The following is a 271,624-nucleotide window of genomic DNA, read 5'->3' on the forward strand; positions in this document are numbered from 1 at the left end:
TCATCTTCTGATGAGTCAGGTGCTTCTTGCTATTTGTAATACAAATGTAACTGAGTCAATTTTGCCTTTGAGTACTTTCACTTTTATGACATCCCACTTAATATGCTGACATTTTGACCCATGCCATACTTAAAAAAAAAAAAAATCAAAAAACAACCCAGTGATTTCATGTGGGTTTTTGAGGATACTGCTCACTAGAGATTTTCCATATTCTAGGAGCTGATGACTTTAGACATGTTCAGAGAGTTGCCTGTCCTTACAGCAAACCTGATGCCTGCTTAGCAACTTCTGTCTGTTGTCCAGAATACCTATTTTTGTCTCTAAAGGACATGAACTCAGTGCTCAAAAATAAATCTCCTCATTGATGTAGCCCTGATTTTATGATTTCTAGCAGAGTCCTACTCATATATTTTAAATTTAATTTTTGCATTATGTTTATTTCAATTACACCAGTGTAAGATCACGAGATTGAATGATAAAGTAATAAAAGGACATTTGCATTTATCACAGATTCTGTATCCTGCACAGAACTATTTTTCTGTCAGTCAGATCTTGTTTGGCCTGCTGACATGAGCTGTAGCACTCTTGTAGCCAAGGAGGAGTTGGAATTTTCCTTCTATGGGGAAAAAAGCAAACGTGAGCAGCACTGCTGATAGAATATTCTGTTGGTTTGAAGTTTTCATAACCCCCTGGTTATGAAAGGCAGCTGGGGTTTGTTCTTCAGACATTAAACGGGAGAGGTTTTTTAGATTTCATCTTCTGTTTTCCAATTTTAACCCACAATATTTATTTTAGATGATTGTATCACACGGTATAAAGTAAACTTGTGCTAGATTAAAAGCCATTTTATGGAGTTTATACTTTGCTGGTTTTACAGAGTAGCATAAAACATAAAGGTATCTTGGGATTTTTTGTTCCTCCACAAGAAATGGAGGATGTTTTGCTAGCTGCTTGAAAATGGAATACCAGAATGTGTGTTAGTAGAAAATAACCATTTTGATCATGTTAATGCTGCTCTGTGGAGCAAATTCTGCCTCATGAGGACAACCTTAAATTTTTCTACTATTGAAATAATTATGTTCAATTACAATTTGTAATCCAGGGTTTAATTTAATCCACGGATAAAACGTGTGCTTTGTCTTCATCTTCACTATCCAGCTGTTAAATGGAACAGAAGGGGAGCATTTATCACTGAGAAAATTTGGTTTTTAGAAGTTTGTGTTGTAGCCTTGCTTCCATCAAGTTCTGTAAAACGAGGGCATTCATTAGTGTCAGGAGTGTGTCTGGATGATCAACACACACACAAGTTTACTGCTTTACTTTCCACATTTTTCCAAAGGCATTCAGGATGGGGAGGTGCCTGGGGGAGGTTTCCTTCCTCATCCTCAGGCTGATCTATGCCCACACAGCAGCTGGAGCAGCTGATCCTGTTTCCTCAGGATTCCTCAGTTGGCTTTAGGAAATGTGCAGTGGGGAAGTGTCAGGCTGAAAACTCTGTTGTGGAGAGGTATGGTTAAAAAAACACTTAACTGATCTTTGGGGGAAATGTGAGACCTGGAATGGTGAGTTGTGTTTCAGGGTAGCCCATGAGTGGCATTTACAAAGCAGAAATCTCTAAGTTGTTTCAAAAATAAATAAGTGTGGTGGCAGAGCTATAAGGGCATGTTTGGAAGAAGGCAATACCTTGTAGTGTCTTTATTTTGTCCCTAATAAAGACTAAGACTGGAGTGTGGGGTTAGACTGGGACACGCAGGCAGCAGGCCGAGTTCCTCCCTCAGATGTGACCTGCACTCCTTTGTGAATTCTGCTGTTCAGCTTGATAAACTTCTGCAGTTTTTCTATTACACAGGACAAAGCATCACTATTGATTTTTACAGCCTGATGAATTTTATTTCTGTTCTCTTGCAAAATCAGCACAATGGGGAAAAATCACAAATCATTGCACATAACTATGGAAAATTTTCTAGCTTAATGAAAGCTTTGTACTTACATCTGAAATTTTAAAAAGCATGTGTGCTACTGTTGTTTTTCCTCTGGCAACATCGTTGTTTTAAAACAAACTAGTTGCTAGTTTGGCCATTTGCTGAGTGGAAAATCAAACTGTCAGGAGCTATTGCTGGTGCTTTTGATCTGATGAGGGAAAGGTGAACACACAGCTGTGGCTGAGTGGGCTGGAGGAGAATTATTGAGCACAAGCACTCTGGGTCTCCTCCTCCAGTGAACCTGCAGACAGCAGCCCTCAAGTCAGAGCACTGAATTCTCCTCGTGAAACCAAGCCAGCAGGAGCTTTGCATTTCAGAAATCTCAAAGCCATATCAATTAGGAGAGGCTCTTGCTGACAATCACACATTGATATTTTGTTGCCTGGGAAAGCTTGGGCAAGGTTGACTTGAGCATTTCACTGGGTAAGGGGAAGCTTTTTCTCTGCTTTATATGTCATACAAATATATCAGGTATTCAAGAGCAATATAGCCACAGGAAAGAGTTTTTCCTCCTTTCTCCTGGACTATAGACCTATTTTTGAGGTGGATTTAAAGACAAGAGGAAAAACCTTTCCAAACTATAAATTAATGGCTCAAATATTTCTAAATGAAATTGGAACAGCCTCTGTGGTGTTTTATTATCTTTTGCCATACAGAGCTGTCTTTGAAAGGGGAAAAAAGCTTAGTAAAAAGTAATTTCAGAGCCTTGACTGCTTTTTGATTACAATTCGGGATTACTGTTTTAATCACTGCTTATCAAGTAATACCACAAACCTCAGAGCATGACCATCTTTCTCAGGGGAAGCCAGATTTAAAAGCCAATTTCCAGCAATCCTTCCTCTTTCTTCCAAACTCCTCTAACAAATATGGAGGGATAATAATCTCTGATATTACAAGAGACCCTAAGCAATGCATGGAACTGTGTTCTCAGATTCCTTCTGAGTTGTCCTTATTGTTGGAGAAGAGGAAATACTGATGTAAGTGTGAGCCTGCTCTTCATCCAAGGCAGCCTCCACTGGGGTGCAGGATCTCACAAACACACCCTTTCCCAGGCAGATTACAAATTTAACACTCACAGACATGTCCGGATGGAGCATGAGCATGTTTTCAGGGCAGGTCTGAAACGTGTGCCTTGTATTTGTGTACAAAGCACTGCTGCAAAATGGCTCCATGCACCAACCAAAGCCCTTGGAAAGATGTGGATGAGCAGCCACAAGAGATTCTGGAGCTAAAAGATGGATTTTAACTCAAAGTTACTGATACTGCATGGATTTCCCATGGATGAAGCAGAGTGAAAGTAGAGGGAGTCCTTTTTTTTCCTGCAGTTCATTGAGGTGTTTGCAAGGGGAAAGACCCCTCTGTAGAATTCAAGCAGGCGCTCAGTGAGGACCTGAAGTGGCCAAGATCAGCTCTGGAACGGTTTTCTTGTGTTTTCCCTGTGAATCTGATTAACAGTGGAGCACCATGAGCCCCTCTGCAGGATCCCTGGTATGTCTTAGTTCCTCCAGATAAATATTGCTGCTCTTTCTAAAAGAGAAGACAAAGCCTCCCTCCTCCCTCCAGAAATCTTGCATCTAATTAAGGTAATCAGATTCATCCTGGCAATTAACTTTTCTCTGAGTTATTGTCTTGGTTTGGGAAGACAGGAGTCTGCTAAGGAAGGCAGGAGCCTCCCCTGAAATGGAGAATGTAAACCCTCCCCACCCCTCCGAAATGCTATAATTTTAAATTAAGGGGCTCTCAGGCAAAAATATGGGAGCAGGAAATAACAGTTCTTTAATAGGGAAGAAATAAAAAGAATAAAATAAACAATGCAGTCTACTGGAACAAAACCGACAGAGTCAGAACCCAACCTGACACCCTGTGGGTCAGGGTGTTGGTGACAGTCCGATTGAAAATGTGGCTGCAGTCCTCTGAAGTATCAGGTGTGGATCTGTTGGAGCAAGGAGGATCTGTAGAGAAGGATGTAGTCTTCCTCTGGAGATCCAGTGGAGGAAAAGGCAGCTGCTGTTCCTCTGGGGAATCCAGTGGAGAAAAGCCATGCTGGAGTTCCAGAATCCCAGAGTATATCTGGGTAGCAATGCTTGGCTCCTCCCTCTGGGCGGAGCGTCTCACAATGGGATGTTACAGTTCTTATCAGTCATGCACTGATATTCAATAGTCTGTTATCAGCAGAGGTCCCCTCCCGAGGGAGGTGTGAGTGTGGTCACTCAAAGAGAGAGATAAGGCAAACTGCTCACTTGACAAGGTAATCAGCCATACAGATGGTAATGGAAAACATCTTGCATGCAATCTTCAACAGTTATCCAGATGCTGCTCAGTGATGCTGGGGATGGAAGAGTGGATCTTTACATTTCTTCTCTGTAGAGAGCAGGTTGTGTGACCTGATGGGAGATGATGCATTTTTTATCAGTGTTGCTGAGAGTGATCTTTGCCACAAGGCTTGGAATGTGCTGCTGCCTGCTAAGGGGCTCCAGAGCTGGTTCTATCCAAGAGGTAATTTATGAGATTATCTCTATGCAAGAGATAATCTGGTACAGGAGCTTCTGGACAGTGTTTGGAGTGTTGAAGGAAGGTAGTGGAGGAAGGCAGTGTTCACTCTCAGGCTGGTGTTCCTGTGAAAAGAACACTTGTAAACAAATCGCTGCTTTTTTTTTGTTTGTGTTTGGGTTTCTGTGTGTTATATCCACAAAAAGAGTTTTGATTAGTGCTAATGAACTGATAAATGGCTGGAAGGGATAAATTGGTGTACATCCATCTTCCTGGAGTAACAGAGAGCCCCCAATACCACTGTGCACATCCAAGTGACCAGCAGTGTTCCATGAGTCAGAGTAGAAACAATTACAAAATCTTTGCAAAATATTCTTTCAAAAGGAAGTGAACTCCTTTACCTATGGGTCTTCAGTCACAGTAAAACTGGCAGGAAATTACAGTCTGGAAGTCCTGAGCTTGTCTGTGTGGTAGCCAACTGAGATGTCTCTGGTACAGGAGACCCCATTCTATCCCTCTTGTAAAATTAACATCATCTTCATCTGCTCTTTCTGCCAGCCTAAATCAATGTGCCAGCCAGCTCTAAAAATATAGAAAACAAAACTCTCCACCCTGCTAAGAAAATACATCACTGCCAGCAGCTCCTACACATGAATGAGCCTCAGCAAGCAAACCACTGTGCATGGGTGGCAGAGGAGGAGAAAAACAAGGAATTGATAAAGAAATATATTTCACGTTCAGGCTTTTAAGATATTGGCTTAAAAACAATAAAGAGAGAAAATAAACTCAGTGATTTTTTAAACTCATGAAAAGGACACTGACAGGGGCTTGTGAGATTAAGTAGTTTAAGGGTGGGGAAGTTGCCTGCAGAGGCAGAGAGAAGGCTTAGATCTGGGAATTATTTCCAGTTAATGTTCTGGGGTTCTAGTCATGTTCCTCAAATATGGATTGACCTTAATCTCTCTAAAAGCACAATTCCTGAACCTCTTACTGCTTGTAGTGTTCAGCTAAGGTTTTGGATAGGTGTGCCAAACTCCTTTGTTTTTAAGGTAGTTACAGGAAATGGTTTCTCTTCTTTGGCCATTTACAATTCCAAAGCAAAATTGCCTTGAAATTCAAATGGTTTGGTGGTAATTATGAGTGAGGGCAGAGGATTTTCCTCTGGAGAGACAGCAGAGTCAATGAGCTCACAAGTGAACACAGTCAAGAGATTCTTGGTGCTGTCCAGGAGCCTCCCAAAAATGAAGCAGGGATTTAGGACAGAGATGATTCATGTGGGAGATTACCTCAAAATGCCTGGGCAAAGGACATATTTTAGCACGTGCTTTGTGGGGCAGAACACATTCACTGTGTCAGAAAAAAAGTGGAGGCAAAAGGTTTAGATTGTTGACACCAGTTCTGCCAGAAACAACCTGAAAAAAATGCTTGGAGATGCCAACCTCATTAGAGACATCGAGGGATAAGGCAGTGGGATGAGGATGTGGCAAGGGAGGGAGGAAAGGTGTATCAGGGGACTCAGGTACATCTTATTCCAATTTCTTGGTGAAGAATGGTGCCCATGAGGAGCTAAGTTTTGAGGGCTTCCTCACCCTGCACAGGCAGAGGTTTTCTGGCCTTCACTGTGTTCTTGCAGTGTGAGAACATGAGGACAAGGGAGGGTTGCCATGTCTGTCTGGTGTGTTGCTCACCAGGAACATGTTTGATTTATTTTGCTGTGTAGGTTTTTTTCCCTGTGCATCCATAGAAAACATGGAATAAATGACATAGACTGACTGAAATCGTGTCTCCCAAGCCTCCTCTGAAAACTTAATTAAACCCACAGGGTCTTGTTTGGGGGTAGAAAAACAGCAGGATGTGGTACTGAAGACCAGTAAATAAATTGTTGATGCTCCTTGCTACTTCAATTGTGCTTCTAGGGATGTGAAAAAACTAAAAATCTATTATTTCTGCCTGACTATTCTATCATTAGCACCTTTTTTTGTTTTATCTATAACTTCCTGATGAAGAAAACTGCACTGGGGAAAAGAGAGTTTTTAAAGGTTGGACTTAGGCTCATAAATATACAGGCAGCTTCTCTGCTGAGCCTGAAATTCGTTGCTGCTATTTTTCATCCAACAGATCTCATCTCACAAGCTGAACTGAAGACTTCGGATGTGATTTGGAATGCTAACATGACTTTATGTGACACTGGGACACAGTGGCTATGGTGGGGAACAGAACCCAGTGACCTCTGTAGTAAAGCTTAGCATGCACAGCCCATTAACCACCCTTAATCCTTATCCTTGTGTTTGGTAACTTATCTGTTCCAGGAAATTGTGGTTTACATTTTCAGTGATCTATTGAAGTAAGACCCTGGGTGAACAACTGAGGTGCAGTGACCTGGTCAAGGTCACATGGAAATCTGTGCTGGAGCAGGGACCTGGAATGGTTTTTCCACTGGATTGGTAATAATGGATGGGGCTGAAAGAGAAGTATGTGCTCCTGTCAGATCCAGGCAGCAAGCAGAATACAGGAACATGGCATAAATGACAATAAATATGTGTAATGAGCTGTTGGATTATGCTCTTTTCTGATTTAGAGATGGGGTAACTGAGAGGTGTTTTTTAAAAACTTTTATTCAATTTTCAGTCTCCTGTGAAAGGTGAGACAATACAGGTGTTATAATTCATGCTATTACAATCAGAAGCTACTTATTTCCTAATTACAATACATTATAAGTGTTTCTTGGCCTATCAGCTTTAGCCACACCATGCTGTAAATGCCTTAAAACCAATAATCTGAAATTGCCTCTTGTGGGTCCTGCTACAATGCATCTTTCACAGTTCTATTTCTCCAAAGTATCCAGTCTTATTTGCAAAGCCATCCTTTGAAACTTGTTTCTAGTTCTATTTCTCAACAATGTCTGTCCTGTTCCATGGCATTTCTAAGGCAGCAACTCTTATACTATGTTCAGCAGATCTTATTCTATAACATTTCTAAGTTACCATTTCTTATCTCAAAGTTTACCTACAGATGCATACTATGTGGGTCTTCTGTCAAACTTTAAAAATTCTCCACAAATTCATTTCCCACACTGAGCAAGAGAGGTGCTTGAGACCCTGGCAGTCACAGGAATGACTGAAAATTTTATCCTGGGCCTGCCCTTCCTGCTTCCTCAGTGGTGGCAAAGTCTGGAAATGGCAGCAGAGGTATTTGCAGTCTTCACCTCTTCTGTGAATGATGTATCAGCCTAATAAACCGTGGAAAAGAGGAAATGCCAATTCCAGAATTGTTCCACAGCAGTGTCCATGCCTGTGGACCATGGCCAGGCAGGGCTGGCTGAAGCCCCTCCTGGGGAGCCAAGGAGCTTCAGCAGGACATGGGCTGGCACAGGAGAGACAGGTGGGCACAGATGGGGACAGGATTCCTGAGCACTCCATGTCTGGGCACAAAACCTCTGGCTGATCACCTCTAATCTGCCACTGCGAGGGGAAAGGGGCCCAAAGGCCCAAATTCTGCTGCTGTAGGAGCAGCCAGACAGATTGAGCAGAAAGCAAACTCTTTCCTGCAGGGCCTTGTTGATGCAGTGCTCAATCCTGCCTTGATATATGTAGACATTAATGGAGAGATGCTGTGGATTGGCCTTTTAGGAACAGGATTTAGATTCAGTCTAAATGATTGCTGTGTTTTCCTCTTCTGTTTAATGAAATTGGAGAAGAGGAAACTTCACAACTTGTGTTTTACATGTAAAAATTTCTCTCCACATTTCTCTTCAAGGCTTTTACTTTCAATGGTGTAAGTACAAGTGGAGGACATGCAGTTGTTGCTGTTGTTATATGGAAATGAATAATGGTTTTTGGGCAAAGACCAAGCTTGGTTTCCAGAAGGCTGCTCTTCCCTGCCCATTCATCTATGTGATATAAAACAAACCCAAAATATACAGCAGGAAAAAAGGACTGTTTAGTATTCAGAGCTTGAAATACATTTAACAACATTGCCCTCACCTAGGAACTAAATTATTTCTTCAAGAACTGTACAGAGAACACTTGGCTTTCAATTTACAGCATGGTCTGCTGAAACACACTGCAGTGTCAAGTGTGCTGTGGCAGGATTGCTGAACTTGTAGCAGTAAAGGCTCTGAACAGCACCTTGCAGCTCTGCCATGTCAGAGGGTGTGCTGGAGATTCAGATCAGGAGGCAGACTTTCTGATGCTTTTTCCAGAGTTGTTACTTTTTCTGGAGGATGAATGTTCTGAGAGAAAAGATGAAGAGCTCAGAGCCCTGTGGTTTAAGCAGATGTTCTTCAGACTTTGTGCCTGAGCTCTATTGGCTGAACTAGTTCATGCATGCCTTGGTTCCTGCTTTTTAAACTGGGATAACCCAGCCCTCTCTTAGACTTTTTCTCCAGCCCAAATTGGTTGCACATTCTCAGTTCCACAAACAGGAATTACAGGGCTTTAATGTGTTTGAGTGAGGCTAAGATTCACAAGGGCTGGTCTGAAATAGCCACAACTGCACTATATACAAATATGAAGACAAAACTTTGTGTTTCACCAGGATTGAAAGAGTTGTGGAGTCCTCTGAAGTTCCCTGCCTTACTTTGGACAGAGTAGAAAATTTTATTATCTCATTTCTAATTTCATCTATTGAATCTTTGGCCTTTTGCTGATGTTGCTAATGTTCATAGTTCACGAACAAGCTAGAGTTTGGGAAATGAGAAGGATTTTCCAGATCGTCATGGGAATATGTGCTGCTGCTTTATGCTGGAGAACTGACCTGGATAATGCTGGGTTCTGTTTCCTTAATGCCATTGCCTTCACTCATTCCTGGGCATATGAGGTATATATTCATTCCAGTTTATTACAGAAAAATGGTGCCTGAAGGCTAATTTCATTAAGACCTTTAGAAGCAGCAAATACCTCTAATAAGTTAGTCTTTTAAAAAGAGAAAAAAAGAAAAACAAGGGAATCATGCCAAATCTAATTAAATGTAGGGGGGACTTTGTTGTGGGTTTTTTTGTTTGGTTGGTTTACTTTCATTATTTGGCCTCTCCTTAGATTCTGAGGCCATGTTGTTAATGGCACAATGGCTGGCATGTGCCTGTGCTGCCTCTCCTGTGATGGAGGGAGATGTGCAGCATGAGCATGTGGGAAGAGACCGTGTACAATCCACTGGGGACACAGAGGTTTCCACAGCAATTTTGTGGAAACCCGTAACAAATGCATTGTTAGGTTGGTTTATTCCTTCTCTTTCCTGCTGTGTAAAGTATTTGATATTCAAATTAAAATGGTGCTTGTTTAGGACAATTCAGTTATAGAATAAGCCTGGTAATTGGTGCCCGTGGGACTGTTTACACTCTGCTTGGTGTAATCTACTTATGGAAAATTAATGAAAGGCAATTTCCTCCTGCGTTGTAGCTGTTTTAATATGTACACTGTGTCGTTTCCTCTTCCAGCTGAAGCTTCAGATGTTGTTTGGGGACAGGAGCTCAGACAAACCAAGGTGCTCCCCGGAGAGCCCCCTGGGCTTGCGCGCGGTTTTGGCGCCAGAGCCCCGCGGAGCAGCGACTCTGCATGCTCTGAACTCCTAACTCCTCCCAGGAGCACTTTGCTATCAATTCATAACTTTGATTTATAACCACTTGTGAGACTTCCCAGTGGCAGCTGAGCTGAGCTGGGGGTTTGTCCAGCTGAGCTGGCTGGCTGTCCCCTCTGAGCACAGCACAAATCTGCACCCAAATGTTCACATCCAGTGCTTGCTCCTGCCCCTCTCTGGGGAGCTGCTTTGGGGAGGGAACACAGATTTTTCTCAGGAAACACATGATCTGAGTCTGCATTGATCCAACTGTAGGTTACTTCTCAGCTGCATAAGCCCTCATTGTAATATTGAGGGGAAAAGAAAGGAATTATTGCACAGCTCCACATTCTGTGATCTACTCAGTGTGCAGCAGGAGTGTGACGGGATGTCAGTCGCACTTCTTGTGCACCTGTAGAGACATTACTGTCCCTGCAGGTTGGTGAGTGAGGAAACCTCTCAAAGGCCTGAGTGAAGCCTGAGCTAAGGCTCTGCTGTCACTGTACTCGGATTTCCTATTTCCCACTTTGTCTGACGAGGGGAGGAAAGCCAGATTCTTTACTCAGGAATGTTTTCTAGCTGTTTCACAGAGAGATGATTCTAAATACAAAGGCAAGTGTGAGAAATGAAGGATTTCAGTGAGTATTCAACTTTGCAAACAGTACTGAAGCAGTTTTGGGCTGTGGGATACCTGAGTCAATTTGGCCAAAGCAAAGACCTCCAGAGCAAATAGCAGCAGCAGAATTGGGAATACTGAGAGCAGAATAGCATTGCTTTGTTATTCACAGTGCTACAGATAAATTTGCTGAGGAAATACCAAATGCAGAAAACTAGAATTCAAAGAGGAGAATGAAATCAAGATGATCCTGAAGAAATTACTGATCTGCTTTTCGTGGTGGGGATGTGAAACCATTGCCTCTTACCTCAGCAATAAAGCATCAGGGGTAGCATAGGAAATAGGCTCAGTTTGACCCAGACCTATTACCTAGACACCAGCTCTTCACTCTCACCCTAAATTCCCTTCCCTCCTTCAGGCAGTGGACAGGCTCTATTTTCTTTATCAATTCCAAGAAATGCCCTTTTTTCTTTCTGTGTTCAGTCAGGTTTCCTATCTAGACTGTCATGCCTTCAAATAGAAAATATTGTAGCCTTCTCTCAGTGTCCTTAAAATTGGCATAATTCTGCCTGACTCAGACACAATTACAAATGCTGAAATCATCTTTCTGATTCTCACTTTGCCTGTTTTCCTGGGAGCTCCTTCAAGTCAGGGCCCTTCTTTCACGTTCTCCTGCTAAGAGATTATTTGGGTAAGATTAGGCTGACCAAAAGAGGTGGATGAGGAGAGAAGGAGATTGTCCCCTTTTTTGTCCCACTGTGTCATCTCCCAGATGTATTTGCATCTGAATAAATAGCATGGGACAAAAGAGATAGATGTTGATATGGAAAAAGTGGAAAAACTCACTATTGTACATGCATCTCTGTCTGGTTTACTAATGTGAAATACTTGACTGGGGAATGTGCTGTGTGCCAGAGAGGGCCCAGGTCAGAGCTGCTGTGCTTTGTGCAAGTGCAGAGCCCAGAGTGCAGGCAGCAAATGCTTTGCTGAGCTCAGCACCATGCCTGTTCTACAGCCTGTGCAGCAAACCTCACCTGCACAGTGCTGTGTCTCGCATTTAAAAGCTTGATGTATTGCACACAAGGTCCAACTCATAACAGGCCGTGTTGCACAGCTCATTTGGTGTCGTTCTGAGAAGCATCACTCAGCTGCTGGCACTGAGAGCCCTGAAAACAATGATTCATTTTGCATCTCAGCCCTTGGGAGGGTGGGGAAGGTTTACTGCCTGCAAATAATGAGGATGGGTGAAGTTGTATCCTAGGGAATGGGATGGAGGCAGTGAGCTTGAGGGATGAGCAGCTCTGGGGTCACCTGGGTGTTCCCTCTGGCATGATCAAATTGAGATGAATCAGAGTCACTCTGCCTCCCCACTCAGTCGTGGTCCTGTGCAAGAGCTGAACCTCTCCATGATGCAGCATCTTCCCAACACTGGGGCATCTACAAGATGCCCTTGGAGATGGGCTGAAGGAGACACAAAGAAACTTGTAAAGGTTTTTGTTCAGTTCATCAATACTTGAAGAGAGTTGAAAGGAAAAGACATTTCCAGAAAAATAATTTCTCTTCACCAGTCAGTTAATGTCATTGAAAGGTTCTGTCTGTTCTCTCCAGGTGATTGGCACCTCCTGCTCTGGATTGAAGGAAACTCTCTGTTCATATTAGCATAACTTTTATCCTTTTGTCACTTTTGAAGTCCCTACAGACTTTAATTTTTGCTTTAGGCACGGTGAACTTTGTAATAATTTCATTTGAAGAAAATAATGAAAGGGACTTGCTTGAGAAGTGTCCTGTTTCCTCAGGACTCCTGGGTTCAATGACCAAGACCTCCAGTTGTCTTTCAACAATTGACACTTGGTTTTTGCTGTGCATTACATTCTCTTTGTGGATACTAGATGTAAATGGTAAATATTCATCCCCTGAAGGAGCCGTGTTGCACTTTTTGCCACAGCTGCCCAGCTGTGGAAGGCAGAGTGCAGTCTGTGCTCCCTGCAGCACATGGGCAGTGTTTTGTAAATGGGGAATTGTTTAAACAGAGTGTGAAAGTTGTCATGGGATGTGCTGGGAGATGGGCAGGGACTTCCCATGTGTTGGGTGTCATGATTTGAATGGAAGGGCAGGAGCACAGAATGATTTTGTTAAAATGGAACTTCAGGAACTGCAGTGACAGGGCAAGGGGGAATGGCTTCAAACTGAAAGAAGATAGGTTTAGATCAGGTGCTAGGAAGAAATTCTCTACTGTAAGGGTGCTGAGGCCCTGGCACAGAGAAGCTGTGGCTGTCCCTGGATCCCTGGAAGTGTCTAAGGCCAGGTTGGACAGGGTTGGAGGAACCTGGGCTAGTGGAAGGTGTCCCTGCCCATGGCTGGGGTTTGAACAAGATGGGCTTTAAGGTCCCTTCCAACCCAAACCCTTTTGTTGTTCTGTAACTTGGTTATCTCTGATTCTGGGAACTACTCAGATGAGCAGTTATGGTAAAAGAGTATTTTGCACAAGGAGCTTGCCTGAAATGAAGTTAGAATATGAGGAAAGTAAGAAAATTTGGGTCCATGGTGCAGTTCTTCTAAGCAAGTAAAATTTAAGGAAGCAAAAAAAGGTCTCATAATGAGTACATCCCTGTTCCCTGATTATTTTCTGCACGTTATTAGGAATAAACTACAGCAAAAAACTGAGAGTACCTGAAAATCACTTCACTGTCTGTAAAACTTATGACAGACACTTTTCATTTAATTCATTCAGGAAATCGATGTGTCTTACAGAATCATTTGACTGTGGTTGGAAGGGAAATGATAAATATACATGAAAACCGAATTGGATTAATAATTTTTGACAGGTAATATAATGCAGCTGTTGCTGAATGATATTAACAAGAGAAGGCACGTTAAGTCCCAATGTCAGAGTAGGGCTAGGTGGTTATAATGTCTGAATAAATTTCCTGCTTTGACTGAAGACTCTGGATGGCAGATGGAGATTGACAATATAAAGTTCCATTAAAAAGTCCTTTGCTTTGCTAATTCTTGACTCTTTTACTGGTCAGTAGTCTGCTCATCGATCTTGGCTGCCTGAAATAGAATTTCCCCATTCTGTCTGCCTGAGCCAATAGATTTCATTTGCAATATACTGAGTTGTGAAAAAATGGGAAACTTCACCCTCCTGAGTTCAGCATCCCCAAAAAGACTGTGGTCATCTGAGCAGGGCAGCATGTCTCTTTTAGCTTCCTTCTTTCCCATGTAAGACTGAGATTTTTAGATTTCTTTCTTCAAAGTTTGTAAAATGATTGTAAATTAATAGGAAAGACAAAATTTTCTTTTTGAAAGATGCCAGATTGGGTTTTTTGCAGTTTTTCTCTGTGAGGTTCTTTATTCCCCTTCTTTTAATTTTTTTTTTTTTCTTTTTTTTTTTTCCCTAACTCCTTAGACCGTTTGTCTCTCAGCTTTCCCTTGTATGGGATTTTTTGCCCCCAAATAATGCAAAGCAATCAGAACTCGCTTTAAACTGCCTACGAATACCACCTGGAAAAGGATATCACGTGCTGTTTCTTCCAAAAGACAGAGAGGTGGAGATAATCACATTTTGACGCTGTTCATAGAGTGATGAGACAAAAAAATACATTGTGAGTTTTTCTGTAGAAGGTCCTGTCTACACCCAGCAGACACCGAGCATCCCCATGAAGAGCCTGCTGTCTGAAACTGCCATCTCTTGGGGGGGTTTGTTGGTTTTGGTTGTCTGCTAAAGGCTGAGAATTTCTGCCAGTAATGAAATAACTGGGATGCAAAAAGGACCTGGTTCAATACTTTTTATACCAGTAAGAAACAGTTAACCTGGGGAGAGGCTGGAATTAATTGAACTGTTCAGCCATAGCTCATCCACTGCTCTGTCATGAAACCATCAGAGCTGCCATTTTATTACTCAGCCAGGGCCTGGATGAATATTTTAATGAGACAGAGGAGATAAAGAGGCAAGGAATATAATAGGTAGCACTGGAATTATACAACTCTTATTATAGCTTGTTTCAAAGATTATTTTGATTTAATTGATCAATTAGATAAAATTATATCCCAGCGTGCTGCTGGCACAGGCTTGGGTGGGTGCTACCAGAATTTGTAATGTCCATCATATCAGTCACAGATATCTTTAAAGTGATTTACATGGTGGAAAAGAATGTTTTTAATTAGAGAACTGCTTGTTATCTTTACAGGATTATTTAAAAGAGCACTGGGAACGGCAGCTTGATAACGTCCCTGTAAGAAATAATCTGCCAAGTGTATAATCCATAGATCTTGAGATAGACACATTTTGACTGGCTTTACAGCTTCACACAGCCACCTTTGCAGTGATTAGAAATAAAATCACATCAGGAGACTAACCTTCATACCCAGGTTTAATTGCTATCAGTTAGAAAGTGGTTTTTTCCTAACGTGTGATTTGTTTTCCCCTTCTTCTTGTCATATTCATCTTTATTCTTTCAACACTTAGCAACAATTTCAGCATAATTTGGTCATGCTAGGCTTTTAATAACATAGTATTTAAAAATAAAGAGACTTTCTGTTCACAGTTCTCTCTAATCTGGACAGATTCTCCTCTTGTTTTGATAACTTTATAGCCTCTTCCTGTCACCACCTTCCACTGCTGAGTGATCTTGATACTCTGGACTGCTAAAGTATGGAACATTTTCTGATACTGCTCTTGTACAGCAATGGCATCTTTCAGTGTCATTTCAAAGCCTTTCTGAACAGAGCTTCAGCATCCTGTGTATTAGGAAAGCATCATCACCAGGCAAACATCATCATCATGAGGCAAAGTGCTTATATCCAATTAAATGAAATGTTTTCAGAAAGTATTTGATTTTTTTCTAGCAATTATTTGTCTTTTATTCACAGGAAACAGTATAAACTCTCTTTTTACCCAGCTTTTAATGTCACCTTCTTTAGCTTTTGTGTATAATAGAAGCCAGTGTTTTGCAAATGTATGTTTGACAAGAATGAAAAATGCTTTGTTCAACTTCTCCCCAAGAAAGGAAAAAAAAATAAAATCGTCTAACTAATCCTAATTCTGGCAGTTCTGCTGCAGCAGAGAAGATGCCTTAAGTAGCATAAAACGTGATAAACACAGATAAAGATGGGTCTGTGTGCTCTGGGTGACTGATGTCAGTCAAACCCTGAGAGAGCAGCTGGAAGAGGAGGTTCTGTGCTGAGCACTGAAATATTTCTGCGGGGCTGAATCTTCCTTGGCCTTCAACTCTCCATGCTGCACATTCTCAGGAACAGAGGAGATTGATATTTTCTGGTAACTCTTAGGAAGCATTCAGGGGGGTAACAGGGCAGGAATCCTGCTCAGGAGCTCACTCAGTGTTTCTGTGTGTCCAGTTTGAGCTGCAATGAGCTGAGTTCCTCTCCAGGCACTCAGGACAAAGGATGTGCTGTGGTTTGAGTGCCCCCTGCCAAGCCCTACAGGGGCTGTGTGCCTGTGCAGAAAGGATACAGAGCAGGGGGGAATTCTGCCATTTGTCTGGTTTTAGGTGTGGATGTGATCAGAGTGGAGAGTTGCCAAAGCAGAGCAAGGTAAGTGCTGCTGCTTCCAGTCCTCTGTGTGGTATGTGTGTGATCTGTAATGCAACCATGGACATCCTCTGGGCTTGTGGCACTCAGGGAACCTGTGCAAATGTTGGGACTCTCCCTGCAGCACAGGGCAGCCCAAACTCCATCCAGGACATCAGGGTTCCAAGTTGAACCTCTCTTTTCACATTTTGAGCATTTTTTTCCTTTACCTTGCACAGAGTAAAGCAAAGGATGGCACAAGACAGACATGGGCTAATTAAACTGTGACCTGGCTTGTTCTTCCAGCAGATTGCAAGATGAGATGTATGCACACTGCTGGGGTTTTTAGGGCAAAAATATACATTTCTTCCCAGTTTATTCAGCTTTCATTAATTTTTTCAGGGAGAACGAGATGGGTTGAGGAGAAGAACCTGAGGATGAAATTGTTTCTAACAAATGTTCTACATTTGCTGTGTGGAGTTGTAAAATAGGGCAGGGAACTGAGATGGGGGAAAACCTCGAGGAGATGTCTATGTTTGTTCTGCAAGTCCACAGCAGCTCCAGGAATCTGTATAAGTTTTCATGAATCATGTGTTTTAACCAAATCTTGCTGGTTTAATGGTAAAGAAGAGCCAGGCTGTGGTGGAGCCCTGCAGGAGCTCCTGCCATGCTCTTTTTGGGGTGTAGCTGCTCAGCTCTGTGTCCTGCTTTTCCTGAGCAGGAATACAGCCTGGAAGGTGACCCCATGAGAGCAGCCTGTACCTGCTGAGGGCTGCAGGATCACACAAGGGATGGGGAGGCAGGAGCTGTGTCTGCAGCACCATTCCTTCCCCAGGCCCCTCTCTTTGTGCTCATCCTACACTGAGCAAAGGCTCAGTCCAGGGCATGGTTAATGATGAGGTGAGTGTCACTTTTGGTTAAATTTGATGTTTTTTTAAAGACTTGAGGCAAAGCATGAGGTATGCTGGGACCCTGAAAAGGAGAAAACACACAAACCCCCTTCATGTCCATCTTTAAAATGATATGAAGTAGTGTATCTGATTTATGAAAAATGTATAAATGTGACTTGGGAACAGCTTGTGCTTTCACACTAAATAAAAGGAGAAGACAGAAGAGGGAACTTCAATGTCTGTGAGCACACTCATGTATACAAATGACTGTCATAAATCTTTTTGCATGATTGCTTTGCTTTGTGGCATCTCTTTGGGGAGTTCTGCAGGGAAAAAGAAGCCCTGCAGTTTGGAAAACTGGAAAAAAAATTGCAGGAGAAAATGGATTTGCTGATATAATTATGCAATTCATTCTAGAACATATTTGGTCTGCTAATGAGAATGGAAGGGGAAAGCCTCAGCAGTGCTGTTGGTTTAAGGGAATTGGATTAAAAGACCAAACATCCTGGGAGAGACTGCTGCAGCCTCAGGAGGCAGGGCTGGCTCTGGAGGGAGCTGGAGACAGAGCCCTGCAAACCCTGCTAGTGTCTGACTGAGGAAAGAAAATGCTTTATTCTTGCAGGATGGGCTGGGGAGAGAGCAGATTTCTCAGCTGGCATAAATCTGCCTTGGTGCTGGTTCACATTGCCTGCAGTGTGTGCACAGCATCCTCAGTTGGGTGTAAAGTCCCTCCACCAGCCAGAGCTCAGGGCAGGATGCAGAGCTCCCCAGAAAGGCAAGAGGAACCTGGGAGAGCTCATCTCCCCAGGGATCAGTGCTGCCATGGCCACAGGGGATCCTGGACCTCAGCTGAGACTCTTTGCAGCAGCTCTGAGTTCCTCAAAGCATTGCTCCCCTTTCTCCCCAGGCTGGAGGGTGAGTGAATCTTAGTGGTCCTGCTGGTGTGGGAAGTAGGAGAAAGTGAATGAGATCATTCAGAAAGACAGCAGAGAGAAGAAATGAGCAGAAAGACAATGGAAAATAAACAGCAAAACTGTTCATGCCCTTCTAATGTGGTCAGTAGTGGTGTGCTTTTACAGGAAAGCTCCATCTCCTGCAGAGGGGAAGGTGTTCCTCAGCAGACCAGGCTGAGGAAGTGTGACTGGCAGCTCTGTGCCTGGTTCCTGCCTCTGACTGTGTGCTCCTGGTGTTGCCCTGAGCTGTACATCCCACTGTTGCTTACATATAGTCTTGCATACCTGAGAGGTTATTAATAGTTTGCAGAAAAATGCCTGTTAGTCGGCTGGGCTTTTGCATGCTTGTGAAATAGTTAATTAATGTAGAAAGAGTATTAATAGTTATAAAGAATAATGATGATTTTAAAAACTCTATTAAAGCTATGATAAATATCCCTCAAAATTATATTGGGATAGCAAGGAAGGGTTCACTCTGATGGTGCTGAGGACTTTTTGCAAACCATGCTGGATGGGGTTTTCTCTTCTGTGAGAGGGTGTGTGCATGTGAGACAGAACAGCTCACAGCACTGGTGATGGGCCCTGGTGTCTGCCCTGAAATGAGTGTGAGCAGTGCCAGCAAGTGCAGCCAGGCTGCTCTGTGCTGCTCCTGTGCCCCCAGAGCTCTGTGCTGAGCTGGCCATGGGCACACCCAGCTCCAGAGCCCTCAGCTCCCCCGGACCTCTGCTGCCTTTGGGGCTGAAGAGCTGCTCAGACTGCCAAGGTGTAACTCCAGAGAAACTCTTTGCTTTGTATTCAGTGAAAAGAGCAGTAACCACATGGAAATGCCATCACCTTTTCATTCTGTCACGCAAAAGGGAAGGAAAGCAAAGATTACAGCAGAGCTGCTGTTGGTATGGGGGAAGCAAAGTCCTCAGCTGCTACGTGCTGTTGTGGTTTTATTTTTTTAAGGAGCTACTTACACTAAAAGCAAAAATAATTGTCTTTGATAGATATTTGTACCTTGCTGTTGAAAGCCTCTTGAATTTTGAAAGCCAGTAGAGAGTCCCTTTGCCTCCTTCACAGGGCTTTTGAGGTAACTATGAGATTCCTGTTGAACAGGGAAGCACAGGACCTGCTCTGTGTGTTTCTCATGCTGTGCTCAGCTCCTCCATGCCCAGCATTTGTTTGCTCTGGCAGCTCCCAGCAGAGCCAGGCCTGGCTGACTCCTGTTAGCAGGGGCAAGCAGAGCCGGCCTTGGTTCATCTACCAAGGCATTTCTCTGAGAATTTAAATTCTCTTCTTAGTCCCAGCTGCAGCTGTTGGAAATCTGTGTCCTCTCTGCCTCTCTGGCAAAGGGAGCACAGCCTCTGAAGGACTTGGGCCAGGCCAGGCTTCCTGTGAGCATCCACCTCGTGTGGGAAGCAATATTTTGGCCCAGAGGCTTTTGCTAAAGGGAGGGAACCACATCCCAGTAACAGAAGAGAGGGTGGGATGTATCTTGCTGTAAATGCCATTCTGTACTCTTTTGAAATAATCTTTGATAACTCAGAGAAAGGTGCAGCTGTGCCTTTCATTGAACAGCGATGAGTGTGGTGGAAACTGCTTACCCCTACTTATGCAGGCTTTTCTTTTCCATTAATAGCCATCCCTCTCCCTGGCTGGGCTGCCCAGGGCTCACTCAATTCCTGTGCTCAGCAGCCAGCATGGAAACTGTGCCACCAGCAGTTCTTGCTGCTGTCATCCAATTTTCCATGGGGTGTATAACATTAGCAACTGGATGCAGCAGGATTTGGTGGGTTATTTCCCTGTGCTGGAATCTGTCTAATCTGCCCTCTCCTCAGGCCTCCCTGCGTTGTTATTGGGAGCCAGGTCTGCTGCAATTTTCCAGGCAGAGGCTAATGGGATAGATTAGCATTTTATTACTCTGATTATCTTATTGTTCTTTGTGTGACACTGACCTGGAGTTTGAAGTGCTGTATAAAACAATAAGGGGAGATGATTCCCACTCATAAAAATAATCTTTAGATTAATTCCAGGCTGGTCCTGCAGGCACTGGAGGCAGTGTGCTTGTTCCCATTCTCCTTCCCAGGCTGTTCCTGGGAGCATGGTGCTTGTACCACTCTCCAGCAAAATGCCCTGTCTGTGCCTCCTCAGAGCTAGATGCAGCATAATTAGGAAGGGAATTTAAAAGGTTTCAGCAGGAATCTTATAAAGCTCCCTAAGTCATTAAGGAATGCAACCAACAAAGAAATGGAGTGACCTTTGTGCTCTTGAGGCCTGAGATGCTCCTGAAATCCCACTTATTTCTGCTTGGGGGCTGACACAGCAGCTGTCAGTTGTTACACTGCTTGTGGAGCACATTGGTCTCTGCCCTACAATGGTCACCCCTGACTGCTGGCACAGCCTCTGGAGGACAGCTCACCACTGTTCCCCTTGGGATGTACCCCTGAGAGCTTTTAAATTTATTTGTTGCAAGGCATGTTTGGAATTCCTTGTCCCAGTGCTGTGAAAGTTGACACCATTGCGCACAGAACCTATTATTTTAAAGAAAATATCTACCCTCAATAAGATATGAGTTTCTCAGCTGTTTGAAGCACTGAGTCTAAATTATGGACTTGAGAGCCTGACTGTGTCAGGGCTGACTACATTTTGGTGTCTTAGCATAAATATCATAAACGAAATTTTATCTGGTGAGTTATAAGACATTAAGATCTCATTAAGGGTGAACTCTTTACCCTGCAGAAGCCTGTAATGGAATTCGTGTTGTTTCCCTGTCTGTGAATCATCCTGTGATGATGCTGCTGGCTCTGCTGTAGGCTGGATAGAGACTGCTCCAAACAGCGACTGGATGTTTGAAATTCATCTCCAGATACTGCTGTCCTCTGTGCTTCCCAGAGGGGAGTCAAAGGAGCCAACCAGGGGAAAAGGATTATTTTAACTATTATTTGAAAAAACCACGATATTTAATTAGTGTGCAGACTGAGTGTGGCAGACCATTCCATCTCAAGCAATGTTTTCAGACCTTTTTAGAGATACAGTCTGGAAACCTAGCAAGTGTAGACCACTGGACCTATTTCCTATTGGATTTACATCCATCTGGGGACAAAAAGTGCAGAGTCCACCCAGGAAAAGCAGCAGAGTTTTGCACAGGTTCAGATGGCTGTGCTGTGTCAAAGAGAACATGACCCCAGACTTCTCTGTGGATGACAAAACAGGAGTGTGTTGTGGTTCCTGGCTTTGCCTTGCTAAGCCCAGTGTCCTTGTCATGTTAGTTTGGAAGGTTGGTGCTTTCTTTACAGCTCCCTGCCTCCAGGAGTGCTGAGGGCTGGGGGAAAAAACCTGCCAGAGAAAGGACAAAACTCTGCAGCAGACCATCTGCAGCTGCTGATCATGGATGCAAGAGTCATTATTTTTTTTTTTTTTAATTAGATAAAGTAATGGTTGTTTTCCTCTAATGAAAGACATTTGTCTTTTCACTGAACCTCCAGCCTCCCAATCAAGGTTTTTTGCCCTGTTTTTAATTCTTTTTTCTTCCCCCTCTTTTCCTCTTGTGCAATCAACAACAACAGGCCAGGTCTACAGCAGTTTGATGTTTATAAAGTGGTCCAATCATAGCTTCACTTCTGGGCAGGAGTAAATAAATTCATCAAGCAGTTGATGCTTTTGTGCTGCTGTTATGATAAATGTTGCCATCAATTATACCAGAATGCTCAGACTGCAAGGAGCAGAACTAGCTGCACATGCTGCCTGAGAGGAATGACAACAAGACAATTCATGTTCCCTCTCTTTGTGCTTTGTATTTGCAAGCACAACTCTCCAATTATACTAATTTGTTTGTTTGGATTAGCCGATGGATTAAGAAATGTTTTTAGTTAACACTGGAGCATAACACACATTAATATTTTGGCAAACATGACATAGTTCTCTGTGTTGGGCTGGAATCAGTGGAGTCTCTGATGCTGGAGTTTCAGCAGCTCCACACCTTTGGAGGGTGCTGAGGGAGCAAACTCCCTTTTGGCTGGGAGCTGCTCACTGCAGCTCCAAGAGAAATCCAGAGGTCACCAGGATGGGATCTGGTACCTGGCAGCATTTGGGAATCACCTGACTTTGGATTCCTCTGGAAGAAATGCGACCAGTCCCCTTGCTGAAGTTGTTTGTTCATGGATGGTTTTGAGGAGGTTGGAGAGGGTAGTTTTTAGGAGATGTTATGCTGTTTCAGCTCTGAGCTGGTAATAACAGGGCAGTAAATGGCTTTTGTTTGGTTTCAGCATTGGTTCCAGGGCCCTCTCTCTGTGATTCCTGTGTGGTGTTTTGCAGAGCCCTTGCATGATGTGTTTGCGAGAGATTTGTTAGAGAAGTGGAAACCAAACTAGCGGATAGCACCTTGTAAAACCTAAACCATATTTAACATTATTGTAGATGCCCTTTCTTTGATCACAAACTGTGAAGTTGAAGCCTTGCATGAAATGAAGGAAATTAATTAATTCAACAGAGAGTTCCCTTTCCTCCTTTGAAATTAATGAACAGCCAGTGCCTTTCAGAATTGGACATTGTCACTAAAATACCAAGAAAAAAAGCACACCTTACAGCTCAAAGTAGAAGTAAACATACAGCATCTGCTTCTTGTGGCCCAGAGTTCAGCATGTTTATTTGATAACTGGAATTTTAAAATTAAGCAAGCAGATACAGCCCCCATATGAATGGCTGGTGAAGCATCCACTGCTTGTATTCCATATTCCCATATTGCCTGCATGCAGCAATTAAATCCAGAACAGAATTCTATCTGGGGTGTGCCATCCCAAGAGCTTTATTTGCCATGTCTCCTCTTATTCTTCCCTCATTGTTTTGCTGATCAGATGCTATGGTGTGGTAGCTGGGCCCTGGTTTGTTTAAGAGGGAATGGAGATGAGGCATGTCAAATACCTCTTTAATGGACACTACTGTCATGAATTTCAGATCTTTCTGCAGGCAGGATTTGAGTAAAGAAATGTGCAATTCTTAGCATAGGATCAAAATCAAAACATCCCTTTCTGTCTGCCTCAGTACCTCTGTGTGAGGAGACAACACAGATGCAATCTGATCTGTGTAAACAGCAGTTATTATTTGTGATATTCTTGGCAAAAACAAAACAAGTATCAAAAATACTGCAAATTGATGTTACACTGGAGGTGTGAGGCCAGGGATCAACCCAGATGTGAAGACAGCCCTGAACATGGCCAGAAATTCCTGTGTGCATGAGACTGCTGTGAGCACAGGGAATTCAGGCAGCTGGCTCCCTGTGGCTCAGCCCACTTCTCTGATCCAGCCAGGATCAGTGGTGACTTCAAGGGAAGCTCTGGGAGAAGAGGAGTGCAAGTTTTCAAACTGGGAGTGGGATGCTCTGTGGTGCCACATCACACATTCAGCAGTGTTTGTTACGGGGGGCACTGGGGCATGAACTGAAAAGCACAATATCAACATCCCTATTAAACACAGAGCATGGGCTGCACTCTGAAAGGAGGAAGGCTGGACCCTGAAATCTGTTCTGCAAAGAACAATTGTGCCAGAGTTTGTAAATGACATTTACAAATGATCAAATGAATGCTGTGCTAACAGCATCCAGACAAAACAGTTCTCTGGAAGATAAGAAATGGGTTTCACTCCTCAGAGCCTTTCTTTGTCAGCAGCAAAAGGATTTTGTCTTTTTAGCATTTCTTCCAAGGACACATCTGCCTCCTTATCAAGAACTCAGGCTTTCAACTAACAGAGTTCTGAGTTTCTAAAGAAGGTGCTCTTGTGTGTTTGCAAGTTGCAGGCTGGTTGTGGGCATCATTTACTCTGTGGTCCTGCTGGCTACTTCCTAATCTGCTGTAACACAAGTAACAAATGCAATTTTGTCAGGATAAACAAGTGTCTGATTTCCAGCCTCTGCTAAGGAAGCAGTGCAAGGCCCCAGGCTCAAGGGCTGCCCTGGGCATGGGGTGGGCACCCTGCTGTCCTCAGGTGGGACAGGTTGGCAGCAAGCAGGGGAAGGTCCTGACTGATTTTTCAGATTAGAAAAGCCCATCTTATACTTTGATGGGCTTCTGCATGAGTGCTGGGGTTTTATGATCAGAGCCATCATAGAAAAGGATTTTCTGATTCCCTGCAATCCCTGATGTTACAGTGATGGATTCTGGGATTCAGAAATGAAACAAGGACGTTCCACTGCCTCCAGCTCTGGGCTCCTGTAAGACAGAGTAAGCTGCTTTGGTGGACAAACATTGTGTTTGCATGAGTTCATTGCACCCTCTAACAACCCACTCTTTATTTTGTGCAATAGCTGTAGAATGTTCTGAGCTAACCAGTCTGCTCCTGATGTAATTGTAATTGGCCAGAGTGGTGACACATGAAAAAGAAAGAAATCAATCAATCGGGGTTTGAAGAGAATTCATTTTTCTTGAGTGAATTGTCTGTGGAGACAGAAAGTGACAACTCATGTAGGTGGTCCAGCAAGTTGCCTTGCCATGAGTTTCTGGAGGGATGTTTCTTCCCAGACAGACCACCCACCATCCCCTGTCCCTTCCTCCTCCTCCCAACTCCTCCAGAAATTCTCAAAATAGTGCTGAACACCAAAGCTATTTAACTGGAGAGGGAAACCTTGCTATAAATACAAGCAAAAATAACAGAGCCACAGTGTACCTCACGACTCAGGACTTGGTAAAGTTTTCTTGGCTGAGACACCAAAGAACATCACAGGGACTCTGTGTTTCCAGGGAAGCTATTTTAGGTTATCGTGGAAGAGGCAGTGTGATTTTCTACTTCCTTTTCCATCCTGCATGACTCCCTGTAAACAGGCACAGCTTAAATACAGATAATTAGGTGAAAAGGGAAAAAAGTGGTGTCTCTATATACAAGTGATTGCTGTCACACCCAGGTGTTTCTCTTAGAACAAACTTTATTCTGTTACTGCTGTGCAGCTGTGGGTTGCACTTGAGGGGGTGCTGTTTAATATTTACCTGTTGAGAGGGCTGGTTTATATATTATATTATATATATATTATATTATATTATATTATATTATATTATATTATATTATATTATATTATATTATATTATATTATATTATATTATATTATATTATATTATATTATATTATATTATATTATATTATATATATATATAATATATATATAATCCTGCTATATATATTATATATACCTAGCAGTATTTTCAGGATGCAAAGTTGGCTGCCTAGGTGAATCTCTGTGGGTGCCTCAGCTTTCAGCTGCTTGTGGCAAGGCAGCACAACCTCAGGGCAGATGTTGCACCACACCAGCACCTCATGTTTGCAGCTCTGGTGAATGGGGATGGATTTGCATCCTCACCTGTGCTGAAGGTATTTTTGAGGCGTGTTTTTCATTCAGTGTGTAACACAGCAGTCAGGTATGGCAGTCCCTGGTCCATCAGATAAACAGATTTATTTTCCCCCAGCTTTCTGCTGTGGCCATTGTTGGCAGGGAACTGAGGCAGGCTCTGCAGGGAGGGATCAGGCAGAGGGAAGAGCCTTGCAGGGAACCTGGACTGCTCTGCCAGGGGAGCCAGGCAGGTGAGGAAAAAGCTGTTTTGAGTCTCAGACTGATTGTAAATGATGAGTTATCAGGGAGCATAAAGAAGCAGCCACTGTACCTTTTGTAACACCAATACTCTTTGTTAGACTACAGACAAAGTAGGCTTTGACTGGAGACTACAGGAGAATACAAGATGAGAGCCTATAAAGATGGAACATATTGATCTTCCCTTTATCTTTTCAAAGCATTCCTCTTTTGTCAAGGGGTCCTGTTTTTTGTACAGCACGTCCCTATCTTCCAATACTTTGTGCATTTCAATGCTCATATTTTAGGGAAATACAGCATTCATGTTTTCTGTAATTATTATTTTTTAATTGAATATTTGTGAGTGATGGAACACATACATTTTCAAACAAAAAGTTACTCTGAATTGAGATAGTACAACCAGGTAGGATCTTGGCCTGGCATGAAAGCACAGTTTCATGTTCCTCACTGAGGGGTATATTGATTTATATGAGCTAAACATCTTTTTCTCTAAGCCCCAGATCAGAGTGAGTTGTTTTGAAGCATGCTGGCTCCAATAAACTTGAAAAGGGAAGGCTTTACTAAGGATACTGGAGATATACAAATAATTGGTTTGTTTGTTCCTTTGTGGACTAAATCAAAACATTTGCTAAAGAGAAATATCCAGACCAAAATGAATTATTTAAGCTTTTTCACTAAAATATGTAGTGAAATACATATATACATACATATATATATATGAATGTATGTATGTATATATATATGTTTGTATGTGTGTGTATATATATATAAAGTTCTTCAGGGTGAGAATTGGCCCACTTCATGTCAGGGCATCATTTGGAAATGTAGAACTTGAAAGTGTGGAAAGATGTGAAAATTTTGAAACAAAGTCACTCTTTAAAAGTTTATTTGAAAAAAAAAAAAAATCCTACTAAGAGTAGCAGTGAATTCATGTGGCCCATTTTGGGGTGCCTGAAGTCTGTTTCTCAATGGATGAAATTCCAGGTCAGCCAAGCCTCTTGTCTTGAGCACAGAGTTCTGTTCAGTCATGACAACACGTTAATGGGCCATGGTGAAATTCCAGGAAATAAGGGTTGAATAATGCCTTCTAATAAAATATAGTGGTGCAATACAATAAAACACACAAAATCATTATTCAAGGTGCAAACCTCTAGAAAAGCTCTTATGTTTTTGTTTTTTTTTTTTTCAGTGAGGAAACAATTGAATCTGTCCCAAATCAGCTTCTTAATCCACAGCTGCTATAAATCAAAGAAGAAGAGAATTAAGTTTCAATTGACTTTCCTGGCTTTGAGCATTAAACAAGAATAACTTGAAAGATGGAGGGAACTCTGCGATTTAAAATTCAAATGCCTTGCCCTGCTGAGCTCACCAGAGTGAGGGTGCTGCAGGGCTGCAGCAGAGCCCCTTTGCAGCCAGGTAGCCCAGCTTGGGGGCGTGACAGCAGAAATGGCACAAAAAATGGAAAAAAAAATGAGACTTGCAAATATGTAAGTGTTGAATGATTCCTTGTTCTGTATAAACTTCCCAAATCGTGAAGTTATCAGGATTAGAACCATTCTAAATGTCAGATGTGACAATGGGATGCAAATATTATCATCTTATTCATCTGAGGACTAATGGAATTTTCTAGGCCATCATTTTGGAGGGTTTTCTTTTTCCTATTTCTTCTTTCCTTACTTGAAGTTTTTTCTTTCAACACAGTATGGTATGTTTGTGTTTCTTTTCTAATCATGTGAGTTCTTTCATGAAAGTAAAAATAAGTAGAGTGCCACAAGCTTTCTAGCTGCAATTTTTTCACAGGTTTTAAAGGAACCTAATAAATTACTGGATTTCTTTCTTCTTTTCAACAAGGAAGAACTTTTAAAACCCTTTTTACTTCTAAAAGCAACAGAGAATTCGTAGGTCTAAGGAGTTGTGTAATTTGATTTTGCTGTACTTTGATGGAAAATGGGAATTTACCCTCAAATCTGGTAAATCTGGGATGGGTGTTTTTTAAAAAGTCTGTGCAGGTATTTACAGTCAGCCCTACAGTTTGTTTGCTGGAATTTCAGTGCCACTTTGAAATATCACCTGTTATTGTCCTTGTTATTTTAATGGACCATTCCAGAGGGTAGCAGAGTTAACCACCAGCATTTGTTACGTGCCAGCTCCATTTCCAACTCTCTCCAACAGAAACACACACAGAGAAAAATTCCCCTTCTGTCTTGCCTTCAGCACGATCCCTCCTTCAGCTTTGCTGTAAATCTGTGCAAAGTGATATTGATTCCTTTCAGTGTCCTTGCTTGAGAGGCTGGGGCACCTTTTCATTTTGGTCTGATGTTCTGGAAAGGTCACTGTGCTCTGAGGTCACCTCCCACTGAAGCCGTGCCTGGGGCTGGATCCTCAGCTCCTGGAAGCTGCAGCATTCACAGCTGCAGGATCAGGCCATGCTGTGAAAAAATGCTGGAGGCATTTTAAAAAGACATGAATCTTGGGATTTATTTGTGAATATCAATATTAATATTGAATTCTGTAAAAATGAGAAAGAGAAGGAATTAGTATGAAAGAGCAAAAGAACTGCAAGAAGCAAACAAACAAACATTACTTTTTAATTGGGTTGTGTATTTTCTAATTCCCTTTCTAATCCAGTATAAGCAGCTGGCTTGTGACAATAAATTCCCCAAAGACTAAAGAATTTTCCTCTAGCATAGCAAATTGTGTCCATCATGGCACTGTTCAATGTCTTGTTGGCTATCAGATCTCAGCTTTTCATTCCGTAAAGCAAAGGGGTCTTCTCTCTTCTCTGCACCCCAGAATCTCCTTGGGCCAGGAATTTTTATTGAATCACAGAATGGTTTAGGTTGGAAAAGTCCAACCATAAAACTGAATTATCTATTACAGGATTTGCTGTGGTTTAGAGGAGTGGATAGAAATGCTCCTTCTCTAGCCATTTTAAGACACCACCAGGTTTGCTGCAAACTCACAACCATGCAGTTGAGGAACAAGGTGATGGAAGATGTGGCTCAGAACTGTTGTGTGTGCCACAGAATTGCACTTTGAGATGAATTTCAGGTACACTTACCTTAGTATTGGGCTTTTCTGCACACCTGCAGTGTGCTTTGGAAAGCTAGGTGAGCATGAAAGAGAATACATTGCTGATTCTGAGATAGATTTTCCTTAAACTCAAGGTTTTACCTGGTAAAGGTCAGGCTCAGAACTGCTTGTTCCATTCTCGTGTTTGAGTTTGCCCTGATGCTATATGTACAATTAGTGGCAATTAAATGAATTAACATTTTCAAGGCAGAGAATTTTCTCAACACCGTCTGCTCCTGGTATCCAGCTCTTCCATTAGCATTAGTGCTATGTGGCAGCATTCACTCATCTAATTTTAGAGTAGGCTATTTAAAGAATAATCTGATGTATTCATTTATGTCCTACATAGAGTGGGTGTTATGAAGATGCTGTGTTCTTATCGCTGCTGTTATCACTTGTCCTGTCTGTGTGTGACATGTGGAAGCAGTTCCCTGTCCCAGTCAAGATCAGGGTCCTGTTGCAGATAAATGCTCCATTCAGGCATTGAGAACAAAAAATTTAGGGAAGTGTCATGGGGGAGAAAAGAGGACTGTAAGATACACACTGAAGGATTCATCAACAGAATTAATTTAGTGGTAATCAGTAGTTGGATCTGTGACCAGTTAAAGCTAGCAATAAAATGTGTGCTGTGAACATCCCTTCTGGCTCTATTACAGGATTAAATTATAAATTTTCACTTTAAGCCTTTCTTACCCTCTGTTCCAAGCGTGACTTGTGCACTCATGTACTCAAAAAGATGTGCCCCTTCTGAAGGCTTCCTACACCTCCTTTCCTCAAACCAAACCTGCAGAACATTTTCAGGGCAGGCAATCCACTCCCCTTGCCTCCAGTCAGCCAGGGAACAGTGGCACCGTGTCTGGATTGGCCTCTGGAGCTTTGGGATGATGTGTTGATGCTGTGAGTCTCCTTTCATGGTGTAGTCAATGTTGTCACCACAAGAAATGCATTATTCTTCCTATGCCATTCTTGTTTTAGCTCATGTGCCAATTCCCCTGAGGCCCCTCTGTGCAATACCACAGAAATTCCCTGTGCACATACTGACCTCAAAAATCTTGAAGACTTGGAAGGAAACCAGCTTCAGTTATTTTGCCTACAAACATCAGAAAAATTTGAGGTCCTTATTAACTTCTACTCTTTTTTTTTTTTGTCCATTCTTCCCTAGAGTGTTTTGGCAAGTCCTTCTGGATTCCTCTCTCTTAACCTGCCTGCCTCTAGCTTCCTCCTGCCCTAATCCACTTCATGTTATGTGTCCTCCTTCTTGTGCTCAAGAAGTTGCAGTATTTCATGTGACAGACAATTACTGGTTCAAGAGAATTCTCCTAACCTTTTGTCAAGAGTTGAATAACCCCAGTCTGTCACTGAGCTATCCCTTGGTGTTTTCTGTGGCAGGGAATTGTACTAATTGTGTTGAACAAAGTGTGCTAACAGGCAGCAGTGCAGCTCCCTGCAAGACTCTGTTAAATAGCAGCTGAAATCTCAGGATTTCAGGCCAAAGCAGGTCCTTGCTAAGCTCAGCCCAGCCATGTCCTCCTGGGGTCTGTGAGCCTCAGGGGTGGAGGGCAATGAACCCACCAATAAAACCCTTGCTCACACACTGCTCCTTGCTCATCTTTGCTTTATGCAAATCAAAATCAGCTCAATGGACATGAAAGTATTTAATGTCAGGATTTCTTTGTGAGCTGATACCACTGGATGGTTGTTGGATAGAATATATAATAATAATAATAAACAACATAAAGAAAACTACAGGCCTGATCCGTTTCACATTTCCTTTATATCAGTGGGATGTGATCTGTCCTTTGTGGCTGGTATTAATGTCTGTACCACAATCAAACCCCCAGTGTAAAATATCTCCCTGTATTTAGTATCAGAAGCAGTGAGAGATCTGTGTCTGTAATTATATATTGTGATGTAGTGGCTGAAGGCAGGCACAGTATGGAATGCTTGGGAGCTTGGCCAGAGGCTTTGATGCTGCAGTTTCGCTGGGGAGGGCTTTGCTGAGAAATTGTTCTCCCTCAAAATAAGTAAATATATAAATAAATGGAGCTTTTCAGTTTCATAGCCCAGGGCAAGATTAATTAATAGGGAAAAATGCTTAATCTGTCTGCTCACCACAGAATTAATGAATAATAGAGAATGTCTTCCCAGCATCTAGAGCCAAAAGGGTGATGAATATGTGGGCATGTCGTTACCTACATCTCTCTGCCTACCTGCAGCTCCCCTCACCACTGCCCTTCTGGTGCCTCCTAGCACCTTGGTGTTCCTTGTTTTTCTTGGTTTGGACTTCTTTTTGTTTTAAACTCCATATGGTCTCTAAATCAATTGAGAGGGAGATTAATAAAAGCAAATTCTGTCACTTCCCTTATGGCAAGCTGTCCCCAGTTTTCAGATGGAGAAATTGAAAGCTAGAGAAGCTGTGTGGTCTGGAGCAGGAAAAGACAGAACAGTTCTGAAAGCATTTGTATAGTCCAATATAGTCTTAAATGTTCTTTTCCTACTGACTGGCTCATTTTCAAGTGTGTTTGAAGAAACCCCAAACCCCCCAAAAACTCTCTCCAAAACTGTTGAACTGGATTCTGCCCTTTGCTGGAAATATTAGGGAATCCAACCCAACTAAATGAATGCGGTTTTGTCATCCTACTTCCATCTGTCAAGGCTTCTCACAGGCATAGTTTTAGGATGGAATTTTATCATGCATCAGCCTTTAACTTTTTTTTTTTTTTTTAAGATGAAATATTTTAAAAATACATTGAAGACTTCAATGCTAGAAATGTTTTGGTTTCTTTTTAAATATTCTGAACATCTCTGTTAAAGGCAGATACAAACTGTACTAAATGTTCTTTATTACTCATACATACACTGTCCCTGTGAAAAACATCATACATCAGAGGCAGCAGTGATTCTTCAGACTTGCCCAGTGACAAGGCACCATAAAGCTATTCTTTACTAAAAATGTCAATGTCAACTTTATTTGCCAAAACACGTTTTCTTCTCTCAAGCTGCCAGTTGTTGTTTCAAAATAAATGGAATCTAAAAATCTCATTATTTTTATTGTTTAAAGCCAGCATTGGGTGCAGCTCTGGGGGTCAGGAGGTAACAATACTAATTTACCCTGGTGCTGCTGCACTTAGAATATTTAATCTCTTAGGACTTTGACATGATGGCTGGCTGTGTTTCTTAATTTTGTTGTGAAGATGTTGCTGGAGGGCCAGGCAGCTCTTAATAATGTGCATCAAGACAGAGACGAGTCAGTAATGAATATTGCATGAGGTTCTTTTCCTACCAGAGGATCAGCCTGGACAAATACCTGCACAAGCCCACGAGCCAGTTCCTCCTGGCAGAACTGGGACTGCCACAGTGATGGCCAAAGATTAATGTGCCCTACTGGATTCAGTGCAATTCCAGTAGCAAAACATTTTTAACTTTTCTAAGCCAGGGATAATGTTCAGCTTTTTCATCAGCTTTTAGCTGCATTGGACAGGGAGAAACATCCTTCCCATTCTTCCCATCCTTCCCATTCTTCCCATCCTTCCCATCCTTCCCATCCTTCCCATCCTTCCCATCCTTCCCATCCTTCCCATCCTTCCCATCTTTCCCATCCTTCCCATCCTTCCCATCCTTCCCATCCTTTCCCATCCTTCCCATCCTTCCCATCCTTTCCATCCTTCCCATCCTTTCCCATCCTTCCCATCCTTCCCATCTTTCCCATCCTTCCCATCCTTCCCATCCTTTTCTTTCCATCCTTCCCATCCTTTTCATCCTTTCCATCCTTTCCATCCATCCTTTCCATCCTTTCCATCCTTCCCATCCTTTTCATCCTTTCCATCCTTTCCATCCTTCCCATCCTTTTCATCCTTTCCATCCTTCCCATCCTTCCCATCCTTTGCATCCTTCCCATCCTTCCCATCCTTCCCATCCTTCCCATCCTTCCCATCCATCCTTCCCATCCTTCCCATCTTTCCCATCCTTCCCATCTCCTTCCCATCCTTCCCATCCTTCCCATCTTTCCCATCCTTTCATCCTTTCCATCTTCCATCCTTCCCATCCTTTCCATCCTTCCCATCCTTCCCATCCTTCCCATCCTTCGCATCCTTCCCATCCTTCCCATCCTTCCCATCCTTTCCATCCTTCCCATCCTTCCCATCCTTCCCATCCTTCCCATCTTTCCCATCCTTCCCATCCTTCCCATCCTTCCCATCCTTTCCATCCTTTCCATCCTTCCCATCCTTTCCATCCTTCCCATCCTTTTCATCCTTCCCATCCTTCCCATCCTTCCCATCCTTCCCATCTTTCCCATCCTTCCCATCCTTCCCATCCTTCCCATCCTTTTCATCCTTCCCATCCTTCCCATCCTTTCCATCCTTCCCATCCTTCCCATCCTTCCCATCCTTTCCATCCTTCCCATCCTTTTCATCCTTCCCATCCTTCCCATCCTTCCCATCCTTTTCATCCTTCCCATCCTTCCCATCCTTCCCATCCTTTCCATCCTTCCCATCCTTCCCATCCTTCCCATCCTTCCCATCCTTTCCATCCTTCCCATCCTTCCTTTTTGGTGCCACGTGTCTCTGAGAACAAGCTTCTCCCCAAAGGCAGCACTGCTGTATTAAAAACATGCTGGAATAGGAAATTTGATCTGGACAGGTTTCCTAAAATAATATCTGATCAAAGTCTAATAAAAGACCTGACAGGAAATTGTGCCACCGTAAGGTTGGATGTTTAAGAGTGGAAGTGGAAATGAGACAAATGGATTCCAAGGAGGAGCTGAGGATCATAATCCACACATGTCACAGACAGAGCTGAAAATTGATTTTCTCTTGGAATTAGGAGCATCACTCATGAACCCTTTTTTAAAACAGCCCTATCAAAAAAGCAGTCTCTGTTTTAAAGCTTGTGCAGTGCATAAGAGCAGCAGAAGAAGGAACATGCAGAACCAGAAGATAATGTTGGACAGTGTGAAAAGTAGAAGTCTCAGCATGCTAACAGCCTAGCCATTGTTTAGGGCTTTGTAAGTTTTCTGGCATCAGGAATAAGATGGATTTCAAGGAGTATAATGAGGTAATTTCTATATCTGTAATAGCTGGATATTAAATTACATTTATATATCTCTTGCACATTTATTTTCTTTATTACAACCCTCATAAACATAGAAGCCGTCCTTGAAAAGCTTCCCTGATTTATTTCCAGGGTGAGTCTCTATCTTATCACAGCAACTCTGAAATTCCTTGCAGTAAGTTATGGGGATGATCAAAACCATCAGTCTGCAGCTCAGAATCCCAGTGCAGCAGCTGGTCCCAGCCACCTCCCCTTTTCTGAGGTGCAGGTGAGCTGAGCCTCTCTCATTTGGGGGAGACAAGGCCCTCAAAGATACTTTTTCTCTTGTTGCATGGGTAAATCTAAGTCCCTGCAAGTAATTTTTGATCATGGTGAATGGTGATAATCTTCTCTTAGCAAACAAGCACCTATTCAGGAATTACAGTAGGAGATAATAATAGGAAATGGATGGAGGACTATGCAGTTGGATTTTAAAAAGGCAGCTCCACTCAATTCTTATTAAAATTGGTGAGAGCTGTAATGTTTATTAATTAGAGCTTTGTAAAATGTAAGTATGTGGGTTGAATATTTTACTCTTGGCATTATTTATCTTCTGGTTTTACAATGACAGGTTTATTGGGGGTTTTAATGCACGTTTGGATAATTGTTGAGTTTTATCTGCACGCTTTTACTACAGGGTGGTCATCAGCACAATCTCACAGGCTTGAAAGCAGCAGATCTGCTGGCAATTGTGCTGTCTATTATAAATTCACTCTGCAGGGTCAACCTGGAGCTTTAATGCAACAGGAAGAACATAAAAGAAGTGCATATTTGTGTCACAGGTGGTAGAACACGGCATGATTTGTACATTTGAAGAACTGTCCCATGTGCAAGTGGGAATTGCTGCAGTTTTAGAGGAAGCATCCCAAATTCCATTTATGAAACGTCTGTGTAATCTTATTAAGTGACTAATAGAGCCAAAATTAAAAGGATACATACACACATGTATTATATATATATATAATTTCTGAAATGTTCTGATTTTAAGGCATCTCAGCATCTGAGGGGCTGCAGTGCCTCTTTGCAACAGGGTGAGGGCCTCAGCTCTGTGTGTCTGGGTGTTCAACAGATCTGAAACTCTGCTGGCTGCTTTTGCTGCTGTTTTCTTCTAAACAAGTCAAAAAGTATAAAATTAAGTAGAAAAATATTAGGCTGTGTTAAAACTCTAAGCAAAGTCCTGGCAAATCCAGTTGGGGTTTCACTGGGGAAATGGTGGGTGATGTCTGTGTGTGAGTAACTTCAGCTGGAATCTGCAGTGGGAGATCAGCATTGGCATAATATTTTGTCTGTGGTGTCTTTTTCTTTTTTAAAGCTAGTGCTCAAATACTTGAAACATCAAAGTCTTCCCTTCTACACATTATTCATTCCTGCAAGTGTCTCATATCATGCAGTAGGATGATCAGAAAGGTATGTCTCTTTAGAAATGGTAAATCAATCCTGTCCTTTTGGAAAAGTGGTTGGGAATGATTTTATGGTTATTAACTTGAATTCAATTTTTTTTTTCAACCTAGGCTTTTTAAAATTCAAAGAACTTTCAAGAAACTTTTTAATCATCCTCTTCTTGGCTTTTCTCAAAAGTAAAATCTTACTTTTTTTGTTTCAGCAGCCAGTTCCTTCATCTCATTTAAAATGAAACTCAACATAAAACCCCTCATAGAACATTGAAACTCACTGGTTATCTAAGTATGTACCCACCACACTTGGGCTCTGCTGTAGGGATGGCACTTCCACGTGGTCTCTTTTAATACATTTTTCTGAGCACTTTTTGGGAAAACTCAACTTGAGAACTGTCCAGATGATGGTGGGTAGGTTGATCAAACTCAGTTGTACAATCTACAGATTTCAGTAGCTGGCTAAAAAAAAAAAATGTGTATTGGTTGAGGTTTGTAGCTCCAAATGAACTGGGTGAGATTGACTTGGAGTCTGCTGCCTTGAGGAGCTGCATGATAGGCTCTGTACATCATGGCTGTAAGACTGATGCTTTGCTAGAGTTCTTTTCAAAATGTTTTAGTTCCCTGTTGTTTCAAGTGCATTTTTCTGTCTCATAGCTCAGTAGCTAAGTAGAACAGGATTTTAAATGCAGAAGCAGCTGAAGTTTTCCTCTGTATCACATGCTCATGCCAAGATGGAGCATTCTGCAGTAACCAAGAGTTAACAGAAGCAAATATAAATATTGGAAGGCCAACGCTGCACAAGACCAAGCACAGCTTCCAGAAGAGCCTCAGCCAACAGCAAGGTTTGGTTTTACATGCTGCTGTTACCATTATAGCCTCAGCTCTTTGACAGCCCAGTAGCAGCTCAGAAGTGCCCCAAGGCAATAAAACATCTCTGCTGCTTTCAGGGAGATGCTTGTGGCAGATGGGTATTTCAGAGTGCTGCCTGGCTTTTCAGAGTCTCTACCTCTGGCTGTTTGACACCACCTTCATGTGCAGCCAGCTGTCCTTCATCCAGGTGTTCCCTTTGGCTGAGCACAGGGGGAGCACAGGGATGGGGAGTGGGATCACCTGAGGGCTGCCATGTGAATGCACGGGGTCATGGTGTGCCTTTACAGCATCTTCCTGATCCATCTTCAATAATGAATGGAAATAGGAGATGAATACGAGTGAAAATCAGTGAGAGAGAGAAACTGGATTTGTGGTTTGGAATGGAATCCCAGCATTGCCTCTGGCTTGACCCATTGATTGGGAGCAGCCACCAATGCCTTCCTATGATCTCTATTTGCAGGATGGATCAGCCATCAGAGGTGATTCCTATGAGTTCAGCTAAAGCATTTTCACTGAAATCCAGCTGTTATATATATTGATTTTGATCAAATTTTCTTTTGGCAACGTCTTTTCTGTGGGAATTAAAATTGGAACTTCCTTTTGGGCAGGAAACAGCAGCTTCAGCTCAAGCGCTATTTGCGTAAAAATATTACAGTGCCTTTTTTGTTTGGTTCCAAGGAAAAAATAAAATATATCATTTGATCATGAAATTTGTCCAGAAACACTTCTGCTGTCCTTCAGTCAGCTCTGGTATCTCTTTTGCAACTTTGCTTTGAGTTGTCTGAAGGAACAACAGCGAGCTACATGAGCTAGCTATTATTTGAGTGATATTGAGTGAGTTTTCAGCCATGTGAACATAGTCTGTGGTGTGTACAGAAGAATATGAGAATATTTTAAGCTGACCATTTAAGAAATTTACTTAGGTCAAAAAGTGGTTTCCTTCAGCTAAGCCAGTCATGGATGAAATCATGTCTGTGAAAGCCAGTTTAAAACTGCAGTGGTGCAAAAAATCCTCATCAAAACTTGGTAAATTCTCTGAGAATGCTGAAGGTGTTTTACAAGCCTTGGGACAAGCTATAAACTCATGTCAGAATCTAATCTGAATTCTTGTGGCCAGCTTGTGAACTTGGAGTTTATAATGGAAATAGGTATGTAACAGATTCTTAACCATATCAAGACCAGCAGGTGTTGCTATAATATATTAAATGCTGTGGAGCCATCAAATAAGCTGCACTTGAGCATTAGTTCAATATTTTCTTAAACCAAATTGTTATATGCTAGGAAAATGTAATTCTGTGAGTGATTTGCAATAAGAATACTACTGAAATAATCAAAGCACTGGAAAATTTCAGATTCTGAGCTGCTTCTGCTGAGTGACTAAGAGTTTTGCTACAGCTTGAGTGAAAGATCTCATCCTGTACCCAGGCATGATTTGTGTTTAAGAATCCAGTAATGTAGGAAATAACTAAATCCTTTACATACTTCCATACTTGGAAGAGATGACACTGCAGAAACTTGTGGCATCTTCTTCCAGGGATAAGATGAGATGATAGTGAAACTCCAGTTTAGGTTTTTTCTGCTCCGCACAGGTCTCACTGGTGGTCCTCAAAAGACCAGGGGAGAAGAGAATTCCTCTAGGACAGAAACACATCTTCTCCAAGAAACTGCACCCTCAGGGGCCTTGCAGAAGGTGAGCAGCAGGAGGAGAATTTGGAAGCAGGACCAGCAGTGGAGAATTTATATCTCAGGAAACCCTGAGCAGGACTTGCCAAGTTTCAATGAGCTTGGGGAGGTTGTAACCTTTGCTAGATTTTGAGTTGGCAGGTCCTGAAACCAAGAAGGAAGGATTGAAAGGAGAAAAATTCCCAGCACCAGGATATATCCTATGGTATGCAACCCTCTAAGTGAGATGGGCATATCTTTTTATGTAAAAGGAGGATCACTGTGAACATGAATGGAGAAACTGTTGAAAGGGCATTTTTAATGTCCATAGGTATTGAGATTGAAGAGTTAATGGTTTTGACCTGAGAGATTATCAATTTAGACTAGATATAAAGAATAAATATTTTCTGACAAGGGTGGTAAAATGCTGTCATAAGTCGCCCAGAGAGGTGGTGGATGCCCCATCCCTGCAAACATTTGAGGTCAGCTCAGACAGGGCTCTGAGCAACCTGATCGTGCTGAAGATGTCCCTGGTCATTACAGGGGGCTTGGAGCAGATGGGCTTTTAAACATTTCTGCCAACCTAAACTATTCTGTGAGTCTATATTTCTATGGATGCTTGGCAAGAACTTCTCTTGCCTGTGCATGTGGTCCCAGCCATGTCATTTCCATGCAGGGTCCCAAGCCAGAGCCGTACTCGGGCTGCGAGAAACCCACGGAGCTGAGTGCGTTACCAGCTCTCCCTCTTGCTGGGGAGCGTGCGAACTTATTTCATCTCTTCTCCACCGCTGAGCCGGGTGGGGCATCACCTCCCCTCGGGGGCTGCACCGCAGCCAAGGACACCTTGGTCCTGCTGCCCGAGGGCAGGACGAGCTCTCTCAGGGGGGGCAGCGGTGATAAGATGGCCCCTGGCGCGTTCGGCGGGGCCCTGGGCAGGGCGCGGAGCGGGGCGGGCGCGGCTCCGCCGTGTGCATATAGATGAGATCCCCCGGAGCACGTCACTGCGCACCGGCGCTCTGCGTTCGGGGCGGCGGACAGCGAGCGAGGGCGGGCGGGCGGGAGCCGCCGGAGGAGCAGCAGCAGGAGCAAGAGGAGGAAGAGGAGGAGGAGGAGGAGGAGGAGGAGGCTCGGCGGAGCAGCAGCGCTCGGCCCCGCTCCATGCCGCCCTGCCCGCCGCGGCGCGGGCCCCGCGGGGCGACGGCGGGCGCGGGGCGGGGAGCGGCGCGGCGGTGCTGAAGGACAGCTCCGCTCTCTGCTCTCCTCGGCTCCGCTCCCGTTCGCTCCGCTCCCGTTCGTTCTGCTCCCCCGGGCTCCGCTCCCTTTCTCTCTGCTCCCCGTGGCTCCTCTCTCCTCGGCTCTGCTCCCCCGGCTCCGCTGCCTCCGGCCGCGCTCCCCCGGCTCCGCTCCGCGCCCCGGGCGCTGCCCTCTCCGGGTGGCCGCGGGGCCGCCGCTCGCCCCGCCTGGATGCGCCCCCCGCCACCGCGCCCGCGGCTCCCATGGCGGTGGCACGGAAAATCAAAACTTTGTTGACGGTGAACATCTTGGTCTTCGTGGGCATCATCCTCTTCTCCGTGTACTGCAGGATCCAGGACCGCTCCCAGGAGCTGGTGCAGATCGTCCGGAGCGCGGACCGCCGGGCCAGGAGCCGGGGCGCCAAGGTGGGCAGCCTGGCCGACAGGGAGTCCATCCTGCAGCGCCTGGACCACCTGGAGGAAGTGGTCTACAACCAGCTCAATGGTACGAGGGGCGGGGAGGGGATGTCCTGTGCCCCGGGAGGGTGCTGCAGCATGGGCAAGAGCACCCAAGTGTCCCCCCGCTGGGGAGGGGAGCCCGGGCACCGATCGCACCGACCCCAGCGCTGAAGTGCTGAAAACCGAGGGCAAGAGGTGATGCAGGGTTTGCTGGAGGGGTTTGTCGAGCCTCCCACCACCATCCTGCCTCTCTGCCAACTCTTGGTCCAAAGTCAGGACTTCCTCAATAGATGCAAAGTTCAGGATGCTGCAGTTCAGGGCTTTCAGGATCAGAGGAAGTCCCTACAAACTGTACCAGGTTTTATAGTTTGTCTGGATGTATTAAGTGTGCATAGGAAGTTGTTTGTATAGCAAATACAGCGTTAGATTATAGCTGGGAGTCATATTCTTGGTTTCAGAGCTACTTAAAAAACATTCTGCTGAGTTCTTACATTGTGCACTATTAATGGTCTGTTTAAACATAGCACCCATATGTTTCCTTAATGATTTTGCCATTTAAATTTGTTATTGTCATTGATGAGGAGGGGAAGCATCCACCAGTTCTTTTTATGACTTACCATTCTAACTCACCAGCCTTGAAAAATATTGCTAGGTAAGCAAAGAACCCTTCCATGGTAGTTAAAACAGGCTAAGCCATCAAAGTTGTTATAGGACAGATAACATTTCATATAGAAACTAATTCTTCAAAATGACTGCATTTATATTTGCGTGGATTTGTAAAGTTCTAAGTGTGAGACATCAAAGAATTAAGTAAGTGATTAAATACAGCAGTGTTTTGGACAAGAAAAGGCTGAAGGAGTGAACTTTGCATGAGATTCTGATATAAAAGTAACATTTAGTGTTTCACAGCAAATAAAATGTTCAGTGTAAATATGTTTAATATATGCTTCTAGGCTGCTTGAGGAAACCTTACTTGTAACATTGATTTAAGAAAGGCTACTGTAGCCTCAAAATGCAGACACATAGGAGGGTTTGCATAAGGTATGTTTCCTATTACTACTTTGTGAATGAATGTATAAATCTAAGTTAGGCTGGTATGGTAATATGCAGTTTGGGCTACCAAGTGTTAGGGAACCCCCTCACACTCTCCTCTGGATGAACAGGGCAGACAGAGGGGGAATGTGGAGTGGAGAGTTTGTCCCAAACCCACACATTCAGGAGTTAGAGGGAAAGTGTCAACAGCTGTGTTTTCTGACCATATTTTGGAACAGTTTTGGAGAATGTAGGATTTAAGAGGAAAATCGTTCTCGTGAATTCCACCAAACCACGAAGTTCCCAAACTAAATTAGATATATCCATTACAGCTCAATGAATGGCTTTTTTTTTTTTGCCCAAATAGATTTGTTCTTGGTGTTCTTCATAGGGGAGACTTTGGGAAGGATTTCCCTGTTCTGTGTTCATCTCAGCACAGCATCCCCTGGAGAATCAACAGAGTCCTCACCGTGCTAGGCAGGCACCATTGCATCAATGACTGGAAGTTCTCTGTGAAGCATGCCTCTTTCTTGGGAACTGTTTTCTTCACCTTCTTTAATTCCATTTATTGGATATGGATCTTCATGATGAAATTACTTGAACTTAGTGTTACGTTGCTTCTTCAAGTCATATCAAACACTGCAGGCGGTTTTCTTTTCGTAGAAGTTCTTACACAGGAAAATACAGAAAGTTTTTCAAGCTGAACTGTTCAAATTTCCTGTTTATTTACCCTTATTTTTTCTCTGATGTGATTGTTGAGTTTCTTATTATTACACAGTGGTACATTAACATAGATTAATTCTGAAAAAGATACTTTTCCCCCCCATCATGTTTCAACAAAAAGTCCTAACAAATTAAGAGATGCTCCACTGAAATCATCAGAGCTGCATTGCTGTAAGTGAAATCAGGACCAAGCCTCTGTGTTTGGGTTTAGCTGGCTGCTGTTCTGTTTGTAATGCCATGACTCATTATTTGTGTCATTAATGGGCATCAGTGGGATCCAGGGGAGCCTGTGTGGCAGGGCTGTGCTGTGTCACACAGCAGGGCTGCTGTGGCACAAGCACTCTGTGCTCTGCAGCTCTGCAGCTGCACTCAGGCTTGAGTCAGGTTTCTCAGCCCTGCCTGATCACAAGGTTAGAGAGCTGACTGAGGCTGTCCTGGATGTCACTTTTTCATGAGGTGGGTCAAAGTCTCTTCTATGTGGAGAGACAGACACAGGTAGACAGGTTTTATTCAGGAGGAATATGAGTTCCTTGCATACCCAGAGCCCCTCCAAGCTCCAGGAGGCTGAGTCCAGCTCAATGCTATCAATGCAGCAGGTCAGCCCAGCCCAGTATTTGAATTTTCTGCTCTTCATCCTTTCTCTTTGAGATCAGCAAATTTAGAGCTACCTATTAAGTATATTTTTGGTAATATCTCAGTGTTCTTTTATTTTATTTTTCTCTTCTATTCAGATGAGACCTGAACTCGTAAAACTTGCCTGGATTTTCTAGGGACTCTGTTGATGATCCAGAGCAATAAAAAGCCACTCTGAGAGAGACCAGCCTTGCAGCTGCACAGAATTTTGTTTCTGTCACACATATTTGTTTACATACAATCAAGGAAATGTTATTTAGAAGTGTGTACCTTCTGCAAGGAAAAGAAACACAGGCAGTAACGTTATAAATGTGTAAAGAGGCAACCCAAAACTGATCACTTGAGAACTCATTAACTTTTCAGTCTGAATGAAATCAGTGAGTGCAGTGCCTGTGGAGGTGTGTGCAGAACGCAGAGGACCATGGATGAAAGTCAGGAGAAAGCTGGTCCTTGCCATTATCTTTGGCAGAACAGGAGTTTTTAGAACAGGATGAATGAGAACTGCCATGATTCCCTGCAGAGTCGTGCAGACATCCACCCAAACAATAGTTTTCATTTGGCTCGTGCTCTGGTTTTTTATCAACTTGGGAAAAATAGTATTTCTGAAAGCTTTCTTTTCCCTCAGCTGCTGCTGGGTTTGGTGGAAGCAAATGAACAGAGCATGTAAAGGGAAAGGAAAGCAATGAAACATGTCAGTGGAATTTTCTTGGTGAGACTTTGTATTACCTCCTGGTGTTTGACCTTGGGTACAATGTTTATTTTCAAAAACAGAGTTATTATAGACCTAGTTGAGCAATCTATATATATTCTTTTTTATTATTTTTGCTATGGTATTGCTATTGATGAATATATTTTTTTGTCATTCAGCACAGAACTCATACCAGCTAGACTTGGTGGCAATTCATTAAATGTCATAATGATAACACCTTCATATTTTTTTCCTTTGCCTTTACTTTTTTGTAAAGGAGAAAAATTAAAAAATTATTGAATTGACTGGATTTTTTCCTCTAATCAGTTTTGCATCTAAGTCTGTTGCTAATGATTCACCATAGAGGATAAAGAATTTTTGATGCCCCAAGTAGAGCATAACCTTTCATGCCAAAAGCAATTGAAGGTCAGACTACAATTTCAGTCTAATTGCCTTTTTCCCTTTTCACTGTCTCTTTCCAGTAATACACAACAATCAATACAGCATGTAATTTGATTTCATTCAATCTGCAAAGATTTAGAGAGCTTTCATCTTCTCATTATGTATTCTCACATCATGTCTTCCTACCCATGTCTTCTACACTAGACCCCTTTGACCTGTTCTATTTTAGATGTAAAGGGATGAGCTGGGAGTTTTCCCTTGAATTTGACAGGTTATCATTTGTTGCACATCATAATTTGATTTTGGTCTCTTTGGGAAGATTAAACGCAATAGCAATTTCCAGTGTGATAAATGGGGTTTACATTACATATGCATTTCATGGAGGGGGCTGGGGGGAAAAAAGTGGACAATTCACATAATTGCAGCACAGAGGCTTCAAATGATGGAAATAGCAGGTCCTGGATGCAGAGTACTGATTCCTGCTGACTGGGACTCCTGATTTTTAGAGTGCACTGGAAGCTAAGTGATTGCATTTAAAATTCAGCCTGGCAATCTGCATAGGTAAAAGTTACAGTAGTATTTTTGAAAGGGCAGTTTATTCTTCATAAGCTCTGAACTGGTTGAAAATGGGTCCAGATTTCCACGTTTGAAAGTAAGGGCTGGAAACAGGCAACAAGAGAATCATGTGAATGTCCACATCACATGTCCACATTGTCAAAAAGAAGTTTTTACAGCTGGCAGCTCTCAGCTGAAGAACAGTTCCTTGGCAGAGGAGAGAGGTAAAGCCACACATGCACAGGGCACATTTAGTGTGACTGCAGCCTTGAACCAATGAAACTGCACCTTCTCATACCCACACATTTTATAACTATTTCTATTTTGTGTGTTTATGGTCTGCTGCTAACATACATCTGGCAAAATTAGCACCTAAACCTCTCCAGAAATACCAGGTCACTTGTGGGCTCTGCTCTTCTGCTCTCAGCCATGTGGTTTCCTTCTGATGATGGGATTTTCTTCACTTGGTCTCATTTTGGGGGCATTTTTAAAGAAGAGCAAGGTTGGTTTTCATGAAGGCAGGAGGGAAAAATGCTGACTTTTTTTTTTTTTTTTTTTTTAAGTTAGGCTGCCATTTCTTGGTTTACTACACAGTGTTTTCTATAGTGCTGGGTCATTTTCTCAAGCTTGGGTAAGTCACCATTGACTTACCCAATGCAGGCCTGACCTTCTGTATTGCAAAGTGATGGTCAAGTCCAACAAACTAATTTCCCCATCACATTTGTTTTGGTTGTGTTAGTATTGATTTATGCAGCTGAGGGAACTCACAATCAGTGCTTTCAGGAAGGTCAAGGTTTTATTCCCCAAAACAACAGAAGGAAAACATAATGAGCCAATATTTGGATAGCCCCTATATAAATATAAGGTAATATCTGAATAGAATTACTCTATTTAGGCACTTTAGGAAGAGAAAAGTTCTAAAAGTTTAGTTAAAAAAGAGGGCAGCTCTCTTTTGTAAAACAGACAAAATTGCACTCAGCTCTGAAAAATATTGACAAATGCAAAAAAATATGTCTCAATTCCAGCAGCACATCAGTGATTTTAAAGTCTTTCCCTCTACTCTGTGTTTCATACAGTGGTAACTATTTTTTATGTAATGTTTCTGCTTTTTTGCCTTTGTAGCTGGGAAGAAAGCGTATTTTGACAGGAAAAAAAAATCAGGTGGTAATTTTATCATTGACTCATTTGTGTGGAACTTGAATCATTTGTACCATATGAGATTAAAAGCAATGTTTACAGAGGCAGAAAGGAAACCTTTGCCTGGTGTTGGTTTTGTTGCCTTTTCAGCTGCATTCTGGTTCAGTATCTTTCTATTACTTTGCACATTTAGCTGGAATTGGAAAAGCAAATATGGGTCTGTCATGTTCCCAGAGAGGAGCTGCAGTGTGGTGGCTGCACACTTACAGCCCCTGCACAGGTTTAGAGGATTAGAAAACCTGGCTTTAAATTTATACCCTTGATGGAGAGAGGTGAAGCTGGTTTTTGAGTTTAGGGAGTTTTACTGTTTGTTTGTTTGATCTTTTAGTAAATAAAGGCAGGTAGCAGTTGAACCAGGAGCATCGTTTTGGAATGAGGTTCCAGACACTGAATGTATGGCATTTATCCAAGGAAATACTAAGATTCATGAAAGGAAGGAAAATAAATGAGTCATGTTTAACAAATCTGCCTTTTTTTTTAATGCTCCTCTCTAACTTTACTAATGGGCACTCAGTTTCTCTTTCTCAGCATACTTGGCATGCTTTTAAATTATTGTTGTTGTTTGTGGGGTTTCTCTTGGTAGTCATTACCATCGTTTGGTTTAAACCAACACACTGAAGGACAGAAAAAGGAAAAAGTAGAAAATAAAAAGAGCCTGTGATGTTCTGGATAACAGGAAGGAAGAGAGCCAGTGACAGCAGAGCAGCTTCCAACCTTGAGGGAGTCCTATTGATCAAAACTGTCCTCTGAAATAAGACACCTCCAGTTCCTGAGAGAGAAAGCCAGAGAAACCCTCCCAGTGACCCAAAGTCATCTTCTCCCGAGAGCACAGAGCTAAACCAGCCAAATGCTAATTGGATGTGTCTGCTTTTCCTAAAACTCATAGCTGTGGTGCCATGGAAATGGCTGTGAATATCTGAAAGCTTCAGAGGTGGAGGCAAAACCCATTTCTAGGACAGCAGGGCGGGTGCAAACAGATTGAAAACTGTCTTTCTGCCCTAGAGCTCCTATCCTTTCAGGTGTTCTGGAATATCCAGGTTCTCCAGACAGTTTTGAAGACAAGATACAGCACAACTGGCACTGACTGCTTACTCAGCAAGTCCTGTAGGAGATTAAAAGAGAGTAAGGCCATCTCCTGAGCCAAGATTTCTTGACTTACTCGAAGGCAGCAATGATTCAACTTGGTCTAGGGCCCTCTGATTTAGCTGGGGTTATTTTGAGTTTAAACACAAGGTAGTGCTGCTGGGGATAAAGGTGACAACCTTGGTGCTGTCGGTTATTTCTCATTTGATCTGTTGGGCTTTCAAATTCTTATTTCTTGAAGTGACATCACACCCATGATCTGGTGTAGGTCCAGATGAAGCAAGCTGTGATATCCATATCTGTAGATATCCAAGGAAGTGGGATTTTGGAGCTGAGCTCTGCTCTCTTATCCCTCTGGTTTGATGCTCTCCTCCCACAGTGAGGAAGGGGACTTTGCTTTCTGCAGTTCCTCACACTAACCTTTATTCCATCTGGTTTAGCTCAGTTGGACTCCTTGCTGTGCACAGAAAGAGCCCCGCAGCACATTTTGTGGGAAATCCAGTGGAATGGGTGTTCCAGAGGAGCTCCCACACCATTCCCTGCCCCTCTTACTGCACTTGTCAGGCCTTTTCATCTCTGAATAATTCTGTGTTTGTGTTTAATTTACTTGGATGACTTGTTCTGAGGGATCTTCTCACAAACCAAGGATGAGCCTGGGGCCATGAATTGTTTTGCATCTGTTGAGGGCAAAATGCAGCAGAAATGGTCTGGTCTTGAGAATCCCTGACAAATGGTAAAAGGCCTAATTTTTTTGTTGATTTTTTTTCCCATCAAATGTGTCCTTGATTACTGGCTCTGAAGGAGAGTCTGAGGGCAGCAGCAGGGTAGGGAGCTGAGGAGACAATAGAGTGATTCTGCTTTGTCATCATGCGCAGTGTGGACGCAGAGTTCTCTTGGGGGCTGAAGAGTTGTTGAAGTAAATGAGCAAAAGGTTTTTGGAGAAGGTGAGAATATAGATTTCTGAATATCTTAAGCCTTGTATCACCTCCCATGGAGCCATTCTCTAGAAGCACTTTCACTTGCCACCGGTCTGATTTATAATTTTAATACATGAGCTGTAATTTGCATGTCATCCTGGGAGAGTGGGCAATGATGAAGAAAACTAAACCAAGGAAAAGGTTTTTAAAAGAGCTTCTGTTTTAGTAGCTTTCTGCTACTTAAAAATGGCTCTGTCAGGCAGAGATTATGCATGCCAGAGTACTACAGGAGAGTGTTACCTGTTTCACAGCACAATGTTTGGAATCCCAGTGTCTGGAATCACATTTGAATAACCCAGATTTGGTGGATGAGGATGCAAAGGACCTTCCTTGGCTTCTGGGATTCTTTAGTGTGCATTGGTTCCCATCTCAGCTTCCTAGGCTGCAGGTTAGAGCAACAAGCCCAAGAGGCTGCTGCAAGAGCAGGCTCTGCCCTGGGCTGAGCAGCCCCTGGCCCAAGCCTTGCTCTCCCCCAGCAGGCTCCTGACACCTCCTGCCCCTGTGCAAAGCCAAGACAGCCCTGTGGAAAGGAACTGTGTTATCTGTGCGTCACAGGAGTGACAGCACAGAGCTGGCTGGTCTCTCTGTGGTCCCAGTGTGTAGCTGGATTTCGTTCCTGTTGAAGTTGCCACGTCTGTGGTTGAGTCAGCGCTCACATTCAGCTGGGAATCCAAGCCAGGTGCAAAAGTGGCACTGCTTTCTAAGCAGAGTGCAGATGCTGCCAGCCCTGCTGTGGCAGTGTGGGGCTGACAGACACTGCTGCCTGCATGGGGTGACTGCCTCAAGCAGGATTTTATCACTGCAGCAATGATTCAAATTCTCCTCCGCTTACCCGCGCACTTAGTCCTGTAGAAATCAGTGGCCTAAATGAATCTTTGCTATTGATCCAGAGGCATCAGCACAGTCAGTAGTTATCAGTACAGTAACTCCAGTAGTAAATTTGGCCAAGTGAAGGCATTTTTGCCACAGGATGAGGAGTAGGTTTGGTAGTCATGATGATGTCTATGTAGTTCAAAGGATGAAGCCTTGCTGTGTGCCTGCACTGCTTCAGAAAGGTTGAGAACAGGGCCCTTCCTCCTGGGAGGTTTTGGAAGGATTCCTCTTTCTAGTAGAGATCTGGTGAACTTTGTTTTGGTTTTTTTTTTTTTTGTCTCTGACTCCTAATCCTGGGGGCTCTTGTTGCTTCTGTATTTGTGCTGTTTGGCTCCAGTCTGCATTTTGCAAAAAGAACTTCTCAGACCAGGTCAGATGAGCGCTTCATGGTGGCTGTACTGCCCGTGGTACTGCAGGACCATTTGCACAGGAAAAGGGGGTTTGTTGCACAGGATTTTGTTTCTCTTGGACGATATCCATGAAGACAGCTGGAAAGCCCTTTCCTGCAATGCTGGGGAAGTTTGCTGCTTCTTCTTTTTTTTAATTTTTTTTCCCCTCTAGCATTTTTGGTGGGGTGGTAGGGTTAATTGGTTGTTTTTCATTTGGATTTTTTATGCTGGTTTTGTATTTTATTTGGCAATGGGGCCTTACTGCCCTTTTAGAAATTGAGTTTATTTTTTTCTACAGCTCTCATATGCCTCTAGGATGAACAGCTTTTGTAAATAAAAATGTATTTTTTGTTATATTAACTCATTTTCAAGCAAGCCTTGTGTTGTAGCAAAGATTGGTGGTATTCTTTCCTGTGCATGCTGAACTGAAGGCAGTGATAAGACTAAAAATATCCCCAATTGAAATAGCATTGTATAACCCAAAGGTTAGTTTTCCTCAGGGTGAAAATTTGCAGTTGCTCTATGGGCTCCTTGTAAGACAGATTCCTGGTCATGCAGCCATGTGTAAAACGAGGCTACTGATAGCTGCAAAGTTCTGTATCTGCAAAACTCAGCCCCACTGGTGGCTGCCAGGAGCAGAATTGAGCTGGTGGCCAATGCTGGCACCCATGGCTCTGCTGTGAGCTGGGGGTGAGTGCTGGCTGTGCTACCAGAGCAGGGACCAGGCACTGTTCACACCTCTAACAGGAAAAACAGATTTTCCAGCCCAGAGCTGTTAATGCTAAAACCTGCTGATGGATTGCAGGTGGCTTCTTGTAACAGATGGGAGTGGGGCATGAGGGGAGAGAGAGCTGAGCATGCTGGAGATATTACACAGCCTAATGCCAAGCTGCCCAGCTGCTGGAAGAGTTAATGCTTTCAATTTTCATGTTTGGGGTGGAAAAATGGGTGGTTGGGTGGTTTAGGCATGAGCCTGTGCTAGCCTTGGTTATGGAAACCACTTTTTTTTTTTTTAGGTAGTTCTGTTACAAAATTTGTGTGTTGTCTGGAGAGTCCCCTGTGGATTTAGGCTGCTGAATTTCCAAAACCATCACAGGGATGTGGGCAGCCAAATTCTCCACTGGAGCCACCTTTCTTCCAGGTGGCCAGTTGTTTCTACCACTCTTTAATGAACTTTTACATCTGCCAGAAGTTGCAACTTTCTCAGGAGTTGAAAAATGTCTTTTGTTTATTCACTGCGAGTATCACAAGGAGCAGTGAAAATGCTTGCAGGTATTAATTATAAATGTCACATATTTCTTCAATTTAACATTTGGCAAACTCACTCAACACATCCTTCGTGGGGTGCTCCTTTAAAAGGCACAGACGTGACCATGGCAGCACCTGCACTGAACATTTCACCCTCAGCTATTCCTGCTCTGAATACACAAACCCAATAATCTTTGGTTTTAGACCTGTGCCAGCATGATGCTCCTCCTGAAATAGATCCATCTGGCTCGATGCGTTTCCATTCAACAGAAAATTAATTCCGGAAGGGAAGTGCCTTTTATAATGCCTGTATCCAGTGGGGTTGTATGCAAAACCTTCTGCTTCCTGAAAGAGGCAGCTGGGTATGGGTCCCATATTCACAGCTACATTCCCATTCTAGGCCCACATAACTCAGAGCCAGGCTGCAGAGAGCCCTCTCAGATGAGATCATGGAGGGAAGAATTTCTTCTGTGATTCATTCTGAACCTGATCTGCCTAATAACAGGATTCTTTGTCTCCCTCTTTCTGTCACTCATTAAAAAGTTCACAAAGTGAGAATTTCCAGTGCTTCTTTGCACAATGAGAAGAGTGAACAAAAGATGTGCATAAATGGAGGAGAAATATTTATGAGGGAACAAAGAGCTGGCCCTGACTTTGAAGCTGGGATGGAGCAGCCCAGCGTGCCAAGGGCCACGGGCTGAGGGATGCAGCCCTCAGAGAAGGAGATGAGCATTGCAGAAGGATTTTTGCATATGCTACAGGACTACTTGTTTAAGCATCTCTCAGCCTTTAATCAGCCTGACAAGAAGCTGGAGCACAAATAGAGTTGAAGAGACACAGTGGAGCCTGTGGAAGAATGAGGCCAGTGTGAAATTTTCCTTGTTAAAGTCGATGGAAGTGCTCATGGGGTGAGAGAACTGGGCTCAGGGTTTGTGCCCAACTCATGGCAGAGCTGTTCTGGCCCTAAGGAGAGGTGGAGCTCCCCATGGCAGCACCAATGGTATTGTGATATTGTTAATCCATGGTGTGTTTAACAGGTCAGTCTGGACCAGCCATATCACAGTCTGACAATGCATTTTAACTTGGAGTGTTGATGATTATTGTGGACCAGAAGAGAAAAGCTCCTGTGTGGATTCCTTATGGCACTGAGTAGCAAAGTTAGAACCAGGCCCAGAGGACAGGACAGCTCATGCAGGATCAGCACCAATTAGACACGACTAGGCTGAGACACACTGCACTGTCATAAAACAAAATGATATTTCAGGATGGAAATTCATTTTAGAAGCAGAAATCAGTGTATGATCTTCTGGTTTTGTCCCTGAGCTGGAGGAAGATGCCTCTAATCTGTTTGATGGGTGATATTGCATGCCTGTGGCTCCTCAGTGCCTCAGCATATGGTTGTGAAACCAGAGGTTGATTATTTTCAAAAGTATTTTGACAGATACTGAACTGACGGATTCCCTGTTAAAAAGAGAGAGAGAGAGGTTTTGTTTGCTCCTCTGCTCAGGAGGCTTTGTGAGTTTTAGGATGATACCTTGCTTTATATTCCTTTCCAAGGTGGGGAGGGAAAAGCACTCCTACCATAAGAAATCAGAAGGATTCATTTTTTTATTAATTCCAGGGGAAACAGGCAGAGCTGCATGGAGTGGTGTGTCCAGCTGTCAGGGTGCCTCACCTCCAAGCCTGTGTTCTCCCTTTCCAAGGGTAGCAGTGCTAATCCAGTGACTCAGGCATTTCCATGTGAGTTTTCTGTAATGTGGAAAAGTAGTTTTAAATGGGATCCTCATTATTTCATTAGGAATCCCCTAATCTGTGACCAGAAAACACACTTTTATCACTTACCCTGGTTCTCGTCATTGCCACTAACCCCTGGCAATATGTAGAGTGTGTGAGCTCTCAGAAACTGGAACTGGGGACAGAAGGGGTCAAGAAAATATTTTAAGCTGCTGAAATCCAAGTCCCAGACCCAGGAGACCTGGCCTTCATTTCCAGAGGGGCTGTGCTGGGCTCTTTATCTGTGGTTACAGCTCATCTCTCTGCTCCCCTGATCCCCTCTCCTTATCTGTGTCCTCAGGTTAAATTTGTGTTATTGTTAATTAGTGGTGTATATAACAGCCAGGCATCCAACAGACCTGGACACCCAGTAATTAACACATTTAGTCCTAAAAATATGTGTTCACTTCCTTGAACAGCTAAACCAAGAAAACTCAATTTCTTGTTGGTTGGCAACCCACAAGTGAATTCTTGGGTGGTCTCTAAGAGCTCCAACAGGTCTCTTGTGTTTGATCTTTCACCAAACCTCTTCTCTCAGTAGGAACATTTTAATGGCACTTTCTTCCCAGATGTCAGCTTCTGTGACACTCACAGAAATGCAATTTTTGGAGACCTCTGACTGTCTGCCAAGCTTTGGCTGAAGTTAGAAGCAGTCCTTGAAATCTAACAAGCAGAGAGTAGGGAGAGTGTGGAGAGGGAAGCAGACTGATAGACAAATGGAGACAGCATGATCCCACAAAATGGTTTTTCTTAGCAAAACCAAGCTAAAAATCATATTGGTGACAAATGGGATTTTTAGTTATTTAAACACAATCATGAAAATTAAGTTCTGAGCTTTTAAAGCTCAGATGTCCACATGGAACTTCTTTGCTTGCTCTGTTAATTGGCAATATGTTAGCACAAGCATTTTTTTCTCTACTTTCCTGCTTATTTCAGTTAATAACTACAGCAGCGTGACATTTCCCTGACACTACACCAGTACTGCAGGAGAGCCTGCCTTATTTTCATCCTGCTGAAATGGCAGACTGGGATCCCACTAGCCTGTCTCAGGGCCTTTCAGTAGAGTGAATAATTAAATTATGAGCGAGCAGAGCAGCAGTCCCAGTGCTCTGTGCTCGGCAGTGTGACACACGTCCTGCTGCTCATCCCATCCCATCCCATCCCATCCCATCCCATCCCATCCCATCCCATCCCATCCCATCCCATCCCAGGGCTCTGCCCTGCCTTTCCCTGGCCCCACTTGGTGCTGAAAAGCTCTTGCTGCTAAGGAGCAATGTGGGTGTGACCTGAAGTTTAAGCGTGACCGCAGAGCGCATCAGCTTTGTGTCCTTGAGGAGTGATGAGCCCGAGCTGTAAACTCAGAACTCGGGTTCCTGAAATTCAAATTTTGATTCATGCCAGTCTCTCCACTGAAGGATGATCTTCTGCTGTATAAAGGCATCTTCTATCACTGTCCTCATTTCTCTTTTTACTATGTAATTTAACACCTCATAATGTAGTTGTAAGTACAAACCGGAGACACATCAGAGGACAGGGACATTCATTCTTTCATGGAATTTTGGCATAAAGGAGAGGAAAGCTTGAAGAAAAATTGAGTCTCAAAACTTGAGTTTCTTTTTACATTGCCTTGGTGAAAAACAGATAAGCACTCTTGCAGTCAGTGGTATTAGGAAGGTAAATTGAAGAAGGTTGATTCACAACTTCAAAAACTTGGCCACTGTCTTTATATATGATCTGAATTCTATATATGTGTGGTAATTTAAACGTGCTCTGTAGGTATATCAAAGCAGCACATTGTTCCCAAATGCATCCTGTCTTCTCCAAGGCAAGCCCGGGGGTCCTGCTGTGGGTTTGTCAGGGCCCAAATCAGCCCTGGGTCACAGTCAATTCCTACAAATACCCACATGCAATGAAGCCAATCTTGTTAATAATGAATCAGTTATTATAGGAGAGCTGGTTTTTACAGTGCCTGTAATAGGAGATTGTAGCTTTCCCGCTCCTGGAAGTCTGAGTCAATTTATCTTTATATCAACAATAAACCAGAAAGGGCAGAAATCAAAGTAAGCAATGTTTTTATTACCGCTTTTAAATAAAACATTGTGCCAATATTTTTCCCCTAACATTACATCTTTATTTTCTCAAATTTATTGGCAATTGCTATTTATCTTCATTTCTCCTTTCTTTTGCAGAGCTATCTCATCCTTTGATTTGCTTCCCCCAGAGAATGTGGTACCTAATTCTTTTTATTTGTCCTTGATAAATCCCTGATTAATTGTATGTTATAAGCTGTCCATGCAACATCATGTCTTTCATTGCTAAATAGGCTTTCTTTTATGAATATAAAGAGCTAAAGCTTTCCTTTCTAGAGCCAAAACCAAATCCAGACTGAACATTTCCTTTAACAATAGCAAGGCACTTCAAAACCGAGTAAGATTCTCAGCACTGTGGAATCTCCTTCTATTCCCCCTTTGTTAGCAGGAGAGACTCAGACCTTTAGTTGGGCACATCCTCTAGTAGATAGATCTGTTATAAATGTGGCTGTCACTTCATCTCATCAATTAGAAGGACTCTGCAGAATAACTTACTTCATCCATTTTAGCTTCAAATATGCCATCATTTGTTAATTTGTAAGCACTTTTGTTTAGGTGCTGGGTTCAGGATTGTCTTTTTGCTGTTTAAAATGTGTCCTGTATTTGTTTTTGAGCTGACTTGTCCTGCTGGTAGGAAATTAAATCATACACATATTAAGAGGTTGATGGAAGGAGGCATTGCAGCCTGGCATTGACAAGCAAGGCACAGCTGTGGTGTATGTTGACATGAGATAGGAAAATAAAGTGAAGGCAGGAAAGAGGAGGAAAAGCAGAGAGCCAAAAGCCAAGCTCCCTGAGAGGTGTCAAAGATGTGGCTGAGAAAGAAGAATACAAAGACAGGTCAAGAAAAATACACAGATCTACAGATCTGAAATAGACAGTCTGTCAGGAAAACGAGTATGTTTTGAAACCAATGTGCAATGATGCAAAAAAAAAAGGTATGTCACCCTTAGAGAGCTTTTAAGGCAATAGCACACTGAAAGGAAAGGGGAGGAATCAAGGCTCTCTCTGGCTCCTGTGAAAACCAACATCCAAATTAACTGGTTTTCAAGAGATTATGTGGAAGAATTTGAAATCTCTGATCCTCAATAGCAGCTGATGTCTTCTCCCATCTATTCCCAAGGAGAAATGTCTGATGATGAGATGGAGAGGCAGCAGACAGAGAACCAGCCCTGCTCTGACAAACCCAGGGACTTTCTCAGATCACTTCATTCTCTGGTGCCAACAGGAAGAGCAGGCAGTGGCTCTTGGAGCACAGAAGGAGAGCAGTGGCTGCAGCCAGCAGGTCTGTAGTTGTTAACATTGGCTCTGTATTGAGGTTGCATTGCCAGGGGTGAACTCAGTGAGTAATTTCACAGGAGTGGAAAATGGAGATCCACTTTCGAGCACGACGTGACTCTGAGTTCCAGCAGCTCCCGTGTCTGGGTTTAATGCTGCCATCCTCTGCTGTGCAAAATGAGCTGAACAACCAGGAGCTTTTCAGCCATACCAATAGCAAAGTGTTCTATATGACTTTGTTGTTGGGAAAGCTATCTGTGTGATTACGTTAGTTTAATTTAATGGCAGGCTGTTTAGGTAAATGAGCAGGGAGGCATATGAGTGTCTGCAAATAATGTGGAGCATGATTACAAAATGATGCTGCAGGAGATGGGCTTGTCTGGCCCTTGTCAGGGCTCTCCAAACACCCTTGAGCAGGAGAGAAGAATCTTCCTTAACCTTGGACAAAATCCCTCTGAGACAGAAACCTGAGGGTAAACCCTGGGCAGTAATTTGGCAGGTTGGGCAATGTCAGATGGGATAGAGCCTTTGATGAGTTTGGACTTTATTATCAGCACAATAGAGTCTAGAGCAGTATGAACCTGCATAGGACCTGAAATTAGATACATTTTTTATTTGGTTCCTTGTGTTTAAAGATATTTTTTTTTCTTTTTGGAGCCTGTGCCTGTGGGATTGACTGTTGTAGTGGAGCTGGTCTGAGAATAGAGCAGTGGGAAACCTCTCATTTAGAATTGTACCAGAAGTCAAAGGGGTGTTTTTAGTGATTAGAGGTGTGCAGTCAGCTCTGTAGGGTCAAGGAAATGTCATTGCATCCAACAGCAGCTTTCCAGCTGTGGCTCCATCCTGCCAGACCTTGGGTCACACCTCCCTTCCCACCATGGTCCACTGCTTCCCCTCCCTACCTTTGATTAACACAAGCAAACTCCTTGCTTTTCAAATGATATTTTCCTCATTTATGAAATTAAAACCCTTTAACTTGGCTGAACCAGCTTGTTCCTGAATCTAATTAAACAGCCCCAAAGTTTTAGCTCTTGCACCATGGAGCTTTTCAAGGAGAAGCCGCTCTCCCTTCCTCTAGAATGGCTCTGTTATTGTTTTAATGATCACTTCACCCAGGAGTTTTCACCTCTGTTTCCCTGGAAAAATTAAAGAAAATCTAATATATTGATACAGATGATCCATTTCATGTGAGTTGGTGACACTCTGACCGTGACAGTAGCAGAGAATTCATTGCTGCAGGAGCCCATTGAATCTAATATTAGTGGCTGGGCTTTTAAAGGACGCTGGGTAGTTTTATGCCCTGTTTCTACCTGTCTGAGTTAAGATAATGAGGGTAATCTAATATTATGCTTCAGGGCTTTAGTTACCTACCTATGGGGTTCAGAGGGAGCTCTGCTTCCAGGGACTGAGCAGAGTTTAATTGGCCAAGTTCTTCATCGTTTGTGTTTCATTTCCTCTGAAGCCTCAGGTATTGGCCACTGCCAGAGGACAGGTGCCAAACTGATGACACTCAGATTTTGTCTCCTTTTAATATCAGTGGGCTGCCAGGCAGATACACCAACATTTCAGCTCCTCCCCCTCAACTCCAGATTTATGCCATCACCAGAGGAGTTTTCTGGCTTTCCTCCAAAGCCCTGAAGAGAAAAATACATTTTATGTTTCACCAGCAAAAACCACGAGTCATCTGGGATTTAAAAACTTCTAGAAGAATCTGTTATTTATTTAAAGATAACAAAGTGATCTTTCTCTGTGAATGAACTTTTGATCATTGAAAGGAAAATTAAAAAAAAATCAGTCACACACATAATTTAAAATTATGCATCTGGGGTAGGGACTTTTTATTTTGCCTCTCAAAATGTATCCTTATATAGCTCTTCCTTGCTTAAGGAGGAAATCTATTTTTGTTTATATCAAGTTTCTGGCAAAACTCTGGCACCTCTCTTATTATCTGTAAATTTGGGATCAGTGTCCTACCTCACAAATGAGCTTTTATCTTCATCTCCAGTGGACTGTACAGCTGCTATTTCTTGGTCCTTCCAGTCCTCAATCTGTTTATCTCCTCCTGAATTATCTGTTGTAATTAGAATACATTTTCTCATCTCAAGGGGTAACCAGCTCCAAATGAGTGTTCTATAAAAGCAATTACTTTTGATATTAGATATCTGTACATAAAAACACAGTATTTCTTCCAATTAAAAAGCACTAATGAATTTTGTGTCTAGAGAGGCAGTAGCCTACGCAGTGCTGCAGTTTCTGTGAAGCCAAGGAACAAAAGATGAGGCAACTGTAAGAGGGCAGTGGTGTGTGTGCTGCACCACTGAATAGCAGATCCAGAGAGAACATGGCTCTGCAAGGACATCCTGTTCCTTTTTGTCCCCAGCAGGCCTTTTGTCAACACTGCTGAACCAGATCCCTCTCCATGTTGTGCCAAGATGACTAACACAGTTTGTCCTGCTGCTCCTGTCTTCTACACCTCAGCCTTTTTATGTCCTCAGATATTCCTCTCCTCTTCCTCAAAGTATTAAATCTTGCATTTGGCATGGGGCAGCTTTACCAGAGGCAGACTCCTTCCCTCTACAGACACAGAAGTGCCACCTTTCATCATCTCAAAATTACCTGAATGACTAGGGAGCTTTTATAGCAAGCTATTCTACAAAAAGGATCATTTCAGAAACACCTTGACCTTGTTATATTGCCTTCATGTCTCCTTTCTTCATTATCTTTCTTGCATCTGGTTCTTGCCTTTATTGATGGTGAGTTCTTTGGGGTGGGATCTGTCTTTTTGGGCTCATGTAGCATCTGCTGCAGTGGTGCCCTGAGTCTGGACTACATGCCATGGAAACTCTAAGGAAAAAATTGTTCTGGCCAAATCCTGTCCTGGTAAGAGTTACCATGTAGGATTTAAGGATTAAAAATTGTTCTGGTCAAATCCTGTCCTGGTAGGAGTTACCATGTAGGATTTAGGATTTTAAGGACTACGTGAGCTCTTTTGGCTCATGTGGCATCAGCTGCAGAGGTATCCTGAGTCTGGACTACATGCTATGGAAACTCTAAGGAAGAAATTCTCCTGGCCAAATCCCGTCCTGGTAGGAGTTACCATGGAGGATTTAAGGATTAGAGCATCAATATGGTGGGAGCAGAGTGTGTAGGATGGAAAAAGGGTCAGCTTCCAGTCCAGCTGCTGAGAAGAGCCCCGGGCACCTTCATGGAATTTTCCATAAAATGTATTTTGAGCATTTGACAGATAAGCACATGTTGTGCCTCAGAGTGCTCTCTGCAACCTGGAAAATCCCTGTTTTGAAGAAGAAACATATGGCAAAGCACACAAGGGGTTGGATATTAGTCCTCTTTCCAGATAATCCACATAATTTCCCAGGCTCCTGGCTCTGCACTCTCTGCCTGGCTGGCTGCTGGGGGTGGGAAAGGAGCAGGCCCCCTACAGGCAGAGCTGCCAAATCACTTCATCCCTTCCCCATCATTCACCTGCCCACAGATGGATGTCTTTTATAGCATTGCCTCTCACCTGGGCACCAAAACTGAGAAATCCTGTCTCAGGCTTCCCACTGGAAGTCTGGAGATGAGGTTAAGCTACAAAACCACTGCACCTCCTGTTTCTAGAGACAAAAAGTTGCATATCAAGAGCTTCAGCTTTACAGGTTGCTGTACTTTTGTCCTTTTCAAGCCATCAGCTGCAGGATGCTGTTTGTCTTCTCCCTGATGTATCTGCAGAGATTCTTGGGGCTGATACCAGGCTCCAGGGGACATAAACTTTTCAAGCAAGGATGCAGCAAACTTGAGTACAACTATAAAAAAAAAAAAGACTGTGTTTTGGGTTTCAGATAAATGGAACTGCTGGAGACACTTAAATTAGATGGGGTTTTGTTTGTTGCTCTCCAATTTCCAAAAGTTGGAGCTTGTATCCCTGTGGGATGTGATTTGCTGAATGTTGCTGTATGTAAAATAAATCTCCTCCACATTCAGCATTCCTTCTAGCTCAGAAAGTGAGCACCTTTTGATATGGGCAAAATTCAGAGCAGTTCTCTGGGCAGCAAATCTGACATATTATGTAGGCTTGCTTCAGGGTCGTGGTGGGAGAAGCTGATCTGGGATATGGAAAGTTGGGATATGCAGAAATTAAGGGCCAGGCTCTGTTTAACATTTAAATTGAATCATGAGCTAGACACCAGCAACTCCCCATGCTGCATGCTACTATTTGCAAAGTTGGCTGAAACACTGTCAAATAGTGAAATAGTTCCAAATAAGATTTTTTTTTTCTGCAAATTTTTGATCCTCGTGCTTGCAACAGAAAAAATGCTTTTAGTTTTTCCGGTTTAATATTGGCGCAGTGAACTGCCAATGCATTCACTGAATTTATGCCATTATGGGGCTGTGTGTGAGAGAAAAGGGGCTGCTTCCACCACATTGCCTTTCTCTGGTGTGAGTGTGCTCTTTTAGAAATCATCAGCTAACAGTTATTTTTAGGCATCACTAACATGAAGATATAAACAGCTGGTGAGCTGAGACCTTTAGCTTAGTGTTGAATGGCTCACCTGTATTGCACTTTTCCTCCTCCTCCTCCTCCAACCAGCTGCTTTTCTTGCGCACCTGCTTCATTCTGACATGCAGCTCCTGAAGGAGGAAGATCAGTGCTTCACTCCATGCCATTCTTGGAGGCTGTAACCTTCAGCTGAAGTTTCTACCTGCAACAGAACAAGATCAAAAAATCAGCACAATACAGTAATTCAAGGTGGAAACACTGGGCCTTGTTCAATGGTTGCAACTGCTTTAATTCCTGCCTCTAAACAGGTGGGTTTATGTAAAAATAGCTTAAAAAGACATTGTAAGCTGAGTCTTGTTAAAGCTGTTACTGAACCTATTCCAGAATCTCTGAACCTTTTCTTTGCAAAGCTATAACTGGAAATGCTGAAAGTCAGTTGTTTCAATCTATGCAGCATTTCTATTGTCCCTGATTTTTTTTAAATTAAGTTAGGATCCAAAGATTTTTATTGCTTTACATGGTATGCAGTGGTATTTTCAGGTGAGAAATAATAATTGGAGAAGGAAGGAAACAGTTGTTTAAGTTTTATGTTTCCTGTTTCAGTGTTTCAGGAGTCACAGGTAGAATTGCTGGGTGACTGTGTCAGGATTTTGACCTATGGCAGGTGTTCAAGAAAAAAATGTTTTATCTCCTCTTTTTAAGGTGCTAGAAACTGAAATACTTTTCTGCAGCTATTCAAATGTGCAGATGATGTAAGTGTAGATAAAGAAGTCTGGCTTTGGAGCCCTTCTCAAGCTAGGGCTGAGACAGGCCAGCAAGGGCATTTTGGAGATTTTGCAGCAGTTCTCTCACTGTTCTGACATCCTATTATTGTTTTCAATCACTTATTTTTATTTTGAATTGTCAGGAGTTTAATTTTGTCTGAGAACCTTGGCTGAACCTGATTTGCAGCTGCCTGTAATTGTGTTGCAAATAAGAAAAAAAATGATAGTAAAATAATCACAGCCATAATCTGATCTAGATTTTGCCATAGTTTCTCATATAAATCTCCTTAGTACTTTTCCCATTGTGACAGGGTTTATGATGAAAAATAGAAGATCTCTTTTCTTCCTAGAAAATGATGCATCCTGTGGAGTAATTAATCTGGTTAAGGAACTAAGTCTGGCTTGTTCTGCTCTCCATTCTCCCAATTTCTGTCCTACACAGAAATCTCTGCAGTGAGAGCAATAAATTTGAAATGAATGACAGAAACTAATTATTTGTGACCTCATTGTCATCTGCAGCATGGAGCAGTCTATGACCATTCCCAGTGTATCAGCTGCAGATATTTTTAGTCCAGGAAATTTAAAGAAAAGATAGATTGAAGAATAGCTGCTCACTGGGCATCCCCTTTCTGCACAACCCCATTTCAGAGCTGGCCCCATGATCTCAATCCTTGCTCTGGCTCTGTGCCTTGCCTTCTGATGCTGTGGAAAAATGGGTGAGAATTAGGGCTGCAGGTGAGTAACCCAAAGGTAAGAGAAAGGAGCTGGAAATCTGCAATGAGCTTCAAAACAAGAAGAAAACAGAAAAGTGCTATCAGATAGGGGCCTGGGGGATGTGCTGGGGGTGCTCACCAGCAGCCTCTGCTTCAGCCAGGCTCAGGATGCTCATCCCATCACCTGTCCCCTGATCCCAATTCTTGATGCCAACCTATTTTTGCGAAGATGCTGCTGAAATGAAACTTCTTTTCTGTGTGGTTTTTTTTTTTTTTGGCTGACCAGTGCAGTAACTGTGATTTGGGGGTTAGCAAGTCATCATTGTGACATAGAAAGTGATGGGAGAAAGCTCTCTGTTGAGGAGACAATTGCTGAAGCAACAGCAAATCAACTTTGAGATGGAAAATGCAATGGAAATATGTGAGGCATGCTCTGGCTAACCAACCATGCATTGAGGAGCATTGCCTGTAATTGCTGCCTCTCACACACATGCACATATATAAAATACAGTATATTCATTGTTCCTAAGACCTTCCAGAGACAATTTGGTGCTCTTTTTGAAGAAGGCAGCAATGTGATATCATTTATTTAATTGCTGCTTTGTTTTGGTCAATGTTACTGCATTTCTGGGATAACTGTCAGTCAGACTAAGCTACAATTTGGTAGCTGGAGCAAAAAGCTCACAGCAATATGCTCTGAGGGGAAGTTGGACAAGGATGACTCCCTCCCACAACAAGATCAGATCAGCAGCACAAAGAGCTAGAATATCAGATTTAGAACAAGGTATATGAAATAATTGTCATCATGGATGGTTTGGCAGGCTGTCTAACCAATTCTCTCAGAAGTAAAATATCCAAGTGTTTGATGCCTCCTGTGGGCTGGAAGTTTCATTCTCACATTACTTGTGCCATAAAGACTCAAGTGTTTTGTTCTATAAACTGCAAGAGCATATAGTATGAAGAATAAAGTTTTCAACCACTGGAATTAGATTGTTGTTTCAAGTCAAATGAGCACACCACATCTTGGAGACCCTTTCATTAAAGCAGGTCAGTTAATTTTAATGAAGTCATCTTCAATTTGCTTTGATGTTATATCAGAACCTAGCCCAGAAGATTCCAAATGATCATCAAATGAATTTCCACATTATGGTCTTTCAAGGACATAGTCTCTGTTAAGTTTTCTGGGGTTTTGACTTTTAAAGTGTTTAATTTTACTCCTTTTTTGGAGGGTGACTTTTCTCAGAAACTGAGCCCCTTTTAGATTCCATATATTGGGCATGTCAGGCAGAGCTTGCAGCATCACTGCTGCTGGTGTCTGTTAAGCCTAAGTCTGTATCATGCAGGAAGATTAGGCTGCTCTGCTTTTCCTTTTGAGTGGGGAGAGATGTGGAGTCTCAGACATGTAATTTCTGTAATTACTCAAGCAAGGAATCATTGTCAGGCCAGGCATGCAGGGCCCTCTGTTCGAATTTTTCCGAAGCAAAGTCAAAGTGCCAAGTAGCCTCTCATCCAAAATTGGAACAAAAAGGACAAATGTTACCATTTTCTTCACAATGAAGCTCCCTAAAATATTTTCAGAATATTGAACATGGATTGAAGTGCTTCGCTTAATAAGCTGGAAGAATTTCTTTGGTTTGAAATCCAGACTAGTCTTGAGTTTTAGTCATGTTTCAGTGCATGGTGGTGAGGAGCATGAAGGCATCAAAGATACAAACACAAGCAAGATCTGTCCTGACTCACCACTGATTGCAGCATTTATGTATTTTTGTCAGCACTGTCTGAAATTCAGTAGCAGAATTCCTTTTATGTTAATTTGTGACTGTTTGTATTGTTGCACTTTATCTCAGCACAGGATTTTGTCAGAAACACTGCAGGAGAAAATGCAAAATTTTACCCTTTCAGATCAGTAATGAACCAATGTCTCTCTGGGCTGTCCTGTCATTAAACAGAGATGGTGATGGAGCTGTAGCAAGTAAGGACATTGTTTGCAGTGAGGTGCAAGAGAATTTCCTCACAAGGGTCTGAACTGCCCTCCTTAATGGGCCTTGGAGAAGCCAGTCCCACGTTTGTCCTGCCATGTGTGTTTGTTGCTACCAAATGCTGACAGTTCCTTTCTTTCTTTTTAATCATTTAGTTGAAATAATGACATTTTCCTCTTGAAAAAGTCTTGATTTGAAAAATGTTGAGTGGGTCAAGCTCTAATTGCTTTACTTGGTGTGGTAAATGATTTGGGGGAGAGTCACACGTTCCTGTATGGTGTTCCCAGGGTTATTATAAATAACTTTGTCACTTATAATGACTTGCTGATAGCCAGCCTTTTGGAAAGGAGAGCTTTGACATTAAACACAGGATATTTGAGGAGCTTATTTATGAGGATTCAGCACCAAATTAAATGCCTGTTGCCATGGAAGAGGTTCCTGGTGATGTGATCATATGAGCATTTTTATGTTGGTTTAGTTTTGTTTTGTTTTTATTTTTGAGCTGACCAGTGAAAGAAACCTGTAAGTGCATTGTTAATTGGCTGATTTCTCAGCACTTACTGAGTGTCCAAACTTTCTGCTGCTGTGAGCTCTACAGAGCTGAGTATCTTACATATTTCATTTGTCAGATGTGAAGTGCAGAGGAATTCTGGAGTGATTCCCAGGTGGAGTGTCAGCTCCATTAAAATAGTTTTAGCACATCTTTGTGGCAACAGGCTGGGCAGGGTGTGTATTTGAGTCCAAATGACCCATCTGTTGAGTCAGGCAGTGAAATCAGATTTATCCTGTGTTTCTTACCCAGCAGAAGCTGGTGACCAGTCCATAGCTGTGTCCCCAAACACAGGAACCAAACCTGGACCGGGGCTGGAGTGTCCTGGAGTCACAGAGCAGGTACCAGAACTGACATCAATGTGGAGTTAAACTGGCACACCCACATGTGGTAGAAGTTCAACATCTCTCTCTTAAAATGAGTGAAGCTTTAATGGGCTACATGGGGAAACCCTCTAGTTCTAATGGGGAAAATTTTTTCTTAATTATCTTAACAATAATTAGCTATTTTGGAAAAAGAAGGAACCATGAAAGCTGCTAATTGATTCTTTATAGTTTGCTCACTATGCACAGATACTACAAGATGTGTTGATTTGGACTTTGGTTTGAGAAGCTGAGGATAATTTCCACAGAGCCATGAGGGTTTAAGGGCTGGGAGTTCAGATCTCATTTATCTGAAAACATTCTGTGTCACAGGAGAGGTTCTGTCTATACCCTTTATATTGATAATTTGATTTTTTTTTTTGTATCTGTTTCATTTAGGTCTGGCAAAGCCCATGGGATTAGTTGAAGGTCCAGGAGGCTTGGGCCAGGGGGGAATGGCTGCTACCCTGAGAGATGACAGCCATGAATCAGAGACTAAGTATGAAGAATATGGTTACAATGCCCAGCTCAGTGACAGGATATCACTGGACAGGTCCATCCCTGACTACAGACCTAAAAAGTAAGTTGAATTCTGCATTATTATTTGGAGTAAGGGATTGATTGTTGTTCTGCTGACCCATGGTGCCACTCTTCTCCTCACATCCCTTCCTGGCTGGAGTATGACATCAGTTACTTGTACAGATACCCTGAGCTGAGTGAAAATGAAATAAACCAACTGCCATCTCAAGCGTGAAGTGCCAAATTAAATGCATAGCTAATTCTGTCAGTAGTACATTAATATGCATATTCAATGCCTCAGATCAAAAATTACACCAGGATATCAGTGCTTTTTGGGTTTGGTTCATTTAGAAAAAGCCTTCAGAGGTGGCAGATTTAGTCTGTGCTTCCTGTAGTCACAGTGCAGTGGGAGGGGGACAGTGCAACAAACCCTTCATAGTCACTGGTCCCTTAAAAATAACCCCAGCTTTTCAAATCAATTGTCTTTAATTGCATTTGATATTCTTAGAATTGTTTAGTCAGGGTTTGCAGTGTGCTGAAACATGGACTAAGTGCAATCCATCGGGGTCCTGTAATTGCAGTAAGGGTTTTTTTGTCTGTGGAATGTGTGTCTATTTTTATTCCACTGTTTATAGTCTTCACACGCCTGTGCTATGCTTGACATTGCAATTACATGTTTATTATTTGCACTGATTTATTATATTTTGTATTAAATAACTTTCAAATCTTTCATATTTATGGAGTTATATATTTTCCAGATGAGACATCCACACTATCATCCCATGAATGACAATCAGTAATGTCTTAATGCAGAGGAGATCAGCAACAATGCCTAGTTGCTCTCAGGAGGCAGAATTGAAAAGAATACTTAATTAATTTCTAATAATAATCTTCTGTTTTAAAAGACCCACTGGGGCTCCTAGGCAGAACTGAAAGTTAAATAAAAAAGTATCTTATTAAATGGTGAGGAAAGTTTAGCCAAGCTAAACAGCTGTGGTCTGTGAGTAGATTGCAATTGAATTAGGATTTTAGGCAGTTCAAGCTGCCAAAAACCAAACTTCAGCTTAACTACAAATTTCTTTAGCTGTTACATATTAAACTGATCTCAGAAGTATTGACTGAGCATTTGTTTTCTCAACCCCTTGCTACAAAAAAACTCCAAAACTCAGGTAACAGAAGAGGCAAAAAGAAAACGGTCTGCTGCCTTGATACCACATTTGATGTACACTGACTTGTTTAATGGTCTCATCTCTCCTCTCTTGATGTATCATGAAAATCCATCTTGGAATTATGCTGGGGAAAGAGGAGTCTGTACTTATGCAAATATTGGAGCTGTGCATCAGATCTGGCCCAGAGACCCTAAGTCAAAGTGAAGTTTCCCAAATGGAGCTTGGTGAGGTTTGACCTGGCTGTTATTTGCTGCTGTGGGCAGGGGCATGAGGATAAATGAGATGTGTTCTGCTGGGAAATGCAAAAGCAAAGGCTGCAGAGCTCAAATCCAGCTCAGCAGCTGTCAGAGGCATGAGACCCTTTGCAATGCAGGGATGTTTCACTTCAGATTATGCTCTCCCACAGTTTTGCTTGGGAGCTTTGATGAGTCATTCAGATGAGCTTTTTGACATTCTCATTGTGGGTATCTCATCAGGCCATGCCACATGATTAAATATCTGTGTTACTGGGAGAACTGCCTTTCTTGTCATGTTTGGACACTCCTGAGGTGGTTCTAGTTAGATCTAGAGGCTGCAATTGATGCACTTGCCTCTAGATGAGTCACAGGAAAACCCTTCAGACTGAATTTGTATGGAAAATGAGTGAGAGTGTGGAGAAGGTAGAAGGTCTTTGTATAAGAAGATTTTGCGCACTTAGAAGGTTTGAGAGCAGTCCTGAGGAGGATGTGGAGGTGTTTGTTGACATGGAGCTCAGCATGGCCCAGTGCACTCAGAGTCCAGAGAGCCAAATGTGTCCTGGGCTCATCCCTCCCCATGGGCAGCAGGGAAGGGAGGGGATTCTGCCCCTCTGCTCCATTTTTTGGGACCCCGCTGGAACTGCACCCAGCTCTGTGGCCCCCAGCACAAGGAGGACATGTACCAAAGCTGAGCTTGACTCTTTGGTTTAGACACTCTGATTATGTTTTGGAGAGAACTGAACCTCCATGAGCTCGAGACAGGCTTTGAAATCCCACTCTTGTCCAGTTTCTCTGTGTGCACACTTGCCCAGTGGTCTCCCCTCTCCTTTGCTGAGCTTGTCAGTTTGCTCGTGCTTTATATTCATGTCATGCCCACAACTGTTCATTTTTTAAAGGAGAGGGCTTTTCATTTTTAAATTGAGGAGCAAGGTAGAATCACTGTCCAAGGCCATGTACAAAGTCCATGGCCAGACTGTGAATAAAAACATCTGAATTTGCATTCCCAAAGTATTAAACTCTACTTTCTCCCCATTCTGGCTTCCATTTGAAATATTCAATCTATGTATTTTCACAAACCAGTATTAAAGATATGAACTGGGAGAATTTATACTCAACTCTACATTTAACAGACACAATTTATGAAAGTAAACATGATTTCAGTATGCAAACTCAGGACTTGTAATACTCCAAGCTTGATGAGAAATATTGTATTTTACTTCATTTGAACTCCCCTCTTGCTGTTGTCCACTCTCTCATTCAGATAGAATAAGCCTTCTATTCCATCTACAAGCATAGGTTCATAAACATTTGGCAGTTTAATTGCTTTTTGGGAGGTATTTTCATCCCTATGCAGCAAATTAAAAAATATGTTGCACTACAGAGGTGCGGAGTCAGCCAGCATGACCAAGAAGCTCCTAAATTGGAGTCACCTCCCCCTGTTCCTTCCACTGCAGCAAAGCCTCAAGCCTGGGTGGGCACTCCTGCCCTCAAGATGCTTTTCTCACATTTTGTTCTGCTTTCCTACCTGCTGCTGCCACTGCTTTTATTCCTTTTAGCTCAGAAACCTTTTCTTTAGGATACGAATTTCTGTTGGTACAGAAGACAACAGCAAATTTTGTTTGTGTGCCAAACAGAGGCAATAGCAGTAAACTTCTTGCTTGTGATTACAATCACACAATAATTACAAAATTACTGTTTGATTCTAGCATGGTATGATAAATATATCCCAGCTTTTTCTTCTCAATATCAGAGATTTTTGAATATCTATTAGAGATTATATGATCAGATTATATTATCTAAATAATATATTATTTTAAGTTTTTCAAGGTCTATACCACTGTAGAAAATATGTTGCAGGGAGCTCAGAATGTTTAATGTCCTGATTTTTCTTCACAGCAGTAAAGTATTAGCAGGACTTCTAGCCCTCACCAACACATCTTATTTCCTCTATGAAATGGAAGAAAGAGAAGCTTTTCTTGTAAGGAACAGGTTATTTTTGTTGTGCAAGCACACGGCTAAGCTAGAGCTTGTTCTGTGGTTCTCTGGGAGAAGTGTTATTTGATGGTGAAGTGTTATTGGAGTAATTTCCATATATGTTCTTCCATATATAAAATGAGTGTCATAATTGAAAAAACCTGAGCACTAAGTGAAAATAATCTCCTGATGCCAATGAACCTTGTGTGTAGGAAAGCATAAGAACTTGTGTTGCTGGCAGCTATCCCTCCCAATATGTCTAGGTGTAGAATTGTCCTGAATCCTGCCCTTGAGAATGCTGTAAAATCTGCTGGGCTCTGTCCTTGCCTCTCTTACCATAATGCCAAAGGGAAAATGTTTGGCTGAATAGTCAAAACTCGACCTGAAGCAATAAAGAGAGAGATTTTGGTGGAGATTTTGCACTTCCCAGGATCAGCCACCTAAACCCCTGCAGGCACTGGGCAGAGGAGAGCAGGTTTCCCTGTGTGGCTACACCAGGCTGGCAGAATTTTCATCCTCCTGCCCTTTTTGGGGAATAACAGCCTCCACTGCTGCCAGCTCTAGCCAAAATATCAGCCCCTGCTCAGTAACAAAGGATCAGACTCAACCCTTCCCTGTCATGCATGAAGGCAGAGGTGTTGAAGCCCCATGTGACAGTGGATTTTTACTTTATCAAAGTTAAAGAAAGTGGAAATGTCCAAAACCTTAGGGAATATCATTCAAGGACAGGGGTAAAGGCCCCCAAACTTACAAAAGCTGTTTGTTTTACAGTGTAGCATGCTGGAAAATTGGGAAGTGTCAGCTAACCAGATGCTTTCAAACAACAGCATTGTCTCTCAGGATAACATCAATTCCCCTGCTCTTTTTGATGCACGGGCTGGATAGCAAGGGGTTGAATTGAACAGGTGCAACACCTGTAAATCCAGCATTTTCTATCTTTCTATCACTTGACTTTGTAACTTAAATTACTTCAGGGCTTTCTTTACATGCAGGACACATCCACACACGCAGACACACACACTCAGGCACTTGTCAAAACCACTTGCTGTCATGCATTATGCATACTTTTGAGAAAAGTTAATATGATCCTGCAGCTTCCATAATGGCTAAATTGGCTTTTACACAAAATTGTCGCTGCTTGGTGAGGATCTTTAATTTAACTGATCTTTTTTTGAGCAACTTGGATGCAGAGTGCATTGTGGCAGTTCAGTGATAACAATAATATTAATATATGGATTCAGTCTGCTGGCTCTATCAGCCAAAGAAGATATTTTCTTTGTGTTACAGTCATGGACGTTTGTATTGAGAAAATTCAGCCCTAAAGAACAAACTTATTAATGCTGTGGCAACTCAAGTCTTTAGCCATAAAACTCAGAGAAATCTGGGTCTTGAGGAAATTGCTTTCATTTATTCAGCTCTTTTATGGAGGCAAGCATTTTTTGTGGTTTGCCATAGACATTTCACAATAGCAAAAGAATTGCATCTCTAGGGCTGTGAAGTGTAATTAATGGTTCAATCCACTCCATACCTAAGGAAAAGCTTTTTTAATTACCTATCAAAAAGAATTCCGGAATTGATCAAATAATGTTACCAAGGGGGCAGGCTTGGTAAATAGACCTCTGATTTGTTCACTCAAAGGTTTAATAACAGCAGCTCCAGTGAGGCCAGCAGCTGGGGAGCAGCCCTGCTCCCAGAGATGCTCCTCAGTGGCACTGAGCTCCAGCTGTCCTTGAAGGCAGAACCACCACCTTCAACTTGGACCCTTTCTTTGGGCAGCAGATCTCTGGGGAGTCCCTGTGCTGTTTCAGCCATCAGTCAGCAGCTCTCTGGAGTCCCATCATGGGTGTGTTTGCAGTTTCTCTGTGCTGGGCTTGCACGGCCCTGGTCATTCATGCTGGGCTTGGATGACCCCCATGCTCTGCTGGACGTGGCTGCAGGAGCAGGGCACGAAGGCAGATGGCTTTCAGAGAGCATCAGCTTTTGGATCAGTGCACTGGACAAGGCTGGGTCTGGGGTTATTTGGTTTTCCCCACCACTGCTTCTTGCTCTGCCTCGTGACCCGTTTTTTCAGATCCTCTGGGGATGCTGGATGTTCTTTGAGCCACTTAGAGAAGTGACACACAAGAAACTCCAAATTAAAACAGACCCTTTCCAGGTTAACCAGAGTGCAGTGTAATGGGCCTTTTCACAAGGAATATTTGAAGTCCAGAGCTTTCCAGGAATCAGAATTTCTGATTAGCAGAAAATGACAAGTGGAAAAAAAAAATCGCCTAAAAATATTTTGTGTTAGGCTGAACATCTTCTGTGAAATCTTTAAACAAAGAGTTTAGACCAATGAAACCTGTAGTTTCCCATTAAAAAAATCACTCTTGAAATGATGAATTTCCCATTACTAGCTTCTACCAATACTTTCAGATTAAATATCAGGTCACAGTAAAATGAAACATTAATTGAAATTAGGCATTTTGGTTTTTTTATGCAGAACAGTGTTTCACAATCAAAGCATAGGCATGATATTTTGATTTCAATTAGGCTTATTTTTCATAGGAAAGCATTAGACTTTTTTTTTTGCACCCACTCTAAATCAATCTAAAAACCATGCTAAAATTCTGAAAAGTCCTTTTTTTTTTTGGCGACTCTGAACACATGACGTAAATTGAAACAGAGAGAAGGAAAAAACAGAGAGAGAAAATGGAGCAGACAGAATTACCTCTGGGCAACAGTAAGATTGTTTATTGGAGGGAAATTCAGTAAGAGATGAAACTACTGAAGTGTTTTAATTAGATCCCAAATCAATGTCCAGATGTGGATTTTGAGCAGGATGAAGGAGAGGGGTGCAGACCCATGCTCTGGGAGTTTATGTAGCTTTGTCGAGTTACATGGGCTGGGCATTTTCCTCGGGCTGTGAATCCCCTACAAACAGCACCTTTGCATGCACATTATCTGTGTGAACAAGTGGAGATGCAGCCACAAAGAGATGCAGCCAATTTCAGCTGATTTCTGCCTTGCCCAGGAGCAGGAGGAGCTGGTGTGGACTGAGTAAATCCCTGTGCTGCCTCCTCTGCAGTGAGCTGGGCTCTGACCAGCTCCTGCCCAGCATTTGGTGTTGTAGTTCTGACTCAGATCATTTGGGATATCAGCTGACAACCTAAATTCACTCACAGTGCTGCCCCTGGGCCAGCTGTGCTTATTTGTGTGTCCCTGTGTATGCCACAGGCTTGTCTCTGCCTTTTGAGAAATGCTTCTTGTTTGGCTGTAAGGGGCTCAGGCTGGAACTGTATAAAGCCCTCAAAGGAGAGGAAAAAAATCACCTGTTTCTTTGGCTGGGCAAGGAAACTCTGAGGAAATCATAGGTACTGCTCTGTATCATCACAGTCCCTCTGTCACTGAGTCCTGGAGTCATGACCTGACCCTGTCTGTGAAGGTATTTTGGGTCTTCTCCCAACCTCTGCTGGAGCTTTGCTCACCCGGCACAAATAATGATTGATTAGGTGGAACGTGGGCACAAACCTTGCTCTCCCAAATCCCAGACCACCTTTAGGTCTTTGTATTTTTAGTTAGTTGTGCAATGTTAAATTACTCCAGTGAGAAGACTGAGGAACAGGTTAAAACAGTGACTGTGTTTCCCAATAATAATCAAAAAGATATTGAGAAAGCTTCCATCCCCTTTTTGAGGCCAGCACCAGAGTGTTTTGCAGGACATGGCTCATGAGCAGAGCCTCCCCATCAGCAGGCTCCATGCTGTCTCCATAGCAGCAGTGCTGGACACATGGCAGTGTCTCACAGTTATTTCTGATATTCAATAGATGTTTTCTCTGGCTTTTCCCATTAGATTCATTATTGATTCCCTTTTGTTTAGTGCTAGGCTTTCCAATTAAGTAGTGACTTTAATTATACTGCAAAGTGTATAACATAGGTCTTGATTATTAACACTGACCCATGGGATGAAAGGAGCACCAGAAAGGCTAAATTAAAAAGAACCATAAAAATGAACAACCTTTTCCAAAAAGCCACCTTATGTTCAAACACAGTAATTTTCCAGTTCTACATTTTTGCAGTGCCTTTGTGTATACTAATTGTTGAAGACAAGTTCTGCATGACTGTCAGCACTAATAAATGTAGATTTAGTGAAGGCTGAATTTGATTAACTAGGGAGTATGAAAAATAACTGATTGCAATGTTGTGTTTAAATGCAGCGAGGCTGGGAGCCATTCCCTGCAATTTGTCTGCACCAGGATGTACTCTTGAATACATGAATAGTTTACCTAAGGTGGGTTGCATAACAGGGACTAGAAATTAGATATCTAATTTGGGCTGATGGACTTGGCTGCCTGTGTAGAGGATGGAGATGCCATGGCAGCAGCGCTTATCATGTGCAGGGTGTAATGTCCTCTGCAAGTCCCTCCCTCAGGAGCCATGGGCAGCCAGATTAAACAGGATTGCAGGTGAATCCAGCCCAAACAGGATTGCAGGTGAATCCAGCCCAAAGTGTTGCATGTTCCAAGGCATGCAGAAACAGGACCAGATTTCTGTACTAGCAGCACTCACTGAAGAATGACCTGCCAGCATGAGCAGCCTGGGCAGCTGGGAGGAAAAGAAGCAATGATCAAAAAGCTGCTTTGCATCCCTCAGTTTTTTCTCATCAATCCTCACACTAAATGTGTCTCGTGTGACCTGCACATTCACCTTAAGCACACTGGTTGGTTTTTGTTTTCCTTTTAAAGCATGCTTTAGAGACTGTGGTAATTTTTTGAACTTGAAACCAGAAAGCCACAGTATTTCCATGGCAGAAAGAGTATCTCCTCCTAAAGAAGAGCAATGGTGGGGTGCTGTCCACAAATTCTGTGAGCTGCTCTTTGATAGGTAAATGCATATCTGTAGTGCAGAAGCACTGCTGAGATCCAGCTAGGACTTGCAGCTGTGTGCTGGCATTTGAGAATTTCTTTCATTTGCCTCCCCTGAGCCCATGGCTGGTTGTTGCCTGCTATCACTTCCAGGGAGAAAAGGATATTCCTGTAAATTTCTGAACTGTCATGTTATGTTACACTCCATGATATCACATTACAGGATAAAAAGAAGTAACAGAACAAGACAGGCAATGAATTCAGGGTGGTATTTCTTTTCCTTTTATGTTTCCTTGCATGTGCCTCTGTTACACTATACCTGAGATTCTTTGCAGGGCTTTGAAGGAGTTCTAACGGTTTGAAATAATATTTCCCATTTCTTTCTTAAAAGGTTTATGCAAATTTAGTTCTGCTGACAGTGTGATATATGTTATCTCTGGATGTCTTCCTGATGTAGCTTTAAAAATTAGTGAGTTCTTATTCCTATTTTGTTTGGATAGGTTTCATAGCATAGGAAAGTCAAGGTTTCAGGTCATATAATCTCAAGGTTTTTTAGTTGTTGCTGTTGTTTGTGTCTTTGTGGTAAAAACATGAGCAGGCCAAAATGTCAGACAATTTACTCTTCTGCCTGAAATAAAACTGAATTGTGAACTCCAGGTTGATGCAGTGTTTCATTTTAATAGTGTCAGTTCGTGCTTGTTTTGCCTGTGTCTCCTGTTTTGAGTGAATTTAGTGCTAATAAAAGTGAGAGACTCTTAAAAGTAGCCAGAGCCAGAAGTACCTGACAGATACAGGCTGGCAAATGTTAGCTCCGTCTTGGTCAGCTTGATCTAGATGCCTTCCAAGGTTTGGTTTCTCTGAAACAGCACCTGCCAGTTCAGCTGTTCGAAAGTTTTATGATTTTCAAGTGTGAGGACTCTATTTTCTGTTCCTGCTGCTTTCTGAAATGTTCTTGTCTTCTGTTGCATTGCTTCTAGACCTTCTGCTGTGGTCTCTAAACCAAACCACAGACAACCCAGCCACCTGGCTGGATGCAGCACCAAAGGAGCTTGGTCCAAGTGCACCCACAATTTCAGGTGGTGTTGGTGTGTCAGGATTTATCAGTGAGGCTCCAGGCAGCTTTAAATTACTGGAGATATCATCTCTGTGTTTTGCTTCTGCACAAGCTCCCTGTTTCTCAGCTTCTAGAAAAGAAACCCTCTGGAATTGCATTTTACCTGTGTGAGATGCCTTCAGGTTGTCAAATAGTTCCTTAATTAGTTTATTTTCTTCTTTGCTCCAGGGGGTGAGTATATTATTTATTCTATGCTACCAGACTTCTGTTAGTCTGCATTTATGCATTTTGTCTTCTGAAGGCCCCAGCAGTGGGCTGGCCTCTGGGGTGGTATGAAACACACCTCTCAGGCAGACACATTGGCTCAGACTTGAGTAATGGTGGAATATTAATAGCAGCAATAATAATTAAAACAGTGCACTAAAATACCCTGGGGTGTTGTTGCTAAGTTAGTCTGTACCCCTAAAATTTCAGAGGAAAGGCATAAATTTTAGTTATTTCCATCCACAAAGTGAGCACTTGTCTCATTCAGTGACTGGAGCAAGCTTTCATCCCTGCTGTGGGTGTTTCATTGGGACACAGCTCTCCCAGAGGGTCATGGGGAAGTTTACATTAAACCCAAGATAAAAATGACATTGAAGCTTTGCTCCTGTATTTTTTACACTGCCTGAAAACAAATGCTTGACCTCCAGCTACTCCATTGCCTTGTTGCCTTGGAGTTATTAACCCATGTACCCAGAGACAGGGAATTTGTGTTCTGTTTGCTCAGAGAGGAGCACTCCCCTCCTTTGCCTGACAGAGCTGGGAATCCATGGAAGCACTGGGGGGAAAGTTTCTCTGAGTGCAGGGCTGAGCAAACAGCCTGGAAGGATCTGGTTGAATGTGTGTGTCTGCAGATGAGGGATGAGGAAGGGCAGGATTGCTGGGCACACAGGTGATGGTGCTCACTCCTGCCTTTCTCTGTGGTGGCAAATTAATTTAACTCTGCAAACACTGAGGATGTGAATTTAAAATGTCTGTGGACAAGATAGAAAAGATACCAGACAACATGAAGTGAAGAGGGCAGTAGTTTCTCAGCAGGTTGGTTTGGGCAGGAACAGTGAAGTGCTGCAATGGCCAAATCTCAGAGCCAGGAAAAGGCTCCGAGTGTCCTTGGCCTGCTCAAATTCACAGCTTTACTTAAGTTTGTTGCCTGGTCTAGGATGTGTGCCTAATTTCTGTCAACCTGTGTGAAAAGCAAGCACATGTTGACCTGTTTTTTCTTTAAATTAGGATAAGAGCTCATAAATATAAAAAATCCCCATGCATTGCACTGTTTTGCTCCTATAAAGTGTGTGCTCTAGGTATTAGCTGTGTGCTAGACAGTAAATGTGGCTGGACTTTTTAAAAAACTTTTTTCATTTCTAAATGTAACCAAAGCTAAATAAAAACACAAGAGTTTTCTCAAGTTCTACAAACTGAAGCAATAAAAATAGTTAGAAGGGAACTGTTGTTAACATTTAACTTTAAAGTGCATGAAATTGTCCAATACTGTGCTGTTCACCTCTAACTAGCCTTTAATTTAAACAAAAGCTATAAAAGTGCAATTAGGCTCCAGTCCAATGAAGCACTTAAATATGTTCCTAGTTTTAAGTGTATGAATAACCTCAGTGAAGTTAAGACAAGCTCAGGTGCTTTACTTGAACAGGACATTTCACAGAGCAGTTGTAATGCATAGAGAACAAGCCTGCAAGTATCACTGGGGAAGAGGATGTGGGGAGAGTAAAGTCCCATCTGCACTTCAGGATTTGGCTGCTCTTGCTTAATGGTTTATCCTATGGGATCCTGACCTAGAGCTCATGGAGAGCTTTGGATGTGCTCCATCATCTGATTGTCAGGCAGCTGCCTACCCACACACAGCACATGCACCTTCCTTTGTCCTCTCTGCCTGACTCAGACTTTTTATGAACACTCAGCTGCTGCCACCAGGCTCTCTCCTCAATCCCATATAAAGCATCTAAACATCCTGGATTTAATACTCCCATTTTCAGGGCTAAATCAATGTTCTTTATGCATTTGTTCTTGGAACACTGCTCTATTTGAACCATAATTCCTCCCACATACCATAAACTTGGTTCTGTTTTTACTCTGATAGGAATTGATCATTTAAAGTAGGAGGAAGCCCGTGACTACTGTTCAAACACTTCAAGGCTATTGCTGGTTAGTCAAATGAGCTTGTGCACCACCTCAGAAAAGTGCTGTGATTACCAGGGGAGCATTACCTTGCTGGGCTACAACCAGCCTTGCAACAGGTGGGACAAGTCAGGATTAAAGAGCTTCCCACTACAATTTTGGCAGGCGGTGGTGGAGTTTATCCAGTTTATGGCTGACCTCCCATTTGGTGGTTCACTCCTCCAACTATCCTGTATTTGTACATAGGTAGAAAGAAACATTCTGCTGCATAACTGAATTTGACCAGAGATTAAGGCCGGTCTCCTGTGAAATACGCTGGAGCCTATTAAAGAAGGGATTGTTTGCCAAACGTGGTTGTATATCCTCCCCAGACCATAAATAACATTGTTAGCTGAAGTGATAGTGGAAAAATATTGCATTCCTCTATTCTCCTCCTTACCACTACACTGCAACATGACAGCAAACCCTTAATGAAATTCATGAAGAGCTCTGCAGCAGTTACCTTGAAAACTTTTTTATTGCCCTACATTTCCAGGTAACACTCTGATACTCAGCCTCTGTCCAGCACCAGCAACACCAGCTGAGGCAGAGAGATAGTCAAAATTAAACAAAAGTATCTGGAATTTTTAATGTTAAATACTTGCAGTACATTTAATAGCCAAGGATAACTTCCTGTATTTACATATTATTATCTGAATAACAAATAGCTTCAAAGGTACAGCAAACTCTTCTGTGCAAATGGAAAAGGGTGAGTTTACTCTTATGCATTATTTATTGAAAATAACTCCTTTGATTTCACCAATTCCACTGCTTTTCCCTTATGTCTGGCACGGGCTCAGTAGGCAATAGGAGAGGAGCTTCAGAGGAGGTGGTGCCCTCAGATATGGACCCTGCTGCTGGGTATCTGGGCTGTTACCATCTCACTCCCTGCAGACACGCTGGGATTAATTATCCCTTTGCCACAAAGAACCTTTTTGGGATCTTGATGCATCACCTTGAGTGGAAAATTACTTCTTTGATGGGAAAAGTGCTAACAGGCACTGCTGGAAGTGCAGCTGAATGGCTTCACATGGCTTGCGGGAGAGCAATGACCCTTGGTGGCAGCAACAAGGAGTGGGGACACTGGTCAGCAGCCAATTTTGTGAATGCACCCTGGAAAACATTATCTGGCTTTCTGGATGGCTCTTTGTGAACTTTCCCTGTTTGAAATATGAGATTTTAGTGTTGGGAAAGCTGAAATTAGAGTATATATTCTCTCCTCCCCACAGACAACATAGTTCCCAAAATTAAGTTTTTAAAAAGTTGCACAAAAGGTAGTGTTTTCCTGAATGTAGTTTGCTGATAAGATCTTCAAATCAAATTGACACAATGCCTTTTGTTTGGCTTTTATTTAATATAGTTTCATCAGTTTCACCAATTTTTATATTTCACTTAACTTCAGAGAGCTCTCCAACCTCAAAGCAGAATTTTCTAAGACTGCCTTTATGGCTTTTTTTAAAAGACAATTTTTTTCTAATTTTTACTTTAAAAGGATGCAAGCTAAGAATCCAGTTGGAGCAGAGGCAAAGATATTTGCAAAATCTTGAGAATCACTAAACAAGCCATTTGTTTTAATCACCTAAAACGAGGCAGAATACATGTCACTTGGAATTTAGCTCAGCTCCTCCTTAAATTTAAGTGCAGCACCATTAAAAATAAAGTTGCACAGGGGATCTGTTTTCTTTGGGGATTTTTGGAAAGCATTTGAAAGCAGATTTCAGCCTCTCCATTAATTTCCAATGAGCCTAATGCTTTGTGATGCAGCATGCATACAGCCAGAGGCAGATCCGGACAGGCACACTGGGGGATAGAGTGGAAATTTTTTACAGATGGTATTTCAAAACATATTAGTAACTCAAGTTACCAAAAAAAAAAAAAACAGGCAAAGACTTTTTACTACAGAAAGATGTGAGCACGAGCTTTGAGCCATTTTTCATGTTAATAAAGAGGCTTGTTTTAAAAGTGATTGAAACTAGTTTTAGCATTTTTATATGTATAAATCAATAAGGGTATTAGACATAATGGCATGTTTCTGGTATTATTTGCCTGAGGAAAACCAGAAATAGCTCAGTGGAATAGAAGGCCTCTTATTTTATGTGTGCAGCAGCTACTTTTGAAGAGTCTAATAATCTTAAATATAAGGGTTAATATTCTCTACAAGTAGAGTCATCTTGCTGCATATGTTAACTATGCATATAGAGTGTGCTATCAGTCACTGATTGACAGTTCTCAGGGCTTTTTACTATAAATATAAAAATAATTTGCTTGGAGAAAGGAGGAATTAAACCAAATAGAGCAAACGTGTTATAAAACAAAAGGCACAAACATGTGTTGGGTTTTTATGAGCAGAGCAATTAGTCACAGTTGTACTGGCCTGGAATTTAAAGGAAAGGAAAAAGAACAAAAAACAAATCTGTCATTCCCAGGGAACCCTTGTCCAATGGGTGTTATTGAAAATTGATGGAGAGCTTTAACCTACCTGTGTCCAGCTTGAAAGGGCTCTCTCCTTCACAGAAATATTACAGGACAGAAGTTCCTGTAAATTTGGTCTTTCCTGTAGGAAACAGAACAGTGAAGGGTCCTAAGGTACAAAAGACAGTTATTTTAGGAAGGCTGCTGCTGTTCTTCTGTCTGCAAATCCTACAGACATCAAATCCAGTTGTCCAGCCTGGGAATGTGGGAAATTCCCATGACCAGACATGTTCTGGAAAACTCATTGCCCATTGCAGTCATTTGTTTGTGGTTGACGTGAAAGGACATTTTTCCTTGATACAGGAAGTGTTTGAGGTTAGCTCAGGTGCAAGGACTTGGCCTGGTTTCTTTCTGGTGAGTGTAGGGGATTTCTTTCCTAGACTTTTGGATGCAAAATAAGCAAAAATATGTCAAGGAGCATGTGAAGAAAGCTGGTGGGAATTCCCACAGTATGGAGTAGATTTAAGATCTCACTTCTTGAGAAAATTCTCATCAACATCACTGTATAAGAGAAAAGATGGAGAAAAGGTTCTTGTAGTGGATTTCCTCAGACTGACAGCACCAGCAAGAATTGCATTGTATCTTGTACCTGCAATTCTCCAAACAAATTCAGGAAGAAGGTGTTGATTTTTCTGCTGTAGGATATTTCAAAATGGAAGCTGTTCCATAAGGACCACAGACTGTGAAGGTATCTTCTGTTATCACCATAATTTCAAGGCTTTTTCTGAAAATGTCTCTTTTCTCTTCTTACCTTACTTGTAAGCACAATGTGCTGTTTTTCTCATGGTGCATAGAGCATCAGTGTTCTGTACCACTGCTCTCTTGTTCACAGCTGTATTTATATTATGTGTTCATAGGAAATGAATATATATTTGAGTAGATAATGAATATATAGGAAATGTATTTATACTATATGTTCTTAGGAGATGTCCCTGAGCTGCAAAACAGGGGGAGAAAGTAAGAGCAAGCCTTGAATTCAAAAATTTTTCATTTGGGTTTTTGCATAGGGCAGGAAAATCCACCCTCAACAGAAAGAGTATGTTGTGCCATAATACAGTTAACATCCTCTGCTGAGAAGGAGAATTAATTAGGAAGGAGTTGGAGCCTCTGGCTGACAGATTCATGATCCATGAAGCTAATCAGTTTTGTGGGCTGTCACTGCTGCTGCTGCAGACTGGTCAGCAGCTGGATCCGTGCTGGGGAACGAGACATTTGCAGCTTGTCACGTCTCCTCTGTCGTGCCAGTGTGGAAGAGGAAGGTAATGTTAGTTTATTTCTGCAGCTCAAAAGTTACTATTGCATCCAGCACTAGCTGTAAAGCCTCAGTGGGTTTCTGGAGAAAGAAATCAGGCATTGAGCTAGACACTAAATTCAGTGATTTAGCTGTGGTAAATCGTCGGTGCCTATAGGAGTCACAGTAGCATTTAGGTGCTAAAAGGTAACCATGTAGGTAAGATTAGGCTGAGCCTTTGGTTTAAGAGGGCTCAAAATACATATTGACCTAGTGATTAAAAGTAGTATTTGTTAGCATTAAAGAGAAAGAGTTCAATAATCTTTTAAAATATTTATCTTTGTCCTTTCATTGATCGTGTACCAAATAAGGAGCTGTTCCAACTTGTTCTCCTGCTGTGGCTATAAAACATGAACACAGATCATTCTGAAGCTTTCAAGGTACAGATCATGTAGGGGTAGGGTTGGTTTTTTTTTGCCAGAACTGCAGATGTTTCTTCAAGCCCAGCAATTTCATCAGGTTTGTGAAGGAGAGGAACCTTCAGTCATCTCCGTCCCAGTAGTTCTTTGGAAAAACATATCTTGTATTAAACACTTTAATGATTCATGAGGCAGCTTTAATTTTGTTTGCATTTCTTCCTGAAGGGTAAAGCTGTCAAAAATCTCTAAATGCATTGCTTAATCCATTTCCAAACTCAGTATATTAAGGTCTGCGAGCAAAACTCATTTTTGGAGTTTGGCAAGTTTAGAGACAGGAAAAAAGGGCAGGGGAAATAGAGCAGGGAAGATGTTTCTCCTTTTCTTGGTAATGCACTGAACTACCTGCATGGCTGCAGTGACAGTCCTTCACAAAAAATGGTGCAACCCAAATGGACTGTAAGAGCAGCCTGATAAATAGAGGACTTCTCGTGTTTCTCTTGGATCAGATACAAATAGAGTAAATACTTCTATCAGGGAATGAAGCTTCAGCCAGAAGAACATTTCCTTCCCTTTAATGCCTCCAAGCTTACAAGGTTGCCATGAGCAGGTTCATGTGCAGCTGAGCACCTTTTGTTTTCTCATGTCCCAGTTTCTGATCTGTGACCTCTTTATGTTAGTACATTATTTTTTTCCCCCCAAGTTTCTGATCTGCCAGCCAAAGAGCTTTTCCCATTTTCTTATGAAGCCTGCAAGACAGTTCTCACAGTTGGGCTCAGGAGGCTGGCTGGGAAATATTCATTTGAGGAGCCAGTTCAATGTAAGGGAATGAATGAGTGAAAATCATCTCTAGAATAGAGAAAAATTATTTGAAAGGAAATACCTCTGGGTTGCCAGCCAAGCTCTGCAGTAGCAAATACAGAATGAGAGCACTCAAAGACCTTTCCTAAGACAACAGCAGGATGCCCCAGGTTTGATGCTTGGCATGCTGTATGAAAGGAGCCTGCAGGGCTGTTTCACATATCAGGTTTAATCCATTCTCAGCTGGCCCATGGAAGTGATTAGCCACGGCGTTGTCAGCCTTTGCTGGAACCCCTAGTCCTGCAGGCATCCAGCATTGTGTCCCTGCCCAGGTACCTGTGTGCTCTGGAGACCTGGGCTCCTCTGCTGGTTGTACTCTGTGGGACCTGCTGACAGTCCTGAATGCTGATTTAAAATTGCAGGAATATTGAATGTGAGCTATGCCTGCCCAGCTCACACCATCTTTAGCTACCACAGAGGTCAAATGTACACTCAATTCCCCCCCAAACTCAGGAGTGTTGGATGTTAACAAGGCCAGGTTTCAGCTGTCAGCTGCTGAAATTGTTCTTCTTCACACAGTTCACAGTGTGGTCAGACCTGGTGCAGAGAAGTGGAGGCTGTGGTGGGATCCAGCTCCCTTCCCTGGCAGAGCACTGGGAGCTTCAAACACTCAGGCACTGCACAGCATCAGGGCTGAAAAAGGGGACGATTTCCAAATTTTTTACCAAGGTTCTCTTGGCAGTAAGGCTGAAGGATTATAAAGGTGTGCCTAGCTAGTGCATTTTGTACAGTTTGATTTCTTCCCATTTTGGTAATTTTCTTCTCAAAAGAAATAATAAAAGTGGCTAGTCTTGTGCTAAGCTGTCCCATCTTTAGCTCATAGGTTTCTAGCCTGATGATTTCCTCTGTGTCCAGGCTGCTGCTCCAGCCCTTTTCTGCAAGGATGCCCTTTGGCTTGATGGAAGTCAAGGCTTGTTACAGCCTTCCCTTCTCTCTGTAATGAACTGTCCCCTGCTGCCTCCTCCAGGGCCAGTCCAGGGCTGCTGCAAGGAGAATTCTGTCACTCTTTGTGTCCCTTGCTTACAGGCACCACTGGCTGACCCAGTGCAGAGCCCTTGTCAGCCTCTGGCTGAGCAGAGGTGGCTGAGGTGACACCCAAAGCTTTGGCAGGGTGACGTTTGCTCCCGTCACTGTTTGGCTAGGAGCGTCAAACTCTGGTTAGAGTTTCTTGGAATGAAGGAAGTATTAACTGTAAATTGCTGTGGCTGGTGTCTAATTAGAGAACACTTTGGGAAGAACTCAGGCAACAATCCAGCAAAGCACTTAAAGCACCCACTGATTTTTAAGGAAAGACACCTTAACTGGGATTGCTCATGCTCTCAAGCATCATCAGAAGTGTTTGGTAGTGGACCAGTAATTTCTCCTGACTGCCTCAGCACATCAATCTCATTTTGTGAAGTGACCTAAGGAGTTGGGAGTTCAAGGTTGACTTGAAGTCTGCAGGAAATAAACCCTTAAATCACTGCTGTGCTTTGGAAAGTGCTCAGCTGGACAGCTGCTTTTGCTGTTCTTCATCCTTGCTGCAATAAATAAATTTAGGACAGCTTTTAAACTACTGCTGAATTCTGAGCTTTGCTTTTTCCCATCTAGGTGTTCCTGTTGCAGTGGCACTACCAAAGATATTCCAACATATTTTGTTTGGAATGCTCTTTCCAAATGAAGTCAAAATGCAGTTTTTCAACTATGCCCTGCTAACAGAAAAAAAAAGGGAAGAACTAAGAGACAAAAGGTTGCAGTGAGAGGTGATAGGGATGATTTAGATAAAAAGCTCAAACCAGCTTTTTATGTAAAGCAGTCCCTGATGCCCTACAGTGTAAGTAATCACTGAGAACTAAGGCATGAAAAGTCTTGTGAACCAGCAAGGCTATGGAGCCACACTTGGGACAATAATGCATTGATTTAATGTGATGAAGAACAAATAAATCCAAAATTAGGAGGTTATGGTTTAGGTGTGCTGGTTTTAAAGCTAGAATTAGATTTTTTTCCTTTTTTTTTCCCTCTGAATTAAAGTGGGAGGATGGCAGAAAAGCACTGGAATTAGTCCCACTTGTAGTTACCCTATCAGTCTGACCAGGAACACGTGGCTGGGTGTTTCAGTTCACTTGCCAATATAACAAATACTTTTTCCTCAGAAATGTTCAGCAAAATTCCTAATTCTCTGAGGTCTTGTAGTATTTCAGTGGTTCCCTGTCTGTTCCTAGGAAACTTTGGTCCTTCCATACATGCCTCTCTATTTTGGACATTTGTGGTGATCCCACCTTTCCTTTAATTGCTTGTCCCTTCTGTACTAAGTGCTGCTTTGAGTGACCTCTCATTCTTGCTGTAATTCCTCCTCCTGTGCCACAACCTCTTGTTTTGTCTCCAGATGATGCCTTGTGAAGGCTGACCTAGAACAGAGGCTGGTCAGAGCTAAATAATAAAGCAGGGATTTATTAGGAGGCCTCAGTGGACCCACCTTGGGCAGCACAGGAGCCCAGCCAGGGCTGCACCCAAGATGGACATGAAATGGACAGCTGGTCATGGGATCTCTCACTTTCATTAGTTCTGGTTCATTTGCATGTTGGAGTTAATTGTCCAATTACAGCTTTAGCTTATGAAGTCCCATCCTTCTTGTTTTTTCTCTCTTTAGTCCATGTTGTTTGTGCTCTTGGGCCCAAAATTTGGATCATTTGTCCTTGGTCCCCAGCTAGAGAAAGAATTGTCTCCCTACTCTGTGCAGAGAGCTCATCATCCCCTAATATGAAGCTCAGAACTGCACACTAAAGCAGCAGAATCTGAAAAAATATAAAAGCTAAAACCTGAGGCATCACAGATGGGTTTCACACTTTCCTTCCCTCCCTCATTCCCTGCCAGCTCTGAGTGCTGCTGCAGGACCCCACGAGGAGGGATGGCCTGCGGTGGGCTCCCTCCTCTGCCTCGCCTGCAGCAGCAGGGCACCACTCCCTGGGGACTGCTCTGATTTCCTCAGGTGCAATTTGGGATGTGTGGGACTCTAGAGAAAATTGCTGTCAGGTAAGAGATGTCCCTCATCACAGGAAATCTTGCAAGGTCCATGTTTTTAGCTGATGGCTCTTTCCTGTTACTGCAGTATTCCTGATGCACTTCTTTGATAAGTCAGTGTGCTCAAGAGGAAAATGGCATTCAAAATGAAATTCAAAAAAGAAATTCAAAAACAAGGGCTGTGTCACAACATTCATGCCTCCTGAAAACCTCTCTCCTTGTTCCAGGCTTATTTTTAGGCTGTGTAAGAATGCTGCTTAGCCAGAAGTTTTACACAGTGGTGCTCTGTGTGGCACAGGCCACCAGCAGGCTGCCAGTGAGTAGCTGTGGTAGCACTGGAATCAATGATGAGTGCTCAGGTCTCTGAGCAAATAGTGCTGGGATCAGGGATTATGAATAATTACACTTTACTAGGATTCATAACTGACTTCCAGAGGTTACCCCGCAGTCAAGCATTTGTCACCTGCCCTATCCCCATGACTGCTGATAGTGGGGAAAAAAGTGATTGTTATGCCAAAGTAATGAGCATAGAGGTCAGAAAGTTTGATAAGAGCAGGAGAAGTCATTTTCTGTGATATCATTAGCAGTATTTTAGAGAGCAAGTTCAGCAATTGCTATGGTAATTCTGAATGGCTTTTTGACTGTGAGAACAGGTAGGTAGTTTTTAAAGTTAGCCTCTTTGCTAATGGGAGAGAATCCCACTGAAATAGGGCAGTATGGTGTTACAGAGGGGCATGGGCTGAGCACTTGGGAAGCAGGAGCTCCGCTCTGTGCAGTGGAACTTCTCCAGGCCTCAGTTTTTCTTCTCAAAATGGTCTGTGGTAAAATATACGTATCAGTGAGCAGCACAAAAGCAGATTGTGAATGAGGATGTAGCAGCCTAGCAAGGCAATATCTCAGAGGGAGCAGACCTGTTTGCAGATAATTCAGCAAGTGCAGGCCTGTACAACAGCCACCATGTGTTTGCTCTTGCTGCACAAACTGTGCAGTCAGAAAGGGTGGCAAGCGCTCTCTCTGTGGGCAAATGCAAAATTTGCTTGAGCCAATGCTGGTTTTAAAGCTCTGCTGCAGTTTTGAGTGGGCAGCAGAGCTGCTGGAGGTTCCCCATGGAGCACAGCCAGGGTGTGCCATTGTGGGCCTTCTCCAGGATGTTTTTGGGCAGAGCCATTGATGGTCCTTTGTTTTTCAAGAGATGCTTTTAACCTCCCAGGCAACCAGGGCTGCTACAAATCAGTGTGCATGCACAGAGAGCATAAAGCACGTGCATGCACACACCCTGTGTTTTACACTGGGCTGATGGAGAGGGCTGCTCCAAACCAGGCTGGTTCTTTTGAGCCTTTACCACATCTTTCCTTGGGGTTAGAATGATGCCTTGTGAAGGCTGACCTAGAACAGAGGCTGGACAGAGCTAAAGAATAAAGTAGGGATTTATTAAAATGGATCCACCTTGGGCAGCACAAGAGCCCAGCCAGGGCTACACCCAAGGTGAACCAAAATGGTCACAAAATGGACAGCTGGTCATGGGATCTCTATTTTTATAAGTTCTGGTCCATTAGCATATTGGAGTTAATTGTCCAATTACAGCTTTAGCTTATGAAGTCCCATCCTTGTTTTTCTCTTTTCAGTCCACTCTGTTTGTGCTCTTGGGCCTGACATTTGGATCATTTGTCCTTGGTCCCCAGCTAGAAAAGGAATTGTTTTATCTCCTCACTCTGTGCAGAGAGCTCACCATGCCCTAATATGAAGCTCAGAACTACACATTAAAGCAGCACAGAATCTGAAAAATATGAAAGCTAAAGCCTCAAGAATCAAGAAAAGACAAATACTGCAAATCCCTACACAGGTGGAGAGCAAGGAGAGGAGGATCCTCTTCAGTCTGTTTTGGCTCCCAATGGTGCTTGGGTTTAATTGTGTCTTTCCCCTCTCCAGGTGCAAGCAGATGAGCTACCCAGAGGACCTGCCCCAGATCTCGGTGGTGTTCATCTTTGTGAACGAGGCTCTCTCTGTCATCCTGCGCTCCGTGCACAGCGTGGTGAACCACACCCCATCCCACCTGCTCAAGGAGATCATCCTGGTGGATGACAACAGTGACAATGGTGAGCTTTTGTCACTTTGCCTCTAAGCACTGTGCCCCGTGTGATTTCTAGGTGTGAAATGTAAATGTGTTTGTTGGTGGGAGGGTTGATCGAGCCATTTGCACAAAGCTGTGAGTAAATATTGACTATTTGTATAACAAATAAACATTATGTGGATAAAGCCTGTTGATTTCATTGAAATCCTAACAGAATGAATGGCATTTATGGAGGCAATCTTAATAGGAACACTTTTCTCCAAATCCAGAGGAATATCATCATCAATAGAATAAAAGTTTAAATTCTGCTGCCAAGGGAAAGTGAGGCTACAGATTCTCCTTAAAGATAGTTGCTACTCTTTTATATGGCAACACATTGCTTCTTCATCATTTAATCCAAAGTCCAAATATTGGTGAGCATATAGGGTGCTTTATCAGCATGTTTCACAATAGAGTCATGTTTGAAGATTCTCAGGATACAGGGGATGAGAGCTGTCATGTTTAAATCTGTACATTACACTTCTAGAACTGATTCCTCTTCTAAAATCATATTTATTTCCAATAAGCCTAAAATTTAGCATTTTCTCCTCAGATCAACAACTTTAAGTTCTTTCAGTTTTAAGTTCCTCTTACTCTTCGAGATCCTTGAAGAGAAGAGAGAACTGAGAGAAGAGACAACTCAAATGAAAATAAGTTCCAAACCCTATAGATTTAAGAACCTGTTTATGCAATTCAGATTTCAGTTATGGCAGTGTAACCTGTGGAGTAATTATGTGAGACTGCAAAGTGTTTGAGTCAAGGCAGTCCTGAGGAGAATTGAACTCATCATTTCTCAGTGAACTCTTATATGGCTTTTCTCTGCCACTCTTCCAAATAACTGGAGATTTATCAAGTCTTTGATTCTAATGATAATGATTCTACTGTCTAATATAGATCAGAAAAATGAGGCTGCTAATGTCCTGGAAGCTTCTACTAGTTTTTCTGATAAAGATATTTAGGAAAAAGTCACTTTATGAATAAGTTGCAGAGTAAATGAATTACCAAACTACATTGATTTAAAAAAAAATAGAGAGACCATTTTGGTAATTTGCCTGTTTATAAGCCTCTTGAAATGAAGCTGAAAAGGGTGAATGAGTTCTGCTCCATCTGTGATTGAATGCCTGAAAATGAACAAAAGAGAAGTCTATTTGAGATCTTCAATATCCATTTAGTTAAAAAGGAAAGAAGCCGAGTATTGAAGAATCTTAATTATATTTAAGGGAAAACCCTGAAAATTAAGGGAAATTAATTGTGATCTGAATTACTTCTTGACCCAAAATCCATTGAGGTTATTTTTCTCACTCCTACTGAACAGCATAAATCAGAAAAAAGAAATCACCAGAAGGGCACGTTACACTTGCTTATGGTCAGAGTTGCTCTTCCAGAGGCCACTTGTAACCTAATGCAAATCATCAGAGAATCAGAATAGTAATTTTTTAAAAATACATAGACAAACTACCTCTTCAACAGTATGCTCAAATCCATCAGGCCATATTAAAGCTGGGCAAGTCTCTGGTGTGTGGGGAATTTCTCTGGGCTGAAACCCCTGGAGCTGCTCCATGCCTCAGCACTGGGTTTGTATCTCTGAGACTCACCAAGAATTTGGGAATATTTAAAGACTCCTCTCCCTTTCTGTTGCAGAACAAAACACACCATTGAGGGCCTTTCTCACTCTAAATGCTTGTGTGGGTTTTGATTTTGCCCTGCAGTTGAGCTGAAGTTTAACCTGGACCAGTATGTGCACAAGAGGTACCCGGGCCTGGTGAAGATCGTGCGCAACAACAAACGCGAGGGGCTGATCCGAGCCAGGATCCAGGGCTGGAAAGCTGCAACATCCCCTGTGGTGGGGTTCTTTGATGCCCACGTGGAGTTCAACACTGGCTGGTGAGTGCTGGCTGTGCCCAGAGGGACAGTGGCACTGGGACAGGCCTGAGGAAGGGCTGTGTCAGCTGCAGGGATGAGGTTTTGTGTGGTGGTGTTCTCAGGGATCCCAGGACGAGGGAAGAGATGAGAATCTTGGCTCCATGTTTCAGAAGGCTGATTTATTATTTTATGATATATATTGTATTAAAATAAAATTATATACTAAAACTATACTGAAGAATAGAAGAAAGGATTTCATCAGAAAGCTAGCAAGTAATAGAAAGGAATGATAATAAAATCTTGTGACTGACCAGAGTCTGAGACAGCTGGACTGTGATTGGCCGTTAATTAAAAACAACCACATGAGACCAATCAAAGATGCACCTGTTGCATTCCACAGCAGCAGATAATTATTGTTTACATTTCATTTCCGAGGCCTCTCGGCTTCTCAGGAGAAAAGTTCCTAGCAAAAGTAATTTTCAGAAAATATGTCCATGACAGGAGGCTGCAGGGATCACCTCAGCAAGCACTCCTGAATTGTGCTCCTGATTATTGCAATGTTGCTGACAGGCTCCTGCAATGGCTGCAAGACCATAAAAAAGCTGCTGTGCCTGGTCTAGCATGGCTCTGTGGAGAGAGGAGTAATTGGAACCACAATGGGTGTGAAATCCCAAAGCAGTCAGATGGAGAGACACCATTAAGGAGGCTCTGGGCTGGAGGATTTCAAGTGCTTCTTTTACCTCCTCATCATTTTCTATCATTTTGTCTTAGAAACTTGAATACCAATCTGATTTCCTCATAAATTTCCTTGCATTTACATTTGAGGGAAACATTAAATTATTGCCTGCAATTTTAATAGGGCTTGAAATGAGCATGACTTTCCCCATCCCCTTTTGGTTTAATGGGCCAGAACTGCATTTGGAATAAATCTTTGTAGCACCACTTGGTGGCCAATATTTGGCATTACTGGAAGTTGGGACTGTAGGAGCTGATCTGTACCATCAGCTGCAAAAGGACTTCTGGGACCTTTGGCATGTAAAACATGCATTTTCCAAAGATAGGCTGGTATTTGATAATGATGATGCAGAGTTATGGTGGAAATGATTATGCTCTGCAATTCTGGGAGATATCCTCAAATTAAAACTAAAAATAGATGTACTTACAACTAGAGAGAAACTTAATTGCAAAGGAGTAGAGTGTTTATTTTTATATGTTCATGAATATCTTTATAAAACGGGAGATGGAATAAAATAAGTCTTGTAGTGCACCTGTTTTATGATCATCCCATTTTTTTTCCTTAGGACTATGTTAGACTATAATAGCAGCTGTAGTAATTTTCTAGAAGCTTAAGAGCTGGTTTAATTTATTTATTTGCTTTTAAAGCAAGTAGATCTTTCAAATTTTTTCAAACATTCATTTAGGGTAATATCAGCTATGGGCCAGGATCAGAGGCTGGGAAGAGCATGCTCTGGGTGCTGTCCCCAATGCTTGTCCTGCCCAAACTGCAGTTTTCTGGGGCTTGAGGAGAATTTTGTTATCATTTGATAAAGACATTGAGATCTGACTGATGTGCTGTACCCAGCAATGGTGTCAGTAAGCAGGAAAGGGCTTTGTGGTTGCTTTGGGGTTTGTTAGGGTTTGGTTTTTTACTGTACTGTTTTGCCTTAATGTCAGAAAGGGTTGAGATCAGCATGGCAAGAACCTGGAGTGCTCAGTTAATTGTGTGTATATCCAAGATAAAAGGTTTGTGTTTTCTGCCCCCTGCCTGGTGCACCCTCCTTCCAGCAGAGCTCTCAGGTCTCAGCCAGGCTCTGCCCCTGCTGTGGGGCACTCAGTGATCAGTGGGGACAGAAACCTGCTCCAGGAGCCTCCTGTGTCCCTCCATTTCAACCTGCGGGCTCAGAGTATTCCCTGGTGTTTCTCCTCTTGTTCGACTCAACCTTTGTGGCTGCTCAGAGCCATCTCAAACCCTGCTCCACCCACTTCTCCCAGTTTTAGTTCTGTTCACCTGTGCACATGGGGTTGCCTGTCATCTCCATTTTCATCTCATCTCCTTTGACTGGGAGGAACTGAGGTCCTTCCATCTGGACTGCTCTATTTTTTCCCACCAGGTTAGCACTGCCCCCACTCCTCAGCCCTACAAACTCAGGAATCAGGTGGGAGTCTCTTGTTAAAGCTCTGCTGTTCTATTCTCCCACTAAGTTGCACCTTGCATGAACATTTTCCCCCATTTTCACTGCTTATTTATGTATTCAGAGGCCACATGGATGGCTCCCACTAAAAGCTGTCTATGGATTATTTGTGAGGCAATTAAGAAGAAGCCAATTCCTTTACCACAGAAAAGAGCATTTAGCTTTCTGTTTGGTTTGTGTTCCATCTAAAAGTCAAGTGCCTGCAGTGCAATTTAGTTTCCCAATCTATGGCTGCTTTACCTGCCTAATCAGTTGGCAGATTAATTCATAAAGAATCAAAGAAGGACTTCATCACTTTCTCATGAAATATGCAGGACTGACAACAAAAAAAAACTTCTTTAAACAATAGTGGCCCATTTACAGGTGGCTTTTTGCCTGATATCATACTATAGCATTTTATGGGCTCTCATAGTATTGCTCTCCAGGGACACTTCTTCTAAACTAAATTACAATCTGGTAGGATATAAAAAAATACTCTGCAACCTGGCAGGTCAAATTAGCTATTGAATTATTTATTTTGCTGTGCTTAATTGCTGCTTTTTGGCTTCTCAGGTGTAGAAATATGTTATCTCAGAGCAGTGATTTTCAACTGACCTGTTCCCCTTAAGGCTTTTGATAGTGTGAGCCAATACAGCTGTTGTGAGAGTGGAAGTGGAGAGGGCTGCCTGAAAGGGAGGCCGTTGCTATTAATTCTCAAGTGGAATTTTAAATTAGAATTACAGGGTAATGTATGTGTACATTTCATTTTTTAAAATTCTACCTGTCCTGTTGGAGTAGACCCTGGTCTGTTTTTAATGGTTACTTGACGTCAATGGGAGTCAGCAACCCAGCAGAGCCAAGAGGGAGGAAAAGCTGCTGTGCTTTCCTCTCCGAGGGTGTAGTTAAGCTTGCTTAGTTCAGTTTTCAGAAGATTAGATCATTCCTGCTCTGACCTTTGGGTTAGGTGCACCCAGCATGCTGAAGGCACCCCCTGAGAGCAGACAGCACATCCTGGGTGCTGATTGTGCTGCAGAACATGCAGGGCATTGTATAAACCCCTGTCTTTGAGAGATGGGAAAGAATAGCATGACAAGGAGAAAAGACCTTCCCTAGATTATTTCTGGGAGCAGGAAAGAGATTACAGAGATAGGATGTTAATTCTCTGGGTGAGAAAAAGGACACATTGAGTGAAGGAGAGCAGAAATCAGTAGGTGGAAGGCAGAAACCACAATATATTAGCAGCCATAAAGAGGGTGCTAGGAGCCATAAAAGAAGACATAATGATAGAGTATTATAGTTGCATTCTATCTTAGGAATTGCTTTTGCTCCTATCACAGAGGTGTTATCAGAGCACTGAATGGAGTTATGCAGTCCCGTAGTAATTAAAATTTTGCCAGACAAAGGGTGAGTTTCAATAAGGAAGCAGTGAAGTAAGAGGATTTAATAAAAAGATTTCAACATACCAGCCAGACTGAGCCTGACATGAGAGAGAGAATATGAAATTTAAGTTAAGTGTCCATCAGATTGTGTCACATACATCCCATCTTTATCCCTGAAGTTGTCAGTGTTTCAAAAATATACAAAAATGGTGTTTTAATAAACTAAGAAGAGCTAAAGATCAAGATCCCAGGCCTGTGGATGGTACTTTGCAGATGCTATTTTATACTGTAAGGTGTAATGCAGTCTGTTGTGGTGGCCATAGGAAATGGATTCTCAAAAAGGTGTGTAAAGGAGAAAGGAGGATGATTTCCTCCTAATCTTCTGCTGACTTTGGTTATCCCAAGTACTCTGTAGCAGAGACATTGTTGTGCTTTTGGGGGGCAAAGTACTGGAATCCAACCTCTACCTGCAGGTAAACTCCCCGGCCCCTCTTTTCAAGCTCAGGTGGCTCTCTGGGGACATGACAAGGTCCAGGTGGCTCTTTCCTTCTAAATGAGAGAAGTGGTGAAGGTGAAATTACCTTTGCAGTCCTTCTCCTGTGCATTCTGTCCCCTCTGGAGCATTCAGGACATGGTTCACTGAGCATCCCTGGGCTCAGGCTGACCTGGGGAACCCAAATGAAAAGGGAAGGACATGTGTTTGTAAAGGGAGTTCTTCCTCATCCAAGACCTTAGGATCACTCTGGTAACTTAATGGAATACAAGTTTTAGTTAGCAAAACCAATATAATCTGAGTGGAGCATGCAAGAGAAGCCACGTGGGCCTTTGGGATCCATGGGAGGGTGCCAGCCTACACTCAGAGGATGTACCAGAAAAGCAGCTTTGACTATTCATCAACCTCAACAACCTAGAATGTTCACTGAAGCATCCTCATGCTTTTCAGTGGTGCAGAAAAGAGCCACTGAGGTTTGGCAGCCAAAGAGCTGATCTTTAACTCTCCAGCAGGCTTTGGTGCTGAGTTCCCTCTGTTCCAGCTGGGGACTGTGGGTCTGAAAGTTCCCTGGGCACTTGGGAATGCTGATAGAGATGTCAGGCAGGACAGATGGGGGAGTTCTCTTAGAGACCAAGGAAGGGAGAATGAAATTTATTTCTTTTTTAGTTCTCTGAACACTTATTTACAGGAAAGGCAATTCGCATTAAATATTCTGCAGATGGCCTCAGTGAAGAATTATGTGTGTCAGTAGATCTGCTTGTCTGCATCTGATAAATGTGTATTGTCAGTGAAATGTGAGGTAGCGTGTAAAATCATGCAAAATAAGCTTTCAGTTTACACAGCTTTCTTTTTTCTTACATTTCTCTGTTAAGTTTATACTTCATGGTACCTGACAGTGGTAGAGCCAGAGTGAAATACGGTGTTAAACCCAGTGAGCCATAAAATCTAGCAGATGAGACCATGTTGTCTTTCATTTATGTCTTATAAGGACTCTTCCCTGACTGCTTGCAAGAAGAGGAAATTCTGATTTGCGAAAGCAGGACAAAGAAGGTTGGATTTTTATTTTTTTTTTAATGTTAGTTCTTCATTTTTTATTGGAGTAAAAAGTAGCATAGGGATGGTGGAGAAGAAAAAAAAAAAGAGGCATATTTATCTCAAAAGAACCCAGAGATCAGGGTATATACCCACATGGGACAGGGCAGCATTGGAGGGACATTTCCCAGTGCAATTCCTGTCATTTAGGAAAGGATTTACTTTTGAACAAATTTAGGAAAAGTGACATTTGGGCTGCAGGGAGGAATTTATTGACAAATGCCTCATACAGCCATTCTAACTAAGAACTGGAAGGTAAGGTCTGCTTCTCAGATGCTGCATGTTAGCAAAGCATCCCTGAAGCTGTGAAGGCCATTGAAGTGGCAGAGCTGGGCAGCAGAGATCTGGCCTGTGGCATGCATGTGGATTCCCTTGGATTGTGTGCATTTATTCTGATGTTGTGCCATTTTAAAAGTCTGCTTGAAGTCAGCAGGTGTTTTTACATATTTAAAAAGGTGAATTATATAATCATGTGCACCGAGGAGCTCATTACTAACTTCTTTTTATCTGTTTTTTATCTGGAAGAAGCTGTTCTTTTTTAGCATTGTGACAAATCAGGCTTTCCCTTTGGCATGAATTCTCCAGCAATCTGATAAGGATGTAAGACAACACAGAGTTTTTGTTTGCTGTGGTTTCCCGTGGGGTTTGAGCTGCTCTGAATCAAGCCAATGTTAAATACAGAATGCATATATGTTCAGAGATAGACTTACAATAGGATTAGAGAGGCCTGTGTGATCACAGCATGGCCCCTGCCTTTGCTCTCAATCTTCTTACAGGCTCATTCTGTACTCTGCCTCAAATTCTGCCTTCCAACTCTCTTCCTACCTCCAGTGTTTATCTTGGGAGCATTTGCTCTTTGAATCCCACAGAGCCTGTGTTGCTGGAACTCCCAATAAAGTCATCATGGGTGCTCAACACCTTGGAAAATCTGCTGTTAATGAAGAAATCTTTCCACTGGTAGGCAAAAGCATTGAATGCATGCTCTGTTTAGTGATGTGCTCAACTGACTTGGACAAATCAAAGTGAATAAAATTGAAGTGAAAATACCCTTTAGCCTAGTGGAGTCTGTAAGAGAACTAAATTTATTGTCCTTTCTCTTCTGGTTTTATCCATTCACCAACAATCTATTCAGAGAGAGAGGAGGACACTGACAAATAGTTTTAGAGAGGATGGAAGGGAGAGGATCTTCATATGTCACTCAAATTCCAGTCCAAATTGTCTGCTTGGTTTTCATTAAGTGGGAAAAAAGACCCACTTGGATGATGTGAAGCACTACCTTTAAAGCAGAATCTTTTGATTATATTTAGTTTACTGAAATCCATCATGTCTGTGAATATGCCTGGGAGAACTTTCCCTCTTGCTGCAGTAAATAACTTGTTAACAATGCATGCTGCTCTTTGCCCATAAAGTACCTTGCCTCAGATGCAAACTAGGAACCTAACATTTTTGCACTATGAAAAATGGGGATGGATCCCAAAATCCACATGTGGCTTATGCACCTAATCAGGCAGGGCTGAGTCCTGCCTCGCTGCCAGCAGTGCCATGTGGAAAGGCAATCCTCCAAACACGTATTGCAGCTCAGCAGCTCAGTCTGTTGGACATCCCTGGACTTCAGCAACCTTTTCCCCTCTTATCCTTTCAGTCCTGTGAGCTGCCAGAAGCACCTGACTTCTGCAGATGGACAGCAGAAAAAACAAGGCAAAGTGGAAAAAGAAAACCCACAGGAAAAATGCTGGTATCTATAAAGAGGAGGGGTGATCTAGACAATAAAGTAGCAGTTTAAAATTAGGGGGGAAAATGTGGAAATTACTTGGAAAGATTTAATCATAATTCTTTTTAAAATCTGAAGCAATTACATAAAGCCAGAGTGACCAGGAAGGTTGACAAAGGATTTGATGAATGTGCAGCTCAGCTCAGCATTACAGAGCAGCTCTGAGGCTGGGCTTTGCTAGCCATGAATAGCAATGAAACCCTCTCATATGCCATGGATTACTCAAGATAAGCAATGCAAGCACAGTGCATTGCCCAGTCCTGTTCAAGCTCCCAGCCCTCCTTTATTGGCCATTACCTGGGGATCTTGGCGGGCAGACAAACAGCCCACCAGCAGTGCTGGCAGTGAGAGGGCACTGGCAGGCTCTGGGATTGGAGTGCTCCTGCAGATCTCACAGAGATGAGCTTGGGCTGAGCCTCTGAATACCCCACTGCTCTCTCTGCTGTCTTTTATAGGGCAGGACAGGCTGTGAAATCTCTCAGGTATGCAATGTTTAATTAAAAGGCTCTTCATTCTGCATTTTTGCAAAGAGAACAGCTCTGGCCTGGATTTTCTCTTTCCATCTGTGACTCAGAGCCTACTCTCTTACTTGTGGGTGTGAAAATATTTTGGAAATTATGTAGCTGTGCAGTCTGTCCAGATGCTCAATATTTCCTGTTCCTAACACATGCAGGGATGTGATTTCCACACATCTGGGTACCAAGAGAGCTAGGAAATCACCTCCATGTGTGAGATGGGAGGTTTAGAAGATGAAGTTCCAGCAGCTGCTTTCACCAGTTGACTCCATAACCTTGGCATGGTACTTGATTTCATCTGTAACTTGAGGGTAGAGAAATCAACTCTTGTTGAAGCAGTAATATCTTAAATATTTGCATTTATTGAGTGCAGGGGACTTAAACAGAACACCCATCACAAGGACAGATGTCTCAGATTTCATGGAAGTTCAGAATCTGTGATTTCACATTAATAGGTTGATAGAGAGAAATGGAATTTCATCATGCATTTTGACCCCAGCTGTTGTATTACAATCCAGAGATACCCCTTGTGCCATTCAGATGCAAAACACCAAGTTAGGTGGCAATAAATGTGAGCCACACAAATGGGAGAACACAGAAATTCCTCAGGTGTAGTGTGGCAGGAGTAGTTTGGTGATAGTTTGTGTGAGAGCAGCTCCAGAGCCGGGAATGGATTGTTCTTCATGTAAAGAAGAAAATGAGGTCCCAGGTTAGCATTTGCAAGACTCAAGTATTGGATTAACACAATCACCAATATGATTAAGGGCTAAAAACCAGTGTGACTGTTGAATATTTTCTTCACATTATCTCTCTAACCATTATTTGGGATACAGTTCAGCAGTCCAATTTGAAGATGTCTTGCGAAGTAGCAGGCTAAATTCCCTTTATATTCAAAACAGGCTCCTCTGGAACATTATTAATCTCACCTAGTTTCAGTGTCTACATTATTATGAGAAGCATCTGACTATAAAAGTGCCAGCCTCTGCCTCTCTCTGCTGAGAATGAAAGTTTGAGGCAATTACTGCGCATGTGGGGGGTCCATTGCAGGTATCTGACACTAAGGGAGAAGAAATCCTTCTCTTCTTTCAGCTCTTTCATTACACAATCTCAATCTACCCTACAAAGTAAAATACTTGAAAAATAAGCACCCCAGCAGGAACTGTAGAAGGGACATTAAACCTCCAGGATGGTTTTGAGTATGATGGTTAAACAGTCTTGCTTTGTATCAACATAAACATGCCATTAATTGAGGACTTGAGGATTTGGTGACCAAAGAATTCCAACCAAGAGATATTAAAGTAGTAGGGGAAACTCCCGTCTTTCCTTGTTTGTCAAAGACCTGCTGGCAGAACCAGGCAGTAGTGAATGGCAGAGTTTGAGTCTTGCAAAGGAAACTCATTTACAGATTTTTGCTTCAGAGGGCATGCAAGGAGATTTCCCGCTTTGCAGGGCAGGTCTGGAAATCAGACCCAAACATAATAAATTTGTTCAAGCCATGGGAGTAAAGGAAACAATTAGTGACACCTGTACCTGTTGTCTGGAGTTTTGAAATCCTTTGTTTCAGAGTCTAGAGGGAGAAGGAGAGCTTTATGCCCAAGGGTTTCTGTGTCCAGGCATGGAGTCACCAGACTAGTGACGGCATGTCCATCCTTCTGTATTTTCTTCTGCTGCTGAGCAGAGATAACATGATGGAAAGAACAAAGCAGATTCAGCTTTTCTGCATTTTTTCCTGCTTTGTCTGATTTGCAAGAGTTTTTCTGCTACCCACCCAGTGGTTTTTAAAAGACTTAATCTCATAAATATAATCTCATACTAATAATGGAAGTGGCTTATCCAGATCTGGTAGGTCACACTGGCTCTATGGGGCTGCACAAGTGTGGCCTAAAACCCATAGGAATTGAGAGTCTGAACCATGCACCCTATCTTCTGCTGGCCTAAAAGAACATTTATGGTAACAGGCAAAATATGAGGTAACATTGAAATCACAAAGGACCAATTGTCTTCTGACCAACAGCAAAAGAAAGGCGAGAAAAGATCAGTGTTCAAATCCTCCTACCTCTGTGAGTCTCAGCAAACCACCATTCCCTTAAAGATCCATGTGAGAGCTCTGCAAAATTTTCAAAGCACATTTCAAGGGGAAACACACAAAGGAGTGAACCAGTGGCTCTTTCTAATACTGCTTTGAGGAATGATTTCCACCCTTATGTAAGTCTGCTACCTCTTTGGATCAGTTTCTCTGTAAATTCATAGCAAACTCAGACTACCTTGGTCAGAAATGAGTGTTTGCACTGAAGCTTTTTACTTTCCTTTTGGGATGTAGCTTCTGTGGAAAGCACATTGATGTTTTAAAGCCTTTTGAAATGCTTGAACATTTCCTGCAGTTCGCTGCTTTTGCACCATCTGGCACCTGAAATCTTCTCATCACCAAAGAGGTTTTAGAAGGCATAATGCAGCCACATTTGTCATTCAAACTAGATGTGATGGGGTCAGTCTTGGGAAACAGGATTAAAATCTTTGTGTAACCTTCAGATTCTTGCAGCCCCTGGTGTGTTTTTAGTTCTTCAGGCCATGCCAGCCAGTATTTAATTGCTGCCAGGAATCCTGGTGGAGTAGCCAGTAGGAGACCATTTAGCTGCTATTGGTGATGGTGTCTCTCAACATTTCTCCATTGTGATGTGAATTAACAGCCTGCAGGCCTTAGAATAAGTGTTTGGTCGAATTTTGTGTTGTTAGTCTCTGGCACAGCTTCACAGAAGTGCTAATTAATCTCATAAATATAATCTCATACTAATACTGGCTTATCCACACCTGGTAGGTCACACTGGCTCTATGGGGCTGCACAAGTGTGGCCTAAAACTCATGAATTGAGAGTCTGAACCATGTACAGTATCTTCTGCTGGCCCAAAAGAACATTTATGGTAACAGGCAAAATATGAGGTCAAATTTTGTGTTGTTAGGTGTCACTATAGGACACGAAATAACACGATGTGCACACACTGCTGTTTTCAAGGCAAAAAAAAGGAAGTTTATTTTCTGACTCTAACGGTTATAGATCTCTAAAAGTGACAGTGGATTGGAGGGTGATAGTGCCACCTCTCCAATGACACTGGACAAACTAAGAGTCTATCGAATGTCTCTTTTATAAAAGAATGCAAAACAATAAGTTATTTACAGAAAGTGTGTGAGAAAGTTCATTACAAGAATGTAAATATCAGAAGGCTTAGAAAATCTTAATAAAACAGGGCGACATTTAGGCGCTGGCACAGCTTCACAGAGGTGCTAATTCCTGTGCAGGTGCTGGGTGCAGTGTCCCACACCAGGTGCAGTCCTAGCAGCACAAGGCTGTGATCTGCACCCCATCCTCCCTGCCCTGCTCTGGCTTTTCCATCTCACTGTGCTGATGCTCACAGTGATTAATTAAAAAATATGGATATTGATCTAGCGCCGATATCCAACTGTGGCGGACAAAAACTCTCTAACAGTTTAAAGTTAGATACTGTGTGTTTATTTCGGGATAGCTCCCAAATACGCACCGCAATTTACAGGTGATTACAGAGTCCTTTTATCCATGCAAGTATTGAATACCCAAAATACAAATATTCATAACTTTGGTACATCCCATACCCCGCTTTGTATGGTAATTTGTTCAAAAGCTATTAAGCATGGTGGTTTGTTCCTTGAAATGGGTTGGTGGTCCCTTTCATGGGGAGAGGTCCCAAAATGAGGAAGTAAATGAAGTCTTCCTCGTTCTGACCTTTCTACCTTTTCAGTACAAATATGACAAATGAACCCTCGGTAGAACTTCCATTCCCTGTGTTCAATTGGTTTCAGAACAGAGGAGGCCTACAATTGTCTTATGTTCCTAAAAGCTATTTATCAGATTCTATATTCTTCATTATAAACCCAGCTAACCAAATATTGTGTTGACAAGCAATCAATTATTAAACTACTAACTCTTAACTTCATCAAAACCTACCCATTTATTTTAATTAACTCCAATAAAGCTTATCTCCAACTAAAACCTTAGCTCCTCTAAAATCTCTAAATCCCTTCAAGTTTATAGCTCAACAGCATTAGAGAACCTCATGTTCTCAGCCTGCCAAGCAGGCCCTGGGGTTGCAGGATGGCTGTGACATCCTGGGGTTGCAGGATGGCTGTGACACCCTGGGGATGCAGGATGGCTGTGACACCCTGGGGATGCAGGATGGCTGTGACACCCTGGGGATGCAGGAGCTGTGGCACTGGGGAGCAGGACTGTGACACTGGGATGAGGACTGTGACATGGGGAGGATCTGTGACACTGGGGAGGATGTGTAACATGGGATAGATGCTGTGACATGGGGTTAGGATTGTACAGGGGATAGATGGCTGTGACAGGGGATGGGATGGCTGTGACACCCTGGGGATGCAGGATGGCTGTGACACCCTGGGGATGCAGGATGGCTGTGACACCCTGGGGATGCAGGATGGCTGTGACACCCTGGGGATGCAGGATGGCTGTGACACCCTGGGGATGCAGGATGGCTGTAACACCCTGTGCTGCTCTCGTTGCTCTCAGGGCGGAGCCGGCGCTGACGCGGATCAAGGAGGATCGCAAGCGGATCATCCTGCCCGCCATCGACAACATCAAGTACAACACCTTCGAGGTGCAGCAATATGCCAACGCCGCCCACGGCTACAACTGGGGGCTCTGGTGCATGTACATCATCCCACCACAGGACTGGCTTGATAAAGGGGATGAGTCAGCTCCCATCAGGTAAATCTCCCCTGCGCTGTCGCTTTGGGCAGAGCGGTGTTTCCATCTCGGCTGTCTGAACGAGTGTCGCCACATTTCTCTTCACAGAGAAAAGGAAGGCACAGTTCTTCCCAAAAATATTTCTGGTTTTCACATTCTCTGAGCCTCAGAGAAAGAAAAAACAATTCTTATCTAATTTGCTGTGCCAAAGTAGAATGCAATATGGAGATCGTTTACCCAAAGTGATAGTGTTTTGTTTCCTTGGCCTATCAGGGCCAAGTGTGTGAGTGTGTTGAGACTGTTGGCTGACAGTCACAATATTCTCTGCAGTTGAGTGCCTGGCAGATTCAGTTTAGATGTAATGTAGTATAGTGTAATATAGTCTAGAATAATACAGTATAATAAAGTAATTAATTAGCCTTCTGATAAGAAGGAGTCGGATGCATTCATCTCTCCCCCTCGTCAGGGGCAAAAATATCCCCTATAAACAAGGCTACAGGCTTTGTGCAGGAATAACAAAATGAGACTGGGGAAAACTGATGGCTCCACAAAAGCTGTGGATGAGTGTGCTGCCTTTCAGAGCTGCCCCACAATGTACACGAGTACTCTGGCTCTGAGTGTGCGTGCTTCAAGCACATGTTCTGGCCATTAGTAGGAAAGCTAGGATCCTTTTCATCTAACCTTTTATTTTCCAGTGGGCTCTGGCCCATTGTGTGTAAGAGAAACAAAGGTATTGTGTGTAGGATTACAATGTGGCTGGTTTCACTCCTATTCTGTGGGCAGCAGTCTTGGTCATCAGTCCAAACAAGGGCTTCCCAGGAGAAGCACTAGGAGCTGTGTTTGAGAGCTGCTCTTTTTTTTTTTTTTTTTTTTTTTTTTTTGGTTGGTTGTTTTTGGGGTTGTGGTGTTTGGTTTTTTGGTTTTTTTTTTTTTTTGGTTGGGGTTTTTTTGTTGGTTTGGTTTTTTTTTTTGGAGAACTTTGCACATGTTCAGAGTTTTCCTACTGGTTGAATTTAAAGCAAACCCACACCAGACCATGTAGTCAGTGTGTCAATTTACTTTTCCCTACAAGAGAACATTGTGCATTACAGAAATGGAATTTTCTGAGGAAAGGCCATTACAGGAATTGTGAAGGTGTTGCTGAGAATTGTTACAGTGGGAAAACAGGAACTGATGTGAAAAGGGCTTTCTCTTCCCTCCATTTGAAAATTCACATCTCCTAGCCTTTCATCTCCAGTGCAGATGTTTGTCTAACAGCTCCTCTGGGACATATTGTGCTGGGTTAAGGGTACTGCTGTTACCAACTCTAGAAATAAATGCTAAAACATGTGAAGCCTAAGTATGCACTTTAGGATGCTCTTATTTTTAAGACTTCTTAAGAAGGACACAAATTACCAGCTTAAAGTCATCTTCGTTTTCTTGTACATTGGCATCATCTTAAAGCAAGCTCAAGCTCTACTGTATGGTCCCAGTGTGGGCTCTGGTAGAGGAGCTGATGTATTTCCCTTCCAGTGAAAAGCTTGAGTTACCAGATCCTGAAAAGTTCATCCAAGCACTTCCAACAAAAGACCTACCTGAAAAAAATGCCAGTGATCTTTTGGAAGTGAAAAGACCCTGACACACTGATCGCATTTCTAAGTGATCAGTGAGATGGGACCACCTCACAGGATCTTTCCTCATGAAAAGCAATATTTTAATCTGTATTTGAACAAGCATTGCAAATTGTATTCAGGTTCATTCTCATGCTCTGTGACTGAAAAACAGAGCTATACAGTAATATTAACCTTATTTACTGCAGGACAGCACAGTCCATCATCACTGACCTTTTGCTTGGCTTGAAACCTCAATAAGGAGGGAAGTAATTACTTAGGAAATCAGTTTTCCTGGATAACATGCCCTGCTTGCCTCACATTGTTTTAAAAGTGCAGATGTTTTATACCTGTTTCACTCAGCCCTGAGAAAGTTTATTGATAAAGGAAAATTAATCATCCAAAGCTTTCACTCCTGAAAGGTTTTGTGCACTTCATGACTCACAATTTATATGTGAAATCATTGTAGTAATTTTCCCATGGATTGCTCCAGTATTTCAGTATCTTCTGTTCTGGAGACAATGATCACATAACAGATAAGACTGAACTAAGAGGTTAAACCTCAGCAATAAAGGGCCTGATTTACCATGGACTTCCCTCAGATTTACATTCAGGCTCTTGCTGGTGCCATGCTGGCACTGAGTTGGGCTGACACAGGAGTGAACAAACTCAATCCAAAATCAAAAACTCAAATCCCAACTCAAGCACTGAGCAGTGTTAAAATCTGATGCACAAGAGTAGCTGGCTCCCAAGAGCAGTGATTTTATTCTGAACCCAAATGATGAAACCCTCCAGTTCAACAGTGCAGAAACTGCCCAGAGACAGATGAGACAAGCAGCAGAAGAACACCCAACCCTGGCTGGCAGATATCAGGAGCACTGCCACACTGCCACTGCCCAAGCATCTCTTCTGCAAATTAACCCTTCCATGCCCTAAAATGCAGATACATCCGTATGGAAGCATGAACATTTCCATGACTCTCTGGGCACAAGTTCTCTGAAGGCAGGGATTTAGGAGAGCAGAGCATCCCCTTTGTGGCCACACTGCAGTGTGTGCTGAGGGGCCCCTGAAGCTGTGGCACCTGGATGGATTTGCTAAAGCATTTGGCTGTTGTGTTGTTCCTGCCTGTGGAAATACAATGTGATTTTGTGGCTTTTAAGTGATATGACAGTGTAATTATGGTAGTGGAAACAGTGACTGTGTGAGTGTTATTGATGAAAACAACCAGGAAGTCTGTCCTTAGGACTGAGATTTGAAAGTGGTCATGGTAGGAACTTACCAGCTGTGGAATATTTAAAGTGTGTTTTCAAAAGAAAGGCAAAGTCAGGCTAGTGAGTAACTTTAAAAAAATCTTAGATGTGACTTGGTTTGGTACAGGTTTTGGTTTTGTAACCAGCTTTCCAAATCACATATTGCTACCATGATTCCTGTTTCAGTCCAGAAAATTTCAAAGCTGCTCATCACCATGAAAACTGCAAGTCTATTTGGTCCTTGCTACCACTGTCCCTCTTAAGGCTTTGTTTGCCACTGTTTTCAGCAGGCAGTGGGCTTGGTTTGTGCCTCTCTCTGTGTTTTGTGAAAGAAAAGTCTGGTAACAAATAACCCTGTGACTGGTTTTGTAGTTGAATACTTTCTGCCAGATCTCCAGATGGATTAGAGATTTTCAGCATTAAAGAACATGTGTACCCTGGTATCAGGGAGGATCACAGCCCTGGCATTTCTTATGTTTGCACTGTATGAATAAATATCATCAATGTGCAGAATTGGGTGAGGCATTTGGAAAGCAGCGTCCAATTCCTGTTTTCTTCTGGGACTACACAAAAGATGTGCTGCTTTCCTAAGAATTTTTCTATTTTAAGCCTGATCCTCTAATTTCTTGAACACTGACAGTGATTGTACTCAGCCTTGCTGGGAAAGAGCAGCAACTGTCCCTCACACCAGCGGTTCATTCATGGGCAGTCATGTCAAGTGTGCACCATAAAATGTCACATCAGCTGTTTTGAGCTAAGTGACAAAGGGGACTTGGCTTTGAAGTGCTAACAAAGGTAAAGAAATAGCAAGAACAAGGTGTCAGATTTTGTAAAGATTTCTGATGCACTTTAAAGTCGGTTCTTTTTCCCCCCCATGTTAATACTCTGAACTTCAGAACAATTGATGTTCCCGGAGCTGGCTTCTGCAGGCAATCCATTTTCCATGTTTGACATTTGAGATGGAAGATGTCTGTAAGGTGAAGATTTAAGTGAGGATTGTTATTTTGACACGCTGTGTCCATCGCGTCATTTTCCATTCGTGTTCCTGCGAGCACGCTGCCCAAAAATGTCCTTATCATGTGGCACCACACTGTGCAACAAAGGATCTGTTTCACAGGGCTTCTCATGAATTTGACTATGCATTGAAACAAGCTGGGTTTTTTAATACATGCTGGATCTTTTTTTGCCCTGGGTTTTGGAACAGCAAGGAAGGTTTCTGGTATTCTGAACTCTGGCTCTGACTTGTCTTCCCTCACCTGCTGTGATTGTGATGGACTGCTCTGCATTTGATTTCTTGATCAGCAGCCACTAACATTAGAGTCATTAGTCAGCCTCGCCCAGCCAAGCACTGCACAGCTTTCCATTTTATCTTCCTCCAGCAGCAGTGGTGCATTTCATTGTTTCATATGTTCTCACTTACTGCTTTAATATGCCATAGCTTGCTACCAGTAGGGATGTGCATGTACATGCACTGCATCAGCTGCTCCAGAGAGTGCCAGTGCCTTGCCCATGGACATAAATTAGAGTTTGATGTGCCCCCAGTGAAGTGTTTTGTGCTGCTGCTTCTATCTGAGACTGTGTGTGCCGATCTCATGTGCAAGTCAGGCCCCGTGCTGGTCTGCAGTAACAATAATGATGAAGCCAGTCTGGGCTCTCACTGCTCTGGGAAGAAATCCACCTGAGCTCAGGAGGGAAAGTCTTTCATGATAAACCATGCTGCCATGTAATAATAAAACTGGGGAGTGTTTATTGACTGCTCACAGCCATCTTTTCAGTTTCTGGTTCACAGGAGCCTGTAACAAAGCAGTTTTGCTTTTATTTGTCCAGGTTCTGATGGGTGTCCTGCCTGTTCCAAAAAATTGACTTCCACAGGGCATCAGAGAGTTGTTCTGCATCCCTATTTGCTCAGCCTTTCTAGATGAGCATTAGCTTGTCATCTTGTCTTTTTTCCCCCTGTATCTCCCAAGCAGCAAATCTGTCCTTGAGTTCTGTTCTCAGGACCTGGTGCGACTCTTTCTTGCAGAAAGACATGAGCTGTAAGAAAAACAGAAATACTTCTGCAGGTACCCTGCAGGTTTCCCCACTTACATGTCAGACCAAGGCTGAGGTGCTGCTTAAGAACCTGAATCAAAGAAACATCCTGCTGGGAGAGGTGGAACACTCAGAGATAGGATGTGTGATGTGTCATTTGAAACTCCTTGTGTCTCTCACGATGCCTGTATATATACATTTATGCTTATATATTTATTTATGGTTCTATTTGTGTTTGAATTTATGTGGTTATTGTGAGTGTTTGTCAGTTTTCCTGGAAATTGCAGTTGGCTGCTCAGGAAACTGTTTCAAATGTGACCTGATTGCATTGTGCACATATGTATATATAAATATATATAAAAATAAATATATATAAATATATGCTGGCCTTAAGGCAGGAGAGAAAGATGCATAAGGCAGAGGAAGACTGACTGTACCATGTGCAGTTTAGTCCCCATCCCTTTCTCCTTCACTGGTTCTTGGTGAAGCCCCCAGGCATCTCCCTTCAGTAAGGGGAAGGAGGGGGATGCACCTGGCTGGAGAAATGGGTGTCAGCCCCTGCTGGAATTCTACCCACAGAGCTCCTGGGGGTCTCACTGACACAGACCAGTCCTGACTCAGACCTGCAGCAAATGCTTTTCTTCCCTGGCCCATGTGCCCCATCCCATGGCAGGCACTGCCCTCCCACACAGGGCCTCTCCTCCTGATGCAGGGAGGGAGAGTTCACCACCAGAAACCTCCCTGTGCTTCTTGCCTTTCCCAGGGCATTCCCAGAGAAATGTTTCTCTCCTGTCTCCCTTGCTACAGCAGTGCTGTCAGGTAATTCCCCCAACCTGACTGTGCTGTGTCTTTCTCCAGTGCAGAATCAATACAACTCTAGGCTGCATTTTGAGCTTTTAGCTGCAAAACCCATTTTTGCTGTGTTTCCCACATTATCCTTTGAGTGCTCCTGTTGATTATAATTAATCCTTATAACATCCTCCATTGTGTCAAAGAATATTCCACAGATCAATTGAGTTTCACAACACCTTTGAGGTGTTGGTAAAAAATAGTACACTTCTAATTGCTGCTTTCTCCTTCTAGAAATGTCTCTGTTTTACTAGAAAGTGCATGACTGGGGGAAAAGGTTGTTTTATATAAAGCAGGTTAATGTCTTGTGCTCTGAAGCTGTGAAGTGCTGGGGGCACTCAGCTTCTCATGTGCTGCCCCTTGGCAGTGAGCAGGGGGTAAGAGCTGCTAACACAGCTGCTTTTGCTCATGTGGCCATTCCCAGCTTTCTGCTGCACTGCACTAAAAGTGGTGGATGGACTGGAGTATTTCAGGTACTGGAAAAACCCAGTTCTAATGCCAAGTGAGGGCCTGGAGCTTAATTCAGGCACATTTTTTGAGAAGTGTTTGTGATATGTCCATGTGACACTGTAGTCCAGTATAAAATTCTAAAAGCTGGATGTGGTTCTTTCTGTCGTTGTTCTGCTGTTGTTGCTCACTCCTGAAAACATTTTTTTTTCCTGAAAAAGCTGTGAAAGCTTGTGAAGTCGATATTTGAATATATATAATGAGAAGAAATAAACTCTAGAAGGGAGAGAGGGAGTTGCAAAGACTCAGTAGCATTTGTTTGTGAGTGATGATTATGCAGTTGCATCTAAAATGTATTTCCCACCCCTGTTCAATTAACAACTGAGGGTTTTAATGGACAGAGCCTACAGCTGCAGCAATCCATCCCCCAGAGAGAGAGATTCCAGCACCTGAGAGCAGTCTGCAAAGCCTGGCAGTGCCATTCCTCATCAGAAGGGGAGGAGACATCCTCATGGGAGCATCCTGCTGCTGTAAGGAGCTGCCTCCAGAGGATTTCTGTGGGGGAGACAGGGCTGGAAAAAGAATGAGTCTAAGCCCAAACTAGTATCTCAGTTCTGCAAAGCAGTGATGCCTTGATCCAGTGAAGTTTGTGTTTAGCTTTGAATACACGAAAAGGAAAATGAAGAAAGTGGTGTGTGTTTCTCTCCCTCACCTCATTCCCTCTTTTATCATGGGTAAAACTTTAAAAATATACCTGAAATATTCCCTCCAAGGCTTATTTAATTGCAAAGGCACTGAATTTCCTTACCTTGGTTGTGTCTTTCTTTCATTTTAGTTCCAAGACCAAATTTATTCCTTGTTAGCCTAAGATATGCTTTTCAGTGCTACAAGATGTGAAATCAAGATGTATATAGGATATGTCTCATCCTGTGTATGGGAGAGCTCTCAGCTTTTTTAGGCAAATCTGTTTCCAGGCTTGGCTCTGGGAAATATAATCAGGAAGATGCATTTCATCAAATAACTTGAATTTATAAATGCAAAGATCCTGGTGTATAAATATATGCATCAGCAGACGATGGAAGCGCCCAGCCAGGAGTATCCAGAGCCCTGTGTGGTTTTTTAGAGCCTTGGGACCACTTCTAGCTAGAGAATGATTCAACAGAAGGTCTTCAGAAATTACAGCACAAACAGAGAAGTACTGGAATTTCTTGCATACATGAAGTGCCATGTGATTGATGCTAATAGGTAAATTTAGAATGTAAACTTGAAAACAAAGAACTGTTTAATCTGTGTACATTTGTTATGAGCTGAGGTCTCTAAGAGCTAGCCAATGGCTTAATTTTCTGTTTTGATCTCTCTGTGCAGGACACCAGCCATGATTGGATGCTCCTTTGTGGTGGACAGAGAGTATTTTGGTGAGATTGGCCTGCTGGACCCTGGCATGGAGGTCTATGGAGGAGAAAACATCGAGTTAGGCATGAGAGTGAGTAACACAGAGACTTTGTGCATGTGCAGAGGGTGCTGGGGAGCTTGTGGCCCAGCAGAGCTGCTGTCTGACTGTTGTGCTGGAGAAGCTGATGCTGCAGCACTATCTGGAAGTGACAGTGCCAGTAAGTGCACGTTCCTGGCCTTGAGAGAACTGATAACAGTCAGGAATATGTTTTATTGGTTCTCCCTGTCAGTGTCTGAGCCCAGTGAGAAAGGTTTTCCCCTTTCCCTGTCTCTTTCCTGGTGCAAACAGCCTCTCTGAGTCTCCATGTGTTCATTGCCCTTAGCTGAGGTTGTACATTTGTGCTCTGACAGATGCAACACCTACAGAAAACTAAGGCCAGGCTGGTAGAAGTCACTTGGAATGTTCATCATACACACATTATGAATGCTGGGGTATTTTACAACTCTAAGGATCCTCCTTGTAGAATAAAATACAGGGTGCAGATATTCAGTCCTGTTGGACAGCTCAGTGTGAAGTGTGGACAGATGACTGGAATATCAGTCCCGTGGCCTGGACCTAAAGAAGGTTGGATACCTGTGATCCCTTGCCCTTGGTTTCAAGGTGGTGCTTGCCAGCAAGTCCTCCTGAAGCCCAAGGAATGTGGCTTTGCTTAGCATTTGAAAATTAGGCCACTTAATGTTGCATGAACAGAGTTTCCTCATTATAAAGCTGACTGTTTAATTATTTTCCCTTTACTCTTTATCCCCTGCTTCCCAGTAACATGTCCCTGGTGCATGTAATGTGCTCATTAAAGCATATATTCTGCTCTTGGTGAAACATTGAACATCATATTAGTCCATTTTTTATCTGGCTCTTCTTTTTTCTGAAATGGCTACAAACTCCTTCACACCATTGGACTGAGGAGGAAGGGCACTGCAGCAAGAGTTTATTTTCACATGTGGGTGTGTATTTGTTATTCCAGCATTGCAAGAGGGGTGGGTTTGTAATGGGACTGTGTGAATACACTGCTTATACTTTAGGGTTCAGAATTCACATAGGGGACAGAAAAACTGCTACCACAAATCATCCAATTTTCCTTAAGAGGGTCAGGCTATTACCAGGATTGTGTGAGCTTTCCTTTATCATTGTGCAGGGCTTTGAGCTGTTTGAAGCTTTTTCCACATGGCTGCTCCCAGAATAGATTGAACACTCTGGCAAAACTCTGGCGTGGTTGATGAATAAGGCTCCTAAGAAATGTGAAAGCTGTCGCTCTTCCTTAGGCCAGGAGAACTTGCTGAGTACGATTAGAGCTCCTGGTAAACAGAGGCAAAGGTTTTAATAGGATTATGAAATGGCACTTGCTTGAAGACACAAGGATTTGAGGTGAGTGAGGATGGGTTTTCAGGGATAGGGAACCTCTTAAAGCCTGCAGAAAGCTTGGATCTAGGAAACAGCTCTTTTGCTTTGGGTTTTATTTTGGTTGGGGGCCTTTTTTTGCCCTATAAGAAAAGCTATCCCTACTGTTTGGAAAGGGTTTTATGAAAATACAAGAGTATGAGTTTGTTGTGAAGGAAGCTGTGTGTCCATAGCACAGGTCTGTTACTCTGTGTTTCCAGCCTGGCAAGTAATATACAGTGTCTGCCTCCTAATTTGCAAATCCTATGTGTGATCCCCTCCTGTGAGCCTTTCAGAGCTGTCAGAAACTAACAGTGTGAAAATGCACAGGAACCTTCTCCCTTCTCTCTAGGCTATTTATAAAACCACTGTGAATTTACCAAGTTGGGAGGTTTTTAACTCCAGAACCTCCAAGTAAATTGCAAAAAAATCACTTCTTTCCTGAGGCCTGGTGCAGTGACCCATGCAGGGGTATTTGGTGCCTGCCCCCCACCTGCACAGAGGGGTGCTGTTGACCATGTGTGACTGCTTGTGTGAAGCAATGAAAGATAGAAAAAGGAAGGAATACATGAATGAATAAGTAAAGAACAAAAATTAATATAATAATAAATAATAAGATGTAGGGAAAGTGGTGGCCCATGCTTGGCTGCAAACAGTCCTCATTTGAAACAGCTGTAACAATAATCCTTTTCTACTTTTTTGAAAACTATTATCATGTAACTGCTAAGAGAAAAGGGATTAGGCTTGGAGTGTCTGAAATAGATTACATTGCATCTAGTGAACCCTTGTTTAAATTGTTTTAATAAAGTGAAATAGGGAAACAGTGAAACTAATGAGCTGATTTGGGAGGATACTGTTTGATAACCCAGCTAATTCCCATGAAATCTATTGTTTATTAAAAAATCATTACCTTGGGTATTCCACTGTTGGCTTTGCCCTTTCCTAAATTCCATAGATGGAAATATTTAAATAATTAGCCTAAGAGATTTTCTGTATTGAGTATGAATAAGCAGTGCAGCAACAGGCTGGGGTTGCCTGCTATGCCTATTGAAAGTATTTAGGGGTCTGCAGCTCTTTTTTAAACTCCTATTATTTTTTGAGTAAATAATGGTGGTTAGAGTGGTTAGAGCTGCAACATTCTCCTGATGGGGTGACTTCACACTGAAGCCAATGTCTGTTTGCCAAGAGAGGGAGATTCTGGTTTGGTTGAGAAAAAGCACCAGCTGTTCTGGGAAATAAAAGGGAAATGGACACATTTGCAGGCTTGTGGTAGTAAGGAAATGGATGGACACTCACATAATGTCACCTTGCACTGTATTTTTTAAAGGTGGCAGTTTCACCATGAGGTGGATAAATTGGGGGAATTCTGTTAGGACAAATGGTGCTATTCTCTCACTGTTCTCCAACCAGCTACTGAAGCTGATGGGAGTTATTATCAGCACCTAAACACAGGAAATTACAGCATCCAGTCTTGGCTGACTCCTCTGTGGATGAGCTGCCCTTCACGAGCACAGGCTGTAGAAGACACTCCAAATTCAGGGTAGATCATCTTTGCTGCTCCTGAACATCAAATGGTCTCTCTGAGTACAGGGAGATGTCCCAACAGGAAGAGAAATTCAAGCAGTGCTTGAATGTGGAGGCAGACAGGGATCCCTTTAAGTGAGGGTCCCAAATTATGACCCTGTAAGAAGCTGCATGCTGTGCAAGCATCATGTGAGTTCCATTCCTAGTGGGAGCTACAGACACACTTAATTATTTAGAAAGGGATCATATAAACATTAAAAGCCTAGTTTATGATTTAACCTAATACAAGCAGTTTATGATGCATCTTTTTATAGTGAGTCATTAATCATTGCACTAAGGATCCCTCTCTTCCTCTGGTGCTCCAGTGATAAGGTGAATGAATTGCTGTTCTTTTCACTTTGTGCCCATCAGCTGTAATGGTGGGTGGAAAGAGATCAAGCATTTATTTTAAAGGATGCTGCAGCAGAAATTAAGTTCTGCTTCCACCATTAAGAATCCAAACAAATTACATTTTAAAAAATCTGTTGCCACGTTGATAACTGCAAGTGAAACTCCTTTTCTTTTATGGCCAGCACCAGGCTGCTTTATTCTCAGTAGCACTGAGTCACACCAGCAGGTGAGTCCCAGGTACCTTTGGCCAGTTTGTGGCACTGTCAGTGGAATGTCTCTGGGAGCACAGAGCTCCTCAGGACTGAGAAGAGCTGACCCCAGCCAGGATCCAGCTCAGATCCTGAGTGCTCTCTGCTGCTGTGCTTCAGTTGGTGATGGAGGCCAAGCTGAAACCATGGGTTGTGTCAACAGGAATGCAGTCCCACTTCTGGCTTACACAAGTACTCTGTTTACTGTAAAAAAAATCATGATGCAGATGCACCAAAATCTCCTGATGAGGAAATGAAGCTCATTACCTAATGGACTTCCATACACAAGCACATCATTATACTTTCCCAACTTCTGTTATATGCCCTGCCTTTACTTTCTTTAAAAATAGATGAACTACATTTTTTCTGAGCAGAAATGCTAACGTTAGATTGTTGAGTAGTGAATTTTTGACCTCATTTTATTACCTTTAGCTAAAGAGATTTAGATTCCTTTGAGCAGTCAGTGTTTTAAATGCAGATTCCAGACTGGTGTGCTGTAATAAAAATGTCACAAGGTTTATGTATAGCAAACTTTAATTCTGAATTCTGGACAATGCTTTTTGCTCTGTGTGATTCATGAGGCCAGGTCTCTAGTCTTAGAGCTAAATAGAAACTCAGTTCTGGTGAGTTACTCAAAATTCCAGCCTTTTTTCACACGTGCTGTGGTAAAATACAAGTGAAAATTGCACAAAAAATAGAGGTTAATCAAAGTGTCTTATTATGGTGAATCTGAAAATGCTTCATTTTTATTTGGATCTTTCCCAAGCTGTAATTTTTAGTATAAATTAATTCAGTTTTGACTTAAAAGTCTTAAAGCCTTTTAGTTCAAAGACATTTAATCACTTGAACTGTGTTAACAAAACCCCACAGTTGCTGACATCTGAAAAAGTGGTGTGCTCTGTCCTTAGACATGCCTATTCACACTGGAGTGCAATAAATCAGCATTTTCAGCATGAAGTTAAATGCTATTAAAACGTTTCTGAGCAGTTCTACACTGCCTAAGCAAAATCCTGGTAAGTGATGTAATCTGCTGTTATTGGAAGTTGCCCCAGTGCTTAGGCTGCAAAGATCTCAGTGATAAATCTCCCAGGTCTCACCCTCCAGATAAAGTGTGTGAGTAAAGGTGTCCCCTTTTTCCATCTCCAGTTTAATTTAGCACTTTCAGAGGTATTTCCTGAGGTAAAGCAATGCTAGGCTTGGGGAGCCAAGCATGAAGAAGTCATGAAAGGATTGAAGTGGTGGTGCCTGCATTCCATGAATTCCCAGCTCTGTCCCCTCTTCAGAGCAGGAACTGGAGCTGCTGGTTCTGTGCTGGTGTGCAGAAGTGACGAGCCAGGCCCTCAGCACATCCAAAGCTCAGCATCTCCTGATTCCACTGGAGCTGCAGAGATTCAGGCAGGATGGGATCAGGCTTGGCATTTGTGTCCAGCAGTCACACATTCTGTCTGGAAATGGAGACAGACTTTGTGGCAAGGCAAGGAGCCCCTGCAGGTGTTTAACCCCAGCTCTGGAGTGTCCAAAACCACCCAGAGTCACCAAAAACCACCAAAAAAGAGTCACCACTGGGGTTGCCCATGACCAAAGTGTGCAGTGGCCAGATCCATGGGCAATGATTGTGCTCACAACTGGGAGGGAACTGTCAGCACTGCCAGGGACTCTGATCCCAGCTCTGAGGTCAGATCCCCACCCCAAAGCAGATCCAGGGAGAAGGTGGGAAAGCAGTGAGGACAGGCTGATTGCAGTGATAACCAGCACTGGGGACAGGGTTCAAATGTCTGACCTCAGCCACATTTCAAAGCAGAGGGTTTCCTCTGTAAAGGGTCTTCCCCACGTGAAAGAGCAGGATGTGCAAACATTGTCAAGCAGAGCCAAACAGCTAAAACGTGGTCCTGGGCCTCTTCTGATGAAGTTAGAGTACTTGGGTTTTTCTCTGACCAGATTATTAGTATAGTCTTAATTGTACTTTTAATGGGATCTATCATCCTGGTTTTGAGGACAGAACCCAAATCCCTCCCTGTCTGCAATTTCTTTGAACCATACTGTCCTCTTTTCTTTCTTATTTTCTTCATTATTTTTCTTTTTAATAAAATAAGGATAACTTTAACCTTGCGTGAGAAACAATGGTTTCATCAGAACACAGCACAGTGGTGCTGTAGCAGGAAATTGCCAGCGCAGTACAGGACTGGAGCTTGTGAGTACCCTTAAAAACCCTCTCTAAAGTGGGAGCGTTGGAAATGGCTCAGAAAAGAGCATCTGGCCATTTGGCTCCAGTATCACATCATGCTCCACCGAGTGTAACATTTTATGTCACAAACTCTTTCATGTACCAGGACATTATCAAAGCACAGGGCTGGAAATTTCAGAAAGAGATCAACAGCAAAAAACTGAGGGGAAAAAAAAAAATGCTTCCTTAGTCTTTGCCACTTTCTTCTCAGCCCCTTTCCTGCAGGTTTGATCTCAATCTAAAATGTGTTCCTCTTCAGAGGCAAAGTGTGAACTGGATGAGAGAGAGAGAGGGGAAAATGAAGAGGAGAGTGTTAATTGAGATTGAAATAGGTTTCACTTGCCTAATGATGAGTCTGAACCGAACACTAGAGATGAGCTACAGCTGTTCAGAAACTTTCTGATACAACATTTTTTGTGTTGCAAAAATAACAGCTCGTCCAGAACTCCAAATGGTCTGTAGAACTCTAAATTTTGATGCTGATTACTGAAAGCTTGGCTTGGCCTGTTTTGTACCCAGAGGTGCCCAACTCTTTAGGTCAGTCTTTAGCTTGGTCCCACCTGGCAAAAGATTTCTTTGAGTTTTTCTGGAACCATTTTGAATCTCTCTCAGAAATCTTTAAAAAAAAAAGAAGAAAAACCAGTTCTGTGGAAAGCATCCTTTTCCCACACAAAAAGAAAGGAAGATGTGAAAGTGATCCAGGATACCAGCTGTTCCCAGAGAGAGGGGATGCCTCTTTCCTAATTGACTTTTTGAGTAGCTCCCCAGCTGGTTTTTGTTTTTTTGGGGGGGATGAGAAGTTTAATCAGCAATCTCTAGGAAATATAAAAGGCTCTCAAGATGGGAGGAGTCCTCTCAGCCTGGATTTCTGTGGTTGGAGCAAAGATTTGGCTTGGAGCAGTGTCCTGTGGGGTCATCCCCAGCCCAGCAGCCTGGGTAAGTTCTGAATGTGTGGGTCACAGCCCAGACTGCTCCCCTTGGCAGTGACCAGGGCCAGTGACCTCATTTGGGAAAGTGCTTTTCAGCCTTAGGGCTGAGCTCCTCCAGGCTGAGTGCAGGTCTGGAGGTGGGATTTAGGTATTTAAACGCACAGCTGAGGTGTTACCCCTGCAGGAGTGCTCAGGTCACCATTATTTATGGTGTTAAACATCGAAGTCATCACCACTGGCAAGTGGAAGTGTTTTTGTCATGGGAGCATGAGGGTAACAGAGCTGATCTTTGAGAGTTGTAGGCTTGGAGGGTTAAGAGTTCTGGGGCCTGGGTTTGCTTGGCTCAGTTTTAATTCTGCCTGGAAGGCTTTGCAAGGTGATGTGACATTTTCTTGCTGTACCATTTTTAGTCTGCTAAAGAAACCTCTAACTGACTAATAATTATCCTTGCACCAGTGTCACCTGAATAAGGCAGAGCATGTCGAGCTGACCTGTGTGACAGGTACCTCTGAGCTGAGGAGCAGGGAAGGATTAACTCATGTAGCTGTGTTGTTGGATAAAGGTCCACTCCTCGGTGCCAAATTTATCATTATCTGCATTGTGTGTAACACATGGAAAACAGGCAGCTTAACACTGTGCTTGAAAGAGCATTTTGTGTAGAAAGAGCAGCAGATTAGCCAGCAGTGAGAGGTGAGTTGGTGCTTCTCCCCCAAAGAGCTCCCAGAGGAGTGAGACCTGGCACCTCCTTAGAGGAGCCAGAACAGGGAACCAGATCCTTATCTGGCCAAGCACAGACAGAAAAAAAAAATTTCATTAAAGTACTTATAGCCATAAAATTTCAAGATGCTCTTAAATTTTGTTTTCTACACAGGAAAAACAGGGAAACAGGTTGGCTGAAATGTTTTCTTAGCATGTTTATTGTAACCCTGCTCTGTGTGTAGTTTCACTGCTGGCGTGCTGCAGCCAGTCTAGATTCACATGGATAAATTCCCTCTGCATCCTCATATGTCATTGTTTCTCTTCCATGAATATCAGATTAGATTTCATGGCAGTGTTAGACATATATTTAATGTGCACAAAAGCATTGGTCAAAATGCCAATTGCTTTCCATTGGTAGCTTGCTTTCAACATAATGGAAAGGTGTTAGCTATTTAAAAGAGAGGGAAAACAAACACAAAATGACATAACTGTCATTTCTATTTGTACTCTAGGCTTAGAAAAAGCAGATCTCACTGAAAAATCATATTTAATATGACATACAGAATTTATAGCATGAGAAATGCAGCCAAGGATAACCCAGAGAAGCAACAAAATCCATTTGCAAAATCTGTTTTGGGTGCAACTGTGTATCACATAGTCAAGTGTTTTGACTGTGATAAAATAATTTATTCATGTGTTTTAGTAAAACTGTAGCTGCATATTTCTACCTAAAATTCCACTTAGATTTCCTCTGTGTCTCTGAGACAATGTCATTTGCACAAATATCTTCCTATCAGAAAAGCAAATTATTCAATAACCTCAGAGCAGGTCCTGTCTGTAATTCCTGGCATGCTCTGAGGAAGCAGGTAAATTAGTTTGGTTTCATTTAACCAAGGGGAAACTGAGGCAGAAGGCTCCAAAGATGTCCCCATGGAATGTCTGAGAGTCATCTGGTGGCAGAGCCAGGCTGAAACTATTTAAAATAAACTTTATTGTATTTCTCTACTAATTGGTCTGAATTCAAAGCCTGAAATGATTACTGGGGGTTACAGCACCTGCATACATTATAAGAAGTGCACTTGAAATTTCTGTGTTCCTTTAGGGCCTGATTGAGTGAAGAAAGGATAAGGGTGATGGACTTCAGGAGGAATGAGTGAGTCCTAATTTCTGGGTCTGAATAGGGAGTGCAAAGCACATTCAAAGCCTGAGTAGGTGTGCAAAACACACTGAAAAATCCTCTTGAGATCTGCTTTTCCTATTCCTGCTTCCAGCTGGTGTTGTGCTGGCAGGTTCCTGGTGGCTTGCAGAGTTTCTGATAAATCTTCTGTGGCCAGCTCACCAGCACTGTCCCTGATCCCCCAGGGAGGAGAGGTGGTGTCATTTTCTGTCTCTGCCTCCCCTCCACTTGCCAAGAACATCCCTCAGGGCCAGTCTGGCAGCTGAGGAAGGGTGGAACATCCTGCCTGTGCACACACACACACACATCATATTCCTTCTTCACTCCCTTCCCTCACCCTTCTTATCCCTCATCAAGAAATCCATGAGCTCCCAAACCCTTGTACTGCAGGAATGGGCAGTCTCAAGCTGGGATGCCTTGGAATGGCTGCCTAGAACAGAGGTTAGACAGAGTTAGGAGGAAAAAGTGGGTGTTTATCAAAGGTCTTCAATGGATACACCATGGGCAGCCAAAAGCCTTGCAGAGGCTGCCCCCAAGATGGACAACGGTCACAAGTTTTTCAGACAGGTATAAGTGTGGTCTGTTTGCATATCAGGTGTTAATCCTCCAATTACAGCTTCAGGTAATGAAGTCATATTCCTCCAGTTTGCTCCTTCCCCAATTCACTTTTGTCCGAGTTTTTCAGGGCCTGAGGCTGTGAGGTGTCCTTGGGTCACAGAGGGATTGTTTTGCCTAACTAAAACGTGAAGACAATTAACTACACACTTTCCATGGAGTTTAGAGCTGGGCGCTGATGCAGTATAGGATTTGAAAAATACAAAATCTAAAATCTTAAGGCATCAGCTGCCCTGGTGCATGTGCTGGGCTGGCTGGTGGGTGTGTGAGCACTGAGCTGTGAGTGGTGCTGTGTTCCCTGCCCTCTGTGGCTCAGCCTGTCCTGCTGCTGGCCCCAGCCCTGCTGCCCTGACACCGCTCCTGTAGCCGAGAGGCGCCGGTCTGCCAGAGCCCCCGAGCCTCTGAGACATGCTGACAGTTCAGCTCCAGTTAGCTGCAGTTCAAGGTCAAATAGGACTTTAAAATATGAATAGATGTCAGGGTTTGCTGGCACATCGATCTCAGTCTTTTTGATTAGTGCCAGATCGCATGAATAAATTAGCCTTGACAGGTGCGATAAATTGTATAGACTACTGATCTCAAACAGTAAATGTTAGAGAAGGACGTGGAAGGCCTGGAGGGGAAAATACCCTCTGCAGATGCTTGCATTAAATGAGGTGAGCTTTGATACAGTGCTCAGGGGGTGATCTTCAGGCAGGAGGAGGCCTTTTGTTCATTTGAGATTCTGTGCCAAGCCAGGGCACGTCTCCGGCTGTGGTATTGATTTCCTTTGTCAGAAGGAGTTTGGGTTGCTGTGCCTGGTGAAGCGAGAGGGCTCTGGGGCCTGTCCCACCCACTGCCCTCCCCCAACCCTTCCAGGGGTGTAAAAATGGCCTGGGCTCAGCCCTTCTGGGTCTTAAACAGCAAGCAGGTCTCCAACTACAGTAAAACAGAAGTAGAAGGCATTGGAAGTGTCTCTTGGTAGTTGTCATGCTGTGCTGAACATTGTCAAGCCACAACTGAATTCTGCATGTCAGATCTTGGCTTTGCAGGGTCTTTTTACTTGGAAACCAATGCTGATATTTAGAGAAATTCACATGACAGAGTACATGCTTTCTTTCTCTATGATTTCCTGTAAAACATAACTGGGATGCTTCATTTCCCTCTTATGCATAAATCTTAGCAATGCAAATCACTAGTTAATTTTATTTTTAATAAGAGTGTTTTCTCTTTTGTTGTTTGCTAAATGAGCATGTGAAAGTAATTTGAGGATAGAACAGAGGTTTTTTATTCTATTTCATATATCTCCGCCTAAGAACTTTCAGTTTTCTTAAATCAGCAATCAAATATTGTAATCCTCTCCAACATCAGACACATCACAAAGCCAGACTTTGTCACAGACATTTCAACTCGTTCTTTTACTGATATCCTTTAATTAAGCATGCCCTCTTTCTGCAGCACCATGCACACATTCTGTCTCCCCATCTTGATAACTCATCTGTGTGTTTGTGTAAATAAGTCTGTGTGTACATATTTATATGTAAGTACAGATCATGGACTAGTGCTCATTTTGGCCCATTCTTCCTCACAAGGGCTTCTGTGAAATACTTGGATTTATGCTGAGACACCGAGCTTCATAGTACAGATAATCTGAAATGCACAATTCCAAATGCAGAAGCATTTTTCTCTCCAAAAGCAGAAAGGTATGGATGTGCTATATTTTGTAGCACGAGAATTAAAGAGAGAAACTTTGGGTTTGCCTCAATCGATTTTACAAAATGAAAGCAGAGCAGAGTCTAAATTCAGTGGATTTTAAATTTTCATTGTGAATGTTCTGCATAGATCCATTGTCCTTACTATAAATATACAGCCACCAGTTTTGTGCATAAATTGTCCCTTTAATACACAAAATCAATAACATATGTATAATCTAAAAGAGACTATTACAAATCTGTTGTTCATGTGCCAAAAAGTTTGGGTGCTGTGATGAACTGATACATCTTCAATACATGTGTAGTGTTAGAATGGAAGGAGTTGCTAAAAGGGATTTTGACTTGTATAGAAATGCCTTTTTTTAATATAAAGATAAGGTGATTATCTTGATTACAAGATCTTCACCAGATGGGTGATATCCTGCACACACAGGGCTAAGGATGGTGTTAAGAACAGAAAATGGGGTGTATGACAGAAAGGAGGGTCAGCCGTGGTGCTGAGTGGGAAGAAGCAAATTACCTAGTAAGAAGGATTTTGAGAATCACAGAGGAGCTCTGGGAGGATTAGCCAATGCAGGCAGGTGTCTCCAAGCCTCAAAATGTGTGCTTTTCTGATTACTGGTATTAGAGAGAAAAAAATAAATGTTTACAAAGCGATAGGGAGGAGAATGAAGATTATATTTTGAGGGCCAGGGAAGTATTGTGCCAGACTTAGGAACTGCAGAAAAAATGCTGTTGAAGTAAACAGATAAGAGAGAAGCGTTAGTATTGCTAGAACTGGGGCTTCTTGAACACATGCCAAATGAAATGTGGGGGGATTTGCTCATAAGAGTCGAACGATCTTCAGTCAAAAAGGCTGCAGAGATTATTAAGGAGGTTTTTTGCATTCCTACAAAAGTGCTTCCCTGTTTGCACTCATAATATCTGTTATTTTTCTGATCTGGGGGCAGGGCAGCAGAGTGGGACATGGCTCTGATTTTGTGTCAAACCAAGCTTTGCCAGGAACCTCCTGAGAGGAGAGGTGGAGTTTTGGTAAAGCCAGTTTGGAAACTATCTCTGGTAGTACCAGCTGCTTGAAATGAACCTGGCCTGTTCCTGCAGGGGATGGAGCTGTGGATAATAATGAATCATGGAGCCAAGCCCTCAGTGTTCTGCAGTGAGCACTCTCAGTGTTAAGCCAGACCTGGTATAAACTGAATCAGTCCATTAACTTTCCTCCTTTACCTTGCCTCCTCCTTCCCATCTCTTCCCTAGGCCATTTTTTAACTTGAGGGTCAATGTGTTTTGCTTCTGGGGTTGTGCTGAGGTGTTCCCAGGGCTGCAGCAGAAGTGGGAAGGGATTTTGGAAAGCTGCATTCAGAGCCAGGCTGGTGTCATTGTGTGCCCTGTAGCGTTGTAGGTGCTTTCATTTGAACAGGTTACCCATGGCTGTCTCCTGCTGGAAGCACAGCAAAAATAATTGCTGAGGGAAATGTGGTTCATTTTTCTCTTTCCTCATTAATCCCTATTCAGTATCTCTTCAGGAAGATGCAGTCATGTGTCAGTGTGCTATAACTTACTTTCCCTTTCCATTCCCTCTGCCTGTTTTAATTAGGCACAGCCCTGTTGTCCATCTTACTGGAGCAACATTTCCTGTCATGTCAGATGTCAAAGGCAGTTTCTACATGAAAATATAGCAAATTCTCACACTTATTAAGATGGCTTTTTTAGATCTCTACACAAAGTTTTGTCATTCTGCATACCTTGTGGGGCACTGACATTTTTTTCTGGAGTCTGGATGTGGAGGGCTGACTGTCAGCCACATCCCTATTTATCCCTAGGTGCTTTCACAACAGTCTCTGGGCTAAACACAGATCTGCTGTCAGTTCTGCCTGGCAGAACCAAAGCAGGGCTAAGGAAGGTGTAGATGTAACCAGGCTGGTTGTGTGACAGGCACCAGCTTGGCAACCATGAAAATGAGATGCAGAGGGAGGTACAGGTTTGACTTTGCTCAGTTCTCAGCCCTGGCAGGCAGGTGTGCTATGCAAGCAGCACTCATTAAATCCCCTCTAAGGCAGTCTAGGAGGTTTGGATATCTTTTGCATTTTGCACGTGGAACTGGCAACAAAGGAAGTGTTTTGTGGGGATGGTGGGGATGAGGCACTGAAGTGTGTGAGACAAATGCCCAGGACCAAACATTCCTGAGCTGTCCAAGGGCTGTGCTGAGAATTCATGCCATTTTCCCACCTTGGTTCAGTTTTTTTCCCAGTCTTAAATCCTTTCTTTCTGGCAAGTCTTTAGACTTTTTCTCCACCTTCTGTCTCCTGCTTTTGCCAACGTATCTCATTCTGTTTCATCACTCTCCTCTCCCTCCCTCCGCCTCTCCTGGCTCAGCTCCACCAGGCCTTAATGTTCCACATTCTCCTCTAGCTGTGCCAGTGACTTATGAGCTCAGTGCTGCTGTGGACACCAGACCTCTTAAGCACCTTAGCAACTCCCAGGAAAGCTCATAAATGTCTTTCACAATGGATGTTCAAAGTAAGAGGAGCATTAGAGGTTTGAGGAGTTTCTTGCCTAATAGGAGAAGCCTAACTAGATGAGAAGGGGAGAACCTATTGCTTGGGGTAGGAAAATATAGATGCCTTTTTAATTGTAAGAACAACTAATTAGGTGTCCTGTCTGTGACATGAAGTGAGAATGTGAAGGAAATGTTGTAGTTTGAACAGAAATTAATGCAGAGGAAAAGCAGAAGAGGCTTATGTTTTGTAGGGAAATTAGCCTTTGTTGATCATAGAACTTTCTTTTAACATCCCCTCTGACTGTAGAAAGATAGTGGGGTAAAGACTTGTAGAGGTGTTATGTGTCTGAAAGTAAAACTGGAAATAATGACCTCAGGAAATGAACACAGAGGTGAATGTAAATAGAATCTGATTAATGAGTCAAAGGAGGGCCAAACTCAGATGCACAGGGAGAAGTCTCTGAAACCCTCAAGGTCTCAAGAACAAATCCTGTTCTGAGGTTTGTCTGCTCTATCCCTTATACCTCTGTTATCTCTTGCCTGATTGTCTCTTCTGCTCCTTTGGTCTCTCTTTCTCTGTGTGGCTGCTTGTTTTTTAATGCTGCCTTCTTTCTTTTCATCCACTTGTTCCCCTCAGGTAGTTGGACAAAGTAGCTCAGAATTACTTCATGCTAATGAGAATCCAATGCTGCCTTTCTCCCACTTGATGGAAACAACCTTGAGGCCCCACGCTGCACAAGGAGCAGATTGCAGATAATATGGACACAGTTTTAGTACAAAAACAATCATGGGGTGTAGAAGTGGAACAGAAAACAAATTTTAAATCCTTACAGTGCCTTGTATCATTAAATCCTGGAAATGTGGGCTGAAATCCCTCTCCATAGCCAGGGCAGCCCAATTGTTTTAGGGATGGTTTTAATGCTAATAACTGCTTGATATCATAGACAGGTTGTTTTGGTTGATTAATTTGGATGTTTCAGCTTATGTGCATGAGTATTCCCAAACTAGTCAGGGGTTTTGCCAATAACTTGGCTGTGGTGGCATCAAGCTGTGGCTGACACTAACTGTGCCAGCTTATGAATTTTGATCCAGTCAGTCTTTTCTCTCACTTTGAACCAAAACATCAAAGTACCTATTTATTATTTTTTAAGCAATCACCTGTGGATTTCTATTGGTTTGCATCAGTAAAATGTTACTGGAGGGAGTTCCTGTGGATGTTCAATGCCACATGATTTGAACACCCTATCAAATAGATGTGCACAGGCAGCTGCCTGCATTCAGGGCTGTGTTTTCACTGAATGGCCATGGTGAAAGTTAAATGATGAGCCCATGCACACACTGCAATACTGCTGACATTCAAATGGCCAAATCAAATCTAAATTGGATATGATTGGTGCCATCAGTCTGAGACACACTTAGTGTCTGCAGTTATGCTTTTGTTTCATGTGTATTTAGGAGGTGACTCCTCTGGGTGTCTGCCTTAATGGGCTTTGGCTCCTGGAGAACACAAGCTTTGTGTTTCAGGGGAACTTAACTCTCTATCAACTTCACTGCCCAACCATAGGAGCACTCTGTCACTGGTGTTTCCTAGTGATTGACAGTCAGGAAGGCACTCCAGAGTGACAACTTAACACTTTTCTGCGTATCCCTTTGCTAGGTTGAAGGGACATCGAAGTGTTGGCTCCAGACAGTCATTTGTAAGACTCTGTCTACATCTCAGACTAGTGCCAGATGAAGCATTAGATGTCATCAGCTGTGACAACGTGGTACCCACATTTCCAGCCCAAATCCTGGCTGGAATGTGGCGTACCTTCTGCTCTTTGTAGGCATCAAGAACCAAGGAAACTGATAAATTGTTGTTGGGGTTCATTTTCAGAGTACTGTCTAGGCAATTCCATTAATATTAATAGGAATTTAGCAGATAAATCTCCTTGAATAACTTTTAGAAAATTTACCCTTAATGTGCCTTACATTTCAATAAGCTGAGCTGTGTTTTGAAATTCCATTTGAGAAGGGTAAAGTGATAGATATAATAACAAGGGATATGCAGAAAACAGTGGGATGCATATTTCTGTGTGACACTAAAGATTCACAGTACTTTTAAATCAGAGCATCCTGGAATACTATTAATGAAATTCCCTTTAACCTTAAGGGGTAATTTTTACTAAGTGATCCACAGGGGATTTGGCTGTTAAATTTCCATTAACAGTAATGGGATTCACAATATTACAAAGCAAGTTCCCCACCAGCCATGCTGAAATTCTACCCCCTGCAGCAATTAATCATGCCTGTTGGGCTCGTTAATGGAAATATGAAGCAAATTATCTGGCTAATCATGATCTGTGATCAATTGGCTCTCCTGCAGTCATTGATTGCCAAAGAGTCAAAGCCAACTCTCAGCTTTTGTAGCCAACAGGACACAGGGGTGTCCCTGTCCCAGGTGGAAATGCCAAGGCAGCTGCAGCCCATGGAGAGACAAACCAAGGCTTGCAAGCAGATGTTCCTCCTTGGAATTTCCTGTCTTCCATCTCCAGCAATCCTGCAGGGGCTTCCTTCTTTGCCCTGGGTGTAACAGTGTCCTTTTTATTCCTTTTTTTTTTTTCATGCTTGATTAAATCTAAGCCACTTAGTGGATTGGTTTGGGGGCCTTTTCCCTCCCTGGCATTCTGTGAAGGCTTCACATTCTGCCAGAATTTACCTTTAGCTGGGCTGCAGACTCAGCTCTGGAGGGTATTTTTTGATACACATGATGGTATTATGGTTAAGCTAACTGGCAAACATGCAAATCCAGGAGTGCCATGCAAAATCAATAGCATTTCTTCAGGCAGCAGCACGCTAATTTATAGCCACACTGCATGACTCTGTCGTTTTCCTAATGAATTCTCCAGTGTGCAGGGGTGCACTAAACAACAAAGATAAATACTGGTGTGCAGAGGAGCATAATACAGATTTATAGCCATAACAGCACACAGAGTACAGATGTTTTGCAAGCAACCAAGATTGCTTTATGAGCTTTTGCAAGCAGGGGTATCTGTATTGTAACTAAGGACTGGTTTTCAATGGAACTTGAAATTAATAAAGCAACAGGAATCTTCTTAAAATACATTTTGGCACCATCCCAGCAGCAGTGTCTTCTGCATCCCCACCATGTGGTTCAGCTCTTACTGAGAGCTGTCTGATGGCAGAGGTTGGGTGCTAAAAAAGGGAGAATCCTTAAGATCACCTGAGCAGCTGTGACACTGATGCCATCGAAAAAGGACACACAGGAGCACGAGGCAATTCTTAAAATCCGTCCCAGAATGTGTATGAGGTTAGCCAGGCACCAACACAATGAAGAGCTTTTCATTGCCCACTCTCTCATTTGGCGCAGAAACATTTAGTGCCTTGTTATTAATTTTTATATATTCAGGACCTTATTTCTGTGGAAATCTTGATTTTTATTTTCCTTCTTGCTGGGGAAAATAAACCAAACTGCTTCTGTTGTTCTGTGTTTCTGTGGGGAACTTTACTAATGTACATAATATGCAACAGCTGATGGCAAGTGGTGATAAGTTGCTGATACCACGGGGAGCTCTGGAATGAGTGGTTTACAAAGCCCAGTAAGTAATAAAAGTCCATAAACAAGACACTCCACAGAGCATCAGAGTGACAGAATTTTGGCTCCAAGATTGAGGCTGTTTGGCTGGTATTGGAAATCCATATAACATCCTTCCCTCCTGGCATCTGCTACTTTGAGAAGGTTCAGTTCATTACAATAACAAATTTCAGCTAAGCCTGATTGCAGTCTCTGGCTCCTTGGATGGATCATTCCACACTGGAACATCCCCTGGCTGGGTCTCACACTGCTGGGTGCTACAAGACAGGGCCTCTGTGGTCATTTGTCACTCCCTGACTCTAAGCAGGGTACATGTGCTGATTTGTAGTTAATGCAGGTGATCTTTGTAGCCTTTCTGATCAATCCAACCTAATTAAAGGAGTAATTCCCTGGTTTTAGGTCCAATTTACCTTTCCAAGATGGTGTGAATGCCTGCAGCTGAACTAATAATGAGGCAGCATCTTAGAGCCAATTAAGTGAAAATGTATCAGTAGAGCCCATTAGACTTGGTAGAGTTCAATAAGGGATGGAGCAAGTGAATTTTTCCTTGTTAGGAACTCTGGTGTCTTCTGGAAAGTTAGAAAAGTCACAGCAAGCACCTTCTCACACAGGAATGTCAGGCTCGGAGTTCCTGAAGGCAATCAGTCTCTTCTGATGGCTTCCTGAAACAGCTGTGCCTCTTGGAGGTTAGGCATTCAGAACAACCTATATGGAACACATTTCTGGGTGTTATTTTTGTGAATATTCTTGCAGATCAGCCCTCGTCCATAAAAAGATTCCATTAATAAAACCAGCTGTGGAATAGGAAGGCAGAATGGTGTTATTAGTGACTGCAAAACGCCTTCAAAGCACTATGCATAATCCAAATAATTTACTAAATGGTTTCTGAGAAGAACTATTAATTAACTGGCAAGAATGAGGCACATTAACATTTGTTTATTGCACTATGTCTGTTGGCCTCGTGGGCTTGGACCAGAAGAGAAATTATCACAGAGGGGTAAATGTTAGCTGAGCCCTGCATGGACAGAATATCTCAGTGATTCACACCCTGAAAGCTGCTTGGGATTAAGGCCAGATGTGAAGCTGTGGTGCTGTAGCTCTTTGAGCCTCAGTTCTGCCCTCCTGTCCTGCCTTATTCCCAGTCCTCCAGAGAAACAATTCAGTGGTTGCATTTTAATTAGATATTTAATACTGTGCAAATCAATTTGATGAGAAGAAAGAACACATTATCAATGTAATTTAAAATATGCATTTGTTTTTCTCTTCTGAAATGGGACAGATTTCAAACATTGATTCATTCTGTAATTTGTTTTTTCTCTATTGAAAAGTGCATTTCAATAATCCCTGTGATACCGAAGGAAAAATAATCAGGGTTTTTTTCAGTCCATTTCTCTGCTTTATTCACATCTAGCTGTGTTTCTCTCATCTTTGCTTCTGTGTGCAGGTCATTAGGGTTTGTTCATTCACAGGTAGGGAGGGATGTGCTGGTATTGGAGAAACACACATTAAGCCTGAATTTGTTCCTGCATCCAGGTCATCACTAGAACAAGATGAATCAACTTGCTTCTCAGTTTCCCCTTTGAGGGGAGGGAATAAAGAAAAAAAAGTGTGTTGTGTTTACCTGAATGCTAAAAAAACTGATCACACAGTGGCAGCATTTGTTGCTGTAGCTCAGCCCCTTCAGAGAGGGTTAGAAAGCAACAAGTGAGTTAGGAAAGGCTGCTTAAAATATCCGTGTCAGGCTGCAGTACAAACCTTGGGCTCAATCTACCACTTCCTCCAGTGTGAGATATCCATGAAGGCATTGGATGGATTTTCTCAGCGTGTGCTGTGTCATCTGCACTGTTCTTTTGTCACAAAAGGGAAAAAGCTAATGGAATGATTCAGACATGTGAACAGAGCTGGTTATCACAAGTATCTTATGCTTCCTTGTCATGTGCAAGTGGGAAAAGGTGGTTCTACAGCTGATGAGCCTATTAAAAATTGGATCTATTAAATAGATCCATGTATTTGGTTTCAGCGATGAGATCTTAATCAGAGCCTGACATTATCTTGCCGTGCAGGTGAAGTTTTCAGTAATACATTACACGTCTTGTAAGCAGCTGCTGTGGACAGAATCTCCAGCCCAGTTGATCTGGTCAGGTGTGTGAGCTGCTGTCAGGACACCTGGGCAGCCATGGTCAGTGCTGAGCCATGTTTGCACAGTTTGATTTATTTTTTTTTTAATGCTGTATGGGGTACAATAAGTTGACCAAGTGTGAAAGGCTTTCCTCTGCCTTTGTTCCAAGCATCTCAGTGAGGTTGTTTTCCTTCTTGTCTGTTGTCTCTGTGTTTCCCAACTCCAGTTTCAGATTGCTTTAGATTGCTCCTCCAGCCAACATAAATGCATTTCACTGTGCAGTGTTTCAAAAGGGTGCCACTAAACCACTTATTCATGTCAACACTGAAGACTAAATCACTTCTCTCACTTACATGTCTGTGACAAATTTCAAAGTGTTTTCAGAATTTGACACATCCTTTCAGTGAAGATGTCAAAGAAACTAATGTCTTGCTGATTTGATTCAGAAAGAGTGAATCAATTCAAAGTGTGAAGGAAACATCTGTGTGCAAAGTTGCCTTAGACTGCTAACCCAGATCTGCCATGTAAAGAGAATTCCACCTCAATTAGAGATTTCATAGTAGCCCACTATGTTTGTTTAATTATGCACATTCACTTCAATATCTATCCATTAACTAATTTTAATTATATTTGTGTTAAAAAGCCCTAAAGTATCTGGATCAAAAGGAAAAGTTTTATATTGTGTCCTGCACCACTGAGCTCTTAAGTGCATTTTCTGTTGTGCTGGTGGGAGAGCCCTGGGCTCAGTGACTTTTGTTCATGGATAAATATATATATATTAGACATGAAAAGAAGTATCTGAGGACTCTAAAATATTAGTCTGGTAGTGAAGAACGGGAGAACCTTTCCAGAAGGAAGAATTTGCATGGCAAAGATTAGAAAGTTTTAAATTTGATTCTTATCGCTTCCCAAAGTCCTAGGCTATATCTTGTTCTGCTTTTTGTCAATCTCAGACTTCCTTAAAAACTTTGAAGCATCTGTGAGAGTAAGAAATATGTTAGCCTAACCTCTTGGAGACAAGCTCCCATCTAGCACAAGAATCAGCTCAAAGTTCTGGACTATAAATTTTGTTCTTGCCATTAGAGCTGAGAACTCTGAGCTGAAGATGGACTAAGAAAGAACAACATTCAGACTTTTGAAAAATTGCCTCTGATTTACAGTGGTGACACAAAGCTAAGTATTGAGTTATCAGCACATTCATCACTAGATTTAGTGCAGTGTCTCAAGATAACTTTCTTTTTGAACAGTGTTACTGTCTGATTTTTGTGAAGCACCCTAATGTTTCTTTTTCATGCACCTCAACTACCCCTTTGTGCAAGTTGTTACCCACCACTTCCTTTAGGCTTTTATTTATCTGCCCTAAACCTGCTGATACTGCATTTCCCTTAACTTCTGAGATGTGTCCTAAAGCTTGGTTATGGCCAGTGATAAAGGAGTTACGTCCAATTCTTAGTTGACAAATGAGTGTGGTTTCCATGAAATTGGTAATGAGATGCCAGTCCACACCAGTTCAGGGTACAAACCAGGAAGCTGTACTGGATCCAGAGGCATGTAGGACTTAAATTTTATTTATTTCTCAAATGTGTTAAAAAGCCTTGTGTGAAATGTTTCTGCCTTAGCAAGCTGAAAGCTGTTGATGTTTTTCCAGACATCGTCCTTTTAGAGCTGCAATCCTGAAGAAAGCTGAAAGGTGCCAGACTCACTATTTCTATAGTCATGTACCAGTGAATCAGAACAGCTTGAATGTAGTGCTGGGGGTTTTTTGACAGCTTGGAAATGCCTTATGCCATTGGAACTCATGCTCTGTGCATGGGATTCGTTCCTTCAGCTGCTCAGAGGACAAACCTGTCAAGTTCATACCTTGTGCCTGCTGAGATGTGAAATAGGACCTTGTAATATTAATTTTTCCCCTGTCTGCCTGTTCTTCCCCATACTCTTGCCTCGAGATTACCCTAATGGCTTCTCCCATGTTGCTGACTTGGGGTTTTATTTCCAAATTAAGCCTCCTGTCCAGAGTGACCTCTCTCTCCCATTTTAAAGACCAGACACACTGGGTTTTGTGAAGGATTGTGTGATCCCACTCAGGAACTGGACCTGGGTGCTGAAACTGGGTCAGTTCCCAGGTAAGTGGCTCAAGAAGAAAATTAGCTGTTCTGGAGAAAATGAAGTCCTTATGACTTCCATCAAAATGCCAAGAGGCTTTTCATTTTCCAGGGTCAGCCTTGCCAGGAGGGGTAGGCTTCCTGATCCTTCTTTATTTTGCAGGGTCTGGTAATAGTAGTATGAAGCCATGTGGACGCAAGTAAAGCTGCAACACTTAAAAAATTTTATTAAATAAGAGATCAAGCAGGGCAAGGAAAGAAGAATCAGTATCTGGGGACTGAGAAGCCACTTCAAAGGAAAATGATGTCAGGAATGAAAATCTGAAGGCACAATGTTGAATTCTTTCAGTGTCCCTCCATTATCTGTCTGCCTCGAGTGTTACAGCAGCTGAAACTGCTGAGGGGGAACAGCATGAAAAATAATAGAAAAATAATCTCTTTATAAGGAGTGGGGGCTAATGCCCAGAGGCATCTTGACAACAAACAAATAACAAATCCCCTACACAAAGGAGAGGTACTCAAATAAGGCAGCAAGCCTCCCTGACACCAAAGCCTGCTGAACAAAGCTTCTCTTGTAAGCCCTGCCCACTTGCTTGCAGTAGATAAATACCACTAAACCTTTCCAAAAGAAGCTTAAGAAAACTAACAAACAAATCACAAAAAAAAAAAATTCCATGAACCTGCAATCTTGGCTCTTTGCCCTGTCAAATGCCCAAGACATGTTTATTTTGATGTGCAGCCAATAGAGACAATTCAGAAGAAAAATGAAGGCCAGGTCCTCTGATAATATAAATCCTCCTGACTTGATTGCTAGCCCAAAAAATCAAGTGGAGTGGAAGCAATAAAGTAATTGTAATATTAAATATTATTTTGGCTGGCAGATTAGTGCCTTTTCCTTCCTCTCTCCCTTCCCAAGCATGTGTCACATTTCTGTTTCCTTGTAAAGCTAGGTGTGTATCTGATTTGAGAAATAATCAATAAAAGGGTGAACGTTTCCAGAGGATATTTGATGACCTTGATGTCCAAATCCCAGTGAATTTTCACTTGAAAATTTCTCTGATAACACTTTGACTGCAGTTCTGTCAGTTCCTCTCTGCAGGGAGCTTACAGTACTGTAGCACACCTCGAGCTTAATTTCATACTTGTGGTGTTACTTTTGCTGAGGTGTCTGTTCAATTGGAATGATCTGGAACTTAGCACTGGGGCATTTTCCCTCAAGCAAAAACATTTTGTGGAAGGATGCCAAGAGTGTGTATATATCTATCCCATATATATATAGAATCCTAAAATTATACTTGTGTTTATGTGATTTTAATATTTTGTATCAAAATATGTGTAACCACCATGTCATTTTAATGACTGACAAGGAAACATGCTCCCAAAATTTAAATGGTGTGTCAGAGCACCCATAGCCTGTTTGCCTGCTTGATGATTCACATGTAGTAATAACAGGATTCACATATAAAAACAACAATAAAAAAATAGTTTATCTTAAAATTTTCTAACCTGATTTCTAGGGTTAGAACACTCTGTGGTTTGTGTTTATGTTGATTTTTCATTAAATAGCTTGGAAAAGCTTTGGGAGGTGCACCAGCCAGAGATTTGAGCAGACCTAAACTTTTACTGCATCTCTGGGGCTTTGCCATCAGTGCAGCACTTGTGCAAGTCCCCTTGATGTCAGCAGCAGCTGAGTGCCTGGTTAAAGTTAAGCACGTGCTGAAGGGTTTTGCTGCAGGAGATGAATGCAGGGCAGCTAGGAGTTGTCCTGTCTGTGTTAGCCTGCAAAAATGAATGCCTCAAACCAAACAGTTACATGTGAAAAGTGTTGTAGCATTGATTTTCACAAAGATATCACAAAGAAATCTGTGAGAAAGCAGCAGGGAGCTGCTCAAACCATCGTGGTGCTCCACTGAAAATGAATCACAGTGAGGAAGGGGATGCTGACTGGGAGGGAGGAAGAAATGATTGGGAAGTGTTATTAAATAGGTGCACCATCTCCATTGCTCTTTCCTTAGATAAAAACTGAGCTTTTAGGGAAGTTCCTGCCTTTGTTTCATCCGTTTTCTCCCTTTGTCTGAGAGGACAGTGAGTGTTTGAGGTAGGAGCTGGTTTCCTCTCAGTGTGTTTACAGTGCAATGATGCCCTCGTGTGATGCTGCACTGCCACGAGTGATGGTGCGAACCAATGCACCTTCTGAAAAGCAGAAATATTAGAGCCCGTGCTCTTCAGTGACTCAAATCACCAAATGCTGCCTCTGCTTTGTTTCTGCTGAATGACTTGAAGGAGTTGCAAAAGCTGCTTCCCTCTTAGTGGTGCTGGCTTTCAGAGCTCGTCTAAGATGAAAAATCACAATCATTTTGAGCAACAGGTTCATGAGAGACACCTCCTTATGTTACAGAAGCATTACAGAGAAACAAAGTTATTAATATTTGATCCTCATATCATATGCTATTGGAACTGCAGAACAGTAAGGAACTGCTGACAAGTCAATCAGATTTGTCTTCTGAAGAATTTCACTAAAGCTGAATTTTTTTTGTAACATTGTCTTTCAGTAAATGGGCTGAGCAGGGCAGTATTTTGAATTCAGTCAGGCAAAATTCTTGTCAGTTTGTAGCAGTTTTCTCCAAATACCTTTTTCTTGCTCTATGTTCTTTAAAACATTTAATTTTTTTTTTCAGGCAGCAAAATACATTGCTACAGCCGTTCCTTGTGAAGAGAGAGTTTGCCACTCTTCTCTTTTGAAGCACCCTTCAGGTCATATCAGAACAATAAGAAAGTTGAGTTGTTCACAGCATTTTCAGCCACAATTTTTTGTTTAAATTCTTATGTGGTGTCTTTATTGTGCACTTGGCTGAGCCAAGAGTCTGGATCCCACTCATGATATTCATGTCTCTGTTTGGTTTGTGGTGTCACCCTGTAATGCCAGGATGTGTGGCTGGATGAAAAGAGAGGGTCTTTGATGGGATCTTTGTTTCTGAGCGCCAGGTACAAAGGTCTGTGGGTCCAAGACTGGATTTCCAAAGTTCTGCTGTGGAAGAAGGAAAAAATCATGTTAAAGCAGACAGGGAGTCATGTGTTCAATAGGAAGAATATGTTTTATTAGTTGACATACGTGCATAGAAAAAATAGGAAGTTTTTGAGCACAGAGACCTTTTTTCAGTTTTTTTGTCCTTTAACAGCATGGTTGTAACATCACTAAACATCATTTTACAGCAGGAGTGAAATTTGTTTTGTATCATTCAGCTGGAGAAAATGAGAGTGATGTTTCCTGCAAAATTTTACAGCCCTGGGCTGCTTTTAAAGAATGTAAACAGAAATATCAGATCTTGTTTTTCTGAATCCATTGCATTTTTAGCTGAGTTTTGAAGAACAGCTGGTGGAAGCATCAGTTCCCTGGTGGTTATGGGAGAAGGAGGCACCTTGGTAGGAAGTGCTGGTGTCCCTGTGGCAGAGGTTGGAGCAGGCTGGTCCCTCCTCAGCAGCAAGCCCTGACATGAGCTCTGATGTCCAAGGCTGTCACTCCTGTGAAATATTAGGGCTTGCTAATTGCACCCAGCACGTTCCCAGTGCTGCTGCTGTGCCCACAAGGTGTCTGCCACAAATGGGATCAGCACCTCCACGATCTCCTGTGCTAAAAGCACTGTAAGGCTTTCAGAGAGCAAAAATAGAGTGGTGTCATGTACCTGCTCCATCTTCAGATCCTCACTTTAAAATTTCATAACTGACAAATGATGCTGCAGGCTTTTCAGCAAACACAGTGTGTGGTTCTTAGAACGGCTTTTATCATTTTAAAGCCATGATGTCTTTCTCTTGGTTTTTTCTCCTCTTTTCTTTCACTTTCACAAAGCAGATGTTTTATGTTTATGGGTTCAGTGTCTGTATTTCAGCTGATGAAAGTGTATTTTGTTTCCTTCTGAGTACAAGAGTTGCCTGCCAGTGCCACTAATCACCTCACTAATGGCACAGCCGAGCACTTCTGTGTTTGCAGGTACATTTTCCCCACCAACAGATGGGCCAGGCTAATACAACTTGGAGCAAACTGTGAGTGCTCAAACCTACCCCAGGTGCTAAGGTTACCCAGGGGACTGCCAGGCAGCTGGGGTGTAAATGCTTTGGTTCTTTTCAGGGTTGTAGAAAGGAAGAGGAGCTGGAGACTAAATAATTTCTCCTTCAAGCTTCACTGAATTTCCTCTTCTGGACCTACTTGAGAGCCAAGTTTTGCTCTCCCAGTACCTGATGCCACTTTTAATTTTGCTTAGGGAAACACTGAAGGAAGCAGTCACCCTGATGCTAACCTTAGTACAGACAGGGCCCATTCTGTGGCTAAAAATGGCTGAAAATGATGAAAGCTGTATACACTGAAATGGTCACTGTGTATAAATGGTTTAAATTGCTGCCTTTAAAGATCAAAGACTTAAAGAAGAACAATTTACTTCATTCTTGGTGTAGATATCATCCATTGCAGACATAAAATACTGGTTTGTCCTAATATGTGTCTTGTTCAAATTGCTGGGAGTAGTGACCATTTCACAGATGACACTTCAGTTAGGGGACAATTATATTTAATGGTGTGTGCTCTTCCACTGGTGATGATCCACCCAGCAGAAGGAGTGAGGTGCTGCACAGTGTGCTGAAGCACGGTGTAGCACAAAGGGGGTCACCCTGCTCAGCCAGCATCTTCTTGCTGCTGCTAAATTGAGAAATAACTGCAGGTGGCTAAAAAGAGATGCATTTGTTGACTTTGAGGAGCCCCAGATCTGCCATGTGCACACCAATAATCAGGGATATCTGGAGGACCCTCACTCCAAGTCAACACAGAAAGCCCTGCCTAAATATGTGTGAGCAAATCATCAGCATTTTAAAACTCTGATGTTGTTTTGTTAAAAGCAAAACAAAAAAACCCCACCCCAGGATCTTTTAATTGTTGTGTATTTCTTCAACTACTCATTCTCCTGTGTCTTCCACAGAGGGCAATTTTATTATCTGCCCTTTACCTGGAGAACACTGAAGTGTGGGGTGTCTGATTGAAAAGCTCTGCTTCTGACAGAAGCAAGGATTCCAGGCAGCTCCTCTTCTCAGGCTTACAAAAATGCCCTACCCACAAGGTTATGCTGCCTTCCCACACAGGTATATTATGCATAGTTAATACCCATGAAATCAGTACCTGAATTTTCCACTGTCTCTTTATCATGCTGAGACACGTTTTTTTTTTCAGCTTCTTGCTTTAGAAAACACCCTTTATTTTGGCTTCTTTCACAGTTTCTATTAGAAGTAGTCATGGTTTGATATTAATGTTTGCAGTGCTTTTGACACAGTCTAAAGCATGAATATCTGAAACCAGCTCTGCTTTGTACATTTTGTCAGCAGTTTAATGTCATTTCTCTTGCTGAGCAAGTGAATTTTTTCAGAATACAAAACGACTGTAATTTAAGAAAAAAAAAAAAACAACTCCTGTGCAGCAACTTGCAGATGTGAAATATCAGAGAAGTGAAACAAGGCAGGATTAGGAGGGGTTTCCATTCATTGATTAGTACATTTTTTGCTAACTTAGCCTGCTTCTGCTAAGCTCAACACTTTAAACAAAACTGTTCAAAACATATCACATTTATCAAATACTTCTTGATTATTGTTACTTGGGTTGTTGAGTTGTTTGGGTTTTTTTTTTCCCCTGGTCAGACACAGGATGTCCTTCAATGATTAAATGCCATATCTGAATAACAAATTAACCATGTTATCTACATAGTGAACTCAGAATTCATCAAAACAAATGATGAGGACTGTTACTTGTCATCTGAAATTGTGTAATCACAGCTCTGCTGCGTTGTGTTTTGATTAAGTGGAAGATGATTACACAGATCCATCTCACAGAGATGCAAGAGCACCCAGGGCAGATTTCATTCCATTCCTGTATAATAGAGGTTTTTGAGCACAGCTTTAACTTCCCACTCAGGCCAGGGAAAATGTTTAAAACTGTGCATGTGTTTAAGTCTGTGCACCCATCTGTTTCTTCATTTTTCTTTTCCAAATGAAGAAATGGATGATGGAGCAGAATATGGACAGGAGGGATGTGCACATTTTGTTACCATAGTATAAAGCACAGACTTCAGATATTTAGCCAAGGCTGAGTATCTCAGGGCCACAAATTGGTTTCTTCAGGTTGTCATATCCTGAGCTGGAGTGAAGAATAGGGCTAGCATTTTCCACTTTGGTTTAGATAACAGGGGCTGCTGTTCTGAATTAGCCTTTGAAGCAGTCAGAGGTTAGAATTGGAGCAGTTTTCTGTCCAGAATGAGGTCATTCAGAGGTCCCTACTTCTCTACAGTCATTATGACATCGAGGACTTTTTCTTCAAACCCTGGAAGTGACAGCTGAGAAACTGAGAAATGAAGTTCAGGTCTATTATCTGTGCTATTTTCCTGAAAGCACATCATCACCCTCTACAATGCTTCTCCATAAGATAAAAAATAGTGTAGAAATTTCATTTTGAAGTTAATTTTTTTAAGGTAAGTTTAGAAACATGAAGCACCTCACTACATAGCTGAGCACAGCATCCAAACTACTCCAAGAGGTCCATAAGGCAAATTGCAGAAATAAGCCAGTTTTGTTATCAGTTGGCTTTTTTTTTTTTTAATATGCTGAAATCATGGAGCATTCCCAGGTCCTGTTGTGATAGCTAATCAGGTGACTGGGGAGGATTACAAAAGTTGTTCTCCTGGCCAGCTCCTGCTTTTAGGCTGGTATAGATTCAGAGAACTTCACCACAGCCAATGAGTCAATGCAAATTGACAGCAGCCAAACTGAAAGTGCAGTTTAGTCTTAGTGCCAGAGGAAAAAAAAAGAAGGAAACAGAGGCTATAGACTGTATGCCAATGATGTATTGTGGGGCACACCTCCTAGAGAGCACTGAGGTAGCTTTAAATGTAGAGCGGTGTTGATGATCGAGGTATGGGCCTTTTGTCAGGCAAGGAAGCTTTTTACCCTCTGTGGCTTTTGATGTTCTCTGGGAAATATTCCTTATGATTGTGTGAAAAGAGACAAATTGTTGCAGTGCATCAGACTAGGTATATAATGGAAAATTTTACTTGCACAAAAGGCTCATACAATTCACTTATGGCCTGGGTACTTGTGAGTTATTGGGCTTTCAGATGTGAGAAATAACCCTCATAAGTCATTGCTGCTATGTGACCCATCCTCTTTTCCTTTACACACAGTTTTTCTTCCTTATCCTTCTTTCTAGCTGAAGCATATTACAATTATTTGATTAGATCTGTTACATGCTGCTCTATGGAGCAAAATGATGAGACTGTTCTCCCAAGTGAAGTTCTGTTTGCAAGAATGCCAATTTCATCATGAGGTTATGTGTGCTATTCTCTGTTTAAATGAAACCCAAAAACCATCTCTTCCCAGATTTTTGGTAGTCAATGTGTGAGCGCTCCAGAAAGTTCTTGCAAGATTAACTCTCATTTTTCACATCTGTGGTGGTTTTCAGGCACTTTCTTTAGCTGAACTAGGAAGGTGAGAGACTGTTTCTGTGCCTTTTCCAGCCTTGCTGTTCTGGGGAGCCAAGTCTGTGCCTTTGGGGAGTTCAGCCAAAGTAAAACCTGGCAGTGGGACACAGGCAGGAGCTCTCCTTGCCCCCTCACTGGACTTTGGTGCATTTGACTCTCCCTCCATGCCTGAACACTTCTGGGGGTTATGCTTGTTGTGACAACAATTAGTAATTCTTCACTGATGAACTGTTGGTACAGCTTTGCCAAATCTGGCTGGGCAATCAGATTGTGCCAGTGGGTCTGGGGGCTCTCTGATGTCCTGAGTGTCAGCACAAATCCATGTCTGTGCCTGCTACCCACAGACAGGGAGCTTTTCTCCCTCAAGCATCTTTGGCTTGATTTCATTAGCAAGAGGCCCTACTTAGAAATGTGCCACTTTCTTCATAAAGTTTATTAGGTATTAAATTGTTTTATTGGGTATAAAATTGGTTTAGAACATTACATCCCAGGCTACTGTAGCTATAAAGATTTCAGTGGCAATTCATGAGATTCATGGAGAATTAGAGACAGCAAGACTTCCTAGGTAAATCAAAAAAAGGAAAACCCACCCACACTGTATGTGCTGCCTGAGGAGATGACTGCTAATGAGATAAGTGTGATGTACAGATCTGTTATAAAAAATTACATAAGTTGGAAAGATAGCAGGTTCTTCAGTAGATCTTCTCAGGGGTGTTTTCAGGAGCACATTTACTTGTTCAATTTGGAGTTAAAAGGAGCTTTTAAACTCCAGAGGAGCACTGCAGTGAGAAGGAGAGACAGCCTAAGCAGGTTGAGGTATTGGCTGTGAATTGTTAACAAGCCAAAAACCTACAAGGCACTTAACCAGGCATTTAATTTTAACTGTGTGAGTGGTCCTGCTCTAGTCAATGGAATAACACAGAGCTGTGCAGTTAGGCAAGCAGTCAAGTGCTTGGCTGGATCTGGAACTACAGGCAATAGCAAATTGCTTTCCTGCCCTCAGTAAGGCCATGCTGCAGCAGCAGCCAAGCATCACTTCCTAATGATCTCAAAGGAGAGAAAAAGTTTCTCTTTGCACGTTTTCCTTATGTAGGCAGGCAAAGGGCAGTCTAAGGGTTAAAAATGGAGAGCAGTTTGGAAGTAAGGTCCAGGCTGGGATAATCTACACAGGGATACAGATTTCATTATGTCTTCTTCTGCTACATTAAAGAGCTACAAGCAGGAATTTCTTCCCATGCAGCTGCTTATTAAACTGTCTCTTGGCCTTCTCTCAGAAAATAGATTGGGCTTTTTACATCTCCTGACATCTGCCTTGGGCTTGCCCTGCTGGGACACCTCAGAGTCCCTGGAGTCCTGTGCAGTCACCCTGACAGGCTGCAGGTGCCTTTGCTCTGCTGCTCACAGAGGGTGGGTTTGGGAGCACCTCACCACACCAGTAACTGCTGCTAGCTTTTTTTACTTCACTTCTAACCTAGCATCATGTAACGACTGTACCAAAGGCCAGCTTCAAAATCAAGTTTCCACTTTCTACTGGAGAGAGACATTTACAGAACATTTGCTTGTGAGGTGCTGTCACACAGCAAGCTCAGCCCTGGCCATGGTTACTCCTGTTTGGTAATAGCTGTTATTTGCTGCCTACTCTTGAGTTTATTAATATAAAACCATGTTTATTTATATAAAACCATGACTGTACCACTCAGAGGTGCAGTAAGTGTGTTCTGCTTGATAACTTTTGGTTTGCTGCACATTTTTAGATGTGAAAAGCAGAGGAAGAGGTTGTTGTTTTGTATCTTGGATTACCAGAAATTGATGCACTGTCCATTCATTATTTTCCAGCTTGTGAAGGGGTTGTTAATCTCCACCTGCATCTCTTGCCCTGTAACTACAGTAATTGTAGTGTGAGAAAATTGAGGAAAGGAAATATTGTTTGAAGCAATTCTAATTCTACATCAAAGGATCATTAGGCTGACTTTAGCCCAGTCTAGGAAGCTTGCCTGATTAATTTTTATTACAGAAAAGTTTTGTATAATTTTTAAACATTGGAGAAGCGAAGTTTGCCAGTTGATGGCCTTCCTTTTGAGCTGTGATATTTTCTCCCTTCCTGATACTCTGAGTTTGATGTACAAGGTTAAATTCCCCAACTTCCATCCGATTTCTTTAATAAAACTGGCTAATGAAGGGCCAAGATCCTGACCCAGCAGCTTGCACAGAAAGCCCCATCATTTCTGTTTGTTTTTTGGTAGGTTTTAGAAGATGCCTACTCTGACTGCAAATACTCTCAAAGTAGTAGAGAATTTGCCACAGTGGGTCAGCAAGCTGTGCAATTTATAATTATCTTTGTTGTTTAAAAAGCTCCAATTTATTCTGAAGTCAGAATTTCTCTAGCATGATCTCCCAATTATTAGATTTCATTATGTCTTCTTCTGCTACATTAAAGAGCTACAAGCAGGAATTGCTTCCCATGCAGCTGCTTATTAAACTGTCTCTTGGCCTTCTCTCAGAAAATAGATTGGGCTTTTTACATCTCACTCTGTTGCACATTTTTGAGGTTAAAAAACACACTTCTGCTATTTAGGAGGAACACTAGTAAAATACACTTAATTTGTCAGAGGAAGACAAGGACTTTTTCTTGTCTGTTTGAGCAAGTTTAAGCAAGTTTGAGCACTTTGACAAGTGCAGACATGGGACAGGTTTACCTGCAGAGCTTTCTGGTGCTGCCTGGCTGCTCTGTTGGATGCTCCTTAAGCAGCTCTGGGGACCCTGGAAATTCCTGGAAAGGCTGAGAATTCACTGGGACCCTGGCCTGGCTCGCCTGGGGCTGCCCAGCTCCTGTCAGAGCACCAAGGGGGATTTCTCTTCAAAACAAGGAAGGTGAGAAAGACTGGGTTGAACACTAATTTTGAAATACTGACCAGAACTGATGTTTTTTAGCCAGAAATCCTGCAGAGATCTGCTAATGAGTAACAGCTCTCTGCCTGTTCCAGAGACTCACCACAGCTGGCTGTGTTAGGATAATTTTTTGGCTAAAGATTTTCAAAAATTGGGAAACCTGAGCTCATTTTTTTCTGGCTCTGCTGTAGGTTCAGATTTGACTTTGAAAATTCTATAATTCTATTTTTGTATATTCTTTTTTTTTCTATAGCAAATGGGAGGAAATATTTATTTCTGTCCATGACCATCTTTCAGAGGACAAAATGCTCCTGGTATTTCAAAATGCATCTGGATGTAATTGAGGCTTCCATAACTACTGCCACATTAACAGCCACAGTACTCCTCTTTTGAAAAACTGAAATTTACCCTTTAACAGGTCCATGCCAACACAAATTAGAGTTGGACATTTTGTTTCCAGCAAAGCTACCAGAAATATTGTCTCCTCTTCATCTTCATTCTGAAACAGAGATTACCATTTGCTTAAACCTCAGCTGCTTGCTTAGCCTTCCCAAAAATGTCAAAATGATGCAATATATTATTATTATTATGATATATATATTATATATAATGATGTATATTATATAATATATACTATAATATATTATCTAATATATAATAATATATGGAATCTATAATATATAATAATATATATTATACATATATATATAAAATATATATATATTAATATATATATATGTGTTTAAACTAGACTGTATCATCTTGATTTATAATTTCCCCAACTTCTGGAGCATTTGCACAGCCAGCTCAAGCAGCAGGGATGGGGGAATTTGGAAGGCAGGCGGAATGACCCAGGACTGGCACAAACACCTCTGGGATCAGGTCTTTACTTGGCCCAGTCAAAATAAACCAACCAACCTTCAGTTTAGTCTGAGCAGTGGGACACAGGACGCAAAGAAAGCAGCAGAAAGGGCTTTGTGTCCTGTGCCTCAGGGTACTTGAATTATTCCTTTAAACACAGCATCCTTCGTGTAAAAATGGAATTTTTGCTCGGCACAGTTCAGTCTAGAGCAGGGGCTGTTACTGAGCTGGCTGGCACAGGTGACAGAGGCAGGGGAGATGGGGAAGGGAAAGAGTTGTTGCCATCAGCTGACAGAGCAGTTGATAAGGCTGGAATCCCTCTGAAAACACAAGTGGTAGAAGCAGCAGAGCATGTAAACATTGACACAGGGCAACAAGGCAGGATTTTGATAGAGTGGACACTGTAGTTAGAGCTAGAGAAGAAATCCCCAGGGGCCCTGACTGTGGTTATTGCTTTTGTCTTATTTTATCTCTGTAGAGGTATTAGCTGCTTGTGACAGCCTGACTCTGAGATGAAAAGAGATTATTTAGAGACAAGAGGACAGACAAGTGGCTTGTATTCCATGTTACTCACAGCAAACGTGCTCCAGGGCAAAATTAAATGAACTGCAAGTCCAGAAAAGTACCTTCATAAAAATGATGTAAAGCTATATTTTTTTCAGGTTTTCTTATAGATGATAGGCAAAGCAATGCAGCCCCTGTAATTGTTCTGTTGGTTTGGCTATTTTTTATCATCCATCCCATTTTACAGAAAACTTTTTTTTTTTTTTTTTTTTTTTGACAGAATTGTATTTAGGTTGAATAAGAAAGACTCTTGACAATTTCTTTGGCAGCTTAGAATGTTTACAACAAAGGCTCCACAAATAAATAGCTGGATGAAACCTGGAGCTCAGTAAATGAAGAGGACTTGTGACCCAGCAGGGATCAAACACATCAGCCATGTGATGAAAGAATTACTTAACCCTGTGGCACTCTCTCAGTTCTTGGAAATTCAGACTTTGATGAAGCAAAGTAGCATTTAAAGATTACTGCCGTTCTACAGAAACAAAACATTACTGGAGTAACAGAGGAGGGGTTTTTTAGGTGTTTGTTTTAGCCAAGGTGAAGTGTATATTCTGAAGTAAAAATACAGGCACTGACTGGGAACATAAAGTGCTGTGGGTCACCATGTAAGCTCTGTATTTATTCTAATGCAGGATTTTTCTGGTCACATCTGACATGCTTTTAGGGTGAGTTTTGTGCTGATACAAGTGAGGAATGGTGATAAATGATTTAATTAGGGAAGCTGTGAAAAGGCAAAAGGTAAATGTTAATGCCTTCTTTGTAATGAACTAATGATTTTTTTTGTCTATAATGGGACATTAATTTGCCAAATAATTTATCTGAGAAAGAATATAGATTTGGCAAGGAAGTGTATCTAAGTGCATGTGTTGAGAAAGGAGAAGCCATTTTATTACATCCTCAAAAAGGTTATTTTCAGATATTGTTGAAACAAAATATTTTGCTGGATCTGAAATGAACTTTCATTCCATACTTTGAGTTGTCAAACACCTTGAAATGTCAAGCACCATTTTGGTTCATTTTGAAACCATATCTGTATCTCTATATATTTAACTTCTAGAAATCTCTTGCTAACAAAGAACATCCCTTATTTGCTCAGCACTTTTATAATATGGGACACTATCTTCCCAATAAGCTGAAGCTAATATTTGCAGAGTTCAATTGTGAGGACACTTCTAACTCTTGGGAAAAATACTGCCAAATGTGTGTGTGTACTTTCACATCCTTATGCTGGATGGAATGTGGCCTAGGTACCTTAAAGAATAAAAACATGCCTAGCAAAGTCTTTTATATGTCACCACTGATAAACTTCTGTTGGTTTCGTTATACAAACCAAAAAGAAAATGCACAAAACAAAACAATTTGTCAGCTAAAGCAAACCCTAATCTAAATCTTTGTAAATGGAGTAACTGATCTTGAAGAAATGAAGTTAAAAGAACCAGTAAAAGGCTGTGTCTGGTGATACACCTCACTTCAAATTTCCCTGGAGAGGCAACAAATCTACAAACCTGACAGCCTGCTTTGCAGTCCTGGAATTTGGAGATTCTTTAGGGAGCTGTCCATCAAAATCACAAACAGCTTTTTTCCTTTGTGCTTTACTCAAATTGCATCCCCTTACCAGCTCTTTAGGTGATGTACAAAATAGCTTCATCTGTCACTCATTTCACAGCCTATGATTAATGTTAATATCTGTCCATTAATAGCAGCAATAAAGAATTTAAGCGGAGTGAATCACTAGCATATAATGGCACTTTCTTCTCTAAAAGTTCCTTTTCTGTGCCATTTTGAGTTTTCTCTGAGGTATCCAAAAACCATTCCAGACATCTGCTGTCTGAGAGTCAGGAAAGTAAAGTCAAAGCATGTTGTAACAGACTCACCAGAGGGGTTTTTGCATTTTCTCATGTTCTTTTTGCAGCTCAGGTAGCTGCCAAGGCTGCTGGGGCCTGGGTGAGAGTGCAGTGTAGGCAGAGGCATTTTTCAAGTTTCAGACAAGTTTCAAATATCCTATTGCAGTCCTTTATGGGCATTGCTCCTCCTCTGGCACTTTCCCATAGCCCTGGGAGGAGAATATTAATCATGGGTTTGTCATGCCAAGTAAATAAGCATTCCCAGTGAAAGCCATGCTCACACACATCTGCATCTAATGTTTATTAAGCATTTGGCACTTACTGTTTAAAAACAGGGCATCAGCTGAATTCAGTAATTGTGAGTTGTTTTAGTGAGCAGGTGATGAACAGTTCTAGCTGAACTTGTCCATTAAAAGCAGGTGATGATTTGTGAGCTTTTTAAGTATAAATTGCATGTTTAGTTTGCTGATCTAATTCAGAATGGGAGTGTGGGAAGGGCTGCCTGGAATTACTGTAATGATTTGATAGTACTTCTACTGGGAAACAGATCTTTTTCTTATTGCTCGCCTCAGGTATTTACTAATTTTCCTCCTAGAGATCAGTTTTCAGTGTAAATTCCAGTTTGAGTTCTGCTTTTCAGGACACAGAATGCTTTAATGTGGTGTCACTAGCCTGGCTGGGCTCTGTGCAGGTGAGGGATGAGTTCACACAATTCCTTACAGCAGGATTATCTCTGCTGTACACCTAAAGCACCAAGACTTAGCAAGATTTATGGAACTATTAAGGATGAGCTATCAGGTAGATCTCTTGGATAATATTCATGGTTGTGTTCATACAACTGCTCCTTCAGGAAGGTCACAGAGGAGGAGCAAGGTGGAATTAATGCTTTGAAAAACAGGAGTGCCCCCTTCATCCTCAGCAGTCTGCAGGTGAGTTTAAAGAGCACTGACAAGAGATGGAAACTGCCACAGCTCCCTGAGTGCCACACATCCAGCCTGAGGACAGTAGGCCCTGCCATTTTTCTGCCATTTTTCCCATTTTTGCCTTGCTTTCTTTTTTTTTTTTTTTTTTTTGGTGTCAGCACTGCCCTGGGGATGATTATGGAGCAGGGCTGTGGAGAACTCCCAGCTCTCATCTTGTGAGTGAACATCTCTGCTGGTGCATACCTCAGGTGCCAAGGCTTGAACAAATCAAACCTTTTGTGCTTCAGCCACCAAGCAGCCAAGTGACAAATGTTCCTCATCTGTGATGGCCTCATAGTGTGGCCTCTGAGCTCTCTTTGGCCACCCATGGCACTGCTGTGTGCCCCTAACACCAAGTTCTTGAGACTTCTTGTAACCATGCTCAAAGCTGAATTTAAGCTGAGACTTCAGATGTTTTCATGGTCTAAAATATTAGCAAGTAATCTGAATTTGTAGTGTTCCTGCCTTGGAAGAAAATTTACTTTAATAGCCTTTTTTTCCCCTTCTTTTTTCTTTTTTTTTTTTTTTTTTTTTTTGAAAATGTTATTTTAAGTAGATCAGCATGCTGAAATTTGCATCGTAAAAGATTGTTTTGGAACAAAGCAGGATCTAATGAGCATATAGCAAATCCCTTGGCTCTGCAGCAAAGCCACAATAAGCATAATAGCTCTCACTGAATGAATCCCTTGCAGCCTAAAAGCTTTTTTCTTTAAAATGAAATAGCAACCCTGCAGGATTTAGTGTAGACAATATGCAAAGACCATTTAAGGGTCTGCTGTGGAAAGAGAAAACAAATGAGGATGACTCCACTTAGGGTCCTTTGAAAAGACCCTTCGTGATCACTTCATTAGTCAGTCTGTTTCAATATTTTCTCGTTCAAGAATGACTTTATTCTAATTGAAGCATCAATAAATCCCATTCTTTATTCTTCCTCCCTGTGGTCTCAGCTAAAATGTCAGGAAGCATTTTATCATTTTTCAGCCTTCTTACTGAAGGCTGAGCACACAGTAAGTGTTATTTCATTAGCAAAAGGCTGGAAGTGTGAACTACTGTTATTGCACAAGAAAGTTGAGAACTCACTTTGGTGGAAAAAAGAAAAAGTTTAACAACTTTTATTTTCCCTCTGGCTTGGTTTGGGTGACAATTGAAGGGAGATGCTGTTGCAGGGTTAATCTTGTGCTCTTCAGGAGATTTCTGTGGTCATGTGAACACCTCTATGTCAAGCAAGGCATCCCTATTTTGACCTAAGGTGTTCTTGCTGATCTTCCCCTGGCATCTGCCAGAGATTAAACATGGTTTGGAGATTGCTGCCATGCTCAGTTTATCTAATCTTGAGCTTTTCTGTGGGCTGGACTGTGGCAGGGAGTGTCCTGTTCCTGTGTTCCAGCTGCTGAGCTGAGCAGTCAGCATTGCCTGGTGCTTTGGTGCAGGTTAATAAAGCACTGTCTGGCAAAAAGGGGTATTTTCCTAAGAACTTAAATGTTGCAGGAGCTCAGCTGCAGATTTTCGCATGTAAGCTTAGTGTACATAAGACTTTATCCCTTGCTGGGGTTTGAACTTAGAGGGAGATTTTCTCTATGGTCTTTTGGGATAAGTGAGGAGAAAAAACCTAAGGCAATCACATGAAGGAGATGTGAGGAACAAGAATAACAGGCTGGTCTTTAATGCTGCTTCATATATCCCATATAGATTGTATTTTTCCAAGGCAAATTTGTTGAATTTTAACAGTTATAGTACAAACAGGATCTGTGCTGGCATATTTACAGAAATGACTGACAGTGATGCTATTGATTTGGGAAAAAAGTTGAGTAAATTTGTAAGAAAGCAGAAAATTATTCTCATCAAATGCATTTTGAAGGAGTACATTATGAGAAGCATCTGCCTGGGACAATTAGCAAACTACATTAGAGATACCAAATTTCATTTACTTTATAGAGAAAAAATGATTTGTGCTTGCAAAACACAACATATATGGATGATACTAGACCAGAAGAAATCTGCAACCTCTTTTAGACTCGAGGAGAATTCAGAGAAAATGGAGTTATTATCTGTAGTCTATGAAGTTTGGGGGTTTGCCTCAAAGCAGTCTCTTTCCTACGCCTGTCATTTATGTGGTAGGAGCTGTTAACATCTCCTGGAGCATTTTGAGGTGCCAACATTCATTAATTTGCTAAGGAAAACAAGCCTTTGCAAATGAAATCCTTGCTCTTTGGCTGTCCTTTCTCCCTTCTCCCATTCCTCAGTGCTTGCTTGCCTGCCAGACCCTGAGCAGTGATGTCAGGGAGGCTGGAGCAGGGGGAGCTTGTCCAGCATCACTGCACTGACTGAACCTTCCCCAGCAGGAAACAAGAATTCCTGACCCACCACCACCTTTTGGAGCTTGGGGTATTTTATTCTTTGCCATTTGAAGTCTGTGTGTAAAGCTCAGTGTGGCACAGGGAATCCTGCCTGTGCAGGGTCAGGCTGCTCTTTTTGCCTTGAATGGGTTTTGAATTTCCATCCTCCGCCAGCAAGGCATTTCAGAGAATCTGGAATTTTCCTTGCAGAAGAGAGATTTGCTTCTTCCCCACACATGCTCTTTTCAAAGGTGCATTACCCTTTGTAAAAGTTGTGCAAAATATGGGTTTATGGAGATGGGATTAGTGGTTAAAGCATATGGGACATTTTAAATACCATTTTAAATCCTATCTCCTCCCTCGCATAGCAGCCAGTCTATTAATTTATCAGCCCTAGTTCTTTACACACAAAGTTTATCTTTACAGCAAGATAGCAGTTGCTGAGTGTGAGTTTCTCTAGAACATGTTTCAATTTCTTCTTGCTTATCTGTTTGCCTCTGTAAGAGGGTTAACAGAAGGGTTTTATCTTCTTGCTGTTGTCACATCTGAGATCTTAACTGGCTTGAGGTTCTGTGTAACCTCTAAGAAACATGTGAAGGACAGCCTCTAAATTTGCTACTGAAAAGCCACCAGACAAATATGAAACATGCATGTGTTGAGTGTCTCATTGCAAGAATGTTGTTGTTCCACTGCATTTTTTTTTCCTGAAAGCAAATCATCTGTAAATACCAGAAAACTCCCAAGGGATCAAAGCTGAGAGGTCAAACTCCGAAAAATTCTAACAAATTTTAAAGGCTAATGAAGTATCTATGAAAAAATTATTTTACTTTTCTATAAAGAAAAGGTATCATTTTGAGTCTGTCATGAAATTCACTTTAAATGACTCTGCAGGAGAATCTTGAAGCACACCCTTGAACTCTATTGTAACAGTTGTGGGAAAAGCAGCAAGCTTCCAAGTATTCCTCATTGGGACAACTGAAATATTGATAAAAATAATAATCATGGAGCAGTAATACTAGAGCCAGGCATATCCTAAAGACTTGCATGGCTGTACTTTTCTATCCTTCATATCTCTTCTTCTCCCTTCAAATTAAGTTTTTTGCTGTTTGAGCCAGGAAAAAAACATGAGGAGAGCCCCAGGTGAAATTCCACCCTCCAAAAATCATTAGTGCTAAAACACTGCTCTGTGTTTCCAGCCTTCCAGGGCAGGAGTAAAGGATAGGTACTGACACATGCAGGCTAAGAAGACTCCTAATAACAGAATTAGCTTTCATATTTGAGGTTTTGTCACACTCCCTCTACATCTGCTGTGAGCAGATTATCTGCCAACTGCTTTGAGCAGGAGTTGAGAGCAAAAAGGAGGGATTGTCACCGGGTCAATGTCAGGATCAGTCAACCAAGGACCCTTTTGGGTCCTGTAATTTGAAAGCATAGGCCAGAAGTTTATCCTAAAACTTCTGACAAAACAAAGATCTGTGGATCTTGAGATGTGATTTCTTCCTTTGTTCAAGTCTCTTTTTGGCAGCTAAAAGTCTCTCTGATGTGAGCTGGTTTGTCCCAGCGTGGAAGGATTTTTGCTCTAGAAGCGCACCATTAACTAGCACAGGCTATTTTGAGAAGTGACAGTTGGGACTTTTTTAAACATAATTGTGGCTGCCTTTAAAGATGGTGATAAAAATGCGGTTGATGAACAAAACGAGAGCATGTGATTAATTTTTCCATATGATGTGTTTGATTATGACAGCTCCCCAGTCTCTAACAGCTTCCTATGTGAAGTGAAAAACAGAGAGAGAGCACTTTATCTAGCACAGCTGATTAAATATGACTCTCTAGGCAGCTCTGAGAATACATGCAGGAGAGAATATCCATAAGATTCCATTAGAAAACAAGAAAATGTCAGGCTATAAATTACTGTGAAAGATCAGTTTTCAGTGAACTACATAAATTGTCAATATCAGAGATGCAAGAACACTAACTGTGCAATATTGCCATTAATTTTTGGTTTCTAGTGTGGGCACTAGAAGAGTTGGCACATCTCTTAAGGATTGGAGGATAAGTGCAGAGCTCCCTCTGCTCTCTCACTGAGCACCAGGATGTTTAAGCTGCAAAATTCACAGCAAGGTACAAAGTTCTTAAGGACCACAATCTTTACTTCCAGTCTAGGTTTTCAAAGTTGAAACTGTCTCCTCAACTTTTTCTTCATGCCATTTTTATTTTTACCTATTGATTTTGCTTATGGTGAGATCATCTGTACCAAATTAAATAGCCCCGTGCAGTCACTCCAGTGTACACAATAATGTGATCTTCAATTTACAGAGCACCAAGTCCCTAGAGAGGGAAGAGCACTCCCTTTAATTAGCAAGAGCCTCTTGGGAGCTGCAGCTTCTCTCTTGCCAGTGGCAAATATTAAATCCCAGGAATAATATTTAAAAAGCTAAAAATGGTAAATATTAAATCCCAGGATATTTCTGAGCTCTGACATTCGCTCTGCAGGACATGATGCTGTTGGAAGCAGGTCTCACCTGCAGGGCAGGAGAACACATCAGCAATGTTCTCTCTATGTATATTGCCAAGATTTAGGAATTGATTAGCCCAGCTCTACTTCCTACTTAGTGGTGGCCAGGCTTGTTTAACTCTTTTTAACTTTAATTTTTTTAAATCCTGATAAAGGTTATTTCAATCTTCAGCAGAAAGTACTTGTGGGAAAATGTGTTTCCTTGGAAAATTTCTTCTTGTTTGGCAAGAATTAAAGCTTGGCACCTTATTAGCCTTTCTAAATAATGTTCCCAACCTGCCTTCAGAGAGCTTTGCTGATGCACAATTGAGGCCATGGTAGACAAGACACAGCCTCATCTCAGATTTCTTCTGATGCATAAAATGTGATGTCCAGCTGGCTGCTGCATAAATAAACATTTTCCTGTAGGACAGCCACACCTTCAGGTGTACAGGAATAGCTGATAATTGGCGCCAGTAAATCATTATAGTGCAAGCCACAAACATAATCACTCAGTTTGTAATTTACTCCTGATGGGGGTACTTGTTCTTCTCAATTCTTAATATGTCTGTTTATAGAAAAGTTGATTGAGATAATTAGCAGTAAAAATGCTAAGGTAACACGGCTATGGTAACATTTAAATTGCCATCAATTTTGTTTATAGCAGCCTAAAGAGCAGTGCTGAAATTAGAAATTAGCTACAATTAGCAAATAAATTGAGTGTCTCTTGGAATTACTTGATCATGTCTTAAAATGTTGCACAGTGAGATGCTCACAGAGGCAAAGCTGAGTCCCTGGGCTGCTCAGCTGCACCAAGTCAAGGAGAACACATCTTGCTTTGCTGCTGCTCCTGGCCTTCCATGGAGCCTGGGCTGTTACCCCACTGTAGAGGTTTGATGAGTACATGTTGGGAAGGCAAAAAAAAAAAATTGTTCTAAGGGATTTGTCTCTGCATGGGGGAAAAGAAGGCAGAGTGGGATTTTCAGCGATGTGCAGCCTTGTGGGCAGCAGCTCAAAGACTGTAACCCTTCCAGCAGCTCAGTAAATGAACCTTGAGGCACACATTTACTGTTGGCAGCTCCATATGTGAGGGATAACTTGGGCTGGAAATGTGTTGTTATCCCAGAAGATAAGCCACAGACACAGAAGGCAGTTTTCTCTGATTGTCTGGAATGTGTCTCTTTGGAGGGCCTTGGGCATCATTTTATGTTCACAGTTAGAAATAGTTTGCTTCCCCCAGTAAGGTTCTTTAAGGACCCTGCTTGATAAATGTTTTACAGAGGCATGTAATTATTTCCCTGGCATAATTTCATAATTTGATGTGGAAGGAAATGTGTTGTCTGCTACTGTTAAAATGGGTCATTAAGTGCAGTTTTGAGAATGAAAAGAGGATGGGAAGCAACCAGTTCAGGACCAGCTGCTGACTCACCTCTCTCACCTGACTCACACAGCAAAAGTTTTCTCATTCTTTCACCCTTGGTTAGAAGCAGGCAGGGAATGGTTTTCTGCCTTTCAGCTCTGGGTCTAGAGAGGAGAAGGTGAGCTGAACTTCCCATCCTCCTCCTTCGAGCACAAGTCTCAAGTATTCATCCAAATCTCACATGATGGCACTCAGCCGCTGGGATCTTGCCCAGTTTTGGATGCACATGTTTGATTCTACTACAGAAACTCTTCTATTTAGTGTAAGTTTAAGTAATTATTGGGCTGGAAGGGAAGGAGACAAGATCTTCACCTTGTGCTTAGCCATGTGCTGAAAGGGTGTGAGGATACTGAGTCATGTCTGTGCTCCCCTGAACAGCACCTGATCCTCATGAAGTGAAACAGGAGACCTTGTCTGGCCTGGAAAGAAATTCCCACAGCTGAGGAGCTGTGACATTTGTCTGGGATGTGGAGAAATGGTGGCATGAGGATGTTCACCGGGTGCTACACAGATATCTGACTCCTTGGCCCTGTGCTCTACATCCAGTTCTCTTTCTCTGGGATTGGAAATACCATTCTTATCCAGGAAAACATCCCCTGCTGGTGTTAAAAGTGACATATTCCCCCCAAAAAAACAAGTCATCTGGGGTAAATTTCAGCATCTTCTAAGGAAGAAAAATTTCCTTGAGTATTTTCTGGCTGTTTCCTTCTTTCTTTCCTCCTCTTCAGCGGATGTTGGCCCTTTAAAAAGCAAAATTGGGCTGAGGAGAAAGGGAAGAAGTGAGTGTCAGGGGAAAGCAGTCCAAGGGATGGATGGGGCAGTCACACCACAGGCAGACCCCTACTGAGAGCTGAGCACCAGGATCAGACAGAGCGAGAGTTATCTGGCCTGAGGCTGCTGCTGCCTTGTTTTATTGTGCTTCCTTCAAAGCCAGGTGTCTGTGTTCCCTGTGGATTTCATCTGTGGAGAATTTATCACTGATAAATAACTGTTTGTGTTGAATTTACAGATGAGCTAAACTGTTTTCTTTAATGTTGCAGTTTAGTAGCTTTTCGTTTTCAGGTTTGTGTGAGCACTGGCATTCAAAGGAAATAAATCTGTCACTCAGATAATGTACTTGCCCTTGGTACCAAAATACATAAATAAGAGTTACAAGGTCATTAAGCATATCAATAGAAAGAAAAATGTGCTGTGCATTAAACAGCTGACTTCCAGGTTGGGTTGGGCAAATAGCAGTATACTAGAGTGTATTGCTCATTTCTCCTTCTGATTGTGAAAATCACTTAATTCTTTTTTTTTTTTTTTTTTTAGTGCTTTCTCTTTGCACTGGAAACCCTCAGCACACATCAGTCCACATTTATGAGCAGTGTGTTTTTCAGTGTATTCCATTTATCAAATGTAAATTTCAGTAGCCAGTGATTTACTACAGAACTGTTTGGAAAGCAGCAAGTAAATATTACCTAACAAAGTATTAAAAAAAGAAAAGCCAGAGCAGAGATTTTTATTTGCCACTTCCCAAGCACTTTATCTTTGTCCTTGAAAAGGCAGGTTAGGTGGAGAATGCCCCAGTATAGTTCTGGAATGCATCTTTATGGAAGTGTGTTTTTATTCTCAGTAAAAGGCAACCTTGGAAAGTACTGGATTACTGCTTATATTTTAATATCTTTCATTTTCAGACTTTTCTACTAGGTGCAGACCTGAGGGAGCTAGATCCATAAGCCTCCCACACTCTGCATCACTCCAGGTCTTGCTGATGCAAAGAGACAAGTCCTCATTGTCCCCTGCGTGGAGTTCAGACAGTAAACAATCAGCAGGGAGAAAATTGCACAGTGTGGGTTCCATGGTGTCTGGGCAGGCTGGGTGACACAGTCTCCACTCAGCCCCTTTTAGCCCTCTTCATCAGCTCAGGGCCACAGAGATAAGATGATGAGAGGTCTGGAGCACCTCTCCTGTGGAGACAGTCTGAGAGAGTTGGAGATGTTTAGTCTGGAGAAGAGATGGCTCTGGGGTGACCTGAGAGCCCATTCCATACCCCACTCACGTGTCAAACACAGCCAGATGACACAGCTGATTTTTGTTGAAGTTTCAGTAACACTAGATTAAAATAGCACCCATGGCAGGGGTTACCACCTCACAATTTATTCTCTGCCTGATGGTCCCAGGAACAGTGATATTGTGGTGAAGGACTTGTGTCTTTATGGATTCTAAACTTATGTACCTCGTGCAGCCATCTGCATCCCCTCAGACCCACCTGCCCTGTGCAGCAAATGGAGAATTGGGTGATCCTTTTGAACTGACTAGCAAACGCCCTACACACAGCACCTGCACAGAAGCACTTGTGCTGCCTCTGGAGGGGAAAAAGAGGCCGCACGGCTGTTTCTCAGGTTTCATGTTGCTGGAATGGCTCCCAAGGTGTTAAAAAGTCTTTTTTCCCAGCCCCTCACTCGAAGAACAAGTCAGGATTCTTCAGCTCTGTTTTTCAAGGCTGTTTATTTTCTCTTATCTAGTACATTGTCTTTCTGACCCGCTGAGGTCTGTCCAGCAGGTCGGGTTGAGGCACACTGACCGCCCTCAGGGTGGTGTTATCTTTTTATACTAAAAACTATGTGTACTTTATTTACAATAATTTTCCAATACCTATCACCTATGTTAGACAGTCTGTCTCTACTTTAAACCAATCCAAAAGTGCCACCATCACAGCAGAAGATGGAGGACAAGAAGGAGACAGACAGGACACGCCCAGATTCCTCCATCTTGCCTCTTGAGCCCCCATTCTAAATCCCCAAAATTCTACTTTTTCACCCTGTGATACATTCACTACCCTTCTACTCAAACTCTTGTGGCTTGTAAATCTTCACACAAAGTTGGTAATTGTTTCCACCGGCTAAGATCGAAGGCACAGGCATCTTTGACTCCGTGCCAAGGTCTCTGAGCTCCCTGCCGGGCTCTCGAGCCATCCAGGGCTGTCAGAGGAATGTCCTGGGCTCTGACAGATGATTTCTGTGCCTCCCCCAGGTGTGGCAGTGCGGGGGTAGCATGGAGGTGCTGCCCTGCTCCCGCGTGGCGCACATCGAGCGCACCAAGAAGCCCTACAACAACGACATCGACTACTATGCAAAGCGCAACGCCCTGCGCGCCGCCGAGGTCTGGATGGACGACTTCAAGTCTCACGTCTACATGGCCTGGAACATCCCCATGGCAGTGAGTACAGCCCACACTCTGGCCTGAACACAGGCAGAAACACAAAACTGTTCCTAATTAGCTCTTGGAGGTGAATGTTGCGGTGTTGTGGGTCCCCAGGATGAGGTGAGAGATGAGAATTGACTCCAAGTTCTCAGAATGCTGATTTATTATATTATTATATCATATCATATTACATTATATCATGTTACATTATGTTATATTACATTATATTAAAAGAAAATTATATATCAAAACTGTTCTAAAGAAAGAGAAAGGAGACATCAGAAGGCTTAACAAGAATGATCATAAAAACTCCGTGACTGACCAGAGTCCCGACACAGCTGGCTGTGATTGGTGATTAATTAAAAACAATTCACGTGTTTGGATGAACAATCTCCAGGCCGCATTCCAGAGGAGCAAAACATGGAGAAGCTGAGGCTTCTCATCATCTCAGGAGAAAAATCCTGGCAAAGGGATTTTTCAGAAAATCTCATGGTGACAGGGGAAGGGCGTTACTACAGCTGCACAAAGTGGGCAAAGCTCAGGGAAAGTGCTTTGGTGCATGCTCAGTATGGAGAGTTCTGCCAGGAGAACTTGCTGCCTCAGTCTAAGTTTAGTTGTGCACTCAGTCCTGACTGTTGTATGCAGTGACACGGATTTATAATTTAACCAGAGCAAAATGTCTCAGGTTTATGTGCTCCCCAGAAGTCGTTAATTTGGGGCGCCGTTAAACTCTGAGGTGTTCATATGCTCCAACAGTGGGGACAACAGGAATGTCCATAAATAAATATCATCATTCATTGTGAGACTCAGTAGACCTCACCAGCATAAAAAACGAAGTATGCAATAAAAGAATCACACATTAAATAGTTTTATTGTCCACAGGCTGAGAGGTGCAATGTGGGCACGTTCTGCTTCTCACTGTGCATACAAATTGTAGATGGCGTGTGAGGGCCTCTAGGAATCCATGTAATATAAATATTAGATAAACTGTAGGTTCCATTTATCACTTAGTTCTGTAAGTATATCACATGCTACATCTGCACTGAGCACAATTCTTGAAGAAAAGAGTTTTATGTTATATCCCAGCCAGGTGGAAGCTGGCTGTTGGTTTGTTCCTTGGCTGTGTTTGCATCCAAATTATTCATGTCAAGGGGCACGGGGAGAGCAGCTGAGGGGTAACATACACTGATCTGTGGGTAAGGATGATTTAGTTAACCCTTACAGCAGGAGTTTGGCCAGAGCTGAAGCAAATAGGAACAGGAATGTTCCTATCAGAACAGGAAAATATGCAAACCCAGAGGTATCTGGGAATATTCAGTTATGACCTGGAGTTCATCAAAGTCATGGGAGTCTTGCCTAAGACATCATTAGATTTAGTCTGTCCTAAACATCTACTCATACTTTGGTACCTAGTTAATACATGAAACCCTGTTTTTGTTCTTTCCCCTTACAGTTTTTAAAATACACATTTTAAAGGAGCAATGTGTCTTCTTTGTCCATTTCATGTGTGAATATGCCAGATATTTTCACAGCTCTAAATTCACTCACTGCTGTTCAATATTGGACATTCTGTGCAATGTGTTTTTAGTGACTTCTTTTGGCACAAGAGGTAATTGCAGAGAATTATTTTGCCTTAACAAAAGGCAATACTGCATCACTTTTACCACAGAAGATTTCTGTGGCAGTAGGAGGAAGACAGTGCAGTGTCCATTGAAAATTTATGAGCATTTTGGCCCTGTCTGAACACATAAAATACACTTGCTAAAATGGTCAGTTTTCAATTAGGAGATGAAAAACTAACCTCTGTAAATTTGCTTGCTTGATGACATGTGCAAATGAATTCTGAGAAAAGATGATATTTAAATAAGCATTTACACCAAAACATGATTTCCTTTAATCTCCCTGAGATTACTTATTGATGCAGTTTTCTGCACTGAGCTATAGAGCAGAGCTTTTAAAAAAACCCAGCCACATCTACAATAAAAGACATAAAATCAGCAGAAGTACTGAACATTAAAATTTCCTTTTCATAAAATAAATTGATTGATTGATAAAATGTACATCATAAAAATCAGCCTATTAGCTCTCAGGAAAAGGAAGCTGATGTTAGTGTTCATGACATTATTCAATACAGATGACAGAAGTCCTGTAATTTTGGCATAAGGCATCACAAAAACCTTCTGCAGGGGAATTAGAAACCTTGGTTAAAAAGAATATATCCACAAAGTAAATCCTGTGGACACCTCATTCTTGTGCCATCACACTGTAACCAGCCCATGGTGGCTGCAGCTGGCACAGAGGGTGAGCACAGCTCAATTTGTTTTCATAGCTGCTCCATTTGCTGCTCTTGTGCTCTGTAGAAACAGCACTGCAAAAAAGGGCACTGTGTTGCCTCATTTTAAATAGGGCAGGAAAGAGGCAGGTAAAAGACATGCATTTTCCCATACCACAAAACTGACCTAAATTAACTCTTCTATAACTTATATTCTTAACTTCTCCACATTAACTCTTCTTCCCACCACCTTTTTCACAACTCACAGGTTATTGAGAATGTGTGCATAATGTTTTTCTAGATCAGCAGATGGTCTTGGGCACACCTGCAAGATCATGTTCCCATAACCTCCAGCAGCAGGTCAGCACAGCTTCATTCCAGTTAACCAAACACTTGGTACATCCCCACTTATGATTTATTCCTTGACAATTTTAGTGATAAAGGAATCTTACATTGGATGATTTATTGCACTGAGTGCCTCAGAGGATTGCTCTCCTTCCATGCAGCCTCAAGTACCACGTAAATTAACATTCATTTGAATGGATGCTGCACTGAGGGCTCCTGACAGAACGTGCATCAGCAAGCAGCAGTGAGCACAGCAAACCCTTTATGTGGCAAATAGGAAAACCTGTTCAGTATTACACTTGTATTCTCTCCTGGAAACCAGGCATCTGTTGGGGATCTTAATAAACCCTGAGCTAAGATTTGCTGCTGTCTTGGAACCCTGCATTAGAAACAATCTGTAAAATGTACAGATATTCTTCTGGAGGAAAAGCATAAGGCACTTCAGGGAGATCTCATGCAAAACTCCCCAGTTTCAGTCCATTTGATTAATATAGTGTCAGAAAAGGTTTTTGGATGAGGTAACTCTTACTGTCTTAAAGTTGAACTGTGATGATTTATAACACTTTAAATCAACAGACTCTAACTCAGGACTCACCAGTTTTAAATGGTTGACTTTGTTCATATTAACTTGAATCTTCCAGTCTGTGTCTTTCATGGGATTTGTATTTAAATGTGAATTAGATTCTGAAGTAGAATTATAAAGGTTTTGAGTTTAACTGCATTCTATGGCTCAAGTCTGCAAATGAGCTCCAGTTCTAGTAAAAACTGAATGCTGGTCTATATGAATGCTTAGTGGAGCTTAATAATTTTGAGCAGCTTCACTTTGAAGTTTTAACAGATCTATTCTGACATCATTTATTTCACTGAATACTCAAATCTCTTACTGGGGTAAAGCATGACCAAGCTGCCATATTTTAGGTCAGAATTACTGCCTAAATTCTAAATGAATCTGAAAACAAAGGCTTCAGGATTGATTGCAAACACTTAGAACTGCTGTAAGTAACAATATTCTTATTGTATTCTTATTATTTTGATTTATTTTAGGGGTTCTTTTGTTCTTTATTCTCCTTTTTCCACTGGCTTTCATTAATATTTATTGTCTGCATTCAGCACCAGCTGTTTGATGAGCTGCTGCTTACAACAGAAGAAGAAAAAGAGGGAAATACAGCTTGGTACACAAAATGAACTCCAGTTTGATTTCAGTGAAGATAGCAACCATAAAACCAGTGCAGTGAGATTTCTGTATTCGTTTTCTGCTTTGCAGAACCCCGGCGTTGACTTTGGAGACGTTTCTGAAAGAATTGCTCTGCGACAGCGACTGCAGTGCCGGAGCTTTAAGTGGTACTTGGAGAACGTGTACCCTGAGATGAGGGTTTACAATAACACAGTCACTTATGGAGAGGTACAGCCTGTCTTTGGAAACACATCACAGCTGCACTCGAGCACTCCTCTGCTTTCAGAGCTGGCTATCAGGATGTACAGAGCAATTACACATCAGCACAGCAGTGGTGACAAAAATGCCCTCCCCTCCATTTAATCAACACTAAGGAGTGTGGCTTTGAGAAGCCCTGTTCCTTTTGTTGGAGGGCAGCAGGTTGTAGGCACACAGTTTGTGGTAGTTTGGAGTGGGGCTGTGGCTGAGCCCCATCCCCAATGGGTACAGCTGTGAGGAGCAGATGAGCAGCATTGAAACTTTGAGCCATGGAGTGCCCAGGGGCACTGAGCAACCACCAAAGGAAGCAGAGGTGCAGTGCATCAACATGAGGTGGATAAAAAGTTGAGCTAAAGAACAAGAAGGGCAGGTTTGAAGCCTTCTGAAGTAATATGATGTTACTCTGTATGGGCTGGAGCTTTCTGATGTTGTATAGTGATACTCTGTGTATCGTGGCTGTCTCAACTGTGACATATGCTGTGACACAGGTGAAGTCATCCTGACCGACAATTACCCACAACCTCCTTGGCTCTCATTTTAAAACGCTGAGACATAAGTTTGAGCCAATCATTTTCCCAAATAAGATGCCACAAACATCATAAAGAAAATGTCAGTGGTCAACAGAGCTCAAATAATTGTCTACATGAGCTGCAATTAAATCCAAAGTCAATATATTTTCCCACGAGACAGCTAAATGGAGACTGTTCCTTTCTCTTCCATTTGATTGACTTCATACAAAAATAAGTCAGGCACTTGAGACATTGATACAAAGTGGAAGTTTTATTCCATAATATCACTTTGCATCCTAATATAACTATCCCCATCAGGAACTGAGAAAAGACGTTGAGTAAATTCAAGAGGGGCTGTTGGTATCTGTCGGCTCTGAGAAGGTCGCTAACACTGAAGAACATTGGCAGAAGTGCCAATGTTGTGTCAATTATACCAGACCCTGAGCAATCTGGGCTCTAAAATAAATTTTGTTCCTCTTGAGCTGTCACATAGAAGGTTCTTGAGTCAAACAGGAAGTTCAGTGATGCAAATATCAAATTTGTTAACATTTTTAATAGAATAGAGCCACACAAGGTATACCTGTTATAAAGCAACTTAGGTCCCTTTCAGTCTGTAGGCTTCATCCTAATGACATCAAGCTTGTTGTAAAGTACGTCTGGGTATTTTCCTGGAGGAAAAGATGTTTGGATTTTTGTGAGTTTCAAGAAAAATAACTATTGAGTAGATGTGAGACAGATTGAAACACTAGTAAAAATATATTTCCTAGTGACTCAATTCCCCTTTTTTTAAAGCCATCTCATAAAGCTGTCTTCATCTTCTTTAGCCTTTATAGCACCCAAGCCATAAAATAAACCTCCTGAAATTTAGTTGTTGGTGGGTCCCCTTATCCAATTGGATTCCCTGTTATGCTTGTACACTGTAATATGAAGGAATATATACTGATTTTTTTCTGACACCTTATGCAGTAGCTGTTTCTAAATTATGGGGGTGGCCAGACAGGTACTTCACAGTCTAAACCAAAATTGACCTGTTGAGTCTTTTGAGGTGTCTGTCTAAATAACTTCTTGTTTATGATATCTCTAAGATTTTTCTATGTTCAAAATACGCGTGTAATGCTTCCAGCCTCAAGAGAAAGGCTGGAAGTGTTTTCACAAGAGCTCCATCCCAGTTTTTATAGACTTGTAAATTCTTCTTGTCTAGGGAGGCAGAGGAATTTTTTACTTCCTTGGATCTCTGAACCTGTGCCCTGTCATAAAACGTGCTTTATGTCACTTCTGTACATAACAATGTACTATATTTTCAGTTCAGATAAAAATTTTTCACATGTTTTTTTGGTTTTATATCAGCAATAGGAAGAAACAAAAACATCTCACATCCAACACCAATCCCGGGTAGCTCCTATCCTGTTTGTAAAGCCACATTCTCAACATACAGGGTCAAAATTTATGTTTGTACATTGGCAATTTGGAGCAAAACTTGGCCTGGGTGAATTTTAGGAAGTTCTGATCCTTGAGTAATTGCCAAAAATGTACCTCTGACCCAAGGTGTGTAGAGACAGCAGGCTGTCCAAATAATGTCTTTTCCTGGAGCAGATTCACTGCTGGTACTCTGTCATAGCTGAAGGAGAAGCATGTGTCCCTCAGAGAGCAGTTTTACATAGTATTTTTTCAGGAGCTGTAGCACAGCTGAGATGTAGCTGGACTGGACTAAAATGGGGATTAATTTCCAGCTGAAGTGTTTTCATTCTGATCTGGTTCCAGGTGCGGAACAGCAAAGCCAGCGGCTACTGCCTGGACCAGGGGGCTGAAGAGGATGACAAAGCCATCCTTTATCCCTGCCATGGAATGTCCTCCCAGGTAAAGGGTGAAAACCCCATCATGAGTGAGAAACCTTGAACTCAGAGAATATTCAGAGGAAACAAAGAGGAATTGGATGTATTTGGGTTGAGTTTGGCAGTATAATTCCTGAGCTGCAAAGACTAATGTCTGGCTTTGCTCCAGTCTTGTCAGGTGCCTTTTCCAAGGCTGTCCAGCTTGTGAATCCATACTTTGAAATTGCCAGTTAGGAAAACAGAAGGATCACATTACTTGTTTAAATAACAGGGATCCACTGAAGATTAATTAATTTAGGTAGTCTGTGTGAGTGAGCAGTTCTTGCTATAACATGACTTATTCATGGTACCTCTTTAATTTAACTGTTCCTTGGTCCAGCAGGCTCTTGGGCAGAAATTATTTATCAAGCTGCTGATTTGATTCCCCAAGTAGGCAAAAAGTTAAGCACATATTTAACATCAGCTTCAAAGGGAATTAAGAATATCCTCTAAGACTTTTCTAAAATAGAAGGTTTCTCCTTTTTTTTTTTTGGTCAGTCCCTGTGCATATTATTATTTTCTTTCAGATGTCTGAAGATTTAAAAATGACATTTCTTCTTTCCATGCTCATAATGATTTTACTCATACAAGTTGGATATTATTTAAATCCAGGACCTGAGCTTTTTCTGAAAGGAAATTCTTGTTTCTTTTGAAGTAGCATCTGAATCAAAACTATATTAATGACCATTCTCATGTGTAAATAAACTCTGACCTTATCAGGCTTAACAATTATCCAAGGCTCAGTCATGCATGTATTGATTGGGAGTCCTGGCTCGTGCATCACCACGGAGGTGAAGTGAGACAGACAGTAATTCCTGCTGGCACAATGTCCACCTTTGGCAGGATCATTATGGAGTATTTGACTGACACTCTCCTAGTAGAGGTGGAAGGAACAGCCTTTGCATAAGGTAACAAAATAGCATTGCTTAAATAGATGTAAATTAGCTTCTCAAGAAGACTCTCATTAGAGATGTCAAGGCGCTCAGAGAGAGCTCAGTCTCCTGCTCCATCCTAATCGGAACAGAAAGTTGCAAATTTAAGTCCTTCCTGAAAGTCCCTTAGCAACATCTAATCTCTATCATAGTGTGCTAGCACTTAGAAGAGTAATGAAATAAATGGTTCTGACTGTAATTTATTTTGCAATTTAAGTCCTTAACCTACTTGTTTGCCTCCATGATTCCTGTTTCACAGAGTAGGCTTTGACTTCAGGAAGAAAATAGATGAGGGCATAAGTTACAGTGAATTTTTCCCTTTAAAACAAGCAAACAAACTAACAAAAAAAAGAAAAGAGTTTTCATTCTGCAGGAGACACCAAATGAAGGCAGAGGTGATGTTTTATCTAAGTTGAGTATTTCACAGACAAGCATGGGTTGGAGCCACTCAAATGCAGCCAAGTTAATTAATGATTACACAGCTGGAAAACTTCTATAATCTCACCACAATTTACAAAATTAATTCAGTGTGAGAACCACAGCTGCACAAACCCTAATCAAGGATATTCAAGCACATAGCACGAAAGGTGTTGACAGCAAGCGTTTTAATTTATTAAATAAACATTTTTTAAGCTCCTCTTCTAATCAGCCTGGGTGAGCTTAGTTGTCTACTGCATTTAGCTTTCCATTTCTGACATTTTTCATCTCAAGCATAGGACATAAAATACCCTACTGAGCTGAGATTTGGGTTATTTGTACATGCCTACTGAATATGAATTCATATAAATATGGAACTCCCTTTCCCCAGTTGGGTTATCACTGTTGTTCATATGTCCTACCAATGGGAAAGCCTCTCCCTGTTTAGCTACAGCCCTGTTTGTTTTTCATACTCTTCAATTCTGACAAGCAGATTACCAGTGATTTTAGTGTATACATGGTTCCACTGAAACCCACCCAAGTCAGGCAGGTGCTTAAAGAAAGCTGAGTTAGGAATAAGATTACTGTTCATCTGTGATAAAATGTTCTTTTTCTCTCTGTCTTACCCTTCTGTTTCCCTTGGATGTTGTTGTCCTGCATTACAGTGGCAAAATAAAACCACTCCACTGTGACTGCCTTTCCCTACGTGTATTTTCAAGATCAGTTTTCACCATGATAAATCACATCTTTGTAATGATATCAGCTTTTAAATTTCTTTATTCAAACAGGGACAAGCTCTTTTATGGATGCTCTGGAATGCATTTAGCCTGAGTTTACATCAATTTAGTTTAATGAGTTTGACTTGAGCTTAGTCATTGTAAGCTAACAGCTAAGAATATCCAGACAAGGTTTTGCATCAGTCTGAGATGATTTCAAAACCTATTTTACAGCAAACCTATTTTTATATGTGTTCATTGGATCTGAAGTTTGAGTCTAATGGTTTTCAGGAAAAAAAAAAACCATTTGCAAATACTACTGGGAGAAACAGTCCAAGGCTACAGAAGATTTATTAATAAAGAAATATATTTGGAGGCTTGAACGGCTCTGCCTCTGTGTGTGGCTTCCATTGGGCAATCAGCTGCAAAGCCCAGTGGTACTATACACTTTTCTTGTAAAATAAATTTGAAAAAAAAAAAAGTGAGGTTGCGAGGACAGATACAACACCCCCAAAAGTAGAACGTGTTGTTCTGGAAGCTTCATAGAATGGTTCCAGGACATGCAGGTTTTGAACCATCTGAGATCACTACACAGCCCCAGTGGAAATATTCTCAGAGTCTGCCTTGAATGCCATGATGTGGAGCTGATTATAGGGTATGTGAAGGAAAGGAGAACATAATGAAATGGCATCTTGGGATAGAAAGGCCAGGGTGAACAGCCCCCTTGGCCACCCTCCTCCCTTCCCTTTCACAGCAGAGACAGGGGAGGCTCTGCAGCTGTGAGAGAGAGAACTCCCTCTGCATTGAGAACAGCCAGAGGGAAGGGAAAGCTCCCTGCTCTGATTCCTGGGGCTGCAGCTACACAAACAGAGTGAGAGGAGATGAAAGGCTCTGCTTAAACTGTTGCTAGAGGGCAGATATTTAACATTTTGCTGGGTAGAGCTGTGACTGCCCAGATTTGTGTGCAGGGCAGCAGGGTGGATGAAGAGGTGCCTTCTCCACTTGCAGGAAGAGGTGGGTGGGATTCTGGAGCAAACATGGAAGTTTGATAAGCTGGGATCTGTTTGCCCTGAGGGGACAGGTATTCTGGAGATGTAGGGTGTTTGGGATTCCAGCATTGCTCACTGTTTCAGTTCCTGTGTCAGCTGACAGCTTGCCTTAGCTGCAGGCTGAGGAACCATTAAAGATTTCCTTTTGCCTGGAGAACAAGAGTGAGAGAGGGGTTAAATTTAGTGTGGAAAGCTACCAGACCCATCCTAGAAACTGTTTCCTACAAACAATTACCTGCAATCATTTGGTGCTTTTTTGACTTGACTGGAAGTTAGCAGGAAAGGATGTTTTTGAAGCCAAATCCTCCAGTTTAAAGCTGCCATTTTCTTACCACATTAATATTCCTGGAGGATCATATTCCATAGGCAGCAGCACTGACTATTTTTGATCCAGGTATGGTGGCTTTGATAAACAACCTTTGACATCTTTTGCATTCTGCTCAGATTTCTCAATGTTGAAGGGAAAACTGTCCTATCTTACATGAGTATAGCAGATGGTATCAGGATTAGATCTTTAGTATTTAATAGAGCACTTGGCTTCAGTGTCATTTGAATCCTTCAGCCCTTCCTAGATAAAAGAGAAAAACTGAGTGAAGGTCCATCCCAATGTGATGTACAGAAGTGTGCTTCTGTTCTGCAGCTTGCAATTTGGAGTGTGTAGATATCTAAGGATCTCAGCCCATCAAAACCTGCACAGATTTTTTAATTCTTTTTTTAATTCGTAAAATTTAATATTTCTTAACAAAGGGAATTCTGTCGTTTGATTTTGGCTGGTTGGCAGTGGGAATGGATTTGACATGGTGTATCATGCCCACAGTCCTAACATAAATAGGAATTATTTCTTTGTGGATATGTTAGTGACACTTAAGATCAAGTTTGCACACAGGAGGTATAATTTTAATTGGCTGTGTCCTGCTTTCTATCCTGTAGTAATAAGCAACTTATTTTAATGCTTATTTTATTTTCACAGTTTATGTTGTCTCTAGGAAGATAAGACAGGAATTCTTTGGAGACAAATGTTATTAATCATATAGTAGTTTCTTGAACCTTAATTTCTGGTCTGATTTTGCAGAAGCAGGCTCTACAGCTCTATATAATATAGTCTGAACTGAGATAATCCTTTATGGGTGGGTTTTTTTCTATTTCTATTTCTATTTTATTGTGGAATAAGCCTAAGTTTTCATGACTGTTGGAACAGCCATAAAAACTTGACAGAAAGTGCAGATTCAGGAAATTAGGCCCATGCTGTTCCATTTGTCTCAAGATTGTACAGATAAGAGTCTCCTGCACGTAGCCATCCCTGACCCAGTTGAGCTGTAACACAAACTGCCACTTTCAATACTGCAGATAGTTTAGAACAGAGTTAATGTATCTTCCATTCTAAAGCCTAAGCAGGGCTGGTCCTTTCTGCTCTGACAGCCTGCTGTATAACAAAGTGCATGGCCACTGTGATACAGAGCACATGGAGCTCTGGCTACTGAGATTCTGATGACAAAGAATATTTTAGACAATTTTAATACCAGTACAGAAAATGCTGCTCATCTCAAAAAGGAAAATCAATCCTATCCTACAGAGCAGATAGCCCATTATAAACACTGCTTCTGATTATCTACATAAGGCAAAGCCAACAAGCTTGTAGGACAGTACCTGGGGACTACAGAGAAATAATGAATACATTTTCTGGTCAATGTTTCAGCCATACCTGCAGTTCATTTGAATTCTGCTGAAAACCCATTAAATAGAAGTGTGAAATATACAGTCTGGTTTTATTTAAGAAAAAAAAAGTAAAAGACAAAATGTTGTGTTTGATTTGCAGTTTTTTACACAGCTCCTTTTTATGTGAAAAACAAAGTTAATTTGTCTGACCTGGCAGTCCGTTCATATTTTGAATTACTTTGCTTGCTTGAGCTTATTTTACATATGTCCCTCCTAACCTCTCAGAGTGGGAAAAAAACCCCAAAAGTGTCTTGATGAAGTGTGTCCAGACTGTGCCATGACAAAGGCACTGTTCATACCCAGAGCATCCTCATGTGGTTATGTCTCTGATGTGGGCTCTCTTCCACCTCTGTGCTTCACATGGCTGCTCTGAACAGAAGTGGCAGGTGGGAAAATGAACACATACTATGTCAAAGAGCATCTGGTCTGGGAGCAAGTAGACCATGCTCTTTTTACCACCAGCAAGAAATGATTATTCACAGCATGATTCTTCTGAGGTTAATAAGGATGGCAGTAGAACGCCAGACTCTAATTTGAGTTTTTTTGATTGATTCTTAATGATATCCCACACACTGGTCAGTGGCATCCAATAAATGGCAGACACTTCTGACCTTCCTTCCCTTTCTTGTTAAGTAATTTCAGCCATAGAACAGCAATAGGACCAGACAGGCAGTGAATTTCCTGGGTGGTAATTGCATTTCTTTGGTGGCTCAGATCCTCACCCTGCAGCATCCAGACTGACAGCACACAAGCCACGTAGCTGACTCCACTCTGCAGTCTTTTGGCACCTGGCTGTTGCACTTTCAGAGTAGGAAGGGCAAAATATTATGCTGGTTTAATGACTCTGGGTTTAAGCACAGAAGTGAGAAGTAGATAAGTCTGATTTGACGTATTGGCCTGCTGCCAAATTAGCATCGTGCCTTTTTGCTTTAATGTGCTTTACACAAAACTGAAATACCAGAGTGTCATTCTTTATTATGTAGGCCTGAAGCATATGTTAGCAAATTTGCTGCCATTTCCCTCATGGTTTCTTTTTTTCCTCTCATATTTTTGGATACGGGTTGCATGGTTGGATTTTTTCAGTAATGTTTATTTACAAAAACTAATTAGACTTGTTGCTATCAATAGCCTCTAACAGAGCTCTTAAGAACAAACTGCACGACAAAATTGACATCGTGTCCTTGTTAAATCAACTCCTGCTGAGTGGGCACGATTTACATATTGATTACTTCACTTCCTTGATTGCCCTTTTTGCAGTGACATAGTGGGTGGGGAGTGGTGGGGAGCAGAAGTGTGGGAGAAGTGAATGTCATGTTCTGTTTTACCAACATTGCCAAGATTTGCCCTTGAGCAGCGTGTGCCAGACCCAGTGTGCAGAGGGGTGTGGAGTGGAAGTGTGGGAGAAGGGAATGTTGTGCTCTGTTTTACCAGCATTGCCAAGGTTTGCCCTTGAGCAGCATGGCCCAGACCCAGTGTGCAGCAGGACCAAGGGCTCCTCAGCAGCTCAGAATTCTCCTTTCTCCCCCAGCTCGTCCGCTACAGCTCGGAAGGTGTCCTGCAGCTGGGGCCACTGGGCTCCACCGCCTTCCTGCCCGACTCCAAATGCCTGGTGGACGATGGCAAGGGCAGGACACCCACCCTCAAGAAGTGTGAAGATGTCCTGAGGCCAGCACAGAGGTTCTGGGATTTCACACAGGTGGGGAAGAGCTGAGGAAGCCTTGAATTAAAGAGGGGTGATGACAAGGAGGTCTTTGGAGTGCTGTACCAGGAATTCCCCCCAGTACTTTTTAGAAATAGTCAGATATGCTTTCCATAGATCATGTGCTACCCAGGAATATTTTTTCATTATTACTAGAAATTTTGGGATATGATTTCAAGGAATTTTTACTTATCCTGTTTTGGAATATTCTCAATTTCTGTCCCGATTGTCAAGAACATGCTTGTAATTGTTTACTGTCCAGGAGTTTTTTGCATTTAGAACTTTTCTATAATTTTTCTAGCACCTCTATAGGCATTTTTTTAAGATTTAGAATCTTCAAATCAGCTTTAAGATTTTCAAAAGCATTATTACAGTCTCTGGGATTTCCTATTTCTTGGCTCTGTAGGGATTCACTAGTGCTTTTTAGAGATTTTCTAGTGATTTGGGGGGATTTTCCCAGCAATTTCTAAATGTACAATTATCAAGGAATTGTTTGGGTACTTTTTATGTATTAGCTAGCCTTTCCTAGGAATTTCTAGCACTTTCTGAGCATTTATCAATTGGTATATATAGAAATGCATTTTATAATGTTTTTTAAGGATTTACAGATCTAGCACTGTTTTTTCTAGTCCATTCACCTTGTGTGTTCTTTCCTCTTATCTTTTTTTTTCCCATCTTTTTTTTTTTCTAGAATGGTCCAATCATCAGCAGAGACACAGGCCGTTGTCTAGAAGTGGAAATGTCAAAGGATGCAAATTTTGGGCTCAGATTGGTCGTACAAAGGTGCTCGGGGCAGAAGTGGATGATTAGAAACTGGATCAAGCATGGGCGGCACTGACTGTGGGGCTGAGCTGCCTCTCCTGCTGCTGTCCATTGCTCAGTGTGCCATATCTCCTGAGGCATTTGTCTTAAAGCAAAGTAGTTTGAACAGGTCTTGGCTCTCAAGAGTCCTCCATCGTTGGGCATTCCAAGGAAAGAAAGAAGAAAAAGGAAAGCAGACACACACATGCCCTGTTTGACTTTTCCTTGCTCCAGCAGATGGTGTGGGAAGCTTAACGAGAGTTTTCTGTTGATTTGGAAATCTTGTGAAGACCAGAATACAACAGGAAAGTGGATTCCTTAGGCTCTCCTAGAGAAATTGACAGATCTTTCTATGCTGACTTCAAAGGAGACATCCCAATACTGCCTCATAAAGAGAGTTCTCTGATGGGTAGCTTTTTAGCTTTAAGTTTTGGACTGGTGCACAACTCCTACAGTGAATAATTATGTGCCTTTTTTATTGTACTTCGTATAAAAGAGGACTGGAAAAATCCTACCTTTTCAGCATGTCTGGTTCATTGTACTAAACAAGAAGATCTGTAAATAACATTGGAAATATATTATAATATATGATACACTTCAAGGTTGATTGTTTAGGAGTCTCTGTTTCTAGAAAGAGACTGTTCTGCAAATGTTTACAGGTGGTTCTCAACCTTCAAGCTGCTGGAGAGCAGCATTTTAGAGACCTCTTCTAGTTAGACACAGATAAATGTTGAATAGGTAAAATAGCCACATGCTCCGTTATATTGCCACATTTTACATTTTTCGGCTGTAGAGACATCACAATTTAGCACTTGGACATTTGGCTCTTCTGAGGCAGTAAACGTCCTGGTGGATGGATGGATTTCAGGAGGCCTCAGCTGGCCCCAAAGCCCTGAGTGTGTGTCCTGTCCTGCAGGTCACTGTTGTGTTGTTCCAGAGACTGCCTGGAACAAGAATACTCCAAATCCTCCTTATTCTGGAAATAAGCTGACTGGCTTAGGTGCCATCTGTGGAGCTTAAAACCTTGGATCTTCCATTTTGTTTCCCATCCTGTGAAAATGTCAAATGTGAGCAAATATGCTGTGTGAGCACTGTCTAGACAAATTTCCTGAACAAACCAACAAAGTCTTTTCAGCATTTGAAAAACAAACACAAGCCTGGTGATAAGAAGGCAAATTAGAGCAAGAGGTAGGGAGCATATATAAATACTGTTAGTCTGAAATATAAATATTTTACTGTAGCTGACCCATTGGCAGCATCTTTGTAAACCTGAATTTAATAATGTATCCAGTGGTTCATGCAGGGTCAGTGCATATGGACAGAGCAGTGACAAGGTCTCATCCAAAAAGCTGTCAAAATTGATGAGCACCGTCATCAGCAGGTTTTGGATGTGGGTCCGTGGCACACAGCTTTTCTGTACAGATGATTTCAGTCATACTGAAGGAGAGACAGAGATGGTATCTGTTAATTTCACAGTTTAATATTTTATAGTTTAAAAATTTTTGTTTTGTTTTACTGAGCCAGGAAAATAGGTAATTGCAGTCACTGTGGTACCGTGAATCTTGGTGATCTGTTCCTTGAATAACTTTTGCCATTCCTCTTTCAAGGCATGCTGAACAAAATGTAATGGAAACAAAGTTAATTTTTCAAGGGCATGATATGTAATAAAATTTTTACTTTTAACATGCAAAATCCATCCGGTCTTGTCAAGTCTTGGTTAGTATCTAGAAAGCATATCACTATGTTTTGGCCCAGTTTTATTCCTGAAATCGAGTATGCAAGATGCAATACAAAGCCATTTCTCCTGGAGTTTACTTGTGGCTAATTGCTGATCTTTATTCATGTCTCATGGACCACTTTACACATGAACATATACAAAAGAGTAATTCTGGGTGAGATTCTAGATACAAAAATACTCTAAAATTCTGTGTTTATGGTAAGTTGAACACAACCTTTTGGAAAGTGTAATAAGACCTGCAGGGAGAGTAGCATCTTTAATAAATCAAGCAATACTGTATAAAATCACGGACAATCTCAGTATTCAAGCCTTCCTGCAGGTCCAAAACAGGTAGGAAACTTCAGACTAAATATAGATTGGGAACAGCTGCCCTGCATTTAACCTCCTTATGTTAAGCTATCAGACAATTTAAAATTATATTTGCCATCTATGCAGCAGATGTTGAAGGCTTTGTACATCTTCTCTCCAAATACAATTTCCACCTTTTAAAGTGTATGAAATCTTTATTCTCCTTTTGTTTGCTCTGATGGAGTTTTACTCCTCGAGGAAAGTGAGAAAGAAGGAAAAGATGGTTTCACCAGGTGAGATTTTGGGGGAGTAACAGGTCATTCACACCTATTTTTAGTCTTTCCAGTGAGTAAGTGCTAACTACTTTATATGAACATGGCAGGAAGTGGAAATTAATTATATATCAGTGTGACCTATTAAGAGTATGAAGTTACAGTACTGAATAGAAGCAAATATGCCATGTGCTTTCTTTTTTATTTTTTCCTTGTCTTTTATTAACAATCCACATTAGATCCTTGGTTAGCAGTAGGGCAGCAAGCCTTTCAAACCCTGGGTAAATCAAAAAGGAAAGCTGAATATTTAGAGGAATACCAGATTTTAAATCTACTCTCCTGAAAGGAGTCTTGCATGGGCAGTTTAGGAGCTTTGAAGCTGAGAGGACCAGATAGATCTGTGTTTGCTGGCAGAGATTTCAAGGGAGATTTCAAACCTTCATCTGACACCACCATGATGAAAGAGAATTGGGTGTCTTGGAATTTTGCCCCTCAGGGCATTTGACTGTGGCCACACTGTCTGAGAGTGGTCAGTCCTGGCAGGTTCGAGTGCCAAGGCCACCAGCTGCAGGAGGCTTGCAAGAACCAGACTTAGAGTACAAGAAGGAGAACAGGTTTTTGTGGTAGATAAATGGCTTTGAGATTTACATAATAATATAAAAGAAATAAAATAACTCTTAAAAGGTGGAGTTGGTATTTTATGTGATTGTCATTTTTTTAAGATTCGCTGGAACAATTTCTTATATTTGCAAAACACATCTGTTGGATTAATTTTACTTTATTCTTTATCTGTATGAACCACTGCTTTGGCTGTGGTACTAACATGGTGACTCTGCATGTGAGAGGGTCTTAAATATTCTCTCGTCAAAGGAATAATAATAAAAAAAGCCTTGAGTATTATCTGTTTTAACCAAAGTCTATGGTTCTTTTGTCAGTATTTCACCCCTTAGTATAATCTGAAATCCTGCTTAATGGTGTTCAAATTTTCAGTCTTGTTTCCCACAGTGCAGCATTCTAGATCTCATGAAAAGTATTCAATGTAGTGTAATATGCCTTGTGGAGAAAATTCAGATCAAAGGCTTTCTATGCTATTTTGTTTGATTTAGGGGATTATGGAGCTAAATACTGGGTCATAGGACAAAAGAATAGAAGGTAAGAAGGACCAGCACACCTGTAAGAAAGTCTAGCACACTGTTGTGAAAGCCAAGCCAGGAAAAATATTATTTTCTAAGCACGTTAGAGTCCCTAAAAATGAGTTTGAGTCCTAAGGTAATAAAAGCCCCTTCTTTTTTGAGAGCTATAGACTATTTTCCAAGCTGAATTTCATTTTGATTTGGTTGAATCTATTTGTTCCTCAGCCAGAGCTGTCCTCTAGCCTTACTGGCTTGCTGGTTCCTGAGGGATGCTAAGCTCCAGTGGGAAGCAAACAAGAGAAATTTGATGCTTTGTAAGGACCCACTGGATTCCCCTGCAATCGTGAGTTCTCTATTGTGCTCAGCCACCAGAACTCTTAAGGGCTGTTCCACATGCAAAAAAACCAAACTCAGGTTCCACAGAAGTGATTTAAGACCAAAATATGGAAACAAACAACAGCTCTTCATACGTATTTTAAAAGTGTTTAAGTATTTCTCTCAGCTGAATGAATAATTTGGGGCTCAATGTGTCTGAAGATGAAGCCTTCATGGTCCTTCATTTACAGTCCTTTTCATTAGCCTGTCCCTTTTAAAAAACTGTGATCTAGTAGATGAAAACCACACTTGCCATGTGACAAGGGGTGTAATCTATCTGACGCGGGATAGCTGCAGTTTTAAGTACCTAAGTCATAGCTAGTCAGAGTTAATGAAATAGCACCAGTCCTAATCTGTTCTTTAGATCAATTACACAGTGTGTAATTCCTTCAGTATCCAGTATTCATTTGAGATGGTTCGTTACCAGCCACACAAAAGTGCATTATGGCCAGTTTCAGGATCCAGGGAGTTGGGCTGTAAGAAGAACTACAATAGAAGTTGTAGTTCAGAGGGAGTTTAGCATATTATTATTCAGATAGGTCACAAATACGTTTGTTTTTTCATGAGAGGCTTTGGGAGGAAGAAAAGCTACCAGAATTCACTTGATTGAAGGCATTTCTAACAATGATGTTCTATTTTTTCCTGCTGCTATTTTGACTCCGCTACTGATCAAAGTCAATGGTAGAGGTCATACCACAGATAAAAGATGGTATTGCAAATTAGAAGATCTAGCTACCAGGCTGGATAGAAACCAAGGAATGATCAGATCTTCACATGTCTCTAGATCTAGATGCCACCACAGGAAACTTAATACCCAAAAATACTCTTTGGAAAGAATCCCAAACTACAGTGACCTCTTTAGTGCATTATAATGGATTTCAGAATGGCTTCATAAAATACAGTGACTTACATTACAAAAGCATTAATGACATGTAACTAAAAGGTATTGAGTTCAGGGGTTGTCCTAAATAAACCAATGGGTTTTGGCCAAGAATGCTTGCAAATACCCAGTGAAACAGTATAGGGCAACCTACTTTTGCAAAACAATTTCTGAATCAAGTGTCTTCAAAGACATGTAGAGGCACTGATTACTTTTCATAGTATTAGTGTTTCCTGTTGGCCATCAACAAGTGTTGTGCAGTTTTCAAACTCTTTGTAATGTTTAATTAAAAAAATGCAGCAACTAGAATGCAAGTTGTGACTGCAAATATTTTTTCATTATGTGGCACATCATCAAACCAATTTGTATTCACACTGAAAAAGTTAATAAATTACTATGCATTTTACTGCTGACATGAGCTGCATGTTTTATCATTGTACATTTGGACACACATATTAAAATTCCAAGATTCACACAAAGGAAAACTAGAATAGCAAAGCATATGGGCATTTTAAAATTTAAATTGCACATATTGTGTTCTGAAAGGCAGTCACCACACACTCGTAAGAGACTTGGCCCTAGGGGTGAGCAACCAAAACTGGATTGATAACAGTGCAGACTACTCTCATTTACATCTCACCACTGCAAACAGTCAATAATTGCTGTTTAGAACAGTGAAATAGGATGCAGGGAAAATGTAGAATGATCCTTTCACCATGTATGTCCCCCTAATTTCTCAGGGTAAGGCCTTCCCAAGCCAGAGGCTGTACACACCAACCCAACCATTAGATGTAATGACACTGGGCCTGTATGTATCCAATCCACTCAGAGCTCTGGGTATCACAACATCCTGCTGTAAGAAATAGCACAGTTGCTGTGTGTCAGTACCACAGCCTCTCATTCCATAGGATGCCCTGTAGTTCTCTTATGGTGAAAAGCTGTGAATAACTGCTGCCAACTCTTTTTTAACACCCTTTTTCGTTTGACCTCTGTCATCCTGTTTTAAAATATATTTCTGAACTGACTGCCATGCTTTTTTTTTGTGTCACCAGCAAACAACTTTGTAACTGCACAAGCATATGGTCTGTGTCATCTCTTGTGCTGGGTGATAGCAGGGTGAGAACCCATTGGGTTCCTGAGCTGCTCAGTGGGATAAAACATACATTTCTGGCTTTAACATTGATTTTGGATCTCAGCCAGGCTGTTTCTCCAGTGTGTATGACAAAGTTTGCAGTTTGTGATCAAGGAGAACAGAGCATCTGAGAAAGAATCCAAATCCTTCTTTCAGTCTTCCCTGCCCTGCTGCTCCTGCTGGAGGATTACAGTTAAGTGACCAGGATGGGACATGTGCCCATGTTCCTGACTCTCTTACACCCCCCCGTTCAGCTGAATCAGCTGGGTGACATCTGAATGTCCAAGCTTTTTCCTTCCCAATTTCTGCAAGGACAGTGACTGCCTAAGTGAGGAGGAGCTGTTAATTCCTTGATTCTCCCAGAGGAGGTAGGGTTGGCTGTAGTCTTCAGGTGGGTGACAATACCACCAGCCTCAGAAGGAATGGCCTGATACAGCATTGGCAAATTTAGCTCCATCCCCAGGATCAGTCTTGGTGTTCTTTCCCATTTCTTTGTAACTCTATGCTCAGGACTCTGTGTAGAAACACTGCTCTGTTTCAAGCCAAGCTATTCTGTAGACCCAACTTCCTATTGTAATCAAGCCAGCATTTCTTGGAAGGAGAAACATCACCTTTGAAGGTACCATATGCTTGCTAGAATGAATGTTTTGTGAATAATTTCCAGCAAAATTAGGTTTGTATAAATATTTTTTCAGCAATTCTGCATCTGACAACCTTTTTCTGCAGAAGTTATCCTAAGCATGAGTTTTTTCACTGTGAAGAATGTATTCCGTGGATGTAGCCACCCTTTTGTTTAATAAATCTTCATGAATTGACTGTGCATCATTAATATGTGCCTGTAACTGAGCACTGACTGGCAGTGATAATGATTTTTCAGCCTATAATGGGTTGATCATGTTTTTGTTTTGTTTTGCCTGTCTATTGTTACTATAATGTAGTTGAGCACTGTTATTAGTTAGCCTTGCCTTTGCATCCTGACTCATTATCTGGAATTTAAAGGAAATAAGGACTGGGGTATTTTCCTATCTGTAATGTTGAGGTAAAAGCAAACAAAAAAACCCCAAAACCCCCTTCCTTTGTTCTAGAATTTGCTAAACATTCCTAACTTGTGAATTAATCCAAGAGTTTATTTCAGCGTTTAAAACTAACTGAAATCCTAAGAACCAGCAAAAAAAACCCATGCAAATTTAGTGCAGGGTTTTTCTGGACTTTGTTCTTCTTACCATTAGCCCACTATTACTGCTTAACCAAATCCTACCCTTTTCCTTTTAGGATTCATTTTTTCTATCATTCTTTCAGGTGTGTTACTGATGTAGATGAGATGCACTGGAAAAAAAAGAGCCTTCTAACTAACAAAATTCTGTCATTTACAGAACTTAGGGGTAAAGCTGTGACCAACAAAGGTGATGTGACATTCATTGGACCATGTGTGCTATATTATTTATTTTAAAAAGCCAAAGCTTCCTAACAGCCTCTGTCCTGCTGACAGTGGAGGCTGTAAGATGAATCTTTGGGTGGGCCCAGCTGGCAGAAAAAAATTCTTGAGGAATCAGAGTTCCAGTAATAGGATGGGAAGGGAAGGACAAGGCACATCACGATTTCCTTGAACTGCAAAAGTGAGAGTTAAAGACTGAGCTGCACTGTCCAACCTGGAAAGCAGGAACTGACACACAGCAATTCACCTGGTGATAAGGCCCTGGCTTCTTTACATGAACGACTGAGCTTTAATAAAGGGATTTTAATCAGGATTCAGGAAAGATTTTTCTGCTTTTAGAGTTTATTACAGTGAAATCTGCCTAATCTGTTGACAGAGCTCCAAAACACACAGGTCAGTGCTGTGGTGTGTTAGCAGTGAAACATTTGCCAAAACCTATTGAAATTCTCTGTGTACTTCAAGCATTGGCATTCTGAGGAGAAGCTGGTGCCACCTATCATCAAAAAGGAGGATATTAAACACCAAAGTGATGTGTTTAAACTGGAGAAACTGCTATTTTCATTGCAAAGCTGACTGTTTTAAATTTAAAAGGCAATTAGCAAGATGTTGGGGCTACTCAGGATGATTCTGGATGAGGTGCTGACCTGGCTACTCTCACACTGCAGAGGAGGTCAAGGCTAGGCAGATCCTGGATGTTCAGGTCTTGCTGACCAAAAGGAGAGTTATGAGATTACAATCTGCATCAAGGGTGCAAATGCAAGTCCAGCAGATCAGTTGAGGTCCAACTCACCACAATTAAGTAGTTAAATATTTTTGTGAATCTGAACCTAGATAACTTTTGCTCCATTTTTTCTCTTTTTAGATGGTACAAGTCATTTTGAGTCACTCTTGAGAGCGAGTGTGGGTTCATTAACGTGGCACAGGTATTTTGAAAATGTTTTTCCTTTTTCTTTGGAAAGGTACATTTGCAATGATAACCCTGTTGGAGTTTTTGTTTAAAATACTCAGAATACATCCTAGCATGTCCAAGCCATGTTTTTTCCTCACAGTCTCAAGCTATCATAATACTGAGGCCCAGGATACTGCATTGTGCCTTCTTTTGCTGAAAAGAAAGGAATTTCAAAGCTTCAGTGGGCTCCTGAAGGGGCAGTGAGGGATTTGTGTTGTGTTCAGCTTTATTGAAAAAAAAGTCATGACACTTTTCATCTCTTAGGGGCCTGCTTCATGTTTTGATCCTGGAGCCAAATCATCTTTCTTAAGTTTGAATCAGAGACCCTTTTTGCCAGCCATCAGGCCAGGGTGACACAAGGCTTTTCTCCCTCTTTATAACTCTGTGTAACTATTAAGCCTATTCAAGACCTTACAATTCTAGTGATTTTTGAAGTAAATTTTTAAGTTCTTTGCCTGAGCACAAGTCAAAGTGGACCTTTAGGTTGTCTTTCTTTCTTTTCCTTTGAAATGCATTGAGAAATGCATGGGTGATAAATTTAGTCTGAGGCAAATGCACACAGCATCATGTCTCACAGAACTGTCTTTGATACACCCTCTGATGATTGAGCTTAAGTAGAAAAATGCTGGCTGCTTAGAAAAATGAGGTCTCCTAATCACTTAATTTGTGCCAGGCCTGAGGACTTCATAAAATCCTGTGGGTTTAATGTGCCATATATACATATCATCTATATATTAATATTCTAAACACTCTAAAATAAATAACACTCTAAAAACTACTTCTCCTCCTCTTGTTAATGTGCTGATGGATTCTGATTCAAGATAAGGTTCTGACTTGGTGTGTAAATATCAGTGTGACATATATCGCAGAGCTCTTATGGCACACAGAGGCCAAACAGTAGAGGACCATCAACAACATCATAATAGTGGAAAAGGAGATGACAAATAAAAGCTATTTTAAATGTGTTTTTACAGTCTACACCTCCATCATCCCTCCCTCCTTCTCTCCCTCCCTCCCTCCCTTCATTCCCCAAGGTGAATCACTTCTGCCAGAACTAAGTTCTGTCCTAGTGATGTTTTGTTGTACCTTATCACATAAAACAAATGTTTTTCCAAAAGCTTTCTTGCATGAAGGCAATGAAGTAAATCTAATCTCTAATGTTCAAATCAGGCTTACAGAAGGGCAAAGAGGGCTCACTTTGGCTTGGATGACATTTATGGCCAGCAAGCAGCTCATGGACAGGAAAAGGCAGCATGCTGCTCTCTGTAGGGTGTACAATGTGAAACAATTTTATCAGAAATGCTAGATAAAAATCTTAATAAGCTGGAGGTAAACAACTGGACTTAACAACTGGGTGGTTTTATCTTGGAGGCAAAAAAAAAAAAAAAAACAAAAGCCAAACCCCACTACATTTAAAATTTGCCATATGCACAGTAACTTGCAGTTAGTAATTAAATTCTCACAACATCCTTCCACAGTGCCAGGCACAGCATATTGGCTTAGGTTGGCCTGGTTGTTGAGCGTGAACTGAAATGATTTCTAACAGCAATCAAATACATTTTGAAATATGCTCATAAAAATGCTGGCTCAGAGGCTCAAGGCAATAATGATTCATGTATTAGCAAATGAACCTGTCCTCTGCAAGCTAGCCCTTGAAATGTAATAAGGGGTCAGTCCAAGGAAAGGAAAAAAAGTGTGTTTATGAAGATGTTGAGAGGTAATATTTTGGGTTGGGAGTTTGGGGTCACATCTCTTCAACATCTATGGATTGAGGTGTTGGACTGACCTCCAGAAGCCAGTCTTTGTCAAGGATGCCTTTATCAAATCTATATCCACTGAGGGATTTAGGCAATGTGCTTGCCAGAATCCCTCTGTCCCTTGGTGGTACCCAAGGGGAGCTCTTTGATCTCTGTATAAGCAAGATTGGCACACAGAGAAGGTGAGAACAGCTGTCCTGCATCTCCTGTGCTGTGAAGATGCTCAGGAAAGGCCTGTGTGTGAGACCTGGGAGATCTCAGATAAATAACACAACTACCTTCCACTACCACTTCTGGACATGTCCAAACACACTCTGAAGGGGTTGTGAATTTTAAAAATATAGTAATAATCTCCCCTAGAGCCTAATTGCATGATCATGGCTGCATACTGCCTAATCTTCCTTGTTTTGAGCATGAAACAGGGGTCAGATTCTCTCTTCCCTTGAATGCTCATCACCTGGCACTCAGAAGGGCTCATGGGGCTAGAACTTTGACTTGGTGAGCCACAGAAAACTGGCGACCCAGGCAGCCCCTGGGCTGGGCTCTGCCATCTGCAGAGCATTCCTGCGCTCTCATGCACAGCACCATCGGTAAGAAAATGGGAACAAAAGAGGAGCAGCAGTGTGGAAAAAAAAATCTGTAAGGACTCGGGTATTTTATGGGAGCAGAACAGCCTTAAATATATATCTGCACAGAACCCCACTCATGCACCTGAGATGCTGGTTCATTTTATCCCACTGGTTTCAATTTGTTGCCTGAGGCCACTCAGCTAAGTGGCATTTAGTGGCTCAGGGATGGAGAGGACAGCAGAGCAGCCTGCAGACTCCAGAGAGCCCTGACCTTTCCCAGTGCCACGGAGTAAAGCTGCCAGTCCCACAAGGAGTGAAAAAATCCAGGTGCCGCGGGCAGAAACCAGCACTGCCACCATCTGTAAAAATGTCACTTCATTAACCCCAGGCACAGCTGCCATCCCTCTGCCCTGGGGTGGGGGGACAGGCGGGCACACAGAGCTGTACCCCAAGGCTTGGGGGCATGGCTGGAACCCCACACCACAGGCCCTCAGTGACCAGGCCTCAAGGAAGCGGCTGCTGAGGCCTTCTCTGCCTATGGAACTGCCATGTTGTGCCTGGGAGCAGCCTTTAGCTGGGACACAGCCACTGTCCTTGTGTGTCCCTGTGTCCCTGTGTGTGTCCCTGCATCCCAAGGTTTGGGGGCATGGCTGGAACCCCACAGCAGCAGCCCTCAGCGACCAGACCTCAAGCAAGCGGCAGCCGAGGCCTTCTCTGCCTGTGGAGGGGCCATGTCTTGCCTTCGCTGGGACACAGCCACTGTCCCTTTGTCCCTGTGTGTCCCTGTGTCCCTGTGAGGGGGAGCTCGGTGTGGTGCAGCTGTCCTCCCTGACAGCTGCTGCCTGCGGACATGGAGGTCTGGAACAGATCCCACGGGGACAATTTTGGAGGAGAGCCAGGAGAGCAGGAGCTCCCAGCCACCTCAGAGGGATGGGATAAATGTCTTTTCCTGAGGGGCTGGAGGAACAAACCCACGTACACCCCCAAAAGGGTCAGCATTAATGAGTGTCGGCTGTGGCCAACACCCTGTGGTGTCCATGAGGAGGCTCAGGGATGCTCTGAGCTGCTTGCTGGGAAAACTGGAGGATCCTTGTCATAACAGTGGGTCCCTGGCTGGGTAATAATTAGCATTGACTCCATGATTCACAGAAGGCTGATCAATCTCTTTTTTATTTCCTTTCTGAAGCCTGTGCATGTCTCTGTTGCCAAAGCTATTTTAAGGACTCAGGTGTAATATCCCTTTGGCTCCCCTGCAGTCAGATCTGTGTTCTTACAGGTTCTTTGGATGCCATGCAACCTTTAGACACAGAAATCTTTATAAAATAAAATAAAATTGTTCTTAAAATTCTTCCCTCTCCGCATGAGGGAAGAATTCTTCCCATTCTTCCCTCCCCAAACATTCATGATGGTTTCAAACTTTGACACAGCAACCTGATACTGACAGAGCCTGGAATTTCCTCGTATGAGGTGCTGCTGGGAGATCCGAGGCAGAGATTTAATCAGGACTAGGGGCAGCTATCAGAGCAGGCTGTCATGCCTAGGAAACCTCAAATTATGTGCTAATTATCCAACTACACTGCCAGGGAATAAATAAATAATGACTTCAGCTTACTGTACTAAAGAAAATTCCAGTTGTAACAAGATTGCAGGCTGAGTTTTTCCGTGATGTGTTGGAGGTGCTGTAAGAACAAAAAGGTTCGCTCAGGAGTGCCTGGGTGGGTTTTGAGTCCTGTGGGCTCCAGAGCAGCAGAATCAAAGCTCAGGGTGGTCACTTTGGAGGGGTGACTGCTGGTCATTGCCTGCCTCCTGAAAGGTCTGTGTAATGATGTGTGGATGGGTATCTGCTTTTTTCTACTCCACTTTCTTGCTCTGTAGCGTTGCTTTTAATCACAGGAAAGGATTTTAATCAGAGAAACAGGTTTTGTCCTCACCTTGACCTTGCAAACAAAAGAAAATGCTGAAAAGAAGATCCTTTTTGAGTCAAGGTGTACGATGTATTGTTCAAACCTGAAAATTTCTAAAGCTGTGATCAAACTAGATTAGGTTCATGCATGTGAGTGAAAAATAATGCCAGTCTTTCTTTTAAGCATTGGAAATAAAAGTTTGCTCGCTTTATTATTTAAAAACTAGAAAAAATAACAGTTTTTCCATTCTAGGAGTTCAATGTTTGCTCAAGTACAAAGGCTGCTGGCAGTATGGGAAGGTATGAGAAGAACTGTGAAATTAATTAAATTGACACTTAAAGAAAATGCCTTTATTGTTGTAATCCTCAGAACAGCAGTATAAAGCAAACTTATGACATTTTGCCAAATGTTAATTTTCATGAGTTAAGAAAAGCTGGAGATTTTGCTAAACTCTGAACCCTGGGGGTCTGGTTTGATACACAATCTGAGGGTGAGAGCAACTGTTTGTTGAACTGCAGGCAGCCTGGATTTATCTCTCCTTTCCTGTAGCTGTCAAATAATGAACTGCTCCTGGGCAGAATTTTTCTTAATGACTTATCATTAAGACTTAAGTTCAAATTATGTGATAACTTCTCTATTTGATTTTTTTTTTTATTTTAAGTACAGTGCATGCTATGAAACCCATACAAATCAATTTGTGTTCTTGAAGGATCCCAGTTGTTAAATAAATATGAAGGATAATTATTTCTTATTGTTCCTGTTTAGGTGTTTTCATTGCCTTTCCTAGATCTTCCTTCCCTTCGTTTTATATTTGCAATAATTAGCTGAAGCTGGTGAATTTTGTTAGCACCATGAATAACTCCACCTGGATTTGAGGAGGAAGGGAACAGGGAAAGCATGAGAAATAGGAAGTAAGGAGAACAATGTAGGTAAGAAAGACTGACTATTCCCAGCTTGCAAGTCAAGGTTTAGGTGGGGTGTTTTTGTTTGTTCAGGTTTGGTTTTCTCTTTTTTAACCCAGGCCATTGAGCATTGATATCTTTTTCTACATGAGCCTTTTTACTGGTGAAATTCAGAAGCCTGTACATGGCTCTGCTTCAGGGTAATTGATATCTGCTGGGCAAAACAGAAACCAGTGCAAGAGTTCAGACTGCAAATCAGGGCAGGAGGAACAGATGAGTCTTAACAATGGCCTTGACTGCAGGGGTGAGTTTTTTCCATGCTTCACATATTTGGAGACCTGGATTTGTTCTGTAAAGTGATGAGAAAAATGGCCCACATGGGAAATCATTATTGATTGCTTCCTCTGCCCTTCAGTGATAAATATTGCATGACTATCTGCTCATCCTTTGCATTAAAGGAACAATCCAATATCCATTTGTGTTTTCCACACTGTGCTAGCATGACAAGCTCTTTCCTAGTCTTCATATAAAGCAAAACCCAAAGAGGTTTCTTCTGAATGCTGGATGACAAATAGGAGAGTAATGCCTTCCACAGGAAATCTCAAGTTGCTGTTATATACACTGTTGGGACATTTTTTTCAAAATTGATAGTGGAGAATATTTCAGAGCCATTTGTATGGGGGATAACTTTATACCTTGAATGTGTACTTACCATTAGGATTCCCAGGTCAGCTTTTGAAAGACACTTGAAAATGTTTATTTTGTTTGCTTGCAAAATCCTTACCTGCAGGCAGACTCTCTTAGAGCTTTTCAGAAATATATTGACAGAACAAAAACAAAATTTGTCCTTTCCAAACCCCAGTACTCAGCTGCAAATAGTGGTTTTATTTCCTTAAGAAAAAGATAAAGGATCTTGATGATCTCAATGAGTAAAATCAATACAATAAAATTTAGGAGATTTTTTTCCTTCCAGCTGTTCAATCTTAAACCAAATATTGGTTTAAGCTCCTCTGTAATTATACAAATTGTTATGAACAATCCAGATTTTTTATTTAAACAATATGACATAAAATTTCTCAGTTATTTCCACACTTTGAAGCATTAACAGCTGAAAAGAAATAGGCCCCTCACAGGTTTCTGTTGAAATCCCCATCTCACAGTTCCACTGCTTACTTCATTGTATTTGAACTCTGCTTGTAAATTTTCATTCATGGGCTCATTTGGGCAAGGGACCTGATTGACCTCTGGGTGGCCCAGCTCTGATAGCCAGCTGTGACCCCCACTTATTTTCCTTTTATTCTTTCCATCTCCTGAGTTGCTCTGCATGTTATTATGCTGTTCTGGATAGGTTCTTAATACCATCCCCATTGATTTCCAGGAGATAAATGTCAGGCATAATCCGTATATCACTGTGATCTAGCACTGGTCAGCCCAAGTGAACAGCAGAGGTGAGAAGCAGTGCGACAGCTCCACACCACATCTGGCACCTGCTCTTTCCCCAGGACAGACAGCAATTATCAAATCCTACATGAATAACTTAGAGAGAGTTTAAATAGGTGTTGGTTGATGAAAAGCTGCTGAGGAGTCATGGGTAGGTGGTACAGTGCTTTGCTGTGGTCTGCTGGCACTGGTCCACCTGATAAGAGATGATTTATTCCTTCCAAATCAGCCCAAAATGTAGTTAATGCATCAATCTTTCTTTATGCAGCTCATTGTAGCTGCATGTTATCAATACAGAAATATTGGGAGTGTCTTTCCCCACTGGTGCAAATTGGCTGCTGGGAGGTGCTGATTTACTGCAGCAGTGACTGCAGTCCCTTCATGGGGAGCAGCAGCTGCTGGAAGCCAAGCATAAATTGCACTGGAATAGCTGCTCTGCGCTGCAGAAACTGCATGCTGAGTGCTAGAAATTTCAATCCACTCATCACTTTGTTTATGCCATCAGACAGGCTCAAATTACCAGGTTCTGTGGAAAACTATTCCTTAACCTTTTCCTATTACTTTTTCCTGGTGCATGTCAATAGTAAAGTGCGGAAAATGCATATAATTTGTGAATTTCAAGACTTTGGAATGTAGAAGCTTAAAAAAATCCTCATAAATTGCTGTGTTTTGCACTTTTGGAGGCTGGGGGGAAGCTTGCGCCATTTATTCATTATACATATGTTCTTTCATTTGGTTATTATAATACAAATATCCAGGGATAACTGCAAGGGAAAATCTTTCAGCCGTGTTAAATCCCAATGTGTTGTTTGATAAGGGCAAGGCTTCAGCATTACCAGATGAATTTTTAACAGCAAAATATCATTTTGGGAAATGTTAGTTGAAAGAGAGGATGGTACTATTAAATTTGGGTTAGTTTTTATCTTTTTATCTTGTCAAGAATAAGGAAGAAAATCCTGCTTCCTTATTATTCCATGTAAAATATACATAATTTAGAAGGTTAAAATTATATTTTATTTCATTTAGCATAAATAGTTCTTTTCTTCTGAAACTGTTTTGCACAATATAGACTTACTGAGAGAACCTCTGTTTTGGTTTTTATGGTTGTTGCAGCTCAGATCTATTCTTGGTTTTCTTTTGCAATTGTTCTAAGGAAAAGTAGCACAGATGCTATTAAAGAACTCATTGCTTACCTTGGTTATTATCACCCAGCAAGTTTCCTCAAAATTAAATGTTCTGGAGTAAACAAGGGTTAGGTGGGATGAATTGAGACCAAATTTAAGCCAGCAGAAATATACCAGATGGATACAGGGAGACAGGGAGGGGGGATGAAAAGGAAAGTAGAAAAGGGAAAATTGAGAACTGAGTTATGCTTCATGTATTGTTTGTTGAAGTTTGTTGAAGGGCAGAGTTAATATCGTGGAAGGAGAACTGTAGGGTTTTTCTACTCTAAAAAATTATATTAATATTTAAATGATAAAATATTTAAACAAAAAGGAAGTGCTTATGTTCAGACAGTGCATCACTTTGTCAGTGGTTCCCTAGATGATTATTCCAGGATACATTTTTGAACCTAAGCTTTAATCCTGAGAGAAAATGAGAGAAGAAATGTGAAGGGCCTGAAAAAGAGGAAAACTTGGAGAAGGAAGTGAGGACTCCACATTCATGAGAGCAGAAGATTAGACCTTGCCTTCCCCTTTGGCAACAACTTGTGCTCCAGGCTCCCTATTCATTGGTTGGTTTGCTTTACTACTTTCCTCCCTAAAGCATTGGCAGTCCCTGGACAGTTTTAAGCAAGCTTTAAGGAAAGACTAAGATCAGGACATTCATATGAATATTTTTCTGAGTAATCAAAGTTTGTACTATGGCGAGCTGTTCCCAATTCTCCAAACCCACCCATCATTTTTGTCATATGCTACACAAACAGAGTTTGTTCTTCCCAGTGCCTCAGCAGCAGCTCACAGGACTATAAGCACACAAATTTCTGTAGCACTACATGCAAAAGCAATCCCTGGCTGTGGCATTTGTAGTTCTAAACAGGAAAAAAGCATTTACAGTTAATAATCATATTTTATTGTGGGACTAGCAGTTACAAAGACAGGCTGTTTCTTCAGTACTGCTGTTTCTGAGCCACCTAATGAGAATGTGTTGCCAAGGCAACCAATGCCATAAGTTTTTGGGGTTTTTTTTTTAAGAAATTAAACTTTCTAAGTCAATTTTCCCTTACTTGCCAGGTTAGGAAATGGAATGTTGCTTATTGTTTTCTGCTGGAGCGCTGAGGTAACTCAGAGGGCCAGGGGGGTTGGAGCTACCTGAGGAGATATCAACTATGCAAGGCCTTTGTTAGTAAATTATTCTTTTTCTGATATGTGGCAGGTGTGGGAGGGCTGAATGAAAATTTGTGAATAATTCTATTCCAGCTGGATTGGTGGGGTCTTGCTAAATGGAGACAAGAAGTTAAATACTGAGACTTTGCTTTGTGACCAGGTGAATGTACAGGAGATGAGGATGCTCAGATGCCATTGAGACAAATGTGTGTGAGCATGATATGAAAAACAACATCCTTGCCAGGCTGATAGTAGAATGAGACAGACACCCCTGATTCAAGCTCTGCTTGCTGCTGTCAGATTTATTTACCAGCCCTCATATGCTGTACAACATGGAGTTTATTTCCAAGGCACAGAATGCCCTAAGAACATAATGGAGGGAGGGGACCAAGCCTGCTCAATTCCTGCAAAACAGGGATCTGTAAAGTGCCCAGTTCCCTTTGCTGTAGCTTGATGCACAAACATTGCTGGCTGTTCAGGGCATTCTCTGCTCAGAGCCAGCTTTTGGAATACCCAGAGCATATGGGCCAGCCACAGAGCAGAATGGAAGAGTGAAGCCCATTTCATGCCTTCTTTGATTCTGCTTGAATTTCCTGCAGTCACTGTATGCTTTTCCAAATGCCTGTCAAACTTCATCTGAAAAACTACAGCTGTCAGCTATAAGATCCTACAAAGTTTATTTTAGCTACACTCTGCTTGTGCCCTTTAGCTCGAGAGAAAATGAGTCTCCAGCAGAAAACAGAGGAAAGAGCCCCTTAAGTGTTTTAATTTTTAACTGTGAAAAGGCTCTGCTTAAGCATCTCAGACAGAAGCAACAACCCAGAAAGCTGCAGAGGCTTTAAAGAATTTGGTTTTTATTGATCATACTGTTTGCTGTTCCACTGAAATGATATGAAATAAAGTATAAAGAGATCTTTGTAGAATATTTGATATCTTGACTTCTGTAGGACAACAGAAGATCCAAGCAAATAATGGGGTTTTTATGTTTGGCGGCTTAAACTGGAAACAAATTTTCTTTCAGATTTGCCTGAATGCCACACTTTAGCTTTTCATACCAAACTAAAATTTGACACAAGTAGTCTTGGTTTAGAATGAATTTTGTTATTGATGTGATTTCTTAACACTGAATTTAGCTATTAGAAATTTTAAAACCTGCTTATTTTCCCTTAGAGTACAATTTTTTCCTGCTATCTAAAGAACAACTCTAACTTGTCCAAATATGTCTGAAGGCATATTTGTATGTCCCCAACCTAAGCCAGTTGTTTCCTGCTCCCCTCTTCAAGCACACTGATACATGACAGGGCTCTTTGCAGTATTTATTGTCTTTGGACCGGCCTCTGCCCTGAGGGGCTCTCTGGGTGTCTCACTTGAAACCACTACAAATCTGTGACAGCATAATTAGGGCAATCTGCTGGATGCAGGTGCCTTTTTCATTTACTCTGGTGAATATGGAGCATTTTCACAATGTCATTCCCCCTAACAAATCAGAGCTCACAGATTGTTTTCACAGCACGAGTTTGCTGGCTCTCAGAGCAGGTGAGTGATGGAGCAGGAGAGCAGCTTTGACACCATGTTTTATTTTCTTCCTTCCCTCTAAAGCCTGGTTAGCTGATATGAAAGCAAGAAGGCATTTGTCATGTAGGCTTTTGTTTCCCAAAGTGCAGAAGCTTACCTCTAAAGCTCAGTCTTTGGGGATGAGGGAAAACATCTGCAACAGGTTACTCATGTTTGCACGTGGGAGAAGGAGTCTGGCACCATCAAAACTTCCTGGTATGTCCCTGAGCTTTTAAAATGTGGAAAGAAATCAGAAGAAAGCAATAATGAGAGGAGTCACAGATATGACACAAATAAGAAAGAGTGAAATATAATGTAATTTGACAGCAATGAGGAAAATACTGAGAAATCTATCACATCTGTGCTCCTGGTGTTAAGAAGGCAGTGAGAGCTGTTAGGAAGGCACAGAGCATGAACTCACAGTACTTTTATGCAAAGGCTACAGTAATGAATTCCAATCTTGCCTGGGAGCAATTCTTAAGATAAGTACAAAGGTGAGTCTGGAGTATTGATTTTTTAAAAAAGACGATAAATTGGAGTGAGTTGTAAAAAGTTAGTGCTGCCTGGAAAAGTTCACATTAAATCAGTGCACAAGTAAAGAGGTGCAGCCTCAAAGGGGAGTGTATCAGGATTGAATTTTGGATCTTGGAATCATTGCACAGTAGGGTCATTCCTTCTTCCATTCTGTTCTCTTTCCCCTGCCTCCTTTGTTGCAGTAACCCCTGTGGATAGATCTCCAATTAATAAAACTTACCTTTATGTATGCATTATCATAATACAAAGGCTCAAGGGGAGCACAATCCCTTCATGCCTGAGCAGATTTAAAACTCGTGATTCTCTTGGGATACTTGCTGGGAAATAGAAAAAGGGAATAAAGGGCATTCTAACATTTCTGCTGAATGATTGCTACTCCTCGCAAAGTGCTATGAAGCTTGTTAGATTCTGAACATTTATGGGAACCTTATTGCTATTAGATCCTTTAAAATTACTGTAATTAAAAATTCTAGTCTTTTTTACATGGAAGATCTGTACTGTGTGTTAAATCATTTTCTTGGAAGAGCCTGGGAGAAATTAGAAATCTGATTGGTACAATAAGAGAAAATTACCAGAAATATTTAAATTGCCAACATCTTTTAATGGAAAATATTGTGAATGCCAGGTTTGAATGCACATATACATTGGCCCATATTTTATCCTTGGGACACAACTGTATGCTTATAATTACTGTTATTAAAAATTCTAGGTTTTTTATTTTTCGATCTGTTGTGTGACTAGAAGAGTCAGGTCCACCATAGCTTGTGCTGTACAGAGCATTTATTGAAAGGCAGATTCCCCAAAAACCTGTTAAAATCTATCAGGGCTGTAATGACAGACTCAGTTAAAGAGATGGGGTGAGGGAGAAGTCAATAGCCCAGTAATGCAATTATGGCAGAGTTATAATTAGTGATCAAAACACTCCAGCTTCCCAGCCATTGCCAGGTGGTCTCCAGCATGCCAAAAAGCACAACTGCAATCCAAGACTTGGACAATAACTTGGTGGTGTTGGAGGATTTGTGTGAGTGTTCACATCACACATGCACATTCAATGCAAATTGCTGCCCATTAAGCAAATTTAATAATACTTTTCAGAATTGTTACTTTCATTAACAATCACCTTGGAGTGCCAAAGGGACAAATGAGAGGATGAGTACATTAAATAAAGAGATTTTTACAATTTGGCCTCTCTGTAGAATATGACACCTTCGAAGCTTGCATTTCTCCAAGAGTGAGCGCAGCCAAGGAATGTTTAGGGCCCAGGAGGAGCCCAAAGGAGCATGGGTTGCCTGTTCATGAAGCTGGGTGTCTAATTGCAAGGAAATCCTCTTTTGCCAGAAGAGGAAACTGGAACCTCACTAAATACCTATTTGACTAAGCCAGGTTCCCAACAGATAGCAAAGAGTTTTCACTTTGATCTAAAACCTTGCACATGAGCAAGGCATTTGTTCTTTCTTTGTAATCCCATGTTGAGTGAGAAGCCAGCCACAGATTTATGGTCCAATTTTTATTTTCTTCTGTGTTCCATCCAGTTTTCTATGGATTTATTTATAAAAGTCCCAAGTGAGAGTGTGGGGATATTTCTTCTTGGTTTTATAACCTGAAGTTCATGAAAGATTTTTGTCCCAATGGTTTTGAAAAAAGACAAGTTCTTGCTTCCCAACCCCAAACCATTCCTAGGAAGGCAAGGTCATTCTTTGGTGAATTCCTGTACATATTTACTTTTAGCAATACCAGATAAATTCCCACAGGGACAAGTTTAATTAAACTGCTTGCTAAGTCATGTAGTTAGCAGCTAGTAGATAAATAAAATGAACTCAGACTTATTTGTTATTTGTTCTCAGTCTTTAATCGCCCAATAGTAATTCCATAATTGAATTAAAGTACTTAACCATTCTAATGCAAATTGTCTGGCTTACAGTTCTTCAATGAGTAAATTATTGCAAATCAGGCACCCATGATATCAACATTATTCACTTACAGTTAATTTATCTTTATAATAATGAGCTCATTTTTATTTATTCTAGAATTTTATGTCTTTTTATTTGTGAAAATTGAAAATTTGGATGGCTTCATAAAACAAAACTCTCCATTTGTTTTCTCTTCTTTTTTAATGTTATTTAATGTTTTATCAGACTAGAAGGAGAACCCAGGAAGAATATGGATCATAGCAGCAGGCCTGCTTCCACTGCAGTTTCAATAAAGTGCAAATAAATGAAGTGTAAACAACAAGAACACTGCTAAATATCTGAGAAGGAATATAAGAATATTTATGAGACCATACACACTGTTAAGAACTTCATGGTTAAAAAGGACTTGCCTACAAAGAGGAATTATCCTCACTAAAAGAGCATTTTAATTAGAAAAATTATTTCTGATCTAACAAAATAGTAAAATTGTGTGCTACTTCAAAAAATATGTTTATTTTGCTTTTAAAATACTAACCAGGAGGAATTTACTGGAGAAATTGTATGCAGATAATTCTGCAACTGCAACAGACAAGTTAACAACTGCAAGTTGCAAACTCTGTGCCACGAATAGAAATGGTCAGCAAGGCAGAAGGTGACTTCAGACAGACAGGCAGCTTCTTCTCTGGTTAGAGCAGGATAATTGGACAAGCTACAGCTACTGGGGATTTTGGTCTGAAAAGGTGAAAATGCCTCCTCTCCTAATTGATGCCTGATTAACTCAATTAGCATTTGGTAAACAGGTCCCTTAGCAATACAAAAGAATGGTGGTCGAGCTGGTCTGTTTTTCGAATCTGTTAAGAGCTTAGAGAAGTCTTTTGAAATTATAGAGAAAGGGAAGTTATTTTTGTTCTGTTGTTGTATGTAAGAGTGCTCTTGACTTTGTTTCAGAGAAGTAAAATATTGTTATATGAAGAACTTCCAGGAATAAAAATAATTGAGAACTGATGACTGCTTTTGAGGCAACTCCTGTCAGCTATACAGAGGACTGAATTATCCTTCTACTACAGGGGAACTTGTACTGGTGAGTTCATAAGGGCTATGAACATTTTGTTTTCCCTTATAATTTTTTTCTGCTTGGTCTTTTATTTTGTTTGCTTTACTTTTTATTTGTTAGTTTTTGCAATTTATTGCTTTAGGACCTAATTGTGCACCAAATATTAACCTGATGTGTCTATAGATACATGAAGGGAGGGGAAAAGCTTGTTCATTCTCTAAGGATCGCTCAGTCTTACAATAAAACAAGCCTAATTTGATAAAAGGCAAAGGATCATTTTATGTGCTGATAGCAAAGTGCATATGCCCTTACTGCTTTGTTTGAATCAAAGAGGGAAGTCCTGATGCGGATTCAAAGCCTCAAGTCAAAGTTAAGATACCAGGATGGGAGGTAGGTGGTATTTATGTGCTGCAGTAAGCTTTAAAACTTGTGCCTGGTGCTGGGGTAGTCTTTGATGTGTGAGTGCTGTGTGTGATCCTTGTCATGTAGAGCCTTTCAGGAAAAACCAGTGAGGAGATTTGTAGCTCCCAAGATCTGTTGTCTCTGCAGTCTCTTTTCACTGCCTCAGAAGTTTCAGATGAGTTCGCCTGCAGGTGCGGCTCAGAGTCAGATGGGAATTTCTGAAAGAATTAAACAGAGATTGCCTTCACAATTTCTGAAGTAATAATCAGTTGAATGTCATTATTAGAAGGAGACAATAGGTTAATATTCTCCTTCCTGTGTACTCTTATAGTTAAATGCTGTCACTTTCTGCTCAATGGGCTGGACAAAACAGTTTGAGGCTCCAGAGTACGAACTTGTCACTCTGTCTGCTGGAGCTGGACCACTGGTGGGAGATCACTTGCTGCTTTTTTTGCTCTCTTACTGGGACGACTCAGAATCTTCTTAGCTTGCTCCTGCTCTATTTGGGCGTCTGAATTCCTAACAGACTCTTCCCTATCAGAAATCCCTGTCATATTATTGCTCAATTATCCTTTTCTGTACAATGACTAATCCAATAGAAGCTTGGAATGGGATTGTGAATGCTGTTATCAGCTGCATGTGTAATACCCTTACTTTTTAACTTTCAGAGTTAAAATATGTTAGTTTATGGTATTATTTTTTTGACAGTGACAAATAAATGCCAGGCACACTGGGAGATCAGAGCACAAAGTGATTTACATGAAAGAGCTTTACCCAAGGTTAGAAATTGGAGTTACCATGAAAGGCAGCTAATTGGATTGCAAGGCTTGCTTCCTGTTTCAGGAACATCAGATGTGCAAATTCCCCCATTGTTACACTTGCTACGTACTGACAATTAAAGCTTTTACCTGAAAACACCAGACAATTGTACAAATGTAAAAGGGGGAGAGGGAAAATCATTCTTTTTGCAGTATACTGGGGAGAAAATGATGGCTGATGCCTGATTAGGGTAACAAATGTACAGGAAGTGTAAAACTCAGCTTTTAGTTTGGCTGGCTGTTTTAAATGGATGGTTTAATTTGAAAATGATGTTACAAATCTGGCTGGACTCTAACTCCCACTAACCTCTGGCTCCTTGAGTCTCTGCTAATGAAGTGCTATTTATCAAACGCTATCATGAGCTATGCTTTCCATAAAATGGTTCTGCTGGCAATATGATTATTTGATTCTAAGACTGTTGCCTTTGTAATCTCTGACCATTAGAATTATCCTCTTTTACTTTGCAGTTAAAGTATAATTTCTGTCTTGACAATGGATTTGTCTTGGCTCAACCCCAGATGCCCTAACCAACAGTTCCTGGAGTCTATGCTCTTTTTAATCCTATATCAGACTAAAACATCTCGAGAATATTACATTCTTATGATCTGTCTAAGCTGGGAGTTTTCTGAAGGTGCTGGTGCTGTGACCTTACTTCAAAGTACCACAACTTGTAGAGTGAAATGATGGGAAGTAGGTGTTAAGCATCTCCCAGAAACATGGGATATTGGCTGTTAAATATCTGCTTTTATTTCAGCAGGTCTGTAACAGTGGAGATCAATGTGGTGTCTATTAATTCCTAGTGATAAGGAAAGGAAGGGGTTAAGCAAACTGTGGTTGGAGTTACTGCCCTTTCTGCATTGTGTCTGTGGGCAAAGGTCTCTCCTCAAGGACAGAATGGGCTTGAAATTCTTACACTGAGGAATGTGTGCTTGCTGCAAGTTTTGGTATCCCTTTACTAATTATCTTCACCCTGTTCTTTCCCAGTACTAATAAGTGGGCTGCTAATATCAGTCACTGTTTGTGACTGTGGCTTACTGTAATTGAGAATAATGATAGCATAATAATGATAATGGTCTATACTGCAGCTCTGTCTCCAGGCAGTGGAAGTAGGATGGAATTCCTTGTCAGTTAATGAAAAGAAAAAAGCATTGCTTGAGACCTGCAAAGGGAATGATAAAGTGTCTAGGAAAGCAGTTGTAAAAACCTCCTGAAAAATCTGATACAATCTGTTTTTAAGATCTGCCAAATATGTTTTGGGGAACAGTAAAGATGGTTGTATTTAACCAAGCATTAGCGTGATCTGTGAAAACAGATGCTCTCCCTCAAGGACCATGATGAAGCATTAATTACAGGTAGAGATGATTTGAAACAAAGACTGGAAACCTGCTGCTACCAGAGCCTTTTTTTTTCTGGTAGAGCTGATTTATTGTAGCTAACTGTGGAGTTTAAGTCTTAACAAAGATGAACCTTGAAACCAGGCAAATGGATTCTCCTGCAGTCCAACATGATGCATTGAATTTACATCATGTTGGAAATTAGGCTTGGTATGAATTGCAGTTGTAAGGAGCAGTTTGCCCTGTGATTTCAGTGAAAGCACCTGATGGTGATAACTGCCTTACAAATGCCAAGGACTCTTACTCTTCTTTAGAGCAAATTAATTCCTGGACCACATCAGTCACAGCGTGCTGGAGGTGCAGCAGGCCTAAATGAAAATGAATAAATTCAGGTGGGTAATTAAATGTTGCTGCCTGTGATAACTGTAAGGCAGGAGATTAGCCTTAACTAAGACAGAATAGGTCAATTTGTGGTGGGGTTTACTGAGTCAAAAAAAGGCAGCTGATAGAAGCAGAGAATATCACACCTGTGAGTGCGTCAGTGCATAGTGTGTGTATATAAATGAGCACTGGAAGCTGCCACTTAAAGCAGAGTAACTGCAACTTCCTGGTGACCAAGGCAAGCTAAGATAATGTAGCAAATAAGAATATGAAAGCTTTTCATTACTTTAATTACTGTACAGTCTCACCATTTTCCTGGTTTTCTGAAATAAAATCATACAGAGTTATTCTTTCATGAAATCTACTTTTTGATGGTTCTGAAGCCAATAATATTCTCAAGAATTTCTCAGTTATAAAGCCATCACCTTTCCCAGGGTAAAACTGAGATCCTGTAGGGCTGTGTGTGTGTGAAGTTTACATCAGTAACCTGTTTATTGTACTGTAAACATGAGTGAGAGGGTGTGCTACAAGTGTAACTAACAGCAAAGTGGGAAAGGCTTAAATGCAGGCATTGATCATGCATCTGGAGCTATTGGCAAAGTTGATTGCAAGGGGACAAGGGTCATGTATTGATCAGATTGTAATGAAGATTTATTGTGAAGAAACTGGGAAAGTAGCAATCTGTTCTTAAACAGAATAGGCAATTTGGGTGTGAAAGAAAGAGAATTAAATGCTGCTTAAAAGTTCTTGCATTTTCCTGTGTTCTGGGATTCAAGGCAGTTTAGTATATCATATATTGTCCCACTGACATTGGGAGATGTTTATACAGCAGCTTTCTGGCTCATACTTGGAATAACTGTAAGGGTACTTAAAATTCTTCCAACACAAGTGCTCTGACTGCTCAAGGCCTGTGTGGTCCAGGTTACGCTGCAAGAAGCACAAGAATTGCATCACCTGCAGAACTAAAACTGACCTGTCTTGCTGTGGAGACCCTTCTAAGCCTCTGGGTGTACCAATGACCCCCACACAGAGGAAGTGCCTCTGTCTTTTGATGGCAGACATCTGGCTGAAGATCAGGCTGATCTCTTTCCTCACAGGGAATTCCTTGGACTTGTAGCTAAACAAAATTTTCTCCTGAAAAGACAAAGCTGCTATTCTCCAAAGCAAATCAGCAGCTCTTTCAGAAGATGTGGGCTGAGCCTTGCCAATAGTACAAATCTATTGATTGATTTCCAAGCACTTGAAAATGGATTAATGTTGTTTCAACTCCCAATGGGTTTTTTCACAGGGATTTGAGATTAGTTCAGTGCTATAGTAGCTTCCTGATCTCTGCTTCTAGTCCATGTGTACTCTTATTGTATCAAAACTCAGCCCTCATTTGGTTTCCACCAGAGGAACCACTGCTGCCTCTTTTAATATCTCTGGGTGAGATTCTGCTGAACTTGCTTGCTGGCTAAAAACTTAGGAGTAATTTTAAATACAATTTTTAATTTACAGCAATACAGCTTACAAATGCACAGAAATGAGTCTCTGGGCTGCACTTGTGCATGTGTGTTTTGTTCTACTTTCATTCTCTGCAGCTGCTCCTGTGCAATTGTGTAATGAGTGCACCAAGTCACAGATCTAATTGAGACAGGCTGGAATCCCTTCTTGCCAGGAACTGTTACACTAGGGCAGGGTCCCAAGGGGGATTTTAGAATTCACTACAACAGGTTAAGACAAGAAGGCTGAGGTAGGCAGGAAAACAGTAATTGAAGATGACAGTTGTCAGAAAGAATAGTTTGCATGCCTGCACATCTTCATTGATGTACTGTGGTGTATTCCCCAAATAAAAGCTGACATTGAAACAATGAATTGGTCATTCCTAGAGAAAAACAGTAGTTCTTGCTTGATTAGCTGCCAGGAAAATGTTGCTCTTTTTCAAAAGTTTTTTGATGAGTATTTCCACTTTGCAAAATAGGATTGTGGTATCAGGTTAGGCTATCATCTTTAGTTTCTCCTATAGAGAAAGTTGGAAAAATCTACCCCTAAAATATCCTCAGCCCTGGGGGAACACCATTCATTTCATCCTTTCACTGATTTTCTTTGCTGGTTCCTGGATAAATAAAAACATTGAATTTGTAAACATGTTACTGCTGATGAAACTGATTTTTTGTTTGTTTTGGTTTTTTTTTTTTTAGTTGACATTTCTGTGAATATTGTAAACAGTCTCAGCTGACTTTCAGCCAACTGCAAAGATTACTTTAGTTGTTCCAGCAGCTATTCCTGATTTTAGGGCTGCCAGTTAAGTTTTGTGAGATGTTCAGTTTGGATGGAAGCAGGATAGAAAGGCTTTAGATGAGAGCAGCCAAAAGTTAAACCATAAGCTTTTCGTAAGTAAACAAGAATAGTTCTTCCAGGAATGTCTTGTTTCAGGAAGCTGCGCTCCCTGTGGAATGAGGGGCTGCCCAGCCACTGCTCAGGAGATGGATTTACTCCCATCTCTGGCATTTCCATGGCAAATGGAGGCAGATGGGGAAATGGCAGCTCTGGACCATATGCTCTTGGTTTGCTCAGTTGGTTCCTCCTTTGTCTGTGTTTGTAAGTCTGCCCTAGTTTCTGCACCTGCTCATTTGTGAAAGATGAATGGGCTCTTCTGCTGAGCCTTGTCTGTTGTATTTCACTTTATTTCCCCTGATCACATTTTTAAATGTCACTTTCTGGGAACTGCCAAGCAGTGACTTTTTGAGCATTTGATTCAAAAAGACCCAACCAAAGCAGCATAAGGAATTGAGGGTGCAGATGTCCAAGCAGTAGCAGAGCAGTCCTTTCAGATTGCTGATTAGTACATCTTTTCCCTGATGCTGCTTTAATTTCAGTGACTTTTCTCTAAGTGCTCCCAGTTTGGCATTTGCTAATGCTTCAAGTCTAACTGCTGATATATTGAAAAGAATTTATTTTAATTGTTTTGGGTGACATTTTGTTTAGCTACTGTAAGTTGAGCCTGCCCAACTTAGGCATCATTAAGAAAAATCATATGTTCCATAAATATTTTTATTAAAGCTTTATTCCCCAGCTGGAAGGCAGAATTATCATTCTAAGATAACTGACAGGCATAGTGCTAAATCAACATTACACTGTCAGGATGCAGAGAGAAATTTAGTCAAAAGAGGCTGTCACTACCAAAACACTCCCATTCTATAACAAAAAGTAATGTGTATTCCTAATAGTGTTGAGTGAGCTCTTAAGGAAGTAATTTCTTTTAAAATTCTAATTAGGCTACATTGTTGCTGCTAAAGATGCTCTGTTTTATTCTGTAGCTGACAAGCAATGGAGATGTGAATTGCCAGTGTGAAGGAAGCAAGCTGCTGAGATGGAGCAGCAGGTTTTTGGTGGCCTGTAAGATTCCTTAATGCCCCTTCCTTTCTTCTTTTCTGTCAGGTGATACCAATAAACCACAATCCTGCCACAAAGCAAGTCCTTCCTCATCGTGCCATTGATTTAAGCAGAAAAGTACATGTGAGAATTGGCTGAGGGAGTTGTATGAGAGCTTGTAATGTAAAGAATCAGTTTGCTGAGTCCAGTGGCTTCTCTCCAGCGCTGGTAGCGCCAGCTGCTCTGGTACCTGCAGCCCTTGCTGCAGTGCAGTACCTGCAGAAATGAAACTCTGAGCTCTCTTTGTTAGGGCTTGGCTGCTGCTCTGTGGCAGGGTTAAACACCTTCACCAGCTCTTCTACTTACTTGAACATTCTTCTCGCTGGGATATCCTCGTTTTCCAGCATGTCCTGCTGCTGGTGGCATCTGATCAGGTACTTGTGTCTGTCTTAAAACACCTCCCTTGTGACTTTGTGTCCTCACACAGCCATGAAAAGGGCATTAGCCAACCTTCCCAAATGCAAAGCTGGCTGCTACAAACGTGCCTCCTGCCCCTGCCAAGCTGCAGAACCCAGAGGGATGAACCACTGAGGAGAAATTGAGTACAGCAAGTACCTGCCTGGCCACAAATCTCCTTTTCCCTTCTATTTACTTAGGTGTGTGACAGATGTTTACCCACAAAGATTGATGAGGAGGCTTATTTAGAAAGATTTGATCTGGCATTTGAACCGTGTTCATAATTGGGAACATTTTGGAAGATAAGTTGATGAATAGACCCATTTGTTTAGCCAGGTTGGCTGAGAAATAGTTTTAAGGTGCAGAAGATTCATCTGGGAGGAACTACAAATATAAGAAATAGCTATTTGAGCTGGAGAATGGTGTTGATGAGAAAACACTAAGTCATATAAAAAGAGGCTCTGGATAAATTCAGAGTGGAATTTGAAGACTTACTTTTATATTACAGTTTAAATTGTGTTTCAGTTTGGCTGGTTTTTTTGACAAAACTGAGTTTTAGAGAAAGTTGGCTGAAATCAGTGTGAGACAGGAAAGCCCGTGTGACATCAAAGATCAGGCTGTTATTCTTTGAAGCAAGTCCTCCAAAACTTGCAAGACTGTCTCAAGACTCGGTGGGAGATGCTCTTAAAGCCAAAATTTTAAATCAACGCTGATATTTCCAGTATTCCTATGATTTAATCAAATTATATCTGTGTTGAGACAAACACTGCTTCCTCCATAGTTCTGTGATCTTTGATAGATTTTTATTTAAATGTATTCTACTGGATAAAAACTATATCGTTTCAAACTTACAAACCACAATCTGATGTTTGCTGAACTTCCCACCCCAATGAAGTTTGGAAGGCACTGTTTTGTGCATTTCAGCAGTTTCAGAGGATCTCAGTTTCACGTTTTCACATTGGCAAAATTAACTTGCAATCACATTTTTCCAAATTCCCATTGTAAGTTAAAATGAACTTTCTCCTAATTGAAAAGCACTTACTGAGGATTTTTATGGTAAATCAAACCTTTTCTCTGAAAAGAAATGGCGCTTTTACATGTTTTCCATTTGGAGGTGTGGAGATGGAAAATGGCAAGAAATGACCAGCCAGTTTTCCTACCATCCCATGAATGAAAACCAATGGAGAAAATTAATCTGGTTTTATCAGCCCTGGAATACAGTGTGCAAGGTTAGAGCAAATATTTTTCAAATGAAAACTCTTCCCTGAGATTTTTTTTTTTCTAATCTTCATCCATCACCCCAAAAGATGAGGAACAAATAAAGGCTGAGATATGAATATCAAAATAATGCCAAGAGGATGCACTTGCACAGCAGTCCAGGGGAGGCTTTAATACCTTCCATGTAGATGATGATATATGTTGATTAATCCATATCACTTGACTCACAGATGTGCAGAAATTCCATCAGATGCTTTATTGCCTACAGAGGGAGTTGCAGTTAGAGTTCACCTGTCGTCTGCTTGAAATTTATTTAAAGAGGGAAAACAACAACCCTTCCCTGAAGAGCTGCAAAAATTGAGACTGGTTCCACATTCTCTTTCATTTCAGGGAGCAGCCAGTCCCCTACCAGTCATTAGCATCCTTTAAGCACAGTGAATTGTCTCCTGTTTTCTCAAGGAACTTCAATTTCCAAGATACAAGGTACTGAATGTGTGGGAATGAGTGTCATGCTTGCTGGAAGAGAGATTTCCTGCAGACCAGCAGCTGGGCTGAGGGGCAAATGCAGCTTCTGGTGGGGAGGGGAGTGAACACAAGGCAGGGAATTTCACAAGAAGAGGGAGAATGGAATTGTACAAAAAGCATGAGGCAGTTCTGCAGTGAAGTACTCGGCTCCTGGATCTCATCTTGCATTGATGGATAAAGTAACACAAGTTGTGCACAATCATAAAACCAGAGGAGAGTGCTCAGTTTGAAAAGATATAATGAGTTTAAAGCTATCTGGGTTCATTTAATGAACAACTAATTAGGTTAGTTCTGAAGAGGGTGGGGCTATTCTAGGACGACATTCATTTAAGACCTTCCCATTCTACAGAAAATTATTTTCACGGCTTTGCCAAAAAAGTCAAGGATTCAACTTCTGGAGACCCATTCTGTTTCTCTTGAAGAAAACAGCCCACTTCTTTTTCATCTGGCTAGACAAATCAAAGCCAAAGTAACATAGGGCATTTATCTCCTGGAGCAGCCACTGCTGTTTTCTGTTCTGCTTTCTGATCTCTGGACCTTGCCTAGTGGGAAGTCAGACTGGGTCCTCTTAGACCTTACAAGGAACTGCGGGGCTGAAAATTGCTGCTTTTTTTTCTTCCCAGTCAGCCATCAATACTCATTACATTAATATTGCTTGTATGTTTATTACCTTCTCCACTTCCCTCACTTCTGTAAAAAAAGGGACTTTTATGAGAGTCATGAAGGTGAATGTCTGAACTGGCAGTTTCCTTTAATAAGCTCTTTTAAGAAGATTTTCTTCTTGTAGTAATGAGAACTCTATAAAGATATTTTATGCAGGATGAGCAATTCTGGCTGATGGCTTCCACTAGGACAAAATGACCAGCTTGTTAGTTGATGATCCCACTCCAGAAGGAAATAACCATAGATTATTATATTAAAGTGAGAGAGAAACGAGGCTTGCTTCCCTGACAGCTGTGAGTGGATAATCCAGAGAAATTCTTATTTCAGAAGCAATGCAAACACGAGTTTTTCCTTTTTCTCAATTGAACCTATCCCTGTACTTCTACAGCTGGGGGTTATTTTTTGGAGTTGTTTCTTTTTTCTTGCTGTTTTGTTTTGGAAGGGGTGTTGTTTCTTTGTATTTGTTTGGGGGGTTCTTAGGGGAGTTTTTTTGGTGAAGTTTTTATGCTTGATTGGTTTTTTCCCCTTATCAGGGATCCATTTATTCCTTGCAGGTACAGAAAACGAACTTTTCTTGCTCATAAATAATTTTCTTGTCATGGAGTGTCTAATGACCTCAAATGGCCAAGGGCTTCATTTGTATTCTGTAAGACTGGCTACCCTAAAGCTTATTTCAGAATTAAAATAATTATCATAAATGAAAAACTATACAGCAAAGGCAAAATTTCAGGTGAGAAGGAAAAAGGGCAGTATGAAAAAACTGTGTGTAAATAAATGGCTTGTCATAGACATAAAAAACAAAAAATTATTCTTCTCTTGCCAGAAGGGCAAGGAATTACTGAAGCTGCAGATATTCATGCTCTCGTTCTCCCACAAGGATTTATGTGAATGTGGGTGTACATATATATGTATGCAACTAAATTTATAGGCTGCCTTCCTATGGAGATTGCAGGATTAAATGATACTTGCTCCAACTGAAGCAGTGTTTGGTTGTGAATTGGTCATGCATCCATTCTGTTTGATTTGTTTGGGTTTTTTAACTTTTTTTCCTACTTCCTCCATCCCCATCTCCATGGTTCCACTCCTCCTGTGGTACCAGCCAGCATGTGTATCCCTGGCAGGCAGAGTTTTATGGAATCACATGGTTCGAAGCTTCTCTTTCCATGTCTCTGCCCTGTATTGCAGCAGCACTGGTGCTGTGGATGTGGGGAAGTCATTTCTCTATCCCTGTGGTGACGAGAGGAGAGCCAATATCTCAGTCTCTTCTTTAGGATAAATCCTGAGTTCCACCACTGTTTATTTTCATCTGTATTCCCCTGAACTGGTGCCTCCTCTTCCTTTGGGGCTGTGGCACCTCATCCATGCAGAGTTATCTCCCCAAGTGCATCCTCTTCACACCATGTCCTGGAGGAGCTGTGATTACTGCAGGGAAACAAGTGACAGAGCCACTTGGAGAGGTGCCCCCAGAACCAGTTCAAGGCATGCTCAGAAGTGCATTGCTGTCATCTAGTGATGAACAATGACAGCTTTGCAAATTAATTGTATGGATCACAGGCACAGCTCGTGCAGCTGTTACCAGGTTTGCTGGCCAAATCTGCTAAAAAAGAGCATTAGTGAGCTCTCTGACAGATGCCTGGGTGTGGACTGTGGCCAGTTCTGCAAGAAAGAAGCCCACCAACATTTCCTGTCCTGTGATCCTTCCAGTTGGAAAGGAGCCTACAAGAGTGCCTGGGGGAAAAGAAGGAAGAGACCTCATTACTTTGATTCCCAGCTTTGGTTCAGCACAGGCTGAGCTTGCACTGCCTGAATTGGGGTGATGGAGGCTGCAAAAGACACTGAGGGCTCTTGTGCTGTGTATGGGAAGGCAGCAAATGTGTTAAAATGCCTGCCTGTCTCACAGGGAATGCAGGGTGTGGGCTGTTCCTGTGCCTGGGAACAGCAGCCAGTGCATGGCAACAGGAATCTCTGGGAATCATTTGTGGATGTGGCAATGGCCAGGTTGTGCCTCCATCCAGTTACTTATAGTTACTACCTGACCTGTAACATGGGACTCCAGAACAAAGCTAGGAGGAGGAATAACCTGTGCTGCCTCTCCCCTGCCTTAAAGCTTTTGTCCTAATATCTAGTCACAAAAGAAGGAGGGAAAAAAAAAGCTACACATGGCTTAAAACCAGGAAGTGGATATTTAGTAGACCTTGAAGATTTGGTGTCATCTGCCCACATTGCATAACTGTCTGACACCCACTCCCCCTTCAACTTTGATGGATGGTTTCAGCCTTAATGAGCATCCAGTGGCCGATGAATTTCTCAGCCTAATTACATGCTGTCAGATGAAGTGCTTGCATAGTGTAGGTTTTCTTTTTTTTTCCCCTAATCTGCCATCTTGTAGCGCTGATTAGTGTTGGCTCCCACCACTAGCTATAGGATTGGCATATGGCAGCCCAAGCCTCAAATACAGAGGGGTCTTTTTTGTTCTATCCTGCATATCCAATTTTTGGAAATGCAATTATGATGCCATGCATGAGCTCTCAGGCAAAATCCAACCTGTGCTGGATCCTAAATGCATGAAAACACATGGCATCTCCAGATTTATGGCAGTAAAACCATTGTACTCCAGACATCAACAGTGTAATGCCAGTCACATCCAGGAGCACCAGGAAAGCTTTGCCTTCATTAGTATTCTGATGTCTGCTGGCGTTCTGTTTGACAGGGAGATTATCCCTTTGTGATTGCAGACTTATCACAGCTCTTCTTTGTCTATTAGCACCATTTCCCAAGGTGATGGGAAGAGAACTTTGCCATCTTCCATCTTTCCTCCTGGAATTATTGATTATCACTTTTACAGGGACTCTGAGTTTGCATTGTGAGGAAGGTGAGCCTCACAAAGGAAAGTGAGGAGAAACCTGGTGGGATTCTAATGTTGAGCAAGGTCCAGGTTGGTCACTAGCTTTACTTTCTATGTGTAAAAATGCCTTTTACTTTCTCTTTTTTACTACTTGATATATCAGAGGAGAGGCTGGCATTTTTCATGGTCCCTCACATCCTCTGTGTTCATAGATCATCTTTGTTTTCACTGAAGTGTGGGTGTGTTTCTCCTCAATTAGTAGATGCAGAGTTCACACTCGGCATGATTAGATCTTTCCACTTAGTCCATGAACCAAAATCTCTTAGAAATGAGCCCTTGCAACCAATGCTGAATGTTACTAGGATCTGTACCACAGTATATTATGCCTCTTTACCTATGGCTCAAATGAGGTTGGGAGTCTAGATTGCAATAAATTGTTTCTTAAGAATAAATACTTGTTCTTTTTACTTTTTGGAAGTTTTCTATATCAGGTTTAACAGTCTACATCCTGCTGCATGCCATAGCTTTTAGTGCATTCTGCTCTGTTGTCCATTGTTCATTTTAAAGACCTTGCAGTTTCCAGGTTATCATTTTCTTTTTTTTCCCTTAATGTCATAGCTGACAGCATCTCCTGACTGAGTAACTTCAACTGCAATCCAGCTTTTGGGACTTGAGATCTACTGCCTGGGAGTGGAGACTAAAGAGGGAATTGATTATAGTACAGCTATATAAAAATAAATTTAAAAAAGATACAAGCATGAATCTGTCAGAGGAGAAAGTAATAATCTTCTTCCATCTTCTTGTGTGTAATCTTCTGTTCTTTATTGAAATGAACAAAATATGCTTTGCTTCAAGGTCTTCTGTTTGATAACTTATCCTCTGTGATCTCTTGTCTAAGCTTTCTTTTCACTCCCTATTTTCTTAGTTGTATATCAAATTCTCTTGTTTATTTAACACGAAGACTCCAATGTGTCCCCTTGATCATTCTTAGGCTTTGCTCTGCTGCATTTTAATGGAGACAGGAACTCATCTGCTGCAGGTATCTTCCTGAGGTAGAATGATTTGGGGCACTGTAAAAGGAAGGGATACGGTGTCTTGTTCAATCCACTTTCCCTTTTTAACTTTAATTATGGAGTTTGAGCAGGAAAAGTTTGACATTACTTAAAATAACTGTTGCAATTGTGTCCTCCTGGGGTATGTGAGGAAGCCAAATATTCAGAGCATACAAAGAATGCTGGGGGAAAAAAGGCAGTAATGGTGAAGCAGTGCATGCCTTAAAGAGTTGTTGCAACAAATCACCAAATGCAGCTTCAGTCCTGCAGAAAACTCCGATGATCTGAAACTTTTTTCTGTCATAGAAAAATAAATCAGGGTGGAAACTTGTGCTGATTTTGAAAATTTAGTACATAATCTTTTGAAAACATGCTGTGCATCAAGGCTCCCTATGCAAGGAGGATTTTCCATGCTACCAAAATACCATGTTGTTTGTTTGGAAAGACACAAATGTTTTCTTGAATTTCCCATTTGAAAAATACTATCGAAAAGTATTTAAAAATAGTACATGCCCCATTTTCTAATAGGAAAACTTGTTTCTATTTATAGTCAGCTTGATGTTATATAGATAGATAATAGCAGTCCATAGAAAGAAGACAGTATGTTTATTTCAGGATTTCTGTCATTGAGAGACAATATATAAATAAAAGACAAAGTTTATGTTTGTGTTTACAGACTCTCAGCTCTGTGGGAAGGAGAAAAGGGCTCCCATATGTTGTTGATCTAGAGATGGTATCTGGTTCTCTCCACTTGAAGTCTGAGTTGGACCTGTTTGTGAATTAGTCATGAGAGATTTCAATGTCATGTGATTATTTTTGCAGCTTATAAAAACTTTCCAGGATTGGACTGGTTTTCAAATGACCAAATGAACCAAGGTCTTTGCAATTGTTAGACCTTCTAGTGCTTTAAAACAGGAGCTATGTAAATTGAACTTTTTTCATTGAAAAAGTAAATTTTACCTTCTCATTTTAGTAATGGACTTGAATAAATATTATAAGAATTCAACTTAAATGTAATTTTGTAAGAAGATACAAAGGAAACTTCAAAATTAACATTTAAGTCTGACATCTGTACCTGGCTTCAAAGAGAAAAGGTAAGGACAAAAACAAAAGCTCTGATAAATCTTGAGAAAATTGGATATAAGGAATAATAGGATCAGAGGCCAGATTGTTTTATACTTTGAGGTCTAGAAGGGGAGAAAATTTTCAACTGATACTTGAAAAGAAAGGTTAAAAAAAAAAAAAGGAAACATGCAGCGGAATTTAAGAGTCTTGCCCTGAAACGTGATACTAAAGGAAGGGAGTGTGGAAAATGGAGGAGGAGTGGCACAGGCTGATATCCAGTGGAGGAGCCCCTCCAAAGCTTTTGGAAGTAAAGCAATTGGAATCCTTGGCTCTTGGCAGAAGCAATGTGTGATGTATGGTTGTTTGGGGTAGGGGAGAGAAGGCCAGGCTGGGGTTTCTGAGGGAATCTCCTCTGAGGAGGAGCCCTCCCTGCAGGTGAAGTTCCTCAGCTTCACTCCCTGCCCTAAATTCCCCTACCCAGCCCTTTGTGGCAGGTACGACACATTTACAGGACAAGTTCAACCTCTGCAAGGTGAAAGGCAGGGAGCAGCGTGGGAGGTGTGATCTAAGAGCGAGAATTGATCCTGCAATGAAGATCTGCTGCCCCAGCAGACGGGAGAAGGCGTGGAAAGAGCCTGAAAGCTTTCCTGATTGTTTTCAGAAGGTTCCTGTATCGATCCCTGCTGGTTAGCAGCAGGTGCCTCTGCAGTGCTTCAGCTCTGTGGGAAGCCCTGATCAATAGCTCAGAGCAATGGCCTGACAGTTATTTACTCATCAGCTCATTAGGGTGGGAAGAGTAGATTACACTTCTCATAATTTCACTATTGACTGGCACACTGCACTATGGTTTTGTTGTTGTTTTTTGTTTTTTTTAAAGTACTCTGTAATGAAGATGCCTGAAGGAGAGGAGTAAAACCACAGTCTTTTAAAATGAAAGGTGCTTGTAAAAGCAGAGGAGATTTATTCATGGCAAGACAAAGAAACTTCAGCCATGATAAAGAACAAATAGGAGAAGGGAGGAGCATGGGCAGCTCAGCCCCAGGTAAAATGAAGTTTATTTGCATTATATTGTGCAAGGCAGAATCCCTTGCTGTGTTCATCCAGCACTGTTGACTGAGGGGGCAAGAAGTGAATTTACTTTGAGGTTAGTGGTGGTGTGGCACTGACTAGTAGACTTGTACTGACACTTTCCTGGAAGGGCTCCAGCAGGTAAAATGTATTTTAGGAAGCCTTACTCAGCAAATGTTTTACTTGCAGTCCCTGATGAGTTTTACAAATTGCTAGTGATTACCAAAAAGAGAAACAAGACCACTGTCACTGTCCAGAAGTGTCCCACTATTATGATCTCCCATGAATTTGAAATTGGTACCAAAACTTTGACATTTTTCCTGGTGTTTGGATGGATTTCATTCACTTCAAGCGAACTTGAAAGGCCAAAGAGCTGAAGAAGAAATCCAAATACATTTTAACTGTGGTATTTATACTTTAAAAATAAAAGTTGAGCATAATTACTATTTGGAACATGTTGCTATTGAGATTTTTGCCTCTCTCTTCAAGCCTTTAAGACTGTGGCCTGTCTGAACAGTTTTGATTTAGATTTAAATGAACAGAAGGGGTAACAGAATAAATATCTGTGCCTGTGTTGTACTAGTAATTGGACAAAGTAAGTAGAACTGAAACTGTGACATCTCAGAGTCTCCCCACTGAAGAATTTGCTTTAAACATTAAACTTTTGCTCTAATCCAGATTCATGTTCTATAAAGTTGGAGCTCCTACCTGAAAATTCTTGTTCACTTCCCTGACACCCTTGTGATGCAAAACATATGAGCAAGGGCGCACCCAGTTAGAATCCATGGGATTTATACACCCATTTATGTACTCCATCGAATGGGAACCTCATTCTTCTGCTGAACCACTTCAAGCAGACCTATACACCTGGGCCTCAGTTTTCTTGATTGCTTGCCAAGCTGCTGCTTTTTCAATTGCCTATAAGGAGTGCTTTTATAATTTTGTACCTTTTTGACATGAGGCATTAATATTTGAGACTGACTCTCCTTGATTTGATATATCTTGAGTTTTTTAATTTGCTTTCTATAGAATTCTTTCTGGGATGAGCAAGTGCATTATGTTTTGGGGAGTGACTAGAATGCCGGATGTAGACAGTGCTAAATCTTTTATGAAGCAAAGCACTCCAAGAAGCTAAAAAACTAATTTATGAGAGCCATTCAGAAAAGGGAAGGTGTCAGGAGAAGAGTTCAGCCCTTGCATTGATTTTTCTGCAGCTCCTTGCATTCTGAACTGGGGCTTATATTCATTGCCTGAAAAACTGTCTGCTTTGCAACTCCTGCCAAGGGTGTGTTTTGTATTTTTGATTGTAGTCTTATAAGGTCTTTTTCTCTTCTGCTTTTCATTGCCAAGAAAGAACCAATTTCCCCATTGTAAGAACTAAATGGCACTGGGAGCTGTTTGTAAAGGCATTAACTACCAGTTTTACTCACCGGATTTTGTGAAATATTGAGGTTGGCTGATTATTGCTTGCCTCAAAAGCAATCTTCCAAAATTAGACACTAGGCTATGTAAATGGGCAGGTTTATTGTGAAAACATTTGAAACTGACCCAGCAAAAAGAAGCTGTCAGTGGCAACTTTTCCATTAGTTTCAATAAGCCCTAATCAAGCTCCTGTAATAACACAGCACTTCCAAAACATGCTGCTTTAGGGCAGTTGCAGGTCATTTGTGGAGAGCTGGATAGAAAAGATCAACAAAAAGAGTTAATCCATGAAACATTTATACAGGCACATCTTTAAAGTGCCACTGTTTCCTTACAAATCCTTTGCAGGCAGGATTCTTGTCCATTGAGGCACTACGGTCTTCTGATACTTTAAAAAAATATCAAATAAAAAAATCCAAAGCCCTGTAACTTCCCCAAAGAAGAATATGATGGCTTGGTGGACAGTTTTCTATTTTAGTAAATGGAGTTCTGAGGCAGTGTGTGAGCCAGGGCTGGGAGCAGTAACAGCTACCCCAGGGTTACAGCAATCCCACCAGCAGCTGTGCGAGCACTGGGCTCAGCAAGGTCGGTGTGGATCCATTAGCACTGCCCCATAAAACACCCTCTGCCAGCCTTGCCCTGCTCCCTGCAGTGGTTAAAGCACAGCTGGCTCTGCCTCAGCAGAACCCTGCACAGCCTAACCCATTTCAATTAACCGTGAGCTGAAGGACTGACAGTTTTACTTTATACAAAGAGAGGCAGGGAGACCCTTTAAAATGCAGGCAATGTCAGGTTAAGCCCTTAAAGTCATGTTTTAGCACTGCAAAAGGAGCCAAGTTTACCAGCTAGGATCGAAATTAAGTGGAGGGAGGTTTGGTTTAGCAGCTGAGGTGTGTGGCTGGGGCTTCTGATTGCTGGGTTTTATTGGGGTCCAGGGAAAACCACAGCACTGCAAGCTGCAGGGGGTGAAATGCATGGACAGGACTCCCAGGTCAACATTCTGCTGATGGATGGCAAAGACAGACCGTGTCCATCATTTCTACTTGTTCTCTTTCAAAATCACTCCTCTTCACAGAGCCCTTGAGCAGTCTCCTGATTGACACCACAGAATAAATGCCAAATTCTAGGACCAGGGACATGTCAGCAGTGAAGCTGAGGGGGCACGACCAGTGCTTAATAAATCATAAACCTGTTTTATGAGTCCTAGCCTGGTTGTTGTTTGATCCCAAGATCAGCTTGCTAGAACTCATTTAAGGCAAATAGAGCTTGAAAAATAAACACAAATGTGAAGCAGAGTTATGCCTTTTAGAGAATATGTGCAGGGGATGATTGAGAGCATGAGGTACCAAAAGGAGCAGCTCTGGGGCTGACAGCAGCATGGCTGTGGTTTTGGGGTTTGATTGCCTGCTTGTACCTTCATTTTTGAGAAACAATCACTTCCTACTTTTTCATTTTCTTTTATTTTTCTGCCTTCTCCTTCTCTCCTCCAACCATTAAATGGAAATGTGTGCCTGGAGCTTGCTGCTAAGGTGCTCTGTTTAGAAATGGTGAGGTTCACTAGTGATAAAAGCCCATAAATACAGCAGCTTTGTGTGTGTGGCCAGAACACTGCTCTCTGTACCACTTTCCTACTGGTCATCTTTGCTCATTTTTTAATTTAATTCAGCATGATCTTTAGTTTAAATGAATATTGTGTGATATTTTCTAGGGGAAGTGTGCTGTGACCTCCAGTGCCACAGCAAATATGGTTCTTGCTCTGGGAAAGCTTCAAAATTTAAGATCATCTTTGGGAGCATCAGACACTTTAATTTTTCAGGAGTTCTTTGCCTCCTTCCTGGATATAAATGCGAGACAATGATTGTAGATGCTCCAGGGTAAAATAATAGAAAATGCAGTTGTGAACAGAAAACAGCAGTGAGCTGGAGACAGAGAGCACAACCCAAGAAGGACAAACCTCGTGCCAGGAGCTTGCTGGGTGCACTCACATGAGCAGGCAGGAGCTGCAAAATCTGTTTGGAGGTGGAGGGAGCTAAATGTAGAAGCTAATCTAAGTGTTGCTACCCTGCATGTCCCTGGCTGGAGCAGCTGGTGCAGTGCTAGCCCTGGAGCCTTCAGACAGACACTCAGCTCTGCTGGTGGCAATACCTGGCACGTCCAGTGCTTGAATTTCTCCCAATCTGCTGATGAAGTCAGGAGTTGTTCATTCCCATGCCCTTTGTAAGTGGCTGATAAGCACATTCACTAGAGGTCTGCAGCTCTGTGGCACTTATCATGGTGTGCAGTCTCCAAAGAAATAATTTTTTTATTGGCCTTTTAAAGGAGGAGAGGCAGACAAAGTAGACAGCACATTGGAACAAGTGTCACCCATTTAAACAAAGTTTTTTCCCTGAAGCAAATGTTATCTCTTTATTGCCATCTTTCAGCTTGGAAATAAAAAAGAGCTAAACTTTCCCAGTTGGACCTTGATTTGTAACTTTTCTTGTGGACTCTCAGCAATTTAAATGGAAATTCTAGTGGCATGCTGAGGATGGGATGGAGACTTTGCCTTTGTGAATGTGTGATATTTAACCATTTTCATACTAGCTCTCTACTATCTCAGGGGAAAATGGTTTATTTTAAATTGGGGTTATTCTGGGGCTTCTTCATAAATTCAGTCTAAAATTAAGTTGTCTGTTGACTAAAATTGATTTGTCCTCACAGAACCTGGAATGAGTTTGTCTAAATAGATTTGAAAAAGACAGCACAAATGTGGAGGTCAGGGTGCTCTTTTAAAGGTTTTGTTTTGGAAGCTGGTGAAACCAAATGAAGAGAAAGAAATTGTTTGCTCAGAGGAGGGCAAGGGAAGAGAAGAGACTTATAAGCAAAGCAAATTTTGAATAGCTGCTGGACAATAATTTTAAAAAAAGGACTCCCTCATCCCTTGGAGAGCAGGGTGCTCAGGGGTAGGATGGGGACAAGGATGAGCTACTCCTGTAACTTTTGCTCTCCCCACACCACAGAGGCTCTGGGTTGGATCAAACCAAGGGCTGCCTTCCCTGAGCTGCTGTTTTGTAGGCAGAGCTTGTGTTGAGCATCTTTGCAGTGACACCTCTGCAGTGCAGCTGGCAGGGAGCACCACGAGAGGGCTTGAGAACAATTCCATGGCTCAGAGTGAAGGGATTTTCTCCTCCAGGTGTAATGCAGGTGTAATTCCCTCACCCTTGCTCCTCCCTACAGCCACAAATGTTTAGTGACTGGACAGCCCAGGAGCTGTTGGCTTGTTTACTTACACAACAAAATTTCCCTGTCTGCCCCACCTATTGGCACTAAAACCCCCTCTAATTCCAAACCTGTGGTACAGCAGTACCTGTGAACAGATCAAAGTGCTGCCGTTCATGGCTTTCTTCAGCTCCTGTGTTTCTGGGATGGATGTAGGTCAGCACCCAGCACTCACCATTATCACTGACATCTGCCAAGGGCAAAAGCTCACTTCCTTCTCACTGCCCTCCTGGGAACAATTCCAGATTTAATCTTGCTGGTGCTGGGTAACTGCAGGATAAGGCTGAGCAGGAGTAGGATTTATTAATGGACAATTACTAGGATGTAAAAAAAGTAGGGCAATCTGTTCTGGTTTAGTAAAATTAAGTGCTAGGCTTGGGTATTGCAAGTGTTGAAGAGATTTTGTTTGGTTTTTTTTTTTAATTTTTATGCAGCTGGGAAGCAGAGGTGTAAGTAAAGCTCAGGATGAGCTCACTGGGGAAGGCAGGAGCTACCTGGGCTCCTGAGTTCCAGATTCCAAGTTTGTGTCTCTGGGAAGAAAAGAATGGGATTGGAAAAGTATAAAAGGGTTAGCCCAGCCTGGGACAGGTTATAAATAGGAAAAGATGTCCCAAGGCCCTGTGCAATATAATATTTAAGAGGAAAGCCTATTAAACTTACCTGATAGGTCAGTGACAAGGCACACTGGGGATTCATTTTACTGTCATTATTAAAACTGGTGAGAAAAGAGAATCAAATCTTCACTGACAGAGTATCCTAAACTACTTCAGTCTTACTGAGTAAACTTAATCCCTGACTTGTGAAATATTCCCAGTCTTTTGTGCTTCCCACAAATCCCAGAATTTGCCCATTGAGAAACACTTTGTATTCAAATAGAGTCCAAAAGGGGGGTGTTTTATTTCCTCAACAGCACTAGAGAGCCAGAAGTTTTTTTTCCTTTTTAATCTGGCAAGACCTTTAACCTAAAGTACTTGGAAGACCAAATTACAGAATGGAAGCAATGTGCATTCAGAAGCACATCCTATTGATGCTAAAAGTTGTGGTAAATTCGATGTTCCCTGCTGCTTGCCACGAGTGTCCAAGAAAAGGAATTAATCTCTTTTAGAAGGTGTTTGAGAAGTTTCTGCCTTGACAGAGTTCATATAGCAAAGCCAGAGACATCTGCTTGCCTGTGTTATAAATAATACAAATATTTAAATTCATGATGCAAGTATGGTTTTATCTGTAAACCTCAAACAAGAAAACCATGCTCAGTAGTCTTCCAGATCAGTCCCTTCTTACACAGAGAATGGTGCCAGTTGGATTTGCTATCCCTGTAATCTCCTGTAGAGCTTGGAGAGATGCAACCTGTGCAAATGCACAGCCCTTTTATCTGCAGCATTGATGACACAACTTGCCTTATGTTTTCACATTTAAATGCCAAATCCTTCTTCAGTTGCATGGAAAATTGGTTTGGTGAAATACAGATTATCAGGCAAAAAAGGCATTAACTGTGTTAGAAAGTACTTTTATCTCCACTGGAGTGTTGTGTAATTGTCTGCTGTGGAGTTTCTCTGGCTTTCTTTGAAGCATTTGTGGTTGCTGATTGAAACCCCACACAGGATTAGCTTGCATGCTAATGTGTTATGAGAGGTAGCAATTACTTCTTTTTCCAGACCAGAACAGTGGGTGCCTTTGTGATTAAATGGTTTATCCACTTTAATGGTACATAATAAAATCCAAAATTCAGGCTGCTTTGCAAGCCCCAGGTCTTGATTCTGCTTTATAGGTGTTACCTGAAGATCTTGGATCATGCAACTGCCAGACAAGTAAATTCAGACCCAATATTCAATTTTTTTCCGTCTTTGCTCCTATTTCTGCCCATTGTTGTATACCTTGGCCAACTTCTTGTCTAATATGAACCAGACCAGTGGCTGTTCCTGTGCAAAATAAGGTGTGTTTGTTTTCACTTCTACAAGAGCTCTGAGTCAGCTATCACATCACAAAAAGCCTAATTATTTGCTGGACCTCCCTGCCTTTCCTCTCTTGCCCCAAGACTATTATTTTTACCTGATTCTTTGTGCTCTTGAGCATTTGGCTTCACAAACTGGCACAGCAAATGACCACAATGGGACCAAAATATTTTCCTGACTTTTTGGCTGTGTTGCAGCAAATGTTTAACACAGTGGTTGTACAAAGCACAGAGGAGTGTAGCAAAGGCAGGTGGGTCAGGGCATCAAAGGACCTGGATCAGGCCCAGAGCTTTAAATATCCTTATCTAGGAACTATATTCCTATCACAGTGTGCAACTTTATACTTGTACTTCACCACTGTCTGTAAGGTTCCTTGAGAGACTTCTCTTGTTTAATGTGGAATGAGATTCACACTCAAAAATAAACTGTGACATGTTAAAATGTGTATCACTCATATTTTAGGACAGCAGAAACTGATTTAAAAAATAAACAAACTTGTTAAATGGATTTTCCATATCAAGTGTTACTTTGTGCATCTGAACCAGTAGAAAATCAATCATTAGCTGCCAGGGAAGTTGTGATCTACAAATGTAGATGGCAGAGGGAGAGTGAAAGAAAACATGGCTTTAAACTATGCAAACACTTTGCTAGAGCAGCCTGCTTTGTGGGAGGCATGTCCAAAAATCCTGGCTCAGCCCTAAACTCCATCTGGGATGTGAAGTTGTTGCAAGAAAAGTTATGGAAATAGCCCTCAATATGGGGGGTCAGAACCAACCCACCTTCCAAGTACTTTGTTTCTGAATAATCTCATGGACTGAAACATCACAGACAGGTGTTTTTAAACATGCTCAATTATCTGTTATAATTAATTAGGTCTGGTGACTTCCTTGCCTTTGGATAGAACAGGATGTGTTTGGGTTAGGTAAGGACCTGCCTCATACCAAGCCATCCTTCCTTCTAAATGCTCTGCTGACTCCAGACCATTTTTACAGTTCTGAAATTGTTTCAATTACCAGCTTCTGTCAGGTTTGTGCCTCATTAGGCTTCACGACCCATTGCCTGGGAGCAGTGGCCTGGATGGCATCCCTTGGAAAGCAGAACTTCACTCAAGTTCTATGTGTTTTTATACTGTTGTTATTTCATTTTCTAAATCAAAGCACAAACTCGAGGCATTTTACAAATTACAGAGTTGAGCATGTCAGACAAGTCCTTGTTTCACAGGAGATAACCAGTAATCAACCCACTGTACAAAGCATAGAGCAAGCAGAACTAGCAGGGGGCTTGCAGGTCAAACTTCCAGCTCCATATGTTACCTTTTATTGTAGACAATTACAATCCTGGCAGTTATTTGAAATGAAGAGCTCCTTTAAATGCAGCATGCTATGTGCCTTCCCCTATTCTTTGATATTGAACTGAAATTTTACAAACCATTAGTCCTTAGAAGTGATTTTATATCTTGAAAGCAAAAATCAGAAAAGCTTTATGTGATATGTCCCAAGAACTAGAGGATGTTTGTGTATGGAAACCAACTCTTGCATGAGTATTTTATAACATTGAACTGTTCCAACCTGATAGACTGAAAAGTTTATTAAAGCTAAATACCCCATGCACTAAATAGCTTTTATCTGCTGATGAACATGGTGCATACTGAGGATCTCTGCAGTAGTTTATTTGCAACAGGAAAAGTTCATGATATGTTTCCTCAGAGGGAAATGAGAGAGATTGGCAGACTTCATGTGTGATAGCTAGTTAGTTATTAAGTTAGTTCTGGAAGTACAGTTTTAGAAGAAAGTACCCACCAAAGTAATAATAGATGAACACTTACAGATTCCCTGACAGTAGATGCATAAAAGCATTAAAGGACAGACCTAATTTGAAGCAATCAATATTAAGCATTCCTTGGCAAAGGGACAGGTTTTCTAGCTCACTAAGCTCATTTATGTCATTGAAAACTTAAATTGTCCATAAATGATAGCACCAGGACTGTCTCTTTCACTGGGCACTTACCAGGCACATCTCAGAATCACCTCCTTTCCTGTTATGCCAGGCCAGGACTGTGTGACTCTGACTCTTCATCACCTTCCCTTTCTTTCCATATGCAGTTGGCAGCTCCTACCCTCATGCCAAATTCAGGGGGCAGCACACTGTTGAAGAGCACCTCCTCTCTTCTGTGCCTAAACAAAACATGAACTGAAGCAGCTGATCCTGCCCCACTCTGTTTGGCAGCTGGGTCCAGGTGCACAGTCTCTTGGGGTAGCTCTTTGCAGCAAAGGATGGGGACAGGATGGGAGCAGTAATCAAGATTTTGATGGGTTTGCAATTTTTTAATATCATAGTCATTATGTGTTTTGTGTATTTTGATATCTGGCTGATGTTTTGTTATCTAAGGTTTTATTGCGAGTGATTTGAGTGGTCCAAATTCTCACAACTGGAAAATACCACATGTAGTACATCAGAAGCAAGAAACCATTACCTGGGTGTAATGTAGGGCTGCTGGAATATTATCTTTCTGCTGTTCCCTGACTAAGTAGATGCCTTTTTAAGCAGACTCGTGTGCACAATCAAAATGTTCTTGACACACTCCGTCACTGGTTTATGGATGCGATAGCTGGGACTCTGCAAAGTCTCTGAACACATGGAGGGATTTCAGCTCCATGCTAGATCATCTCCTGCTTCCACCTGCTCAGGAAACTGCATTCCATTTTATTTTAATTAAAACCTAGCAGATGTTTCATTAGGGTTGATCCAAACAAAAAGAATGCCAGTTTCTCAGCAAAACAAAACCGGAGTAAACTGCAGCATCTTGTGCTCCTACCACCTGGCCCAGAAGGCAGTACCTTTGTCCATAGCCCAGATTATATGTCTAGAAATCGGTAGATTGCAGAGATTTTATTCATGACAGCTGGTTAATGCCTGATTACTAAGTACCCATAACCATTATCAGAGCAGCAGAAGGTTCACCTCTGTGCTGAAGAGCCTCAGCAAAGCTTGCAGGCACGCTGTTAGCTTTCCTCTCTTCATCACAAAACAAATCCTTCCCTACACTATTATTAAGCTTGATCTGAGAAATAAATAATTTAGGAGACAGACCTGGGCTTGAGAGGCCTGAGGTTGGAAGTGCAGCTTTGTGCAGATGCACAGCACTGTGTGCTCCATGAGTTTATTGAAGCACGTCAGGCCATCTGCTGCACGCTGCTGCCTGTGCTTCTCCACCAGCAGCACCTGAGGCAGAGCAGCAGCAAAATGCTGCTGTCAGACAAGGTCCTGCTTTATCCAACACCTTCCAGGCTTGTGAATAAAAGGGCTGACTTCAAACAGCCACTTTCAGTATCAGTTCACCAGGAAGAGGAAAGATAAATAAGCTCAGAACTTTACGTTTTGTTTCCATGTGCACACACTCATGTTTGAGTGAAGCAAAATTACATAGCACAGATTTTACAGGCAGAAAAAGCCTTTTCCACCTCCTGTAGTTACCAACAGCATCTTTAAAATAATGGGAATGCAATGGTTTTTTAAAATCTTCTATAAAAATATGAGAAGGTTGTTTAGTGCTTGCCTTTATTTAATATTTTGTAGGTTGACTGCTTTTTTTAAAGCATCCAGCAAGACTGGGAGAAGTTTCAAGCAAGACTAAGCATGATTTCAAAGACAAGCTGTTTTTCAGCTGCCCTACAAATTCTTTAACCATGTGTACACTGGTGAAACGTGACATCTACCCAGATTAAGGGTGTTTGGATATGGAACTGCCTGCTGTGATAGCTGAGGAAGAATCAGAACTAGAGGTTTCTTATCTGAGGTGTGAAGCAAATCAGCAAATTATTTGGTATTCAAATGTAACAAAAAGAACTCTTCACAAAAGTTGTTCAGATTCCCCCTGGATCTCAGTGTGCTGGAATAGGACTTTGAAATAGCAACTGAAATTGAATTATAAGTTTGATACCACCTCTGCCCCTGGGGTTTCTATAATTCATGAACTCATGAAAATTCAGTTCAGATACAGCATCTGGCGCTCATCTAAGTTCCTCTCTTAACCTGGTTTTCTAGTATGGTTACTCAAAAGTCAAATGTCCTTTTTTGAGGTCAAGTACAAAGCAAGTCTTTCACTGACTGCTGTCCCAGAAGACTGAGTTTGAAGAAGGTGTGCCAGGAGTATTTGCTGTATCTTCTTTTTATCCAAAATAAACAATAGCACAACCTAGAGCAAGATGCCAGAGCATCTCTGGACAGACTCACATGACCACATATTGTGGTTAGCCATCTAACAAAGATTTCTGCAGTTTTAAACTTTCTTTCAGAGGGAGTGAACAGTCTGAATTGAGAATTATTTTGACATCAAATTTGCTTTTCCCTCTTATAAAATTCATTGTATAATGGGCAAGTCCTCATACTTCATTACAAATTTTCATGAAGACCAAGTACAGCAAAAATCAAAAAATGCCAGTAAGGAATATGATTCATTTGTCACTCATAAATAGTGTTCTCTCTAATTAAAGGGCATGGACAGTGCTTTCTGCCAATGTTAGGTGTTGCTCCCACTGTTCTGTTCTGTGCCTGCCCAGTTCTGGCTCTCTTTTACCCATTACCCATTGATATCTATCTAAGGTGATATCTATCTAATTTGCCAAAAGGCATTAGGAAATTTCAGAATTCAGGACAAGTTCTAGAAGCTTAGAGTGTGGCAATACCAACACCAAGTGCAATTTCTCCAAGCAGTATTAAAGAAAGATTAAATGAGGCTGTGAGATGGACACTAAAATAGTGGCTTGTGGGCACTGGAAATGATATTCCATGGTAGGCAGAGTTTCAGCTGGAAAATATTTTATGCTTATGTGGTCTCTTCTCCTACAAAGAATGGGGTGAAGAATTTCAGACAGATAGTCCTGTGCTGAACAGAGTAGCTTGGTCTGGGCTATGGAAGATGAGCAGCTTTGATTTGAAGGCAATGAGAGGGAGAATCAGCCTCTTTCCCTCATGATATGTTCCAAAGGTTAATCACCAATTCATAGCTGAACACTCTGAAAAATGACTGTGTGTTGATTCATCTGTTTCTGTCTCTACCAAAGCATCAGCTAGTCCAAGGTTTAGGTGACCTTGCAAAATATCTAAACCACAATTTTTATTTGATAATTGCATCAGTTTCACCTTTGCCATTGCCAAAAACCGTAAGAGACAAAAAAAAAAAAAAAGAAAAGAATAAAAAGAACATTACTACGGTATATAGAGTGGATATGTAAGAAAGTGCTACAAAACTTGAAGTAAAGTTAGAGGTTTTTTTCCTGCAGGCTATTCTGATACTGACATTCTGATGTACTAAAACTGAACTCTGAATCCCTGCTTTTCATATGCATAAGGTTCTCCAGGAAACTGGAATCTGGGTGCCATTGTGACCTCCCAGCTTTCTGAGGAAAGTAGAGCAGAAAGAATGGAAAGGAAACAAGTTGTGTCATACTAAAATAAATACTTCTGCTCCCCTGGCAAAGAGAGAATTTCACCCAAAGTGAGATGATTTACTTAGATAAATTTGTTTGGATTCTTGCTGCTTACCTGTGTAGGTAACCCATGCTGGGATACAGGAGAGATTCAGCTACTGGAGACGTGAGTTCAACTCACTTTCAAGGGATCTCTGTCTGTGTCTCCTCAGTGCTAAATGCAATGAACTCTTGGAATTATCAAAATGAGAAATAAATATTCGAACTGTTTAGAGCGCTGCTCTGACGGTAATGGATGAATTGAAGGGAGAGAGGCTGAAATGTTTTAGTATTCCCAGTGTTTAGGGTTGTTTGAGGCTTGTAACACATCTTTTCTTTTGTCTTCTTGGCTTTATTTATCTTGGTTTTGAAAACCTTGGGGCATTTTAAGATATCTTTTTCCTGAAGTTGGTTATATGTCTCTGCAGCGAATGAAAATATGGCTTCATTTAACTTCAAACTGAGGACTTTAACTTCAGCTTCTTCAACTTGAGACTGACTTGAGCGAGATGTAATACTGTGAAATAATATTCTACATGCAACACCATTAGTTATAATACCTGGAAGCCAATATGAAACGTGAGGCATGAGGATTTTAACAGCAGAGAATTAAAAAGCCCCCGCATTTAAATGCCTAGATGATAGTAAATTGAAATTCTGTTCATTAATGACTGCAGCACTTTTTAAAATGCTCAGCATACACCTAACAAAACAACAGACACACACACACTGGAAAGTTGTGAGCTGCAGCTACTTGTGTGCTGAGCAAGGTTATCAGAGCAGAGAGACTGAGCCAAGACAGCGCTGCTGAGGCAAGAACAAGGATTAGATTTTCATCAAAGTAAACACTGAGATAGCTGAGCTGTAATTCTACAGTGGAGCTGTTCTTGGCTAGCCATGCACACACCACTGGAGAAGTGTTCTTGATGATTTTTCACAAGCTGAAATGTAGCTTTTGGGCGGTTTTTTGGAGTTGTCCTATTGTAATGCTCAAGTGAAAAGGGAAGCTCTGGGACTGGCTGGATGATCCCACAATTCCAAAATTGCAGCCAAGAGAACAAAAAAGTGGCTGAAGTACAATAATGAATTTGAATGTGTTTGGTAAAGCTGCTCTGCCATGTGAGGGTGGTGTCCTACACCTGTAAGAAGGATATTTTATTTTTTTGACCTTAAGATCAGTCACTGATGTTGTTGGCATAGTTGTACTATTCAATATATACATCCAAAATCCATTCTTCATGGTAAAGCATTTTGGTTTATATCCCCCTTGTTCTACCCTGTGTGAAGCACAACTGTGATTAGAATCACTGTTTTTCCAGACATTATACATTGCAGAAGTGGCAAATGCAGCAGCCTGTCCTTCAAACTCAGGATAGTTGAGGTTCCAGTAAATTGCAGTGTCCAGAGCAGTTTGAAGATCATATACCTGCCAAAATAAAAGATTCTTTTGTAAAACTCCAGACAACCAAAATAAGCATCTCTCAAACTGGCTTTGCTCTTAGGAACTCCATTGGTTTTGTGTGGAAATTGTAGGTTCAGATACAAAATATCACGGTGGGAAATGTCACTCCAAGTGAAAAAATATCATTTTGATTAAAATGGCCTGGGGTGACAGGACTCTTAAGACTTGTGCAAACAGAATGTGTGACCTTCAGAAAGTCACTACAGGTCCCACAATCTCCTCTTGCCCCTGACTTCCATCATCTGTTGGAAACCTCTCCCAGTAGTTCTTGTTCAGGGCAGCAGAGGTTCTCCCAGAGTGTGTGGACAAAGCTGCTCCTTTGAACCAGCAACAATGTGGGCACAAACCCTGCTTCCCAAAACAAGGGGGATTTCAGCTGTCTTCCAGGCATTCTTTTTTTTCTTTTTAATTTTTTTTCTTCACATTATGCTGCTGGAGAAAAAAAAACAAGCCTGAGAAGAGCTTATGGATTTTTAGATTGCAGATATTAATCAGACTACATGGTATTGTAATGAAAGCCAGCTGTTTGGGGTGTGGCTGCACCAGCTGGGACTGGTGCGGTCAGTGCTGTCACCTCCCTACTGACTGCTTGAACAAAAACCTCTTTAGCCACAGTGCATTTGGAGGCACAGGGGGGTGTGGATTACAAAGTAGAATTAGTGTGCAAAATAGGAATCAAATTTGGGATTTAATTATTCCCATCTCTGCTCATTACCTCTCCTTTGCTGAGAAGCTGGAAGATGCATGAGAGCCATTTCCATAACTGAGCTGGCAGGCAGGAGCTTTGGTGTGTGCTGGAGCCAGGAGTGAGTTCCTGCAAATCTTCTGAGACCAGGTGATCGAGTTTCTTCTGTCAAAAAAGCACAAAAGACTCCCATATTTTCAAAGAAAATACATTTGGTACAGCTCAATCCACTGGGACCCACAGAGCTGCATTGTGCTGAATAAAATAATGTAAATATTCCTGGAGGCAGAAGTGTTGTGCCAAGGAGCCTTATGGAAGAGTTGGGACTTTCAGACACAGTAGTGTGCTATTATGTAAATCACTACTTTGTTTGACAACTGAATGGTATTAAAACTGTCTGCAAGTTTATTTCTTGGAGCAGAGAGTTCCTAAGAGCTACATTTGACATCATTTAAATTACAGTGGTGCTGTGTGGTATGTAAAATATCTGTCTTTGTTCAGCAAGGTGTGTGCGCTCCTCTGCTCGCCTCCTCTCTCCCCGCAATTATTTCAAACCCAGGCAAGACCTTTCCCCACAAAATTCAGTGTTGAGCAGACAGGGGAGTATCACAGAATTTTCAGAAGAACTTGGTGATAAGAGAAACAGCCTCAGTGAAGAGCTGTGTGGCGGGAGGCTTTCTCTGCCTCGGGGGAACAAAGATGTGCACTGGGAGAGAAGGAATCCTTCAGGGGAAGCAAGTTCATGGGTCTGATCCTCAGCAGGAGGAAGGGCTGCAGGGCCAGGAGAGGGATCCTGGGCTTGGGTGCCTGCTGGGAGGACACAAAAACCTCCTGGGAGTTTGGCACACTTGGTTTTTTCCTGCAGCAGGTCTGCGTGGTGTAACTCTGGAGCAGCAAGGTGAGGATCAGACCCAAGGTATCCCTCTCATCCCTTCTCCCATGGGGATGGATACAGCTCAAACACAGCTCAGGTGTTTTCCTATCCAGCATCCTGGTGCTAAAAGTGAATCACTCAACCACAGGAGTGCCTGTTCAAGAGGATGCTTGTGCTTCTTAACTCACCTTAAGGAGATGAGAACCCATCTCAGCCTGACCTGGGCCTTAGAAATCCTGCAGTTCCTGGAGCCTCTAGAAAATGCATTTTCTGCACTTTCCTTAGATGGCAATAATCTTTCTCTTACACGGAATGGTAAGAAATAGGAGCAGTTGCCAGGTGTAGGACCCTGGGTTGGTTTCCGGGCCAGGTTGGATGGTGCAAACCAAATGGAAAGGAGAATGGAGCCTGTGGCTCAGCTTTTGCTGTTCTGTTCACCCTGCAAGCTCTGTCCCTGCAAAACACCTCAGTGTTGGGCCTTGGGTCACCTGGTGGTCAACCTTTACCAGGAAGATTCCAACCTCTGTGGGCACAGCGTTTCTGCCAGTCTGTGGCTGCTGGAGTGTTACTTTCAGACCCCAAGCTCTGGTAGGTAACACATGTTTAAGGGTACCTGCAGCCAGGAAGGGTCTGACAGGGGAAAGAGGAGTGACTGATGAGTCTGGAAATGCTGCCCTTGGACACTCCCCATGGAAATGGCAGCTCTGCCCCTGAGTGCCAGCAGCGCTTTGTCTCTGCACCTACACCATGGGGATGATGAGAGAAAGTTCAGGGGAAGCTTGGGGCGCCCAGTAAGTGCTGAAGGGAAATACACATCAGGTGCATTATTCAGTGTGTGCAGACTCACCTTGTGGAGAAAGAGAGGTGCCCATCAAAATCTTCAAAGGCACAGACAAATGCAGCAATCTCCTGATTCTGAGTGCCCAGACCCTGAGAGCAAACAGGAGGCTCCAAGCCAGCATGGAAAGCAATCTTCTATGAAAACCAGGAGGCAAAGAGCAGGATACTTTCCTCCTCACACAGGTGCCTTTGCAGGCATCTCGTTGGCCAATATCTTGTTTTTTCTCCTGTCTCTACACAGAGAACAGCAGAGGGAGAATGTGGGGTGTTGTGAAAGCTTCAAGTGTGGATAAAACTTGATGTGAGGAGCTGAGTTTTCTCAGGAGTCCAATTTCAGTGCTCCTGTGGGAACCACTGATTTTTGCTCTGGGTTCTTTCCCACCTGAGAGGTTGTGTGACTTGCTGGTTCAAAGGGGGAAACTTAGCAGCCATTTTCTTGCAAATAGCTTTATTTAAACCTTGTATCTTGTGCTGAGTGCTCCAGAAGTATAAACCTGTGCAACCAGGGACTGAATGAAATATTCAGCCTTTCTATTCTCCTGCAGTTTTTCCTGCCTGCTTGGCATATGGAATCACTAGATATGCTTGCCAATAAAGAACTCCCCTGGAAGAAATCATTTAACAAGGGATGAAAATGTGATAAATGTTTTATAATCAAGGTCTCACAAGCAAAAGCGAGTGTTAGGCAGCTCTCATCCATGTGGGAACTGGCTGGAAGTTTTAATATTCACTTGGCACTGGATTTTTCTGAGTTTTGATGTGAAGAGGCTTCTTCTAGCAGGCTCATTTTTACAGGCATTCATCTCTGCTGCAGCTGCTCCTGCTATAATTTATACAGATGCTATTACTCACAAGCAGTCTTGTCCCCAGCACTTTTGATGTTAAAATCTTTTTGTTGTTGTTGTATTCCAAATCAAAAGATCTACTTCTACAAAGTATAGGTAATTCATGCAGTTCCACTTATCTGCATGCTGATGCTAAGGAGCCTCATCTAATTAAAAAGCTGTTATCAAAAGTCTCTTCACCCCACAGAGAGCAGATAAAGTTGGTTTACCAGCTTCATTTCTAAACTGCAGGCTAATGAATATAATTTTACTGATGAGGGATTTCTGTACCATTCCCCATACGAGCTGCACGTTGAATCTAATGTAGGACTGGCTGAGCTTGCAGTGACAGTCAAGTCATTTTTCATACTGGGGCATAGTCAATATCTTTAAAATCAAATTGTTACTCTCTATTAATTACTGCAATGTATTTATCTGAAACATAATAGGTGGAGTGACAGTGCTTATTAACAGCCAGGCACTTGTAAGTATGGTGGAAAGATCATAAATGAGAATTGTGAGGAGCACTAATGAGAGACAGGGGAATATTCAGTTCTGTGCAGGGAGGAATTTCAGTGTGTGGGTACCTGGCTGCTGCCTGTGACATCTGTCAGCAGCTGTGGCACTGGATCAGCTCACAGGCATCTCTGGAGGCCTCGTGCCAGCCATGGATTAAAGCTACCACAGCACAGATTTTCAATTTACCATCTCATCCAGGGATGCTCAGGACAGGCAAAGGCATTTTCCTACTCACAGAAAGCAGGGAATTTGAAGCAGAGACGCAGCAGCTGATGTGGGGGGGATGTGCCAGTCTGTAAAGGGAGCTGTGCTCACGTTCAGAGGGGGTGGCACCTGCTGCCCATGGGGATGTGGCAAAGTTACTGCCCTGACCCCCTGGGAAGGACCAAGCTGCTTTTGTGTAATGATAATTAGATGGAAATTTGGCTTGGGATGTGACATGAGCTCAAGTAGCAGACTTTATTTTTTCATTTGACACAACTCAAGGCTCTTAGAAAGATGTTGCCTTTCAGATTCTGGGAAGAGCAGAACCCTCAGCCAGGCTTACCAGCCTTGCTGTCCTTCTAGGAGAGGCTTTTGTTTTGGAAAAAGTGTTAGGATTTGAGGAGGAAAAAATATCCATGGTTTGCCAATCTTGTATGGCACCACAGTTTTCCTAATGCTTCATTATTCAAACAAAGATTCACCTAAATCTGGTCATTTAGCTCACCTCCTCTACTTCCTAATCAGAAAACCAGCATGGTCATGAGCTCTACATCTGCTCCTTATTTACTTCCCCTGGCTAATAGCCACAGAAATTGTTACTGCTGCTGAAAAGTCAGAAGACTTACCTGAACCAGGGTTTGTTCCATTAGTACAGCTGCTAAATATCTGGGATGAAGCAAGAAAAAAATATCTTTCTATTTCTCAGCAGTTAAATGCTGCTCTGCATGGCCATTCAGTCAGGTCACAGAAACCAGGGTAAATTTTCAAAAAGCAGATGGTTACAAACCTCTGTAAAATCTGCATGTGTTCAAACGTCAAAGGCAGCACCTTTTTGAAAAGCCAAGTTAATTAATACCTGTGATTCTGTAGGAAATGAAGTGCAGGAAGCTTTCCCTTGTACCTTGCCCCTGACTGGATAGCTGGAACTACAGTAATTACCTTGTATCAGAATGTCATTTTTCATTTCTTGCAAGTCTTGTTTAGGCAGACAGGTTCTTAAATTACTGCTCATTGTCTGCTCTGTAGTGAGGCAGACCTTTCAATGCTGTTTTCCACACCTGGAAGCAGGAATTCAGAAGGTGGCTGACACATACTGAGCAAAGGCACGTGCTGGGCAGAGCTCTGGCAGCTCCATCAAGCATTTTTTCTGCCAGCAGTGGGCTGCTCTTTGTCATTCTGGCTGATCCCACAGGAAAGGAGAACATGAAAGGCATCCCAATGTTTAAACGACTTCTGAGATGCTTGTGGTTTTGTTTTGGGCCACTGCTCGAGCCCAGGGATAGTTTGTGATTGGGTAAAGAGGGGAGAAGTGACTGATACTCACCTTATGTTCTTGATAAAATCTCATGGGGATCTGGTTTAATTTTTTTCCCGGAATCTGACTCATTAAGCTATAACTACTAATGAGGGGTATTTTTCTGGGACCTACAATTATCAGGAAATAAATCCCAAGAGGCTGGGAAGAGAATCAACAGGTCCCATTCTAAGGTGAGGATAATTCCTTGGCCACAACAGAGTTGCCTTTTCCCAAAAAGTAATTCTCGCATTTCTACTTTGGCTGACCTCAATCAAATGTCCAGGTGTACCCAGCTTTAGGTACATGGGACTTACATGAGTCCTTACTTCTTCTCTTTTCAGTATGAATATGAATAAATCCAGTGTACATACATTTCCTTGTACATACTTTTTATTAACTCTCCTTGCTTGATCCTTATGCTCTTTGTATCCTGTGAATAATTTCTAGACCATGGATGTTTTTCTTCACCATCCCTGGTGTAAGTTCTGCTGTCTGGTTCATATGTTTAAAACTCCTTAATCTGTGTGCAAAAAACTTTCCCCCATGTTCCATGTGGGCAAGGTTGGGCTCTTTATTAAGGCCTAACATAATTCTCATTAAAATTCTAAAACCTGCTAATTCAGATGACTAGTGCATGACAGATTTTCATTAAATATGCTTTATTCATTTACAGATGTTTAAAGGGATGATGTGCTAAGAGCACTGAACTGATTCAATCCAGTGCTAAGCCCTCTGACAACACTGTGAATGTATAATTCTGGTGGTGAGATCTCAGCAGAAGTGTTGCCTTTAATATCTGGTCCCTGGCATCAGTGGGGCTTAAGAAATAAGAAAGTGGCATATTTATTCACCACTTAAATTTTTTAACAGCAAGAGTTCTTAAAGTACTTGCTGAAATATTTAAGCCAAGCAAATAACAAGTAGATGATGTGGGACAGGGAGAATAAATTCCCTGATTTATTGAAGAAAAGTGAATTCTAGAACATAGTGTGAAGAACATTCTTGTTAAACTGACTGGAGATTATTCTCTAATTAAATTGTTCGCAGTAGATTATTGAATTTGAGAATCTGTAAAGGAGTTCCAGCCCAAGGCTGCAATCTGACCATCTAACCCTTGTGAATGTCAGTCACTGGCAGAGATTAGTCTAGAAAGGTTTGCAGAGCTGTCAGCAAGTTCACCCAAAATCAGCTGCTTGGCAAGAATAGATTAAGAAGGGACTTTAATGTGCTAATGCTGCAGCCTGCCATCTCCTTCATTTTGTGCTGGGAGCGGGAGAGAGAAATCACGTTTCGGGGTAGTGAAGAGTAAGACTCACAGTTCTCTGTCAAAAAGGAATTCACAAACTGAGTTTTTGATTTAAAGCTCTTCCTTCACATCTTTCCCCCCTTTCCCCCTTCCTTTTTTTTACAAGGAAGCCTCTGAAGGGCATCCAGAAAGGATAGGATGGAGAGGGGAAGCAGCAGATGTACAGCTCTTATAAACACTCACTCTTCCTTGGCATTTATGGGCTGCATCATTTTAACAGCTGGATATATGTTCCTTTATTTGCAGTTGATCTCTTAAAGTGGCACTTGTTCAGTGACTTTTATGACCCTTTAGACTTCAGATGCCTGTACATATTTTGAACAAAAGGCAGAAACTAATAAACTGTGCCAGTCCTCCTCAGAAGTTTCCAAATTTCCTAACTCTGCATTTCAGAGCAAGTTGCCAGGTTCCGCTGGTGGAGGAGGCTGTGGCTCTCCCAAAGGCAGTGTGAAAGGAGCAGGTTACACTGATTTCCATTCTGGTTTCTTCTCCCGTGCAGACTAAACTGAGAGAGGCCCTGGGGCTTTTCCTGCCAGCAGCAGAGCTGCTGATGAAGCTGCTCTCACTTCACCTTGCAACCCCAGTGCTCCCCTCCAGCTCAGGGCATGGGAACTCATTTCTTCTGTGGCAGGGGCTGGAAACCAAGGAGAGACACAAATCTGAAAACCATTGCAAACTCGTTTTGCCTTTTAGATTTCTCTTTGTGTTTGGGATAAACCAGCAGATGCTAGTCTAACATAAACAAGTGCACTGAATTCTCCTGGGAAGGAAGGGTGAATCTACCAGGAACCCTCAGGAGCTGTTAGCTGGCTGACTCTGAGCAACACCAAAGCACTTAGACTTACCCTCCTCTTTATGTTTAGCCTCACATTGGGGCTGATGAGAAGGAGGTTTTAGTGAATTTGGGAATAATCCAGCAGAACTCTGGTTGGTTCTTTATGCTGCAATGTCAAGCTGTGCTCAGAGCAGGTCATAAGTCCGGTGACAAGGTAATGATTCTCCAGGATCTGATCACAGAGCAGTTCAGATGAAGCGGATGATGGAAATTTTACTTCAATGATTTGGAAATAATTAGGCAGATGACTCAAATTTTTGTGATAGAAGCTGTAACGTCATATGCTTACATGAGCATTCATGTAAGGGTGAGGGGTTTTTTTGCTACATGACCTTCCTTAATCATGTGTATTTGAGAGGAGAGGAAAAATACCATGGTATTTTTTAGGCTGTGAGCCAGAAGTTTTGCTTCAATGTGGGCAAATTATATCACTATTGTTCAGCTTAGGTATTTAGAAAAATCTCCCTATCAGAGCTATGAACATTTCTCTTTTACAATGAGCCCCCAAAGTCACTGTGTTCATGGACAGTTTCCCCATAACACATCTCCAGGAAGCATGCAAATGGAGCAGGTCAAAACCCAAGTGCATAACACCTGAGCAGTTTAATACTTATCAGCTCTTGACCCTGAATTTCACTGGGTTCTCTTTTCAAGTGCATGACTGCACTAACCTTGCTGTGTCAGGAAACTTTGTGTCCAATCCTGTAATTATGCATTAGATGTCCTGGCAGGAGAAAGGCAATGGAGTTTCTTTGCTGAGCTCCAAGTGCAGCCTGTCATTATTTATTAAAGAGCAAGTAGCTGAAAATTCAACTATTCTTGACACTGCAGCCTTTCCCAGCCTTATTTGTGCAAGTGGTAAAGTCATTTGTAGAGAAAGACATCTCCAGACACTTCTGAGGGAGCTGAAATGATACATTTTTCTTATTTAGTGAGGGCATCTGTTTTTATTCTCATTCCAAAGGTGGGACAGCATGGTCAATTCCCCTAATGCTCGCAGCTCTCATGTCAGCACGTCTGAAAAGGAGAGTCCCAGCAGAAATCTCAGGAGCAAGTTGTAATTAATTGAAGCAAGCAGATGGCTCCAGCTTCGTGTGCCTTAGCAAAGTGACAGCCTCTGATGGAGGAGCTGTGGCAGCACAGAAGAGAGGGGCTGGGATGAAAGCTGGGATGAAAGCTCTCCATGTGCATCTGCAGCAGGCTTAACAGGGTCTGCATTCAGGCAAGTGTTGCCTCACCCCTCATTGAATTATCTCTCTCAAATGGCCTTGGGCAAGGGATGGCTGTAAGGGAAGGAGAAAGAGGTGAGCCAAGATTTATTCTCAAGACAGTGTAGAGTAAGATGCTAAGTTTGAATGTCAGGCCATAATTGGCTCCCAGTTGGCTCTGTGAGTTGTTTTTTCTTATTTTGGGAGAGGAGTGCCTTTTCTGAATAAAACCCTCTTCTAAATGCATTAAACAAATTCAATTAAAAGTCTGAAAATGCTGTTCAAGGATGAGCACAATCACACATGGAATGAGAGTCCAAAGTAACTTCTGACATAAATACATCCTTACAAGTGTAAACAATCAGCTTTGTGCCATTTCTGAAGGGTGTGTTTGGTCTTTAAGTCAGGCTGGTTTGAGCAGAGAAATTCAAGAGCATCTTTTCTTTAGGAGACTCCTTCTGGATACATGAAGTGTGACAGATGGGGGAACTTGCTGGCTCTTGGATAAGTTACTGAGATATTGCAGAGCTGCTGTAAATATTGTAGGACCTCATGACAGTCAAAGAAGATGAAAAATGACACCCACCCAGAAGGGCTGCTAAGTGTTTGTAAAACCCCAGCTTTTAAGAAGAAATGAATTTCCATCTGCCTGCAGTTTGGGGTCCTTGGACCTCAGTCCTCTAAGGAGAGTCATGGTGAAATGGATCTCCCCACACCCCATCGGTGTCTAGAGAAGGATCCTCCAGGGTTTTATGACGCAATATCATTTGCTGAGGGCTCAGACTGCTCCAAGCCACTTCCTACAGGTGGCCTGAGTACCTTGCCAGAAGTATTTGGTTCTCAGAGAAAAATCAGACTGGCCTGACTTTTGTAACTGCAGGTGACAGGGATGGTTTTGTTTTCTCTTTAGCTATGTCCTCTCTTTCTTTCTTTTGTCAGGACATGCCAAATTTGAGCCATAAGCTTAGTGCCAGTTTCTCACCAGCATTCTGAATCCACAATTAGAACAGATTTTTCTTTATAAGGTCTCTATGCACTGCAGCCAGCAGAGTTTTCTTTAAATCCTTATACCCAATTTAACCTCATGTGTTAAAAAAGTTTTATTCATTTTCTTGATTATTGATTATCTCATTTTATTATTATCTTCAGATACTCTAGAGTTTGACTGCAATTTCTTTTTGGCTGCAATTTCTGATTGTGAGGGAACCTGTCATAAATCAGCACTTTCTACAGAGCAGCTTCTCAATCTGGGTGGTTTTGTACCACTCACTCAGGTAAACTCCCAGATGTGGCAGGATCAGGCCTCTTATTCTGAGGTTCCTGATAATTCAAGTTAAAGTTTTCCATCAAAACTTCTTCCAAGTTCAGCATAAGCATAACTGATGGAGTCAAACCAGTTCCCTGATAGTGCTAATTTAAAACTCATCCCTTATCTTCTGATTCCAAAGGCATGGCTGGATAAATCTTACATGGCCCTTTGTGGAAATATTTTCCAACTTTCTTTCTCCCATATCTTCTGGTTTTGTGTGTGCATACACTTTTTAAAAAGAAAAACTTGCTTATGTGCCAAAATAAGATTTCTGTTGCTGCTTTTTCTTTGTTCCATGGTTTCTCTGTTTAAATTGCCTCACAGCAGTTCCTTTTCATTCACATGTGTTTATCAATTTTTAACATTTTCCATTTACTATATTCATGTCAAAAATTAGCAGGAGTAATGTTACTGATATAAGCTTTATATTTATTTACTGCCTTGCTTCCAGCCTGCCTGAAAAACACTGAAAACAAGTGTGCTGTTTGCAAAGATGTCTGACTTTGAGTCAACAGCCATCCAAACCAAACTGGTGCACACTGACATCTTTGGGATCTGAAGGAATCCAAATTATTCCTTACTTTGTAGCCTACAGCCTAAAGGTGTTTTCTGGGAAGAGCTGGAATCAATCACCTGAAGGGGCATATTCTCAATTTTCAGTATATAGCATCCATGTTCTGTGCTTACTGAAAACCAATTTTTTTTTTTTTACTAAAAAACAAAATATCTCAAGCCGTAAAAAGTTACCTAAAATTCTGGAAAACACAATTTGACCTGCACATACTTTTCCTTTCAAACTCTCCTGTAAAATAAAAAAGGAAATCAAACCAGTTGGAAAAATAATTAGCAGAACAAACGCTGCTGTTCCCAGAGGAGATGCTGTGTGCCAAAGCAGTGAGTGGAAAGGATGGGCACAGCTGAGGCACAGCCCAGCCCTCCTTCCCCCTCTGGAACACAAACTGGAAAATGCTGACAGACCCTGAACTGTATCTGGGCAGGTGAGAGTCATGCTGTAATAAAACACACCTCTGTCAAGCAGATAACCCCTGGATTTAATTCAGAATCTGATGCTTAATTCTGCATCATCATTCTTCTCTTTCTGTGTTTATCACACCAAAATATGTACTCTTTCCATCTGTTAATACTCCAGAGCCTGTTTGACAACTGAAAGCAGCTGAAAGCTCTTAATTCTTGATTTGTGTTTTGTTTTTTATGGGATGGGCCTTTTCTTTTTCCACATGGTAGTTAACACAACAAAGCTAGATGCTAAGAGCTGGTCTGTTCTTCACTGAAGTTTGCCCAAAACAGAACAAGATTTGGAAGAGAAAGCTCTACTCCAGAGCTTATTAAATAGAATTTGAGTGGATTGACAATTATTTGAGGCTGATGTCTATTTAAAAAAGTACCCTTGGTGAATATGTAGGAAATCCCAATTTTCAATAAACAAGGAAATTGAAAATATCATACAGATGCTAATGAATGGAACACCAACTCTGTCAGAATTAGCCAAATTCATCCCTGATATGTAATGCTTAATATTGAAATACAAAATAATGAAATCTGTGGGCCCTTCTGAATGGGAGATTGGTTGTGCAGAGCCCTGTGAGTTCTGCTGGAGGTGTGCTGTGATTTACAAACACTGTGACTCTTGTCCTGTGGCAATCCAGAGAAGGGACAGGGGCTGATGGTTGGGGAAATATGCAGTGGTGAGAGGTCTGAAGGGTCCAACCTGAGCACACAGCAAGCAGTAAATGCATGTGTTGGCCCAAAACCAACCCTCCCAGGGGGCTCCAGCCCCATTGTTAGGTGCCAGGTTGTCACATTCACATTTTCTGAAAAATCCCTTTGCCCAGGATTTTTCTCCTAGGAAGCAGAGAAGCCTCAGAGAAAAAGAAAAACAATAATTATCTGATTTGCTTCTCCTGTGCTTTGCTCCTTTGGAATGTGTTTGGAGATTGTTTCATTGGATTCTGGAGTGAGTTGTTTTGACTCAATGGCCAATCAGGGCCAAGCTGTGAGAGAGCCAGGAGTTTTCATGTTTATCTTTTTAGCCTTCTGTAAGTATCCTTTCTGTATTCTTTAGTATAGTTTAGTACAGTATTCTTTAATATCATATAGTATCATAAAATAATAAATTCGCCTTCTGAGAACATGGAGTCAGATTCATCCTTCCTTCAGATTCATCATTCCTTCCTTCATCTGGGCACCCCACAAAACACAATACCAGGTCACCAAGAAATTGTGCTGAGGTGGTGGCAGCACAGCCCTGCTCTGTCCCCTGGCACCTTCTGCTCCTTTCCAGGCGACACTTCTCAAACACCCAGATCTGGCTGAGGTTTCAGGGGTTCTCAGGTCTCCCTTCGGTGGCTCAGTGCTGTGGCTGTGCTGGAGATGGGATATAATCCAAGGTTTGGGCTGGGAGAGATGCTCTGGGTCACCCCAGTATGGCAAACTGGGAGTTTGGGAATTATCAGCTGAGGCAAAGTGAAAGCAGGAGGCACAGCAGGAGAGTGGGTTCTTCTGGCACAGTTGATTTCCAGGGTTCTTCTGGCAAATACACAAACCCTTTGGACAATTAGTGGCACAAAACTCTCTGTTCCCGTCAAAAAGGGGGTTTCCATTAAGAAAAGGTCTGGCATTTCTGCACAGCAGCAAAACTCCTCTCTCCTGTGACTTTCCCTCATTTCCCTTTCAGTTGTTTCCTTTCCATGTGAATTCAGCAGGTAAACCAACATCTCTCCCTGTCTTTGGGGGTGCCTGTGCTTACTCCAAGTCACAGAATTGTTTTGTAGGTTGAGACTGCAGCCTGGAGGAGCCCTTGGTGTTCTCCTGGGGCAGGCAGGACACCCAGCTGGATGGACCAGAGCTCAAACCTTCCCCAGCATCCCTTCCTCCTCTGCCAAATGGAGCTCTGGCAGCCCTGGGTGAGAGCACAACCAGAGTAGAAATCCCATCTGCGTGCAGCAGAATCATGCAATGGATAAGAAAATCTAGTTATGCTAAAATTTCTCTTGCTCTGTCTTTTGACCTTTTGTGGCACCTGGTAGCTCATTTGTCTTCCAGCACTAACAGAAATAGGAAGAAGGAAGCAAATTAAAACTAGAGAGCTCAGAAAATTGAACATGGATTCAGATGAGACAGGAAAAGCTGATTTTTATTGTGGACGTGTCCATTATCACTCTCTACTCATCCAAGGTAGGTCAAACTTTTCAAACTTGGAAAATTTTTTTGTATTGTCTGTTGAACCTAATCAAGCCATGATTCAATTAACTGGGTTGAGAAGGATTCTAGTGAGTTATTTGTGCACCTGACAGTGTGTGCTGAATACTAATAGTCTGGGTAATGTTCTCCAAGTTCTTCATCAGCAGCAGCTGGAGCAAATTTTTTACTTTGATGAGTAGGGAAAAAGAAGAAATCTATTTCAGTGCAGCGACAGTAGTAAATTTACATTACAAACACAGCGATTGCTAAGCATTACTGGAATTCAGCTGCCAGAATAAAAGCATCGGCATTCATTTAGTTTCATTTCCAATTATAAGAGATCCTGATGAGTTTTTTTCCTCCAAAATAAAAACTTTGCAAACCTAGCTTAATTACAAAACTACACGGGCCACTACCCTCCTTGTCTGGCCGTGGCTGTTGTCAGCTGTCATCCCAAGCATTTTGAACTCAGTTGGGTTTTGGGGAGGGGAAAGGCAGTTTTTGGTCCTGTGATTAGTGTAGAACTTCTTTTGTTTCACAGCTGAGCATGGCAGTGGGCAGGGTTATGTGAGGAAGAGCTGTCCCTGGTAAATTCAGGACATCCCTCAGCCCCTTGTTCACTGTGGGAGCTGAATCTCTGTCAAGCAGCTCCTCTTACTGGAGTAAATATTTAAATTCACTAATTTAAACTTTTAAGTTCACCAGACTGGGATTTTGAATTTTCTGTGCACTTTACCTGGTGTCTGCTCCAGCCAGTGGGAGACATTCTCTCAACTCCGGTGGAAGCAAGGCAGGCTCCTCCTGTGTGGGTTGGACAGGCAGCAAGCAGAGGGCTGCTAGAATAATTCCCTGCTAATCAGAGAATTCCTGACAGCAGCAGCAGTGCAGGAGGGCAGGTGGGGACACAGCTAAAGGACAGCAATCAGTCTGGTCACTTCACTGCCTGCAGCTCCCATCTCAAGGCAGGTGACCCAGCAATAAACATTATTCAAGGGAATTTGATGGGAACAGATATTTTAAAGACAAGGCACATAGAAACAAATCCTGCTGTCAGCATAGGAGTGATTTTGTTGAAAGAGCGGGGTGGAGAGGATCTTTCCTTTCAAGTTCTGCTCAAACAAGATTACTGAGGCTCTCCCTTTGCTTCCACACTGAGGCACGATGCCCCCAAACCCTTCCTCGGACCACAGCCCTTTGACCTTCCTGCAGAGCTTCTGGGAACCTAAGGAAATTAAGACAAGGCAACAGGCACAATGTCTAAAATCTCCTGCCCAGGACCCAAATTTCCTGAGCTCACAGCAGGAATGAAATATTTCAGCTGTGACATAAAGCCCCTCATGCTTGTTGAGCAGAGCAAGGCAGGGATCAGATCTGATTCATTAATAAACTTTTGTATGCAGTAACTCTGCTTTTTCTTCAGGCTCTTGCTGCTATACAATGAAGTACATGATTAAACCCAGCAAATGTCAGCTCAGAATCAATCTGGTTTGAGCAGGTTCTTTTTAATTCAAGTTACTTCAGTGGTGTTTTCAGTTGCCACTTGCTGAACAGTTGGAGGGTATTGGTTATGTTACAATCCTCAGGAAAAATTAATTCTGTTCAGACCTAGTGCAAGCAAATTTTATTGTGCATGCAGCTGCTCAAGATTAAGTAATTATATGGTGAGGCTTTGGAGGCAATGAATTTTAGATGAAGCATGTACACATTTTTATTATGCATACATTTTTCTTGATCAGTTTTCTCTTCATTTGGTCACTCACTTATGTAGAAGCAATGAGCAAAATCTGCATATTTCACTCTTTAGAAAGAAAATTTCCACTTACAAAGCTGTGATGCTTTCAGCCCACGCATCCTTCAGTGAATTTTCAAAATCCACTGATCTATTACACTCCACACAGCAACTTCAATAAACAGGTCATCTCAGAAAGACCCAGGTTAGACCCTCAGCTGGCTCAACAATCTTTTCTCTTTTGAGCTCTCTTTGAGCTCACTTAGAACCATTTCACCTTCAGTTGAGCAGGGGTGGCATCATGACCCAGGTCTCATCAGGGGATGTTTTACATGGGGTTTCTTTGTTGTTTAGAAAAGGTTATAAATCAAAAGTTTCCTCTCTTTGTTTTGTTCTTTCCAGGCAGCTGAAAGTTCTTTCTCTTAAAGCTGGTTTCTGAAAAACACCAAAAGAAGACAAAAGGCAGAAAAGCAATTCTGAAACAAAGAGCAAAAGGGGATGTTTTCAAAAAGAGCCTTTCAACAGCTTCACAGCCCACATTACCTGAGGTGTATTTATGTAACTGGTCCAACCTTAGCAAAGCCTGCAGCAGCTTTGGGTTTCAGGTCAGATCTGCTCACCATGATTTTGGCTCCACATCTCAAAGAGGGGATTCTGCTGCCACCCTGAGCACTCCCCTGCCCCTGCTCAGACCAGAGGCTTTGCCCTGGGGCAATACACCCTGGAACTGCTCCAGCACAGGCTAAGGGGGTCATTCTCCAGTCTTTATACCAAATTCATGCTCTTGTGGGACCATCTGGCCACATACATTGGAACCAGATCAAGCATGCAATTGCATCTCTAGGGAATTGGTAAAATGTAAAACAAGGAGCTTCTGTTTATTTTCTGGTAGCTGAAGAGGATATGGGATCTCAGAAAATGTTAAAGTGCTTCAGACAGCTGGTATGTGATCCTGACAGTGAAAACTGGTACATGATCCTGACAGTGAAAACTGAACCTGTCAACTCTTTAAAAAATTGAATCAGCAGAGCCAATTCATAGTGGGCCAGTGCTCTGTGTCTAACAGCTGCAGCAGGTTTGGCCTAAGATGGATAAATTATATCAGTGAACCATGATGTGAGCATGCAGAAGATGTGAATGCAGCTGAGGGAATTGTGTTTCTGTCAGAAAAACACACCCTGCAAGATACCTCACCCTAAAGCTCTTTGGCTACATTATTTTTGAGGCTCTGTCTGAGAGCTTTTTCCATGACTGCCTTTCCTTCAAGCCCAGTTTTTGCAGCACATTGCCATGGTGTGGGTACACAGAAATACTAATACTGTATTCTGAAGAGGTTCTATAGCAGGAAAAAAAAGTATATCTATGCATTTACAGGTATTTTTAGCTAAATAAATACAGGTACAAAGCTGTCCCTTGTCACATAGCAAAATACCCAATGTCTGATTGCCTGTGTGGAGTGTGAGTCAGCTTTATAAATTCAATCAGCAGAAGACTTATTTTATTGTAAATACCAGCCAGGATTACCATGCCACTTATCTGCTGGTGAATGAAGACATCATAAGCAGGTGCTTTTAATGGGGCTGTAGAAGAATTCTGTGTGCTTGGAACACTGATCAGGGCTGAGAATGTTCCATAAGAGCTTGCTGTGGAAGGAAAGCCTGGTCTGTCACTCAGCTGTCATGGCCCAAGGATGGTCCAGCCTCCTGATGCCACATCACACCAACAAGAAACACAGGTGAGCCCCAGAAAATCTGCAGTAATTCCATTGTAATGTTATTTTCTGTCAACACCTCCTAAAAAAAACCCTGATATTGTTCAAAACAATGACTATGAAAAGTGATGTGTCTTTGTGATCCTGTGCACTTCAGCACTGCATGAATAAAAAAGGGATAGATTTCTTCTAGGCTGTATTTTATGTTACTGAGCCTGTCTTATCTGTTCAGACTGATGCCTCTTGTTCTGTATTTTATCTAAATGTATGTTACAAACTGCCTCGTGTGGAGGCAAGAGAAGCAGTGTGGTGCCAGAGGGGCTCAGGGGCTTTGCTTAAATCAATGTTTTGTTGACTTTAGTGGAGCAGGGTGTTGACCCCCTAACAGGGTTTTTGATGATACATCTAAAACCACTGTTTGTGCTGCAGTTGCCAGTAAATGAAACCAGCAAATTCTTTATTAAATGTGCCTCCAGAAGTGAGAGGAGATTTGCAATGGTGAAAAACAGGGCCTGAACTCTTGAAAGCTGAGCTGTACCCATTTTTTCTTGGTCTGTACCAGCCATGGGTAATGATAATTACGTTGCCTGTCCCCATCTCATATGCAGGAAAAACATATGAATAGTTGGAGATATTATTTTTTACTTTTAAACATTGTAAAATGAGGAGGGGGGAGAGGAAAAAATCTTGTTTTTATGAGCAAGGATCATAAGAATCAAAACTGGAAAGGATAGTAGAACACAGGACAAAAACATTTCATTTTAGCTTTTGGCAGTTTGTAAAAAAACCTTTTAATGAAAAACTGTTCTGCATGAGGAAACAAAATATCTCAGTGAAATGTTTTGACTACTTTTCATGGCTATTTAAATGGAGCTAAAATCCAGAAAGTTGTACAAAATAATACCATGGTGTTCCAATGCCAGTAATTCTTATTTTTGGTGCTCCAAAAGTGTAAGGAAAAAAAAATCTGTTTTTCCTCTGAGGTTTTCTAGTTTAGGGCCCAAGTTTCAGGCTTGTCTCAGTTGCCTGGCCTGGGTGTGATGCTGTCCTGGCAGCACATGTGGCATTTACAGAAACTCTGCTTTTCAGGGCATTTTGGGGTTCACTGCAGCTGCAGCAGGGCAAGGCCAGCCTTGCAGGGACTGCTGCAGAGGATGTTTCAAGCAATACACATCAAAGATTTTCTTTTCTAAGATTCAAACCTAATTTCTTGCTGGGAGAACTCAGCTTTTACCTGAGAGGTGTGCGTGAAAGAAAACTTCAGAACAATGACTTTTATGGCATCTGCCAATATTTTCATTTTAGCTTAACGGGGGATTTAAATTATTATTGAGTCCTATTTTCTGGAGAGAGCAAATGCTCTCTTTGAGAAATTTGATTATATTGAGCCTCTAACTGAATAAACACAATACCAGCCCCAGTGGACTAATTCCATTAAGATTTGAACTATCCACCTTGAAGTTGCTCATGAATACAAAGTGCCAGAGCTGCTGGCATTGCTGGGTTTGCAAAGCAACTTGTACATTTATGTGTCAGATAATAAAAGCCATATTTATTTAGATATTCAAATGAACAGATTTAATAATATATTTTAAAACATCACTGTTACTCGTATGGTTCTTCTCTCTGCATGAATAATATTCTTTATTACAGCTGTGTATTACCTCCAAAATAATTCTTGCTCTGAACATTGCAAGGTGCTGGATTTGTAATCTGTATCATAGACAGGTGGAGAATTTCAATTTTCACAGCAGAAATGTCCATTTCGGTATTTGGCCTATCCAAACTCTGCTCTGTCTCACCAGTTTTTTAATTCTACCTATCTTTTAGATAACTCTTTTCTATCTAAATAACATATTACTGCTGAGGTTTGGGAGTCATTAGGGAAGATCTGCCCAATTAGCATGTTAATTAGGACCTACCCAATTCAGGGATAGGGAGGGCATTGTTTTATTAGCATTCTGTGAGATGAAAGAAAGATTAATGACTGTGCCTGCACCCCTTGAGGGGCATAGAAGTAACACTTCTTATTTGAGAGATCTGTGTGTGTGAGGTGGTGTTGGAAATGGCTGGGCTTACTGAGGGAGTTGCCTGCTGATTAGTTATGCCTGGAGCAGAGAAAAATATAATTGAGTTTGTTCCGTGATGAGAAGAAAACGATCGTACAAAGCAAACATAGCAGGGCAGGAATGTCTGCTCTTACCAGTGCAGTCCTGCTGATGGATGGAGATCAGCTGAAACCCTGAATCGGGCTGGCAGGGAGAGGCTCCTGGCTGTTCCTGCTTTGTGCAGGTCCTTAGAAACCTCGTGGCTTGGATGGAAAGTTGGTTTATCTCAGGGCTTTAGCTGGTCACAGTGACCCTGAGATGTGTTAGAAAATCTCTTTTTCCCAGGCTGGTGGTCAAAGAAGGAGTCAGAACTCTTCTGCTCTCGTTCTCAAGCTTGTTTATTGTTTCTTATCTATAAAATTCTTTCTCCTGGCCTGCCAAGGTCCGTTCAGCAGGTCAGACAGAGGCACTCTGCCTGCCCTGGGGCGGAGTTATCTTTTATATTAAAAACTACGTGTACATTATTTACCATAACTTCCCAATACCTATCACCTATGTTAGACAGTGAGCTTCTACTCGAAATCAATCCAAAAGTGCCACCATCACAGCAGAAGATGGAGGCCAAGAACAAGAAGGAGAAAGGCTGGACACACCCAAATTCCTCCATCTTGCCTCCTGAACCCCCATTCTAAAAACCCCAAAAATCTATTTTTTTCACCCTGCGATAAATTCACTATCATTCTACTTAAACTCTTTTGACTTGTAATTCTTCACATAAAGGTTGGTAATTGTTTTTTCCAAGGGCTAAATCAAAGGCACAGGGGTCTTGGTCTCTGTGCCAAGGTCTCTGAACCCCCTGGCCAGGGCTCGAGTCCTCCAGGGCAGCCAGAGGAATTTCCTGGGTTCCGACAGGTTCATAACAAAAATCTCTTCCAGATGCTGTTTCCTCCCAGCCATGTGCTGCCCTACAGCCACAGAGTGGCCCATGGGTACCTTTAACAGGTTGTGCCCAGGGCATTAAAATTCAGAGGGCCTAAAATAAGGTGCAGGATGCAGGAGCCTTGGGGGATGTGTTCTGGTTTGGCAGACTGTTGGTGCCACGCAGATTTGCTCCTCTTCTCCCTGTGATGCTGTGAAACTCATACATTCCAAGATTATCTGGCAAACACAACTCATGCCTGTCATTTTGTTGCAAAACTCCAGCACTGATTTATTCCAGGCTTCTCAAATATTCATGTACCCAGGGAAACACCAGATTGTTGGTTTCTTTGCTTCCTCTGAGTTCTGCATGGACAACACCTGTTTTGGTGCACTTCTTTCTGATATGAAAATTTTTTCTTCATTTCCTTTGTTAAATTTTTCTGTAAGGAGTATCAGCTTCTCAAAATGCAGAGGGCTGTCAAGATGGCCTCATCCACAAATGCTCAGGAAATTGCACTCCTGGCTTTGGGATCTGAGCATATACTCCTTGAAAAGCAAGTGATATCTTCTTCCCTAGGTTATCCTCAACAGCACAGAGGAGACCAAAACAAGATCCCTGTGGGCAATATCAGTTTACCATGACTTGTTCTGGTTGCAAATGCTGTTCCTTAAGCCTTTGTTCTGGTTGCAAATCCTGTTCTTTAAGCCTTTGTTCCATTATTGTCTGTGGTGCTCACCTACACCTCTTTGTTTGTCTGTCACTCATGCCAATCTTTAAATTTCTGTTAGAAATTGATGCAGTTCCAGGTAGATTTGCTAGAGGAAAATCTGTCACATTTAGGTGTTTCTGTTTGATGATCATAAAGAACCATTTGATGCAGTAAATTCCCAGTGCACAAGCACAGACCTTATGCTTTCAACATTTTAGTTGACTCAATGTTGGGATTTTTTAAAATGAAGTAGAGCTGGGGTGAATTGCTTTATTCAGAAATATGGTTTTTTCCTTTTTTGATGCTGTGTCATCCTTATGCACGTGAATGCTTCTGGATCTGGATTGTAAATTAATCCCTTGCTGAGTTTTAAATTGGGGTATGAGCCACTCACTCATGTCCCAGAAAATGCAGAAACCATGAGATAAAACCTCTGTGCTCATGTGAGTTACAGCCAGGCTGTTCAACAAAAAGCTGCAGACAGCCACAGTTTGTGATAACAATGTGGTTTTTCAAGTCACCCTGAGATGGAGTTTGCTATTTGTCAAACAATAGCATTTTGATCAAATAAAAGTAAAAGCTGCCTACGTTATCTCCCCACACAACCAACAGTACCTGTGGGAGACACAGTTCTGTATAAAACAATTGATTCTACTGATATAAGCAAATTAGGTTTTCGTGACACAGGGAGGAGTTTTCCTTTAGTCTAAAATGCTCCCCATTGAGAACTCCCACCAGGTGTGCTATGCTTTCTGAAGTCATTAATGTAGATCAAAGAATAATTAGGCTTTGGCAAGCATAAGGGGGTTTAATTAATCAGTCTGAACAGCATCTTTTTATCTCATAATCCCAACTGTTGAATCAGTGTGGTGTGGCCAGGCTGCAGGAAAGAACCCACACAATTGTTTTGCTCTTGCACAAAAGCATGGCAGGAGCAGGAAGGAGAATCCATCCTTTTGTTTCTTACCTTTCTCAAAACTGAGGACGAGGGACAAGTGTTTCTAGCAAATCACAGTTCCAGCACTGAGCAGAGAGTGAACCAGAGCACCCAAATCTTTGTGACTGGTAAAGACCACCCCACCAGAGAGAAATGGAAAATCCATGTAGTAGATTATCTTTTGAGGGCAGTTCTGTGCAATGAGACTGGTTCTTATTCTGTGTGTGTCAGAGAACACACCAGGACTTTCTTGCTCACTTGCAGGAGTTTGTTTTACTTTTTGATACTTTTGTTTGCTCTTCATAGTCCACTTGTCCAAAGATTCCTGTACTTTTTGGAGACATCTATGCCATAGCTATGGAAAAGCTACCTCTGCTTTCAGGTGGCCTATCAGTTCCTGGGATATAAATGTTGATAAATGCAAAGGGGAGAAAGTCAATGCTGTTAACATGATCCTGTGCCTACAGGACACCAGCAAGACTGTCTGGTATAAAGGTGATCAGGGTTTGGCCTACAGAGACCTCCTGTGGTTTAATCACCTGGCAAGCCCCAGAAATTTGCTATCAGCATTTTAAAATCCATTGATTGGATTAATCCAGAGGCAAAGAATCTGACCAGAATTTTTTTTTAATTGACTTTGCATGGTTCTGTTACATAAGAGCACTCAGTCCTTCCCTGGGGAGAAGGCAGCTGCTCAGGTGTCTTTTTGTGCATCCCTGAAGAGAGCAGGGAAGAGCAGGTTCTTAAAATGTAAGGGGACTGTACAAGGCACTCACCAGGCAAAGAGAAAAGGGGAAGATTCTTTTCCTTCTGCCTTTTCTGCTGAAATGGTGCTGCTGAGAGAGCAGCAGGGTGCAGGATGGAGGGGCTGGAGCAGCAGCCCCTGCCCATCCCAGTGCTGCTGTCAGAGCCCCTCATGGAGAAACAAGGAAAGATGTTACAGCAAGTAGGCAGCATCTTCCTAACAATATTATACTGTTTGTCTTCTTCACTTACATCAACATTTCAGTGAGAAAACAATGAAGTGTTTCCTTCCACCCAGCAGTAAAATATATCTCAAATAAAATGGGGGCAGTAATGCTTTTATTACCAAAGTATCTGCAGAACAAAGTGCTTGCTTTCTCCTGCTTATTTCTAAATCATATCCACACTAACTGTTGCATCCTTTTTCTGCATCCCTGACTGTGTGAGAGAAACTTGGGGAGAAATTACCTCAATAATGTCTTTCTAATCTTCCTTGTTTACAGCACACTTTTTGTTCAAAGTCATTATGACAGTCATGGAAGATTCTGAGTATGATGCAGTTATTGAATTTTAAATGAAAACTAAATTGGCTGTGGTAGAGGGGAAAATATCTCATAACGCAGTAATTTTTCCTCAGGGTACTGTTGCTACATTTTATTAGAAATAAGCAATTTTCACCATGTCTCCAAAATGTATAGTGCAGATAAATATGAGATATTAATCTAAGGAAAAAAGGCTTTTACAAGTATTTAATGCCAAATGGCTGTTTAAAGTTTGCATGTCTTCTCCATTTTTCTGGTGTGCAGCAGAAACTATTAACCCATTTTATTGAAGTGAAACATATCTCAGTTCTCTGCACTGGTCAAAAGCCTCCTGTGGTGTCAGTTAGATGGGATTTAATTGAAAGGTCTGGAGGTTTTTTCTGCTTGATTTACACATTTGGGAAGCAATGAACATTGTCTGCATGTGGAAGGCATCAAGGTGCCTGTGTGGCTGCTAAACAAACCTGTCTGCAGGGCAGGTACCACTTTTCCCATTCCAGCATCCCCCACTGCTCTGTCCCCACCAGCCCTGGGGTTCCTCAGGGGGGTTCTGCTGGCAAGGAGGCAAAGGGGAGGTGTTTGAGAGGAAAAATATGGAGATGAAATCAAAAGCACCTTCCTCCCAGGGCTGCAGCCAGCTGGCAGGTGTCAGTTCACAGGCTGGCTTTGTCAGCTGGCAGGGAATGGCTCATGCCCAGCACAGCTCAGAGGATGCCAGGAGGGAGCTGGAGCAGCCCAGAGCCCCCTGAGCCCTTGGGCACCTCCCTGCAGGGCTCTGGAGAGCAGATCCTGCAGCTGCCCCAGCAGCATCCTCCCTCCAGCCATCCCTTCCTTGGAGCAGCACTGCTGCCCTGGTTTTATGGGTTGGATTTGCTTCATTCCTTCAGCAGCTGTCAAGTTAGGCTGCAAACAGCAGCAATATTGTGACAATGTTCACAGGGGTCTCAGGGTGAGGGGAGAGAAGGATCTGACTCCATGTTTCAGAAGGCTTGATTTATTATTTTATGATATATATTATATTAAAACTATACTAAAAGAATAGAAGATAGGATTTCATCAGAAGGCTAGCTAAGAATAGAAAAAGAATGGAATGATAACAAAGGCTTGTGGCTCAGACAGAGTCCGAGCCAGCTGGGCTGTGATTGGCCATTAATTAAAAACAGCCACATGAGACCAATCCCAGGTGCACCTGTTGCATTCCACAGCAGCAGATAACCATTGTTTACATTTTGTTCCTGAGGCCTCTCAGCTTCTCAGGAGGAAAAATCCTAAGGAAAGGATTTTTCATAAAAGATGTCTGTGACACAATATTCCAACCAGTATTTAGTGAATTCTCATTAACCAGGATCAGTTCTTGCTCAGCTTCAGCTCCAGTTACAGTTTGTCAGACAGGGAGGGGATGTGAATGAAGGGTTGTAGAGGAAGGGGTGTGCTTCAGTAGCTGCAAATACAAATTAGTGGGGGAAATGCATCCACACCTGCTTGGTGGAGTCCATAAAGTCGTGGTTTGACTCATCCTGGCTCTGAGCTGCAGCTGCCACCAGCCCAGAGCATTGTCCCTGTGCCCAGCCCTGCTGCTCCTGTCTGCTGTTTGTCCCATGGCTGTGGTCACACTGAAAGCCTAAACACAGAGTAGAGAAAGGGTTCAGTTTGCTCAGAAGTTCAGTTTGCTTGGCAGAGGATGCAGTTATGGAGACACCTGGGTTTGTTTGGCCTCAGGTTACTTTGGCCTTTGGGAGGTAAAACCTGCACAGACAGAGTCCAGAATGAGTGTTAGAGGCATGTTCAGGAGCGTGCAGATAGAGGATTCTGTAAGATCCTCACCCATTTGCAGAAAATCTGGTTTGGATTTCAAATTTTCACCCTTCTGCCAGGATGCTAAAATAGAAATTCCAGGGAGGTTTGCAAGCAAACTCGCAGCAAACCTCACACTAAGTTAATTCAATTTATCAGTCCTGGTCGGGTGCTGGGATGAAAGAACATTTAGAACTGAATTCAAACCTCATTCCAGATTAATCACAAGTTGTTATATTTTTATGATTTAGTGGTGTTGTTTATGACTGACATTTATGGAAGATAACTAGTAAATTTTCAATAAAAGCTTTTCACCTAAAACTAAGATTATGACAATTTTAGGGGTAATTGGGCAACTGTTGAATTCAAAAGCTGATAAATATAGGGAGTTTTTCACAACTGTTTATTGCCTACTGACTTAATGGCAGGTTAGACTGCCAGATGCATCTCTCTGTGATGGATGTCTAGCTTGCTAAAAATAATGTTGTTGTTCATCAGTTGAAATATATGGCAGCCTATAAGCAAATGAAAGGGGTCCTCTCCAATTTCAAATTAAATCAGTTGTGAAAAGCATTTCCTAATTAACAAGGCTTCATTTTAGAGCAAATAACAAAATCCCTTATAGTATACATTTCACTCTTCTGTGTTTTCTCTTTGTAAATATGCCATCATTGGTTGCTTTACTTCCCACGTTGTCTGTTTGGGCTTCATAAACTGAAATGGGAGAGGTGTGTGTTAACAAAAATTATGAAAAAAACATATGTACCTCACTATATGATCTGTGAACTGTCTACAAAGGCAGAAAGACAAACTTACAGCCATCATGTCTAAAGAGTTTTACAGTAATCTGCAACAGCCTAGAAAAATATTTATAGTAAATAGGTTGAAAAAGGTCAAAAATCTCTATTCTAAGGGAAAACTTTATCCCCTCTCCCTCCCAAATGGAATTTCATGATCTTTGCATTTTGCTCTCAAATTTCCTGTAGAAGTGCTTGAATTTTAGTACAACTGCTGTTTACAGTAATTTAACACAAAAGCACTCTTCAGAATTCTTCTGCATGTGCGTGGGTGCAGTTTTGTTGAAGTCTATCCTCCATTTAATGATATTTTAATTAATTGTTTCCTGGTTTTCAGTTTCACATTGACTGCTACCCATTCAATCTTGGCTTCATATTTTGGACAAACTCTGCTGTAAATAGCATTTCAATTTCTACACAAGGAGTGTAAATGTAGTTCTCATTTCCAGCATCATTCAAATGCCCACATAACTCTTATCCCTGTGAAAGTAAATTGAATCTGTCACGTCATCTTCTATGGCAGCCTGATTCTTGGTAACAAAAGATATTGCAGCTGACAGATGGAGCCACACACTACATAATTAAGTCTCCAGTGTGTGTCAGCTGCAGCCTTTCAGACACAATTAGAGTCTGACCAGTTCACCCATTTAGGTACTTTATATAAAAACAAAAAATATCCCTTAGGTGGATGTTTCTGTTAAAAAAAATGAACTCCAAAATGCATTAAACAAAAAAAAAATAGGATTTTGTTCATTGCCAGACCTTCCACTGATAAAATTTGATACAGGTCTTTAAATCCTCGTTTTACCTCCTTTTCTTTTGCATTTATTATGTCCTTAGTGTAGCTAAGCATAAACTCTTCACAGTGGGGAGGCTCATGGAAGCAATGGATAGAAAACACATTTTCTTTAGAAAACTGGCTTCAGGAGCCCCCAGCTGTGCAGGAGATACAATCACATTGGGTTTGCAACAGAAGATTGTAAAACTTGGGCAGAACTATGAAACAACAGAAAACTTTAAGGAAAGACAAAAGGCATTAAGTGGTGTGGGATGCGCCCAGAATTAAAGATGAGCCTGATGCACAACCTTGAGATCTGGCCTCAGTATCTGCCATGTCTGGAATCTCTGTGTTTTTGTGACTTTTCCTCACAAAGGGAGAAGGGATTTTTGGTAATCTGCTCCACTGCACTCCTGGGAAGGGATCAGGTGCCTTACACCCGTCACCTCTGCATACCTGAGGCGCTTTTGTTTATAAGAACACTGAGCAACACCAGATCTGTGTCCTCCTGTCACCCCTGTGGTTTTAACCTCCAAAGCTGATTCCATTATTTCTGACTCACACTCCTTGGTTCAGCCTTTCTTCCCTCCCTGAAACACACCCTGCAGTTGCCTGATAGTCATTACATTGATGCACCAGCAGCAGCTCACAGAGTTACAGCTGCTTCTTCACATTCTTTTTTGCTTTCTAGGTATGTTTTGTTTCATCAGAGAGAAGTTCCATGCTGCTTTTATTACTCTGACTACTAATGAAGGATAAGCTTATTAATTCAGAAGTTTTAATTAAATCACTTGCAGAGGGACCTGCTTGGCATGAAAATAAATTCAGTGTCTGACTGAAAGGAGCCCCTGGTGGTGCAACCTTCCTTGCTGACCATCCACATTGGACTCTTGTATTCCAAACCAGCATGGTGGGGAGGTTAGGAGGCAGGAGACACAGGGGTGCACTTCCCAAATGAAGGGCTTCAACCACCAGGGCAGAATTTCAGCTTTCAGCAGACATCTCAGATGTCTTAATGTAGAAAAACAGGTTGCCAAGAAAGTCAGTCAACTTTTCCTACAAAACCTAAAATGGGATTGGATGCCTCATAGTTGACTACTGGGTTACAGCTTTAGGCTGGGGAGTCACTTCTAGCAGTTTAAATTAGGGCTGGAGTGAAATCTATCCTCTCCTTTTGAGCCTGAAATCTCCAGAAGGTGCACATGCAGCTCTGTAGTGCATCTGCATTGAGAAGCCCCAGGACTTGGTTTGCCTCTATGGCTCATATCAGATAGACTTGATTTTAAGAAACAAATGTTTCCTTGGGGGAAAAAAAATAAAATTAATCTGCTTTCTTATTCTGGGAACTGTAATTGTTGGTGAGTATGGCCTTTGACTTACCTCTTTCATGCTCCCTGCCCCAGTCTGGCATAGATTTACAAAATTGATTTAAAGACTGATATTTCTTATTCTGTTCCACTCTCCCCTCATTCCCCTACCCACCCCCAAAGTAACCAAGTTACAAAGCTTTCCCCTGATAAAATGCATTCTTGAGAATGCCATCACCCCAGGAGGACTCAGGAAATATTTTTCCTTGCAGCCAAAAAAAGAATAGGAAAACACAGACAAAAAGTCTTGACTTCATTTTTCAGACTTCACCCTGTTGCTTCCCTTTGGCCCATGGCTCTCAGATCTGCATTGCTGTTTGAGTTTTCACAGTCCTGCTCCTGACAGGGCTGTCATGCTGGGAAGGTCTGATTTGGGTCTTGGACACTGGTGTGAGGCAGGAGAAACCCCCAGGCAGGACCTTACCACTGCAAACCCAACTAAAAACTGTAACAGCCACCATCCATCAGGTAAAAAACCTGGAGAGAGCAAATGCTCTTATCTCAAACACTGAATTTACAGTAATTAACAATTGTAAGTGCAATTGCAGTGTATTATAGGCTGTCCTTTCTATGATTGTGGGGAATGGAAGTTAATGGAAATACACTTGATAATAATTGTTGGCTGAAGGGCTCCCATTAGCTGATCCAGTACCTCCAAATGCACACTTAGGTAATAATGCAGTAGATGAATCTGCAAGAAATGAATTGGGGTTTTTTGGTTGGTTTTGTCATTGAGAGAGATAATAAAGATGTTTCTCAGTAGGCTCAGCTGGGATATTACTGCTGTTCATACAGCCAAGTGTTTTGTTAGAGAAATGAAGTGCTGTGTATAAACTTGTTCACTACCACAAACCTGACAAACACTGAGCTAATATCATGTCAACAACAAACTGAGGGTAATGCCTTTCCTCTCCTTCTAATAGATTTTTCCTTATATATAATCATAAGCAATACTAAAAAAATACAATGGGGAGAAAAAACCAGCCTCTGGAAGGTGCCTGCTCTCTGCGATTCACAGTTTGTCTGACTCCGGGTATCAAGTGCAGAGAGGATGAAAATAATTTGTTTGGGGATTACCTACAGAAAGAAACTTGATAATCACTCAAGTGAGTGGCTGCTGCATTTTTCTGCTACCCTCTTGCCTAGTAATTGTTGTTGAATGCAACGAAATTATTGTTTCCAGGGGTGAGGAGTGAAGGAGAGCTCATTGCTCATGGAGCTGCCTCTGCTTCCCTGGGCAGAAGTGTCAGCAGCCACTTAGCAGGGCTTGGGATTGTGGAGGGCTGTTAATTGGATCTACAGTCACTGACCAATTAATGCTGTTTGGGTTTTTTGTCCTTAGGGAAACATAAACAGACAGCACAAACAGGGAGGTTTAATACACAGCCCAGTTTAGTCCTCAGCAAATGCTTTGTGCATCTTCAACACAACATGGCACTGAGTGGCACACGTGAAATCATGTTTTATAAAGATTTTGTAGGAATGGCCAGAATAATATTAATGATGTGTGAACTTAGGTGGCAAGACTTGATTTATGTTTCAGGCAATTACATTCTACAAGCTGAAGTAGAGAACAGAGGTAATTAACAAGAATAATGAAAGCACTACCTTCCCCTAAATCACTGTTAAAAAAGAGTAAATAATAGAAGACAAAGGGATTATGAGTCAAGTTGTGTCATTATTCATCAATTTTAGAGCAGAATGGTGGGTTTAATTAGGGAAATGGCATAGCACTTTCTTGCTGCTTCTCAAGTAGTCTTCATGCTCCTCCATCACTGGGAGCAAACATCTGATTGAATGCAAATGGCAGTGATTGCCTTCCCCACACTCCTGATCAGGGAAGGAAATTTCCCTTTGTGCTCCTTTGAATGAAGCAGAGGGAATGATTAGTGGCCAGGCTGGACTGGGGAATTTTGCAATCCTGATTGCAGGTGAGGGTCCCCCTAATCTGCAAAGGATGAAAGCTCCCACTTCTCCAGCATCCCAGCTTTCTGTGAGTTGTTCAGTTCCAGTTTTTAATCTGCAATGCTTTTTGGATAAGAAAGCAAATCAGTCTCCACTGTGAGGACCTTTATCTATTAATTAATTTTGCCTTGTCTGATCCTAGGAGAAGACATTTCTCATGCCAAGCCATGGGAAGCTGATGCAGAATTGCAGCACCACGAGCAGCAGGAGCCCGTGAGGATAAACACAAAGTGCCTGCTCAGACAGCAGAGGGCAAGAGCTGCCACAGTTCCAGAGCAGGGTCACCAGCTGGAAAAACACCCAGCAAAGTTTCTTGTTGTAATATTTTAGCTGATACAAGGACTGTTCCTTTGGAAGTTGTTTTACATTCCATTAATTCCTCTAAGGGCTGAGCAAACATGGACTGCAAAAATGACTGAAGAGAAGGCTTTTTTCAGCCTGATCAGCTTGGGCTCTGATTTTGTCTGGCTTTACAGACTAAGGGATAAGATAGTTGCTGCTTGTAGATGCATTTGATCTCTCACTGCCAAGAGGACATGCTGCCATTCTGATAAGGAAAAGAAACACTGAGTTATTTCTCCATTCTCAGAACACAAATCTGGTTCTGCAAGCAGTTTGCCAGATGTGATATCAATCAGCACAGCCTCTTCACTAATCCCCAGTCGAGGGCCAGGACAAGGGTAAGGGAGGAGATCCTTTGTGAAGAGGCTCAATATTTTCTTGTGCACTGAGTCAGGGAAAGATCTCTGTGGTTCAGAAGCAGCACTGACTGACCAGAATCTTGTGGCAGCCTTTGTGTTGAAGGCCTCAAGAAATGGGACTTCCCAAACCTTTTTAGATCTGACTGAATTAGAAACTTAGCCTGAAAAAAATATTTTGTGCTGGTTGACTTTAAAATCCCCAACAAACAAACAAAAAACCACACACAGGAAATTACTCCCATCATTACAGAAAGTTAAATCAAACTCTGCACATCCCACAACTCTTCACAGCCCAAAACTCAGTGCAAGTTTTGATATTAGGCTTCCTCCACATCCTCAACAGGCAGGTAGCACCATTTTTAAAAAGGAAAATAGAGAAGGTAGGCTGTGCTCCTCAGAGCCTGGTCCTTGCACAAAGGCTCTTGTGAGCTCAGTGTGGCTGCACAGGGGTGACAGTGGCTCTGCAGCAGCACAGGTGGCACCTGTCCTGCAGCTGGCACAGCTGGCACAAACCCAGTGCCAACCTGAGCTGCTTCAGACCTGTGCTGCCAGTGTGTGACACAGAGTCAGAGCTCCACAGAGCAAAACAGCTTTTTCTGGTGTCCTGCCTCACTGGAAACTGGCCAAGAGAAGCAGCTCTTCTGGCAAAATCCTGGCTTGTTGAAAGAAAAGCACATTATGAAACTGCCTGTTTTGAAGAAATAAGGTAACTTTCAGTTCTGAGCTTCTTGGAAATTAACACAACAATTTTTTTCTTCAGGAAAAAACCAAACATTTTCTTGGGGTTTAATACTTGCACTTGGTATGAATGTGTATATAGTGCACGATGTACAGAAGTGTTGTCCAATTTCAATGACAGATTTCTTTCTTGATTGAAACACTATGTTTCAGTGGCCTGAAAATTAATCTCAAGTATTTTAACTTACAGCAAAAGAAAAAATCTGAACACAAAAAGTCATGTGACAGTTTCATGGAAAACAGAAGTTCTGATTTCAGTTTAGACAGCGCTGCATTGGCTACTTTGAGTTTCAGACCTAATGGATAAAGGCATAACAAGGATTTTCCTGGAAATCCTTGGAATTTCAATCTGTTAGCGGCAAATTCTTCATGTTCACCCCCCTTTTTTGCCTGTGTCTGGGCTTGGGGAGTGAAGCAGAGCTACTTTAAGGATGCCACTGAAAATCAGGGGAGGGAAGAAATGCTGCAAGGCTTGTAGTGGGTGTGTGGAGGGAGGGGGGAATTTTAAACAGGATTTAATGGAGCTGGGAGCTGGGTTATTTAAAACTGATGCAAAGATCCTTTGTATTGACAATTCACTGTATGAGCCATAAACTCTTCACTCTGTGCCTATAAAAGATGAAAGGACCAATTACTTATTGAGGCATTAAACACCCAGGGGACAAAGATGCCTGTCTAGCAATAGTAAACATATTGACTGAAACCCATTTGAATTTCAAATTGCCAAATGTCCCAATTTTTTAAAAGCTTCCTATGATAACCAAGGTCTGGAAAGTCAATTGAAATGTAATTCTCCTGGATATCTCATGGGGAGAAAGTACATGAATCTGGACAGATTCAATTATTTAATTTTAATGAAAAAATAGATAGCTGCTTTATAATTTCCTTATAGAGCCATAGATGGGAACTCAGCTCCTTTTTCTAAGATGTTATCCTGGGATAAATGACAACAGTGATTTGGCAAACACAGCTTGCCAAGAGGTTTATGTCCAAGGGTTTTCTGCTTCCTCTTGTCCTGAGATCTTCTCTTTTCCCTCCACTTGGGACCAGGACTCTCTGATATACCAGCCCACTCCAGAGGAGCATTTCCTCCCTGCCCAGGGACAGCACAGGTGGAACTTATAAAGCACTGACCTGTTGGAGGATGCTGAACATCCCCACACTGCACAAGGACACGTTTCCTGTCTCCTCTATTGGAAAGACTCCCACAAATCAGCCCCAGGTCAGTGCTGCTGGTGAGATACCCTGTGGCTGCCACAGGACGAAGTCAGCCCTAACAGCAAATGTGGAAAAACATCTCCTGGAATCCCCCCACCCTCAGATGCCCCTGGGACTGGCCATGATCATCAGCTTGATGGACTTGCCATCAGCCACTTGCCAGGAGGCAGCTGGGCAGAGCTCATCCAATTAAAAGTTACAGCTAACTCCCCCTGCCTTGCACTGCTCTCACCACATTCATTAGTAGAACAGCTCATTGTATTTAATTGCCACTACTCTGAATACCAGTGGAGTTAATTACTTGCTCTGTATGGGCAGCACTGCCTGAAACGTTGACTCCACATAAACCCATTAAAACAATTAGTGCAGTGTAATTGCGGGTATTTACTGCTGGATTCATTTTCCTTTTGTTTTTACTGTAATGTCATATACAGAGCAAAGGTCCACAGCAGCAGCAGGGCTGTTATCAAAAACTCAGAGGAGTTTATCCTCCTCTTTTTATGCTCTGCACACACGGAGGGAGCATCCCTAATCATACCAGCTGCTGTGTGTGTAGTGCTGGGCAGGAGAGACACCACTGCACCCCTGTCCTTGACCTTGGCATAAAAGGGCTTTTATCAGATGCAGCCCACAGGAGCACACTCAGTACTTCTGCCTGAGCAAAACTGGTGTTTGTTGTTGCTTTTGCTCCAGCAGAACCTCATTACAGGAGAATGAGTGGCTGCATCTTCCTGTAGGAAGAGATCCCATCTCCCCTCCTTTGTTTGGGGTGGTTTCTGTTGGGATTCCCATCATGCAGTCATTGTTATGTATTCCATTTTCTCCCTGTCTTGGTGTACAATCATAAATGAAGGCAAGCATTTATCACCACAGCAGCTTTAAATAACAAATGCTTGATGAATTTACTCTCAGCTGGCCGGAAGCAATACTGTGATTGCAGCATTTTATAATCACCAAGACTTGTTTCTCTAAGCTGAATTAATTTGCATGGGCAATGTGTTATTAACAAAGTTGCTGGTAACTGGTGTGTACAAGCAAACTGTGGGAAAGGATTCTTTCTGCCTGTGCTTTCCTTGGGCAAACTTAGCCTTGTGAGGTGTTTTAGATGGATGGGTGAAGAATTGTACCCAAGGCAAAGATTTGAAGTGAGAGCAAGGATTCTGACTCCATGTGGGACAGATCCTGCAGAGCCAGGCCCTGTCTCTGGCCATACAGGACATTCCCATGTTACTGTCACACTTCTCTCCAGCCAGGGTCTCACAGGACAGTAAATCCAGCACTAGGGTTTGTAATGCCAAGTCAAAAATACAGAGAGAAACATTTTTATTGCTCATTGTTCAAGACTGTTCAAAAATTGTTGGTGTACCAACACATCAGGTATCACCTGTCCTTCTTCATGCAGCCAGAATAAACCAGCTGATGCTCTAGGTCATGTCTGGAGATAAATTGACTGGAGTAAATTTCCTGTTTACACTTCTCTAAACCCAGTATTTACACTTAGGTGGGCTGGTAGCTTATGGATCTGGAAGGATGCTCCAGATAATTGCCTCAGTAGCTGATATGTGGCCAGGATTTGTTCTGACTCCCTCAGATGGCTTCTTTTTAAGATGGTGGAAGGTTTCTCCATCATGTCTGGGGGTGGATTTTTTTGTTTTCAGCAGAAGCTTCAGCTGCTCCTTTCTATGAAGGTTCTTAAATGCTTCTCACAATTATTTTAAGTGGAGGGCACTGTTTACACTTCCCAGCCTCAATGAGGTTTCTGCAGCTCATTGTGGTATTTATTGCTGTATTAATTGCTCCTGCACAAAAGCTTGTGGTGGTGTGCAAAATGCTAATGATGGATCCTAATGACTGTGCACCTCCCTCTCCTCCTCTGGTCTGTGCTTTATTGATGTATTCATTAAACTGTCTGAGCAGCAAGGCTGGATGCACATACCAAAATATTTCCTTTTCATCAGAGAAAAAGACAGACCCTGAGAGAAATTGGTGGTTGGAAGATGCCAGACAGTTCTCTCTGAAGGATGAATAAAGGCATTGTGAATAATCATGTAAAAACTGACAGTCAGAGTGAGAGGCTGTGCCTCAGAGAGAGAGGGAGGTGGTGGTAGGATGTTAAAGGGCAATTTTTGCATTTTTGAGAAACTTGACTGGAAATGGGTCCTGATCTTGTAGGGATGCTGGGAGATAATTATATGGACATGGAGCATGCTGTGTTTGAGGGAAGATGCATATGGAAAAATTGAGTGGGTTAGATGTTTCTGTGTGATTGTAAAGGACTGCAACACACATGGAATTGAGCTAATGACTCTGGAGTGTGTCCCTTAGGAGAGTCCCCTCCTTAGGAGGATGGAGACACTGGGCAATACCAGCTTTTATTAGAATTTTCAATAAATTCTTCCTTGAGTATGTTGAGAGGGAGGTCATGAGGAAAGGCTGTAGGCAGCTTTGGGTACATCCCTGTCATTTGGTGGCGGTTTTCCATCAAGAGGCATTTCAGAGCTCCTTACAATGGAAATATCACAACCTGCACATGCCAAAGGAGAAGTCAAAGCACAAAGGTGTTCAGGAGATGAGAAAAGGGCTAGGTGTCCCCAGATTTCAGTGTTTTGTCAACTCCCTTCAGTGTTGACTCTAAACTGTGTCTTGCTGTTATTTCTCTTGCTGTTATTCCATCTTTCTTTCTTCATTCCAGGGAAGTACAGGGGAGAAGGCAGTGATGTCACGCCATCTTTGTCAGTGTCATAAAACACACACTTATAGAACAACATCTATAACATTATAAAATAATACAAAATATTATATAAAGTTTAAAATACTGTTATAAAATAACAGCATTTTTTTCAATTCCTAATCTGAGTTTATGCCAGAGCTCTGTAGAAATAATTGATTAGGTTTCAATTTATGCTCAGAATAGTAACTGACATGGTAGCAAATGTGTTCATTGATATCTAATTTGGTGTGGCTAATTTCCTCAATGCCAGCTAAATGCCTGGGTATTTCTTATCACATTAAGGTATTATCTGAATCTTGTTGCACATTTGTTCAGTGCTTCTGTAGCCATGACTTAATTACATGGCAACTGAGTTTATACCCTGGTATGGCAGGATTGCTCCTCAGATGGTTTCCTCAGATAAACAATAGATAATTGCCATGCTCCTACTTTAATTAATGTGAATTATAAGATTATTTGAATGGTCTTGGGTCCAGCCTTGGTTAGGCACAGATCACTTCTCCAGTCGTGCTGAGCTCCCACAGCACCCACTGAATTTTTCAGAGCACATTTTCACCCAGCTCCACAGTAATTAGGACTTTTGCATAGGGAAATACTGTCCCTCAGTGTGAGGGAATGACAAACACACAATAATATTTAAAATTTTGCTCCTTTGGCAAGAACTCCCTACCCCCAACCCTCAGAGGCCGTGCAATGCAATCCTGCGCTGTGTGACCTACTTGAAACAAGTGAGAGTCAATATCTATTAACTTCCCTCTGTTCTGTAAGTCAATACCTTGTCTTTAAAGCAGTTGTTTCCCTCTCCCTGCTGCACAGAGGGAAAAAGGGAATTTTCTCACCTCTATCCCTCAGTGCTTTTTCTTATTAATGCACCAAGTGAGTGGTGGCTCCCAAAACCACCCAGGAAAGGCAGAGAAGCAGGAGGGGGATGTGGAGGGTCCCCTCTGGGTGAACAAATCTGGTTTTCTGGTGGGGTGGGCAGGTGTGCAGAAAGCTTGTGCCAGGATTCAGCTCTAGGTGTGTGGCACAGCCTTGTGAGCAGGGTGAAGGGAACGCACACGGAGTCAGAAATGCAGGATAAAAAACAGGAGTGATCCTTCAAGATACCCAAATAACAATTTGTGACTCAAGTGAAATGCTCTCATTGGGCCCTCTGGAGGAGAATTTGGCATTTTCTGTGCCACCTGCAATATTAAAAGAAAATGCTGCTGACTTCTGCATTGTCTCCTGAAAGGCACAGGGCTGACAGAAATGTAATTAAATTACCTGCTGCATTCATCTGTTGTCATAGCAGCCCTCACAATGAATATAACAATAATTTCATCTGTAGCTTAGCTTAATGCAGTTTTGCCTACAGCAGCCAGAAGACGCTTTGCTATTCCACATCTGACAGAGTTCAAGGGTTTCCATTTCAGTTCCACCAACAATGGTCTGCAGTGGGGTAAAACCACAGGTGGAGCCTTTGCTGCACTGCTCCAACATCAGGCAGCACCCACGACCTGTGGGTGATCTCATGGGACCCAGGAGCTCAGATTAAATGATTATATTTTCTGTTAGCCTTAAAAATCTCAGAATCACTGCCTCAATTTATAGGCACAGAAGCACAGTGAAGCGTTCTTCCCATTGATTAAGCCCACCAAGGAGCTCTGGCTGTGCTCTAAACACAAGCCCCTAATTCCCCTGGAGGTGGATTTCAGGCTGGATATGTGGAGCACAGAGAGGACACAGCAGCTTTGGCACTGATGTAGGGCACAGCAGACAGGGTAGAATTCATCTTTTCTTTATTTTTAACTTGCCAAGGAGGATGTTTTAAACTGAGACATTATTGATGGACCCAGGTGGCTCCAGGCACCTCCTGACTCTCCTCTGCTAAATGTGGGCTGAGCTCCTGGCTCAGTTCAATGCCCTGCAGGGCAGTGATCCCCATCCTGTGCTGAGGGTGAGGGGACAGCAAACTGTCCAAAGGCTAAAGGACTGAATTATCCTAAACACCTGGGTAATGTCTAATACCTAAAAGTAGATCATCCATAAAGTCCAAGAAAAGGTAACAGGCTACTCCTAATTTCCATGGCTTCTCCTTCTTTGGGTATGAAGGAATTTGTCATTGATTCATCACTGTAAGAAATTTCAGAAAACCTTGCTTTACTTGCTGATATTCAATTTTGTTTCATTTTTGCTGCTATTTATCTCCTACTCTCTTCCAGGAATGCCTGCCATTTACCACCTTTCTCAATTAAGCAGTCCCACAATTCAGTTATGTAGCAATAATATTTCAAGAGAACAATTAAAAACAAGCCAAGAGTAGAAGAATATGATAAATGAGACGCACAGCATCTGCAACAAATATGTGGCTCCACCCAATACACCTGGGAAATATCTCCTTCTTTTTGCTTCTCTGCATTCCATTCCTGTTTGGGGAGGTTTAGGCAGCCAAGGTTCACCCTGCAATGACTTGGTATTCAGGAAGGCACAAGTTGAAGAGTTTTAAATGCCATGCGAAGAAAGGGTGACTTGTGCATGGCCAAGATAAGCTGATGTGTGAGCTGAGGCTTGCCTCAGCCTGGGGTGTGGAATATTCCTCCTCCAGGCAAGCTCTGCTCAGAGCTGGGGAGGTTCCTCTCTCTCCAGCAACCTTCCCAGGCTGAACAGTGCCAAAAGGACTTGTTGCAAATTGCTTATGTGTTGCCATTTTACTTTTCCCTGTGTGAATAACACAGCCACATGCACAGTGCCTCACCCCTGATGCTCTCACATGCTTTACCCAGGTGCATAAAATAGCATTTATTCCTCTTAGATGAATATTCCTCTTAATTGAATATTAATTTTCTTGTCATTCTTCTGACAAAAGAAGTTGGTTTACTAGAAAGACCAACGCATCTTTGCAATTTTGTGACTGCCTGGTTGTGATTGGGCTGCAGTTTGAATTCTGTGGCTTTGCTGGAGGTTATATTAAAATAACAAATTGTTTTATCCTCAGAATGAAAGGCTGAATAAAATAGAAGAGCCTGAGCTCAGGTTTATGTGCAACATTGATATTGTGTTAGAGGTAAGAGGGATGGCAGCAGCAGGAGAGCAAAGTGTCTCTCAGCAAGAGTGAGATGTGCCTTTGCCATGCTGGATATGCCAAGCAATCTCACTATCTGAGATTTTGGTAAGGATCAAATAAATATCAAAGGCAGGTCTTGCTGAGGGGCCACCAGTCAGTGCCTGCAGTGCAGGGCTGTGAAAATCAGCCCCTGGTACTTGGCCACCAGGCTCTGGAGTCAAAGGATTTGCTCTGAGTTGGAATGTAGGGTTTGAAATTCTGAAAAAATATCAATGGGCTCAGCCAGCATGGCCAGGCTCACCTCCAGATAACTGAGTTTCCTGTGATCCACGTGTTCTTTTGGAAAAGCTCCAGTTTATCCTTTGGAGAATATTACAGCTTGAAATCAATTAAATTTGACTGAAATCACCCCCCTGAGAGGCACCAGCAGCAGGTTTGTGCCACAGCTCTCAGTGGCTTTGGTCTCCCTGGGCTACAGCCACGCTGCCTTTGAGCATCACCCTGCTGCAAGAATGTGGGGGAAGGATGGAACCAACTTCCCACATCTCCTCCCCAGCCCAGGAATCCTTGGCTGATGGGTTTATAACCTGTTTGGGAGCACTGGAAATGCTCCATATTTCAGGGTTCCACAAGGGATGTTGCTGCTCAAAATCAAGAGCTGAGGAAGGATTGAATGGCACCAGAATTTCTGATCTGACACAAAAACGAGGTCAGTTGTGAAGGAGTAAATTAAAGACAGTTTGAAAGATCCAGCAGTAAATATGCTGAAGGTCATGGGACATCACAAGTTAATAAACTCAACTGGATAATTTAATTCAGCACAAAGAACCCGTCTGTGTGCCCTGAATAGAAGGTAAGAGTTTGACATGAGGAGATGGAAAAGCTTTGTTATCCTCTTGTCTTGCCAGGATTTGCTTCAATTACACAAAGAATGTTACTTCATTCTTGCCCTAATAACACTGTGGAGGAAATTAAATTACTCATATATAACAAAAGTGAACTGATTTTGACATCTCTTCTAGGCAAACCTCCTGCTGTATCAGCTCCTAAGCACATTCTCCCTCACTTAAGGTCTCATGCATATTTATGATTATCACTCATAGTAAATATGAGCACTTTGTGAGAACACAAATTAACTGCAGGATGTAATGGAGGTTGCCAAGGGTGGTTTTTATTGTTGACTGTGACATGAAGTCTGCAATATGGGCACTGTAATGGATGGATTGTGAGGCATGGAGAAATAATCCCATCACAGAGGGCTCTGAAATCAGAAACCACAACAGCAAAACCAGTGCCACTCCAACCTCAGCCTGGTTCTACTGTGCTTTTATTTAATTTCACTTAAAAGGAGCTCTGGTTTAGCTTGAATTTTTTTCTTTATATTTTTATAACTCATTGATTAGTGAAAATAATTAAAGGTTGTAGAGCAAAGAAGGAATTCATTTCATTTTTAAGGCTGACAGACCTTAGCCTTTGGTTTTAGCTGGATTAATAATGGTGGGTTGTCTCTGTTGCAATGGCTCTTTCTTAGAGTTTGATTGCTTTTTCATTACATTAGCTAGCTAGCTTTTGGAAAGATTTTATACAGTAAATTTAGCCTCTAGAAATAAACCTCACAACCTTTTAACTAAGGTTGAACCCTGCAAGGCAGAGACCATTGCATCACTGATGGCTCCTGCAGGGTTTCATTGAGAGGGAGCTGGCACATCCTGAAAAACACAGCATTTAAAAACAATGGAGCCTTATTTAAAAAAAACCCAAACATTATTTCTCCCAGCCCATTCCAAATGCAGCACCCAGCCTTTGTTATCTCAGAAAAGCAGCCTCTTGTCTGACCTTTAACTGGGCTCCATCCCCCTGTCTGGACTCTGCCAGGAGTGGGTTCAGTCTGGAGGTGGATGCAGGTATCATTATATATATATAATTATAATTTTATATATTTATATATATATATTATTATATATTATTATATTATATATTATTATATTATATTATATTATATTATATATTATTATATATCATTATATATTATTATATATTATATTATATTATATTATATTATATTATATTATATTATATTATATTATATTATATTATATTATATTATATTATATTATATTATATTATATTATATTATATTATATTATATTATATTATATTATATTATATTATATTATATTTATGGTGCATATTATATATATTCTATATATTATTATTATATATATTATATATGTTGTATACATGTTATACATGTGTTACATGTGTGTGTGTATATATATATATATATATATTATATATTTTTAATATATATATCTATCTCTCATAATCTGATGTCCTGACAGTGAGAGCCTTTTTTGAGGTGGACATCCCTGCAGTTTTTTTCCATAACTTCTGTTTGGAGCCTGAGGTTCTTCCTGTGAAGTGGGGGTGGAGTTTTAAGGGGCATTACTGAGCTTGTTGTTTTAAGCACATCACACAGGTGAGGGCTCCTGAGCCCAGCAAGGATCACAGGGACAGCAGAGCCTGCAGCTGGGTGCTCATCCCAGGGAAAAACCCTCCTCATGCTGCCTCCAAATAAGAATTCCAAATGCCAAGAGTTATATTAGGCAGTTACAAAAAATAAATGAAATACAGGGACTAATAGAGAGTGGAATTTCTTCCTAATTTGCCCATCATCACTTTTGTTTCTAAAGCAAAATGAGGCTGGCATGGAGATGATGGGAAACACAGCATTGAAATGACACTTACAGCATCCCAAAGGACCATTGAAAGCAACAAAAAAAACCTGATGATGTCCTTAAAGACTGCAGATGGTTTCTTCAAGGTGAATAATTTTATTGTTTATTGCCTGCTCTGTGAACTGCAAGGAATGACATTTAAGAAACTGCTCAAAGATGTTTTTTCAAGGCACAAAGCAAACATTTAGGAGCCAAATTATCCATACCAGTGACTGTGTCATCTCCAGAGCTTGGAGCTTGGCTTAGAGGCACATAATGGCTTTGGGACAGTGAACTCTTAGAAAGCATGGAATACAGGTCAGATTTGTGTTTCTGCAAAAATATAAAAATCTTGGAACAGGGGTGCTTTTACATGGCATGTGAAAAGACACCCTGTGAGGGGGAAAAGTGCTCTTATAAAAGCAGGTGATATTAGGAAGCTTTTATTATACAACCTTTTTCATTTTTCAGGAGAATTAAGTACCATTCACAAGATATTTCCAAGATATTCCAAAGCTTCCAGATCCGACCAAAAAGAGATAATATAGTTCAGTCATATTTGGAAAGTGTCCTTAAACCCCTTGTAAGCCTGTGTTCAAAATTTCATCAGTAGTAAAGACTTTAATACATTCTATTTGGCCAAAAATTCCACTTCATTTTCAGGCTTGGATTGTTTGGGGTTTTTTTTTAATTTTTCCTCTTCATATTCATATTCTCCCTTCAACTCCTGTCCCAACAGATATCTGTCACTTCTCCAGGGGATACTAACACCAAACAGAAATTCAAGTGTGACCTTTTCCACAGGTAAAAAATGTATTGCTCATTAGTGCAAACTGGTTGGAGACTGCACCTCTCTGGTGCTCAGTCCAAAGCTTTCTGCTGCCATGGCTCCAACCATTTGTTCTGATTCCTTCAGATTTGAAGCCTGTAAAGCAAGAATATATTTTGTGAGGGGACAAAAAACCCACACTCTCTGAAGGCAGAAGAAAGAAAATATCTGTTTATAACCGTTTGGTTTGGCTTTGGGGGTTTTTTCTTCTTTTTTTTTTTTATTTTTTCAATTACTTGTGGAAGGATGGTGAAAAGGTCGCAGCAGAATTACAGGAGAAAGGTGTCCATAGATCAGCTGTGCAAGCTGCTTTCAAAGCAACTTTTCGGGACAAAAAGATAAAACATAATCAAAGCAACAGCTTTCCTTTTCTTTTACCTGAAAGGCCATGTAAAATTTGATCCTTTAGAAGGATTGCAGGGAGAGGCAGCCCCCTGGAGCAGGCAGAGCATCACTGGTCAGCCACCTGTGACAGCTCCAGACTCCTCACCCGTGGGGAAGGAGAGCTGCACCTCGGGACAGACACTGTAGTCTTTGTTACATCTGCAGTTTTTTTATCAATTTAGACCTGTCTTTTTGTTTTTCCAACACAAAAAGACATCTTCTCTTGGAGCTGAAAACCTGGGCAAATAAATATTCATGCGCTCAGAGAAATCTGTGAGTTGTTAAATGAAGAAGCAGCAGCAGGAAGGCAGAGAAGCAGCAAGGCAAAGTGGGTTTGGGGATGTTACTTTTATTTTTACACTCAGCGCAGGCCTGGGGTAGGGGATTGGCAGCTGGGAATGAGTCAAGCAGAAGCCAGCCCTGTACAGCTTGCTGGTGAAAATTAGTTGGGGAAACACTGTTAAATCCAATAAGCAGACACATGAATCTAAACCAGAATCATCTCACCACAAGAGTTATGTGCAAATTAAAAGACAGTGAAGAGAGTGAACTTCAGGCTCAAAGTCAAGAGGCACCACCAGGAATGGGTGGATTGCCAGAGCCAGGAGCACTGGGCTCCTGATGTGAGAGGAGGCTTGGGACTTCCTTCAGATCAAAATTGTCCTGCCCTGGCACTCAGCAGAGTGTAGAGTGTGTCACCAAACCTGCCAGGACACATCTGAGTACATGGCTAGGTTTTTTCTTTAATGTAAATTTCATGGCTTTAGCATGAGAAAGAAAGGAGTTGGGAAGAGTGATTGGAAAAATTAGAATGTCGGAGAGAAAACTCCTCTCACATAATAAAAAGCTGTTCCAGCCAGGACTTGTGGGATAATGAAGGATAAGAAGATTTTGGGTTGTGAGTCTGACTGTTGTGATTTAACAGGCTGCAGAAAAGGTATCCATGGAAGAAAGTGAAATCCCACTGGATTATTGTGGAATAAAAATAATAATTGTGTGATGTTCTCCCTTCTCCCATCTCTCTCCTGCACTTGGGGTCCCATATCACAGGGGCAGCAGGTTTCTTTCATGGAAATCTTTCAGATTTAGGTGCAGGTCCTTAGCAGAGCTGCTAAGGCAGAATCCCTTTCACCTGAGCATGGACAGTCTGGAAAAGCTCACCTTGCTTTTTACCTTCTTTGAACCATTAAAGCCATTTTCCTAATTGATTTACAACTGTTGTAATGTGGTAGTTTTAGCACTGTGAATGAAGATTACGTATGATTAGATAAGCAGTTTAGAAGCTCAGAGAGCTGAATTAAGCTGTGAGCATTTATTAATTGTGCTCACTCATTTATCTTTGTGTTTTTTGCAATATAGTCCCTGAAACCTTAATAAAACTGAATCACAAAGAAAAGCTCATTACTTGGGGAAAAAAAGGGTTTTTTACTTTTAATGAGTTCAGTTTCTGTGGCCCTGCATAAAGGGGTCTTGCTGTCCCCTGGGTGTGGGGCAAGGACCTGACTGCAGGGCTGAGGAACATTGTCCCCTCCACTGGATCACCTCAGAGAGAATCACAGGCACACCTGGATGGTTTGAACTGGTAGTTTGAATCATTAAAACTGATACATTTTTTTATAAAGTCTCAAAACTCTAAAAACCACCAGTCTAAGCAGAAGCATGGTGGTTTACTTTCAAATCCAAGGCTAAATCTTCATGTCCTCCCTCTCTTTGAAGGAAAGGGCGAGGGTTTGTGCCTTGGTCTGCTCTCCTGGCTGATAAGAGATCACACTGAACTACAGAGAAGGTTTTAGCCTTGTGTATACACATTTTTAAAGTGGCAAATTAAAAGTAATGACTCAGGCATTTTGTGTTTGCTCTTTCTCCTGGCCATAATAAATCTTTACACAGAACTGCTGGAAGTATTAAATCACTCCAGAGCAGCTTGTCCTTGTTCCTCGCTGCGGAGACAATAGGATTTTAATAAACAATATCTTTGATTAGGTTCAGCAGGAAAGCCAAGGATAACCAGGTATTTGTATCTGTCAGGGATTCAGCAAGAATCCTTGTAATTCACCTTGACTGCAAAAGCTATTGCAGTCACATGCAAGACTTGATAATAGGTGTTGGGGAGAGGGGGATTCTCAAATCCAAGTACAGCAGCACCATCCCCTTTGGAAGAAAAAAATTCTCTCTAAAATACAATGCTTGTGCCTGGGTAGAGAACAGGATGATAATAAATGCTTATTATGATAAATGGAGTCATGTTCCTCAAAGAAGCAGCAACTCACAAAAAAAAAAAATAGCCAAGGAAAATGAGGCTGAACTGGCTTGATGAACAGTAATGATATATAGCCACCAACACAGATTTGCAAAATGCACTTTGACTTAATTTTAAAGTTGCTTAATATTCTTGTGATAGCTGTAATAGGCTCCAAGACAGATTCTACACTGCTTTAAACATGTTGTTATTTATGTTCCAGCCCCAGTGAAAAGGGATGCAATATGTGGCCAGTACTTAAAATGAAAGAAATGCCCAAAATTAAAGTGGGCAAAGAAAACTGAGAGCTTTTGCTTCAGAATAATGACAGTCCCAATGGGATCATTAATTTCCCTTAGAGCAGCTTGTTATTTTTCAAAGATATTATACTCATGCAGATTTAACTGTAGAAACATCATATTGTTGTAATTTCTCCAGTGTGATGCAGCTCTAATTACTCACTGCTCAGAGCATGAAAAGGAAATGAAAGATGAGCAGCAAGTTAATTTTTATTTTAGAAACAAAGATAAGTTTTAAAGAGTAAAATTAGACCCTTGTGTATCAGACTGGGAGCATGGATAGATTTCATGGAAAGAGGAGCTGCAGCAATTCTGGGTTTTCCCGGGAGGGTGTTGCCAGAGGTGAGCCACAGCCTGGAAGGAGCTCGAGGTTATTTACAGCAGGATGAAAGCAGCACACCCTGAAGAACACCCCCCAGGGGCAGGAGCTGGAGCTCTGTGCTCCTGTCACCTGATTCTTTGGATTTACCCTTCATCTGCCTGCACACATGAGCTTGGACAAATCTTCCCCAAAGCTGAGGATGCTGTGGTGCCTTTGGGGTGTCTGGCTCAAAGGGCTGCTGGATCAAAGGTATTCCCAGGGCACATCTCCCAGGAGCAGCCCCAGGGGCACAGGCTGCTCCTTCTCTCTCCTGCCTCTGCTCTGTGGCTGGGGCTCATGCTCTGCCCTTTCAGCCATCCAGTCATGTTCCCAGGCCAAGAAAGACATTTTCTGCCTCATTCTTCCTTGCCTTTCCAAGGTTGTATACAGTGTTGGTCCCTGCAGACATTCAAAGCTCCTGATTCCTCTGAGGGTTGGAGCAAAATGCTCAAACAAACTCTGAGAGCTTCAATGCACCTGGAGAACAAAAGACCCTGCTGTAGCAGCAAGGAGCAGAGATCTGAAGAGGTGCCTCCCCCAGCCACCAAAGCAACAGGAGCTGCAAACACCTCCTGAATTCTGAATTCTGAGTTTGGGGGGATTCACTACTATGTCCACCTTGTTTTTTTCTTCTGTAAGCAAAGTCCCTTTCTGTAAATGACCCTTTGTTTTTTCACAGTGAGGTTCGGGCAGGCAGCTCAGTGCCATGCAGAGCTGGCAGTGCAGCTGGCACAGCAGATGCTCTGGTGGTTGCTGTGGTCACTGGGATGCTGTGAGCCAAGAGCAGCCCCAGCACACGTCAGCAAGATCCCAGGGGAGCAAAGGCTGCCCTGCCCTGCCAGCTGAGCAGGATGAAGCCTCAGATTAAACTGAAATAAACAAATAAGCAAACACTTTAAAAAGGAGTTAGAGAACAAACACTTTAAAAAGGAGCTAGAGTACACAGGATGCCTGTGGGCAAGGATGATGCAGCAGAGCGATGACACAGGGGCATGCTGGCACAAATAAAAGCTGTGTCTTTGCCCTTTCCTCCCAGCTCTAAAATCAGCCTGGACATCTCCTTTCCAGCTACAGGGTTACTCAGCACAGGTGCTAGGGTGCTGCAGCGGCCCTGTGAGGGACAGGCAGGCTCTGGTTTGTCCCTGGCTCCTGCACAGACAGTGTGACAGAGCTCCTGTGTCAGTGTGACCGACAGTGTGACCTGCCCCTGCTCCTGCAGCACCCTCAGCACAGCCCTGCCCATCCCACACCCAGCCAAAGCTGTGCCAAGACACCTCTGTGGGGAGGGAAAAAAAACCCATCAAAAATCGAACAACAACAGGCAAGCTGATTCTCCCCTCCAAACTGTTTGGAGGAACCTGCTCAGGCACAGGAAGGTGCCAGGTGCTCACATTGGCAGCACCTGGACCAAGTGCAGGGCATGGAATGGGGCACATCCACAGCAGGGACAGGAATTAAACAGAAATTGAGTGCCACGGTTCCATTCTCACCTAACAACGGCCAGAACAAAGGCAGGAAAAGGAATTCCTTGGCTCAGTTGTCATGACAATACTCTTGGAAAATATCTGCCACAGGAGCAGCCCTCGCTGCCCGTGTGTGGCTGCTGCTCTCCCCCTTTAGTGCAGCTCTGCCTCCCAGATCAGCTCCGGGATGGAGCAATCACAGCACCTGCTGCATGTGCAGCCAGCAGACACCAACAGTGCAGCTCATAATGCAGCTGCTATAATGAGTTTGTGAAATGAGCACTGCATGGGGAACTCCTCAAGCCATATCATTACAGAGAGAATGGGATAATTGCAGCGTGGTTGCATTGTATTTCTTTTTTATTCACATTTTTCATTGCTAATAATCTTGTTAAATAGTGGCAAGTACAAATGTTCATAGCAGAAAAATTAAGTGCAGATGCTACTGCCATGCTAAAAAAAAAGCAACAACAAAACCCCAATATGCTATATGTATTTTTCTGTTACCTCTGCTTCTGTGCTGGTCTTTGGACTTACACTCCTAGGATAAAACTGAAGCATTTCCTTGGAAAATTATCTTTGATTAGAATGAGATTATAATTTTGGTCTTATTCTTAATATATATTAAGTTATTATATTAATATTTCTATATTATATTTATATTTATAGTATTGTATTTTGTATTATTATATACATTCTATCTCTATATAAATATTACCTATTTTATATATTCATAAAATAGGTAAATTTTATTAAGTATATCTTTATATCTGTATTATTTTATAAATATTGCCTATAAAAATTTATATTTTGGTTTCATATATATCAATATAAAATGAATATTTTATGATGTTATATGTAAATACTATATATTTTTATATCTACTTTATATTTACATATATTATAAATTATATATTCACATATATATTTTTATATGTTCACATTTGTATATTTTTTATATTTTATAAATTATATATTCACATATATATATAAATTATATATATATAAAATAAAGGGAATGAGGAAAAATAAATTTAAAATTAAAAAATAAAGAAACTGGGTGTCTCTGCTTTTCTGTGTCAACTTAATTTTAAGAGAAATTTAAGAGCTAACTAGGCAGCAAAGGGAAAAATATACACACTTCCATCCATGAGCTAATATACTTCCCCTCACTGACTTTTTAGTAAATATGTTGTTAATATCTCTTCTAAATTACTGATAAACTTCACTGGTGTGTGATTTAGCTATTACTGGAATATTCCTTGCTGAAAACAAATAGAAGGAGGAAAAGAGAAGGGAAAAGTGAAAGGGTCCTGTGGGGTCATGGGTAGCTTGTCCCAGAAAGAGCAGGAATGAGGAACCTCCAAGAGCAGAGCATGGCCCAAATCCTGTAGCAAGCACATTTCCTCCCTGGATCAGCATTTCAAGGGCAAAATGAGGCAGAAAACCTGGCTCAGTTCAGTTCTGCAAGCACAGGTGAAGTTAATCTGAGGCAAAGCAGCAGCTTGAACACACAGATCCCCACATGATGCTCCAAACAGTCCATTATCCTTCTCAACAGATGCCCTTGAACCTTCCCCTGCTCCTGTGAGCTGCTTTGCACCTATTATTTTTATTATTATTATTATCATCATCATCATTATCATCATTATTATGTCATAACAATTGCTGGGCGAGTGCATGGATGCAGGGTGCCACTGCACACAGCAAATATCTGGCCTACATGGAAAACTTTTGAATGAAGCAGATGAATTTCTGCTTGCCCTGGACTAGACTGAAGCAACTTTTGAACAAAAAGTTACAAATTATATTTGCCAGCAGCAGGACACTATGGTTTTTCTATCTCAAAATCCAGAGAGTCACTTAATTCCTGCTTAAGCCAAACCCACTCCCTGATGGTTTTCAGCAGTGTGCTTTGGAGATAAGACCAGACACAACCTCAGATGACCCCAAAATGTTCCATGCAGTAAGCTGAAAGTTCAAAAATCAAACTGAAACCTTAACGAACAAACAAAAAGCCTAAAATAAAAATAATCTTACCCTTATCTCAGATGAGCTGAAACAAGCTAGAGGAGAAATGATGTCATGCAGTAGCTGTGTCAGGCTCTGTGAGGATGTTCTCATGGTTTGGCAACACTCCCAGGGTTTCTTTCCTTGCTACAAATGAGATGGCAATAGTAAAAATGAGTAATTGAGAGCAAAGCCTTTGCTTCAAATCTAACCAGGACAGGGTTAATGTGGCAGTTCTTTCCAAAGGTATAGGAAAAAACATCCACCAGGCTACAACAGATGAATTTTGCTCCAAGAAGCCTCTGGTTTTGCTAAGCACAAATTCCAGGACATTGGGTACCAACCTGCTCCTCCTTGAGGTCCAATTCCACCCTCTGGTCAGAAAGGAGTTTCTTTGAGTCAGGTCTCATAAGATTTTGGAGGTCTATTTTTCATTTAAGATAGCTGAGTTACCTTTGAAAGCATAAAATTAGCAAAATAGCTTCTGTTGCAGTGTTAGAAACAAAAAAGGTTTTAATAAAAGGCAAAATAACAAACTCTTCAAGAGAAAAACCGATCTGGGTACAAGAAGCCCTTTTGCTCTTAGCAAAACACTTCACAAAAGTGGTTAGCTTGTTTTTTCTCTTCTTTTTCCAGCAAATTGCCTAGGTGAGATTTTTTAGCTCTTGCCCAATTAGCTATCCTTAAATTTGAAGCAAAGTCCCTTAAGTTTATAAAATCTCTTTTTCACCTGATTGAAAAGAGAAACTTCTAAGCTTATTTCCTTTTTAAGGAGACAAAAGATAGTTTGGTCAATAGAAGGCACACTCCTACACTGGTGCAGCTGGGATGGAGCTGGGATGGAGCGCTCAGAGAGGGCTGCAGCTCTGGGCACTCACTGGGAGCTCAGGCAGAGGAGGCTCTCAGGAGGGCACAGCTGCATTAAATGTTCCTGCTCTCTTGGGATTCTGCTGGTCAGGGTGACCCCGAGATGTGTCAGAAAGTCTCTTTTCCCAGCCCAGCGGTCGAAGAAGGAGTCAGAATTCTTCTATTCATGTTCTCAAGGTTGTTTATTGTTTCTTTCCTATAAAATTCTTTCTCTGGCCTGCCAAGGTCTGTCTGGCAGGTCAGGTTGAGGCACACTGGTGTTATCTTTTTATACGAAAAACAACATTATGTTCTTTTTAGTATGAAAAAGATAACACCAGTGTACACTGTTTACCACAACTTCCCAATACCTATCACCTATGTTAGACAGTGAGTTCTACTCTAAACCAATCCAAAAGTGCCAGCACCACAGCAGAAGATGGAGGCCAAGAAGAAGAAGAAGGAGAAAGGCTGGACACGCCCAGATTCCTCCATCTTGCCCCCTGAACCCCCATTCTAAAAACCCCCAGAATTTTTTCACCCTGTGCCTTGAGCTGTTTTATTTTCCAGCACCAGCCTCATTCCATGATTATGACAATGGGAAGATGCCATCAGCTCACATCCCAGGCAGCAGACTATGAACTCAATGTTACAACTTACTTTAAAAGTTTTTTGCCCAATCACACAAAGCAAAAGCACATTGACAGTAGTTCTATCCAACCACTATAAGTACATTTACCCTTGGTTAAAACAATGCTTGCTTATTTCAAATACAATACCTGCTTGTAAGCCTTAAAACACAATGCACAGAGCTGAATTATTAAGCTTAAAACTTAATATCTTGCTAGATAAACTTTTCTATAGCTTAAAGAGTTATTCTAGGCAAGCGTTAATACACAGAGCATTGCTCTATTTGTCCTTGCTTTTCTACATTTTACATAATTTTTCTGCTGACCTATCTCATGGCTACTGCTTGGCTCTGATCACAGTTCTGTTGTCTCTGAAGCTTGCCTGATACTGAAAGGACAAAATTCATTAAACAAGCTTCTTGCCATCCTCCAGTCCTTGCTGGTGACCTGAGGTGACCCAAGGCCACCTGTGCCAGCTCATTTGTCCCCAGAGCGGTGCAATGTGACCTAGGAGGGGTGGTGGGGAGAGCAGATTCCTGCAAGGCTGCAATTTGCTGGCCATCAAATAGGTGTGGATGGCTTGGCAGATCCAAAATTACAGTGCAAGTAGGAGTACAGGGGAAATTATTATTGTCAGGATTTTATGGAGAAAATAACCATGTAGAATGTATTTTAAGGTGGTAGTTTAGACAGGAGCATGATAGCATCATAAACCATAAGAGGAAAACTTGAGGCATTTAAAAACATCAGAGGCAAAACGAGAGTGAATTACTCCCGCCTCTTCTTTCCTAGTTATTTGTTGTCTTAAATGATATGTGTGTGCCTGAGAGTGCATTTTTAAATATATTTCCTTTTTTTCTCTTCAGGTAGATTTTACAAATGGAAGAGCTCACAGTGCTGCTGTATTAAGGAGTAAAAATAAAAATCTGTGAGTGCCAGCCAGAGAGAACAGGTAGGTAACTGCATCCCTCCAGGAGATGAAGGATGCCATCAGACCATCTGCAGCCACCAGAGCCAGCAAACTCCCTCTGAAACCTCCCACCACTCCTCCCAGGGCCCTGCCAGAGCAGGCACACACCCCTATAAGTAGGTTTGATTTATGATGGAACCTTCTCAGTGCTCCTTTGTGCATCAGCTCTGCCTCTGGAGCGAGGGGCAGGTTCCAGGTTAGAGATAAGGGCATGCAGGGAGGTCAGGATGCACCAAGACGGTTCTGGTGCTTCTGTGGAGCACCCCAGATCCTCAGGGATTTATGGAGTCAGAGCACGAAGTTCACCTTAAATTGCACAAGGAGTTCCTACACAGCAGGACAGGCAGGGCTGTGAGATGTTCACCCAGCAGCATCTCAGTGTGTGCTCCCCAGGGCCAGCGTGGGTGACACCCCACATGCCCTCCATTTGTCACAAATAAATGTCACACACAAATGGCCTTCAGGAAGGAACTGAATCTCAGCATTTCCTGACTCACACTGTGCCAAGGATTTCTAGAGGGAAGCAGGAGGTCTGAGAGTGTGGAGAGAGGCAGTGGGATGGGAAACACCTCATCTTCCCCAGGTGGGAGGCTGGAAGGTGGCAGAACAGCTTTTTTTTGGGGAGCTGCTTGTTAGCTGAGCTCTCAGCTCTGCCTACTGGCCTATCACTGAAAGCTTGTGCCTGACAAAAGAAAACATGGATGAAAGGCTAAAATGTATTTAAGCAACTTTCTAGGAAGGATTTTCTCTCTTTCCCAAAAGTGTAGTCAGGATCTGCTCTGCTTTGAGACTTTACTCCAAGAATTTCACTGCAAATCACCAACCAAGTGGGAAGCTGATGGATGAAGTGTCTGGTTGACAGAGAGAGGCACAGAGTGATGGCACACCCAGGGGACCTCCCACAGCTTTCCAAGTCATCTTTCCCAAATTTCAACTTTGGAAGTTTTGGAAGTTTTGGATGACAAAACACTGCCTCCCAGTGCAGGATAGGAGAGCAAGGCAGAGCTGGGCATCTCCCAGGGCTGGGAAGATCTGTCCTTTGTGGATGAGCTGGCTGTGCAGAGCTCTGCTTGCACCCCATGTCCCAGCAAGGTGAATGAGTGGCTCTGTCAGGGTGTGGACAGCCAAAGCCTCAGAGGGGGAAGCTGGAAAGGCTGGGAAGCCCCCAGATCCAGCTCACCACCCTGCTGCTCTGCCTCCTGGAAAATCCACTGCCCATGGGCTCTATCCAGCCCTGAGCAGCTCTCACCACCACCCAGTTCCTTTCAGACCCACAAGCAAACTGCACTGACACTCTGGCTGTGGCACACATCAATAAATACAGCACAGCTCACTGCAGGCACAGTCTGAGAGCTGGCATTTCTAGGTGTAAGTGAAAAATAATTTTTCCCCAGTGAACAGTTTCACAGGTGGTGCAAACCAGCCTGGATGCTGATTGCAGTGGGACAGGGCAGGTTTCTGTAATTCAAATCTCTGTCCCAGAGTATTTAGAAAGTGTGACTCCCTTCATGCCACTCCCTGGCTAGGAAATTGTCAGCCAGGAGTGTGAGTTACTTCAACAGCTACATCTCTTCAGACAAAACCCAGCCATCTGCTGTACCCTCTAATTACAAATGCAGAAAACATAATTCACAACCAAATCACATATAAAAGGCACGAAAATGAGCAATTAAAATGCACATTCTGCCAGGCAAATCAAGCTTCCCTTCCCAGCCAGGCTGTACCACGGCCGCTCTGGCCTGTCACAGGCAGGGTCAGGATTAGTCCTGGATCACTGGAGAGCCTGGTCCTGCTGCTCTGTCTGATAGCAGCTCCCAGCAGCCTCCCAGCCTTGATCCCCTCTTCTACCAGGGACTCTCTCCAGCTCCAGCCTGCTGCTCTGCTTGCCAGTGACTTGCCAACCCTCAGGATCATTTTCCCCAAGGGAGCAATTTATCTTTCCAATATGCAGACACATCTTTGTTATTCCCCACTCCCCGCCTCTCTTCTGGAGTGCTCCTGGCTCACAGGTGGACACAAACTGGAGGCAATAAGCAGGGATGGATGGTGCTGTGTTTGCCAGCAAGCACCCCAGGCTGAATCCATCAGTGGTGCAGCGTGGCTGCACTTAGTGAAGTTATCATCCCCTCTGGAATGTGCATTAACATTCCAGCATCACTTATACTCCACAAGTAATTCAAGCCTCCAGGGGCAATCTCTTGCATGTTCCAAATTCAAAGTCTCCTTCTTTAACATCAGCTGTTTCAGAAGGACTGAAATGCATCTCTGAGGGTCCTTGGGGAGGGATGTTCCACTGGGGAGAAGGATTTGACCTTACCTCCACATGCCTGACTGGGAGGCTGGATGACAGACAGCTCTGTCCATCAGTCTGTCCATCACTGATGTTTGCCAGATCTGTGTGGGAGATGGGGCAGAGGGGACTCAGCAGCCTCAGATTCAGCACCAGCAGAGCCCTGTGACCTCCCTCTGCTTCACAGCTACACTGATATCAGGATTTCAGACAACCACAGATCTCCTAGCAGGGTTGAGGATTTTGTCCTTCCCATTTCCTTAGTAGCCCCTGTGCTGAGTCAATACCAATCCCCTATAACTTTTTTTTTTCAAATATTTGGATATTTTAAAAGCCAAACAAAAGACATGCAACAAGTTATAAATTCAAAGGAGATTTTTTAGGTGCCAAACTGCAGCTGAACTGTAGTTATGGTTATTATACCTAAACAGACATAAAGCTATAATGTGGATCAACACATTTTATCACAGTCATTCACTGAACACTGAGTCCATGCAGCTTAGCTATTGCCTTTCTACAGCCCTGGAAGATTTACCATAGTTTCAGATTAATCTGGAACTTTATTATGTAGTTATTTTAATCTCACTTTATTTCATCACTGCTTGGAGTCCTATTATCAGAGTAAGATCCTGTTAAGATACAGCAATGATGAATGGTGTTAGAACCAGCTGAAACAGAAACAGAATCCAAATCTGTTTTGCTATATGCACTTAAAAAAATATAAGAGAGCCTTTATGATGCATTATAGAGGGATAAAGGGGTTCCTATACAACCAGCAGCTCTGGGGACAGAGGTTTCCTGCCTGATTGCACCAAGTCCTTTGTCTTGCCATGAGGTTTTTGGAGGTGGAATTGCTGTGTAGGTTGAAGGGAGCTCTGAGAACAAGCCTGGTGCTTGGGGCTGTTGTCTTTCCCCGCTAGGGTGCTGCTCAGACATTCCCTGGTGGGTGCTTTGCAGCCCCATTCCTCAGCAAGGAAATCAAGTGTGTGTTAAAGACAGTCAAGTGCTCTAAAGCACAAATTTACATTTCATCTGCCAAGATACTTAAAGCACATAAATATCTAAATGCTACCCTGAAACAGAATATTTTCCTAAACTGGGACTGAACAGTTTTAGGACATGGTTAAAAATAAAAGGATGAAAGGCCACATGAGGCTATTTGGGAAAAGGCAGGGAAGGCTGTTCCCCCAGCAGAGCAGTGCCAGCCGGCACTGAGCATTGCCAGGTGTGCTCATCCCAAAAAGGGTGTGCTCATCCCCAAAAGGGTGTGCTTATCCCAAAAAGGGTGTGCTCATCCCAAAAACGGTGTGCTTATCCCAAAAAGGGTGTGCTCATCCCAAAAAGGGTGTGCTTATCCCAAAAGGGTATGCTTGTCCCAAAAAGGGTGTGCTCATCTCCAAAAGTGTGTGCTCATCCCAAGAAAGGTGTGCTGATTCCCAAAAGTGTGTGCTCATCCCCAAAAGGGTGTGCTCATCTCCTGCCCCCACTCCCCAGCACCTGCTGGGACACCCTGAGCCAGCCCCAGCGAGGGGACAGAGGACTCTGGCTCGGGTCCCCTCCCTGCACACACAGCCGGCTGCTCTGGCATCTCTGCTTTTCCCCTCTTTGCCCTGCTCTGCCGCCATCCCCACGGGATCAGTGCCTCGGGCAGGGGCACCACAGGTGCCCCCAACCCGCTCGGTGCCCGCTTTGCCGCGGGATTTGCTCTCCTGCGTGGTCACACACCCATCCCCGAGGGCGATGCCCGGCCCGGGGGGGCCCTGCACGGCCGGGGAGCTGCAGAAGGGATCGGTTCGGGTGCGGTGAGGTGCGGGAGAGCAGCCTCAGCACGGGCAGAGCCCCGCGGCAGCGCCGCCCGGTCTGCACCGTCCTCTAGCGGCCACCGGGCCCTCTTCACCGGCCACAGGGCAGAGCGGGGCAGCCCCTTCCCTTCCCTTTCCCTTTCCCTTTCCCTTTCCCTTTCCCTTTCCCTTCCCCTTTCCCTTCTCCACCCCTCCCATCCAGGTGAGGTGGCACTGCCACCCTTGCAGGGACACTGCAGCTGTCACACTGCTCACCAGCAAGGCTGTCTCCCTCTTGGGAACTGCAGCTCTCGGCCATCAAGCCTCAGCTTCCAGCACCACAGCACGTGGCATCTCCCATCTCCAGCCCAGATGACTGAAATGTAAATCCTCGCATTCCCAGCGTGCAGGAAACTGATGTAGGAAAAGGGAT

At 42.0% G+C, this 271,624-nt stretch overlaps 1 protein-coding gene across 3 annotated transcripts; it reads left to right on the forward strand.

Moving 5' to 3' along the window:
* Positions 1-38,391: 38,391 nt before the first annotated feature.
* On the forward strand, positions 38,392-169,105 carry GALNT9 (polypeptide N-acetylgalactosaminyltransferase 9). 3 transcript variants are annotated; one of them, XM_030959163.1, is made up of 12 exons: positions 38,392-38,454; positions 39,240-39,394; positions 63,555-63,735; positions 85,072-85,238; positions 86,962-87,136; positions 99,095-99,292; positions 106,803-106,920; positions 151,968-152,153; positions 156,020-156,157; positions 158,458-158,553; positions 164,926-165,093; positions 165,788-169,105. In XM_030959163.1, exons 3-12 carry the CDS (start codon positions 63,569-63,571, stop codon positions 165,932-165,934), a joined length of 1,560 nt encoding a protein of 519 aa, XP_030815023.1. In that variant the 5' UTR covers positions 38,392-38,454; positions 39,240-39,394; positions 63,555-63,568; the 3' UTR covers positions 165,935-169,105. The 3 variants fall into 3 exon arrangements, with proteins under 3 accessions (XP_030815023.1, XP_030815021.1, XP_030815022.1); XM_030959161.1 differs by lacking the exon at positions 38,392-38,454 and having other exon boundaries at positions 39,075-39,394; XM_030959162.1 differs by lacking the exon at positions 38,392-38,454 and having other exon boundaries at positions 39,075-39,394; positions 156,020-156,096; positions 165,788-165,925.
* Positions 169,106-271,624: the final 102,519 nt, after the last annotated feature.

The sequence above is a fragment of the Camarhynchus parvulus genome, chromosome 15 (assembly GCF_901933205.1).
Source record: "Camarhynchus parvulus chromosome 15, STF_HiC, whole genome shotgun sequence".
NCBI classification, from domain to species: domain Eukaryota; kingdom Metazoa; phylum Chordata; class Aves; order Passeriformes; family Thraupidae; genus Camarhynchus; species Camarhynchus parvulus.

Coding starts and splice junctions, on each gene's coding strand:
- GALNT9 (XM_030959161.1), top strand. CDS start 39,154: ATGGCGGTGGCACGGAAAATCAAAACTTTGTTGACGGTGAACATCTTG. Junction 39,395..63,554: donor GGTCTACAACCAGCTCAATG/GTACGAGGGGCG, acceptor TGTTTCATTTAG/GTCTGGCAAAGCCCATGGGA. Junction 63,736..85,071: donor CCTGACTACAGACCTAAAAA/GTAAGTTGAATT, acceptor TCCCCTCTCCAG/GTGCAAGCAGATGAGCTACC.